Source organism: Psittacula echo, assembly GCF_963264785.1.
Source record: "Psittacula echo genome assembly, chromosome: 3".
Lineage (NCBI taxonomy): Eukaryota > Metazoa > Chordata > Aves > Psittaciformes > Psittacidae > Psittacula > Psittacula echo.
Window position 1 is genome coordinate 18,719,419 of NC_137736.1, and position 271,916 is coordinate 18,991,334.

The 271,916-nt window shown below is 41.7% G+C and overlaps 4 protein-coding genes across 12 annotated transcripts; 2 read left to right on the top strand and 2 right to left on the bottom strand.

Moving 5' to 3' along the window:
* The first annotated feature begins 14,423 nt into the window (after window positions 1-14,423).
* On the top strand, window positions 14,424-146,865 carry POU2F1 (POU class 2 homeobox 1). Of its 7 annotated transcripts, XM_080614361.1 has the most exons (17): window positions 14,424-14,548; window positions 79,982-80,047; window positions 86,333-86,433; window positions 89,337-89,390; window positions 91,129-91,248; window positions 92,996-93,175; window positions 107,219-107,345; window positions 116,648-116,742; window positions 119,057-119,230; window positions 123,758-123,899; window positions 125,951-126,096; window positions 127,002-127,181; window positions 131,482-131,587; window positions 131,973-132,318; window positions 133,138-133,226; window positions 134,400-134,474; window positions 134,551-146,865. In XM_080614361.1, the coding sequence occupies exons 1-17, from the start codon at window positions 14,485-14,487 to the stop codon at window positions 134,718-134,720; spliced, it is 2,235 nt and encodes a 744-aa protein (XP_080470487.1). In that variant the 5' UTR covers window positions 14,424-14,484; the 3' UTR covers window positions 134,721-146,865. The 7 variants fall into 7 exon arrangements, with proteins under 7 accessions (XP_080470487.1, XP_080470484.1, XP_080470485.1 ...); XM_080614358.1 differs by having other exon boundaries at window positions 134,400-146,865; XM_080614359.1 differs by having other exon boundaries at window positions 107,228-107,345; window positions 134,400-146,865.
* A 555-nt stretch (window positions 146,866-147,420) lies between these two features.
* On the bottom strand, window positions 147,421-199,015 carry CD247 (CD247 molecule). 2 transcript variants are annotated; one of them, XM_080614040.1, is made up of 8 exons: window positions 198,882-199,015; window positions 157,294-157,400; window positions 156,328-156,381; window positions 154,849-154,932; window positions 154,170-154,205; window positions 153,136-153,192; window positions 150,021-150,059; window positions 147,421-148,520 (listed from the first exon to the last, which is right to left on the bottom strand). In XM_080614040.1, the coding sequence occupies exons 1-8, from the start codon at window positions 198,937-198,939 to the stop codon at window positions 148,455-148,457; spliced, it is 501 nt and encodes a 166-aa protein (XP_080470166.1). In that variant the 5' UTR covers window positions 198,940-199,015; the 3' UTR covers window positions 147,421-148,454. The 2 variants fall into 2 exon arrangements, with proteins under 2 accessions (XP_080470166.1, XP_080470165.1); XM_080614039.1 differs by having other exon boundaries at window positions 150,021-150,062.
* Window positions 199,016-207,668: 8,653 nt separating this feature from the next.
* CREG1 (cellular repressor of E1A stimulated genes 1) lies at window positions 207,669-213,830 on the bottom strand (the record flags this gene model as incomplete). 2 transcript variants are annotated; one of them, XM_080612110.1, is made up of 4 exons in its annotated part: window positions 213,396-213,824; window positions 210,842-210,961; window positions 209,809-209,993; window positions 207,669-209,712 (listed from the first exon to the last, which is right to left on the bottom strand). In XM_080612110.1, coding segments are annotated over exons 1-4 (594 nt in total). In that variant the 5' UTR covers window positions 213,684-213,824. The 2 variants fall into 2 exon arrangements, with proteins under 2 accessions (XP_080468236.1, XP_080468237.1); XM_080612111.1 differs by lacking the exon at window positions 207,669-209,712 and having other exon boundaries at window positions 209,808-209,993; window positions 213,396-213,830.
* A 27,205-nt stretch (window positions 213,831-241,035) lies between these two features.
* RCSD1 (RCSD domain containing 1) lies at window positions 241,036-256,070 on the top strand (the record flags this gene model as incomplete). The annotated part of the gene is made up of 8 exons (XM_080613489.1): window positions 241,036-241,054; window positions 241,933-242,075; window positions 247,395-247,502; window positions 249,921-250,010; window positions 251,344-251,415; window positions 253,155-253,358; window positions 254,154-254,784; window positions 255,645-256,070. The coding sequence occupies 7 exons, from the start codon at window positions 241,036-241,038 to the stop codon at window positions 254,769-254,771; spliced, it is 1,254 nt and encodes a 417-aa protein (XP_080469615.1). The 3' UTR covers window positions 254,772-254,784; window positions 255,645-256,070.
* Window positions 256,071-271,916: the final 15,846 nt, after the last annotated feature.

The window sequence follows — 271,916 nt, forward strand, 5'->3', positions numbered from 1 at the left end:
CCTTTTGCCAGAGAACACACGATGTGAAAGAGTTAAGCATTCATCAGTGCAGGCTTTTCCCATCCCAAGCCATGGCTCCTGACTGCTAACCTGCAAAGCTGAGTTGCATCTTTCTGGCCCAAAGAATGCTTAAATAATTAATACAAAAGGAAATAGTTGATGATGTGGGATAGGACAGGACAGGACAGTAGGGTAGCGTAGAGTAGTGTAGAGTATAGTAGAGTAAAACAGAATAGAAATATAGAAATGTAAAAATACAGAAATAGAGAAATATAGAAATAGGCTCGGCTAACCAACAACACAGGGAAGAGCCTGATTATTTTCTCAGATGTGGATTCAGGTTCTCTCAGTAAGTTAAAGTGCTGATGGGCCTGGACACTGAGCTACTGAGTTGACAAAGGCCACTCTCTGCTTTTTCTTATGTGCTTATGGGCCATGGATAGGCTTGTCTGTGGATAAGGCTGCTGTGAGAACCAAGGGTAACTTCAGGGCTATGAGCACAGGCTGCAAAAAAGTGCTTCATTGAACTTTCATGTTTATCCATTAAAATTCAGTATAACTTCTGTTTGAAATGGTGGTCCCATCTCCTTCAGCTTGCCTTTCTCAAACTCCAGGAAGCACAAGGACATCACAATTTTAATGCCAGATCTAGCAATGGTGTGGGTATGTGGCTTGTCAGATCAACTTGTTGATTTGACAGAAAATTTATCAATTTTTTTAGAGGTTATGGCATGGTGTTAGTAACTGTCCTGTGGCCACTGAAATTGCTATCTCCAGAATAAAAGCATCACCAGGACCCTCACTCAGTAGGAATCCTCAAATACACTAGTATAAGACTGGAGCAGACCCAGTCTTTGGCGTTTCTTATTTGTTTTCTGAAGAGATTCCCCATTCCCCATGGTGGCGTTAGGACAGTTACAGAAGGATGCCAGGTACCCAACAGACCCAGCAGAGAGCTGCAGGGTCGGTGTGCAGGCGAGTCCCTAAAAGCCAGATATGCTGCACTGAACATTTCAGTGCTGAGATCATCTTTTGGATCTGGGTCACTCTGTGATGATGCAGGTGGTAAATGCAGACCATCACATGGATGAGGCATATATTCCTGGCAAAATTGGCAGCTTTAACCATGTTTTTCTGTTTGAGAAATGATTCATAAGCAATCAGATTGGCTCTGGCTCTTTGTGGCAGATTGCACTTGAGCATGCAGCAGCCTTCTAGCAGAAAGCTAGGCTAAATCACTCACTGAAAGCAGAAGCCTTCTTTAGCATTTAACACTTCCTTTGCATTTAACAGCAAAATTCAGCAAAGCACCAGCTTTTATATTTACTTTGTCCTACTCACTCCCCCAAGGCTCAAAAGACTGCAAATGCCTCTGGAGTATCAAAGCTTCCTATCCAGTGTAGGCTTGGCTATTTTTCCCTTCAGCCGTGAGCATGGCAGTCATGGAGATGGGATGAATGCTCCCCATCTAGATAATTTAAAACCCGTGTTTAGTATTAATTCTGTCACTTTTTAACCTGTTAGTTTGGAAAGCACTCAGCTGATAACACAATGCCCAGTGCTTCTGACTATCTTGCACTTTGTAAGGCATAATTTTGTAAGCTGAGGGTGCTTGCTGGAATGGGAGGGCTATGGTGCTTTTGGGTGAGATTAGCCAACTGGTAGAAGAACCTGCTCTGAGGGAAATGTCTGGCCAAGATGTAGTCAGGCAGTGACAGGATTAAAATATACAACATGTGGCACATTACAGTGGACATACAAAGAGTTTTCCTCCCTTATTCTACCACATGGACTGAGTCACACACTTTAAAATCCATGTTCTTTGCACAAAGGAGCTGTTCAGCTTAAATCTATTCCTTCTGTAAATGAAATCTGTTCTTCAAATTTCTTTTGTTCTGCTGCTTCTATTTTTGTGGAAATTTTCCTTGGTGATGCCTTTGTTGTCATCTGGCCCTGAGAGGTGAAAATTGTAAACCTCTCTAAACGTCAGCAGCTCCAGGAACACCTCCTTGGTATCTTCCTATCTGGGCTAGAGGCATGTGGAGTTACAGAACCCCAACTAGAGTGCACTGGTACCTTGGCTTTTCCTGCCCTCTCTGTGCAATTATTTTGGGAGAAGTTATGGACCTAGGCCAGGGAAACTATATTCATAACAACCATTATTTAAGCCTTTTACCAGGTTCTGTCCTTGCAGTGGGAACTGACATACTGTCAAAGTTGACAGCACCATGCCAGTTTACTGTACCAGAACATCTGGCCTTTTCTTTCCTCCCATCTCCTGAGCTTGGCTGCTCTCCTACATGAACCCTGGCTCACTCCTGTCCTTAATAACATCTCCATGCTCCGTATGCTCCCTCAGCCTCCCTTTGATTAGTGCTCCCAGAGTCTTCCTCACAGCTGATGCCAGGCACATGCACAACTCCGTAATGTCCCGACAGCCCTTTTCAAACACTGGCTTTTAATCAGGCATTCTGTTTCCCCAGCACTTCCTTCTCTCACAGAGTGCACTTGAAGCGTGGCTGCCAATAGTGCTGGGGTTCTTCCCCACTGACTTATTTTATTGTTTCTATACAGGATTCTAAGTCAGAATTTTGTTGCTTTTCAGATGCTCTGATTTTTTTTTTTTTTTTCTTTGGTGCTGTGTCGTGATCCTAATTTCCTTCAGGATTTCTGCTTCCTCTCCTGGGAAATTTGTCTCTATTTCTGGCATATGTTCTTCCTAACCCTTCCCATTTTTTTTTTCCTTCCAAAGACAGGGGAAAAGAATCCATTTAATATTTTTCTGTATTAACGTCTATCTCATCTGTCAATAAATTACCCTTTGCCATCTCTGGGAGACCCCTTTGTCTCCCTTCTCTGACCTTATTCTATACCTTGCCTGTTTTTTTTTAAGGAAGGATGCAATATCCCTGGGCTGTCATTCCATGAAGAACAGCTGTCATTCCTCCCATAGTGTATGTGTATGTGTTTAAGGAGGGAGGGGAAAACAAGGGGGGAATTAGAGGAAGGCAGGGAGCTGCTACTGAGAAATATGATGGTCCTATTCACAGTGGAGAGTGTTTTTTCATTTGTGATATTCGGCTGCAATTCTGTCTGTTTCTTCTAGTGGTGTTAGACATTCGTTTTCTGATTAATAGAAATCTAATACTCATCTATCTGAAATATAACCACAAGAATACTTATTAAACATGATTTTAGAAATCATTATGTATGCATTTCATAAATTTCTCATTTCTTTACAGTCTCTGCAACTGTGAATGCTATCTCACTATCACAGCTGCAGTTTAATACTACAGAGTAGGTATTCAGAAAGCTTATCTCCGGCTAAAACCCACATGACTTTTCTATATATTTTCAGTGTTGCAAGCTGAAATGCTCACTGAAAGGGTTAAAGGGTGTGCATTAGACCTGCATGCAACTAGCTAAATGTGCAGACCTGCAAAAGGAAGAGACAGATCCATGAATACAGCATTCCTGCACTTTCCTTATTCCTCCTTGTGTGGGACAACGTAGGCCCCCTTTGGAAGATATCGGGAGAACTGGCTACCTAGGATTTAGAGAAGGCTGAGGTTCTTAATGACTTCTTTGCCTCGGTCTTCACTGGCAAAGGCTCTGACCGCACCACCCAAGTCTTGGAAGGTGAACGCAGGGACTGTGAGAATGAAGACCCTAGGCCCACTGTAGGTGAGCATCTGGTTCGAGACCATCTTAAAAACCTAAACATACACAAGTCCATGGGACCTGATGAAATCCATCCGCGGGTCCTGAAGGAGCTGGCGAATGAAGTTGCTAAGCCACTGGCCATCATATTTGAAAAATCATGGCAGTCAGGTGAAGTTCCCAACGACTGGAAGAAGGGAAATAAACCCCCCATTTTCAAGAAGGGGAAAATGGATGACCCGGGGAATTACAGACCAGTCAGTCTCACCTCTGTGCCTGGCAAACTCTTGGAGCAAATTCTCCTGGAAGGCATGCTAAGGCACATGAAAAGCAAGGAGGCGGTTGGTGACAGCCAGCATGGCTTCACTAAAGGGAAATCCTGCCTGACCAATTTGGTGGCCTTCTATGATGGGGCTACTGAACTGATGGACAGGGGCAGAGCAGTTGACATCACCTACCTGGATTTGTGCAAAGCGTTCGACACTGTCCCACATGACATCCTTGTCTCTAAATTGGAGAGACATCAATTTGATGGGTGGACCACTCGGTGGATAAAGAACTGGCTGGATGGCCACACGCAAAGAGTTGTGGTCAATGGCTCAATGTCCAGCTGGAGACCGGTAACGAGTGGTGTCCCTCAGGGATCGGTGTTGGGACCGGTCTTGTTCAACATCTTTGTCAGTGACATGGACAGTGGGATTGAGTGCGCCCTTAGCAAATTTGCCGATGACACCAAACTGTGTGGTTTGGTTGATACGCTGGAGGGAAGGGATGCCATCCAGAGGGACCTTGACATGCTTGTGAGGTGGGCTGATGCCAACCTTATGAATTTTAACCATGCCAAGTGCAAGGTCCTACACCTGGGTCAGAGCAATCCCAGGCACAGCTACAGGTTGGGCAGAGAAGAGATTCAGAGCAGCCCTGCAGAGAAGGACTTGGGGGTGTTGGTCAATGAGAAAATGAACATGAGCCAGCAGTGTGCGCTCGCAGCCCAGAAAGCCAACTGTATCCTGGGCTGCATCAAGAGGAGCGTGACCAGCAGGTCGAAGGAGGTGATCCTGCCCCTCTACTCTGCTCTCGTGAGACCTCACTTGGAGTATTGTGTGCAGTTCTGGTGTCCTCAACATAAAAAGGACATGGAACTGTTGGAACAAGTCTAGAGGAGGGCCACGAGGATGATCAGGGGAGTGGAGCACCTCCCGTATGAAGACAGGCTGAGAAAGTTGGGGCTGTTCAGCCTGGAGAAGAGAAGGCTGCGTGGAGACCTCATAGCAGCCTTCCAGTATCTGAAGGGGGCCTACAAGGATGCTGGGGAGGGACTATTCATCAGGGACTGTAGTGACAGGACAAAGGGCAATGGGTTAAAACTCAAACAGTGGAAGTTTAGATTGGATCTAAGGAAGAAATTCTTTACTGAGAGGGTGGTGAGACACTGGAATGGGTTGCCCAGGAAGGTTGTGAATGCTCCATCCTTGGCAGTATTCAAGGCTGGGTTGGACAGAGCCTTGGGTGGCATGGTTTAGTGTGGAGTGTCCCTGCCCATGGCAGGGGGGTTGGAACTAGATGATCTTAAGATCCTTTCCAACCCTAACTATTCTATGATTCTATGATTCTATGTTTGAAGCACTGCAGTATCCCAGAAAAGTCATCACGCAGCATGCCCTGTGTATCTTGTGGTGCAAGGTCTGTTTTGTGCTGGTCACACATAGTACAAGGTACAAGTTTCCTTCTTCTTGCCTCTGCTCCCCACACAAATAAATCAGCACTGAATAGAAAAGCAGATTCTGGCTTTGATCAAACTTTACCAATATAAAGAAACTTTACCAAATTAAAGAAACAAAAAACCTAAAAAAAAATTCACTGAAGATGCCCTCACCTTTGTAGCATCTGCTAATTAACATTTCTTAACACATTTGTTCTCACAATATGGACATGAACTAAGGAAATACAGTTATTATCTGTGATGCAGGTGCACACCAGAGACACACCAGAGTGACCTGAAGGTACAAGACACACCACATGATGGTGCCCTCATTCTCCAAGCACCTGAGTCAAAAACCTAGTGAAACACACCATGAGTCTTGTTTAATCCACCCCTGGAGTTTTCTGTTTGGAACCAAGCAACAGGTGCTTTGAGCACAGAGGTGTTCCAGCAGCCAACTGATGAAGTTCAGGCAAATAAAAAAATATGTCTACATATGACATACATACCAAACGTGTCACTTCCTTGTCCTGTACTAGCAGGACATCAGCAGAACATCTTTTATCTAAAACCACTATACTACTTATTTTACAACTGCTTTGTGAGTTACGTCTGCTCTGGCTCTTTCTCTCACATCTGGTGGCTCTGACTCATAATCTCTGTGGGATTTAGCTACCCTAACTGAAAGGTAACCTATCTCCACAGCCAGAGATAATAAATTCTTTAGCCACCACAGCAAAATACATTTATTATTAGTATTATAGTAATATAGTATTATTAGTAAACAAAGACAGTAATGTCTTAAACCTCTCCAGGGTGAAACACCAGGGCTTGGGAGCCAGAGCCCTTAACTCCCATGGAATGTAAGGTCATGGTGCTGGAAACAGTCTCATACCTGCAGGGACTAAGGGTCTGTCTGCATATGAAGATAGGGTTTTCAAATGTGTCCTCCTACTAGTAGCACTAACACTGCTCTATCACCAGGAACAATGCTGGCAGTCTGCTGAAGAATGTCTCCTGGCTACAGCCATCTTCAGCACTCTCCTATGTTAATTATTCAGGTCTTTTGTAAAAAGACACCTGTGGCAACTGGCAGAGTATCTGCACCAACATTACCAGCCCTGAGGCTGAGAAACTGTTAAATAGTCTTAGTTAAAATCTTGATGATGAGTGAGTGTGGGTGGAATAACTGTCTACTCAGAAAAGAGGTGCCTTTTTCTCATTCTCTTCCTGTAGTTGAATCCTTATCTCCTGGATAAATAAAACCAAACCTCCTCAGTTATTATTGCTCTTGTTCACCTTTTGACTCTTGATTAGATTTACCCCAGATACATCCCTTTGGCAATGAAAGTGGAATCAACACATTTCTGGTGCAAACTATGGTGGAATTCTCACCCCCTGCTCCACCTCAAGTTCCTTGTTTTCTGAATGGCTGTTAATTACCCGTCCTTTTAGCTCATGTCTGACATACACCTTCCTGAGTGATCACTCACTCTGATCAACACACTGCTCTGCACCACATTGAATCTTTAGCTTATTTTTAACCCTCAGCACTTAAGGCCAAACCTGATACCTTTATGAAGAGAGAAACTCATGGTGATAGCTGCCTCCCTTGGGCTGCTTCTCCTGTATTTTTCAGTATTTTCCCAGATGAGGCCTCAGGATTATTGCAAACCAGTCCCAGGAAGAAATGCTGCTCAATTAGGCGAAAAGAAACTTTAAGGAAAAAAAAGGAATAGAGCCAGCAAATTGTTTGAGATAACAATCTCCCCCCACCCATGTGTCTCTGTAACTAAGAGGATTAGCTGAACTTTCTGTGTCACGCCAAAACTGACAATAAGCAACAGTGACTTCCCCCCCGCTGGCACTTGTACCTTCACATGTTTCATTTTCTTGCCCATACTACTGCCTTGCCCCTTGCTGACTGTATGACAGACTTGGGGATGAACATGATGGCTTTCCTTTCCTTTAAGATTTATGACTCAAAGCCAAACAAAACCCAACTCTCGTTATTACATGCTCTGTTTCCTGCTAACAACAACTCACTTTTAACCGTATAAACTAACCAAGGAAACATGGAAATAGGGTCTACTCAATCTCACCTGATCTATCTGCTGTTTGCCAGAAACACAAACAGCAGCCTCAGGTCTGCTACCACGGCAGTAGGCATAAAGGCATCCCTTGGGAGCAGGACAAAATCTGCACAATATATATAGCAGAAGTCCCATTAAAATTCAAAGCTACTGAGGCTCCATGTAGATACAGCACTACAAGCAATGAGATGATGTTTATTTCAGGTAAAGATTTACCACTGTGTGGTAGGAGAATTACCCAGAGTACTTTAGCACTAAGGTGAAACAAACTTTGGCAAAGGGCTCTGTCACTAATGACTGCATCAGCCCCATTTTCCTCTGACAATGGTGTACATCTGGTGAAAAAAATATGGCTTTCGGTTGATCAAACATCAAATAATTCCAATTTCTATATCAAACCAATTTCTTTTTTCTGAGGTGCACAGAACATCACTTTAAACCAGGTGAGCAACTCCTTCCGTGACCCTGAACAGAACTTGTATGAAGAGACATGAAGACGAAGTTTGTTCTAAAATACAAGACTAAGGAGGAGTATCCTCCCATCAACACATGCTCCCTCCCCTTCTCCACCCCCAGTTTCCACACAAGACCACAGCAGGTGGTCACAAAAGGTGAGTGCCTCTGATACCTGAAGGGCCACATGCAGGTACACTGACCAAGTAAGCAGTTGTGCCACCAGTGAGGAAGGAAGTGGAAAGTGAGAGGAAGCAGGAGAAGCAGAAATACTTTCACACTAATGTAGGTACCAACACTTGAAAAAAGAATATTGTGATAAAACAAACTGGGACTTAGGTGACTGATACCAGGGGAAGGATTGAGGGAAAATGCTGGCACAGCAAAATGTGTAAGAGCTGTTGGGGTTGGGTCATAAACTGAACAGGACTCACCAGTGTTTGTAAGGCGTTTTACTGAAGTAGGCATCTGTACTGCGTACCCCTTCGTTGCGATACAACTTCCTGCACCTAAATTAAATCACTATGGCATTTCTGCCATGTTAAACGGTGAGAGCAGGTACTCCTACGCCACATAAATTCAGCAGAGTAGTGGTTTGGGGGTTCCTGTACAGCTTTATTTGTGATCAAAGGGCATGGTGTTGTGGGGGAGAAATACCTCTAGACAGATTTAGACTTTTACTCCAAAAACCTGCTCTGAGGCATTGTAAAAAATGCCCAGTGTATTGCCATGGGGTAAGGACTGCCTTGCACTCTATAGCAAGCCCTGTCTCGCTTACATGGATCAGCAGTTTTAGTTCAAAGGGATCTAGGTCCATTCTCTTTCTCCATTTACATGAAATCGGACTAGAGTGGAGCGTGGCAGCCTTTTGACAGTGCCCCACAGCACTGCAAGAATTCTGCCTAGACAGTGACGGACACCGTGTCCAATTGAAATTACAGAGGAATTTGGGGTAGGCAGAATGTAATTACACAATTGGAATTTAAACTGTGAAATTAAAAAGAAATATTCAAGGATGAAGGGGCAGAGAGAATCTCTAATCTTCCGCCAGGCTAGGCTGTGTGACAGAAAAGTCCCTTTCTGAAGAGGGAATAAGCAAAAACCCTATCCTGGAAGAAAGGGAGTTAGAGACAATGTTTTCAACAGCACCCTAACTCCAGCTGTGTGTTTGTTTCTTAGGCTATGTCTATTCCACAGAAAACCTTGAGGTTGCTAAAAGGTATCAGATGTGTCCCTCTTGGCCCCCTCTTCACTGAGGTCAAAACCAATTTGGTTCCTCATGTAAGCAGCACCAAAGCATTCCCAAGGTCTACAGCAGAAAGTATGCTGTATGACTAGTCAAAAACCAGGAGCTCATCCCTCTTTTTCAGAGGTACAAACCAGACTGTCCTTCCATATGGGGTCTGTCAGACTCACAGGCATTCTTGCTGTAAGACCTGAGCTTTCCCTGAGTCTTAGTTAATAATCGTCATAACAAAAAATATTATGTATTTTTAAGGGCTCCTCTTTAGTAAGAGAAGGCAGAGAAAACCACTGAAAGCAAATCTGTGGCAGCTTTAGAGTGCCAACTTGAATCAGGCAAATTGCAAGAGATCTGAATCAAGCTGTAGGACCCTGCTGTTGTCCCTCTCAGAGTATAGAGACAGGTAAAGATGGATCCAGCCTTGCGGATCTCTAGGGCCTTTCAATCAAGGCACCGTAGAGAACTGGAGCTTCTCTTCTTGGGCTGCCCAGCCACACATGCAGCTGAAGACAGCTACTGAATTTCTCTGCCTTAGTTTACCATTGCTAAAAAAGCACAGTGATAATTTTCCTGTATCTTCTAAATTGGTGATTTGTAAGATGTAATTGATTAAAATTGGAAGGCACTCAGATGCTGCATTGATGACCACCATTTAAATTGCATACAAAAAATTAAGCTAGAAAAGGTGCAGCCAAAGCAGCAGACAGCAAGAAACAGACTGAAAAACCCATCTGAAAAGATAAGTGTCCTCCTAGTGATTCTCTCTCCCTTTCCTGAGGATGTGTGAAGGTTCTGAATTATGCTTGGTTTTTTTTTTTAATATGAAAAACATGCTTCTTTCTGTCTGTGTTCCATTTCTTACCTTCAAAAAAGCAGCTAGCTGCAACTGGGAGGGGCAGAGTATTATAAGATGGAACAAGTTCCCTGCTTACAATTCCATTAGCTGGGAGACTCAGAGGATCGGCAACAAGTCTCAGAAATGAGAGATTCTGGCTCATCTTTTCTCCAATCCAGACACAAGACAAGGGGGATGCAAACAGAGCTGGAAAGCAATCTGGTCAAAGGCAGCCAGCAGCCTGTGCAGGGGAAAATAACAGCCTATATACGCAATGGACAGCTCCATTCCTCTGCTGTTTGTGCTCAGCACTCACAAGGTTCACAGGAAGGAGCTTTGAAGTCAGGGCAGAGCATAATACTGGAAAGGGATGGTGCTGGTAGGTCCTAAGCCTCGGGGGTGAGGGCAGAGAGTCTCTGCCACCCTCGGAACAGGAGGAGGGTGGGGAGCAACATAAGAGAGAAAGGACAAACATCTTTGTGGTTAAAGTACTTAACACCACAGCCTCAGAGCACTTAGGCCCAAGGCTGAGTCCCACTGATGATGCTGTGACACTGGAGGAACTATGCATGGTCTTTCTACTGCTTTTCATGACTTCTCCTCAGTCAAGGAGCTACTAATCCAATTTTTCACATGCTCTTTGCCTACCATCTCTCTAAATTACAACCTTTTTGAGACATGGATGGTCTTTTGTCGTTCATTTATTGATAGCACATTCAAAAAATGAGACTGTAACAGAGAGACTGCTGGTCTTTCTGAAAGGACATGTACTACACATGAAAAATGGTAAACAGAGACATATAGGTAAGTTTAATTAAAGGTGAGGCAGTCTGAAAGTGGAATGAATTGAGAGGTTTTGGGGAGGTATGCACAAAAGCCTAAGGGGCAAAGAATGACTTTCATGGCAGAAGCCTCTGTCGCAGTACCTGGAGGACCAAAAGGAACGCTGAAGCAACCATGACCCTACAAATAGGGCCTCCTTGAGGAAGGAAATCAGCTGTGAAGAAGACAGAAAGAAGGGATATTGTGTGAGAAAAGCAGCATCTGGGATTCACATCTGAGTGGCACAGTGGAATTGGAGCAGAGCAGATAGGTTCGCTCTTCATTTCTCTGTACTCTAAAACTGTGTGGGAAAAAGGGTAATTGCCTTCCCAATGTGCTTTTTGCTTAAATACTGTGATTTGTGTTTCTTTTGTCCCCTGCCTCCCCACCTTAAAAAATAAAAATTGTCTCTGAAACACTACTGAAGTAATTCTAGCAGGAGACAGACAATTCAGAAGGTAATACAGCGATCACAGAAAATTTTGGGCTACAGGCACAAGAACAGACGAAAGAGAGCTAGGAATTAGGAAGTGTCTTGATCAAAATGCAGACAATGGACAGAGACATACTGCAGAGCTTTAGAAGATCCTGAAATACTATTTCTTCCCTTTATAGGTGTGTTGAATTTTAACACTGTATTGTTTTTCACAGTCAGGAAATATTTTTAAAGCAAAATCCCTGCAAGAGGTGATTCTACAAGGCTGACATGTCCAGTAAGAGAACAGAAACATGGAGTACCGCAAGGTGCTCGCTGCTTTGGGCTGTGTTTCAGCAGAGGATGTGTGTTCCTAAGCATCATTGTGAGCCCAGTCTCGCTGACTGCAGCCAAACAACTCAGTTTCACACTTATGTCTTTTTCTGACTCCAGAGTGCTTAGCTTCTTGCAGGAAGCTTCGTATCATCTTTGTGTCCAATTATCTCAGATTTCAAGTATTTCCAGCAAGTTGCTCAAGAGTAAGATACCAGTCAGGCACTATGTGGAAAGTAACACCAAATAATAAGTTTGCAGAAATCACAAGCTGTTTGCAGACAACTCACAACTGAAAGAGAGGTAAAATTTATCTTATAAATTATTCATCACTAATGATTTGGCTAGCTTTCCTGGATATATAGCCATAGGGATGTATGACACCTTGGGGAAGGCATCAGATAGAGATGCATTCAAAGTAAAGTAGGGAAGAGGATGCAGATACAGGTTGAGAGCAACCTTTAAAGAGAAATGGAGAGCAGCTACGTGGCCAAACAGAATGAAGTTCTCTTTATAGCTGGTCGATTAGAAAACATGGAGCAAGTTAGTAACAACCAGGAAAAAAACAAACCCAAATCCAACCAAAACGGAAAAAGCACACCCCCCAAAAAAAACCCCACCCGTTTGTTTTCAGACTTCTTTGGCAGCTATGGGTTGCAGCTAACTGCAGAAGCTGAGCGAAAGGAAAGGTGTGGTAATGGGAGCAAATTCTCACCTGTGAGAAGTTGCTACTATGAGGGAGGAGGTTAGTAGGAAGTAGCATGCAGGACTCAGAAGAGTCTACAGGTGAGATGGGAAGATACTAAAGAGAATATTCAGTGTAGGCAGGATTAGAGCTGTGCAGAGTCTTAATCTAGGCAGCCCTTTCTCTACACCTTTATCTGTTGTGGTGCAGCCACTGTGTGGCCATAAAACTGGATTAACTGGCTCGCAAGGATCATGGCTGAACGGAAGAGGAGCCTTTGTTTACATGTTCACTTCTGAGACTGAAACACAGATCTTCCTGAGACAAAGCTCTTAATTACTAGTATGGAGTATCATTAATGAACAAGTGAGAGTACAAACAATGGTAGTGGAATGTTTTTGCTTTCATAGTGCAGTGCATTTCTGCTAATGTTTTCTGCATTATCAAGAGGTTTTTTTGTAGTGTGGAAAAAAAAAAAAAAAAAGAATCCCATTACCAGAGGAACTTATTTTTAAATAAAAACGTCAAAATTACCTTTCTGATTCAGCCCCTGGAGAGAAACCCTGCTGTTTCCCTCCTTCAGCCTTTCCTTTTTGGCTCTTCCCTCACAATGAAAAAAAATCTAGTGACTGCCTCTGACACGACTTGCAGTTCCTTCAGCAACGGCATGCAAGAACAGATCCTTGCCTCCTTCTCTTATTCCACAAGGGTTTTGAGCCCCAGAAGAAAATCTAGCTTGGACTCTGACCTCTTGAAGTTAATGACTCTTGGAAAACATTAAGACTGAGTCCTTAATGAATACCCTTCTGTACCACCTTCTGTATCTTCTCTTGCTTTTTATGGATGTACATTACAAAACTCGGGCATAACCTGTATTTATGCAATATTAAGGTTAAGAATGCAAGGAAGTTTTATTTTTAGTCTGCCAAATCTGTCAAGAATCATATGAATTTTACCCCTCTGCCTGCTTAGCCAATTGCTTGTCCCCATTTGGAAGTTTTGAATCTAAAGCTAAATTTATTTGTTGGTCCCTGTATTCTCTTATTATGTACTCCCTTTTAATGAGGGAGGCGTGAAGCCTGACTTCCTCTTCATGTTAGTCAAATCTGATGCGGTAAGTGGAAATACTTTTTTGAGAAAGACACCCCAGGAGCATTGTACTGCCCAGAACGAGGGGTAAATCATGTAGAAATCAGTGTGCGTTTCTTAACAGAGGAGAATTGCCTCTTTAGCAATCACTCTATTCAGGCCACCACTCCTGCCCTCCTCCACGGACAATCGCGGGTTGCACGCAATTTTCTCCGCACGCAGTTCCTCTTTATTCACATGGGATTCATTTTGCTTTGAGCTTGGGGAGTACCTGTCCTGCAGGCGCGACTACTACAGGTATTTTCACAGTCACTTGCCGGTAACAGCGCTTTCGGAAATGACCTTTCAGGCCAACGGCTGCGTTTGAACCCAGTGTCATCTGCTCGCCGCTCTGTTAGTACCGCGATTAACCACTCCCGCTACACTCGGTCGGCCTGGCGGCAGAACGGTTCACGGACGCCGCATCAGACACGGGGAGTACAACTCCCCCTCCTCAAAGGGAGCGGCTCCTCCCACGCCGCCGTTAACCCATGGCCCCGGCCTTCCGAACCCCCCCGGCGCCGCAGAAGGCACACCTCCCCCCCCGAGTCAGACACTGGGGTGGTGACGATTGAGGGAACCACCACAGGATCCGTGTCGTCCCGTCCCCCCCCCCCCCGCCACCCAGCGCTACCAGCGATCCCCCCACCATGCACAGGAACGCGTCGGGAAGAACGTGGGGGGAGAAGTAACGAGTACGGGTGAAATGCGTCTGAAACCACACTGCGAGCTGCATGATGCTTTACACGTTAAATACACTGCGAGCTGCGTGATGCTTTACACGTTAAATAGACCCCAGCCAGAAGTGAATGAAAAGCAACGCGACGCCTGCGCAGTGCCGCGCGCAGACTGCACCGGAGGGTGCGGACGCATGCGCGGAGGCGCACAGCCAGGTGGCCGGGGGGGGGTGGGGGGGTGGGGGGGGGAAAGGAGAGGTGGCGCATGCGCAGAGCGCGGTGGCGGCGTTGTGGTGTGGCGGCTGCGCAGTAGGGCGGCGGCGGGGGGGGAGGAGGGAGAGGAGGAGGGGCTGGGGAGGGGCTGGGGAGGAGGGGGGTGGGGGGTCCGGGCGCGAGGGTGGGTTTATCGTGCGGCCGATTTTGGTTAAAATATTCAAAATGGCGGACGGAGGAGCAGCGAGTCAAGATGAGAGTTCGGCGGCGGCGGTGGCGGCAGCGGCAGGTAATCATTACTGCGTTTTACATATTCATATTCATACTCGCACACGGGGCCCCCCCGCCGCCTGCCCGCCCCGCTTAGCATAATTTATTAGTACTCAGGATTATTATAATTAACGGCACAGGAGGGAGCGGAGGGGGGGAGAGAGAAGGAAAGCAGCCTCCCCGTGCAGAGAGATACACACATACATGCATATATACACACACACACACCACGCACACACGCTCCTTCCCTCACACGGAGTCGCACTCGCACCCGCCCGCATGCTGGGGCACCGGCGGCAGGGCAGGCAGCGGGGCGATGGGGGGCGGTGGCGCAACGGCGAGGCGGTTGGGTCGGGGTGGGGAGTCGGTGTTGGGAGGAGGGGTGAGGGTGAAGCCGTGAGGGGGGATGCATCCCCGCACCCAAAAGCGGCCCGAGGTGGGTAGCTGCTTCACCCCCCCCGGCCCGCACGCCCACAATAAAAGCCGCTTTACATATTCATGAAGGGGGGGTGGGGGGCATGGATGCTGCTGGAGCGGTCCTGAGGGGGGGCGGGGGAGGGACATGGCCCGCCGGGCTGGAGGGGGACGGGCGGCCCCCCGAGTGGGGCAGCGTCCCCCGGCGGCAGGACGGAGGGGTACGGGAGTGCTGGCACCTCGGTGCGGCCGGGTGAGCGAGGAAGACTTGGTTTCCTCATCTCTTCTCTCGTTAACTCACCCCCGCCCCTCCCCGCATCACCCCAGCCAAGGTTATTTCCCCAGAGCCTAGGGCCTGCAGGCATGGGGTGGATAGGTGCGGATGGCCTCGAGAAGTAGGCAGAATGAGAGCGTGGTTTGGCTTTTTATGCAAATTGCCCCCCCCCCCCAAGGGTAGGTTCAGTGTGGGGTGACTTGTGGGGTGTGCGGGCAGAGTTTCTCCGTGCTCCCCTCCAACGGGAAAGGCCGCATGTTTTGCACCCCCGAAGGCTGGATCTGCCCTGGCAGAGGTGGTTGCCCTCCTCCCCTTTTTCCCTCCTGCTTTCACAGGCCCGAGGGTTTACGGGGAGCTGGGCGCTGCGGCTCCGGGGCAAACTCCCCCATTCCCGCAGGGTGCTGGGCACCCGGCCTCGCGTCCCCTCGGTCTGAGCGCCGGGGCAGCAGCGGGTGGTGGTGGTGGCAGCCCGAGTGGGCTGGCACAGGGGTTGCGGGTCCCGTCCCTGTCCCTCGCTCGATCGCTCTCTCTTTCCTTCTCATTTGAATAATGTCTAATTCGGGGAGGTTTATATTATTGAAATGGCCGCCTGGCTTTCCCCGCCTCTCATGTTTAGTAATTCAGACCTTTAATAACAGCCACTCAGAGCCCAACGCCGTGTTTATATTTTACATTCGCCCCATGTGCTTTTGTGGTTCAATATGATTCTTCTTTCTCACTCTCTTGCTTTTTTTAAAATTTTCTTGGCAACCCACAAGGCCCTGAGATCAAGCCCAGGCTGTGTGAGGAGAGGAGGGGGAAGAGCTAGGCCCTGGCTGCTCTGGCAGTCGCCTAGGCCTTACTCTCTGCTGCTTGATTTATTTACTAATAACCAAAATGACCCCCTCATCTCCACTCCCCCCCTGCCAGCAAAAACAAAACCCTCCTGGGGCTTGAGCAGTATCAGATCTGCTCATAGATTCTTAAACACTCATGTCTTTTAAATAAGGAGCTTATTTTTAATTTATAGCAACTCAAGACTAAAGGTGTTCCTTTTTATCTGCTTTTCAGAGGCTTGGGCATTTTTGGTCCCTTTGTCCTTGATTCTTTTCCTTAAAGGAGAGTTGCTTCTAATTTGTTTCCTGGCACTGAGAGAGCTATAGAAGACACACTCAAAATCTGAACAGCTTTCCTCCTCCTTCTGAACACAAACAGAATTGAGTACATTGGAGATAATCTTATTCACCTTCTTTTTGTTTAATGTGGATGCAGTCTAACTGTGGTGTGTCAGATGCTTTTGTCACTGCTTGTATCTTTGACTGTTCTGGGTTTGGGTTTTTTCTTCTTTTATTTTCCCTTTTCATTTAGATTTGACTTTCATGACAGAAGATACCACTAGGCAGTACAGGGTCTAGAAAGGAAGATAAGTTTTCTATGATTGTGTTATAAGAACACCAAGTGAAAATTGAAATTAATCCTCTTAAATTGCCTGGAGTAATTCAGTTTTGAACTGGATATTGGTCTACTGAGAAAGAAAACAAATGGGCTATTTTATTGGAAAGAGGTAGTAATTAAAAAAAAAAAAAAAGGAAATATTTGTGTGGGGATGGGTTTCAGCTGAAACTGGAGGTTTTCATTAGTGACCATTGTTTTCACCCCGTGGGGAAAAAGGACATAACAGCAGGATACTTCAAAGTAACAGTGCCAGATTAGCATGTAAGCATCTTTGCAACTTGACTAGGAAGAGAGTTCACATACAAATGCAGATGGTGTATTTTGTAGTTTGGTGCTAAATTTAATCTGTCACAAAATACTATGCTGCAGCTAATGAAAAGCATTTTGATTTAAAAAATAATAACTCGGGTTATTTATCCTTTTTCTTCACCCTTGGTGAGGACAGGCCTTGAATACTAGAAGGAAAAAAATGTGTAGAAGTGGTAATGAGACTGTTCAGGTGATTGTTTCACAGACCAACAGCACAACGCTGGCTGGACAAAAAGCAGTAATATGATTTCATGCCTTAAATAGCATATGTTTCTGCACTTGCTTCGCAAGATGTGGTCAAGCCGATGATGTCATTGGCCAGAGGACAAGGTGCAGTTAATTTGATTTATTGACCTGGGGTGAGGTGTAGCACTGAAACCTTCTCATAGGGAAACCATTTATCTGTGGACAATTTCCTTTATAGCAGCAATTTAACCACTGCTGAGACTGTAGATATTTTATCCAGCATGATAAAAATGTACATTGCATCTTGCAAACAAAATTTCTTTTGTCACTGAGGTTTTAGTAATTTTTATAGAATGGAATGCTGGACAGTGGCCTTGTGTGGTCTTATGGCTGAACTGGGGTTTATAACTCTGAATTCAGATATTTACATGCCCAAAAAATGTATTTCTCTCAAGCATATATTTGTGTGCCTGTATTGTAGCTTAAAATTTTACTGGAACGTGATGTGGGTAAAAATGTGTCCTCACCCGTGAAGCCCATCAGCAACACATTAGTGGAAGCCCCTTTTTCCAAACTGTGGTGTCATCTTTGTTTGTCAGAAGGTGCTGAGGCTGATTAAGTGGATATTACTTCTCAGTCTTGAGTAAGGACTTTTATGTTAGTTTATCACTGATGGGGTTTTTAGCTGCTTCTTGGACCTTTATCAGTGGTGGATGGGAGAGTAAAAGAAACTTTTTTTTTCTTCCCTGTGGACTGTGGTTACAGTGGAGGGTTGTGCTACTGTTGCTTCCTAATTCTTACCAGGGAAATATGTTCTCCTATTTCTGCTGTCCTTTCAGCTTTTGTTTTATTACGGACAGAAAGAAGAAGGCTTGTCCTCCCCATGAAATAGTTCCTCTGCCTGATTACCTCTGCTCACTTACCAAGGTGTCTCTGCCCTTTTTCTCTTGTATTTTCTTTTTTCCTTTTTTTCAAAGAAAACTGACCAGTCTAAGAGCTGATTGGAGAACAGGCTAAGCTGTGTCAGTAGCCATGCTGCTGCGTGTGGTGCAGATTTGTGAACGTGTGTGGCAATATGGTGATGCCCAACTAGAGGAGCTAGGTTTAGTCATCGCTTTCTAGAAGGAAGGGGGAAGAATCTGAACTTCCCATCCTTTCATTTTAACAGGAAAAAAAATAAATAGGTTTCGTGTTGCTACCAGTTTCTCAAGGATTAGCTTGCAGTAATAATTCAAGCAGCAAGTGTTAATGCTGACTTGATGATGCTGAATGTGGATAGCTTCTGGATGCTTGTTTTGGCAAGTAATGGTGCTGATGTTTGGAGTTGCCTCACTCCATGGAATCCGTGAGGTAGCCTTCAACTCTGTTCCTTAAACTTGGGAAGCACCAACATATTCTGCATTAGGAATCTCTTATGCAGTGTGAAGAAGTGCTGTTTCTACTTCTGCATGATTGTAATAATGCCTTACCCAGAAAAATGAGATTTTGGACACCATTGTTAATTAATCTCTGTCAAATTTCAGGTGGTAAATTCTGTGTTTAGCATAGCATATTTTTGTTGTTTTCCTTATGTTCAAATGCTCAAGGATGCAGGTATTTTGGGGTAAATGTTTTGTCCATGCTGTCCAGAATGTTTTTTTTAGTCATCTGTCGTCCAGCTTTTCTGTTAAATAGTGTTCATCTCCTTTAGAGACATGTTGGTTCTCTTTCCTGGTTCTCAGAAAATTTGCAATAGTTTTATAGCATGTAGTAGTTTTCTTTTATAGCAAGCAGTTTTCATTTGCTTTCCTCAGATTTTGGCTCCTGTGAATTTCAAGACTTCAAACCAGATTACGACATTTTTAATGCGCAAACCCTAGTCCAGTTAATTTTCTTACATTTTTTCCAGCATCCAAACTATTGCTGCCCATAGGATAATAATCTCAATGCTGATACTTTACGCAGCTGACAATGAGGCGGCAGCCTCTGCTACTTGCACTTACGGCTTTATTATTTTCATCTTGAGAGAATCAGTGACAGTCCTGGCAAATGACTGGCTTTTATGACATATGTATTTTCAGTCTCTGTGACAAAGCTGTTGTCAAAAGAAAGTGTTGAACAAAATTAAGTATGACTTGAATGTCCCAAATGTGATATGCTTGGTTGGAGTGCTTAAGTTAGTATGTGAATGAAAGATTATCTCATGTTGCTGGATAGACTTACAGTGCTGCTGTTTACTGCTACCTAGATTTGCTCCTCTGTTAACAGATTTTCCCCACCACTTTTTCCTAATGTGTTACTTTGTTATACAGGGCAAAAAAAGGGTGGGATTTGTTGGACTGAGCACGGGAGGTGCATTTAGAAAAGGATTCTGGTCTTGCTTAGTGTGTGTTAAGTAGTTGCTTGTATTTCATTTGCAACTGTTTAGTAGTTGCTAACCTAGAAAAAAAAAAATCTATGTAGACGTATTTTCCTTTCTATAGTTCTTTACATTAAATTTCTTGATTGTGTAAATAGGACTCATGCTGCTTAATGGACGCTTATTTTTTCTCTGTAAAAAAGGAAATAAACTGAAGATCTCAGTATTATTCCTTTCCCTAGTTTCTTATTTCACAAGTAGCTATGAAATATCCACATCTGTTAACATAACTGTGTTATGAATTATGAGCTCTACAGTGTGTTACAAAGTCTTTGCAAAAGGAGTTTATAATAGATGGCTATTGGCTTATTGAAACTAATTGAATTAGCTTAGGATTAATAAACAACACAGCTGAATGGTGAAGTGTTCATTTGGTAGAGAGGGTTTACTGTGTTCCAGTCCTGAGTTTATCACCACTTTTGCTTGCTATACTGTTCTGGGCTAAACCCATGTAATGGGAATTACAGAACGCATTTTCACAAGGGTGTTGCTGAGGGAATAATTAGCTAATGATCGGTAGTATCTCTGAAGGTAAGAGTAATCTAATTCTTCTGCTTTAGCATGTAATTGTCCAAGCTTGTGCCCAAGTTAAACTTTGCTTAGGATGTTTCAGTGCTGTTCATGTGCTCTCATCAGAGATGAAGTCCTTCTGTTGTAAAGGCACAGATTACTGTCAGTTCTAACTACAATGTGATGTAGATCTGCTGTGGGGTGTGCAGTTCAATGACAGCTTAAATCAGCCCAAGCCTGTCCTCATCTCCCTGTGTGTTCCTGTCCCCTTCTCTGCACTGGTGCAGATGCTTGCCTGATTCCTTTGCTGAGCTAGTTCAGAGAATTAAATTGATAGAAAACAAGCCTTGCCAGAAATAATGAATAGTATTTTTGTTGGTTTAGCTCTCTGAACTGGCTTACAATAAGATTAGACAAATAGCAATAGCAGTCAAGGAAGGGAACAAGAAGCACATGTGTTGATCCAAGTCTTCTCATAATTTTATTCTCTCTGATGGCTTTCATGTTTGCATAAATGGGAAGTCATGCTCTCAGCCATGTGATCCTACCATTTACTTGGCGCCTGCCCTAGCACTTGCTGATTTCCAGGATGCTCTAGCTTAACTTGCTAACCTGTTGGAAACCTAGGCCTAGATGATTTAGGTCTTGGATTTGTGAGTTGGAAGTTGGCTCAAGAAAAGCCTTCAAGTGCAAGAGAGGGAGAGTAGAACCATGTGAGTGAAAGTAGAGGAAGGGGAAAGAAGGAATTTTCAAAGCAGCAGCATGCCTTTTGGTTGCCCTAGTTGTGTTGTATAAACCACTGTGAAACCACAGTTGATTGTGTTGATGAACTCAAGTCAATCTAAAACGGTACTGGCCCAAGGTGAGGATGGATAGCCATGGGCACTGTGCTAGTCCTCCTGCGCTACCAACAGGTTGCACATAGATCACTGAAGCCAGTGATGAAGCTACACTGAAGTAAAAGAGCAGCTAAGAAACCAATATATGGTGACAATTTGCTGTGGGTTGTGCTGTCATAGGTATGGTTGCATTAATGGTAGCAATGGCAGAAACTCTTAAATAAAATTTGTGGAGGAGCCTTAGAAGTGGCTCCCATTATTTTAGTGCTGCTTAGTAAGACACCTCTCTAAAAAGGACTATGGCTTTAAAGGACATATTGACAAAAGTACTTGGAAAACTACAGACACTGTTACTTGTGATAGATTTTGGACTGATATCCCTGTAAAGCAACCTTAAAGAAACAAGAAAACCCCAAACACTCAAAACTCTCCACAAACCAACAAAAAACAACCCCAAACCCCACAACACTCCCCACAAAAACCCCAAGCATAACTGTTTCAGTCATTTAACATGATCGCTCTGAGACAGATTTATCTTTTCTATAAATTGTGATATTGTGACAAGGAGCCTTTTCTCATCATTCCTTCTTCTCCCACCTCCCTCTTCCCCTCCCCACACCCCCAATCCAATTTGGTATAGAAATTAAGTAGTGTATAACAGGGCATGGAGTTTGACATGGTATGACAGGGCATAGAGTTTCGGAAAAGGAAGACATGAACAGTGAAGTTACTAAAATAATAAACCAAGTTGAAGAAATAAAAATAAGTTGAGAAGAAAAACCTGCTGAATCAGGCTGGAGATGGAGCTTGCTTCTTTCCTCCTCCCCACCTTTTCTTTAAGGGCTGGTAGGAAGTCAACATCCTTTTTGCAGTGAGCTTCTTTGTTGTTTATTCTTTGTCATTTAGATGATTCAGTTTACTAAGTCACATGGTATTTTTCGAGTAAATTTGTGCCTGACCATACCAGGGTGAAGTTCTAGCTTTATACTACCTGAATATAGCTGAGGGGGGAGAGATATACAGCAAATACAGGTATAAATGACTCAGATGTTTGATGAATCGCTCATTTCTACATTATTAGTTAATACAATCTACTGAATGAGAAATGAGATTCAAGTTTCTTTCAGGAACCTTGTTGCAAAGATTCTAATTATTCATAATTTTGTTTCTTACCTGTTGACCTTTGGTAACTTATTGTTTTTGTTTGAATTTTCAAACATAAGTTTAAGTAGACAGCTGAATTTGCTTATTTCTAAGGTTGCAAGGTTATGGATATGCCAGGAAATACTACCCCTACCTACTCCTCTGGGAATGTTTCCCACCTTATCCTGCAGTGCATGTACACACTCATGTGCACATAAGCTTTGGAAAAAGTACCAAAAACTTAGGCTGGGGACAGCCTTTTCTAGCTCTGATTGTATCAGTGGAAGACATGACTGCTTCTGACTGTTGGAGTTTACTATTTCCCTGCCTCTATTAGTGGATCTGCCCGTTTGGGTACTGTCTAATCCATTTCGGTTAAAATTGTCTGGGTTAGTAAAGACTGTGATCTAAGCTGCCCAAAGTAGCCCGGATAATTCTGATTGAAATCTGGATGAGGGATTGTCTGAATTGCTTTGTCATCATACCTGAGGGTACAGTTCATGTTACACTTAATCCAATTTAAGGGTGGGTTGTTGCCAAAACCAAGCGGGAACCTTAGCAGGAAGAGTATTGGGCTGCCGTCTTCTGGACTATTGTCTGTTCTGACAGAGCCTGTGTAAAACTGCATCTTAGCTGCTGGCAGAAATGGACTGGGATCGTGTGGAGAAACTGGAGGTAGGAGGGCAAAGGGAGCAGTAACTTTCCACTTGTAATATTCGCTTCTGAATGAGGGTGTCTGTTCTCAGTGTTAAAGACATGCTCCTTCTCAGGTTTTCTTGAACTTTCCAGTGGCACTTTCCTGGTTTTATTGAATTTATGTTGATTTGAACTACGCAATGTAAATTGTTATGAGTATTTCCAGTATCTCAAGTGAAGCATGCAATTTACAAGTCATTTCCCTTAAATGAACTTTATCACAAGATTATCTTTGCTTGCTGTTCCATTTCAGTCAGGATATAGTTAGTTTAAACAGTTTATGGCAACAAAGCTGAACGTGGGAACTTTGGAGTAGCTTTCAGAACAGTTGAGAACTTCTGCATATTTTAGTTTGAGGTCTAGCTTCTGACTTCAAATCAACCACAATGTCTCACACAGCAAGTTGGTTTGATCACATCATTGCTAACCTTTATTCAACTATTATTTTACTGTCACATAGCTTTTCTTTGGTTAGGATGGGAGTGCCCGAGTAAGGAAGACACTATCACACCTATGCTGCCTGTTGAATTTTGCTAACTATTGTCCTGGAAAAACGTGTTGAAGTAGCAGCAGGACAGACTTTGAGCCAAAGCTGTCAAATGAGGACGTGTCAGGTAGAAACGTGTAAACCAGAAAGCCCATTATTTTCCAAAGTTGATTTTACTCAATTTTTGCAAAAGAACCAGGTCTTCTAAAGTTACAGAAATCTCATGTGTCTGGTTTTAAACCAACCTTTGCTTATCTCCCCGTTCCCCCCAGTGTATTAAAGGTTGTACAAAGAAGGACTAAACAGTCTGTTGCATGTTCTTCACCTCTGGCTCAGGCAAGTGCTGAGCTGCAAATTCTTTGTATTTGGGAGTATAATCAAAGTAACTGTCCCTGGTTTTACGCTCTTTCCTAGGTGTCTGCTGTTGGAGGAACCAAACACCAGAAATCCCTCACTTTCACACTTATTTCTCAGCTCATCTTAAGTGTTCGAAGTGGTTCTTTTCCTATCCTAAAGTGTTCAGGAAAGATGATATTCCTTTTCTGCTCTGCACATTTTTGGCTCTGGGAAACAATGGAGAGGTTGCTCCAAGGGCTTTTCTCCAATTTTTAATTCCTTACCAGAAAACTAGTGAGCTGGAAGCTCCTTTTGTTGTTTTACTTTGTAAAGATAAGGGTATATGATGAGTGTTAAAAGTTCAGCCTCTGCTACTGCTTCATGGAAAAGATCTACACCTGAGTGGCTTCTCAACTCCTGAAGACCCACTGAGGGTCTTGAGCATGTTTGAGAATTATCTTACAGAAAGGAACTGCAGCAATCTGTATTATTTTTGAGCTTATTTAATTTCTAGACTATTCTTTTTCTCATTGCAATGAGAGGCAATAGCATTGTAAAGAATACCTCCTCTCAGTTCTGAGAGATAAAAATGCTGTGCTTTATCATGATACAATTTAATTTTATTTGGAATTATGGTTACAGTTTATATGGTTCAGTTCAGTGGTGAAGAAGGGACTTGTTCCAAGTATGCTGAGGAATGACTAAAGCCCAGTACCCTAAACTTTACTCAGAACATGCTTTAGTGTTCTGTGTTGGGACCAACTGCTTTATTATATCATTCTCAACATAGTTAAAATTTAAAATGGATCTGGGCACATCTTACAATCTATTTTATTAATATCCATAGGAAACGTAACTATAAACTAACAACTATCAGAAAATGTAAAGGAATGCAGCATTGTGTTTGTGCTTATATACTTAAGTTTTCAATAATTGTGGATGATGAACGCTACAACAGTGAAAAGGGTTTGCTGTATGGAAGTTAGAATATGAAGGCATAAATCATTAGAATAGTCATTTAGCATCTTAAATCTCCTCGCCTTTCTCAACTTGATTTGCTGGTGGAGAGAAGAGGGATAGATAGTGTTTCTTGTGGTGTCTCTAGTCAGATTTGCAAGTGTTGTGGGCATCTCTAAGGATCCTATCAGAAAATTTTCAGTTGTTGCTTCTGTTACAATATTGATAAATGAATAATACAAGAAAAAATACCATGTACAAAGGTGGGCCACTGCTTACATCTTCTCATTCACCTATCTAATGTGAACATAAGCAAAAGTTAGACTTAACAGAAGGACTCATGGGGAAAACCTAATTCAGTAAGTTCATTTTAAAGTTATATAAAAAGCTCTCTAAAGTCTTGAGACAATCCATGATTTTTTTGTGTGCAGTCAGAGAAGACACATTAATTGCTTAAGGGATCACATAATGTCAGTCTTTCAAATGGCAAAATAAATTGCTGGCACAGTTGTATTTTTTTTCATTGCTTATTAAGTAGTGATTTCATACTGTGTGGGTCAGAGCTAGAAGTGCTGGGTTACTAACAAGGAAGGGAATCTCATTGCTATTTGTTTTATATGTATGTCACAAACAGGTCTGTGAATTGTACGATACAGACACAGCAAGAAATTTATTCTCAGAATTGCAGAGAAGTTGAGAACTCTGCATTTCTGATGTAACTTTCTTGAGGTTTTATCAACTTGTGTCTTCCAATTTTCTGAGTTTCTGGCAGTTGTTTTAACTATTTTCAGTGTATTAGGATATATGCTTGTATAAACAAGCTATTAGCACCAAAGGCAGTATCTGTTTCTAAAGTTTAGAAAAACTTGGAAGATTATTTCTTTACTTTTCAGTGGCGGAGAGTGGATTGACACACTAACAATTTCCTTAGAATGTGTTGTCAATTGACTGTAATCTCCCAAGTACATTTCATATTGTGGAAGGTTGGTTAAACTGGAGATTTTCATGGTGTCATTATTTAAGTAGTGATCATCATTCTTGGTTGTATGAAATAATACTAGAACACTGAAGCATATGGCGTACAGCTGTCTGTTAGTCATCTGTAACTGAAACTCATTGTTTGTATTCTCTGTCTAATACTCGTTGAGACAGCATTATACTGAGAGCAGAGACTGGAGAGGCAGATTACTTCAGTACTTCTGTCCTTGTATATACTTGGTAGCAATAGAGAAAGTGTCCAACAAGGGTGCAAAGCCAATATAGAAATGTGATGCTCTTGTTTAACTGGTAACTGGGACAGTTTGGTTTTTTGTTTTTTTCCTCTTATTGAAGCTGACACCCCCCCCATCAGTGGATACTGAAACTGTTCAGACATTGACTAATTACATACGGTTGTGTGGGAGTGTTCTTTAGTCCAGCAATAACGTATGGATTGCTCTTCACGAGCCATTGAGGTTTCAAATAAACATACTTTACTATATAGTATGGTCTATTAAAATGTGTTTTGAATTTGGTTCTAATCAGCTCTGAGGTTGAACTGTGAGACACTGGTATTACTGACCTCCACATCTTGACTTTCTTTAATTTGGCAAGTTAATATGAAGAAGCTAATTTTCAGATGTGTTTTCCTTCATGTGCCTTTGTAATACTGAGGGATTTATTTCAACAAATAATTGAGATTGCAACATCAAATGTGGCATTTGTGCATTGTTAGTCACAAACCCAGTTGTGACTCGATGAATGGTCAAATGCATAGCTTTTCTGGGGAAAGATTGAATTTCTGAAGTTTTTATATTTATGAATGGTAAGGAGCTGGGAATAGCAGGTATTCCTCCTGTAAAAGAGGACTGTTTAGAGGAAAAGGGCTGATGTAATTATTTGCAAGAAAGCTACTATCCTTGTTCTGAGAGCCCTGCAGGTGTGAAGCATTGTGCTTAGCAAGTGCATATGAGAAACATGCACTGGTGTTTGAAGGACCTGCTAGAGCAGTCTCTAAACAAAAGGAGTTGTGGGCTCTAAACATGGAACATGTTTTTTCTTAGTTCATTCTGATTCTTTATGATAGTTCCAGTTTGACTATCTTGTCTGGTCTGTGGAAATAAGAACTAGAAGATGTCTTTTGTATACGACTGCAGTCATATGCGTAGGAGAGGGAAACACAAAGAGAAGAATTACCCTGCACTGGAAAAACTGAGGAACACTGTGGACGAAAGCCATCATTTTTTCGGTTAGACTCCTTATCACATGTATACTTTGTCAGACCCCTTTATGTGTGTCGGAGTGTTTAAAAAGTCTCACACCAGGTGACCAAAATAAGAGGCATTGAAAAGGCAATCTACTTACAGTAATATCTTATTTCCTGTGTTGTTGACTAGATTTGTGTTTGAATAAGAACATATATTTTTGTGGCGGCACAGGTGCTCCTTGATTCTGCAGTGAAGGCAGTGTTCTGTGCCTGATACTAGCTAGTTGCCATGACAACAATTATGATGTCATGAATTCAGTACAGTGACTTCACTGCAGTGTATTTTATATTTATTCTCAGTTTTTTTCCCATCTTGCTAGCAAACCAAGGATCATCTGTATGTGATACTGTGACTTGTTTTTGTTATGTGATAATGATGACTGATAGTGTTCCTATCTCTCTCTCAAATAACCCTAATTGCTGCTTACCTTTAAACTCATTCCAGTCTGGGAAACAGAGACCTTGCATTTTTCTTCATCTAGCCCAAAAATTTTGCTGATAGGAATGAAAAGGAAAATACTTTTTTTAATCATTCAGGTGTGATTCTTTTCAGCTGAGAGAAATGTATATACTTTCAAATCTTAAAATGGGATAGTACCAGTGTCCTGTTATGGTGCTTTTCCTGGAATAATTTGTTCAATTCTGGCTTGCCTTTCTTAGTCCTGTTCTTTTCTGAAGTAGGTGAAATGTTTTCTTAGTCTCTTTTCCAGGGTTTGTTGACCTGCAAATTGTACCAGGAAACTTCCTGCCCGTCAGTCTTCAGAAATGGTCAGGTTTTTTTTTGCTCTCTGAGCGCTTGCATTTATCACCGGGTTATGCACCTCCATTTCACGGGTAGCAGAGCTGATTGTTCAGTGCATGCTCTTACCCTGTCCTCCATTGCCTTCTGATAGTCAGAGAGGTATTTAGCATTCTTTGTATGATTTTAAAGTGATGTGACTTACAAATTTAGTGCTAGTAAAAATGCCAGTAAAACCACTGAGTTTAACTAGCCTGCATTTCTGCTGTTGACATGACTATGTGTCTGTTTAGAGCTGGCTTATTGGTGTAACTTAAAGGTTGCCTGAGAATTCTGGGGTGACATTACATTATCAATGAATAGCATGAAGTGTGTTAAAGTGGTATGCCAGGTATTTTTTTCTAAGGGTTTTTTTTTCCTTTGCCAGTAAAAAGTTCTTCACCTTTTTCTTAATTTGATAAAGGTAGTTTCTGTGTATAATAAGACCCAAGTATGTTGTTGTGTGTTGAAAGCCTTTCTAATAACAGGAGAAAATACAGGATGTGGTGATTTCTTCCTGTGGATTACTGCTGCTGCTATCATTTGCATTAAATTGTATTGAGCATCCATTTAGGTGAGGTTAGAATTAAATAAATACCCACTTACGTGAGGTTAGAATTAAATGACCTCTTCACATTTTTCTTCTTCTGAAAAAAGATGGAGACTTGAAAAGCACCTGGTGGCAAATGGAAGTGTGTCATGAACAGCATGTAAGGAAGATGAAAAACACAACAGAAAAATCAATGTTGCAGTTGTGTTTCTGCAGAAAAGGCAAAATATCTTGTGTAGCCTGTTACTAATGATAAGCATATAATGGAATTGAATTGCTGCAATTGGAGTTAAGAATATGGGATTGAGATGGTTTTGTTAATGAACTACTAACATGGAGCAAACTGGTACTGTTGTTCCCATTGCCTAAGCACCTGTGCTTGAACATTTGCTGGTTTATGTTGGTAACAGCTGTGCTTAGTAGTTTTATATTAATAGGTACAAATGTGCTAGTGATGAGGTAGCTTGTGTTCAATTCCCTAAATGCTTTTTCAAAACGGCAGACATTTTTATCTTGCTGTAGCACCTGTGCACATAGAGGATTTTATTAATTTTTATTTTTTAATTTTTATTAATTAAGATTAAAGTATGATTTGATAGCTAAAGCTTTTGGTCTTCAGGCTAGGTTTAGGTGATCCTCGGAGTAACCTTTTTATCATTTAGGTGTTGATTTTTTTGTTTCTGTTCATTTCTAGACATGTCGATTTTCAAGATTTAGCAATTTATGAAGCCAATAGAATCCTGTTCTCTAAAGACAAAGTTTCACTTAGAGGACAGGGCACAACTAAAAAGGTGTGTGTCTACCTGTAATGCTGTTTATAGCCTTCCCCAGCATACTGGAAGCAGCAGTGGGTTAGGTCACCTGATATTCAGAATGATGACAGATGAACTATTGACAGGTTAATAGGTCAGAAGGGACCCCTGAGCAAGACCAACTTTAGAAGTTAAGCTTTTCACCAGGTGCTGTTCCTGAAACATGTCCCTGGCATTTCCAGCCTCCTAACTTTTCTGCAGTAGCAAGCAGCCCTTCAAGCCTCCAGTTTCTTGTTATTTCCTTTTTCACACACTCAGGTTCTGAACCAAATTTGGCTGTGGAGCAGGCAGTGCAAGGTGACCCATCCAAACATTTTCACTCTTTTCACTGAAATCCTGTTGAAGCTGCTGGCCTGGAGAAAAAGTCTATAAAGCTGCAACCAAAAAAAGTAGCAAAACACCACCATTAGTTGTAGCCTCTGAACAATCACAAACTCCAGCCACTATGTGCCACTGTATCCTAAAATGCAAGCTACTTACTTTACCATACTTCCAACAATACTGCCATTCTTCCATGCACTACTAGTACTGGTGACAGCTTAAAAGACAAGTTCTAGTCTCTCTGTTTAAACAAAGCATGTAGAAGCCTGTAATATGAACTGGGAGCTAACCTTGGTGTTATGCTGTATTTGTAAGTAGAAGCAGCAGCACTGAGACAATTCCAATTAGCTTATTCATTTTCCGAGTGCCAGTGGGCAAGAACAAAACTGGTTCTCATAAAGTAATTTAGAGTAGAATAAAAGACAGTACTGAATGTTGAGGTTGTTTCATGTAATAGTTCTAAAAGAAAAAAGTTGGTGTGGGATGGAGTGGTAGTGTTTTCTTCTTGTTGGTCGCATCCCGTCCGTCCCCCCCTTATCATCCCATTCTCTTAAATTTTAAGTTTGAGAAAGGGAAGCAGGTTTCCTTCTCATCTGTGAACTGCAGATAGTCCGTATGCCCATCCACTCATCAAAGAGAACAAGGGACTCGCACAGCAAAACTTAGTTTTGATTTTTCCATGACACTTGGAATGGAGCCTAGGACATGAAGTTTCCCTTCATTTTCACGTGCTAAAGTTTTGTAGAGGTAACTAAACCTCTACAAAAAACTCTTATACTCCCCTTTCACTTCTTCAGAAGAATCTGCATGGCCAAGACACCTGCAGTGCAGAACTCTGACTTCTATATATATATTCAGTCTGGCATTAACTGCCATAATACTATTTCTAAATACAATATTCATTCATTCGAACACTGCTGGGAACTGAATGATCTCATCTCCACATGACTAAAAAGAGTTTTGAGTTAGCAATTTTTCATGTACAGTTATGTCAGTTTGCCATTAAGAAAGCTGCTATTTGTTCCAAGAGCTCAATCCTAGAGTCCTAGGTTGGAAGGAACCTCAAAAGATCACTAGGTCCAGTCCAACCTTGTGGAAAAGGGAGCCTGCATAAGATTCTCTAGCACCTTGTCCAATCACATCTTGAAATTTCATGTTTTGAAAGCAATCAGGATATTTCAGGGAGGCTGGCCTTAAGAAGCATATACTGAAATTGTTATAGCTGGGCTTTGCAGAAAACAGACTGCTTTAACTGGTTGCCATGTGGAAACCTCCATGACAAATGTGTAAATGGAGATGGGCGATTCCTGCAGGGACCTTGGTCCACGCTGGGAGTAGTGCCGTGAGGTGCTGGGTGACATGGTTGCCATGGCCTCAGCAGGCTGCCTGGCTCCCTTTCTCTGCAGTCTGATTTCACATTACCCAGCAGTCCTTGTGCTTTGCTATGATCAAACAATACAGCCCTCATGGAAAAACGTGCTACTCAAAGCTCTGTATGGCTCCTGTAGCCGACTTGATCTATACAATGGGAAATAGGAAAGCCTTCTTTATCTGATTAAACAGTTGGCTTTGGCATGAAATCTTCTTTTTAACATCAACTTGGTGGAAGTGCTATGACAATAAAAATGCCCTTTTTTTTTTTTTTTTTTTTTTTCCTCTTGTTGGGAAAGCAAAAAAAATTGACACTCATTTCACCTATCACTGCCAGAGCGGTTTCTGCCATTCTTTGAGTTTAATCATCAGATGTGAAACCCTGGTTGTACTTGAGCACATAACTTTTCAACTCTATTCACAGCCAGCATCTGTGCTACATGAGGCTTTTTTTCATGGGGACCTCAACTGTTGTTTCTTGCTTGCTATATTGGCATTAAAGGAATCAATAATAAAATGAATCATGTTTCAACAATAATCATTAAATTACAGACATCAAATCATCAGTTTGAGAGGTTACTGGACCTATTGTAATAGTGAAACATTACCTTGCACACAGAAATCTCCAAGTCTGGTAGACTTTCTTTAAAAAATGGGGATTCTTTTTCAGCAGTTCCTTGATGAAGAATTATCCTGTTCTTTTGGCACTAAGTTGTAATTTTACTGAAACAAACATACCATTAGTGGTTGAAATACTGTGATACCATGCATATTATTTAGTTTGATAAAGTTGTCTGTATAAATACAAATATAAATAAAACTAGGTTAACTCTCTTCCCCCCCAGAGAGCTCTATGAATATATCCCCAACAAATTTGAACCTACTGAGACTTACTAATCAAGGCTCCCTCCACAGTCAGTGTAGGTGATGACTCAGGAGGTAGTGTTTGACTTTTATTTCAAATAGTAGGTATGAAACAGTCATTTCTCCTTGTGTATCCAGATTACCATGCATACGTTAATAAAATTTCAAAGATTAGTCCGTATTCTGTATTATTGTGAACAAAGACCACTGGTGATAGCTTTTCATAAGATGGCATCATTTAGTGATGTTAGGTAATCCAGTGTTTTAACGTGCTGCATTTGCAGCAAAATGCAGGCTGGCTATATAATAAACCGAGAGAAGGAAAGGCTAATTTCAGTAACCCAACAGCAGCTTTTGTGATCAGACTTGCTGGTTTCTGTTTTTACTTTGAATAAGTTGGGGTTTGCAGGGCTTGGGAAAGGAGCTATTTTTACACTCTTTTTATGTCTTGCTTAAGATTCTCTCCTTGCTTATCAAACACACACATGCTTACTTCTGCTGCAGTGCCATGGTGGAGAAAAGATTTAGGCCAATGGGATAGGAAGCATGAAAGCAGGGAAAAATAAGCCATTAGAAACTGTCTGGAGAAAGATATATCAGGAAAAGAACAGCTCAATCGGCAAATACTCTGCAAATTCTTTTTCTTTATAAATAGTGCACCATGTGGGTGAACTTAAAATCTATGTCTGTGGTGTAGTAAATGTAAAGAGATACTTGCCTGGGTTGTAATTGCAAAGTATTGTTGGAGTAAATGCTTCTTGAGGGAAAAGTCACAAACTGTCAAGGAGAAATCTTAGGATCAGTGGACTTGCTCTCTGTCATTCAGTTATCTATTAATGCATGTAATTAAAGAGCAATTGGAGTAAGTGCAGTGTTCAAAAATAACACAACCTGAAGATTTTTGGCAGAGATCAGTGTTTCATCTGGCTTCCCAAATTTGTGGTGTTTTCATTGGCTTCTGCTTCTTGGATATCAGATGGAGCAGAAAATGATGTTATTCACAATAAATGCTATCTTTCATATGTAGACAGTAACAATTAATTATAGGATGAGGATAATAAACATATAAGGTTGACATTTATCTAATCAGATTGAAGAGAAATATCCTTGAAATGTTCTCTTTAAAACAGTCTCTTTAAAACAGCCGTTACGGCAGAGATAACAGCATTTATTGGGCTCCGAGAGGATCACAAGGTTCCATATGTGATTTCCAGGGATGATTTCAGTTCTGAGTACAGGCAGAGCATTGTGCATGTGGCAGATCTCTTTTGAGATAAAGGAATTTCCTTTACCATTGTGTTTTACTAAATGCACATACATTATAACAGTTTTGTTCTTTGATCCAGAATAAAATGAAAATCTAGAAACTACATTACTCAAGTGCTTGAGCTCAGTTGATGGGTTTGTATTTTAATTCGTGCAGCATCTACAAGAGGCAGAAGGCAAACAGACCCTTAGGAAGAACAGGAATATCTGATATTTTCTGTTCTGCTTGAGAAGGTGTATTTGGTTTATTTCCTTTTTAGATTTAAAAAAGATATCCTGAACACTGAACTGTTTAACTGCTACTATGATGTGCTGCTGCAGAGGCGTTTTCCTTTCATGCTGCTTTCATTCAATAAGATGCGCATTTTTTTCTGTATAAATGAACTCGCATTCAGTAGTGCAGTTGATGAATTCTCCTCTTTTTTTCTTCCTGCTGTAACACTGACAAGCAGTTCAGTTCATCCGGCTGTCAGTGCTTTTAGTTGTGTGATCAGAATTTTCTAATGAGGAGAGGGGATGGTAAGAACTGGTTTGAAATCACTTTTCAAGTTACGAAAAGAAAAAAGAAAGACATATAAAATTAACAGCTGGAGTATTTTATTCTTGATGGCCTTTCAGAAGGGAAAGAATAGAGGTGTTTTTTTTTTTTTTTCGCTTGTATGAGTGAAACCTGACACAGTTTTATTCTCATTTTTCTCTCATGTTCACCCTTTCATCTTTATCGTAGAAATGTGATTCCTCTTCTGATGACTTTCCTCTGAGGTTTGTTCTCTGTGATGCAATCTTGGCGTGGTTGACATGATCTGATTCTATTCACAGTTTTGCTTCCCTTTCTTCCCTCCCATATTTGATTAATTAATTGTAATGATCTTTTTAGAGCAGTTATTTTTGCCTTTATCTTTTTTTATTCTTTCTTTTTCTGAAGCCCAAGTAGATTGAAATCAAAACTAAAGCCATGCCAGGAGGTTACAGGTTATGTAGAGGACAGAGCAGTAGTACCTGCACAAGGACACTCTAGCCACCCTGTGAATAAAAACCTTGAGTGAGATATGTGTTGCTAGGCTTCAGTTACTGTTTTCTTTCTACAGTGGGGAGGGGAGATTGATAATGTTTTAAATAAACTTTTGGCTTGGGCTCCTTTTTTCTGTGAAAATGTTTCTACTAGGAGTAATTTTTATTTTTTTTTTCTTCCTCCTTTTTTCCTTCCTCAAACCCACAAGGCAGAAGTGAGAAACCCTGTAACCATCCAGGTGTGCAGGATCAGATATGAAAAACTTTGTATCTGAAGTGACTGGTTCCAGACCTTGTTCACTGTTCTTAAGAGTCATTGACTCTTTCACCTATGATATTGAAGAGAGTGGAACAGTGCTAGATCAGAATACTGGGATAATTTTTTTGTTTGAAAGATACCGCTTTCTCTAAAAAGTGCCAGAAGAGCTTGTTTCTAGCTACAGAATACTTGTATCCCATTTGCAGTGACTTGACTTTGTAAGCTTTATTAAGGTCCACTTGAACAATGCAGGAATACCACACTTGTGGCAGGCAACTCTGATTTTTTTGTGTAGTGGGTCACTGAATGGTTAAGGTAGATGATGACATTTGTGTAGTTTCTTTTCCTAAAGCCAGTTTGTTTGATGACTTTGAGCAGCAGCACTGATGTGTGTTCTACTTACAACTGAGTAAAAAGTGTTTCGAAATGGGAATTGGGACAGGAAGGTGCGTAATATGTACTGTCACTTCTAGGCACGCGAAAGGCATAGGCTGGCCGGATAAGGGCAGATGGTACTGTTTGCAGAGACTCAAGCACAGGAAAAGCCCCATGCTTGCCAGACTGCTTGTAGCATTGATGCTTCCAGTGAGCAGAAACCAATGCTTGGCATACAAAGTCTTATGAATGTTTGACTTGAAATGGTAGTCCAAGTATACAGTAATAAAAGCTTGTTTTGTATTTATAGTGTTCTAGCAAGGAAAGTGGGTTTTTTTGCTCTTAAAGTCTCTGTAGGAATATAGTCTGTAAATGTTGGGATTGTAAACTGGCAGCAGGGATTGTAAACTGGCAACACAGCACTAAGCTGCAGTTGAGTGTCAGAACTTACATTTGTAGTAAAAACAGATTTTCATATGTCTTTGCTACAAAATGGGGCATTCTGATATTTAAAATAGTAATTTTGAAATGCCCTTCTGTGGGTTTTCAGATGATGGCAGTTAGATCACCTTTCAGTTGAGTCGCAATTCAAAGGTACTCTTTTTTCCTGACGTCTTGAATGTGGAGCTAACATTGCAAGAATACAACTGTGCTTGTTAGAGGAGTTTTATCCATATGACATGCTTTTATTCAAGGTAAAACTGAATGGACAAATATTAAGAAATTATATAACACTTCCTAACTTTCTTTCTGAGAATCCAGCTCTTGATGCCTGCTGTTCTGTCTCAAGGCTACCGTAATCATGTAATCACCTCATGTGCAGAGGAAATGAATACTCTCTTAACTCTTTTTCCATTCAATAGAGTGTCATCTGTTTTGTGAGAAGACTGCTTGACCCTATACAACAAATATTTAATGTGCTGTTTAAAAGCAACTGAGGGGAAATTGTATCATAAGGTAAAGAACTACCCTTATATGAAGTAGCCATAGTTCCAATTACTTTTTTATTTCAGAATGGAGGGCTTGTAATTGCAAAACTTAGCTTTGGCTTCCTTCAACACTGTGAAATGAATGGGTCTAATTCAGCAACAATATTAAATACACAGTTGCTCTTCATCTGAAAGGAGAATGTGTCTTTACCTGTAATACCCTGAATTAATTTAATGACATCATGACAGTAACAGAGGGTCTAGGGATGCTCATTATAATTCATTTATAGTTAAAAACTTATTTTTGCATGGAGATCATGGGGAATGGCATGTCTGTTCATCAGGATTCTGGTAAAGCTTGAATGTTTATATGAAGGAAGGAATGAAAGCTGGTAATGGGATGACTAGGGATAGTTAAGGATTCCTTTGTAGCACTGTTCAACAGTACTAGACGTAAAAAGAAGTTGGGTGTTATCTTGTCCAAATCATAAGTTTTATGTGCTAGTGGAAATTTACTGAAAGGTGGAAAATTGTCTTTCAAAGGGGCATAATAAACCCAAAGTTTTAGCATTGTTTTTCTGCTTTCTAAGCCAGAGACTTTCAGGTCTCCGAGCTTTGATGTTGGAGCCAGCAATGGAGAGGCATTTCCTATTGCAGGAGCACTGCAACTCTTGGCGTGTAGCCATCATCACCAAATTTTAATTTTATTGTTGGCTAGGGATTCTTTTGTCTCAGCTGAAATTGCTTGAGGGGGGATTGTTTCATAAGTATTAGCAGATATTATTCCCTTTTTCCCTTGAACAAAATGCTGCCCTGAGGTGTTGCTGTGTTTTCTCTATATTAAGGCTGCACGTTTACTTTGTGCATATTCAGCTAAAGGTATTTCGTATACATAATGTACTCTCTATTTGAGGTTTTGAATATTGTGAGATACAAAATAAGAAAACCAATTCAGTGGGATAACTACCACTGTTAACTGAGGAGCAAAGAAGTAAGATAGGGAATGTATTAGAAGAGTTTCCCATGTTGTTTTGGCAATAAACTTGTGTGTTGATGGAGCAAGGGAAACCGAGATATTAGGTTCCTTAGCAAAGCAAGACGTAAAATGAAATAAAATCCTTAAATTAAGGCTTAATTAATAAGTAAAATATTAGTATGCTACTTTAAAAGATGTTAATGTGAGTAAATTGAGAGAAGGAGAGAGAAGAAAAGAGGAGGCTGGGACTTCAGAGATTTTTCACTGGTTTATACTGCCTCCAAATGGTATTTTAAGCAAGTTTCCTAGCTTACGTGTTCCTCAGTTTAACCCATTGTAGGGTTTTGATTTGCTTTCACTTTTTTCAAGTTGAAAAACAACAGAACAACAGAAAGACAAAAACCAAACAAAAACCTCACTCCCAAATCAAGTCCCCAGATAATAAAAAACTTTTATGTCTTGTTGGTTGCTTTGCAGTTTTAATGTCTGATAAAATGTACAGTAATAGATAATTAGGTTTTCCCTTAGAAACATGGAATGATAGAATGGTTATGGTTGGAAAGGACCTTCGAGATCACCTAGTTCCAACCCCCCTTCCATTGGCAGGGACACCTCACACTAGACCATGTCAAGCAAGGCTGTGTGCAACCTGGCCTTGAACAATGACACAGATGGAGCATGTACCACTTCTTTGGGCAACCTGTGCCAGTGCCTTACCACTCTCACAGTAAAGAACTTCTTCTTTACACCTAACCTGAACTTCCCCTAATATTTCAATTAAGTATTGCTTAAGTAAATAATCCCTAATGTTGTCCCACTAAAAAAAGAAAGAAATTCTTCTGAGCAGATATGGCTCAGTACACAAAGGTACGTTCTTTTACTTCTGCCCAAGAAATGCCAAGTGTCTTGAATTTAATGTTTAGATTCAGATTTTTTCTCTCTGAATCCCCAGTCTGCTTTATATTATTCCATATTCAATTTGTAGCTTTCAGAGTGTTATTCAAGCTACAATAACCCTGTGCAGCATTTGGCTTTTACTGCACTGTCTGTTTCAGGTTTTGGTCTTGTGATTGCTGTCAAATACCTGAATTGTGCTATTTGATTAGCTTTGGATAATTCTCTTGGATATTTTGGAGCTCACTAACACTTACAGATCACAGGTGTAGTAATCCAGCAGTGATGGCAGGAATCTATTTGTTTTGAATTCTTGAAAGTAAGAATTAGTAAAATCCAGAAAAGTACAGCTACTAAGAATGCTTTGGCTCTGTTATGTCAGGTTCTTAAAAATGAAATGCCATGCAAATAGAGAAGCTATTGTAGCAGCGTGCTTCTCTGACTGAATTAATAGTGAGTGCTCCAAAGAGCATCCTTCATTGTTAGCGCAAATCAGTTACTAATATATGGGCACAGCTAAGTGAGGAGTGACCAGCAGTGCATTGCAAAAGGTATGCAATGGTCAGAAGGACTTAAGGAACACTCTTTTTAGATGACATTTGTAAATTGCCTGCTATGAGCAGCTGCTTTTGTGAAGTAATAATCATGTATTTGCAATATCTTAAATCAGGTGCCATTAAAATGAAGATGGTGTCAAATGGCATTTCAGTATGGTAAAATAAGATGGAAAAAATGGAGAGGAAATGAGTCCGTCTTTGTTTAAACACCCATTAGTTGTGTTGCACTGTCGTGGTTTAAGCCCAGGCCGTAAATTAGAACCATGCAGTTTCTACTCCCCCCCCCCCCCCCCCCGCCCCGAGGGATGGGGAGGAGAATCGAAAGAATGTAACTCCCACGGGTTGAGATAAAAACAGTCCAGTAACTAAGGTATAACACAAATCACTACTGCTACCACCAATAATAATAATGATAAGAGAAATAACAAGGGAAGAGAACACGATACCGCCCGCCGGAAAAGAGCCCGACAGAAAAGAGGAGGTGCCCTTCCGGGTAGCTCCCAGTTACATCCCCCGGCATGATGTGCTGTGGTATGGAATACCTCTTTGGCTAGTTTGGGTCAGGTGTCCTGTCCCTGCTTCCTCCCAGCTTCTCCTCCTCCCTGGCAGAGCATGAGACTCACAAAGTCCTTGGTCAGGGTAAACATTCTAACCAGCAACTGAAAACATCGGCTTTATCAGTATTATTCCGAGGCCGAAAGTCAAAACCACAGCACTGCACCAGCTACTAAGAAGGAGAAAAACTGACTGCTGCTGCTGAACCCAGGACAGTATCCACCCCTTATTCCATACCATTCACGTCATGCTCAGATCTCACATTTTCCATATACCCTCACTCTCATCTTAGTGCACTGTTATCTTAGTGCACGGAACAATTCCTATAAAGCTACTGAGTCCATTCGGTTCATGATGTTGGGCTCCATCTCTTGTAACAGTCTTTCAGGGCAGGAGAAGCTGTGTGCAGTGTTGGATCGTTGCCTGCTGATGCTGATCATTCCTTTACTGTAGAACTCGTCCAGTTCTATCAAGGTTCATTCTCTGTTGGGATGATGGTCTGAGGGAAGGCAGGGCCAGTCGCTGCTGCCCTGCAGACTTCTAGTTGATGGGCTATAGCAGGCAACGGCATACAATTGAGTTCATTGTCTGTTTTCCCCTAAAATCAAATCCCCTTGAGGTACGCATCGGACTTCCCCATCTTCCCGCATTACCCACCAAGTATATCCAGGTCCCTGAGCAAAAGCAATCCCACGAGTGGGTTTGCCTTTACCTGAAGCAGGAATAACCCAGACTGTCTTCCCCAGCAAATTCTTCATGTGCACCACAGGAACTTTGTCCCCCTCGACAATATGTAAAAGTTCTGACTGGGCTGGGCCAGCCCTGTTGGCAGATCCTCTGGTGTTGACCAACCAGGTGGCCTTTGGTGTGTATCCGAATGCTTGAAAGTTCCCCCACCCATTGCTCTCAGTGTAGTTTTTAACAGCCCATTGTACCATCCGATTTTCCCAGAGGCTGATGCATGGTAGGGGATGTGATACATCCACTCAATGCCATGCTCTTTGGTGCAAATATCTATAAGGTTGTTCCGGAAATGAGTCCCATTGTCTGATTCAGTTCTTTCTGGGGTGCCATGTTGCCACAAAATCTGGTTCTCAAGGCCCAGGATAGTGTTCCGGCCAGTGGTGTGGGGCACAGCGTATGTTTCCAGCCATCCGGTGGTTGCTTCTACCATGGTAAGCACATGGCGCTTGCCTTGGCGGGTTGGTGGGAGTGTGATATAATCAATCTGCCAGGCCTCCCCATATTTATACTTCAGCCATCATCCTCCATACCAAAGAGGCTTTAACCGTTTGGCTTGCTTAATTGCAGCACATGTTTCACACTCATGAATAACCTGGGCAATAGTGTCCATTGTTAAGTCCACCCCTCGATCACAGGCCCATCTGTATGTTGCATCTCTGCCCTGATGACCTGAAGTGTCATGGGCCCATCGGGCCAAAAATAATTCACCTTTATGTTGCCAATCTAAGTCCATCTGAGCCACTTCAATCTTAGCAGCTTTATCCACTTGTTGGTTGTTCTGGTGTTCCTCAGTGGCCCAACTCTTGGGTACATGGGCGTCTACATGGCGTACCTTGACCACCAGGTTCTGCACCTGGGCAGCGATATCTTGCCACAGTCCAGCAGCCCAGATGGGTTTACCTCTGCGTTGCCAGTTGCTCTGCTTCCATTGCTGCAACCACCCCCACAGGGCATTTGCCACCATCCATGAGTCAGTATAGAGATAAAGTACTGGCCACTTTTCTCGTTCAGCAATGTCCAGGGCCAGCTGGATGGCTTTCACCTCAGCAAACTGACTCGATTCACCCTCTCCTTCAGCAGTTTCTGCAACTTGTTGTCAGGGACTCCATACAGCTGCCTTCCATCTCCGATGCTTTCCCACAATACGGCAGGACCCATCAGTAAACAAGGCATACTGCTTTTCACTTTCTGACAGTTTATTATATGGTGGGGCCTCTTCAGCACACATCACCTCCTCCTCTGGTGACATTCCAAAATCTTTGCCCTCTGGCCAGTCCATGATGACTTCTAGAATGCCTGGACGACTGGGATTTCCTATTCGAGCTCGTTGTGTAATTAGTGCAGCCCATTTACTCCATGTCGCATCGGTTGCATGATGTGTAGAGGAGACCCTGCCTTTGAACATCCAGCCCAGAACGGGCAACCGGGGTGCCAGGAGGAGCTGTGCTTCAGTGCCAGTCACCTCCGAAGCAGCTCGAACCCCTTCATAGGCTGCCAGTATCTCTTTCTCAGTTGGGGTATAGCTGGCCTCAGATCCTTTGTATCCCCGACTCCAAAAGCCGAGGGGTCGACCTCGAGTCTCCCCTGGTGCTTTCTGCCAGAGGCTCCAGGTAGGACCATTCTCCCCAGCTGCCGTGTACAGTGTATTTTTTACATCTGGCCCATTCCGGACTGGTCCAAGGGCTACTGCATGAACTATCTCACGTTTAATTTGCTCAAAGGCTTGTTGTTGCTCAGGGCCCCATTTAAAATCATTCTTCTTCTGGGTCACATGATAGAGAGGGCTTACAATCAAACTGTAATTTGGGATGTGCATTCTCCAGAACCCCACAGCACCCAAGAAAGCTTGTGTTTCTTTCTTATTAGTTGGTGGAGACATTGCTGTTATTTTGTTGATCACATCTGTAGGGATCTGGCGACGTCCATCTTGCCATTTTATTCCCAAAAATTGAATCTCCTGTGCAGGTCCCTTGACCTTACTCCGTTTAATGGCAAAACCAGCTTTCAGCAGGATTTGGATTATTTTCCTCGCTTTTTCAAAGACTTCTGCTGCTGTATCACCCCACACAATAATGTCATCAATGTATTGCAGGTGTTCTGGAGCTTGCCCCTGTTCCAGTGCAGTCTGGATCAGTCCATGGCAGATGGTAGGGCTGTGTTTCCACCCCTGGGGCAGTCGGTTCCAAGTGTACTGAACGCTCCTCCAAGTAAAAGCAAACTGTGGCCTGCATTCTGCTGCCGAAGGAATTGAGAAAAATGCATTGGCCGTATCAGTCTGACTGCTGCTGCTAAACCCAGGACATGCACAAAGCCTTGTCATGAGGGAAGTTGTTCCTTCTACTTTAGTTTCCTTTATGAGCCTCCTGGCTTCTCTAAAATAAGCATGAAGGGTGTTTTTAGTTGCCATGGAAGTTGTGTTGTCCTAAGGCAGAAGAAGCAGACTCTTCTAGTAATTTTAAAGGAGGTGTCAGGGAGATAGTGTTCTTCTGGTGCAAAAGCTAGAATGTGGTGGTATCAAGATGTGGTAAACCAATATGTAGTTTTTAGCACCATTTAACTGAAGCTTTCAGATTACACTGAAGCCATAGGTCTCAATGCTGCTGTTTTCATAAGCCTGATCTGTTTGTTTGTGGTAAGGATGAGGTTCCTTATTTTTCTGCCTTATAAGATTTTGGGAAGCTTACGTAACCTCCTCAGCAGAGTTTGAGACTACTCGACAAGTTGTACTCTTTATGGACCAAACCATACCTTATTTGGGGGACTAAAGCGCTATCTAATCCTGTGTTTGTGTAAGCAGTAAGATATCCATGTCTGTCATTTAAACAGTAGCTTCTCTTTTTCCAGCAGCAGCAGCTGCTCTCAGAGAAGGATGGGGAGGCCAAAAAGAAGAGGTTACAAAAAAAGGCTTACAAAAAAAAGGCTTACAGTTTGCAAAGATGGAGATGGGTGACACTGTTGGCTTAGGGAGAACTCACACAGCAACTGCCTGGTGTTTTCTGACTTTCAGTAGCAAGTCTGTCTCTGAATAAGAATATGCATATCAGAAAAGCTGAGCTGCCAAGGCAGTATTTCCTTCTTTATGAGGCATTCTTACCTTACTGAAAAAAGTTGCAAAGGTGGGAATAGCCATTGACTATTTTGTTTGTCCATGCTGTTTTTATATTGACTTCTGAACTAGCAAATCTTTGAAGAAGAAATAATTAAACTGGCTTAATATTGCTGCAAAATCGCATGTTCATTCAGGACTTGCTAATTAACAAAGTGCTGGAAAATGTGAGCAGGTAGAGCGAATGCTTCTGTTCAACTGCAGAAAAGGACAAATTATATCCCTCAAATCTGCCCCCATGGAATGTACTTTTATAAAAAAGTATAGTGAGAGTGGGTGGAAAATACCTGATAGATGCCATGCATGCATGTCAACACAGCTTGATGCAGGCATATATCGAGGGGTACTAAAGGTAAGCGGTGATAGAATCTGTGGTGTTAAGTGTCTTGTGCCAACCAAGTTGAGGCGTTTGTATTTTGATGATGTCCCTGCTTTCTTTTTCTCTTTATGGTATTTTTCTGAAGACGGGTTTTATCTATACTATGGCTTGTGTAATCACATTGGCTCTTAAATCCTGCAGAAATGTTATTTCTAGTGCAGTTTCACATCACAGTTTATCTGATGTCTGCCCCCTGCTGAAGGGAATCCCCTTACCTTTGACTCTGAAGTTTTTATACCTTTCTTCCCCAAGTGTTTTGATTTATATTTGAACAATTAAAATCTAGCTGGTTTAATTTGCTGCTGGAGTGGAAATCTATCCTTCTTTTCAGGGCTAATTTTCCTCTTATCAGCTAGGGGAACCAATTCCCCTAATGACATGTAGTAACTATCTAAACAAATAGTGGAAGCAGTGGAAGCATTTGCTCTTTGGGGAAACCTGGTCCCTTTGCATTATGTTTGTGCAGCTAGCTACACCCTGATTTACCTGTTTTGGAGAGCTGTGGCACCAGTATGATGGCCAGCTCTGAGGTGATTTATTTCCATGTTTCCATGCCTATCCAGTATTTCTTTTATTCGTGCTGTAACTTAACTACCACTTAGCTATTGCTAAATTGATTCTTGCTGCCACTTGCTAGGTAAGTGCTGTGGTAAGGTCAAGTGTTACAGATACCAGCAGAGGATGGCAAGTCAAGAACTTTGTGTAATAAGCCATGTTTATTCAGCACAGAATAGTGCTCTTTCTAGTCTGCTTGAGGTTCTTTCTGAAGAAGCAACCTGATATTAAGTAAAGTATCTTTAGAATGAAGAAATGTTTTGCCTGATTTCTTCCCTTTCCTGGTTTGATTTTGTACTTCTGCTTTTTCTATAGACACCAGCAGGAAGCCTAGAGTTCATACTCATTCATCTTTTGAGGCTGTGGTTTGATTAGGAAAGAATACCAGAAAAGTGAAAAGAGGGTGAGAATGTGGAGGGATGGTGATGATGATGACGACAATGATTATTAGTTTGTTTTTTTCCTTTTTTTTTGCTACTTACTGTGGGTCTAGAATAGCCTTGAAATCTCATGTACCTTAAAGTAAAATAAAAAACTTCTGGTTTCAGTAGCGTGACAACATTTCTGAAGACCTTCCCTGAAGTATTCCCAGTGGACATGCACAATTAAAGAAGTAGTTTAAGATAGAATACATAATCTAAATAGTGACTTCTAGAATAGAAAGCCCCTAGACAGGTGATTGCTGTTTGCATCACAGGGGAAGGAAGACAGTATGAAAGCTACTATTTATACAGTAGACACATTCCCTGTCTGCATCACCAGATGCTTATGATAGGTATTGTGTGAGATTTTTGGGTGGCAAAGGTAAAATTGTTCTCCAAAGAAAAAAGCGTGGGGGCAAAGAAGTTCCAAGAGAAGGCACAAGACTCTTTGGCTTCAACTCTTTTATGCAAAATCATGTTAGTAACGATCTCAAATATTTTACATTTATCTAATTAGTACATCAGAAGCATTTTAGTGTTGGCTGCTTTATATGACTGTCATTATTCAAAGTGTTTTATAAATTTAATTGAAACTCAGACCGTCCTGGTGCACAAAACAGATTCAATTTTTATTTTCAGTTACTTAAATTGCTCTGTAAGCTCTTCATTTCCATCTTTTTTCGCTTCTACTTGATACCTATAATCTGAAATGGATTCAGTCTAGCTTGTAAAGTGGATATAACAAGTTCTGTAGTTTTCTCTAGTGGAATTTCCCTCCCCCCCTTAAAAACAAACAAACAAAAAATCACCATAATTATTTCAGAAAACACTGTTCTTAATAATGGCAAACAAGCTTGTGAAAAAGAAACATTTCTACCAGTTTTATTTCATGGTATTTCCCAGGTTACCTTACAGGTAGTGTAATAGATAATAAACGTGCTGCTGATGTGAGACAGAAACCTCACTGTAAAGCAGAGTGACAACTGAACTCTGCTATGTCAGTGGCTGCACTGGCAGTCTGTTGGGAACTCATTTCCTGGTCAGTTCATAAGCATGCATTTTGGTATCATTTCCATAGTCTAATTGTGCCTTTGGACTTTAACCTTGTTGCAGGCTTATTAAAATACATATCCTTAGAAACAGATGCATTTCATAGTCCTATTTGAAAAAGAAAGCAAAGTGGTTTAAGTTACGTAATAATTTTACAAATGTTGATATTGGATACCTTTTTGATTTAGATGAAGAAAAGATCTCTTCTCAAATTAGAACACCGAATAATGGAAAGACCATTATCAAAGAGGAAAGTTACATTATGGATTTACTTTTTGCTCTCTGGAAACAGTGTGCTGTGGGTAGATGCATTCTGATGTTGTCAGAATATAATCAGGAGAGAGACAGGTTAATTGTTGATAAGGGACAACTTAAGATGAAAAATATTTTTGTTGAATTAACTTAAGACACTATTAATAATTTATTGTGATACTGACACATAAATCTCTCTCTATTTTGCAGTGTCATGTCTTATTATGACTACAATTTGCAAATATTTTCAGTATATACATCATAGATAAAATTCCACAAAGGAATATATAAATTATGTGCAAGTAGTTGCTGCGTAGTAGTGAGGGGAGGAGGTGGTCTAGACAAAAAAAAAAAGATGCTTGAGAAGTGCAGTGTGCTGTTATGAATTATTTCATATAAATATTGCCTATGGCATGGATATTTAAAGATGGTGAAAAGCTGAATGTATTCTGAGAGCTAATACTAGCTGCCGTTGGGGAGCTATTGGAGCATGCTCAAGCAATTCAAGGAGGAGGGGACTGAACTTGGAAGCCTGTCATGGATACACACTAATGTTTTTATTTTAGATAACCGAGTTCAAGCTACTTTGTCTTTTGAAGAATTAAGATGCGTTGACAGTCGTTATAAATAACGATGAAGAGCCTTTTCAGGAGTCCATGGCTTTGCAACATCAGCCTTAAACATCGCGCTGAGGAGATGGGCTCGGTATTTCTTGTTAGGGAGCTAGCCCTGCAGATGGCGCTGGCTGTTCCGACGCTCGGCTGCTGTCCGAGCAGCAATCGCTGTGCTGGGAATTCTAATGGAGCTGTGTAGAAAATGTATGCTTTCAGGTGACTGCTGGAAACCAGATGTTTTTGATAAGATTTTGGTAAATGTATCGGGATCCATTGAGAATAAGATTTTAACATGAAAATAAATACAAAGCACCCAGGGGAGTAACTTTATTTATATTCCTTAGCTCAGATGGATTTATTTTTTAGAATTTTTGTCCCGTTCCTTTCTTCTAGCTTTCTTAATAAGAGCATTGGACATTTTATCCCCATGATGAAATTATATGAAATGTTTTCTGACCCTTTTCTTGAATCTAAAACCTTCAGCAATGCATGCAGCACAACTGAATTTTCAAAGGAAAACTCTTTGAAGTCCTTTTCTCTTTTTTCTTTCTTTGTGTCTCTGTCTCCCCTTTCTCCATCTCTCCCCCCTCCTTCTCTCTGTCTGTCAAGTTCAAGAGCAGCTCAGATGCCATGAATTAAGTGAAGCACAAAAGGGGAAAAGGAGACCCTTTCGAAGAACAAAGGCCTCCCATTAGGCAGCCCTGTTCTTTCTCTGACCAAAATTGCTCCCTACATGGTTTTTATTGCTGTCCACATGCTTGGCAGATAAGGTAAATACAGTAGGACCCTCGCTTGGCACATAAGGTAAATACAGTAGGACCCTCATTACCTCACACTCTCTTCCTCTTCCCTCTTCAATAAATGTTTTGTCTCTTTGATGTCCCTAATAATTCTTATACTGATTGTTCCCACCCTCATAAAAGCCCCAGAGATAGTCATGGTGGTGGATAGCATTAGATACTGTGTACATGCTTCCAGAAAAGAAGACAAACTGCAGTCGAAGAATTTATATCAGGTGGAAGAGAAAGGGAAGGAAATACAGATGTTTTATTTTCTTCTCAATGTGTTGCCTCTGTGCCATAGCTACAGTTACATATCTCTTAGAAGCTGGTAATTTCTTCCTGTCTGTTTCAGAAACAAACAAGGAAATAGAGCCAAATCAGAGTTAGGAGGGAATGCATGCCACAAGATTTATGCTATAGAAATCTTCTCTTAAGCTTCATGATTATTATCTTTGTTTTGCACAGATATCTGCTCCAGAGTTCTAGTGAAAAGTACCAGCTAAGGTTCATTCCTAGGTAGATTTAAAATGTGAACTTTGTAGTGTGCACCTTTTTAGAAGAAATCAGTCACTGAATAGCATCCGTAGATACTGAAATGTCCACATGCATATAAAAAACCTAAAACCAGTGTAAACCACAATCTTAAACCTAAAATTGCAACTAAACTTTTTATTACTTAAATGACAGAATTTGCCAATCGCTTAAAAAACATTTTTGGGGGAGTTTATTTTTATAACAGTCTTGAAAGGTGAAAATAATCTATGCGGAATAGCATAATTCATGCCAAAGTTGTCTGGAAACTGTAAAGCATACAGGTATTTCTTGGAATTTGGAATTTATGTTATCCCAACTTATTATTTCCAAAAAAATTATTTTCAAGGATATCTGTTTGGTTTGGTATTTGTGCTTGCTTTCATCTTCTAGTGCTGCATTTTTACTGACATGAAGTATTTTGTTAGCTTGTGTAACACAGTTAAATATGCTATGATTAATAGAATATGTCCTGTTATTTTTATTTTTTGGCACTGCTTCTTAATGCTGCCATCTCACCTCTTGGAGTATGTGCTTCTATTGACTGTATAGTTATGAACATAGTAATTCCAGAGAAAATGTCAACAAGGCTATTTAAAAAAATACAATTACTCTTGTCAGTCTATCTTGTACATTACAAAGGAAGGAAAATCCACCTTGAAATCTGACTTTTTATGGCAAGTTTGATCCCCCCTGTGTTGATCATGTTGCATAAGAAATTTTAAAATAAATTTTATTGATTATAGGCAGATTTTTTTTTCACTCTGTGAGCAAACTTTTACACATCTTCTTCCCTGCAAAGGAATTAAACTGGCTTCCCCATCCACTTGTAATTGGTCTCCTTAGCTTCCTGCTGTGTGTGTGTGGGATGATGCTGGCACTTAATGAACTTTCAGTATATAATTGGCTTACTTTGATCCATATTTTATGCAAGAATAGATTGTCTGAAATGGAAGCTGTAACTTCAGGTGTTCTGGTAGAATATTGCGTAGGTAGCAGTAGTACATCTACTTGTAGTAGATGTGGATGCTGTGGTTAATAGTGGCTACAGCTGCCTGGATATGGAAGATGAACCTTTGTTCTGTCTTCCGCCTCCTTCTTACCATGCACCATTTGTCATGTAGCCGCTCCTCTCGTCATTTAACCTATGTCCTCTTACTCCATCATGGAGCTGGACCTGTAGTCATTTTCCTCAGCCTTGCAAATGGAGCCAAACCCTCCCTCCCCATCTGCCCACAGGCACAGTTCTGCTCACCGGTCAGAGTGATCTTTGGCTGACACTAGGAGCAGATCTTCACCCTGCTCCTGAGCAGCAAATGTAGGTCTCAGCTGTGCCAGGATGGTTCCAGCAGCTGCTGGAAGTACAACAGTGGGTGAGGAGGTGCAGCTGCCATGTCCACAGTTCAGCTACAGCAACTGGTGACTAGTGTTAACACACTAACACAGAGATGCTTTTGTTGGGAATATTGCTGTGTATTGAGTGTCATGCACATACCACCACTGACAAGTTTGTGAAGTGCTGGACTAAAAGGCTTCATACTGGGTATAGTAAGAGGAAAAGTTTCTGAGGTAGGTGGGGCTGTATAATGCAATTTTGTAATATGATTTTAATACTACTGTAAATGGTGTTAAATTCCATCAGATTATACTCGCAGAATCATTAGGGTTGGAAGGGGCCTTTAGAGATCATCTAGTCCAACCCTCTGCCAAGGGAGGGCCACCTAGAGCAGGTTTCACAGGAACGCATCCAGGCAAGTTTTGAATGTCTCCAGAGAGGGAGACTCCACAACCCTCCTGGACAGCCTGTTCCAGTTCTCTGCCACCCTCAAAGTGAAGATGTTGAGATGAAATGTCTTGTGCTTTAGTTTATGGCCATTGCTCCTCATCCTGTCACTGTGCACCACTGAAAAGAGTCTGGCACTGCCCTCCTGGCACCTGTCTTGGAGATATTTATATGCATTAATGAGATCTCCTCTCAGTCTCCTCCAGACTAACCAGGCCCAGCTTCTGCAATCTTTCCTCATAAGGGAGATGCTCCAGACCCCTGATCATCCTTGTGGTCCTCTGCTGGACCCTCTTCAGTATCTCCTTGTCTTTCTTGTACTGAGGAGCCCAGAACTGGACATAGTACTCCAGATTGTCGTCACTAGGGTCAGGTAGAGGGGAAGGATTACTTCCCTCATCCTGCTGGCCACACTCCTCCCAATGCTTCCTCATCGTTTTTGAGACCAGGTAATATACATCCAGAAGAGACCACTGTGAATTTTCCAATTGTATGACTGTGCAAGGCAGACATAGGGTCTGAATTTCGGTATTTTCTGTATAAAGACTGTATAAAGAAGTAAAGAGTTGGTAGCTCCCATTGAAGAGTTCTTGAAATAAGTAATGGAAGAATGCATTAGCAATATACAGAAAACTGTGTTCCTCACTTACATAAGAACCACAAATATTCAACAATAGTAACTAGTTCCTTGAGTCAGAGCCCCACAATGAAAAGGCTTGCATTGCTACTCTTGAAATAAGCTGAGCATCTTTAGAAGTGATGTCTTCAGAATGATTTTTGCACCATCATGTTGTCACTTCAGTTGAGATCCATACCATAGCTTCAAAAGCACTGAATGTTACATGGAGAGAGAATCTTTCAGCCATCTTTCCCTCCTTGTGACAGCACAGTCCCTCAAGTTGATCGAGAAACTCCGAGATGGAGGAGGGAAAGGGTCGACTGTCCAAATGGCAGCCCTCATTCCTGAGTCAAGGCTTAGGTCACAGGTGGCTGTGCTGTCACCAGATGCCTTTCTAGTCTCTGTGACAGGTTTTCCCTCCTCCCCCCCCCCCCCCCCAAACTCATGTGACTCTCTGGAAAAAACTCTTCAAAGAGGTTTCTGATTTTTCAAGATTTTTAATTTGAGTACAGCTCTTGTGAAGATTGTCAGTTTGCCACTACATTTTCAACATCTCAGCATTTTTGTATCTCTGTGATATTCCGAATGCTCCTTACCATGAAAGCCAAGGCACCATATGCGACTGAGCCCTACAGACCAAGTGTTTGAGACTTCAGTTAAAGGGGTTTTCTATCTCTAAAACTTTCTCCTGTAGTGTGAAAATGGAATTTAATTTGTTTGTAATGATGCTGCCAGAAGTTCCTCAGGTTTGTCTTAATTTTGAACTCTTAAGCAAGCCTTTCCTGAATGACTGTCAGAGCTCTGAAATGTTAGGTTGGTTATTCTAGTTGCTCAGATTCTCAAGGGGTCAGTCCAGGATAAGCAGGCCATTACATCATGTGCTTCTGCCCAAAGGGCTAATATTTCTTAAAAGATTCCTAGTAGAGCTTTGAAGCTGTGTAACTATTCTCATGCTTATCACACAGAATGTAAAATTTATTGAATTAAAACAAGTAGTTTTCTTCTGCTTTTGTTTTTTTGGTTTGCAGACAACAATAAGCAGGACTCCATGCGCTGCAAACTGTAGATGGCGTTCTGAGTTCTCTGCCACTGAAGCAGGCTGTTTTTCAATGACTTGCTTTAGGCTATAATATGGAGATGATTCTTTTTTTTCTGTTTCCTTGCTTCTTGTATTTAGTATTTTTTTCAGGCAGCAGCATGAACTGGAAACTTTGCAAAAAGATTGTGTTGCATGTTCGATTGTGAACATGAGTAAAACTTTCAAACTTTATTACCATTCTGCTGTGTGTTAAATTAATCTCGTATCAGTCTTAGGAAGAGGAGGTTTTGTGTACTAACATTTGATGTTTTCCTTTTAAAGGCAAAACAAAACATTAATTAGAAATGGGTGTAGCAAAATCCATTCAAGCATGTTCAGGAAAGAGTTCTCTGGGGGGGATGAATTTTTCAGGCTATTCTGGTTTAGGAAACTACTACCTGTCTGTTTTGCCATGACAGTGTGGTCTGTCCTGACTGGGCATTAAAAAAGAGAAGACAGGACTTTGCAAACAAATTATGGCATGGTAACCATTAACTCTGAAGAGCATAAGGTAACTGACCATGTGTAAGAATGGTCAGCACCTTTGGGACTGTAATCTGCTTTTGTTAAGGACAAAGCTAACCTGAATTATTCTGTAAAGCTGCAAGCACACAGCTGTTTTAACACACACCAGGAGTCTATAGCATTGACTTTTGGATGTGTGTGTGGTGATAGAATCCAGGAAGATCCATTCTCAAGAGAAGGTTTTAAGGTGTCATTTCCTAAAATGTAATGCTAAGCTGTTACCTAGAGGCAGGTGAGGTGCCTACACTTAACCTGTTCTCTGTGGTTTACTTTTAGGGAACATCCCCCCTGATTTATGAATATATTGTAACATTGTGTGGAAGTACCTGTCAGTATTCTTCGTGAGGTCTAGAGAGTTGTATAAATCACCTTTGCGCTTTGGAGCTGCTGCATGAAATTCGCTATCTAGGATTAAGGGCTCTGATCCTGTATTCTGTTTCTGGACATAGTACCCACATTGGAAAAGCAGTCATGCAGTTTGCAACCTACACTAAAGTCTTGTGAATGTCTTCCCATGTCCATACGTGGAAAGCTTACTTAACAGAACTAATTACCGTTGCAGGTAGATCTACATTTCCTGGTGTGTATTAACATATGGTTTAAGAAAGTAGAAAGGAAATAAAGTTATCATGTTTGTGGCTGCTTATCAGCTGTCCAGTCTAAATGCTCAGCTCTCCATGGGAGTTATGGGCATTGCCCAAACAGTTCTTTTCTCCAGAAGGCATAATTTTCTCACCTCAGAGAACACAGGTTTCCTAAACAGAGACTCGCTGCTGACAGTTCACTTAAAAAAATTATCTAGTGAACAAATATCCGACTTCTGTCTAACCGATGCACGCTGAACACTCATGTGATCCTAGGCAACTCAAAAGTAGTGTTTAGGGTTGTGTTTGCCTTTAGGAGAAACACAGAAGCCCTTTCTGAGAGGCCAGTCTGCGTTTTCCTTTGCTTGTCTCATAGCCAGAGCACGGCTTGCTTTGTCTTCCTTTGGAAAATTGCTACCGCTGCTGGCTGTGCAGATTTGTTCTGCAAGTCTCCTCCCGAGACTCACAGTTCTAATCTCTCCTTGCCTTGCCTCTGGTCAGGCAGCCGATTGTTTTTCTGGGTTTGTTCCTCCGGGTGGCATCTGTCTTCAGGAGAATTTTCCTTACAGCAAAGTGCAGACTGCTGAACTGTGGCTTTCTCAGTATTGCTGTTTCTGACCGCTATGCTGAATTAATTACATGAGCAGTTATGATGGAGGTGCTTGAAATGTTTGTTGCTGTTGAAAATGGGAGGGTTGCTCTCAAATGAATTTCTTTCTCATCCTCTGCAGCCTTTTTTTGTTTGTTCTTACTTTACCCTGTTTTACTTTTTCCTAAATAATATTTCATATTTCAAATAGTTAAAAATGGCTTTTTTGTCAGTAGATGCCTTTCATATTCATTAATGTCTTTTATGATCTCATTGCCAATATTAGAAGTGGTTCACATGCCTACACATCATTTCACTCCCGTCTTTTACCATAACTTTCTAGTTGTATATTTTTATTTAATTACCTGTTTGTTGTTCAAAATGTTACATTTTAACTCTGTATAATTAACTCAGTATTGAAGGTTTCTCTTAAATTTATGTTTTAAAGGATAGGAAAACAGTGTTCTTTAAAAGACTGGGTTAAAATTACTTGATGTACAAAATTAAAAATATGTGAACAGTGTGGCTTACACAGCCAGATGTTGCAAGATCAGCATGAACCTGACAGAGCCTAGAAGGGATTTTGCTCTCTCTAGGTAAAGACTTGAACAAATACATGGGACTTGCAGTGTTCCCCCAAAGGCCAAAAGAAATGAATTCTCTCAAATCAGAATGTGATTTCTCTCAAAAAGTTTGCTCCACTGAGAACACCTTCTCCAGCATCTCCTGGGACTTAAGCATAAAGGTCTTTGGTTCAAAGCAAGCTAGAGTTTGCACAGGGCAAGGGTACAGAAATAATTAATCTAGTGAAGACTGCAGAGCTCAGTTATCTTGTGTTTCATGGAGAAAATGTGCGAATCTCATTATAATCTGTGCTGGCTGAGTTATCTTACTGTTTTCTGTTGAAATATTCTGGTATTAGTAATGTGAGAGCTTTAAATATTAACTTTTATTGTTTCTTTTCTGATATATTAAGGTTTTCTGGGCTGGGGTAGTGACTTAGGCCATTCAGACCTGCAAAGCTGAAGTTCTTCATAACATAAAAATCCATTCGTGTAATGGTGAACAGTTTACTAAATACAAAACAAATGTGTATTACACAATGTTTGTATTGCTTTGCCTACAGTAAGCTACTGAGATGCCTCTGTTGCTCAACAATTTTACTTGTCAGTGGGTCAAGTTAATAGGACTTGCAGGTAGTGAGAACCTATTTAGATATTAAACACAAAAGTAGCATCACTTTTATGTTCTTTTCTTGTTTATAGGGAAGCCACAACTAAAGATACAAGTTAACAGCATGCTGTATACAAAGGGGGGAAATGCTATTAAAATAACAGGAACATTTCTTAACATTTACTGGAGTGTAAAATATACAACATGTTGTAGTCTACTTTCAGAGGTAGCCAACTGTATTTTATTCAGTTGAAAATTGAACACAGCCGAATTGTTGTGCAGCAGATGCTTAAAGCAGTACTGGGACAACTTTGCCACTCTACTCCTGCTAAATTTATATAAACTGTACTGAAATTTTAATTTTGTGGAAATGTGTGCTGAAGTTTCCAATATTATTTCTTCAGACGTGTTTTGAGCTTGTCTGATGCGTATAGAAGTTCCAAGTGCCAGTGTTGATTTTTGTTGTATTTCAGCATGAGCTGTTTAAAAAGGTGAGTTGCTCCTAATAAAGGAAGGGAATTCTCTTATTCTGTTTGAGAGAATTTCGTGAGGAGGAGCCTGTAAAAAAAAATGCTGTTTGTGTAAATTTCCTTCTCATCATGAGCAAGGTGAGGAAGTAGGGAGGAATGAAGGTGGGAACCTGAAAATGGGTATTTCCGTATAAGTAATAAAATTACTCTCCAAGTCACCTGCGGTGCGCAGTCAGCTGTTGTGTCCAGTGGATTTTTATTAAATTGGAGAGTGACGTTTTCCTCTTTGTGTGAACCTGGTTCTTTGAGGCATGCTCTCTTAGAGCATGTACTGTTTCAGCCCTTATTTCAAGCATTTCCATTCTTGATACCTGCTTTGAGCCTTAGGATTTTTGTCCATAAACCTTGACCTTGGTGTATCATGCGTTTGTGAAGCTAGTAAGGTAGATTTAAGAGAATGGCCTGTCCCTGAAGTTGAGAGTGAGAGGATATGAAATAAACGGACAGTGTATTTTAGAATGGAAGAGAACAGAAAGATATTTAAAAGGAGGATAAATATTGCTTTTACATAGTTTCTGGGTGCAGGGAAAAAGATGTTGTACTGATAGAAGGTCATATTTTCTTTTTTGGTAATATATTATTGTTAGTTGTTAACCTGTTTACAATCTCTAATATAGATTTTATGCTATAAGCCTATGAGCATCGTTAAACCTCAGGTTGGCAGGATTTTTTTGGGCAGTGGGATGTTTAAGCCTGGTTTCCAGATTAGCTGATTATGCTGACTGTTAATTCCATCTCTCCTAATTTTTGTCCATCCACTGCCAAGTTGGTCACATTTGTCGGGGCGTGGAAGTCTCAAGGAGATGAGGTTCTTGCGTGTTACCCAGTAGATGGTCAAGCAGGAGAAACTCTGATGCATTCTCATGAAAGGAAAGAATTCACTAAGAATGAGAGTTATCGATTATTGGAAAATTAATGCAGAAGAGAGACCTTTATAAACACACTTATTGTTGAAGTGCAGTAAATCAGAGAAACTAATCCTTAATCTATCGTGTGTATATATAATGCACCCTTAAGGTAGGCAAGTCTTTTGTATGGGGAACTGTAACAGTTACTTTTAACCTCTGTCATCAGTTCTTTAATCCTGTTCCTGGGAGACTATACAAATGTACTGGTAGAACTGAGGGAGTAGAGCAGGGGCTGGAAACAAGTGCAGGGGCATAGAATTTGACTCGGAAGACATGGTTGCCAGAAAGATGGCTTCTCTGCCATATAGATTCTTGTCATAAGACAATGCAGATTTTAAGCTTTTCTGGAAGTTGGGACACATATAACAGCTTTTTTGTAGGTGGAGTGTCTGATATATCAAAAAGGGTAAACTGTTGCTTAAATCAGAAACTGGTTAAAAACCCCAAAATACAACAAATGCAAGATGCAAATACTTAGGAAAAGAACCTGGCTAGTTTTATTGCTCACTGAATTACACTGCCACTGCCTGTGTTTTAATAACATTTCTATCCTGTGTTGTTTCAAGGGAAAAAATGGTTTGGACTCCTTTTTACCAAACTCAAAATAGCATCCAGTGTATTTTCTTGGAAGCTTTTGTTCTGAGAAAGTAGATAATGTGTAAATAGATGGAGAGCTTAAGGAGAGCTCTGAAGTTGAACAGTGCCATGCCAGCTTTTATTCTATGAACTTCCTCTCTGAGAATATTGCACGTATCAGAGTCTAGTTGAAGCCAAAATAAATGTGTTTATGGTACTATGGGCCCTATCTTGGTCTTCACTACCATGGGAGGTAGTAGAACCACCCTAGAAAAACTGATGAGTTTATGGATATCTTTTCCCTGTTGCTGATCAGAGTTCACAGCGCTCAGACTTGAGTTACCTCACAGTCAGAGCAGTATATCAAATAATTTTTAACAAACTCATCTATCAGCTGTTGATCACTAAAACCTAACTAGTAATCCTAAGAGATGAGCATTGCTTCAGCTGTCTTGAGTCAGTATTGACAAAATGCATCCTGATACTGTGGCCATGTCTTCTGTGGCTTTCTCTTGATATTGTTTGATGCATTGGATTTTGCACATTGTCTTATGTTTCAAGGAAGCTGAAAACATAAAGAGTGCAAGCGTATTTTGTATTGTAAGACTTTTTGGGTCTTACAGTCTAAAACTTTATTTAAGAGGAAAGCTAATGTTAGGATCACTAATGTAGTGGAGAAGGTAGCAGTTGGTTACCAATAGCAGTGATGGTGACTTGAGTGACTCTTACGTAAGTATATTTGATTACATTATTTTTTTAGGCACTTTAACGGCATAACCATACCTGCTGTTTCTGAAAGTGGAGTGCATGTACTTAAATTATGGTTCCAAGCATAGCTAAGCCAACATATCAGCTTTCTGAAGCTGAGATGGGACTACCCCTACTCCTTACCATCAGCCTTATGATCTTGCTTTTACTCCTCTTCCCTTGGAAAGTCTTCTACCATTCTGGCAAGTTATATACCTTTCTGGAAGAGGTTCACTAGTGACAAAGCCAGCACAACATAGCCAGTAATGGGGGGAAATCCAAGTGGGGAGCATGGCCTTCTTTAACAGTTGTAAGCCATCACATTACTGTACCCTGTCTCTTCACCCTTATGCTGAAGTTCTAACCCAAACCTTTGTAAGCTTTATGCCACTAGAAGGCCAGACTATTTCCCCTTTCTCCCCAGCTCCTTAATGATTCATCATCTTCCCTTGTGTCTGTTTTCTGTCTTTGACTTCCACTTGTAGCGAATTTAACTTGAAGGAAAAATAATATTCTATTAGCATTTTTTTAAGTTAATTTTGTTGTAGATTGCCAAGTCCAATTGTCTCTCCCACTGGTTAGGTGAGCACCAAGGCCAGTGTGAGGGAAGAGGTACAGCCATCTTGTGATTGTGGGAAAGAAAGAAAATGATGCCTTTGTCTTTATGGTGGATAGCCATTAGATTGGATTGGTTAGGAAATCTAAATATATTGTGAAGCTATAGTTTAAGCAATTTAAACCAAATTTGATGGATTCTGTTCAGACCCACCCTTGGTGGCATTTGCTCCATTGCGCTGTCTGACTCTGTAGTCATACAGGTTTGGAGCTGAGCTGCTGAAATTGCTTTTCAGAAGGATTGATTTTCTGCTGCCCAATTCTCTGAGCTTGCTGTGGGGTCAGTTGAGTGCTGGTGTAACCCTATGGGAAGTATGGGCAAGGAAAATGCTGGGTGGCCTACAACTTTGTAAAGTTGGGCATGAATGAAATGTTTCAACTACTTCTACATCCATATAAATTATGTAGATGAGATAATTGATATACAACATGTAGCAAGGGGAAGATGTTACGTGAGTTAGATAATGTTTGTTCAGTCCTGAGGAAGATTGAGTTGCAGTAAGAATAATCAGAGGTTTGTTAAGAGTATGAATCAACAAAGGAGATAAAGGAGGCTCTAATAGGTAGAAGGTACTTGATGGGGGTTTCTGGGAGTCAGTATGAGATTTTGTTCTTGGTATGTTCCTGGCAATCATGTTCCCAGCAATCATGTTCCCATGGTGATAGGAAAGCACTCAGTTATCTGTGTCTTGTGCTGGACTTGTATTGGACAGATGGAAATCAAAATACAGATCTCACACTTCTTGCATAATTAACATTTGCATCTCACAACTGTGAGATGTAACTGAGGCCAAAAGATTAACAGGACCAGGAAAGAAAAGGAATTATTCATTTACAGTGCATTATGTTAGGTTAAATGAAAGCTTTGTGAAGCCTTTGTAAGGAATTGAAAAACCATTATACAACAGGGAACAAATAAAATGCTAACCAAAGGGGATTAAGAAGAAACTTTTCTGGTAAGTAGGCTGTTCCATGGGTTTCCACTGTGAAGTTTTTTGTACTGTTAATCACAGTCAGGTGAGTTTTAGGTTGAGTGATTCATCTCTTCTCAGTAATTCTTAAAAACACTTAAACAGATACTATCTGTTGATTTGAACAGGAATGTGTAGTGGGAAAGACTGCCTAAGGAAGCAAAGTTTAAATTGAGTTATGCACAAGAGCTCTTTCTGGAAGAGGGAACCTTTGGAGAAAGGATAGAGTCTGTATAATCAAAGTTTAACTAGAAACCTGACAAGGACTATTATTCGCAGTAGGGGTGTACAGTGAAAACTGCAAGTGAGGAGGAGCAGGGGGGAGGTTAGTGGTATTAACATTATGAATTAGAGAATTTTAACAGCTAAAATAGCAGGTGTGTGATTTAGAACTGAACATCTCTGCTTTTCAGTATGATAATATAATAAAAATCTATTAGTAAAAATTAGTATTAAAATCAAGTAAGATGAGATCAACAGCAGTAAGAAGGGCCCTTAATATGATACATGTGTTTCTGTAATTAGGCCAAAACACTAAGAAATTAATTATTAATTTGACTGTTGTTTTAAAAGTCAAACTGATGATTCACTGTGCAGATAGGATAGATAAGCTGTAAGCTGAGGTAATGCTCTAAGATTTACAACTTGCACAGTGAATTAAAATTTGAAAGAGGAATTGTGAGAAACACTGAAGGGGCTTCCTGATCTCGGACTCTACCTGTTGACTATTAAAATGATAAAGGTTGGAAAGGACCTTGAGATCATCTAGTTCCAGCCCCCATGCCATAGGCATGGACATCACGTTGCCCAAGGCTCTGTCCAACATGGCCTTGAACGCTGCCAGTGATGAAGCATTCACTTCTTCAGCAACCTGTTTCCAGTGCCTCACCACCCTCACAATAAAGAACTTCTTCCTTCCTAAACCTCCATTGTTTAAGTTTGAACCCCTGAACTGTCCTGTTGCTACATCTGATGCAGAGTCCCACTCTGGCATCCTTGTAGGTCCCCTTTAGATACTGGAAGGCAGCTCTTTTTCAGGCTGAACAGCCCCAGTTGTCTCAGCCTGTCTTCGTACAGGAGGTGCTCCAGCCCCCTGATCATCTTTGTGGCCCTCCTCTAGACTTGTTCCAACAGCTTCATCTCCTCCTTATGTTGAGGACACCAGAAGTGCACACAGTGCTCCAAGGCGGGTCTCACGAGAGGACAAGATCACCTCCTTCGACCTGCTGGTCACACTTCTTTTGATGCAGCCCAGTGCATAGTTGGTGTCTGGGCTGTGAGCACACACTGCCAGCTTATGTTCAGTTTCTTATCAACCAACACCTCCAAGTCCTTCTCCTCAGGCTGCTCTGAATCACTTCTCTGCCCAACCTGTAGCTGTGCCTAGGATTGCCCTGACCCAGGTGCAGGACCTTGCATTTTGCTTTGTTGAACTACATAAGGTTTGACTGGCCCACCTCTCAAGTGTGTCAAGGTCCCTCTGGATGGCATCCCTTCCCTCCAGCATGTCAACTGCACCACACAGCTTGGTGTTGTCAGCCAACTTGCTGGGGATGCCTCAGTCCCACTGTCCATGTGGCCAAAAAAGATGTTGAACAGGATCGGTCCCATCACTAACCTCTGGGGGACTCCACTCGTTACTGGTCTCCATGTGGACATTGAGCTGTTCACCACAACTCTCTGTATGTGGCCATCCAGCCAGTTCTTTATTCACCAGGCGGTCCACCCATCAAATCCATGTTTCTCCAGTTTGGAAACAAGGGTTTCGTGTGGGATGAAGTAATTTGCAATTACTGGAAAATAATCTAATTTGTTTATGTTTTGTGTTGATTGATGTCAGTAAATCTGATGATGCCAAGGAAGCTGCAGAAAGGGAGTAGGAAAATTAGTAAGACAATACTTTGAAAAAAGGGGAGCAGGTTTATTAAAAAAGCTAGAGGCTGGTTGCACTTACTTGAATGAGTAGATAATTTTATTTGCTCATAGACAATTTTTGGTCAATAAAAATAATCTACTGTCAATTTATACAGTTTTCTGGAGTAGGACAGATAGCCTTTTCAGACGAATTTGCTGTAAGCTTTTTCAGTTCTTGTTAAGATTAAAGCTTTGTTTTGTAATTGTATTGATAAAATGCACTCTTTTATAATGTATCTGATTTAGAATGGCTTACTTCATTGATTACCAAATTAAAGTGATACAAAATCAATAGTAACACATACTAAAAGGATTAAGGACAAGGTAACTGAAAAATCTTAATATAGTTGTTATGTCGTGGTTTAATCCCAGCCAGCAGCTAAGCACCACACAGCCACTTGCTTACTCCCCACTTGGTGGGTTGGGGAGAGAATCAGAAGACTAAAAGAGGGAAAACTGGTGGGTTAAGATGAAGATAGTTTAATAGGTAAAGCAAACACTAAAGCATGTGCAAGCAAAGCTAAACAAGGAGTTGAGGGTGGGAACTGGGGGTCGTTCAGCCATCTCCAGGAAAGCAAGGCTATATCATGTGTAACAGGTACTTGGAAAGACAAAATGCCATCACTCCAAATGTTTCCCCCCTTCCTTCTCCTACAGCTTTATAAGCTGAGCATGATGCCATATGGTCTGGGATATTCCTTTAGTTAGTTGGTGTGAGCTGTCACGTCTGTGCCCCCTCCAAGCTCCTCATGCACCAGCCAGCCTACTCGTTTGTGGGGTGGGATGAAAAGCTGAAAAGGCCTTGACGCTGTGCAAGTACTGCTCAGCAGTAACTACATCTCCATATTATCAACACTGTTTTCAGCTGAAATCTGAAGCACAGCCCTATACTTGCTACTATAAAAAAATTAACTCCCCCAGCCTAAACCAGCACAAATGGAAAGTCAGAGTCTACTGGCTGTATCCTTTTCTTCAGCAGGTACTCTTCTGTATCTGCCAGTAATCAGGGAGAAATACAGAAACTTTGTTGGTAGAGTTTTTTGGAGGATGCAAAGATTGATGGAGTTGCAGCTATGAGATCAGTTACTACAAAGGCATCTAAGATTCACCATTTTTTCTGGGAAACAAACTGTGTATTTTAATTTAGCTAAATACAGTGTCTGCTAAACATCTAGAAAAAGAGATGTAGACTCCTCCTTTGAAAGTGGAGCCTGTCCTCTGAAAGACATGGACTCTAAAAATGAATTGAATTGTGATAACTTACAGTCTGGAAATGGCTTTTGGAATAAGGCTATACCTATGATAACAATTCAATTTTTGAATGATAAATGTAGATGAGACTAACCTTATGGTGCTATGGGGAAATTTGTGACATCAGAAGAGTTGCTGACAAAGCCAGAGATGTTTCTGTGATGGATTCAAAATGTGAAAAGCCTGTCAAACTGAGTTTAAAATTCAGAATCTTTGGTTTAACCAAATTGGACTGAGTGAACAGTGGCTTGTTCACAATACATAAGGGGACTTCTGTTTAAGGAAGTTTCTTTAATCATCCAAAGGTACATAACGAGATCCAGTTGCTGAAAGCTGCTTCTAGGTGATCTCTGTCTTAAAGCATGTCTTATACTTACAAAAAAAAAGTACTGCAAGTTAACAGCTAAAGCTAAGAAAATGGTATAGTGCCATCTCTTGGACTGTGCTAATCAGAACACAGTGTTTTTAACCTACTCCCATCACCTGGAAGTTGAGGCCTTAGTTACACAGGAGAACTTAATGGCCTCATTGTATTTCAGAAATGTTGTGCTTATCTTTAAGTCTCTTCAGAAGACAAAACCTTCACTCTTCTCCGTTACCTTTTCCTTTCCCCTGCATTCTCCATTTAAGCTGTTTATAAGCAAGTAGCATGTGTAAGGTTAGCACTGATCAAGCCAAATGATATTCTAAATTACGTATGGAAAATTTCTTGGCAAGGTTGTCCTCAGCATGCATCGGTTGTCATGTGTAGAAACAGCATCAATATGAGCTGTAGAGGACAGAATATGTGCTTAAATCTCCTGTATTTTTGAGATGTACAAAACCTGCCTCTTTGTTGGTATAGAAGATACATATTAGTGTGTTTGTGTACATGCGTATTTGCATTTGGAATGTCTCCTTAGCACCTGATACCAAATACTTATTTGTTATACCAGTATTAGCAGATACCACACTTTATTTTATTTTTTCAAAATTACATAATAACATTGTATGTAAAATATCTTCACTTTTCAGCTTCTCAAATTCCAGAGTCTGCCACCTGTATGTCCATTTCATTTTTTTCTGTAAATTGTGTAAACCTATTGCTTGCAATACAGACCAAGATACTTCAGTTTTTAATTCTTTGGTGTTTATTAACATATGATGGACTGTTAATGTTAATATGATGTGCTTCTTAAAGTACAAATTATGCTAGGCCTGTAGAGGAATACTAATATTTTTCCCTGCCAAATAATGACTTGTGATTTTTTTTTTTTTTGTGTGTTCCCTCCACCCCACCCCACCCCCAGTTGAGTGGGCTTACAGTCATCATTTTTAATGCTAAATGGCATCTTTCACTTGCTCAGTGGTTGTACCCTGCTAAAGCTTTATGTGTTTCCGTGGTCATTTTAATGCCACCAGCTCTGATGTTTCTTTGAAGTGCTGCTGATTGGTCTGAAAAGAAATTTGGAAGGGAGTGCAGAAAGGGTAGGAAAGAAAACTAGAACTGCTTAAACAAATAAACAGCTTTCAAGTTAGTGATGGCTTAATGCTAGCTCCCACAGGTGAGGTAATGGATAGAGGTTGTAGGTGTACAATATCTTACATATGCTAATGGGTGAATAAAATTTATAGCTATCTTCCAGTATGCACATTGGACCGCTCCTGTTTTCTTTTATTTCCCCATTCATATGTGAGTGTATAGTTTCATACGAGACTAGCCATAATGGTGGCCTCCTGTGTGGTTAGATGCTGAATGTTCCTGGGTAAGCTTGCCTTGCCCTCCTTGAAAAATATGGATCGCTTACAGGGGTATAGTTAACCCAGGTACAGTGATGGGTGTTTTGTAAAGTCAGCACAAACAGAACTGACTGATGCCAAGTCTATTTCTTATCAACTGCCTGCTCTTTTGGAAACGGATAAACATGATGTTGTTCCTATATTAGCCAGTTTTCATAAGGAAAGAGGTTTGTGTTGTTTTTGTTTGACTTCCCTTTCTGCTTTCTCTTATGAAATAGTTGGCCAATTTTAAGCAAATTGAACAAATTGGGGGTTTCAGTGATACTAAGCTCCTGTAGTTTTTCTGAAACTGATGAATAAGTTAGAGATAAGATCCTGACTTTATGTGTGGTAGTATAGGCGCTCCAGGTGTGAGATCTTTGACACTGTGATTTTTCATGGAAATATCTACTGTGTTTTCACTCTCACCACGTAGTCGAAAGGCAAATTAAATGCAAGGACTTGCCAGGAAAAGAACAGAGTGCAAAGCAATATAAGAAAAAAATAGTATTGTGCCACAGTCCATTACTGCTTTCTCTTGGGTACTGTACTGGGCAGGTCTTCTCCCCCAGATGAAAAAGATGCAGAAAAGCAGCATAGGATTCATTGTACGGAAGCCGTTCATGCTTTTTATGAGCAACTCTGCAGTCTAGAGATTATCATCCTAGAAAAGATAGAGCTAAGGGGGGATATGGTGGAAATCAGTGAAGTATTATGCAGGTGTGAATAGGGGCTTACAGTTCACAGTCTCTTTTTGTGCAAGAAGTAGGGGAAATTGAAGAAGTGCTACAAAAGATAGATTCAAAACAAAATAAAAAATTCTTCAGTGGGGCTCTTTGCTGCAGGCAGGCTCCTGAAAAGGGTTCAGCAGGATGTTGACATGGATTCATGGGAGAGAGAAGTCTGCTGAGGGTTACTTAGTGTTTAGCGACATCCTTTGCCACAAAAAGTCTTTGAGTTGTAATCGGGGGGGGGGGGGGGGGGGGCAGTGTCTTTAGGTGCCTTTTGTGTTCCTGCCCTCCAGCCTAAACATCAACTTATGCTTGGTTCCTGACTATCCATAGGCAGGATAGACATGGGAAACATGGGCCCTTTTCCCTAAGCCTGTAGGGCTCTTAGTTCAAACCACAGTCTGAGTAGAGGAGAGAGTTGTGGCCACACTAAGGGAAAAGCAGAGAAAGTGTACTCCTTACCTGTTTCTCTTATCTGGTCAGTTGACCAACAAGTACATATTCTATGGCCAGCCAGTACACTTGTGGTTCCAATTTAGCCCCAGTGCCTTCTGTCTGCTGTTTAGCCAGCAGATGCGGAAAGTGAGAAAGCTGGGGTGAAGTGCCAAAAAGAAGAGTTGCGGGCTTGGATGTAGGCAAAAGCAGTGAGCTTCCTTTGCAGGACAGAGAGGAGTGCAATGAATAGAATGTGGGATACTTGTTTATAGGTAAGGAACAAAGGATAGGATTGTATGTGATGAAGAATTGCTAGTCAGTCACAGGGTAACTTTAGATTTTTTAGAATGAGACTTGGAAAGCTTATGCAGAAAAGTAGAATTAAAATGGGAAATACTTACCAGATGTCTTGTGGAAGTCTTATAACTTAAACAAAAGTATTTTTGTTTTGGGTTTCTGACTTCTCTTTTTCAGCTGTGTATTCTTGATTGCAGTATACAGAATGATGTGTTTTCTAAATAGTTTCTGAAACTTCAGTACCTTGCAGCAGAAGAGAGAAGCCATTTTCTTCATAGGCATCACCTCCTGTAAATAACATGCTCACTTTACATGCTGAGCAGATGCTGAACTAGGAGCATATCCAGAGTTTTATTTTCCTGTATTAATCAAGGAGAAATGGATGTGCTTTTCAGGAGATGTTTCATTTACATGATGCTGGAATTGGTGGTTAACTCTGAGTGCTTAAACTCTGTAGCCAATATGAAACAGATACAACTTTTCTCATGGCCAGCTGTGCAAGTTGCTATGGGAATTTGGTGGGGATTGTGTGCCCTGGAGACCACACCTGGCTTATTTGCATTCGATTTAAGTTGGGGAAATTCAAAAGAAGAAAAGAGGAGTGTAGAGTAGCCAGCAGGCAGGCAAAAATGGGCTTGTCAGTTTGCACCTGTCACATTGGATGGACAGGCTGCTCGTATACATAGATAATACTTGCAGAGTCATGCAGGGCTCTGAATTTTGTAGCCTTTTTTGTGCATTTTGCCAGTGTTGAGAGCTTGTTGGAAATGTAATGTCACAGAGGATTTGTGATTTTGTGTTAGTGCCTCTAACTTAGTTAAATCCCAGAAAATTTGTTAACTTTCTCTGCATTCTTAATGAATATTCCCTCTGTGATGGTGAGGGATTGGGAAGGCAGTACAGAATACAGGTCATTCTTTTTAAATGGCTTGTTAGTTCAACTCAGTGCAATATTAAAATGTCAGTACAATGTTAAGCTTAGCGTGGCTTTTAGTTTTCTTCTGAACACCGAGTTGTTCTTCTTTCAGTGGTGACTGTGACTTCTAAGGAGGCTGTGGTACAGTTTTCACTCAAGTCAGCAGCAGCTCTCAGGCTGTTTGTGGCTGGATTTTTGAGGATGATGGTGTCCTGGTACTTAAGTGCTCTACTTCTTTTTTGCTTCATTCTCACTACATCCATGTGCCTTTTGACCAAGACTGGACAAAAGTGATTAAAATAGGACTGTATGCTGACTTGCTCTGTATGATCTTTCTTCCACTGGGCTGACAAACTGCCTTGCTGCCTTTCTGCAGGAATGTTTTATAGGAACATGTAAACTGTTTTCAGAACAGTATGCTTAGAAGCTTTCAGAAGTCTGAGATCACCACCTCAGTACCTTTCTTTTTAAATTTATGGATTAAAAATTTTAAACTTATATATAACCCCCCATACTATATATATGCTAAATAATATATATACTAAATTATATGTAAAGTGTGTATATATACACTTATGTATACTAAATAATATATGTACTATATTATTTGTGTTTTATATAAAAGTATGTACATATAGTATATATGTTTATATATAAAACATACAAGTATTATATGTATAAATCATATGTATAAATTACAAGTACATATATGTATATGTAAAATAATTCTGAGAGCTAATAGGTGGTTGTCTACCTGTAACTATTTTCAGTTCTGATTTATTGTAATGTTTTGGTCCCCCTTGAAGCTTCAGGTTTTAAGCCTGTTGTGATGCTGTAGACCAACATACAGGCTTTTTATGTAGATGGTTCAGATTTTTATAAGGTGTGCTTTTCATTTATTTGCTATAGTTTAGTTCTACTATAATATTACAGAGTTATTAGCAATTATTTCTAAATTTTTCTGTGAATAATTCCTTGGATTTGGAGTTTAGTACTACTGTAAGCCAGGTCTAAGCTAGTCTACTCATTGGTGTAATTGTAGCTGTTACTCCACTGCTGCTTTTGTTAGTTTCTCGTCAATGCCCCCCGTTTTCTTTACTTTCAAAGCCCTGTAGTTCTAGTGCCTTCTTCAACACATCTGATGAAAATAAGTGATTATATAATTAAGTCTTACAGTGTGGGAATCACATTTCCATTTTTGAGCATGGAAATGGTGTGTGTGCAGAGACCAGAAATCAAGACCAGTATTCTCAGGGGTGGAATTGGAGGGGCATGTGCATATGTAAGTATACTAATTGATCTGAGTTGTCAACATTAGGGCTGACAGTGTCCCCAAGAGGAAATAAATAGTTGTTATGGGATTTTAATTTCTTCTACTTGTCACATAAGTTGCGTGATAGAGTTCATAAGATGAATAACATATGAGTGGATTTAAGCCATAGACAATAGAAGTTTTAAGGTAATACTGCAGCCTAGTCTTACCTAGTTGTTTGTTCCTGCCTCTTTGCTACCTTTGTGCTTTAAACATTTCTTCCCTTGGACAAAGGAACAGATTTGGGTTGGTATTTTCTCATTGTGGTTGGAGTAGTTTTAACACAGGTTAATTCTCTTGGGTAGTTGTGTAATGGCAGCACAAGAGGAGTCAGTAGAGCAGCAGAGATGAGCAGCTTTGCAACTGCTGGTACTCCTGCTGGCATTTTCCTGCCTCAGAGCTCATGGCCCATGGCTGCAGTACTGACAGTCATCTATCTATCTAAGGTTCTAAATTAAGTGCCCTATTTTTAATTTTTGGTTTCTCTGTGAAAATGGTGAGATATGTATATACAAAACTTGTGTTTCACTGAGGAATTGGAAACCAAGAGTAAAAGTATTCTGGGTATCACTTTTAAACATTTTATTTGTTAGGCCTTTGACCTGCTTTTTTCACCCTGTAATTTTGACTACATCATGAATTTAGAGAGGGACTTTTCACAAGAGCATGTAGTGACAGGACAAGGGGGAATGACTTTAAACTGACAGAGAGGAGATTTAGGTTAGATATAAGGAAGAAATTCTTCCCTGTGAGAGTGGTGAGGCACTGGCAAGATTGCCCAGAGAAGCTGTGGCTGCCCCATCCCTGGCAGTGTTCAAGGCCAGGTTGGATGGGGCTTGGAGCAACCTGGTCTAGTGGAAAGTGTCCCTGCCTATGACTGGGGGGTTGAAATAGATGATCTTTAAAGTCCCTCCCAGCCCAAACCAGTCTGTGATTTTATGAATTTCTTTAGAAGATTCAGTATTTGTCACCTTAACACTTCTAATCAAAATAAGTTACAGAAATTGGGGCAGTGAGGAAAAGTTTACCCTTGCTCTGGTTTGCTGGACAAATAAATAAGACATTCCTGCCTTCAGTGGTGTGTGTCTGTGGGCCTGCATGTAAAATGTGTGTGTCTTCCCAGCAGATCCTCTGCAAACACAGCCATAGGGGGTAGTCATACAGCATGCACTCAGTATTGCTTCTAGTAAACCCGTTCTTGTGGTTATTTCCTGGAAAAGCTAATCAATGCCTTCTCTGCTTTAGCACAGCATAGCTGATAAAATGAGCAAAACTGTGCTTGTGAACATTTCCCGGAAAAGCACATGTAGATGATATGTGTAGCTGCACTGTGGTTTTTACTTCCTACTGTTCCTATATTATTGTAAATTAAAGACCCAGGTGCCCAGAAACTTGTATTTTTATTTTTTTCTGACTGATGGCAAATGCAGTCTTCTGTTAGCTCTGACCATCCCAAATGATAGATACTTGCATAGGTGTGCTAATGAATGGAATCAGTGTCTGCAGTGTGAATAACTCCTTTTCTTTCTTCAGATCCTGCATCTGGCAATTTTTTGTTCAATTTGTAACATACAAAGCAGCTTGTCTGGAATTTGGCTTTTCCTCTTTGAGATCAAATAATTTAAGCTTCAGAAAGAAGCATTCTCGTGACGTCTTGTGGGTCCTACAGGTGTTAATAGTGTCTGGATCAGTGTGCTGAGTGCATTAAAGCAATATCCGCCTTCAGATTTGAGATAATTATTAAGGAAGAGAGAGCAAAAGCAGTTTCTGCAAAGGACAGTGATAACAGCAATGCGACTTCTATTCATACCATGAACTGTAGAGGTTTTGGATGTGCTTTTTTTCTATCAATTTGTCTGTCAAACACTCTAGTGCTTGCTAGAATGAAATACTCTGTTGTTGATCTTGATGTATTCAGTTGGCTCCAGCAGAAATCATAATAAACTTAAACCAGTGACTTTGATTTACGTATTTTGAGAGTGGCCTGTAGCGTATTTAATGACAAGTATCGTGGAGACTCTGGGATTTGAATTGAACTGAATTGTGTGGTTAAGTCACATACTAAATTAGTGTATTCTTTGTGGAGCCCTATCCATCAAGCTAGACTAGTAATTACTACTTTGGCAAAGTGGAGAACAGAGAAACAGTGTATTTGCATAAGGCAAGATGATTTACGGATAAGTTTCAAAGTAATGTTTTTAAGCTCTGAGAGCCTGTCCATATTGTGTGGGTACACATGGGGAGGCAAATCTAATGCTTTTGGAATGCACGCACAGTGATGTTTCCAATATGTAATAGGTCATGCAACTGCTAAAACAAATATTGCTGTTCAGTATTTGAGCTTGGCATAAGTAGCCTTCAGATGTTATCAGATCAATTGTGGTCTGACTTACATATTAGAGAATATTTGTTTTACTGAAATACTTGGTATTTTTAATGTGTATTGCAATAACTATTTGAAATTAGCAGTATTTATACCATCTTCTTTAGTAGTATGAAATGTGTTTACCTTTTCCATTCAGATGTGTGCACGGTTTCAGTAGCCACTGTATGTGTGCATGGAAGACATGTTCCCATAGATGTCATCACAGCACGTGACAAGAGATGACCAGGAGGATGACCAGGTCAGGGGATGTATAAGCATGGTCTGGCATTCCCTGTCAGGGGAAGTTTACAGTGCTCCTGGTTCTCCAGCTGCCCCAAGCTGCAGCATCCCCTAAAAGCTTCCGAGCTTTTAAGGTGGTGGGTTTTTTGTTTTCTTTCATTACTGCTTTTACATAGACCTGAGCCCTTAAATTTCTTCTTTTTTTATTATTCTGATAAATTTTGAAGTTTTACTGATCGTGTTCTTCAGCCCTCCCTTGTGTTCAATTCATGTAACTTCACATCAGTCTTCATTTCAGTCTTTCTCTCCTGTGTCCTGCAGTGCCTTTTTTGAAAAAGCAATGTGAGGCACGTAAATCTTGTAAAAGTAATAAAATATGAGGTGTTTACTAATAAGAAGTATCTGATCCAGGTGTTCAATACTTGTCAATGTGAAGTATTTCAGATTTGACAAACCAGTAATTTTAAAGAAAGATGAGACACATATGTGCGGATAAAAAGTCAAACAAGAGTCTCCCTTAAAATATTTACATCTTAAACTTATTTGTATGTGTGTTTTTAAAAATATCCCACTTAACTTTGGATACTACTTTTCAAGTAGAAGTTCACTAGAGCAAGGAATATATATAATGGTTTAGAACCGAACCTCAAGTGTGGTGGAATCATAGCACAGTTTGCTCATTTTCAATGCTAACTTCTAGTTAAATTGAAAAGAGGTGAGTGCTCTCCTGCAAATACTGAAAAGTGCTACTGTGCAACAGCCCTATGGCGTACGCAATGTGCTAGTTAAATAACACAGTTTTGTTTTCAAATGTGTGACACTTTGGGTTGTTTATTTGAATTAAGTTCTGAAGTTGGTGCTTATGATGGAGTGTTTGGTGCATATAAATAAATAAAAATGAAAAATAAAAATTTAAGCCATTTTGAAATGAAAACATGAGTGAAACACAAGTGCTTAAATCAGAAGAGGTAAAACCTAAGGTTTTTTTACTCGTCAAAATATTCTGTGATTTCTAAGTAAGTATTATGATGGTTTTATGGCTCGCAGTTGAAATTTTGAACAAGTGTTGACTGCACTGAATTTGTATCCTATGCTTCTGAAAAGAAAACTCAATGGAATGAAGGCAAAGCTTTAATATAATGTGCTATGGCTTGTAGGCAGTAAGGGGAGGACAAAATTGTTCAGATGATGCTCTAGAATGATAGAATTAGCCACGGGTTCCAAATAAGGCTCAGTTTGCTTGTAACAGCTATAATGTTTTCCCCCTCCTCAGGCACTGGTACTATACTGTGAGTTTGTCATGACCAAAGTTTTCTTAAACCATGATAGTTATTGCCTTCTGTGGGCAAAACTAAGTGAGACTTAAAAAACCAAACCCACAAACAACCTCCTTAGTATTTATGTCTCAGGTGCTCATGAATATCTGCTGCCCTGCACTGGTAAGTTGAATTAGCTTTCCTCCTTAGCTGTCTGTATACTTAATTTTCTTCAAAAAAGGTGCAAGAAAGAATTTTGAAAAACATTTTGTGTGGTGGGAAGTTTGAAAGGATAGTTATGATTTGAGTTTGTGAGAGAGAAGTAAAATCAGATGTAAAGTTCCAATTCATAGCAATTGAGTAATGACCACTAATTCAAAACCAGGCCAATTTTATTTGACTTTTCCAGACAACTGCTCTTTGGCTTTCAGAGCAAACTTAGTAATTTTCAGATAAAATCAATTTTGTTAGCCAAAGCCAAAGGTGGTCACTAAAATTAGAGCTTATTTGCAGCCCTAACTATGAACAGGCCGCTGTCTGTCTGTAATTACTCTAAGAGGGTTGTGCCAACTTTAATAATAGCTAATTTTGTGGAAGTATGTGATCTTTATAAACTTGTATAGCATGTTGGAGTTGCATTTGATAAAATTTTTATTAGGCTTCATTTGGGTTGTGGAATGGAGATTTGTAAATGTCTTGAGTTAAAATGTGGTAACTCTGTGTAATGTCAGTTTAGGGCATCTAGGTCCTTGGCTGGCACAGCACACAGAAAATAGCCTTACTCAAAGTGTTGCCAGTGTTTGTTGTCATTGTGCTTAGTCATGTATTATCTTCAAAGCTCTGATGACCAGTCTTCTTCAGTGGTTCTTTAGGATAAAATACTCTAGATGCTGATAGACTAATGAAGGCAGTATGTTAACATGTTGCAATTTATATTTTATTTCCTTTCCTTGTGTCATTACAAGTACACCATACAAAAGGAGAATAATGAGTAAAGTTGTCTTATAGGGTAGTATTGCCATGTTGTTCAGAAAACACGCCTGTGAAGCTCACAAAGGTCATGCTTGTCACAGAGCTGACTAGTGGCAGAAATTTCCTAGCTGTCATTGAGGGCAGGTAGTAAATGACATTTTAGTAACATATGGAAACATACCTATATAAAAATGAAGATTCTGTTCCCCCATAAAGATGCTGAATAGAATGATGTTGATAATCCTGCCTCATTTGTATTGGCTTTTTAACAAAACAAAAAGACACCAAAAAGAGAGACAGACCATTGAATATAAGGGTTTAAGCATCCTTTCCACTAGTTTTTATCAACTTTCACTGTCTATAAGACATTGGGGAATAAGTTTTTGGAGTTTACACTCAGTCAGTTGGGCATAATAAATGGGGAAAAAAAACAAAACAGGAGGAGAAATAAAAGAGGAGGTCTAACCATGGGTTGCATAACCTGCAGGGGAAAATGAAATTCCCTGTCTAAAATGTAAAGTATTAAGGTACCGAATATAATCATTATAACTGAATAAATAAAGTGACATATTGGTGGGACAAACAGCAAAATAGAAGAATTCATTGGAATTGGGAAGATACAGTAAATATGTAAAGAGAAGAAGAGAAATGGATTGGAAAAAGTCTTCTGAAGCTGTATCTGCAGACTCCGAAATATTTGACTCAAGAAGAGTTGCTTTTGCTCTCCTTGGCTCCATGTTATTGGCTGAGTTCCTTTGGTTTTAAGGAAAAGTTTGAATAGAATTATGTGGGGAAAATCATCAATGTAAGAGTTGTAGGATTGGGTGAAGAGGAGAGAAATAATTGTTGAGGTGTCTGTAGGTGTGCGGGATGTAGAGAGATTTTTGAACTGATGAGTGCAAAGTGCACCTATTTCTCTTCTTAGAGGTGCTTCTGGAGGAAAAATGAAATGTTGTATGCAGAGCCATACCAGAGCGTGGTATTTTGCTTTAAGATGAGTACTGGAAGAATGACTTTGTTTTTAGGGTGTTAAGCAACTTTTAACATAAGAAACTGGAAAGAAAAAATGGCCAGTGATGTGGCAGAACCTAAAGAGAATGTTAAACTAGCATATCCAGCTATTGGTTTTGAATTTGGGTGGTATACACTGTTTCTCCCCAAACCTTTTCATACTTGTGTCTTCAGGCCTCCTTCAGAAGCCTGCCAGATAAATAGTTGCAATAGTATGGCCTAAATGAAACAATAGGGTTTATTTTGGCCAAAAATTAAGAAGTTCTGTAGAAGGGAGGATTATAAAATTGTCAGAGTCAAGTGGTCGCTGGCAGAATGGTATTCTTCTCCCTCCCTTTGTTAGCTTGATAAGTCAAAGTGTAAGGTTTTATTTCAATTAGCAGTTTAGTGGAAGTTAACAGTTCAAAGGAATGTTTGTGTTTTTATTTGCAAGTTACAGTTCAAAGGAACGTCTGTTTGTATTTGGGTTGGCATTCATGTTTGGGAATGGGAAGAAAATTTCTGCCTTGTCTTTGTTAGCTGTCAGTGCGATGTTGATAGTATGGATGGGCTGTGGTACCACCAGCACATTTGGCTAACTCTGCTTCAGGCATGTCCTTCCATGGCCTTTATTTGCTGTTTGCTTATTGTTATTTGATACAAGTCATCCATCACTACACACATGCCTGCTCTTAACGGTAGCTTCCTGCAGTTGTGTGCTTTTGATGCTGCACCTGTGTTCAACCAGCTCAACAAGAGCTCTCATTTGAAAGGGATCCCAGGGATAACACTGCTGTCATCTTACTATGCCTCTAGCTGCCACCGCTCAGCCACTGTTAAACTGGCACTTGCTTGGTGAAGTGCTTGGCTTGTTACAGCATTTGTGGCCAGACTCTTCTGATGAAGCAAGCGCATTATCTCCCAGTGCACTCCAACAGCATGTATGAAAGAGTAACGTTTCGTACACTGAAATGTAACTGAAGGGTCTGCGAACCATGGAGATGTACCTCTGAGTTCTCAATGGGACACATGAATGAGTAGAAAACCAAGTTTTAGACAAATATTAGGAAAACCTTTTCAGTACACCCAGTTGTTTCCCTGCAGCTGGGGTCACCTTACGTTCTTGCAATCTTTTTCAAGTGTAGCTCACTCATGCTAAATATATAGCAGGGAACAACTTGTGTTAAGTAGAGATATGAACCCAAACAGAAGAAGAGGTCAAGTGTGGAAATAAATTCCAGTCAGTATGGAATGATTGAGAAATCCCTTTTCTGTCACTCCCTCATGTTGTTTGGAGAGGTGGTGCTTGAATTCACTTCAGAAATGAGAAGAAAAGTACAGATAGCATGTGGGTTTTTTTGTTTGTTTGATTGTTTTGTTTTGTGGGGTTTTTTTTCTTAATAAAAATACCCTTCCTCTTTCAATTCACATTAACATCCAGAAGCGAGTGGCTCAAGCCTGTAGTCACCTGCATCATCACATTATCTTTTCCTGATCAGAATGTGGAATATTGAATGTTGTGATGTACACATTACACTTTAATTCTTTATCTAAATGTTCTTGCATTATTTATCTTGGTATTTGTGTGTTAAATGATTTGACATGGCTTAATCCAGCCTCATAGTTTGTTAGTACACCTAGTTCTGTAGACCACTTTTGGAAAAGAAGATCGATTCCTCCACAAACCAAAGCCTTTTCCTAGTTCTCTGGTCCTTCAGTGTACTTTGTGGTGACAGCTGCAAGCATGTTCTGATTATAAGTGAGTGGTTCAGAGATGTAACCTGGCTGTAAAGTGCCCCTTTCGAAGGCCATAGCTCCACAGTAAGCTTTATTTAGCTATATTGTATACATTTATGGAAGGGATTAGTAATAGTTTTTTGTTTTTTCTTGGAAGTCATTGGAAAGCAAGAGTAAATCTATTTTGATTTCACTTGGGATAGATTAGTGGGTGTCAAATGTTACACAATACTTGACATATCTACTGCTGTTAAGCTGGCTATGGCAAAGGGATTACCCGATAATGAATCACCAAGCTCTTCAGCCATTTAAAGGGAATCATGCTGCTTCCTTGCCCTGGTGGTACTCTTTTTCCTGCCCAGGACCTTCTTGCGACAGTTTGTGTTTGGAGGTGGAAAACTCCACACAGATGTGCAAGCACTGGTTTGACAGCTTTGTGTTCAGCTTCTACCTTGCTAATTGTTTTTGTGGATTATTTGGATTGTGTAGAAAGCTTTTTCCAAATCCCCTTTATTACTGAAGTTATTGTTGCCAGCAGGAATAAGATTAAAGGCGCTTAAGTCTGTAGAGTTGTTTCTAATTTGTACGTGTCATTTCAGTGGCATTTGAACAGAACTGTCTCTTCCCCTCCCTGCTCCCCTGTGGTACTGTGTTGAGCTAGGGCTGAGAAGCCAAGCCATTGGAAGAAAATTCATTTTGTTCCCTAATTATTATGCTGGCACTTGGGAGATAATTTTTCCCTTCATGCACTGCCAATTAATATGCAAATGAGCTGATAAATATTTATACCGTGATTTAAATTATGCAGAGAGCGCTTTCAGTGTACTCTGCAAATGAATTGTTCATGGACTTCAAAGTGCTGGCTGCTGTGCTAACGAGAGGAGATTTGCATAAGGCCCTAATCAGGCGCATACTGATTAAGCTTCATTATGGAAACTGCCAGCTGCAATCTTTGTTTCTATTTTATTACAAAAAGGGGAACTTTTCACGCTTCAGTCGCCTTGACAATGTCAGACACAGCTAGTAGGAGAGACTAAAACTCCACGGAGCAACTGAAGTTTCCCTGTTCAGTTGAAGATTGCTATGGTGTAACTGAAGTTGTATTTCTTCCCTCACCTCCCCACTCCCTTTCATGTTCGGTCGAGAGCAGTAGTGTAGATTTGATAGAAATTGCCATTCTCCCTTTCCTTGGACTATCTGAAGCTGTAGAGGATACCACAGCAATGCTGGACTGCAGTGACTACGTTATAGGTGGGTACCAGCTCAGCGCTTTCTTAAGAGCGTTTAATATGGACAGAGGGGCTGTGAGGTGTTGACTATGCATAGAGGCTTACTTGCATATGCAGAGGTGAGAGGAAGTATTTGTAAGGCTGAAGCTCACCAGTGAATCAGCAGCAAGTGGCTGCCTGGTAGATAGACGAATAGGTCTGTACCAGGGAAATACATGGTCTGGTTGTTTGGTGGTTTTTGTTTTGGGTCTTTTTTTGTTTATTTGTTTGGTTTTTGTTTGGGTTTGTTTGGTTGGTTGTTTTTTTTCCTTCTTTCCCTCACTCCAGGAGAATTTGCTTCCTCTGCACTGGAGAGATTTGCTGCTAGACTTGGATAATATTAATACAGACCTTTTGCTTTTAGGATTTCAATCTGAGAAGCATTTGGCTTCTGACAAACACTGCACTTGACTTACGTATCTGTGTTGTGAATTATAAAGTATTAAATAAGAGTCCCAGTCTCAAAGAATTTAGTAGTTGTATTGAGCCATTCCCCAACAGAATGATATATTATGTCTGTGTATTTCTAATATAATAGCAAGGTTCTTCATGCATAATAGAAATCAAGGTGGAGTGCATGGTGGTTGCCATTGATACTGTTGCAAGCTATGCCTAAGGTTACTGGGATAATGTATTTCCTGCACTGAGATTACATCAGGACTGCAGAACAGACATGCCATAATTTCTTCTTTATGTCTTTTAAAGTTATTTATGATAACAGATCATCCTAATTTGACAATAGATTTTATTTCTTTTTAAGGCTCTTTCCCCAAAACTCGATTTATAGATTTTTTTTCTTCTTCTTTTGATTCCATTTTATAAGTTCATGTAATAACTTGTATATCAGAGTAGAAGAATATATTTTTGGATGGTAAATTTTGAAGCAGACAACTGAATACTTGTTTCTGAATATGAAATGAGGTTTTTTTTAAAATGAATTTCAAAAGAATTTGTGGCATGTTTTCACTCACATTGAACTTTGGGGTTTTTATTTGTGGGGGTTTTGTTTGTTTGTTTTTGGTTTTTTTTTCATACACATTAGTCACTCATTTTTGCTGGTGCTGATGGAGTATTGGGCAGTGAAACTGCCCAATACTCCATCACCATACTTCCTTCACTGGGTGAAAGAAAAAAGTTAATTATATGCATTAAGATTTTTTTGTGTTTTGCTAGCTATGTATAGACCCTAATATATCCAGGTTGGTGCAGTGTCTGTTACTTCTTCTGAATACTGTTTGCAGTGTTACTGGGGGGATGTGAAAGCTTGGCACAGCACTGCCTTACGACAACCTCAGCCCAACTAGCAGAGTAGCAGTACTGAATCTATTCACTCCTGAGAGTTTGATTTCAATCATGCACCTGCTGCTTTCAATCCTTCCTTCTGTGGAGTTTGTTTTTAGATAATTTTGGCAGAAGTTGTAGCCCAGGACCTTTATTTAAAACCTGAGTAAAATGTAAAGAGAAAAGAAAAGGTGAGGGCATTATGGTTTGGATTTTTTTGGCCCGCTTCATTTGTTATTCTTTTAACTCTAAAGCAGAAATTGTATGAGCATGTATAAACCAAATAATCTTTTTATTTGGCGTATAATGAATCTGTAAGTTTAGTATCCTGCAGATATATGTCTGTTTTGCTGGTAGTAGTTTCGTGCTTCAGATGTATTCCATTTGCAATGGAAATGGCAGCATTGTTCTTGGTGCTTTATATGCAGAAGGCCCACAGATTGAACAAGACATAGTCAGCTGGTGAAATAATGGATGCTATCCTTCATTTGAACTTGATGTTTTTTTCACTCTCAACTTGCTGCTTTTTTGCAATAGCAATGTTTGAGGTCTTTGTTAGAAATGAACCTTTACAGTAAAATAGTCTTCATTTAGACATGCTTTTGGTAGCTGAGTAAACTTCATGTGTATGTCTAATACTAGGAAACACTGAAACCCTTTTTTACAAGGATTTAATTTGCAGCATAGCCTGACAGAAAAACATGTCTTGGTTCATTTATGAAAAAAGGTCTGTACAGTTATTATTTTGTCCTTGAGGAAACTTGCTGGTCTTGCAGGAAAGTTTTGTTGTAGGAGCCGCCTCATATTGAGGGAATAGTCACTAAGTTGCTTGGAGTTCTGTGCACAAAGCAGTTGTGTCCCCTTCTGCGTTTAGTTTGTTTAACATTAGTATCTTGCATGGTGGTTTCAATGCTTTAATTACCGTAACAAACTAGTACAGGAGGTCCTGTGTTGTTTTCCTTGCAAGAACTTTTTGAAGTGGTTTGGTGCATCTGATCCCGTGTTACTGAGATACGACCTTCTCAGCCTATGCTCTTCCCTTTTGTGGTCAGTGCTGTCATGAGTTCAGGCTAACCTTACACTCTGGGTTTAAAAAACACATCCTATATCTGATAGCCTCATGAGTTAACCCAGTTTCCACAACCAAATATACTGGCCTTCTAAGCCCTCTTTGCTCATATTAATTCCTATTGGATGACAACCCTTTGTGTCTGTGTCTAAAGGAAACTCTCCCATTCAGTGTTCTCCAGAACTAAACTGATTTCAGTAGCCAGCTGTGGGTCCAGAACATTGCCTATAATCACTTTAAATGAGCTATTGTCACAACAATAAACTCAATTTAAGGCATGTGCAACTTCTAGATAGAAACATAGTTTGTATGTTTTAAACACAGATCTATCAGCATGGATGGACGCATCAACAACAAACATTTCTGTGCAGTCAGTGAAACCCATCTTCTGTTTCTAGGTTGTGGATCATGCTATCTAAACTTGGAAAATAACAAAAGGAGCTGGGAAGCAATAGGTTCTGCATCTCCAGCATTAGCAGAGCTCTGTCTTCCAAGACTGTGAACTCATAGCTTGAATCTGCTAAGCAGCTTTTTGCTGAAGTGTGGGCCAGCAGTGCTGAGCTGGAAAGCATCTTCTCACTCACTTCCCCTTTCCAAAATCAGTTTAGAATCATAGAATAGTTAGGGTTGGAAAGGACCTTAAGATCATCTAGTCCCAGCCCCCCTGCCATGGGCAGGGACACCTCGCACTAAACCATGTCTATCACCCAAGGCTCTGTCCAACCCAGCTTTGAATACTGCCAGGGATGGAGCATTCTCAACTTCCTTGGGCAGTCCATTCCTCACCACCCTTACAGTAAAGAACTTCTTCCTTATATCCAATCTAAACTTCCCCTGTTTAAGTTTGAACCCGTTACCCCTTGTCCTATCACTACAGTCCCTAACGAATAGTCCATCACCAGCATCCTTATAGGCTCCCTTCAGATACTGGAAGGCTGCTGTGAGGTCTCCATGCAGCCTTCTCTTCTCCAGGCTGAACAGCCCCAACTTTCTCAGCCTGTCTTCATACAGAAGGTGCTCCGGTCCCCTGATCATCCTCATCGCCCTCCTCTGGACTTGTTCCAACAGTTCCATGTCCTTTTTATGTTGAGGACACCAGAACTGTACACAATACTCCCAAGTGAGGTCTCACGAGAGCAGAGTAGAGGGGTAGGATCACCTCCTTTGACCTGCAAGCACGTTTGCCTTTATGCTAAGAGTGAGGTTGATAGTTCAGATCTCTTACATGTGTCTGACTTTGAAAGATTTAAGCATAGGCATAGGAACATTCTGCATTCAGTTGCACCAGTTGTTTACATGGAAGTTTACATTTGTTTTAAAAATACTGACATTTCTTAACTTGTATTTCCTAACTGCTTATTGGAGTTTTTCCAAGTTGGATGTCTCTTATCTTTTCTCTCACACATGCTGCATTTGTAATTAGTTCCCTCCTGTTCCTGCCCCACACTCCTAGTGAGGCTTCATCTTGACTCGTGTTTTCATTCAGGCCGCCGTCCATGTGCTTCATTCATCCTGGCTGGTGCTTGTGTTCCTCTGCTGCTGTTGCCCCTGGTTCCATTAACCTGGGGGTGACACTGGTCTCTCTGGGCAATAGCAGGTGATAGTGTACAGCAGCAGTCTGGTTTCTCATTTTCAAGTCTCACAGACTGCCAAGCAGATAAGTGTCTGAGCATTCTTGGAAATACCTGAGGGAAAGATGCAGCAGTTAATGCTGTTACTGTATTTTTCAGCCCATTGTTATTTTGGTAATCTCTGCTTTGATGAAAGTACATGATAGAGGTAACCTTTTAAGCACCTAGCAAGAGAATATCCTGAGTAAAGCATTCATTGAAGTTGCATTTAACTGCTTGTGGGAATGGAAGAATATGCTTAAGGATTTGTTTATGCTTCACTTTATGAACTGTCTTGAGATTCTTTTTGTAGTTTTGGTTTGTGATAGCGTGTCACACTGAGGTCAGTAGCAAGATAAGAGGAGGTAATAAGCTGGAGACCTGATGCTGTACACAGAACATCTGTATAGATTCCTGTATAAGGAAACTATATTCTCTCTCTGCCATCTGGAGAGGCCCTCTGCATTGTGCTATGTTCAGCTGACAAGCTGAAACCAAGAGCAGACTTTTCAATAGGTTTCATACAGAGGGAAGAGGAATTGTTTTATATTTGTATTGCTTTGCATGACTATATAGGAAATATAAAATCACTTAATATCAGTTATTTTACAGGCATTCCTATAAAATGAAAATGCAGTATTAGAAAAATGTCATCTATTTAATTAAAATGACTGAATTTCCTTTCTCTCCTAGCCGGGGGTAAGGAGAGAGGAATAGCAAGGACGACACAAGAATAATGCAGGCCATGGTGGTCAGACTTAATATTTTTAAATCTTGCTGTAGTCATTGTTCCTTCTTTTTTTTTTTTTTTTCCTCCCTTCCCCCCTTTTTGCTTCTAGGACTTTCATTGTATTGAAAATTAGGTTTCTACCTATCTTTGCCCTTTAGCATGCTGTCATTTATGCCCTTAACACCATGTTTTCACATGTGGGAATAATGAGATACTAAATTTTGAAACAGTATTTATCTGGAAGGTTCAGTACTGTGTTCTGCTTCTGATCGTTCTTTTTGTGTTATAATCTGAATTAGGGTAAGTACATATAACATTTCTGATGTTATATGAGAAGGTATTAATAGTTTTTTGGGTTGTTTGTTTTTTGTGTGTGTTTGTTTGTTTGTTTGTTTTCTTTTTTACTTTTCCCTATACTTGTCTATCTCTGTTTTAATGCAGACTCAAGAATGAACAATCCGTCAGAAACCAGTAAAACATCGATGGAGAGTGGGGATGGGAATGCAGGTAAGAAATGATGAATTGGTGTGCAGGTATTTGCTGGTGGAATTCAGTGGATATTAAAAGCAAGTTTTCTTCACCAGTTTACAGGAATCAAAACAAACCAAACTCCACACATGCTGTTCATAGAGACTTGGGAATGCTTTTGTCTTGTCAATAAACCTACTGTATGCAGGGCATTTTTCACACCTGCTGTAACAGAGCACTACCCACCCTTTGTATAAGATTCCCCTTCCCCATTTCCTCTGTCTGTGATGTTTCTGATATTGTGGAAGGTGTGGTGGCACTAGCTCTCCATAGGTAGTCTCATTTATTCTCCTGGCAGAACATACCTTCAGCACCTCTAACTTGGTCATTTATGTGTGGTTGAAATTTTCCCTGGCAGATGTGGGCCACTGACTGATCTTGTTTCCATTTTAGATTTCATTTAAGCTCTCACAACAGTTCTTAAGAATAAGGCAAAGGGAGAAAGCATAATTTCTCAACATCAAAAAAAAAAGGAGCCATCTTTTCTGTCATTTCCCCATGTGTTAAAACAGAACCTTGAAAATTGGCTGGGAAAGAACAGCCTTTGTGTCAGGGCCAATGTGCCTCTTAGCAGATCCTTAAGATGTGGCCAAGTTCAAACTCATTGAAGAAGCTTGTTAAGCCACTAAAACTCAGTCACGCTGTCTCAGGCTTTAATTCCTTTCTGGAGGTAATTTAATGTTCATTTTAGAAGCAAGAGAAATGACAGTTCTGAAAGGAAAGTAAAATAGTTTAACCTAACTCAGAATCTTCTCTGAGGTCAGAGTAGCGTTTGGAAAGAGAAAATTTTGATGAGAAGGAAGTTGCTTTAAGAGAAGGCTAGTTACCTTGTATAAGGAAAATTATTTTTTCCTCCTCTTGGCTCAGTCATCAGAGTTTAAAATGAAACTCTGGAGTTGTGATGAAATGGACAATTATTTTATGCTGCTGTCTCCTCATTCTTTGTGCAAGGCTTTAATAAAGATAAGAGTGACTGAAGTTTCCCGATACTGATCCGAGAGGCTGGATGTTTTCTGCCAGTGCATGGGGTCAGTCAACAGGAATTCTGCTTGCTTATTAATGTGTGTTTTGTTATTGGCATCTCAGTTTTTTAAATTTCTGTTGTATTTGTAATAGGAGAGAGATAAATTCTATTTATGTACAAAGATAACTTTTTGTGGTTCTAATACTGGTTTAGGTGATATAAAACATTATTTCAAAAAACGTGGGCTGTAAATATTTCATAATGATAAACGGCATCAAGAGAACAATGGCTTTAAAGATCCCCATAGAATCCTTTTAGCTGGATGGTGTGTGTAAACTTCTGAAAAATTCAGACTCCTTGCTCTGCATGACTGCAGTTCCCTGTGTATGCATTTTCCAGAGTGCACTCCCAAGAGACTTCCTGGAGCACAGCTTTAGCATTTTCACCTGAACTGAGCTGTTAAAGAGGAGGACTTGGTTGATTCAAAGGTAGTCCGTTATCACAATAGTATTGCATCTGCTTCAGCAGAACCCTGGCTCTGCTCTCCTAGGCAAATACTTCATTAGTGTGAAGGTGGTGGTCATGGTATAAAAAAATTGATGCATTGCAAAGCTGCATGTAGGTTCTTTCATTATATAAGGGGATAAATGTCTTTATTTTTTTATAGTCTAATAGGTTAGTTATCACAAAAGTTTGACTCTTACTGGTGTTTGGAGCTTTTGCAAACATTGCTTCTGCAATTTAAATGTTCCTGGTCATTCCCTTCAGTTTTGTTTCCTGACTTTTTGAATGATGCAATCTAAAGTAATGTAGAATTTTTGAGGGCCCTTTGTTCTGCACTCAGTGTTTGGTTGTGTTTTTTAAAATACAGTGCTCATAAAACTCTGGCGGTAGTGATTAATGGCATTTGTGACATTGTTGGAGGGTCAAGCATCAGTTGCATTAGTCAACTGGCACATGTGAGTATTCCCTGAGAGCAATACTCATGGAATGTAATCCTAGGCTTGTGATCAGGGTACTTAGGTTATGGTTCTGGGGTCTGTGCTTACTTAGTTAAAAGAACCCAGCCTTCGGGATGGGATGCTAAGGAGCTGGAAGTGCCATTGATTGTCCAGGGATTTCTGCAGCAGAATGCGTGAAGAGCATTTTTATTAACACTCAAAGTTCTTGGTTTTGTAACTTTCTGAAACTATCTATTTTCCAGTGACATTTGTAAATCATGTGAGTCTGCTGTGTAAGAACTACTAGTCTATCTTTTAAACCTCAGAGGGTGTTTATTTGGGTCATTTCTGTTTTAAACTGTAGTAAGCTGATGCAACTTGAAAGTTTGAAGAGAAATTACTGTAGGGCGTGGAATTTACATTTGGCAGAGCTAGTCTTCTCAAGGAAAAAAATAAATATATAAATTTATATATAAAAATAAATTGCCACTGGTAGAGATGACTTATCATCAGTAGTTCTCTGAGCTAACAGCTAAGTTTCATGGAAGCTAACAAGTCAGGGTTTTGTGTTTCTGACTCTATTTAGAGAACATAGTACAGTCCCCTGAATACACTGGTTACAATAAAATGCCTGAAACAGTTTTTAACTTTAAAATTTTTGTGCTAACTGGACTCCTCTTTTAAACATCTGCAAAAGCAACTCCATATTTCATATGAATTAAAAACAGCAACAAAAGTCTTTATGAGTACAAGAGCTGTTGGATGGCTGTTTTCACAAGAACATGAATTGATCAAATGGTGTTTGGTATTGAAGAATTACAAAAATCTTTTCCAACCTTCAGTTGTGTCTGGACAGTCTGTTTAGTATCTGATGGGGAAAAAAGAGAGAAGTACATAGTGTGGCTTACAGCAAACAGATAGCTGTTTTGGTTTTCTTTTTATAGGTTGCAGCATAAAATTTTCCAAAACAACTCAGCCTTGTTTGTTTCTTTGTGCAATGCATATTCTTTATTTAAAAGCTGTATGAATGCAGTACTTTGAAAGCCAAGGTTATAACGTCTGTGGTAACTGGAGTATTATGACATGCATTGACATAGCAGTAAAATAATAGTATAAGTGTAGCATTTGGAAGGATTCTTGTTTGCATTGCTCCATTTCCAGAGATTGATTTTCCAGTTTCCGCATGAAGAAAGTCTGTAGCAGCATTGGAGAGGAACCATGAAATATTCTTTAACTGCTAAAATTTGGAGCAAAAATTAATGCTAAACTTATTAGTAATATGGACAAGGAATCAGCAACTTTTCTCTCAATCCATGTAGGGAGAGAGAAATTTACTGCTGTGCTGGAAGATGCCTCCTAGAGCACTGTGCAGATATTCACTCAAGATAGTTTTGAAATCTTCCTTCTCCTTGTTCGCCTTCCCTTCCTGAGTCCTTTCTTGCACTTTACTCCACGTCTCCCCAGACCTGTAGTTCCTCACTCCTCTTCTTACATGATTTGTAAACTCTGACTGAAGTCTGATAATTATGATTTGAGAGTATTGACTGTAGGTGCAATTTTTACTTTGTCATGCCTTTATCCTCTGCAGGTACAATTCTAAGCCACCATAAACTAATCCATATTCAGAGTGTCCCGGTACTTACTTAGTATTCTGTTTCATTTCCTGGAATGATGCTGAATGAGAATGGTTCAAAGATTTGATTTGGCTGAAAATTAATTAAACTTAATATTGGTTTTCATCCAAACCAACTCCATGAAGTAGCTAACCAGATGGCTGAATTTATGACAGAATTTAACCATGCTCAAGTGGTTTTAGGAGACATGGGGAGAGGGGTTGGAGTCCTTCAAGGTTGAATTTAAAGAAAATATTGTTTTCTCTCAGGAACTCTCTAAACTGGTTCTTGGGACCTATAGAGATTTTAAATTCAGTCTTGGAAGTTGCTTTGCTCAAAGGTATTAACCCTTAGGAGGCTTGTTTAAATTTCCATATTAAGAGTCAGCAGAAGTGCTTATTTCTGTGGATTATTTCTGCACACATGCGTAGCACTGCTCTTTTAATTACAGTATCCTGATTTAAGGCTCTTCTTAAAAGACAGTTCACTAGAGTAGCTTCACCTATTTATTTAAGGTGAGGCTTCCAGCTAGTTTTCTCAGATATGGATAATATTTTTGAGCTCTGCAAGTTTCCAATTGAAATTCAAACTTACAGTAAGTTTTCTTATCTGTATTTTTTTTTTTCCCTACTTGGAGGTCCCTGTCAATAGTTGAAAATTCATTCAAAGCATCTGCTTAAATGAGGAGGTGGTAGATTGTTTCCTTTGAATTATAGTAACTGTTTGTCAGGAATTATTTATATATATTTACCCAAGCATTTTCCCACTCCCTTTGACCTTCTGCATTGAGCTAATTCTGCAATTTACTGGAAAAAAGGAAAATAGATGAGATTATCATAGAATGGGTTGGAAGGAATCCATTTCCAACCTTCCTGCCACAGGCCAGGGACACCTTCCACTAGAGCAGGTTGCTCCAAGGCCCGTCCAACCAAGCCTTGAACACTGCCAGGGATGGGGCAGCCGTAGCTCCTCTGGTCACCCTGTGCCAGCACCTCACCACTCTCACAGTTAAGAATTTCTCAATATCTAATCTAAATCTACTATTATCTGGTTTTAAGCCCTCATCCTATCACTACTTGCTGTTATAAAAATATTGTTACAGCTCTTTCCAGCAGACCTTCTTTTTTTTTTTTTTTTTTTTTTTTTTTTTTTTTTTTTTGAGAAATGCTACCAAGTCACATTTGTTCAAGATCAGTTCAGGCCTGTGATTGTCGTGTTCACTTTGAATTGGAATTTTTGACTCATTAAGCAAAATAATGTAATGTAGTTTAAAATTTTTTTAAGTATTTTTAACATGTCTGTGGATCTTTGCCTGCACATGCGTCTCTTAAGTCTGTAAGCCCTGGCCCAAAACACAGAATTAAAAACTTGAGAATAGACCAACTTTTCTCCCACAGCACCTTCACCAAAGGGTCACCTTAGGTTTGCCTTACACGGGTGCTAGAAAGCTTGTGTCATTCCTTAATTAAACAGTGACTCTGTCTTTGGAAATCTTATCTGTGTAAGCTGGCTGTAGGTCAAAACAGAAATGTAAAATACTGGATAGTATATTTCACTGATCAGATTTTAGGCCTGCTTGCTTTTGCAGATGTTTCTAAGGAGTAGCAAACCCCTGTTGTTTAACAACTGTTTAACAACTCTCTTGCTTAGTAGATAAAGCTAATTTTTATGGCAAAAAATGGTAGATGATGACATAGGAGTCAGTTGAACACCTATTCATAGGCACTGACCAAAATCTGATTGTCATCAAGAGTAAACACTCAAGTCTAAAGCTGGTTTTACTTCATTTCGGTCACACAATTTTTAAGATTGCATCATCTGCTCTAGAAATTCGACACAGCCTGGTGTACTGAGTCTGCCTTCTTTTTAGCTGCTGTAAGTAGTAATGCACACCATACAAAACCAGTTGTTGATAAACCCCTAACTTTGATTTTATCACCTCCCCATGGAATGATTCTCAAAAGTTTGTAGTTATAATCCCTCTTGGCAGAAGAGAAATCTGTGTTAGTTGTGGAAAAAATGTCCCAGTCTGTCTCTGTCCTATATCCCTCCTCCCCTCCAGTTCTTCTCACAACCAGATTATTTGATGATAGTTTGGGGGTTTTCATGTTTTCCGAGCTGCTTAGGAAGAAGACCAACAAAAATATAGGAAAATAACCAGGTTTTAGTTATAGGAAAAATGGTGTGAGCAAAAGCAAGCCCAAGCAGTTTTGTTATGAGAGCTCTGCACATCATGGAAATGTGGAGTTATTTTTTTATCAAGAGCAAAACTGTGGCCTATAACTGCTGTGGGTACATGGTACTTCTGTTTTCAGCAAGTATTATTTTAGCTGTGTTTAATGAAAAGTGATTTTCATATGAACCTTGTTCTTGCCGCTTTCTGAACTTGATAATAGTCTTCAGCTGCTAGATAGAGGGGACGTGGAGAATGTAAATGCAGTTTAACCTTAGCAGCATGCATTCGTTTGGTTCTCAAACCATGGCAGAGAATGATGGGGTAATGGTGTACATAGGTGATAGAAGCTAAAGAAAATACGACATTGATTTAATTCAGCTGACACCTCCTATATTATTGAAGCCTGGAAGTAACACTGCTTCCTCAGCCCCATTCTCTTGTCAGTAAAAATCTTGAATTGTTACTCTCAGAGTACTTCTCTGCTGCATAGTATTGAGAGAATAGCAGAAGACTTAGGAATTCTTATTCCATAAAAGTAATAACTAATAGTTCTTATCTGTCTTTCTCCAGGCACGCAAACAAATGGCCTGGACTTTCAAAAGCAGCCTGTGCCTGTCGGAGGAGCTATCTCTACAGCCCAGGCCCAGGCCTTCCTTGGGCACCTTCATCAGGTGAGAGAAGACCCATTTCAAAATAAGGTAGACTCAGACAGGTATGAACACAGCTGCTCCTATATGTTCTGGGTTCTCTCTTTCTGTGAATGATAGAAACATGCAAAGGAACATATGGGTATACCACATACTTAAATAGCTTGGGTGGGAAAGTGTTCTTACTGTGGCACTCACTTCAGTGCATTAGGCTGCAGACTATGTCAAAATAGGGTGAGGCCTGTTTGGGTTAACTAGAGAGCCCCTTTTTGGGGACTTGAAAATGCCTAAAGCATTTTTATTTCCCTCCTACTCTCCCTAAATTTTAATGGAGATATCGAAAGGCAACAAATTGAAAGGCAAGGTAAAATGCAATCATTTTGGTAAAGGATTGTATTGGCCCAGCAGCTGCCAAAGTTCTGAAGCTGTCCCTGCCTGATGAAACCAGAAGTGGTGTTGAATAATTTAATCTTTCAAGCTCTTGCACGTTAACTCAAAATATAATGTGATGCTACTTACTAAGCATATATTGTTTGTGAGTTTTAATTTAATTTTTTTTTTTTTAGTTACTTCAAGGACCTGTTTGTCAGATGATATTCGGGCTTCTACTACTGTGTCTCTGTTCTGCTGATGCTGTGTTTAGGGAATCAAAGCTGAACTTCAGATGTAGGCTGAAGGAAAATAGGGCATCCCTAGGTGGAGAGAAGTATAAGGGGAATTTTTAGTATTTTTTTTTTAATCTGTTCATACTTGATGTACAAAAACAAATGTCCTAATTTCTTTCCCTTCCTCAGCACCAAGATTAAACTTTAAAATACTGTACCTAGTGACTGGCCTTGAATGTTTGAGGTCTGAGGTTGCATAGTTATTGTGGTATAATTGTCATGCTGAAGCTTTTATGCCCTCTTTTAAGAGCTCTGAACTGCCATTTTATTGTGTAGAAGATTCCACACATCACATAATGACAATTTTCTTAGTAGACTGAGTTATATAGGACCTAGGGAGTGACTGTGTTTGAATTTGCTGAACCAATAGGCTGTTGTAGGCTGCCTTTATGTAGAGAGAGGCTGACTAGTTTTCATGGGTTATCAGTATGTGTTTAATACAGAGACAGATACAGCTGTTCTGCTGAATTTGTGTTTGTTTTAGTCTTCGTTTTGTTATACAGACTGATCCGGGACAGTAATTGTATTTAGCACAATGCTATATTTTGTTTTGGAAATGTATTTATTTAAACAGTTGTCAGGGCCTTTATAACTTTATGTTTGATAAAGCGTGATTCATTTCTTGAAACTCTAGTTCAAAGGAAAATCTCAGCTATTCTTTTATGTACCTGCAGGTGTGTGGGAATCTATTGTCAAACTGTCCACTTCTAATGTGGTGGCTGTTAGTGGGGTGTTATTCAGCTTTATTTTTCACTGTTATTTAGACACAGTGCTTTCCTCCAGACTGATACAAAACATTAGGTTGTAGGCAACATTCAGGAACAGTGTAAGTTTTAATTAGAAATGAGGTTTTTTGTGTCGTGGAAGCTGTGTCCAGATGGCATTCAAAGATTTTCAGGAATATGCTGGCTGTACTTGAGTGAGATACATTTGTATAGTTTTGTGTGGTCTATTTTACATTATTTATTTATTTAAAAATACTATTTCTGAGTATATTTTTGGAGGGCAGGCTACTATAGCTTAGATTATTCTCTACTGTTAATTCACGTTCAAAGTTGAGATTGCATCAGCTTTGTCAAAGTATATTTTGCTTGTCATGAGGAGGAGGTTTTCTGGGAGTGCTTGCTTAGATGTAGAATATGCTTAGTAAGTTTAGCACCTTTGTCTAGAGTGGTAGGAAATATTTCCAAGGTGACTCTCAAGGATTGCTTGTTCAAGTTATTAATCTTGTGTACTGCAATTCAAATTAAAACTCTTCTTCCTGTGCTTGCAGATGTGTGGGCTCTCTTTTGTGATGTATATTATATGGGGACATCTTTTTACAGAGGCAAGAGTGCTACATTTTGCTTTGCTTTATTGTATCCTTATGTGTTCCCTGGTTTTCAAATGAGCAGTGGTTTTCAAACATGACCAGAGATAGAATTCACTACAGGCTGTAATTCTGACCTTTGAAAGTGTTGGTAATTAATGACATAGTATTCCTTCTTTATATTAGTAGGAGTGGTGGTAGAAACAGGGTGTGACCAACTGAAAAGGTTGTCAGTAAATGAAAATTTAGCATTTGTTGTACAGAGAAGATCCTTATTAAAGATAAAATAACACTTCAAAAATCTCACTTTCTGAAGCATCAGTTTTTCTTGACTGTTATCGCACAAAGACCACCTTTGGACCTGTTAATCACGAACATTGAATTCAAGTTTTGAGTATACCTGAATCAATACAGCTTTTGTAAAGTGTCTCCACTGTCTAAGATCTTCTTTTCAGTGGCAGAGGGCTGTGCATACTTGAATAGGTTGATTTGAGGAAGAGTGTTTATGCTGTGGGGTTTGTGCTATGCAGGTGATTGCTCCTCTATCGTGTAAGCAAGTGGGTAAATGCAGTGTTCATGTCTGGGGTAATACCCATTCTGAAACACGAGAAGGATGATGATGAGCAGAGCTTACTGGCCTCCCCTGAAGCCTCAGTTTTATTTTTTTAAATAGGAATAGTTAGCCTGGCCACCTCAAAATGCTGTTTCAACTCAATTTCATTATATTATCTCGATCTCTAGGCAGGAATATGTTCAACAAGAGGTAGACAAAGAACACTGCGGGAGTGTTACTGATTTTCTTTCAGCCTGGAGCACAACCCTTTCACTAATTCAGGTGTTAGAGGGGCATGCATTGTTCTTGGGGGAGTCTTTGTTGAGATGGTTCTTTTTATGTTGTTAAGTTTTTTGTGCATTCTATGTAATTTCATTTCCCTTTTTGCACTGTGTTGTAGGTCCAGCTCGCTGGAACAAGTTTACAGGCTGCTGCTCAGTCCTTAAATGTACAGGTAAAGACAATTACCTTCCGTTGCTCATCGTTCTCTCATTCCAGAAAGCATTGTGGTCCCATTAGAGATGGTTTTTAACCTATGATATGCTACTTTGTTTTTTCATTCTGACTGGTCTTGCAAGTGTAGATATGAAGGAATAATAGTTTTACAACTGTAAATCAGACTCAGAATTGTAAGCATTCAGAAACTGGGGTTAAACCATGCAATGATTGTAACTTTATACTGAATTTCAGACAGGTATTGTATCATGAGAACTGTAAACCTCCAGGAATATTTCATGTTCTTCCATTTATTCATGTATTTTAAAAATAGCGAGTATTACTTTGCAATTTGTCCTTGCTTCTGGTAGCTGAATATAGGAATATAATGTAACGTTAAGTATGTAATGTGGCTAGTGTAGATAGCTTGTGTAAGTAACACATAGTGATTTTAAAGTAAGTCAGAGTAATTGTTGTTTAATAACATACATGAGACATCAAAGCTTTCAAACTTTTATGCTCAGGTGCTGGACACTTCAGTGTATCAGTTAATGTGCCACTTCCTCAGTAGTATTTTAAGGGACAAGGGATGGATGCAGTCTTATTGAAAACTGGTTTCAGTAGTGCTTGTTATTAAAGAATGTAGGTAGTGCATTACACGGAATGCAATAGAATGTGGACCCACTTATACATAATAACAATTTGGAAAGAAGAGGAGGTATAGTGACCTTCCTTTTCAAGAGGAAGGAGGCAGAAAATTGCCTTGGTTGCCATGGTAAACTTCCATTCCTGAGAGAGATGTTGGCAAACAGGCTGTATCTCCAGTGCAGTGTTTACAGTCCTGGGCTGTAATTATTGCTCAATGACTGGCAGAATTAATCAGAGCCTTTATGTTAATTAGCCTGCTCTGCAGTCCCCAAAACAGGTGGTGGAAAATATGCAAATCTATGCAGAATTTTAATGTTCTGCATAACCAGTTTTAATTATCATAAAACTCTCCCCCTCATCATGCACTTGCATTTCCTCCCTCACGTCTTTACAATTTCTTCTGTTAAAAAAAACCTAAACAAATACCTCCCCCAAACTGAAAACCACAAAAAAACCCCTAAGCCCACAAATATGTTAAAAATGAAGTAGTATCCAATTAAATAAATGCTAAACTTTGATTATTTAAAAGCACTGTATTTATTACGTATCTTGCTGTAGGTAGATAAACCTGTGAAGATTTCTCAAACCAGTTCCCTATAAGCCAACAGAATGATGACTTAGGGGTGTAGGATGCAGATACAGAAAATGGAAGCACAATCTCCTTCATTCCGTTGTTCAGGATTTTAGGCAATGAGTAATTTTAACGACCTTTTCTTTCTTTATGGTGAAAGGTTGTGTCAACTTCAACTGCATTGCATAAAATGAAAAGACCTGAAAATTATGTCAAAAGAGTTACAAAAGACCTGAAAGTCTTTTTGTTTTGTTTAAACTGCATTACCTACAGACATGTTAGAGCAATTGCAGCTGAGATGATGGTCGCATAGATCCATTGCTTAAACACACTCTTAAAATAAACCCAAGGGCTTTTTGTATGCAGATGAAACATTTTTATTGTGCAGTGTTGAGAGACAGCAGTGTTATACATTAACATCTGTTTTACACTATAAAGAGCTGTGTGTGTTGTTGTTTTTTTTTTTTTTTTGTGTGTGTGTTTTTTTTTTTTTTTTTGTTTTGTTTTGTTTTGTTTTGTTTTTGTTTTTTTGGACTAGTCTAAATCTAATGAAGAATCTGGGGACTCTCAGCAACCATGCCAGCCTTCCCAGCAGCCTTCAGTACAGGCGGCCATACCCCAGACCCAGCTCATGCTGGCCGGAGGACAGATCACTGGGGTAAGATTTCCCCAAATATACCGTAGTAAGCCTCCTGTCCAGTAGATGATGGTACTATGTGTGGCAGGCCCCATAGAACTATTAGTGAGAGTAATTGTCATTTCCTTTAGCATAGGAAGAAACTCAAGTGAAAGAGGGGACAGAAAATATCTCCTATTAAAAAAGCAGAATTTAATCTTTGAGTTTAGTTGCAAAATATTTGCTTTAAGAAAAAGATCTCTCTGTTCTAAATATCCATCCTAATTCTACAGTGAAATTAAAACCTTGTGTGTGTACAAATGAGAAAGTAATGGATGTCATAAAGAGGATTTTCTTTTTTTTTGCCCCAAGATTACAATGAGGCATGGAAACATGAGACTAAATCTTATCAGTTAGCCAGGTAAAGAACAAAAATTACGGGAATAGCTGACACTAATTCTTCCTTTTCTCAAACATATTTCTTCTTAAGTAACTATATTAGTGCTTGCCTTAAGCCCACTCAACCCTCCTAGTTTAACTTACCAATCTTGATTCTTTTAATTGCACAGCTTTGGAAGTAATTAAGAAATAACTGTTGGTTTAGGATTACTGGTGTTTCTGAATTGTGGTAAATGCTTTCAGTCATTTAAAAAAAAAAATCAGGTTCTGTGAATGGACTGGTTTGGTTAAAGAGTTTGCTTCCGTGTAATCAGCTTTACAGTGTTAAGAGTTTGCATGTTAACAAGGAGTGTAGGGCAGTTGCTTCAACAATGTATTTATGATTTGAAGTACTAGGTTAGATTATCTCTACTCTTGAATAGAACAGTATCTTAATTTCATGTTCAGTTGTTAGATCTTCTGATATGCTAGTGTGTAAGTAAACATCCTATTTAGTTTTTGGTTAATTACATTTGAAAGTTTTAAAAGTGAGATTGTTTTAATATACGAGTGAGACTGTGCTTAAAACTCAGCATATTTTATTATTATTCTCATTCTCAAAAAAAAAAGGGTTTGTTTTAATTTATGATTGTCTGTAATGGTGAAACATTCTAAACTCCAGGCCTATGCAGATGTGGATTGTAGTAAATATGGGCATCAAGATTCATTTACATGTAAAGGAGAGAGTGCTGCCACCTGTTTCACAGAGATAATGCGTATTTGGGAAAAGGAAGGGATGTAAACTTGCCAACTCTGTTCTACTAAAAAAAAAAAAAAAAAAAGGCAGATGGGGAGACTTGGAGAGAAACAAATGGAGCTCATGTTCTTATATCTTATGGCATAATGGAAATGATGAAATATGGCAGAGATTCGTGCTAATGTGAAGCAGCTGGGGTGTTATCAGTTTGTTCAGTAGCCATAGCCAGCATTCCTGCTTCTCATTCATCTGGCAAATTACTTGCTGTTCTGCTGGGTGTAAATTTCCTTTCAAATCTTGGCAATACTGATTCTTTTCTTTTGCTAGCTATTAATCGCCCTTTTCCTGAACCTCCTGGTAGAGTTGTGAAGAAAAGTTAGGAGTAAAGTTAGGTTCTGTAGGTTCCAGTAAGTGCAAATACTTGCGTTGATGCAGTTTGGTTTATGGCAGGTGTGTGGTGGGTTGGTTCCTACATCTTGTTGAGTAGCCAGCTGTCCTTACTGAAGGCCAGAGTCATTGGCTAGTTAATGGCTGAACTGTAGTAACAGTTCTAGGCATGTCTGGTTAATACAACTAGTAATGAGCTAGCTAATGACTGTGTAGCTGAAGTGGCTCTTTCCATTATTAATGGCTGTGTTTTCTAATTATTTATAGCTCACGTTGACGCCAGCCCAGCAACAGTTACTGCTACAACAGGCGCAGGCACAGTTGCTGGCGGCTGCAGTGCAGCATTCAGCCAGTCAGCAGCACAGTGCTGCTGGTGCTACCATCTCGGCCTCTGCTGCAACGCCGATGACGCAGATCCCTCTATCTCAGCCAATACAGATTGCACAGGTGAGCCTTGAGGCTTGAGAGGGTGGAAAATAAAGAGGTTTGACTAATTGCATCATTCAAATGCAATTTTTCTTTCATATTCAGTAAGGTTTTAGAGTCTTTGAGTACTATTAGTCTTTTCTCGTGCATCCTTAGCTGATGAGATTGAAGTTGATAGTTTTAGCAAAGAATGCATAACCAGTTGCTTATCAGTTCCACTGGGCTTCTCAGTCTGTTCCAGAATCTAACCAGGTGCTGCATTTTTTGAAGTTTCCTCTTTCTTGTAGTTAGCTTGAGAAAGGAAAAAAAGGGGTATAGAAAGATGCCCATAGAAATGACACTTGTCTAAACCTGTGTGGATGGGAAGGGGCACACATGTATCAGAAAGAATGCTTGTTAGATCCAAATAGCAAAATGGTAGAGCTGATGGTTTGACTTGACATGGTTGTGTGGTATTTGGCTTGGTGCTTATTGCTCAGAGTTCAGTGACAAAGAATGGGCACTCTTGTGTATAATGAGTCTAGTGTCAGAATCTGTCCAGTTTTATGGTCTGGTGCTAAAAGACCTGTTAATTCTTAATTCTACTTGTGAAGGAAGTTCTGCTTACTAGGAGCAGCAAAGATCCTGGGTCTTCCAGGGTTGGCTTAGTTCAGTGTGGAGAATGCAGTGCCACTGACTCTATACTTAGCAAATGTTATGGTGAATCTTCTACGCTTCTGGACAAGGGTAACCAAATATACCGCATAGGCATCTTGAGTACTACTAGTACTTGTGTTGCTGAGGTCCATCTTCCCATAGATTAAGGTTCTTAGTATGTAATATTTCAGTTTGATTAGTGTAGCTGTGCAAATTATGTTGGGTATGTAATCTCCAAAGTTGCTACTTTTTACAGTGACCAGGTTCTTTAAGACTCGTGCTTTCTATTCTGACTGTTTTCGCATGCATTTACCTGGGATGAAGTGTCCAAGAAGTGAAGATGAGGGGCTGGTTGAGTAAAAGAATGGAAATGCTGTGTCCTGGGTTCAGCAGTAGCAGTCAGTTTTTCTCCTTCTTAGTAGCTGTTGCAGCACTGTGTTTTTGACTTTTGGCCTGGGAACAAAGCTGATAACACTGATGTTTAGACTGACCAAGGACTTTGTGAGTCTCATGCTCTGCCAGGGAGGAGGAGGGGCCGGGAGGAAGCAGGGACAGGACACCTGACCCAAACTAGCCAAAGAGGTATTCCATACCACAGCACGTCATGCCGGGGGATGTAACTGGGAGTTACCCGGAAGGGCACGTTCTCTTTTCGGTCGGGCTCTCTTTTCCGGCGAGCGGTATCGTGTTCTCTTCCCTTGTTATTTCTCTTATCATTGTTGTTGTTGGTGGCAGCAGTAGTGATTTGTGTTATACCTTAGTTACTGGACTGTTTTTATCTCAACCCGTGGGAGTTACATTCTTTCGATTCTCCTCCCCATCCCTCTGGGGAGTGGGGGGGGGGGAAGTAGACTGCGTGGTTCTAATTTACAGCCAGGGCTTAAACCACGACAGTTCTTTTTTGGTGCCCAACATGGGGCACGAAGGGTTGAGATAACGACAGATCTGACCGGAGCGTGTCTAATCATATTTGTGATAAGCATTCAGTGTTTTGGATTAATAGTCACTCGTCACAATGCTGATTTATTGGCTCTCAAAGTTGTTGTTTTTGATCTCACAGTCTCAATATGCCGTAGGTTACTTAGAGCTGGTATTTGCTGTGTTAGTGTTTTTCAAGTGTGGGGCTTGGGCTAAGGTTATTGTCTCATTGTATTTTATGGTAATGACTTGTAATACAATAGAAAAATTGGTCATGAAACTGATCTGGCTTCTGTTCCCAGTGTGGTCACCACCTTTATACTTTGGGAGGTATATAATACAAATGCTTAGCAACTATACATCTTTTTTCTCCTTCCTGGGTGGTCAACCTTTGAAAGAGACATTCTTTTACCCTCCCAGTGCCCCTCCCAGACCGTTTACAGCATCGTTTGAGAGTTTTGAAATTTTTGAGTGGCCTTTTAATATTGTTGAGACCTGTTTGCTGATTGTGATGGGGGTCACCATGTTGGCACGCATACAGAGTGTGTTTTGTCCCACAACCATTACGTCTGATCTTAAGAGTTAAGCAGAGTCAGGTTTGGGTCTTGTCTGGGGTTAGACGACAAAATAGGGGGACCGAGAGATCTTCCCCGAGGTTGGACAGCCATGAGTGGCAGGGTGTGTGGGATAGTATGGGCAAGTATCTAGGTCAGTGGGCCCCTCCAGTGTTTTGGAATTTCACCACCGAACAAGTGCAAAATCCAGAAGAATTAGTAAAACACTTAAATGAGGTGTGTTGTCATCCTGGTCATACCAGAGAGGGACAAATAATGTCAACGTGCTGGGGCTTGGCCTATGCTTACCGGGCCTTGTTCAACACTATCCAGCACCTTCAAAAGGGAAAAAATGTCCCTGGATCTGAGGGCGAAGCAACAGACAGCACAGCTACTCCAGCTCCGAGCACAGCAGCTACACCACCCCCAGCGACAAGTACAGCCACTACCCAAGCTTCGACTGCAACAGACAGTGCAGCTACCCCAGCGACAAGTACAGCCACTACTCAAACTTCGACTGCAACAGACAGTGAAGCTACCCCAGCTCCAATCGCAGCAGCTACACCACCCCCAGAGACAAGTACTGTTGCTACTCAAACCACAGTGATGACTGCAGCTAAACCAGAGGACCAATTCGTACCAATATCGATTGCCCCTGTACGCAAGAGAAAAAGCAAAAAAGAGGCAAGAAGGGTGAAGCAAGATGAAGAAACAATGTATTCACCACCCGGGCCACCATCTGATCAGGAGTCATCATCACATGACGAAGAAGAAGAAGAGGTGACTTCTCGACCTCAGACCTCAACCGAGCTACGGAATATGCAAAAAGATTTTACCCGTCAACCAGGGGAGCACATCACCTGGTTGCTCCGATGCTGGGACAGTGGGGCCGATGGTCACGAACTAGGAGGTACGGAAGCCAAGCAGCTGGGATCACTTGCTAGAGAAGGGGGAATTGACAAAGCAATTGCAAGAGAGAAAAAGTCCCTCAGTCTTTGGAGGCGGCTCTTGGCAGCTGTGAAAGAAAGGTTTCCATACAAGGATGATGTTACGAGTCGTTCGGCCAAGTGGACTACTTTAGACAAAGGCATCCAGTCTCTGAGGGAATCAGCCATCATAGAGATGATCTGTCACATCAAACCGAATAACGGAGATATACCCATAGACCCAGATGAAGTCGAATATACACGACCCATGTGGCGAAAACTTACACGGAATGCACCGTCATCATATGCCCATTCATTGGCAACAGTAACCTGGGGTGACGTAGTAACACCAACAGTGGATGAAATGATTCATAAACTCCGAGAGTTCGAAGACAATCTCACCCCTTCCATCATCTCAGCTGTGGAAAAAACTGTCCCAGGATGTCAAACAATTGAGGGACGATCTATCTGATTTATCCAGCTCCTCACGTGTACCAACACACGTCTCAGCTGTTAACAAAAGATGTCCTATTGTTCGAGACAGAAGATATAGAAGGCAAACACCACGGGCCACCCTGTGGTTTTACCTGCGGGATCATGGAGAAGACATGACGAAGTGGGATGGAAAACCTACTTCAGCTTTGGAGGAACGGGTGCATGAATTGAAAATAGGAACAAGGGTCAAGACTAATCATCCCATGAGAGCTGCGGCTTCAGTCTCTGGTGAGCAGGTTCCCAGATGGAGCGGAAGAGCTGATTTTACTCCAGCTCCTGTGATAATGAAGAATAATCCCTTTCAATATGACTTAGGTGTCCAACGTTGATGATGACTGTTAGAGGGACCCTGCCTCCAGCCAGGTGGAGGTAGGGGACAATCGGATTTACTGGACTGTGTGGGTCAGATGGCCTGGCACATCAGTCCCACAGAAGTATAAAGCTCTCATAGATACCGGTGCACAGTGTACCCTGATGCCGTCAAGCTGTCAAGGAGTGGAACCCATCTATATCTCTGGAGTGACAGGAGGATCCCAAGAGTTGACTGTACTGGAGGCTGAAGTCAGCCTGACTGGGAGGAAATGGCAAAAGCACCCCATTGTGACTGGTCCAGAGGCTCCATGCATCCTCAGCATAGATTACCTCAGGAGAGGGTACTTCAAAGACCCAAAAGGGTACCGATGGGCTTTTGGTATTGCTGCTTTGGAGACTGAGGAAAATGAGCAGCTGTCCACCTTGCCTGGTCTCTCAGAGGATCCTTCTGTTGTGGGGTTGCTGAAGGTCGAAGAACAACAAGTGCCAATTGCGACCACAACAGTGAACCGGCAGCAATATCGCACCAACCGAGACTCCCTGATTCCCATCCATAAACTGATCCGTAGACTGGAGAGTCAGGGAGTGATCAGCAGGACCTGCTCACCCTTTAATAGCCCCATATGGCCAGTGCGAAAGTCTAATGGAGAGTGGAGACTAACAGTAGACTATCGTGGCCTGAATGAAGTCACACCACCGTTGAGTGCTGCTGTACCGGACATGCTAGACCTTCAGTATGAACTGGAGTCAAAGGCAGCCAAGTAGTATGCCATGATTGATATTGCCAATGCATTCTTCTCAATTCCTTTGGCAGCAGAGTGCAGGCCACAGTTTGCTTTTACTTGGAGGGGCGTCCAGTACACTTGGAACCGACTGCCCCAGGGGTGGAAACACAGCCCTACCATTTGCCATGGACTAATCCAGACTGCACTGGAACAGGGGCAAGCTCCAGAACACCTGCAGTGCATTGATGACATTATTGTGTGGGGTGATACAGCGGAAGAAGTCTTTGAGAAAGGGAGGAAAATAATCCAAATCCTGCTGAAAGCTGGTTTTGCCATAAAATGGAGTAAGGTCAAGGGACCTGCACAGGAGATTCAATTTTTGGGAATAAAATGGCAAGATGGACGTCGCCAGATCCCTACAGATGTGATCAACAAAATAACAGCAATGTCTCCACCAACTAATAAGAAAGAAACACAAGCTTTCTTGGGTGCTGTGGGGTTCTGGAGAATGCACATCCCAAATTACAGTTCAATTGTAAGCCCTCTCTATCATGTGACCCAGAAGAAGAATGATTTTAAATGGGGCCCTGAGCAACAACAAGCCTTTGAGCAAATTAAACGTAAGATAGTTCATGCAGTAGCCCTTGGACCAGTCCGGAATGGGCCAGATGTAAAAAATGTACTGTACACCGCAGCTGGGGAGAATGGTCCTACCTGGAGCCTCTGGCAGAAAGCTCCAGGGGAGACTCGAGGTCGACCCCTCGGCTTTTGGAGTCGGGGATACAAAGGATCTGAGGCCAGCTATACCCCAACTGAGAAAGAGATACTGGCAGCCTATGAAGGGGTTCGAGCTGCTTCGGAGGTGATTGGCACTGAAGCACAGCTCCTCCTGGCACCCCGGTTGCCCGTTCTGGGCTGGATGTTCAAAGGCAGGGTCTCCTCTACACATCATGCAACCGATGCGACATGGAGTGTAAATGGGCTGCACTAATTACACAACGAGCTCGAATAGGAAATCCCAGTCGTCCAGGCATTCTAGAAGTCATCATGGACTGGCCAGAGGGCAAAGATTTTGGAATGTCACCAGAGGAGGAGGTGATGTGTGCTGAAGAGGCCCCACCATATAATAAACTGTCAGAAAGTGAAAAGCAGTATGCCTTGTTTACTGATGGGTCCTGCCGTATTGTGGGAAAGCATCGGAGATGGAAGGCAGCTGTATGGAGTCCCTGACAACAAGTTGCAGAAACTGCTGAAGGAGAGGGTGAATCGAGTCAGTTTGCTGAGGTGAAAGCCATCCAGCTGGCCCTGGACATTGCTGAACGAGAAAAGTGGCCAGTACTTTATCTCTATACTGACTCATGGATGGTGGCAAATGCCCTGTGGGGGTGGTTGCAGCAATGGAAGCAGAGCAACTGGCAACGCAGAGGTAAACCCATCTGGGCTGCTGGACTGTGGCAAGATATCGCTGCCCAGGTGCAGAACCTGGTGGTCAAGGTACGCCATGTAGACGCCCATGTACCCAAGAGTCGGGCCACTGAGGAACACCAGAACAACCAACAAGTGGATAAAGCTGCTAAGATTGAAGTGGCTCAGATGGACTTAGATTGGCAACATAAAGGTGAATTATTTTTGGCCCGATGGGCCCATGACACTTCAGGCCATCAGGGCAGAGATGCAACATACAGATGGGCCCGTGATCGAGGGGTGGACTTAACAATGGACACTATTGCCCAGGTTATTCATGAGTGTGAAACATGTGCTGCAATTAAGCAAGCCAAACGGTTAAAGCCTCTTTGGTATGGAGGACGATGGCTGAAGTATAAATATGGGGAGGCCTGGCAGATTGATTATATCACACTCCCACCAACTCGCCAAGGCAAGCGCCATGTGCTTACCATGGTAGAAGCAACCACCGGATGGCTGGAAACATACGCTGTGCCCCACACCACTGGCCGGAACACTATCCTGGGCCTTGAGAACCAGATTTTGTGGCAACATGGCACCCCAGAAAGAACTGAATCAGACAATGGGACTCATTTCCGGAACAACCTTATAGATACTTGCACCAAAGAGCATGGCATTGAGTGGATGTATCACATCCCCTACCATGCATCAGCCTCTGGGAAAATCGAATGGTACAATGGGCTGTTAAAAACTACACTGAGAGCAATGGGTGGGGGAACTTTCAAGCATTCGGATACACACCAAAGGCCACCTGGTTGGTCAACACCAGAGGATCTGCCAACAGGGCTGGCCCAGCCCAGTCAGAACTTTTACATATTGTCGAGGGGGACAAAGTTCCTGTGGTGCACATGAAGAATTTGCTGGGGAAGACAGTCTGGGTTATTCCTGCTTCAGGTAAAGGCAAACCCACTCGTGGGATTGCTTTTGCTCAGGGACCTGGATATACTTGGTGGGTAATGCGGGAAGATGGGGAAGTCCGATGCGTACCTCAAGGGGATTTGATTTTAGGGGAAAACAGACAATGAACTCAATTGTATGCCGTTGCCTGCTATAGCCCATCAACTAGAAGTCTGCAGGGCAGCAGCGACTGGCCCTGCCTTCCCTCCGACCATCATCCCAACAGAGAATGAACTTTGATAGAACCGGACAAGTTCTACAGTAAAGGAATGATCAGCATCAGCAGGCAACGATCCAACACTGCACACAGCTTCTCCTGCCCTGAAAGACTGTTACAAGAGATGGAGCCCAACATCATGAACCGAATGGACTCAGTAGCTTTATAGGAATTGTTCCGTGCACTAAGATAACAGTGCACTAAGATGAGAGTGAGGGTATATGGAAAATGTGAGATCTGAGCATGACGTGAACGGTATGGAATAGGGGGTGGATACTGTCCTGGGTTCAGCAGTAGCAGTCAGTTTTTCTCCTTCTTAGTAGCTGTTGCAGCACTGTGTTTTTGACTTTTGGCCTGGGAACAAAGCTGATAATACTGATGTTTAGACTGACCAAGGACTTTGTGAGTCTCATGCTCTGCCAGGGAGGAGGAGGGGCCGGGAGGAAGCAGGGACAGGACACCTGACCCAAACTAGCCAAAGAGGTATTCCATACCACAGCACGTCATGCTGGGGGATGTAACTGGGAGCTACTCGGAAGGGCACGTTCTCTTTTCGGTCGGGCTCTCTTTTCCGGCGAGCGGTATCGTGTTCTCTTCCCTTGTTATTTCTCTTATCATTGTTGTTGGTGGCAGCAGTAGTGATTTGTGTTATACCTTAGTTACTGGACTGTTTTTATCTCAACCCGTGGGAGTTACATTCTTTCGATTCTCCTCCCCATCCCTCTGGGGAGTGCGGGGGGGGAAGTAGACTGCGTGGTTCTAATTTACAGCTGGGGCTTAAACCACGACATGCTGCAATTACCTGTGACATATTGATGAAATATGCTATTCCTTTATTGTGCTAGTCTGCTGGCTGAATAACAGCCTGGTTGTGCTATCAGGTTTTTCTTACCTGAAGTGGCAAACTTCTGTGGTGTTGGTCTAAAAGTTCTGACCTCTTTGGCCTCTTACAAAGGCCAGAGTGATGCCAACCCACTTTCAGAAGGCCAGACCTGAAGCTGCCCACTGAGTCTCTTGGTGCCCTGTGACCAGATATTACTACTTCTTTTAGCAAAGTATCCCACTTCACTGTCATGATCTGGAGATAATTCAAGAATGTAGAGTTCAAGGAAGCTCGTGACTCCAAGTTTATCTCTTAATTTTCTTGAGCCTTTGTCTCTAGCGAGTAATACAGGCATATTTCAAGAAAAGAACGGGAAATGTCATTAGCTTCTGTCGTCTCTCTGTGCATCTGTCACAGGGTTCCCATTTGATATTATGTGAGTCAACTTAAATGTAAGTGATCCACAGGCATTAGTGGGTATTTCTGTGCATGCGCAAGATGTGGTTAATCCCGCTCTTCCACTTCAGTGGGAAGCTATGAAAATGTGTGAAGTGCTTAGAATTACTAATTTCATACTGGGGTTTTCTCCAGAACTTAAAGAATCTTCAGAAAAGTGTTTGAGAAGAGTTGAAAAGATCAGGCATGTGCTGTCAAGTAGGAGCTTCTGAAGTGAGTGTTGTCTGGTTTGTGCACGTGAATGAGCTAAAGGCTCTATGAAAAATAGCATGTGATCATGTAGTTGCCACCTATACAAATACATACAATGTGTATTTGTAACACAAGGGTTAAAAAGTAAAGTTTTGCTTGTTTTCTGGCATTCCTCATTACTTAAATGTTTGGCTTTACAATTAATTTATTTTAGGATAGGTTATTTTGATATATAAATGTAGCTTGGTTGAATCTTGTTTAGCTTCTTATGATGAAAGTGCAAGGCATAATATAGAATCCTAGAATAGTTAGGCTTGGAAAGGACCTTAAGATCATCTAGTTCCAATCCCCCTGCCATGGACAGGGACACCTCAAACTAAACCATGTCACCCAAGGCTCTGTCCAACCCAGCCTTGAATACTGCCAGGGATGAAGCATTCTCAACTTCCTTGGGCAGCCCATTCCAGTGCCTCACCACCCTCCCAGTAAAGAACTTCCTCCTTATATCCAATCTAAACTTCCCCTGTGTAAGTTTGAACCCGTTACCCCTTGTCCTATCACTACAGTCCCTAACGAATAGTCCATCACCAGCATCCTTATAGGCTCCCTTCAGATACTGGAAGGCTGCTGTGAGGTCTCCACGCAGCCTTCTCTTCTCCAGGCTGAACAGCCCCAACTTTCTCAGCCTGTCTTCATACGGGAGGCGCTCCAGTCCCCTGATCATCCTCATCGCCCTCCTCTGGACTTGTTCCAACAGTTCCATGTCCTTTTTATGTTGAGGACACCAGAACTGTACACAATACTCCAAGTGAGGTCTCATGAGAGCAGAGTAGAGGGGCAGGATCACCTCCTTTGACCTGCTGGTCACGCTCCTCTTGATGCAGCCCAGGATACGGTTGGCTTTCTGGGCTGCAAGCACACACTGCTGGCTCATATTAAGTTTCTCATTGACCAACACCCCCAAGTCCTTCTCTGCAGGGCTGCTCTGAATCTCTTCTCTGCCCAGCCTGTAGCTGTGCCTGGGATTGCTCTGACCCAGGTGTAGGACCTTGCACTTGGCATGGTTAAACTTCATAAGGTTGGCATCAGCCCACCTCACAAGTGTGTCGAGGTCCCTCTGGATGGCATCCCTTCCCTCCGGCGTATCAACCAAACCACACAGTTTGGTGTCATCGGCAAACTTACTGAGGGCGCACTCAATCCCATTGTCCATTTTCACCAACAAAGATGTTGAACAAGACCGGTCCCAACACCGATCCCTGAGGGACACCACTCGTTACCGGTCTCCAGCCGGACATTGAGCCATTGACCACAACTCTTTGCGTGTGGCCATCCAGCCAGTTCTTTATCCACCAAGTGGTCCATCTATCAGATTGGTGTCTCTCCAATTTAGAGGCAAGGATATGTGCAGATGTTGGATATAAATTAAGATACCCTATGGAAAACTTCTGCTGTACGTTTGTAGGTGAATAAAACCATGCTTTATGATCCGTCTTGACAACCATTTACAAGTACTGCTCAGCTTTGTTTGCATTACTATTGTAAACATATAGCTGATTACACAGATAGCTGCATGTTTGTTTTGATGATTTTTGAATTGATTGATTGGCAGGCTTCTGCAGCAGGGGTGTTACCTTATTTAATTAACTAGTTGTAGAAGCATGATGTCTTTCATGTGTGCTCAGTTAATGTCAGGTTATCAGCTGCAGCAGTCTGGTAGGAGGTTAGTGCTGCTGCTGAGCTGATGCTAAATTGCCACTAAATGGTTTTACCAAGTTTTGGAGTTCTTTGAAAAAGTTACTTTTTTCAGGATCCATGATCAGTGTTTATATGATGTAAACCTCAAAATGTCAAAGATGCTTAAGTTCTGAAGTCGTAGCTAGAGATAATCATAGAATGATTGGGGTTGGAAAGGACCTTAAGATTATCTAGTTCCAACCCCCTTGCCATGGGAAGGAATGCCTCACACTAGACTGTGTCGCCCAAGGCTGTATCCAATCTGGCCTTGAACACTGTCAAGTATGGAGCATTTACCACTTCCTTGGGCAACCCATTCCAGTGCCTCAGCACCCTTACGGTAAAGAACTTCTTCCTTATATCCAATCTAAACTTCCACTGTTTAAGTTTAAACCCATCACCCCTTGTCCTATTGCTATAGCCCCTGATGAATTTAGAACTCCAGATGACTTTAAAAAACAAAACCTAGATACTTCCTCATGTCAAGATGCTTCACTTGACAGATTATTCTGCCAAGATAGGAGCTGGATTGTTTTGATCTTTCTAAATTGTTAGGTAGCACTAGAAGAAGTTCATGTTTCCTGAAAATCTTTCCATCTCTTTCTATGTGCTTGTGCTCGTATACAGATTTTTGCCATTGAGAAAAAGAGTGGTTATAGGGAAACAGTGTCAGGTTTTTTTGCATGATTGCTATTGGGAGATTTGTTGTAATGCTACAATTAACTAAATAATAGAACTTTCCCAAGGTAGAAATAAAGTTGGATTTCAAATTAATTTGAGGGGCTATTTAAGAGTGATTAGCCTTGGAGATATCGTTTCCATTCAGTGCTATGGAATTGTATTTCTGTATTTAAACAAGACTCAGCCAACATACCGTTTACCAACGTAGATGCACAGAATAAGATTGCTTATACCAGTTATCCCTGAGGCCTTGATTTAAAAACAGTTTTCTCATATTAAAGTGTAAGAGCCTTATGATAAGAGCTGTCATATCGTAGCTGAGTACCCTGTTTTGTGAATACCATAGTTTTAAACAAAGCTCTCTTCTTTTGATCTCAAAAACACACTGTCACTGTTTCTTTGTATTCTTTTTGTTATGTAACTCCATCTACTGTGGTACTTCTTCACATCATCTGAGATCTGCGTGATCATCTGTGTGTGCGTGTGTGTGTGTGTGTGTGTGTGTGTGTGTGTTGGTTGTTTGCTTTTGGTGGGGGAGGTCCAGACAGAAAACCTGTCTGGTTTTCTGTCCACAGTTTTTCCTTCAAAAATTTCTTCCCAACTCTTCCTTTTGTATTTCTACTTTTTCTCTCTTATCCACCTCTATTTTAATCCTTCAATCTCCATTAATTTTTCTTCCACCTGGTGTTCACAGCCTTAGTCAGCTTGCCCTACTCTTTCTATTTTTGTTTCTTTCTCTGCATCTAGTCCTTGCATCTGTTTCAGTAGGAGCCCCTCTGTGTTGGAGGGTCTGCTCAATCTGAAAAGGTAGCCAGTAGAACATTGGAAATCAGTGAATAAATGAATGGAGGTCCATGTTGCTGTTGTGGTTTGGGCTGAAGAAGTAAGATCTAACTTCGTAGTACGAAATCAGAAGAAATATGGAGTTCTTGGGTAAAAACTGGAGTAGTTATATCTCTTTTTTTTGGAAGGAAATCTGCCTTGATTTCGTAGGAATGGTTGCAGTACTTCTCAAATTTTCTGAAAGCAAACAATACCATCAACTTCAAAATCACTCTGTTCTGCTGGCAGGCACTTTTTGAAATATTACCATTCTCTTATAAAATGTAAGTTTTCATTTCTTAAAGAGCGTTGCTTGGTGGTCAGTCCATCTCTTGTTTGTCTACCATATTGTTACATTGCATGCTTTTGACTTACTATGACTGAGTTGCCTGAGTTGATTGATGGCCAGTGTCTTTGTAATGCAGGTTAAGTAGTCATTTTCTTATAATGCCTGTGTGTGGTCTCATAAATCAATTGACTTTTTTTTTCCCTCCTGAGTCTTCCTTTCTACCCACTGATACTCCCCACCTCTCTGCCCCAGCAGGAGATTGTTGCAACTTTGAAGTCTTAGTTTAACAGTTTAAAAATCATGTAAGGCCATAGTCAACTGTATTCTGCAAATGATTGTATTGTGTAAATAAAAAGTTATTCTTGTCAGTCTGTCTTGACTTTCCATCGCTGACAGTTAATGGCTTTTCACATCTGCTGTCTGAGCAGCTTGTGTGAGTGCTCAGTAACCTGCATCAGTCAAAATGCATGTGGGCGGCTTTACAGGTCTTAAGAAGCAGGTCTTAGTGTGGCTTATCAAGTATGTTAAAACTAGCAGCTCCATTCAGGCAGCAAGACTGAATACTGTTTAGGGGCAAACTGGCAATGTTAACATTTTCTGACACAGTCAGACTCAGAAAAGGGCATCTGCCTGCAGACGGGTACCCAGTATCTGAGTAACTCATCAGAATTAGAGTTTTGGGAGTTTTTTTTGTTTGGTTTGTTTGATTTGTTTAATGGGAAATTCTACGTTTGAGCAATATCTCAGGCTTTTATCTATCTGCTTGGTGAGTATTTTGAAACAGTTTCTTCCCAGGAAGGTAGAAAGATTCTACACAAGTAAATAGATAGTTTTCATTGATTACCTCTGTTATGTTGGCCAGCTTCATGTTGTGCTTCCATTTTCAAATTTCAGTTACTCTTTTTATTATTGTGTTTGAAGAAGATGAAAGGAAAAGATTAGCATTTTTCAAAGATTAGCATTTATGTTGAGACCAGCATTTGATTATAGAGAATTAATAGTTCTGAATGGTTTACATACATAAAAATGGGGTTCTACAGTAGTGCAGTGTTTTCGGTTATCCCTTTTAATCTTTAATTATAGCCATGTTTATTAAGCTTATTGTAATTTGATTTAAAACTAATACAATTTATTTATTTGCTATTTATGTTAGCTACTTTCTGAAATTTGGCCTGAAAAGTGCAAGCTACGAAGCTGTACTTTTTTGCTTTCCTGTTGCTGATTAGAATGGTAATCGCAGATTGTTGTTGTTATAAACAAAATAGCTTCCAGCTAATATGCTTGATTTGTCAACAATGAATTTTGTAGCAGAGTTGTATCCTCAGAAAGTAAGTCTGAAAAATGTGGGTGCTGATAATTCAAAAGTATTTGAAACCTACTGCATTTGGGATGGGGAGAGAGGGAACTGATTTTCTTTTTTGTTAAAGCAGAACAGTGCTGGAAATATTTTGCTGGGTTATTGCATGCACAATTTTTGTTTGGTTTTATAAAGGACAGAGAAACTCAAATTTCCAGTCTAAAGGATGTTCAGTAGCAGGTAGCAAGACTGCTGTGTTGGACATCCACATTTATCTTTAAATGTTAGAATATAACTGATTGATAGGAAATCTAGTTACACTGGGAGTCATGGCTGACTTAAATGTCTAACACACTGTTCTCTCTTTTCCTTTCTTTTTTTTCTTTTTTTTCTTTTTTTTCTTTTTTTTCTTTTTTTTCTTTTTTTTCTTTTTTTTCTTTTTTTTCTTTTTTTTCTTTTTTTTCTTTTTTTTCTTTTTTTTCTTTTTTTCTTTTTTTTCTTTTTTTTCTTTTTTTTCTTTTTTTTCTTTTTTTCTTTTTTTTCTTTTTTTTCTTTTTTTTCTTTCTTTTTTTGTCCCCCCTTTTCTCCCCTCCCCTCCCCCCCCCCCCCCCCGTTTCCTTAAGGATTTGCAGCACTTGCAGCAGCTTCAGCAACAGAATCTCAACCTGCAACAGTTTGTGTTGGTGCATCCAACAACCAACTTGCAGCCAGCACAGTTCATCATCTCTCAAACACCGCAGGGGCAGCAGGGTAAGTGGTTCTTGCCAGGAAAGAAAATTGTACATAGCTTTTTAGAGCAGAAGGTGAAACCGAGGTGGTTGATACACCTTCACTAGCTGTTGATATTCAATAGAAGAATTAACAGTGTTGTGATTAGGAGACTTGAAGGGGACACCTCCTTTCTGGATGTCAGACGCAAAATGCTAAAACTGTCTTGTGGTTTAGCCTGGCAGGTAGCTAAACACCACACAATCACTTGCTTACTTCCCCTTACTGCTGTGGGATGTGGGAGAGGCTTTATGAGGCGGGGGGGGGGGGGGGAGAAGAAGTAAAATTTGTGGGTTGAGATAAAGACAGTTAAATAGGACAGAAACAGAAGGCATGATGATGGTGACAATAAAAAAACTAGAACATACAAAACAAGTGATGCACAGTGCAGTTGCTTACCACCTGCTGACTGGTACCCAGCCAGTTCCTGGGCAGTAGCCCCTAGTCAGCTTTCCCCCTAGTTTATATACTGAGCATTATGTCACACGGTGTGGGATATTACTTTGGCCAGTTTAGGTCAGCTGTCCCGGCTATGTCTCCTCCCAGCTTCTTGTGTCCTCCAGCCTACTTGCTGATGGGGTGGCATGAGAATCTGAGAAGTCCTTGACTTAGTGTAAGCACTGCTTAGCAACAACTAAAACATCAACATTATTCCCAGACTAAAGCCAAAACTCAGCACTGTACCAGCTACTAGGAAGAAAAATAACTATGCCAGCCAAAACAAAGACATGCTGGAAAAAGATGACAAAGACAAGAGTCCATGTGGGAGACTAGAAAAGTCCTTAAGCCTAAGGAGGGTATAGTGAATTTTGTCATGAACTGAAATAATAATTGCACCTTGAGAAAAGAGCTAGAAGGCTTGATTTTTTTTTTTTTTATAACTCCTCCTGGAAATATTATTTTAGTGGTAAACTGGGTATGTCTTACATGCTAAAGGCAAACCAAGGCAGTGGTAGATAATACTGTGCCCAACCGGTTAAGATGTTGTACAGTAACTTTGCTCTAAGTACTAATGCATTCATGTTGCAATAAATCAGAGTGCTGATTGCACCCCATTCGTTGATGTCCACAGAAAACTGCATTTAGCCATGGTCTCTTACACTGATATACAGAAATGGTCTTCCCCCCACCCTTTCTTTTCTGTATGAACTCAGTTGTTCAGGTCTGGTAATCCAAAGATTCTTTCTCAGAAGGCAAATCCTGTTATGCTTGAAGAGTCCTCCAGAGCCTGGCTGTCCTATAAAGCAGCTCTTTGCACTTCATTTTCTTCTTTTGATTTTTTCATGCATCATTCCTTCTTATATACTATGAATTGGATAGAACTGGCTTTCCATTGTGCTGAATCCCTCACACTGTCTGAATGCTCTCACATTTGGATAAAGCGTTAGTCAAAATTAATTTTTTTAAAAATAGGACGTAATTTAGGAGAGCTTTTATACCAGCACTGGTAGAAAGTAGCTAAAAGGCTATTTATGGAAGCATCTAGTGATGTACTAGTTTCTTAAAAAGAAGCAGAACTTACAAGCTTAACATATACTTCTAGAAGGTTTCAAACTTAACCAAAATTTAGTTCAAGGATTCTTTAAAATAGGCAATTTTCTTTTTCTTTTTTAAGGAAACAGCAACAAAAAAACCATTGTTTTGAAAAACTTACTGGTTTTCTAAAAAATATCTACATTTTTCAGCTAACCTGCTGGTTTTCTAAAACGTCTCTGAAGATGGTTCACAAAAAAGGAAACTAACAGAAGCAATTATATTAATCTCTCAAAATGAATTGCCTTCATTATAGAAAAGAAGGAAAGCTATTTGTTTGTTTGCTTTAAAAAAATCTATTGAAGTAGAATAACTACCAGAGAGGTTTTCATAGTGCCTTTTTGAAGGACCATCTCTGAAAATGATTTCTTCACTGCAGTTTAAGACCTGCATGTTGCTGTTGTCAGTGATGCAGTGTGTGTAGAAACACCATTTTTTTACTGGTAATGTGCAGCCTGGACAACTGAATAGCTCAAAAATGTTGGAAGATTTATATTCTGACCATAGGCCATTAGTGTGTGACAATCTTCTGAACTGAAATGCTTGAATGGATCCAATTTTCTTCATGAGCACTCAATGATAAAGCAACATGTATGTCATAATATCCCTTATATCACTTTTTGGTATGGCTTTGTGCAGTATTTCATGGTTATTGTTAGAAGATCTCAAACAGTATGTTATTATTTACGAGAAAAATTGAGAAAGTGTGTATTTTTATTTTGTTGTTTGCTGTTGCAGCTGGCTTTTCCATGTTTTTCTTGTCCTATTAGTCCTACTTGTACATTAGTGAACTTCATAAAATAATAATATTTTTGAATGAAGTAGCATAGAGCTTTCTTTAAAACCAGTGTCATTGAGGGATTTTTTGCTGCCTCATTGGTACTGCATATGGCTTTATATATATGTATGTATGCATTTAATAACTAATGAAAAGTCAGGTTTATTTATGGATTATCTGTTCTGGAAGAAATCCTTTTTTCTTTTTTTTTTTTCTGGAAGAAAGCTTTACAGACTACGTATTTTGTACATGCCAATAATGTAAATTGAGAAATACGGTTTTTAATACAGAGAATAGTTGAGGGAAATGAAGAATGTTATCTCTAAGCAAGATTGTAGAAAAAATGTAAACATTAGGTAGAGAGAAGCTTCTTTTACTTGAAGAGGTGATGGTGTGCAAAGTAATGCAATCATCAGCAATCATATTGAGATTCTTGGAAGGGGTTGAATGTCTGGCTTAGATCCAACTTCTGAAAAAAGAAATCATAAAATTCAACACCTAAAATACTGTTCAACAATGAGGATGTTATTCTGCTATCTTTCTTCAACACACATAGCTCACAGCAGCATATGTGAAATTCTCCCTTTAAATGCACTGTCGTATGTCTGGTGTAGTCATCTTTTCCACATGATTTCTGGTTATTCTCTGGCTGAGGTGAAACAAATTGTGAAGTTCCTGGTTTTCATGTTTGGTAGTAGGTAACATCATAACTGAAGGAATTGTTTCAAGACTCAGCAGATATGCAGAAGATTGAACAGAAATAGAAATTTGGAACAATTTCTTATTCAGAGCAATCCTTGTCCACATATTATTGCTAAGGTCACAGGCAGGAATGTAGCACCTTGTACGGTACTTATACATCTTTTATCTGCTCTCCTATCTAATAGATCTGTCTCTAGAATAATTAATTCAACATCCTTTACTACAATTATAGCTGTTTCTTAAAAATACTACCCTCATCAAATGACCATTTGCCTTTCTACTCAGAAGATATTGCCAGTAAAAATCATATAGGTAAAATCTGAATGGAGAAGGGAAATCGTGCTTCATTTCATTTAAATTAATCTTGCAAATAGAAGTTAAGATATGAGAAAAGAATGCATCATTGTAAAGGAGATTTGGAATCAGTACTTATAAAGAAAGTATCCAAAAAGGCAAACGTGGAAGGCAAGCTACTAAGTAGCTTTAAACATTGAAACTGGGCCTACCTATTCTCAATTTATTCCTGTTTATTATTAAAACCCTTGTTTATGATGTTATTGTAAAAATACCTGGGAAGATGTTGGCAGGCCAAATCCAGTGCTGTTCACTTCTTTCATACTTGTCAAACAGACTTTGAGACTTCACTTGTATCATTGAAAAACCCGAATCAAACACATTTTTAAAATGAAATAACGAATGTTAAACATTGGTACCTACCCTGCTGGCCTCTGGTACCATAAATCAGAGTGCAGCTTCCTCAGCCAGTGTCAGGATGGAGGAAAATGCCTGAAGTTTCCTGTATTTCTTCTCAGATGCATCAAATTTGTAATGGACAAGCATTCATCTCATCTAAGATTGTGCACCTGTACTGCCCTTACAGGACTCTTCCTCATTTTGTTAATAATATGCTGTGAACCAGGTGAAAGTGCTTAGGTCTCCTCAATATGCAGATGAGGAGACCCAGGATTTCATTGTCATTAGGAGACTCTTGATGACAGCATATTTGCTGACACAGCAGTTGAATAAAATCTAGCTGAGTCTGCACATAAGAGGAGAGAGCTTGAAGTGGAATAAGGAAGAACTTGGGAGAAGTAATTTAAATGTTAACGTTTCCCCATGTGCTATAAATACCCATTACCAAGATCTGAATTAAATCCTCTAATATTTCCTGTCCTCTTTGAAATCGAGTCTGCTTCTAACCATCTGAACAGCATCAATGGGTAAAAATTCTGACTTTTCATTGAAGTAGTGTGGCAGCACCTTTGCATGGATCACTGAAATGATACTCTGCAAAACCACAGTGCAGCAGCTTCAGCACATTGCGTCATGTTCCTGAGCCTATCTTAAAGGGTACCTGGATGCAGCGAAAAGTGCAGCAGCAGCATGCGGCAGCTTAACATCTCGGTGGAACAGATTTGTAGGAATGGATAGGTTAGTACTTTCTCTCTTGTGTTGGATCCCAATATAATTCCAACTACTAGTCCCTATTTTGGAAGATCTGGATTTGATAAAATGGTGTCATGGTTTAAGCCAGTCGGCAACTCAGCCACTCACTTTCTACTCCCCCCCTGCCTTCCCCTCTCCCAGAGGGGTGGGAAGGAGAATCGAAAGAATGTAACTCCCATGGGTTGAGATAAGAACAGTGCAGTAACTAAGGTATAACACAAACCACTACTGCTACCACTAATAATAATAATGATAAGAGAAATAATAAGGGAAGAGAATATGGTACCACCTGCCGAAAAATGAGCCCAACCGAACAGAGAGTGCCCTTTCGGATAACTCCCAGTACATCCTGAACATGACGTGCTGTGGTATGGAATACCTCTTTGGCTAGTTTGGGTCAGGTGTCCTGTCCCTGCTTCCTCCCGGCTTCCCCTCCCTGGCAGACCATGAGACTCACAAAGGCCTTGGTCAGACTAAGCATTCTGACCAGTAACTGAAAACATCAGTGTTATCAGTACTGTCCCCAGGCCGAAAATCAAAAACACAGCGCTGCACCAGCTACTAAGAAGGAGAAAAAGTGACTGCTACTGCTGAACCCAGGACAAATGGAGTACACCAAAGTGCCCAGAAGGTTCTTTGCATCAACAGTGATAAACAAAGTTAATACACATAGGACTGTATGTAGCATGTAGTATGACAGCCTTCCTTCTTTCCTTTCAGTTGTTTCCAGTTAATCAAGTTATGACATTTTAATGGCTTTGTCTTGCAAGCTACCTTCCAGGATATGTCTGTGAGAAGATGAACGGCTTTGGCAAAGAATAAGCAGACAGGTTTTTTTTAGATTTAAAAAAAAAAAATAAATAAATCACTCTTTGGAGGGATCAGATAAGAATGAATTATGTATCATGCTTCTGGGCCAACTTTTTAAAAATTACGCTGAAAAAAATCTGCATTTGCATGTTTGTTTTATCTTTTGTTTAATTTTAGTAAGAGCTAAACTCCAGATTAGTCTGTTGGCTGGCAGGAAGAGTTTTTTGCCTTGGACCAGAAAAATATTCTTGTAGACATTACAGGAAGAGTCCTGGATGATGGTAGATGCATTTACTTTAGCTATTAAAAAAACCCAACCAAACCTCCAAAACATCTAAAGCATCATACCTTTGTGTAAATCCTTATCTCCTCCATTCTTTTAGAGCATCACATAGGTGATACATGTGGCATATTTAGTGCAATAATACTACTGGACTCTTAGAACGCAAAGGAGAGGGCTAGAAAAACTACCTCTGTAAATGTAAGTATACAAGTACAATTTTAAAAAGATACATAGCTTGGAAGGGACCTGTAGAGGTCATGTAGTATTTCTTGAAGCAGGTCCAATTACAGCGGAGTGCTTAGGGCCTTGGCCAGTTTATTTTGAACATCACCAAGTGTAGAGATTCTGCAGCCTCTTCAAGTATCTACCCCAATAGCTGACCACTCTCATGATTAAAATAAAATAGAAAAGTTTCCATATGTCTACTTGTAGTTTTCCATGTTCCAACTCATCTCTTGCATCTCAGTACTGTGCACCCTCAAAAAAAGCCCATTTCTGTCTCTGAGGACAGAAATAGGATCTAACCTATTTTTTTCATAAGGCTGAACAACTCAGCTTACTTACCTATTCCTTATATGTTTGTTCCAGCCTATTAGCCACCCTTGTGGGCCTTGAATGTATAAAATCCAGGATATCATTGTGTCTTGTACATGGAAACCAAAAGCTGAACACACTACTCTAGATGCAGTCTTGCTAGTGCCAAACAGAGGGCAAGAATTGCAGCCCTTAACCTGCTGGTTGCACTCTTGTGGACAGAGCCCAGGATGTGATTGTTGACTGTCCTTATTGTAAGGAGACACTGCTGGCTCATGCTCATCTTACTGACCTCCAGGACACGCAGATCTATTTTCTGTGAAACTGCTTTCTAACCACCTAGTGTACACCCTGTTTTGCTATACAGGCTTATTCCAGTCCTCATCCACGATGTTGCATTTTCTTGCACTGATCCTTATGAGTTTCCATTTGTATAGCCTCTCTAGACCCTGACTTCTGGTTTATTGATCATTTTCCCTGTATTTAGTATTATCCACAAACTCTCTGAGAGTGTATTTTGTCCCATCAGCTTTACTGGTTATAAAGATATTAATATCTATTATATTAATAGATATTAATTATTATCATCAGTACTGTTAAACAGTATTGATGGCAGTGTCAAGTTCCTAAGGAAACTGCAAAGTGTGAAACACCAGTATCTCAGCAGTTTCCTAAAAGGTGCAGTTTTGGACTTAAACTGTATTTAAAAGGCTGTGCTATGTGCCCTGTAAGTGAAGTCACTGAAGTCTTCCTGAGTGGAAGTGGGGACCAGTAGTTTCTTCACAGAAAAACAGCACCCCAAAGATGAAGGTTAGGCAAGTCATGTTTGCAAAGAACAGAAATGCATGGAAGCCAACAAGAGTCCGAAGCACGAGCATGAAAAGTGTCTGAAAAGATTGTAAACCAGTGGAAGAGATGCATGCTTTGCTGAAACAGTTCTGTTCCCCATGCCCTGATTATTACTTCAGTCAGCTGCAGGTTGACCTAACTTGTTCTTCGGTTTTTGCCCAAGAAATCTTGTATCAGTATCTCTTAAATAGGATAAATTGATGTAAAACCTGAGTAGATTAAACACATTCAGAATATCTTATACTGTCCCTCAGTGCTAATTACTTCAGAGGGAGAATAAACTGAGGAAAAATGTAGTCATCTTGTCTTCTCCAGCAAAAGTGTTATTGCCAGAAAAACATCCTCTGGGATTTCTTTGAGGACAAAAAATCCCAAAAGGACAGTCCTAATGACTCTGACTACAGTCATAAGACCAGTCAGTTAACGTGTGATCTGTGGTGTAACTGATGCAGTAGAGGTCAAATGTGGTCACTGTCAGCTGCTTATTTTTTGTTTTATTGTTGGTTGGCCACTCTACAGTATCAGTGTAATGGGTTGCTCCTTTCTATTCAATTTATCAGTTAAAATTCACTGTCATTAAATGAAGGTCAAAACCTTTTCACTTGGGGATGATTGTTCACTAATTAATATTTAGATTGGGGCAGCTGAAGTCATCTTTCAAGTGAAAAAATATTTGTGCTGTAAAAAGCACTGCGTAGTAGGGAGCTGTCTTCAAAGTTCCTTAAGGTGCTCCTTTCCCTCGCTGTGGCTTTTCAAAAACACAGGTGAAACGTGTTGATTATGTGATGCAAAGCAAATTTACATAGATGTCTATACTGTGCTATTATGTTGCATGAACATCTGGCTTTATTCTGTGGATCTTGACATTTGATAGCAATGCATTCTAGTTAAAATACATGTTTAACAGTTTGTTTAAAAAAATAATAACAATATTACTGTCAGAAGACAATTCTGTAGTTGTGTATCGCTCATTGAGGATACATTTTCTTCTTTCTACCCCTGGTAGTCCCTCTTTTCATGTCTCCTATGGCCTTAACCTCGCATAAAATATCCAGTTTCTCACTTGGTATTTATCAAGTCCTAAATTCCTGTGTCTCCTACCTGTGTTCTACTAAGACGTAGCTGGTTGGGAGTGGTGTGTTCTGGTTGATCAGGCAGCTGATGAGCCAGAACAGCTCATGTCAAATTCAAATTACAGAATTTAAGTGGAACGTAGTTTGTGTTCCGTCCTCTGAGTGCCTGTAGTGTCCATCCATTGTTGTGCCATCGTTCTCTCCTGGTTTTAGGAACTTGGTATATTGAAGATGTCTACTAAGCATAGGTTTAATTAGTCAGCTTCTTAAATTAATAAGGGGAAGTTGATAGTCATAGCCAGGAGTTACCTAAAGAATACCAGTAATATTTTTAACAATAAAATTGAGGGAATTGACTAACTAGGTATATTTTTGTCAAGATCCTTACACCTTAAAAATATATAAATTCTAATTTTAGAATTAAAAAAATTAATCAGCTTATGGTTAAAATATATAGATGCAAGCTTATATCTTAATTTCCTGAGAAATTTAATAAACCCTACAAATAGTGGACTGCAAGAGAATTTATTTTTAGAACAACAGCAATTGATGGTTGCGTCAGTCCCAACTGTTCTTTAATGTTGTCACTTTTCCATAATAGCACAGGTTTTCATACGTTCAATGTAATGTTTATTCTATTTGTGCAGTTTAAACAGTGTTCAGTATCTTACCTAAGCTTTAAGTTCTGATTACATTTCCAAAAGATTTCTTCTTTATTTCAGCCAGGAAATGGTTATCTGGGCTTTTTTGGTCTTGTGGCATGGTCTTATGCTTACATTTGCCAGGGAAAGTTGCCTTCTTGTTCGGCAGATTGCATGGGGTAATATGGAGAGGGAGAAGGGTGATCAAGGAGCCAAATTTGTAGTTTTGATTAGCATTTGGTTGTTGGATTTGATCTGATTAGTGTTCAGTTGTTTATTTTTATATGGCTCCCAAATTCTTGGTCAACTCTTTGTTACAGGAAGAGGTTTACCCCAAATCTGTAAGCTGAAAGAAGCAATAAATGATTCCTGAACACAGAACTGGGATAACCTAGATCATTGCAAACTCTTTCTGCAGGAGAGACTGGTGCAAGCTTCTCTTTTTTACCCTTCCATAAATGCCAAGGGATTTTGGACAGAAAAGTCCAAAGTCTGAAGTCTGTGCAGGGATGAAATGAAGGCTTGCATCTCAAATTTTTGTAACTTTCCATTATTTGGCAAGAGCCTTGTTTTATCTCATTTCATGTTTTAGTCTTTTAAAATGACAAATCCAGCCCACCCTTTTCGTTTTCCAGGTCTCCTGCAAGCGCAGAATCTTTTAACGCAACTACCTCAGCAAAGCCAAGCCAACCTCCTGCAGTCTCAGCCAAGCATCACCCTTGCCTCGCAGGTCAGGCTTATTTCTACAGTTTATAAGTTGCTTTGAGGTGATTTAACTATTGCAAATGAATGGACCCTTTGTAATAGTTACCAGAGTAGGTATTGCAGCTGTAATAGTGTTTGTCTTGCCAGATTGATTCAGTGTTGAACTGAAGTATCAGTGACTTCTGGGGTTTTTTATGTTTTAGTAGTGTCCACCCTAATGTGCCTCTTTTCATGCATTTAAGGTTCTAAATTTTTACTTTTAGCTGAAAATTTCCATGATTGATATCTTGAGTTAATGGCTCTAGAGCATCATTTGATTTCTTTTAAGACTTTTTGAACGATCTACAAATTTGTGAAATTCAGAAGAGGAAGGAATGGGCTACCTAAAAAGCCCATAAAGAGGATTACTTTACAAGTATCTTTCTTTCTAGAAATTTCAGTGGTAATCTACCTTTATTGTAGCACAGTTGTTTTGCTATTATTGCTAAGTCATTGCCAGTCTTCCTAGTTACTTTCTGTGAAAGTGAGGAGATTGTTAAAAATACATTAAAATATTCTGCTATATTTTAATGTTAAAATATTAAAGCTCTATAATTAAGCTTTCAGACTGCAAGAAAAGCAATTTTAAGGTTGCGTGTGCCTGCAAATTTAGTTTTGCTTCACTCTGAGTTTTACTGTGCAGTTTAGTTATGTGACTGCATGCTGTTTTGCAAATACCATGTATGGTATTTTCCTGCCAACTTTGTTACATGTAAGAATTTTTTAGTCTGTAATAAGATGCCTATCAACATCTTAGAAAACTTCATTTTCTATTATACTACCTATAGTATTTTTCATGCACCATGTGGAAAATGGAATTTGTCTCACCTCTGTAGTTCATACCTCAGTTAGCAGCCTGACTCCCTACTAAAGATTACACTTGGATTAAAAAAAAAGTATCAAAAGTACAAAGAGAAAATAAATTGTCTAAAGGGGGTGAAGTCAGTAAAGACATGTTGCAGTAATTACCCACTATGTTTCATGTAAATTAAAAAATAGTAAAAATCTTTAGTGTGTGACATATATATCTACAATCCTAGAAGATCATATATGATCACATTATTTGTCAAGAAATAGAATTATAGATCCTGACCTCCCTCTGCCATCTGCTGTGCGCTGCAAAATACTGTATTAATCCAGAAGAAAAACAACGTAAGGATCAGTGTAAAGACTTAACTAAATGTAGGCCGTTTCTTTTAGAACAGCCATTTCTGGACCCTTGCGTAGACTTTGCATAGTACTGTAATATTGTGTAGACTTGAGGCTGTTCTTATTTGCCCTGAAGGAGTCTGTAGTTTCAGAACTGGGCATAGCACATAAAAGCATGAAGTCACCTTTGCTTAAGAGCCACAGCTGAACTGAGTAGAATTTTGCTAGAGTAGATGATTTGTCTCTGCATCTCATTTCCTCTGTGGCATGGAAGAAGGTAGAGTTATGCACTCAAAATGCATTTCTGATGTTCCTGTTGCACATAAAGCCTGAACTATGCAATACCAGATACTATTTTGTCCACATGTGAATATTTTCTATGCTGCTCATTTTTTTTTCAGATTCTTATTATTGTTGCATAGTAAAATACGCTGTTGTGCCTGTGTTCAGGAATAGTGAACCTCATGTGGACTTACTGGAAAATTAGCCTTTTATGTAGGAACAAAATGTGACCTAAAAGGAATTATTTTATGAAGGTTACCTTTAATTACTTTCTTGTATCACCAGTACATTCATCCTTACAGTTGCAAATATCCACAGAAGGGTTAGACATAGTTTTTTCTTACTGGAAGAGATGAGTCAGTCACAAGAGATGGCATTCAAGGAAACTTGCCATCTTTGCTGCACCTTGTATGTGCTCCTTGTTCCAAGACTAAAGAGGAAGCTTGAATCTTTTGGGCTGATGACAATCTGCCACTTCACACAAGCAGTAAATTCAATTTTTAAATTATTAAAAGGGGATGAATGCCAAGCTGTCTGTAAATGATAGAACTATATTAAGTAAGAGCATTCAGCCTTTCTTTTGAGCAGCTTCTACAGCAAGTAAAAGTTGTTGGTTATCTGCTGCATTGAGCATCTCTTCTTTAATAGATGCTGACAGAGCTCTTAAAAGGCTGTCATATTAATGCAGTTTTCTGAATTGTAATTGTTCATTCTTGAGAGGAATCTAAATAAATTGCAGGAACTTTCAGATTGCTGGAAATGTCAGATTCATTGATCTTTCTCACAGAAATCTCATCTTTTTTTTAATTGGATTTTTGCTGATTATTCTTTTAAGTCTGATTTTCATCTTTTCCTTGCTATCTTAATAGCCAGCAACCCCAACACGCACAATAGCAGCGACCCCCATTCAGCCACTTCCACAGAGCCAGTCAACACCAAAGCGAATTGACACTCCCAGCTTGGAGGAGCCCAGTGACCTTGAGGAGCTTGAGCAGTTTGCCAAGACTTTCAAACAAAGACGGATCAAACTTGGATTCACTCAGGTGAGACTGTGTAACTTAGTCCCTGCCAGTGTGGAATCTGAGGTCTCATCTTTCAAGTCTGGAGGGAAGACTACAATTCCACCTTTTCCTAGGAGAACCTTCTTAAATAGGGTTATACTCTGGCTTTTGTGTAGGGGATTTCTAAGAAATAAGAGAAAAAGCCATACATCCATCTTCTTCCCTGTTGGTTTGAAAGCATAGCCATTTTCCCAGCAGGTACATGTATTTACCAGTGCCAGATGTCATTGCATGTGCACTATTCATTCTATAGGATGCAAAATGAATGGGCAAAGCACTTTAAAGCTGTCTTCAGAAGTACAAAGTTCCAGAAATCATACAGCACAATTAACTGCTCTGTGTTTTTAAAAAGTATATCATAACTGTGCAGTTGCTTTGAATGTCAGAGGGTTTTTATTTCTCAAGCTCATTTTTCTATTAAACATCAATGATTTCTGTATTAAATGCTTTTGCTAAGGTTCCTAAACAAAACCTGAAAGGACTGTCACCTTTAAAGTTCGCTTCTCACAGAGGTGAACTGGAGTTGCGGTTTATTTTGGTTTATTTAAAAGCTCAGAAATATCCACAGAGCAGGAGAAAAGTAATCTTGAATGTCGTGAAAATGGTTGTATGAGAAGTACAATTAAAAGTACAAAGTGAATTTATATGTCCTGTTAGTCTGTTGAAGGGAAATGCTGCTTGGATCCAGGGGTCCTTTCTTATTAATATAAAAATGATTCCCCCCCCCCCCTCCCAATTAAAATATATGTCCAGGTAAACAATTAATTTTGGCAGGAGTTTGTGGTAAGCATAGGCGTGTTTTTGCTAGAAGAAATAGCTTGCAAAAATCAAAGTAGGTATTTAAAAGTCTGAGCTCAGAGCAGTCAATTCAACATACGTGATTTGTTCTCCAGAATAAGTAAATCTACTCTAGCTGAAAGTATGTGCTGAAGTCAGATTTATTTTTCTGGCAAAGTCCTAAATGTTTTAAAAATCAGGGTTCATAATGAAAGTTCCTGGTAGCATCTTAATTATAACTGAAAACCAGAATGTTCGTAGTAAAATGGAGTTTGCCGGCATGTGTGCCTCCTTCCCTCCCTTCTTTCCACTAGAGGGAGGCACAGAAGTACAAGTGATGGACACACACAAAGGCTAGAATAGAGCAGAGCAGAATAGAGTAAAATACAAAAGTTTCCCTATACCCTGACTGAGGAGGTTCATGTAGATCTTTAGTTATGTTTAATATGCCTTGCTGTGAGATGATTATGAAAGCTCAACTAGACTTTTAAATTAGGGGTTAACCCTACTTTATCGACCCTGTTGTGAATTTTCATCATGAGGAAAAATGAACACAAATGCTCAGGCTTACATTTCAGTATTTACTTTTGAGCTTAAAAAAAATAGAATCTTGAGAAAGTGATAAAATTGCATTTGAGTATTCCTATCCTGCTCTGAGTTTGTATGTGTATAATTAGGCAGTTCAAATTTTCTACCTAATTGTATAATTGGATGATAATTAGAGACCCCTATTACTTTGGTTTCCTATAGGTGAATAAATAGACTGCCTTTCAGAGGATAAAAGAAATTTATTTCCCGTGGTACTGTAAGCATTCTCAGACTCACGCCACCCCTGCCTTTCAAAAATAATTGTGAGATTTAGTTTGCATTGAAAATTAATAGCTTACTACATTATGCCTTGTGAACAATGTAACAGGTTTTGAATTTCTGCAGTTCTGTCTCTTCTCCTGCCCTGAAAAGTGGATGATGGATTTAAATCCTTTTGTTTAATTGTTTTCCATGTTTGACATAGAGACACAATGAGCATACTGCACCTTAGCGTTATTGCAGGTATGTGACTAATTGGTCAGTACAGATTCAAGCTATGTGAGCAAATCACAGAATCACAGAATATTAGGAATTGGAAGGGACCTCAAAAGATCATCTAGTCCAATCCCCCTGCCAGAGCAGGAACACCTAGATGAGGTTACACAGGAAGGCGTCCAGGCGGGTTTTGAATGTCTCCAGAGAAGGAGACTCCACAACCCCCTGGGCAGCCTGTTCCAGTGTTCCATTACCCTCACTGAGAAGAAGTTTCTTCCCAAATTTAAGTGGAACCTCTTGTGTTCCAGTTTGAGCCCACTACCCCTTGTCCTACCATTGGTTGTCACCGAGAAGAGCCTGGCTCCATCCTCGTGACACTCACTCTTTATATATTTATAAACATTAATGAGGTCACCCCTCAGTCTCCTCTTTTCCAAACTATAGAGACCCAGCTCCATCAGCCTTTCCTCATAAGGGAGATGTTCCACTCCCTTAATCATCTTTGTTGCCCTGCGTTGGACTCTCTCCAGCAGTTCCCTGTTCTTCTTGAACTGAAGGGGCCAGAACTGGACACAATATTCCAGATGTGGTCTCACCAGGGCAGAGTAGAGAGGAAGGAGAACCTCTCTCGACCTACTGACCACCCCCCTTCTAATACACCCCAGGATGCCATTGGCCTTCCTGGCCACAAGGGCACAGTGCTGGCTCATGGTCATCCTCCTATCCACCAGGACCCCCAGGTCCCTTTCCTCTTCACTGCTCACTAATAGGTTATTCCCCAACCTGTACTGGAACCTGGGGTTGTTCGTACCCAGATGTAACACTCTACACTTCCCTTTGTTATATTTCATCACATTTTTCACAGCCCAACTCTCCAGCCTGTCCAGGTCTTGCTGGATGGCATGTTTTAGACTATGTTAGTTTTATTCTTTTAAAGGTGTTATTACCTCTGCTAGTCTGTCTGAGCTTCTTGACAGACCAGTACACAAACAGTAGTGTAGCTTATAACCAGTTTCAGTTCAGTACCAAAGCTTCATTCAACCTACAGAGTAGATCAGGTATGTATACAGTGCCTTCATCCTCTGTCTTATCCATCCTTTCAGTCACCCACCGCAATTTATAAAATTCTCTCCCCAGTATGTAAGTTCCTTTGCTTACAGCTGAAATGCTGCCACCTTTTGGCACTGAAAACTATTGACAAAGAAATGGTTAACTGTCCATTTTAAATCAGACAGCAGATGTTAGTAAGAACAACATAAATACCAGAATTAAATTTAGTTGTGGGACTGTAGCACATTTCATAACTCTTTCCTGCCAAGACGTAAATCAATTTATCTCTGAAATGGTTTACGTAGCCAAGTTTTCTTCTTCATAAACCCAGTAAAGTATTCGTGTTACTTCTCTTGGAATGATTTATGAGTTTTAAAATGCATATGGGTAGAGGTATACATGTGATTTTCCATGTGTTTCATATGGTTGAAGGGCATGCAAACCAATTGTTCTGCTCCTCTTCTAGGAAGGAAATATTTTCTTTACACAACCTGCACAATTTACTAAGGTTACCAAAGGCTGTTTTCTTCCTCGCTTGTATGTGGCTACTCTACATGCTGTTAGTATACTTGTATCAAGCTGTGGTTGTGGATCTGACCTAAAAGGAAAGAAAGCAAGCTTTACACACAATCCAGCTAACCCATTTGCAGTTAAACTCCACTATTACGCTCAAGCTTTTCAGTCTCTTCTAGAATTTTCATACTTTTTTTGTGTTAAAAAATAAAAATCTAAATTAAACTACTTTAGACCAAATAGCATACTTAAGTAATTATTTTTTTTTTTTTTTTTTTCAAAGGGCAGGACCTTCCAGCTTTAAAGCCAAACAAGAAAACATGATTGTGTTTTTAATGGCCACAATAAAGAATTGATTGACTTTTTTTTTTTTTTAAACAAGATTTTCCAAGTGTAAGCTACATAGATGTGTGTATGTATACATTAAGATACGCAGAATGTCCGATAGCTAGCTAAAACTGAGTTTTGAAGAGCTATAACAAATTTAAAGAGATGATCATCTGTCTGTAAATCTCCTGTAGAGTTTTTTGACAGATGGGTAGTGGTAGTGAAGACTACAGTTAATCATTATTTGAAATGGTTCAACTTCTTGTCCACTTTGAAATGTGTATCTGTGAGTACAAGTTTGGTTTGAACCTCAGAAGATACTAAAAGTTCAGATAAGAATAGTTTTGCATCTATTTAAATATGACATATGTTTGCAGACATCTTTTCAGGAGTGTTTTCTACTAATTTGAGAACATGAATTCACTGCGTTTCTGCTTATTTGAACTGTTCTTTTTCAGTGTGAAGTATGTTGATAATTAAATCTGCTCCTGAAGAGAGCTTGGCATTCACTTATTTTAAACAACTAAGAAAAAAAATACATGTTAATATTCAGTGGAATGTTCTACTCAGTGATAACGCTCAGAAGACAAAGCATCAGGGATTTTCTGGAAAGAGTTACATGGTTACGCTGACTGGAGCTTGACATTTCTTTATGATTATTTGCTTTAGCATGAATCTTGGTAGCACTGAGCAAGTTTCTGTGAAACTGAAATCTCATGCAGCAGTGGAGTCACTGAAAGAACTGAAGAATATGAAAGGATTCTTTGCTTTGGAAGTATCTATGTTAGTGAGTGCCTTTTTTTCTCTTTCTTTGTCCAGGGTGATGTTGGGCTCGCTATGGGCAAACTCTATGGAAATGACTTCAGCCAAACTACCATCTCTCGCTTTGAAGCCTTGAACCTCAGCTTTAAGAACATGTGCAAGTTAAAGCCACTTCTGGAAAAGTGGCTCAATGATGCAGGTGAATGAGTCTGTATTTCTTCACCAGCCTACCAAAATCAGTAGGATTCTGAAAAACTGTGAAAAACTGTTTCTTTTGTGCCCTTACAGTTTTATTAAGCCACCAATCTTTGTAATTGTCCATGGGACAAATAAAGGTGTAGGAATAAGGGTTCATATTTCCCTTTTCGTGTGCCTCTCCTCATCCAAAACCGTTCCAGTATGAACTTTCAGAACTGTGTTTTGCAGCCAATTGAATAATTGCATGGGGTGTCATGGTTTTCCTCCTTCATGTGTGTTAATGCATGTAACTTCTAATCATCTTCCAGCTTTCTTTTCCAGGTGTGTAATAGAGGGAGAGCTGCATGATTTGTTGTTTCAGTAGGCAGAGCTTATTGCATTCATCTCCTCCTACACCACTATGTGTGTTCTTTTAAGCTCTCTCCAAGGGTCCTTAAAAGCACCCTCTTTCTCCCCATAGAGGAGTTTTTTGTGGGTTAGGTTTTGCTTTTTAATTCCAGGATTATTTTTTCGTAGGATATAAGTTATTAATGATGCCAGTGTTGGCAGTGTTCTTATGTTTTCTTTTTTTTTTTTTTTTTTTCTTCCACCAGCAAAAGGAGCTGGATGGTGGTGCTAGGTGTTAGGATAGAAAGTGTTTAAGAGTGCTGTCAGTCAGTTTTTCTTCCAAGTATGTATAGTATAAAACTGATGGATCTGCTAAACAGATGGCACAGACGGTGTGTGCCCTTCTGTTTTTACCAAAGTGAAGAGAGCTTTATGCTGTTGCCTGCAATATTCTCTGAAGTTTTGAAAGTAATTGCATGCAGCGTTGAGAATTTGTCCTACATTGAAACAAGCAAGAGTCATTCTGTTGTGCTAGCGGAGGTTACCTTTAGGTAATCTAGATCTGTGATAGAAAACTTGAAGAACTTCACATGTGCTCTAGTCCACAGGACAGTAGTCCCAAAACCTTCCAGCAACACTTTTCCTGCTAGAAGAAATATTCAGATCTGTAAATTTAAGTTAAGGACTGTAAATAGGGTAAGGGTCCTTCACAGGCTGGAAGCTGGGAGCCATTGTCTTTGGCACTGATTCATTTTCATGAAAATCTTTGGGAAAAACATTAAGATGGCTTTAAAGTCTAGTTTTAGGTAAAAGTAGGTCGGAGAAGCATACCAATGATCCTTCCTATTACATTACATTGGAATTTACTGTTACAGAACTTTGTTGTGTGGGGTTTTCAGCGTGGAGAGAGCTTTCAGCATGTTTATGGATACCATTACTGGAAAAAAATTAATAATCTAGAAAGTAATGAAATGAATGTGCTTGCCCATTTGACCTTACAGGACTGGTCTTAGCAGTGTGAACTTTGACACCTGCTTATCACCCACAAACGCCAGTGCAGTGAGGGATCTCCAGTCATAATTAATAATTTTGTACCTGCCTGTTCGTTACTTTGCACTAACTGCTAGAAAGTGTCCTCTCTTTGCTCTTCTGTGGAGCCAGGGGTTGAGAGCTAGAGACCTAGCGTAGCTAACAGGAGCTGCTATCTCTGTAGGCTGTTCGGTAGAATTGCACAGCACTGAGTATCTGCTAAGATCTCCAGAGAGAAGAGGTTGCACACTGTGAAGCTGGCTATGAATTTCCTCTTCCTGTAGCATATTGCAGAGTGGGTAGAAGAAACTTCAGGCTGCTCAGATTTTTTTGTAATTGCCTGTGACTTACTTCTGTGGCTCATGGATATCAATTTCTGCTTTCTTTTCTTTAAACTATGGCTTGCCATGAGTGAGGTGGGTGAGATAAGAGAGACAAACTTCGTGTAGGCATTACAAAAGGTATGCTGATTGCATACAGGAGCAGAGCGTGCTCTCTGGGCTTACTTGTAGCTTTTAAGTATGTGTTGTAATTTCTAAGTAGGAGAATTAATGCACGTGATCTTCAGAAATTTCTATATATATGAAATAGGTACAGAATGGGTTTTAACACACCTTGCACAGGTGAAGAACATTCATATTAGACTGCACTGCATAAAATAGAATCTCCTGATTTATGTTACTTTATTTTTTTCAGAAAACCTCTCATCTGATTCAACTCTCTCCAGCCCAAGTGCCCTGAATTCTCCAGGGCTGGGGAGTGAAGGCTTGAACCGTAGGAGGAAGAAACGCACCAGCATAGAGACCAACATACGTGTGGCCTTAGAGAAGAGTTTCCTGGAGGTCAGTGATCCTGTTACACTGCTCAGCCTATATAGAAATGAAGAAACTTTGCTTAACAATCATATCTATTAGAGTTGAGCCCATTACTGTGCTATTTAGAAAAGTGCTTGTACTAAGCAAGGTGGATACAGAGGATGTGCCGATAAGCACACATCAGTGCCTAATTAATTTAAAAAAAAAAAAAACAAAAAAAAACAAAAAAAAAAAAAAAATACAACCAACCAACCAGAAGAACACAAAACTTCTCAAAAAGCCTCATTAGTTTTTGCAGTTTGCTGACTTTGTGATTTTGCATTCCAAGGTGCTGAGCCATAGATCTAAGATTGATATTCAGCACATCAAAAAGAAGAAAAACAGATTACCCTTTCTGGGGATGGATAAATGGGGTGACAGTCCCAGCATACATAATGTGAGGTTTTTAGCTGGCCTTAGGTTACTCTTGTTCGGCATTTTGTGTAGCTATATGGACAGATAACCTCTTTAAGTAGCCCATTCAATCTATCTGTCTTTCATTATAGGTCTAGACAAATCGGGGTTCATTTGGCTATTGCTATAGGCAATCTCTTGTATTCCTTTTTGAGAGATGCTGAAAGATTTCCTTATCAAGGTCTAGAATTCCTTGAAGGATTAGTTCACAAGTCAGATTCCTTCTTTCAAAAAGAAGCATGTGAGCTTAGTCTTCATCACCCATCTCTGAGGAACACAGCTGCCTGTTGTAGAAATGTTCTGTAACTAAGAAGATGGAGAGCAGAAGTATCTACTATGATCCATCTCTACTGTACCACTGACCAGATTCAGGGGATAAATGACCCATCTATATTTCTGCCTAGTGAAGAAGTAGCTATTTAATGTAAAACTTCAGAATATAATTTCACAGCTTTTCAAGTACTGTTCTGTTTTCTCAGAACCAAAAGCCTACCTCGGATGAGATCACCATGATAGCTGACCAGCTAAACATGGAGAAGGAGGTGATCCGCGTTTGGTTCTGTAACCGGCGCCAGAAGGAGAAAAGGATCAACCCACCCAGCAGTGGTGGAACCAGCAGCTCGCCCATCAAAGCAATTTTCCCTTGCCCAACCTCACTGGTAAGAATCAAAAAACTGTGCTGACAACGATCACTGGAAGAGATAGTTCTACTGTGGTCACTGTGGGAATTGCATGTGCTATGCCTTCTGTGTACACCAGACTTGTTCTCGCAAATGCATATTTTACTAGCATTTTAAGCATCCTACTTGCTTACTGAGAGAGATAATGCTTAGAAATCAGGCAGTAGTTGGGCCTTCAGTTTGGGTGTTTAATTTAGTCAGCTTGTGAGTGAGTATTCTGGGTGGCAAATTTGCATTTGGGGTTATTGTTTTGAACATGTTTTGGAACTCCAGTTTGTATCTGGACTTTTTCTCTTGCCCAAACATCTTTTGTAAAATGGTAATAATAAAAAAATGCTCAACAGCTTTACCCCTTCCCTTGTATTTTGGCTGCTCTGATAAGAGGATGAGCAACAGTAAAACGTGTCATTTGGAGACTTAAGTCTCGCAAATCCAATGATACTGTTGTCACTTTTAGTCAGGAATGATTTGTATAAAAAAAGACATGGAACAAAGGAACAATTTAGCTAATCATAGAACCATAGAATAGTTAGGGTTGGAAAGGACCTTAAGATCATCTAGTTCCAACTCCACTGACATGGGCAGGGACACCTCCCACTAAACCATGTCACCCAAGGCTCTGTCCAACCTGGCCTTGAGCACCGCCAAGGATGGAGCATTCACAACTTCCCTGGGCAACCCGTTCCAGTGCCTCACCACCCTAACAGTAAAGAATTTCTTCCTTATATCCAACCTAAACTTCTCCTGTTTAAGTTTTAGCCTGTTACCTCTTGTCCTGTCACTACAGTCCAAAATGAATAGTCCATCCCCAGCGTCCCTATAGCCTCCCTTCAGATACTGGAAGGCTGCTCTGAGGTCTCCAGGCAGCCTTCTCTTCTCCAGGCTGAACAGCCCAAACTTTCTCAACCTAAAATACTCATGTAATTTATTTCCTACACTTGTATTTGCCTCAGGTAAACACAAACTTCTTGAAAATAAGAGTAACAAAACACATGCATCAAGGTTCCTTCAGCTCCTTTGCTACTAATGTCCATGGAGGTCTGTTTTCATAAATAGAAACGGTAGCTAACAGTTTTCATAGTAGCTATGCTAATAGGTATGTGGTGGATATTATGTAGCCTGTAGCTGTCCTTTTGTAGTATTTATTCCACCCTCATCACTGTAGTAGCTAATATCTTCCAGTACTTCATTAAATCATTAATTTTGGTGATGTGTCATTCTTTCCACTCATCCTTGTCTCAGGACGTGTGCATGCAACCTTTTGTTTCAGGGGAAGGGATATGTTAAATGTACTTAGCCTTTTTATTTATTTTACTTTTTTTCCAGTGGGAAAGCAAGGTTGCATGCCTTGCTACCAAAGCAGAACATAGTGAGATTTATGATAGTCTGGTTTAGTAAGCATGCACATTTACTCAGACTGCAACTTAAGAAAGCTTTGCTACATAAATTTCCCTTTTATTAGAAACTGACATTGTATGCAAGAAATTGAGGTGTTGACCACAGTCTCCTTTTTTTCAGTGATGTTTCACTAAGCATTTTCACTTACTGTAAACTTCTCTTAAGACACTGCTACCACTCAAATGGATGTTCTAGTCCTGCTGCCCCCAGCCTTCACTGGCTATGTGCTTTGTTGATACCTGTGTCAGCTCTGGAGGTTATGTGTCTGTAGAATGATTGAGCTCAGTTTACTAGATTGACTGCAAATAACCATGTGTTGAATTTTGAGCATGGCTGTAACCAGTCTGACTTGTAGCTTGACTGCACCAGTGCTAGGGCTCTGAAGCAGGATTGGAGGGGAGCGCTCCCTTTGATGGCAGCTTACTTTTGCATTGGCTGAAGTCAGTCACTGCAACCATGGTATTAGCTGTATAAATTCTAGGTCATTCACTGCCCTGAAATACGGATTGTGACCTTGGCCTTAACTGTTCAGTGGGCTGAACACATTGCTAAGGCACATGAAAAACAAGGTAGTTGATGACAACCAGCATGGCTTCACTAAGGGGAAATCCTGCCTGACCAGTTTAGTGGCCTTCTGTGATGGAGCTATGGAACTGATGGACAGGGGTAGTGCAGTTGACGTCATCTACCTGGACTTGTGCAAAGTGTTTGACACTGTCCCGCATGACATCCTTGTCTCTAAATTGGAGAGACATCAATCTGATAGATGGACCACTTGGTGGATAAAGAACTGGCTGGATGGCCGCATGCGAAGAGTTGTGGTCAATGGCTTAATGTCCAGCTGGAGCCCAGTAACGAGTGGTGTCCCTCAGGGATCGGTGTTGGGACCGGTCTTGTTCAACATCTTTGTCAGTGACATGGACAGTGGGATTGAGTGCGCCCTCAGCAAATTTGCCGATGACACCAAGCTGTGTGGTTTGGTTGATACGCTGGAGGGAAGGGATGCCATCCAGAGGGACCTCGACACACTTGTGAGGTGGGCTGATGCCAACCTTATGAAGTTTAACCATGCCAAGTGCAAGGTCCTACACCTGGGTCAGAGCAATCCCAGGCACAGCTACAGGTTGGGCAGAGAAGAGATTCAGAGCAGCCCTGCAGGGAAGGACTTGGGGGTGTTGGTCAATGAGAAACTTAACATGAGCCAGCAGTGTGTGCTTGCAGCCCAGAAAGCCAACCATATCCTGGGTTGCATCAAGAGGAGCGTGACCAGCAGGTCAAAGGAGGTGATCCTGCCCCTCTACTCTGCTCTCATGAGACCTCACTTGGAGTATTGTGTACAGTTCTGGTGTCCTCAACATAAAAAGGACATGGAACTGTTGGAACAAATCTAGAGGAGGGCCATGAGGATGATCAGGGGAGTGGAGCGCCTCCCGTATGAAGACAGGCTGAGAAAGTTGGGGCTGTTCAGCCTGGAGAAGAGAAGGCTGTGTGGAGACCTCATAGCAGCCTTTCAGCATCTGAAGGGGGCCTGTAAGGATGCTGGTGATGGACTATTTGTTAGGGACTGTAGTGACAGGACAAGGGGTAACAGGTTAAAACTCAAACAGGGGAAGTTTAGATTGGATCTAAGGAAGAAATTCTTTCCTGAGAGGGTGGTGAGGCACTGGATAGGTTGCCCTGGTAAGTTGTGAATGCTCAATCCCTGGCGTTGTTCAAGGCTGGGTTGGAGAGAGCCTTGGGTGACATGATGTGTCACATGACAGTGAGGTGTCCCTGCCCATGGCGGGGGGGTTGGAACTAGATGATCTTAAGATCCTTTCCAACCCTAACTATTCTATAATTCTGATGATAGATGCAATGCCTGGGCTGCATTAGTGGGAAGTGTTTTATATGTCTAGCTCTTTCATACACTATTTGAGATGGGCAGAAAGCTTTTAGATCTGTCCCAGTTGCTCCAGTCTTGTTTAAAATGCATGAAACATTTAACTTCCTGTGAAGATATGCAGCATGAGAGATTTCTCTGATAATAAACTTCAAGTAACAGAGGAGAAAGAAGAAGGTTTCAGCCTAAGTCCTTGGCTATGTTCTCTTGGGCAATTCTAAAAGATTCATTTCTCTCATTGATGTATAATAGCCTTCAAATATTGCTGCTGGACACCATTTCGTGTCCATAAGAAGTAGTTTCTCGCCTTTTATTTCATTTTTCCTCATAAGCTAGTTTCTCCAGCTTTAAATTTTTTGTGTTTTGTTTTTGGGTTTTTGTTAAATCTCTAATGTCTCCAGTTTATTGTAGATTCTTGTAATCTCTCCACAAGTAAAATCAACTAATGTCATTTAAATGTTTTAAAATTCAGAGATCCTTCCTCTGGCACCAGGAAACTTATCAAAGTAAAAGCTTATAGTCTGGCTGAGTAAAAGTGAGATATTATTCTGCTTACCCATGTGAAAACATGACCCTAAAAACCTTTGTTAATGCTGGGGCATTTAAATGGTTTTATCAGAGAAAGGGGTTTGGAGCTGGAAGGATGTTTAAACAAAGATAAAACTCATGCGTTTTGTATTTCTAGGAGAGTGACTATTAAAACGAGGTGCTGTCTTTGAGGGAGGGCAGAATGAGAGGGAGGGCTAACTTGCAGTCCTCAGGCAGCCTAGATGTAATGGATGTATCTCCCTTCAAATACAGATTAAGAGTAAAGATATTGCTGGTAATTAGAGAAGGTACTATGGTTGGTCCACTGAATGATAAAGTAATGGGATGCAGTGTTTTCCCTGATAGTTTTCCTTGATGACTTCCTCGGCTGAGGATGGGTAAAAAAGAGTTCTAGTAGTTAACTCTTGGTCTTTTAATGGTTGAGCAGTTGTATTCTTTTTTGACCTCCAGGTGGCAACCACACCAAGCCTTGTGACTAGCAGTGCAGCTACAACCCTGACTGTCAATCCTGTGCTCCCTCTGACCAGTCCTGCTGTAACTAGTCTTTCGGTCACAGGTAAGGGCTGATCTCTCTTGTCCCCACATTAACCTCTACCATTTTTACCTTTCAGACTCTTCAGAAGTTCATTCAGTATTAGTCACTGGTATCCCAGGACACTTGTGATCGTTTAGTTGGCTTTTCTGGGAATAAAATCAAAGGTGATGCTGAAATGACATTTGCTGTACTCCATTGTGAGCATCTAGAGCTCCCCAGCCTACTGCTGGGGAAGTGTCATTTCGCTGTAGTCTCAGCTTCTCATTTGGACTCTTGATGCTTCTTGGTCCTACAAAAATATGTTTGTCACCCTTTCAGTTGGACGTGCAGTTCAGTTCAGGTGAGTGGTAGTTTCTGTTCAGTCATACTGTTTTCTGTACTGATTTAACCAGAATCAATCTTCTAGGGACATCAGAAACCACCTCCAACAACACAGCAACAGTGATTTCAACAGCACCTCCAGCTTCTTCAGCAGTGACATCACCTTCCCTGAGTCCTTCCCCTTCTGCTTCAGCCTCCGCTTCAGAGGTATCCAGTGCCAGTGAGACCAGCACAACACAGACAACCTCCACTCCCTTGTCCTCCCCTCTTGGGACCAGTCAGGTGATGGTAACGGCATCAGGGTTGCAAACAGCGGCAGCAGCTGCGTTACAAGGAGCTGCACAGTTGCCTACAAATGCAAGTCTTGCTGCCATGGCTGCTGCAGCAGGACTAAACCCAGGCTTGATGGCATCCTCGCAGTTTGCAGCTGGGTAAGGATGAATTTTTCACACCCTTTTAGATGAGATGACAAAAGAGGGATAAATGGCTTTTATGTATCGCAATTTCTTGGTAGCTCACTTGATGATTCTAGTGTCATTTATCTCATATTCTGAAGGTTTACTTACAGGCAGTCATTGGCCATTCCCATCAGTGTACACAGATACTGTTTTCATTTTACAGATGGAAAAGCTGTGTTGCAGCAATGTTGTTACTTGATAAGTCATCCATCCCACTGCAGAGCTTGAGAGATGGAACTTAGTCATAGATTGTATTCTACTTACTGTAAAGTGGAGAGCTAGTCTAGGCCCACTTCCCACCTCTGTGCTCATTTCTTTATTGTGAGCAAGAAGCTGTAAAAGACGCATGATGCTGTGTTGTTGAAGTTTTAGTTTTAAAAATGTTGCTCTGAGAGGTGGCTCTGTTTCTTTAATTCCTTTTGATTTACATCTTTCTTATCTGAATTTGGGAGATGACAATAGGTCTCTAATGAATGGTAGTTTCCCCAAAATACAAGAATGTTTTACCGCAGCAGTCAATACAAGTCTTGTATTTGCAGTGCCTGTGCTTAAGGCATGTCACTAACCACACATCTGAAAGGTACCATCTACTCAAGGCATCATGAATGAAAAACTAAAATTAACTAAAGTTAGCCATTTATCTCTGTCCCTCCTCCCTCCCCTTTTCTTTTTTTTTTTTTTTTTTTTTTTTAAGAAAAGACGATGGTGTACTTCTGAAAAGTGACAGCCTTTCCTTAAAAGTAACACTCCTTCCTTTTTTCTTTGTTTCTCCATCGATTTTGCTTCTTGTAGAGGTGCCTTACTCAGTCTCAATCCAGGGACATTAGGTGGTGCTCTCAGCCCGGCCCTGATGAGCAACAGTACACTGGCAACTATTCAAGGTCAGTCGTGTTCCTTTTAATGCATCTCTGTCATACAACTTCAGTTTACGAGCTTTGTTTTTTCCTATCAGAAAAGAACACTGACTCCTCAGCAGTGGACATAATTGTTTTAGGAATAAAGGTTTTACAAAATTCAAATTTGCAAACGCATTTTATGTATCACAGAGATAAGAGCAGGTACAGCTTCATAGTGGGGATTAGAACTGTGTATGATCTTGTAGTGATTTACACAAGGCATTTTAAGGTACTGAATGTGATCTGGAATTTATTTTGTTATTTTTCTCTCTTTGGCATGTATTTACAATACGTTTGAGGTTTGCTTTTTATAGCTCTTCTAACATAAGCTTGAGAAGACTTGTACTGTGTTGAGGTCTGTTAGGAGGGCATTTCTGAGCAAGACTTGACCCTGAATTCTTGTCCTCATTTGTATTTAAAAAGAACCCACAACAAACAACCTACTTCCTAAAGTCCATATGTATAACTTTAAATCCATAATCTCTCATTAAGAGGAGTAAAGGTTTACTTTGGAAGTGCCACACAGCAAGAGTTGTTCTCAGTTCATGGTTTGTGATCTGTAAAAAATAGATAGTGCAAGTAAATAAAGAGTTAGCTAACCTACATATCCAAATATAAACCAGCTTATCAAATCTTGTTTCCAGAGTACAAGAAAGAACCGTTTTGTAGTGTCGCAGTTAAATTTAGGAGATCATAATCTAAGGCAAACTGAACCCTGTAGACCTGTGAAAGTAAGTTGTAACAGAGGTTGTATATTGACATTTAAAATGTTACGTTCAGGGTTACATGACCTTCTTCATCTTGTGATAGCTGTCATTCCATTGTGAACACTCATGTCAACGCTTTCCAATACAGGTTGCCTGAATGTACAGTTTTTCCATGGCAGGAAACAGACCAGTATTGCGCTTGAAGATCTGAAGAAAGACGTGATGGAATTAGCTTAGGAGCAGATGGCAGAAGCATTTTAGTATCTGCAGGGTCTTGTCCACTCTTTTTAAAGAGATGGTTTTTAAAACCCAACCTACAATGAGATGACTGTCGTTAGGGTTGTAGACAGCATGCATATCAGAGAAAGGAAAATGCAGAGACCAGTTACTTTTTAGGCACTTTTTATGCACGTTTTGCATTATTGCTTACTGTTCATTTTGCCTTTTCTAGCTCTTGCGTCTGGTGGCTCTCTTCCAATAACATCACTGGATGCAACTGGAAACTTGGTGTTTGCCAATGCTGGAGGTACTCCTAACATCGTAACTGCCCCTCTATTCCTGAACCCTCAGAACCTTTCTCTGCTCACCAGCAATCCGGTTAGCTTGGTCTCTGCAGCTGCAGCCTCCGCAGGGGCCTCTGGACCAGTCGCCAGCCTTCATGCCACCTCCACCTCAGTGGAGTCCATCCAGAACTCTCTCCTCACAGTGGCCTCTGCAAGTGGGGCCACATCCACCACCACTACTGCCTCCAAGGCACAGTGAGCCGGGGTGAGCTGTGCTGCCAGCAGCCTGTTTCACTGTGAGGTGGGATTGGCTGCCAGCAGGGTTTATAAACTGAAAATGTGATGGGCATCCTCTCACCGTGTTGCTGGGGACAAGGGAGAGAAGGAAAAGATACAAAAACCAAAAGCAAAACAGGAAGGATTTAAAGCTGAGACAGACATTTGCCTAATTTTATAATAAACACTGTCTTTTCAGGATCGCTTCATGGATCGGAGAACTTTCTAACCAAAAATGTAAAAAAAAAAAAAAAAAAAAAAAAAAAAAATCAAAAAAAAAAAAAAAAACCAAAAAAAAACCCAAAACAACACCCAAATCAAAAAACAAACAAAAAACACAAAAAAAGTGAAAGGACTACTTATCATTTCCAGCAGTCACAATGACAAGTTAAGGTGGGTTATCAACTCAAACATAGGAAGGGGATTTCCTGCTTCTTTTTGGTCTAAATATCTTTCTTTTTTAATTATCATTTTATAGGTCTGTTGTACAGGCCTTTATGTCATACAAGGTGTTTATAATCGTATCAATTGTGTTGGGGGTTCCTTTCTTAACTGGTACAATTTAGGCAGGCCTGTATTACTGGTGTATCTCTATTATTATTATTATTATGATGATTATTATTATTTTTATATATAGTTTGGACGCGTTTGTCTTTTGCTCCTGGATTATATTCAGTGAGCTCCCACACCACAGGGGGAGGGCGGGAGGGTGGAGAGGAAGAATGGAGCACAAATAGGCTTTCTGTCCTCATCTTCTGGGAATGTTCTGAACAGTTTCCTCATCTCTGAATTTGTCTAATTGTTACTTGTAGGGGTCAGAAAAATTTCTGTTCATTATTGTTGCAGGAAGCTCAGTGTGGAAGTAGAGCTCATTGTGTGCAAACTTCCAGTCTGGTCTATGCTTTTTAAGCAAAGGTAGGAATTAGTTCTGAACTGCTGTTCTCTTTCCCTCAAATACTTAGACAAAATGGCCAAATTCTGCTCTTAGCTTTGTGTGCATGAGTCCTTTTTATGCCAGAGCATAGGATTTTACCTCCCATGTCTAGATTGTGTGACATACCAATGGCTCTTCTGTTCTGTTGATTTAATTTTGCTGTTAAGAGCTTACACAAATATTTAAAAGCCGTTACCTAAACTAATTGGCAGCATGTAAGGCAGCATTTACAGTGCTAGACTTCCTCTATCTGAATTGGTACAAGACTTTAAGAGGTCAGATACTCTCTATTCATAGCAATATTCCTTTTCCGTTAATTCTGATGCTTCCAACATTGCATTTAGAAAAAACTTTCTAGTAAAAAAGTGCTCTGGCTACAAAACACAACAATATGAGAACAGAAGTTACCATCATTGATGCCAATACAATCAAACTGACTCTGGGGCTTTGCACATACCTGGGTGATCTTGTGTAGTGTCTGAGCTGTGATGCTGCTAGTAATGTAAAAATGGCAGTAAGCATCTCTGACCAGAGCCTCAGGGTTTGCCTGCCACTGTAACTATCTTTTCAAGGTTAATTCTGATCCATGTGGCAAGTGGTATTTACATAGATGAGGAAGAGTAATGAACTGTACTGAAGTTAGATCTGTATATTCTTAAATATACAGTCTAGTATCTGAACCAAAAAAATTTTTTTTTTTAAAAGAGAAGACTGGATCACTGCAATGCAGTTCACTTTGAACTTTCCATTCCTGATGGATTTAAGGTTTAAGATTTAAAGGTTTCTGCCATGTGTATAAAACTAAACTACTTTTAGCTAGCAAGGGTATTAGAAGAGTCCCTTTCCCCCACCTTCTTTTCTTTTGTCACCAGAGTGTCCTAAAATAATGAGCAGATGCAGCTATGTTCATTTTGTTGATGATTCAGGGGGATCCTGGAGCTTCTCATCCAAGATCCAGAAGGCAGGAACTTTAAACTTTACATATGCTTTGGTTTGTGACCTGAGCATGTGAGATTTGTGTTTGCACTCAAGTGGCAGAACCCCTTACCTTTCCCCCCCATCCCCACCATGTTTTTGCTCTGTTCATCTCTAACTCTCAACCTTCCTGTTTTACTGAATATTTAAGCCAATTATCCCTAAAACTTCAGAACTAGTGAACTGCAAGCAGGGAAGCTAACAAATGTCCGTCCACCGTTTCTAATGTATTTTTGATTTTTTTTTTATGTTTTATTTTTTTAAAACTAAGCTTGAACCAAAGTCAATTTCTAGCAAGCTGCTGTACTAATGGACTAGTTTGTATAAGTGCAGTTCAGATGCAGAGAGGCGATAGATGCTACTGACAATTTCTTTTTCATTTGTCTCTTGTTTTTATTAATTTTATAAAAAAGTTGCTGCTTGTTTTTAATTTTTTTTTTTTTTTTTGTTGGTTGATTGGTAATTTCTGTTATCCTTGGGGCAGACTCTTAACTGGATTTTAATTTGTTTTCTTTTGTTTGATGTGTAAATAGAATGGCAATGTCAGGGGATTGTTAATCCAACAGGTCCCACCCTCATCCCACCAGTATGGATAAATCTAAGTATTTTTGCTTTATGACTTCAGGCTGTTCAGGAGACTTTTAGGGCTAGGAATAATCCTTAGAAATGGAAATGGCCCAGAGTAATAGCTTCAGAGTAGTAAAAGGTATAGCTGGGTGAGCTTCAGGGAGGTAGGGAAGAAGTGGAAGACTTGATGATGCTGGTGCCAGCTATGTTGGTCTGAAGGCCATAGCACGGATCACAGTTTCTACCAAAGGAATGCAAGTCCCTGGGACTTGAGTTCAGTAAGAAGATGGAGAAATGTCCATTCCTGACTGAAAGTTCCCACTTTTCATGCCTGTACAAAAATGCCATTTATCAGGAAACATTTTTTATTGCAGGGGGGATACTGCTGGTCTTTCCCCTGATGTATCCTCGACTCCCTAAGGGTTTTGTGGTGGGATGGGAGGCATGATCCTTGGGTATATGTAGGAAACACAAAGGAAGGTGGGCCTTAAATCAGTGGAAAATCCTCTCCACAGTTCAGAGAGACTGTGCCATTAGCTGTTCTGAATGAGTTTTCATGTCCCATTCTTGCTGATTTGTGATTGGGAGAGGGTCTTGTTGAGTACATATCTGGAACACTAATGCAGCTTGGATGGTTTATTTATTATAAAAATCTGCTTTTTTTCCTGACTACCTTTGCATTGGTCACATGGCTTTGGTGTGAGCACCTTATATCCCCTTACCCTCTTCCTCTCTACCCTGTCAACCTCTCTGGGGCCCAGATTCCAGAGTATTTCTTAGCAAGTCTTTTTCTGAGAGAAACTGGAAGCTCAGAGTAACCACATATCCAGGAAGTGTTTGGTACTGCTCGCTGAAGCTGACATAATACCCAGACAGCACGTAGTTTGTAGTGTCTGTTACCAGTGTCGTCTGATTCATTGTCCTAAAACATCCCCATGATTGACTCCTGGAGCCTGCTTTTCATCACTAGCAGTGTTTTGTCTCATGGATGTTGGCTATCTCCAGTGTGTAGGTGAAATCAAGTTGGCAGTGGATGTACATCTGCCTTGGTAGAGCACATATGCTCCTTCAGAGCATGAAAGGAATATGAGATCATATACTAGAATTTAACAGAAGGGGGGGGGTTAAATCATAATCACGCTGATATTGATGCGTCTGAAAAGAGACAATAACAATTACATATAGACCTAGTAAATATGATCAAAAGGAATTTCATAGCATGTTAGAAAAGGATAATAGCATCTCTTTTTCCAAGTTCCATGTCTCCATATTTAAAGATGTATGGGTTGCCTTTTATAGCTGAAAGCATAAAGAGAAGGTGAAAAACTCTGTGTATAGCCAAGGACAGTTAGCTCAAAAAGCAAGAGATTTACAGGAACACAAATACTGATATGCCCTGAAGGTCAAGAACAATTTAGGAAATGGCTTCAGGGTGAGGTTGTTGTAGGCTGGTGATGAAATTCTTCCTGGTGTTAAGAAAATGTATTCCAGTTTGGCTTTAGCAGACTTTTTGCTACTTGATCTTCTCACAACACACTGTCTGTAGTCACTGTAGAATGATTCATGAAGAGCTCGTAGAAAGTGCACACAGATACAGCTGCTTACAAGAGTCACAACATCTATCTATTTAATCTCCTTAAGAGGATTTATTTTGTTTCTGAGTTAGGGTGCAGTGTTAGTCTAAGCACATTTTTATAATTTTCCTCTGAGATGGTGCCTACGTGCATGCACTCAGTTGTTAGGGAGGTACCATGCTTCTTACGTGCACAAGTACCTCATTTATAAGAGTATTTTTTTCCCCAGCCCATAGGCTAACTTGCAAGTAACTTATGATGACACATCATTGCCCTGCTCCTTCTCAAGATCCTCTGCTTCAGTAAATAGTTGCTAAAACACAAGTTAAATTGGATTGAAAAAGACATTTTACCATGAATGGGAAATCTGTGTTTGGCTGAACCAGCAAGGAGAACATGCTCTGAAGTTAGTCAGATCTTCATGTAGGAATGTGCTGCTGCTGTTGCTCAATACTTTGATTTGAGTGCTAGTGAGGTTATCATGTAAGAGAAAACTAAAATGCTAGAACATTAAGAGGAAGATGTATATTCTGATGGCTCAAATTGTAGACCTTTTAGGACATCAGAAGCTTCGGATTTTAATTTTCTCTTTAAATGAACAGGCTGACAAAGAGATTTTCAGTGGAAACAGTATAGCTCCTGATGCGCTTGGAGCTACAGTTTGTGATTTTTGCACCTTCTAAGTGAATCAGGGAAATGCCAACACTGAGCAAAGAAGCTGTCTGCTGATCTTACATACGAGTTCTCTCATAGTATGGTAGCATTTAATTTGAGCAAGAACAATGCATTCCCTTTATTTTTACCCCTTAATTTAATTTTACATACTTAACAGTGAGAATTAAATGTAGACAAAGATTTGATACTTCTGATCTTTTGATATCTTGCCAAAATCTTTTAGGATAAATAATTCCTTAAAAAAAGCACAGAAAGAACCAGTTTTTACCCCTTAATTTAATTTTACATACTTAACAGTGAGAATTTAATGTAGACAAAGATTTGATACTTCTGATCTTTTGATATCTTGCCAAAATCTTTTAGGATAAATAATTCGTTAAAAAAAGCACAGAAAGAACCAGTTTTGCTCTTTTTGCAGTAAGAGAATGGCTGTAACCAAAATGTGTTGGAGAAAATTCTCCATGTGCATCCATGCCTACAGTTGTGTAATAGGAAATTTTGTTTGGTTGGGTTTTTTACTTCTCTTGGAACTATAACGTAATGTTATGATTCATTTTAATGTTTAAATATCAATCTGTGTAAGCCTTGTGGTGTGCTTTTTCTCAGCACACATTTCTGCAGTTGAGTTACTGAAGCAGCAGAGTTAATTCCTTAACTGTGTGCACATTCCTGCAGAGCAGCATTCTTCAAAAGAGAAATTCCATCTGTCTTTGTTACAGATGGAGGAGAACCCATTACAGCTGGAACCATACCAGAGATACTAAGCCGAAACAACATCTAATTTATCTTAAATATCAATTGATATTTTCTTAGATAAAAATTTACTTTACAAAATCATCTGAGACAGACAAGTAGCTTCTCATGTTCATTAGAGTATTTTAGGACAGACAGTCCAAACTTTCAATGATATTGGTTTTAAACAAGAAGTTTAAAATGCAGATCTCTTTATTGCCACATTAACTTTATTAAGAGTTGCTATTACCCTGTTCCTGTTCTGCCTGAAATGGCTCAATGGTGTTTATCCACAGGGCCTGGATATAGCTGTTGGATATACACCTGACTGTTACCTAGGGTGGAATGTTGTACCAAAGGACTAAGCTGGCCTGCTGCCCCCGCTGGGTTTATGGCTATCAGTCCTCACATAGCCTGCTCAAAGCCCTTTATATTTTTGCAACCAATACCTCTTACTTCTTCCTTCCTTTCCAGAATACTATAGCAATACAGAATTCAAGATGCATACCTTGCAGAGTTTTTACCCTTTTCAGTCATTAAATCTCACTTCTGTTGCTACTCATGAGTCCTTCTCTTCTTTCCGGTGGGGAGACCCCTAAAATACTTTAAAGATTTTTGACAGACGAGGCTTTGTCATAAAGTTACTGACTTGCAGTTTGCAATTTCTTAAAATGTTCATATCTTTGGCTCCGTGATCTGAAAGGTACCTGGTTCCCTGTATGTCAGTGCATACTGACATAGTATTGTCAGTATGCCATAGTAAGTAGTTGCAGTGCTTTGGGAATGATGAAGCGGTTCCCATACTTTCATATCTTCACAAACAAACACAGAGTAATGCATGAAAAAGAACATGGTATTTGTTCAGCTTACCTATCTTCGTAAGATCCCAGGACATTTCATGCTCTGAGCTTTTACCCTGGTGAGATGCTGTTAGGAGAGTGTTAAGAAGATTGCACTGGAATTATAAGTTGTTTAACTGTGGGAGAAGAAAACAGACACCTTCTAGTTGAGTTGACAAATAAGGTCAGCACGTAGAACATACCGGGTACTTCTTTTCTGACCATATTCCTAAAACCAAAGAAACAACTGGGCTTTGTCTTGGGGCTGCTTTTAGCTCTGGCAATGATATGCTGCTAAGAACTGTCCGTAACTGGAATTATCTGGGCCCCCTCCCTCCCTTACTCTCTCCTCTCTCCCTCCTTGTTCCTTCCCCCATCTTCCCTCAGCAAAAGGTAGCACCATACAGCTCTGAGAACAATAATTGTGGGTAGCAGTTTGCTTCTGGCACCTTCATAAAATACCTCAACATAGCTTAGCATTGTCGCAGAACTGGTTTTAAACTGAAAAAATCAGAAGAGAAAAGCAAACTTTATAAATAGTGGAGATAATTCTAGCTGTAGAGTTTAGTTGAACTGATGTTTATGATTGATAAACATGATTATGCTGTATGTATTTGAGATCCTGTTTATAGGTTACAACTTTATAGGGTCGGGTGAGTGTGGGTGGATGTTGGGGGCAGAGAAGGGGGTTGACTGTGTTAGAAGGAAAATGTTTGCTCATGAATTTTTTTCCTTGTATCTGTCTTGCCAAAGGAAACATTTTGTCGCTCCTGCATTTGGGATTGTTGATTGGTTGGTTTATCTGTGGTCTAATCTGCAGCACAGCACGTGGTGGCATGCAGGTTACTGATTGGGTTGCTGTTCAGGGTCCTTTCGAGTGTGCGCACACTTCCCTCCCTCTTGGCCTTTCCTTGCCCTTTTCTGGGATCTAAAGATGAGGCAATGCGTATCCGGGAGGCTCAGGGGAAAGAAGATGGCTGTACTAGGTTAGAATCAACCTAGGTGGTGTAAATCCATTTCAGTTAGTTAAATTGCTCCAGAGCTGAACTGGGTCCGTTGCATTTAACTTTGGGGAGGGAAAAGAATGGTTGTTGCATCTTAATCTATCTGGGAGAGCAAAAGTGAAACAGGTTCCTTTTATCCCCCTTTGTCTTGTTACTGAATGTAGGGCTTGTAGTGCTTGATAATAGGTGGAAAACTTTTTAAACACTTCCTTTTTCTAATAGCAATGCTAATCCTGTCTAGACCAAAAACTATGAAAGAAAAAACCAAACAGAAGTGAAAGCTAACCCTACTCCTAACACTTGGCTGGTATGCCAGAAAGGGTGGAAATACTGAGACAGAGGTGGGAGAAGAGCTTCGAGGGATTGTTGGCGAGAGAGTGGGTCGTTCTCCTGGCATATGTCTTGATGTTGCGGTGGGAGTAGCAGAAGAGCAAGTGGTTATTGCCTTGGGAGGGTGTTGCAGCCCCCTCAGTCTGGACTCCAAGGCTCTCTTCTCATTTCTCTCATTCTCTCATCATGGGGTGTGCATGGTTGTGTGTGCGCAAGTGTGTGCGCCTGGCTGTGCGTGGTGGTCAGGAGAGGTGGGTTTCCAAAGGAGCTCAACTACGCTAGGGCAGGCGAATTCCCAGTGGCCTCATAGAGAACCAAAGGCACTGATAAGTTGTCAGCTCTGCTGTTCTCGGAGCGGGTAAGAGGAAAAGCTGGGTGGGGTGGTTTTGAGCTTTGGGTCAGTGTCCCTTCCTGTAAGGACCTTGTCTCTTGTGGGTGCTCCCGCCTTTGCTGCACAGAGTTGCTTTGACTCTCTGGTGACTAATGGTGTGGGGACTTGCCCAGTGCTGCAGGTCTGAGGCTGATGTTGGGATACAGTCAGGGAAAACTGTTTCTTTCCTTTGAATGTGGAAGCAGTGTAGTCCAAGGTGAGTCTGTTCAACAGCTTTTGTGTATGGTCTTTCTCTTATGGGAGGGACCTTGAAGACTCCTTTCTTTGCTCCCCAAAGTAGCCTTGTACATGTTCATGTATTGTGCTGTTGGGCTGAGTTGTTTTATCAGTGAGCTCTTGTGAAGAAAGGGAGGGAGGAAGGGGGAGAGGTTGGTTGTCCAGCTACTCTTCCTCTGGACACCAGTCGGGTTACAGAACTTCACTGAAAGCTTTACTAATAGAATTGTTGTTCTGACATTATGTAAAAGTGGTATTAATATTGTGTGACTTTTCAAAGAGCTAGTTAGATTTTTAGATAGGTAATAGGGATTTTGAAGAAATGACTTCTCAAAGAAAAGAGCACTTGGAACAAAAGAAGTGGAAAACAAAGTGTGCTTTAAGGAAAACAAATCTGAGGAAGGAAATGAAACAGCTTGTGGGAGGCGAGGGAAGATGATACCCTTTGGCGTTCCTTAGTGCTGCTGAGGCTCAGCCCCAGAACTGGAACATACCCCCTCTGCCTTATTTCATCTCTCTACCAAACAGGACATTGTCAAGTAACTCAGAACAAAATGCTGATCTGTCTTAAAACTGTGTCGGTCTGCTGGTGTATATTCACTGGCAGAGTTTTACATAAAACCAGGAGATACTTAATTTATCACATTAGCATCCCCTTTCCTCCCCAAATTCTCTCATCTGTTGTAGGCCCCACTTCAGGATTCGTACTGCCTTTGCTGAATTGTATAGCAGCAGCTACTTAAGCCTTGTTCCCTGAATGTGGTAGTGTTGTGTGTGGATGATGCTGGCATGTTGCGGTGCTCTAGAAATCTAAAATGATTAAAGCAGAAGGAATCCCAAGACCATGGCAATGGCATGCCAAGGGGCAAACCGTGCAGATTGCACACCCCTCTTGAGCGAGAGCACCCATGACAGTGTCCTGAGAGCAAGGCAGTTGAGACAAACCCATTAGTTCTTCCCCCATTCACTCTCCACGTGTCGGCCTGTGTGACCCCGGTGCTTCCTGCACCTGAGGGAGTCCGAGGGGAAAGCGCAACGTGAAAGACTTGGAGATCAGCGCCGCTCCCTGTGAGTTCTGGGGAGCTGGCATGGGCCTCCGTGTGAGGCAGGAAGGGAAGGGATCGCTGCAGAGCTGCCAGCAGGTGTTTTGCAGGGTCTGGAGCAGCTCTGGTCCCCACGGGTGCCTTGCATGCCAGCCGCCTGTGGGAAGGACCTGGGCAGTGGTAGCTGCTTCATTCCCGCCGGTGCTATTGTTCCATTTCCTTCCTCTGTGGTAGTATCTAAGGCTAGGTGTGAGTAGGTGTGGGGTGTTTATCCACCACAGGTACAGGAGCTGTCATATACCTCATTTCTAACTCGTAACTGAGTAACTTGCTTTAACTTTCTGCAAACCCTACAGAGTTGCCAAGTCTGCCGTCCCTCCTTTGATTAACACAGAACTCTGGCCTATAGCACCCCGTGACCTGCAACCTGAGGAGTGACCCCCTAACACCTCTGAATGTCGCTGCTTAAAAGCTACTGCAAAGTGAGGGCAAATTGCAATCGTATCTTTATTTCCTTTGGTTACAAGGGGTCCTCTTGATTAGTCTGTGAATATCCACCCCCTTCCCCCTACTCTCCACAGAAAAGGGCTGCCCGCGCTGCCTTTCCCATGCTGGCGCAGTGGGGCTGCACTGAGCTCCAGGGCTTGGAGGCATGCTCGGCCCAGTGCTGTGTACATGCTACTCACTTTTTAACATGACCAAAAAAAAAGAAACAAAAACAAAAAAACAAAGGAAAAAGAAAAAAAAAATCTCAAAATGTTTAATTTTCTTCTTCATTATTTGACAATCCTGTATTCCTTCCCCTGCTCCCCAACCTGGCCAGAAGCTGCATCCTTAACCCGATCCATCTTTATTTGAATGTAGTTTCCCTACCCCTATGGAAAAGAGAAGCTTTGTCAGGTCACGGAGGCTGCTATAAGTCGGGAGGGGGAGGTTTCTTTGTTTTGTTTTGTTCTTTTAAAATTTCCAGCCAAAACCAAAGATTTCCTAATGATTGTATAAACTCAAAACAAACAAACAAACCAAAGAAGAAGGGCGTCTTTGACACCAAGCCCACCTGTGAGGCCAGGCCTGGCTGGGGCAACAGTCTCTGAGTTCTGGCCGAGGGGCTGCCCCAGGTGAGGAGATGCTGCCCCGGGCCAGTCTCCAGAATGCCCTGGGCACAAATTCATGGGCCCAGGTGCTGGGAGAGGGCAGCCTTGGGCTTCCCAGGTGGATTGAGGAGCTGAAGACTTGGGTGCAGGATTGGCTGCTCTGCTGGGTGCTTTAACCCTCTGGGGGCTGGGTGATGTGGATTAATACACGCTGAGGTGCACTTCTAAGCTTCCCCCCTCCCCCCGTCACTGCTTGGAAGAGGCTGTCCTGTGTGAGAAATCCCTGAAAGAAGGAAAAGCAGCTTTTAATTTCTCCTCTAGTTCCTTTTTTCTAGATTTCTTTTCTTTTTGCAGCACCACTGTGCAACTATGCATTGTATTTCTCAACCTTTTATGCTAGGTAGATGCCTATGACTTTTTAACTTTTGGGGGGGTGCAAATGGAGGAACTTTTTACATGGATCTTTTTAATCTCAGTTGATTGGGGGGTGTTTGGTTCTAGGGTCATACAAGCTCTATCCCAAAGCAAAATCCAAATGTTAATATTATTAGCCTGATGCAGATACCAAAGATAATTTCTTTCCTGCAGAACCTTAGACTTGTGTATTAAGTACGATTACCCAGCACTTGCATTAGTCTAACCTCAGTAATTCCAAAGCTTAGATGTATATTTTGGTATATTTCTGGGATATTAAAAAATTGTCGTTTAAATTCTTGTTTGTTTCAGTGTAATGCTCTTAAAGTCATAGCATGGAGAAAACTGAACTTGTCCTATTCTTAGTAGTTTGAAATAATAGTATTTTTGTATGTTTTGGGTGTGTCTATGTATGTATTAACAGTTTTCACTGCCTAGGTGTTCATAAATAAATAAAGACAACAACTAAGAGTTTTTAAACTGTACATAATATTCCGTGAGGAATTTCCACCAGACCACCAATTTGGATCATGTTTTCACTGACGGTCACTCCCAACTGGGATTCTTTCTTTCTTTTTAAAGAGACAGCATGTTCTTTTGTTTTCCCCATTGACCTGAGGGTCTTTCTAATCAGAAGGGGGTTTTCACTGTTTTAAGGGATGGGCCAAAGAAGAATTAGCTTAAATTTTGATTTATAAACCCAATATTTAACACATTAGTTTGTAAACTGACCCTCTGCACGAGGAATGGAGAGTGGAAAACCAAACCCATTCTTCTAAAGCCAGTAATGGTTTCCAGAGAGGTGAGGATCTGTGAGCGCCTGTAGCACCTGGGCAGTCCCTTTTCACTGTGTTTCTGCTTAAGACAAATTTTGGGACTTGATGGTTTCACTGCTCCGTGCAGCTGCTTACACTGGCTGGGAGGGTTTCTTTTGCTTGCCCTTCCTCTTACACTGTATCTATGGGTGTCAGGTCAGCGGAACAGTTGAAATGGAGGGCCATGTGGGAGTACCCATCCCCAAGCACAACCCAAGCTGTTCTTGAGACTGAAATAGGAGTCCCACACATTTCAAAACCTTGCTGATCACACTAGGGGTGAGATGGAAGGCAAAATGCTGTCTCTTTAAAGATGTCCTTTATTATTATATTATTATGTTCCCAGTGGTTGCCTACAGATAGCTGTAGGCATTGAGAGATTGTGTAGATTACAGTAAGTCAGAATGAAAAGGTAGATTTTGTGTAGATGCATTTGTCTGCTGTAATTTTTTATATATATTAAACTTACTGTAATTGTACAGTTCATTTCTGTTGTAAACATCATTAAACCATTTTCCAAGTGTTTTAAAATGTATGCACTTGTCTGTAGTTTTTTCAACTGTGTTGGGGGAAGGAAAGCTAAGTCCACTTCTCCCAGTGCATCAAACTGGGCAGCAGATTGTTCGGTCATGCTCTTGGTCTTGTCAAACTAGAGAAGAGCCCTGGTTTCTTTGCACACCACTTGAAGTGTCTGTTCTACTTCTGTATTATCAATTCCTCTCCTAAAAGAAAACCAGCTTCCGTTCCTTCCTGAAGACAGAGAGAAGACTCAGCTCATGCCTACTGTGAGTGTCCCCAGAACAACCACTAGACGCTGCTTGATGCGAGTTCCATTTATATATAAAGAGCTTAAAGGTTATTTCCCCCTCACCTCCTATGAATTTCTTCCCCATTGTTCAGTGATTGGTATTTTATGACTGCCAAAACTTGTGACTTCTACATCTTGCAAATATGGTTGTCGCCATTTAAAAAAAGAAAGCTATTTTCAGTACTCTTCATTCTTCATCAAGAGCATCATAAGTCAGTAGCAATGTTATTATAGCTTGTACCTTTCCCACAGCTCTCCACCACACCTGCACACACTCAGGTCTTTGACAAACTTTATTAATTCCTCAAAAATACATGATTGAACCTGTATTGCTTTGGAATGACAGCTGCAGCACTTTTAGAGGTAACTTGGTGATGGTCTGGTTTGGAAACTGCATTTACAGTGGCCTTTGTACAGTTTTTGTTGGCCAGAAGTGACAGTTTGGGGCTGTTTTTGACATGACAGTTCCCAACCCAGTCCTTGCAAGGGGAGCCTGGTCTGCAGTGATAGGTAAAGCCCTTCAGCCAAATGGGATTCCACAGGCCGAGTTTTCCTGGCTTTTCTTATATTACTGTCTTTATACAGGTCTGTTCTCCTGGCTTTGTTGTAACAAGGGTTCTTCTGCATTCTGAGAAGTCTCTTATGCAGGGTACCTGGCTCCTGTTTCACTCCAAGTCCCAGATGAGTGGCAATGCTAGTGCTAGATGTTTTCTTGGAGCTTAGTATGTTTTCTTCATGTTGCAGAGCTGCCATTCAGCTGCTGTCCTTCGCTACAGCAACACTGCCTCGCTTTTTACAGTTAAAGAAAAAAGTTGTCTTCCACTGAAGCAGTTTTTATAAAAGGTAGATTTAAAGCAAGAAGTTTAGCTGGCCTGTGTCAAATAGGCTTAAGATAAATACTACAGGAAATAACTACAGTCCTATCTTTACAAGTTCTTTAAATGCACTGAAACCATAATTACGCATCTTGATACTCCTGGAAGGTGGGTAAGAGCTATGGAAACAGCTGTGTTAGTAGGTGCGGGCAGGTCCCACAACACAAATCTCTCAAAAATCAGCCTAATAACCACTATTATTGGAATCAACTTTACAGGTATGTACATTTTACTGGCTAAAGCCTGTGGTTACATGGTTCAGGAGGGAAGGGAGAAGGGACTGACCAAGCCTAGCCGTACTCTGTCTGCACCAACCAGCAGGTTGTTGCACTGAGAAAACACACAGTGCTTATTGTGGATGGAAAAGGCTGTCCCTCTTTCCTTCCTCCCCCCAAATCAGGTGGGCATCTTGCACTCTGCCCACCCCTCTGTGACTCCCACTTAGCGGCGGGGTAAAGGCTGCATCTGAAGAGCATCATACGTGTCCTTGGTTGCTGTACTGAGTCCCTGAAAAAGAAAAGAAACAGGTAAGGTGCACATAGACTGCTTCCCTCTCCCAGCTGACTGGTCAGAAACAGGGTGGCCGGGACTCAGCAGCATAACGCTATTTTTTTTTTTTTTCCTGCAGAGGTTTTTACTCATGAGTGACTCCTTAGTCTTTGTATGGTGTCAACAGCCATCAGTTACCCGACGGCAGGACACATCCTGAGTAACTGTTATGAGTATATTGACTACAGCAACTCACCCTAACACATTATGCAGATCTTAAGAGTACTTTTTATTTGCATGTAATTGACTATTAAGAGCTAACCAAAGCTAGAGTGAACTTCGCTAACTAAACAACTATCAAATCATGAGCTTTGTTCTCTGGACTTCTTTAATTTGGAAGGGAAGTCAGGTGCACTGCTGGGTAAGTTGGCAGCAGGGCTTCAGATCGCTGTGACTCGCAAGAAGCATCCCCTCACAGCCCTTCCTGTGATGCAGCGGTTCTTCTCCTGCCAGCCTGCTTTGGTGGTGGTGAAGTGAGTGTTAGCACACAAGTTACAGATCCATGCTGCTGTTGTGGAACCAACTCCTCCAAGAGCATGGTGGCACCAGATATAGCAGAGCTGCAGGTCACGTCAGCCCAGGAAGCTGCCAGAAATGCAGAGGTAACGGGGGCTTCCAAGAGCAAGAGTTTAGTAAGACAGGTAAAACTCCTGCTAGTAAAACTTCTAGCTAACCTTCACTCCTCTGCTATGAGTGTTCAGCAGCGTATGAGGACGTGGATGAGACAGTGCTGCTTATCAGCTGCCTGTTACTATCGCAGTAGGCAGGTTTTGAAGACAGGTGCCACTAGCTACAAATATGCCATGATACAGGAAAACTTCCTGGCATGTGCTGCATCAGAAGCAAATTTTTATATATATTCAATTTTGTCATTTTGAGATGTGAGTGGCAATGTACAGGCTTCTACAGAAAGTAAAATGCATTTTGGAACAATTAATGCCTGGCAGCCAAAATAAGGCCTTATTGACAGACTCCTTGCTCTCAGTGAGCTGTGTGCCCCACTGAACCCTGCCAAGGCACCAAGGGACTGGGGTTGCTGACCAGTTTGTGCTCTGTATGTGACTGAGATAGGCTGAGCCACTGAAGCTTTGAACTCTCACTGCTGTTTGGCAACCTGAAGGTTACCACGTAAAGCATTAAACAATTCAGGGGCAGAACTGTTACGTGTCACCTGCTGCAGTCAAAAGGTTGTTGTCCAAAATGCAGGACTGTGGAAATGGTTCCTACTAGAGCAGCTCATCAAGTGTTCCTGCCACTTGTATTTAGAACATACAGGCACTTTACCAAAGTACCAGCAGTGTGGTCTTTGCCCTGAATCTGAGTAACTATCCTCAGAAAGGTGCACTGAAAGCTCTGCTCCCTCATGCACCTATAGGAGTGCTGTTAGATCTGTAACTACAGGCTGCAATTAAGCCATGAGGACAGATGAGGGGAGCAGTTGCTGGATGTGTTACCTACCTGGTAGACACCATCGTTCCCTTTGCCTCGCCGTCTCTGCTGCTTTGGGAAAGAAAAAAATAGCATAGATTTATGGGTGCTTTCCCAGTTACACAAAAGGAAAGAAACCCCTGCCTGTCACCATCCCATAGTGAGGGTCACTATGAGCTGTGCTTGGCCTGGACACCCCTCTGCACAGAAGGGGAAGCACCTGCAAAGTCTGGACCAGCCCAGACACACTGCAAGGGCTGTGAAGGAGAAAATAGCAAGGATTGGAAGTAAAAGGAAATTATTTTGCTTTCTGACATATTTTACTGTCATACTGTTATAATGCTGCTATTGCTTTGATTTACTCTATGTACGGAGATCTGGCAGCATTCCTTATAGCCACTGGTTGGTTTTGAGCTGAAGGCACACCTGAAAGAAATGGGGCTGTATTTTTGAGTTGCTGTATGTCAGCTGGTGTCCGAGGGAATCTGCCCTCCATTAGACAGACATTAGTAAGTAAATTCACCAGCATACATCTTATAAACTCTTCAGATGTTCAAAGGAACCACAGATAAGGCTGTCTGAGGACAAAGTCATCCAGGATTCAATAGAACAGGTACTGGGACTGGCATGGTACAAGTCACACACAGAAACAAGGTCACTCAGACCAGGCAGGTACAAAGAAAAGCCTTCTCCTTGAGCCCACTTGCTGCTGCATTCCCAGGAGTACTGGGAGCTGACAAGCAAGGCGGCCAAGATGTGGTCTAGGTGAGGATCATGATAGCCAAGCTCACAGCCCGTGGCTGGACTCTGGCACATCAAGCCCATGGCTGTAGCACAGCACTGACCACATCATGAGCACAGGGCAAGGAGCAGTGCCTGCCACAATTGGAACTGCAGCAGCCTGTTAAATGATCACACAACCAAAATGAGGCAAGGGTTCTGGTGATCCCATCCCCCCAGTAACAGAAAAAGTCATAAAAACATGGTGTAATTTCATAACCCATGGCTCATAAGCTGAGCTTGGCTGTGGCACAGCTGCTGTAGAATAGAAAAAGGAGATGGCATTAAATGTCAGTGTTGCTTCAGCATTTCTCATCACTGAATTTTGTTTTGAAATGGACCTTTTACGTTTTTCAGGAGGAAATGCAAGTTTATATATAAAACACTGACATAAAATAGAACCTGTGTAGGTCACATCAATTTCTACCTGGACTTGTGCAAAGCGTTTGACACTGTCCCACATGACATCCTTGTCTCTAAATCGGAGAGACATCAATCTGATGGGTGGACCACTTGGTGGATAAAGAACTGGCTGGATGCCTGCATGCAAAGAGTTGTGGTCAATGGCTCGATGTCCGACTGGAGACCGGTAACGAGTGGTGTCCCTCAGGGATCGGTGTTGGGACCGGTCTTGTTCAACATCTTTGTCAGTGACATGGACAGTGGGATTGAGTGCGCCCTCAGCAAGTTTGCCGATGACACCAAGCTGTGTGGTTTGGTTGATACGCCGGAGGGAAGGGATGCCATCCAGAGGGACCTCGACACGCTTGTGAGGTGGGCTGATGCCAACCTTATGAAGTTTAACCATGCCAAGTGCAAGGTCCTACACCTGGGTCAGAGCAATCCCAGGCACAGCTACAGGTTGGGCAGAGAAGAGATTCAGAGCAGCCCTGCAGAGAAGGACTTGGGGGTGTTGGTCGATGAGAAAATGAACATGAGCCAGCAGTGTGCGCTCGCAGCCCAGAAAGCCAACTGTATCCTGGGCTGCATCAAGAGAAGCGTGACCAGCAGGTCGAAGGAGGTGATCCTGCCCCTCTACTCTGCTCTCGTGAGACCTCACTTGGAGTATTGTGTGCAGTTCTGGTGTCCTCAACATAAAAAGGACATGGAACTGTTGGAACAAGTCCAGAGCAGGGCGATGAGGATGATCAGGGGACTGGAGCACCTCCCCTATGAAGACAGGCTGAGAAAGTTGGGGCTGTTCAGCCTGGAGAAGAGAAGGCTGCGTGGAGACCTCATAGCAGCCTTCCAGTATCTGAAGGGAGCCTACAGGGATGCTGGGGAGGGACTATTCATCAGGGACTGTAGTGACAGGACAAGGGGTAACGGGTTAAAACTTAAACAGGGGAAGTTTAGACTGGATATAAGGAAGAATTCTTTACTGTTACGGTAGTGAGGCACTGGAATGGGTTGCCCAGGTAAGTTGTGAATGCTCCATCCCTGGCGGTGTTCAAGGCCAGGCTGGATGAGGCCTTGGGTGACATGGTTTAGTTTGAGGTGTCCCTGCCCATGGCAGGGGGGTTGGAACTTGATGATCTTAAGGTCCTTTCCAACCCAAACTATTCTATGATTCTATGATTCTAATTTTCCATTTTGCCATAAGCAATGTCTCCAGACGGTTGGTTTTCAACACAAACTTCCCTCCCCCAGCAGTTTGTGCACGGAGCTAAAACTAGCCATTCGCTGCTAGCCTGAAACTTAACCAGTGTGTTCCGTCTTAAACACTGGAGACTGGAGGTGGAAGAAGGAGAATGTTTCCCCCATTACCTGTCTGAAAACATGCACAAGGAAGAGCTTGCAAATGCTTAGCTGTGCCTACCATTCAGGCCAGCCTCAATAGCCAGAGGGGAAACAATGAACCTCTAGCTCTGAATGTCTCTGGAGGAACATGCTCAACTACTGTGAGTTGCTTGGCCACAGATGTTTCACTGCTTGAAACCAGACATTTCCTTCAACTGTTCCTCATCCATCTCATACCCTCTGCCTCTTCAGCTGGGGCAGCTGTCAGAAGTATTCTGTTCAAAAGTTGAAATGGTTTCCCTTGACATAATTCAGTGCACCTGGGGACACTGCTGGAGTATGGGCTGTGTTCTAATACCGATGGGACCAAGCTTACTATCTGATCTCCACCTTGGTTTGTGGCTGCTTAATGCTATGGCTACCTGTCTTAATTACTGCTACACCAAACGTAGTGGTTACTACAGGAAATAGGTAACTGCTCTCAGCTGTGCCTGTGGGTGCTGTGCAACACAGGGACTTTGCTGTGTGAGGCAGCTATGTGCAGCCAGGGCTACTGCCCTGTAAGGGAGCAGCAATGAAGAATTTTTCATCTCAGTCTTTCGTTAGGAAGGAAAGTAGGACTTACCTCACCCTTCATTCCAATTTCACTGTATGCATCACCCATCTTGTCCTTCTGCAGTGACTACAAGCAGAGAAAGGGAAAGACTCAGTGTGTTATAAGAAAAGACAAACCAGCTGCTGGTGACTGCATACCACACCTGTGCTTCTGGGGCTGCCTTGCCTTCAAAACTTCACTATATTCCAGAGAAGAAGGGACAGTGGTAGGATTTGACCAGCGTGCATTTGCATAGATGCTATACATGATCACGTCTGCTTAGCATGTCGATACCACCTCATCTCCAAACACCAAAGTGAACATGAATCAACCCTCCACCAAAACGTTTATCTAGACTAGCACCAGCTAGTACAGTCAGAGCTCTCCGAAGAAAAGTTTTAAGTAGTATTTGCTTGGGAGACAAACACAAACATGCAGCTCAGGCCTAGAGAAAAGGGAAATCTAACACTGCAGGGTGAAGGTTAAGAAAGGGGAGCTTTTCCTTTCTTCATCTGGCAAAGCAGTCCCCAAATGCTTGTGACCAGCTGTGATCAGAGTGGCTGATTCAATAATGGTAAAGCAAGCACTGAACACCCAGAAAGACCCAAGTTAAGACAAAAGTATTAGCATTTGTGCTCCCTTGGAGCACAGACCACAAATTTAGCCAGAGTTAAATCCTTATATCAAGAGGCGCCTAAGCAGCCGCTCTTAGACACACTGGGATTTGGCTTTTGTCAGACAGGAGCCAGAGAGGCTGGAGAACAAGCAGCATCAGTCACATTGGATGAAGGTTGGTTAGGCACTAATGGCCAACAGAAAGGGATCAGCAGCTATCTTGATCCAAATTCTTTTCCCCATCTGTACAGGCATTCAATGTTTTTCTCACAGAGAAGTGAAACGAATTTTTCTAGCAAAAAGGGGGAGTAGAAGGAAGTCTTTGAAAGCAGCTGCTAAGTTTGAATCAAAGCTGAAATTGGGTAGGGGGAAAAAAGTCTCCTATGACATAGCAAGTCCTGTTTCCAGCCATCCCTCCCTTTCCTATCCCTCCAACTCTCTCTACTCACAGTGTAGACGGTGTCCTGAGGGTTCTTTCTTCTCTGCTGTAAAACAAAAGAAGAAAGTTGCCCACACATTGCAGTACCACCAGCATCTCCCACCACTTTGTATGTGCCTGTGCATTTGTTCAAAAGCACAGCTACAGCTCTGTGGTCAGGCTGTGCCCATTACAGCCCATCCTGCACCCATAAGCTCTGGAAAATTAATTTCATTAAAATAATTGATAAAATTTAGTGCTTCTCTGCCCAGTCCCAAGAGCTGCTACCTGCTGGCAAGCCCTACACACTGATGCAGGTTTCCCCTCCCTTCTCCTTCGAAACTGTTGGGCTCTGCAGAAGACACAGTTGCTTTGACTGCTGTACTATTCCATTGACACTTGTCTGGCGGCATCATGTGCAGTGAGCTGTCGTGAAACACGCACTGCTGCCTGCCCTGCTTCACATCCGGCGCAAGGCTGGGTGGCACTTCCTACTCTGGGTGGCTTGCAGCACTCAGCAAGGGGCAAAGAGCAAAGGGGAGGAGGAAGTTTTACTCCTGTCCCCACCATGCTGCCAGCCCCAGAGTTAGTTACTACGTGGATTTTGCCATCCCCTCTTCAGGAAGGCATCATTGCCTCCATGTCGAACAGTGTTAGATGGGAGAAGGAAGGAACAAAACTAAAAAGGTGCCTGTGTGAGAGGAAGATACCTGGTGTCTTCCACCCAGCTCAGGGTCTGCACCTCGCTTTGCCCCCAGAACATCATATTCATCTCTGTGCCTTCGAGACAGTTTCTGAAACAAAAAATCAAGAAGCAGTGACAGACATCATGATCATGAGAAAACAGATCCTGACTTAACACAGGAAAAGAAGGGAACACCTTTTGGTGTCCAACTTCATGAGTACTATAACTGAGCTCAAAATTCTTTTTATGCCTTAATGCAATTGTCAACAAAAATGTCTCTGACTAAGCCATGGCAGTTAGTGGTCTGTCTAGCATAAAGCACAAGCTACTGCATCAAGAATCTTTCTTTAGTAGAATGAGTTGAAAATGAGAGCACACAATGGGGAGGACACTGACATTCATGTTTTCTCTCCCACTGGTGGGTGAAGATCTGCGAACTTGAGTTTTCTTGCAAAGCAGCTCATTTAAATTTGCAACAATAAGCTACATATATTTTATGCCCAACACATTTCTTAGCTGGGAAAAGTTATCTTGGAAAAGGGCAAAGGAGAGCTTTGAGGTCAGAATAACACAGCTGACAGAGTGCTACTGAAAAATGAATGAGCAACACTTCTTAAACTGAAAAAACACACATTAACGTTCGTACATTACACAGTTAAACTGCAGAACTTGTTACAGGATGTGGCTATGGTCAAAAGTGTGAGAGAAAAAATTAAAATCACAAGACAGCTAAACATAGCAAAAATAGCAGAGTTTAACGCTGCCATGAGTGAGCAATTTAGCTATGAAGGACATTGAGGATATTGTCTCTGTCCTCTTTCACTGCCTAAAAAGCCATCTGATGCTGGCTATGACCAGGGCACAGCGTATGAGGTACAACTCAGGTATGACCTGGTACAACAGGTCTCTGAGCAGGGCAACAGGAAAGCTCAGAATGGGGACAGCTGGGCTGTGGTGACTCAGGCTCTGCACACTTCATCGTACAAGAGCTACAGTTGCATGAAGTCAGCAACAAAGCATTCCTGGGCATTTGCCCATTCTCCAGCCCACATCAAACAGCACTGGCAACACCTCTGACTTGCCCGAGGAGCAGCAGTCAGTGAGAGCTGCAAGCCAACTGCAGGGGGCCAGGTGAGAAACTGAGGTGTGCACATCATGTGTAAAAGCCTGGTGGCTGCATACACTCTGTCCAACACGCTCTCTCAGGCATGTTGCACAGCACAGCACACCGAGCAGTGCCTCTGAAATGGTCTGCATTCCTGGTATACTTTCTGCTCAGTGAATCAAATCAGGAACCTACAATCCATGTATTCATCTAGCATCCAGCCAGATATGTGACAACAGCTGCCCTTGCTGGGTTTTATCTTTCGTCCTTGCAATTGCTGTGCTGCACGCTTGGGTATAGTGCTTTCATTAGTCGGGTCATCCAGTCCACAGACAATTCACTCCCTCTAAGTGCGTGCCCCAAAAAGCCTGTCTGGGTAAAAGATCAGTAGTTACTTACATTATACACATCATCCTGGCCTGGTTGCAGCTGATGTTCAGAGGCCTGACTAAGCTGGAATAGAAAGCATGCTGTGAGCAGAGACACTGGCTCCATTCAGTCCTTTCGTACCCTCTCTCCTACAAGTTACTTGCATCAGAAACAGGGCAACTCATAAGCAGCCACCCTAGCTTCTAGCTAGGTTTGTATTTAGGGATAGGATAAACTTGACTTTGTTCTTTAAAGACATATTTCTAGTAACTAGATGTTATTCACCTTTCCTCATGAAAGTGCCATTACTATCCCTGAGCCTTTGGTGGGACAGCTCCTGTCATATAATTAGCAGAGCTCTCAGAGCATTTACATGTCTGGAAACATACATATATCCATCATGTCATGTCATCTTCTGTGGAAGTGCACTAAAGCCACTAGATGTCTAAAGTCTCCCTAGATGCAGAACAGCTACTGTTGATGTTGATAGCCCATCAAGTTGCATTCATCCTGTCCCCCTGACCCCTCTCCTGTGGTTGTTAAGATTATATCATTTGCATTATCACGCTCATACTGTCAAAGGTATCTAACTTCTTGAGACATTTTAATATATCTTTCACAAACTTGGTATTTTTCATGAATTTGCTGTGTATTCCCTCCTCTCTTTTCAGTGACAAAGCAGCAGAAGACACTGCATCACTCTTAATCAGGCATTTCCCAGGTACAATATCCAGAATCTCTGTCTTCATCCATAATCATAGTATCAAAACACTTTCACATACTCTCTTCCCCACCATTCATGAACCTCACAGAAGAGCTCCCCTAGATTGCTCAGGTTGGCCCCAGAAAAGGAAGAAAGATAAAAAATAAAGAGAAAATAGATTTTAAAAAGGTCTTAATCTGAAAGATATGCTTCCTCTCCACCCCCACTTTCCAGCTCAGCCCAAGTTGTTTACAACCTCAAAGCCGAATGCATCAGTGTTTGGATAGACTGACCTTTGCCTTCACAAACAGAGCTGTTATGACAACTGCGTAAATGAAGAGGAATCCATCCAGTAAGTAGCAGAGTCTTGGGTCTGTCAGCCCGAGAACTGGTAAAGCATCTGTACAGAGACATCAGATACGTCAAAAAACAAGGTTGCTTATATCACTGGGTGCTTGACAGCATCAATGTGGCAATGCCGCATAGTGCTTCACCAAAACATAGTCGGTATAAGGGCAAATCAGTGCATTTGCAAAGGAGGTGGAAATCTGTATTAGAACCATAGGATTGATTAGGTCAGAAGGGATCCCTGCAGGTCCAACCCTCCCTCTAAACAGGCTGTCCAGTACCCCAGCCAGCTGAGTTGGAGTATCTCCAAGGATAGAAATGCTCATGACCTCCTTCAACCAATGCAGGACATTTTACCCTGGGTTTCCTACCTGCAGAGCCTGCATGGAGATAACCAAGGTCACTGCAAGAAAACCTCACACCAAGCATTTGTTTCCTGGGGAAACCCAGCAGCACCTCCTGCAGGGATTCATTACTGGTCCTGGTTAGGGATTTGTTCACCAATTAAAACTTGTGTATGTGTTGTATGTGTGAGAAAGTGTGTTTGTTTCGACAAAAATTCAGTAAAAGTCTTCTTAGGACAAAATTTTGTGTCAAATGTAAAAAGAGATTGACATCACCATAGTTGGCTGGGGAGCTAGCCTGAATTGACTACTCTATTCAGAAGAGGAATTTTAGATGCATCTCTGTAGCTCAGGTTATACACTGTAACCTTAAAGCTGCAGGGTCTTCTCTGTGAGGGTTCTCTTGGTTTAGGCATGCTGGAGCCCATTAATCCTGCAAAGAGAACTATGAGCAGGAGAGACAGACATTTAACCCCAGATGTCTGGACGCACCCATGAGATATGCATGAGTCACCCTGATGTGCTTTCAGTTTGAGAGGAAGGTTTTAAACCTGAATTCCCTGCACAAGAACCACAACCAGCTGCCTCTTGTTGAATGGATTGCCCCTAAAGGATTATTAATTTTTTGTATTTAAGATAAGTATTAAAACTTTCCTGAGGGAGGAAAATCTACTGTTATCCTAACTGAGACCTCAGTAAAATTGTTACATGGAAGTTGTTGATGTTCATTTCCTAGTTAACACTGCATATGTTTATACCCTGACACATATAGCAGGGCACAGTAATATTGTTGGTCTCCAGCAGCTGAAACTGATGAAACCGGCCTTTCAGTTCACAAACATGTAGTAAGTTCATAAGTGTCACTAAAAGAAAAATTAAAGCAATCCAGGTCAAGCAGCCTACATAATTATAGATCCTATATGCAGTTCTAGACCCACCCCCAAAGGAAAAGCTGTATTGCACAGTTATTAAAATAAAAAAATAATCACTTACAAATTAGTCTGGGATGTGCTTTGTAACAAAGAACTGGAGGGAGTTCAAAAGATAAAGACAAGAATGATCAAGAGCCTGTGAAGCCCTTCGATGAAGATAAATGGAAAAGAATTGGTACGATTCATCTCCTTCCTAAAGTGAACAAAGTAGGCAATTCTTACTAACCACAAATGATGGAGGGTAGCTGAACCGCCCAGTGCAGTGCATGGTGCTGAGTTACCCCAGTGCTGAGAACAGGACCATTCTGCGTACTGGAGTTTCTTCCTGCCCTGTCAGGCCATGCTAACGATTTCATTACAAGTATCTTGCAGGTGACATTCAGGCAGTCAGCACTGTGAGGTAGCCTCCTTCACAGAACTGAAGTTAAAGGTGATGGCCTGTCACACTGCTCAAGTGCACGATTTGTATAAAGCATGACTGAAAAGCTGTGCCTGGGTACTTGGTAACATATTTGTAAATTCTCAAGCAGATGATGATACAATCACTGTTCCCACTGAGAGCCTAACACAGCCAGAAAAAAATAATTCCCAAACAGGAGATTTGTTTGCTTGGCTGAACCATGAGCTCATATTCTTTTTGTTTGGTTTTGAATCATATGTCTAGAAACAAATCCATGGAAATAAATTAAGATTCTAGATGATTTTCCTTCTTCCCCTTCTCTTTCTATGGTTTTAAAAAGAAGGTTCAAAGCATTTTATAAACAATAAACTTCACCACTTTTTTTTTCAGGATTATAAAACCTCATATCTCAGGGGTAAATGAAGACAGAGATTAAGTTACTTGCCCAACACTATGTATTAAACCAACAAACTAGCTGAGATTATCTTCCTGGTGTTTTTCTTCTGAACAGTCACAGGACAGTATTATACGCCCAGTTGGTTCAATGCAAAACCAGTCTGAATTGCTTTAGATTTAGTAGCTAAAATGCAGCACTGGGGAAATACAGCTGTAGAGCACTAAGAGGCAATCTGTTTCTAGCGGTAATTAAGCTGCTTTCATACAGTGCAGCAGCCTGACCTAAAGCTGCATGTGTCCGAAAGCAGAAACACAATGTAAGGAAGGTGAGCAGCCCCACACAGAGCCAGCCAGAGCCAGGAAGCCTGGGGGTATCTGAGATGCTGCTGAGGAAAGCTTTGGGGATCCTGGCCCTGACTCTCCTCTTCCTGTTCCAAAGCAGAGCACATTCACAGTCATCTCAAGTCCCGTATTTCTCCAGAACTAATAAACTTCCCAGACCAGATGCTCGAGGAGACATAGAGGTATATGTAGGAGAAGTCAAGAGTGCAGAGGCTCAGCTGTAGCTCCATGTGAGCTGTGGTTAACCTTGGCTGACTCTGCAGAGCCACCCAAGTGCCTAGGTGGTGCTTATTCGGAACACTCTGGCCTCCAGTACTCCAGGCAATGGATTAAAGCTGTTCAGTGAGGGAAATCCTGCTAGACATAGTCCAGCTGCAATGGTTCCTGGAGACATATGTTTTGAGACAATGATAAAGTCCAATGTTTAGAAACAAACCAAGAAAATTAATTACTTTATGTCTTTTCCTTCCTTAGCACGTTTAATTTCTGCATTCTTAAAAGAAAAAAAAAAGACACAAAGAACCTTCTCATTAATAACCTTTGCAACAGCTTTCCAGATTAGAAAGTGAGAGAGAGAAAAAGGCAAAACATTCAAGGCCTATTGAAACAAAGGTCAAAAAGATACGAAGCATAATGAATAACTAGCGGTTAAAACAGCTAAAATGAGATAGCGTGAATTCATATGAACACGATCACTTTAGGGTTTTAAACTGCTAGAGGAGAGGTTACTGCCTCTTCAACATTTGCACAACATGCACAGCCAGAAGGCCAGTCCCTCAGGCACCACCAAAACACACTCTCTGCCCCATATCAGCCCTGAACCGCAGTTTGGGGGGCTGAGGCTAAGGCTGCACTGCTGCAGCTGATGGTCCTTTCCAACCCTAACCGTTCTATGATGGGCTGATGCTGGGAGCTGGGCAGAGCCAATAGGCATGAGGGGAAGTCACATTCGGCTGCCTCTTGCAGAGCAAAGTACAAATAATGACCATTTTACTGATAATTCCCACTCTGTTAACCTTACAGATTACCCAGTGCCTACTGCGAGTTACATAATGTCTTTTCATATACCAGTGGTTTACCAGTTCAAATTTCAGTAGTCCAGTAAAGTACAGCAGGGTTTTAAAGCAAGATGTCCAAGAATAGGCACGTGGCACAGGTAACGTCAAGTCACAGGCAGCATGGAAGACAGTTACATTGCATTGTAAATGATGTCAGGCTTACTGCTTACATGTGGCTTGGGCAAACAGCATCCCTCTCTCTCCAGGCATCAAAAAGGAACTGAGTCAAAAGTCAACATCCAAGTACACAAATACACAAGGGCTTATGGATGAGGTCAAAGTGGTGCTCTTGCTCAGGAGGGAAGCAAGTTTTGAAGGAATAACAAAGAGCTCACCACGTGCTCTTACTCAAGTAGCTGCACAGTTAGATTCCCCTGTTGCACAGCAGGAGCATATACTCATAGACCAGGATGTTAAGGAAAACCAGAAACAAATTATGCAACCTACAGCATTAGGTTATTATGTTTTTGCTTGTTTTGTTTGGGTTGGTTTTTTTTAAGGAATTTGTGCAGGAAAAGTTTGGAATGTTTTGTACAAGGAGTTGACACAGGCTGAGGAAACACTGGCAGAGCCATAGCAGATGAGGCGGCAGGGAAGGAGACCAAGTCAGTTAGGAGAACACTGCTGCATTTTGTGACAAGGTTGCCAGCTCAGCCTCAACCCCCCGGATGCCTGCCACCACATCTGGGACTCTTTCCCAAGCTTTGCTTCTGCCATTAAGAAGTTGCTTTCTAGCACCTCCTCCTTCCAAAGCCTGGACTTTTCTCCCCTCTTCTTCTGTCCTCCCACCCAGCAATGAAGCCCTGCCTTTCTCTATGCCCAGACACTCTCTTCTGCCGCTGCAGGTCCATGAACCTACATGCCTGGACCGCAGGCTGGCGTACCTCTCTCATCCTGCTCCACAAACATGTCCATGGACCCACACTGCCAGCTCCCTATAACAACTTCTGTGGCCTTTTACTTTTTAAAGTATGCAAGGGAGAAAAAAAAAAAAATTAAAAAAAAAGGCAATTCACAGCAAGTACCAGTGACAAGCAAGTAAAAAACCACCTCTAGCAGCACACCAGCACAGCCTCACCCGCTGAAAGAGAGGAAGCCCAAAGGCGGGTTGGGAGCTGTGCTGCAGGTGCCTGCATGGCAGCCCGCCCTGCGCAGCGTGGTTTTGGAGAGCAGTATCACCCCCCAGCTCAGGCCTAGCGCATGCTGCTGCTGCTCTCCTGCTCCAGGCTCACAGGCAGCCAAGGAGTCCCAAAATCAGACACATCCAAAAAAAATCAGACACATCCAAAACACAGCACAATCAGCACCCCGAGGCTGCCTATGGCTCAGACCACAGAGCTGGCCCTCACTGCTGGCACTCAATGCAGCCAGTCACAACAGGAATTTGCTGAAGAGAATCACTAAAACGTGGCCTGGACCCTTGAAACACATTACTCTGTTTTTTTAAAGCAGGATTTTCCCTCTTCAATATTTTTAGTGTGCACCTGGATTAAGTTACACCATGATTCCTGGTAGTTGTTTAAGAAATACAGACTGTAAAAGCCAAACTACTTGTAAATTCAGACCAAATCTGTCCACCACTAAATTGTCTCTCTCCCATTGCCCTCATTAAATGATTAATCTGAGAATTTTTAGGGGTTACCAGAATTCAGTAACATGGTTATAAATAAAGAGTTTTATACTACGGTTACATACAATGGTGTTTAAAGACAGAAACTGTAGCGCTTTCTTCCAGCACCTGAGAGCTGCTGCAGCTACACACCAGGGAAAAGCAGGCAGCATTTCTCCACCAGCTGTGATCTGAGGGCCTCACAGTCACTGCATCCAATTCACCCAACTTCTATCCCCTATGTATCTTCCAAAATCTCATGCTGCAGTTTGTGTTTCCACAGCCCCCCGGGGGCAAACTTTCACAGCTAAGGGTGTCACCACACCACACTGCACATCAGTCACTCACCAGATCTTCTCTATGGAAGTCTAACACACAGAGAAGCCAGGTGTGATGGATCTTGCCACACTGACGCTCTCTGAAAGTGAACTCAAGAGTTGTCTGGGTTTGTGGCAGAAAGGGAAGAGGGATGAGCATCCTGCTTGGTGCTACCCTTCAAGTATAAGCAAGTTTGCAACTGAAAAGGCAGCCCAGACTAAATGCCTGAAAGTTAGCCACCTAAAATTATGGAAGATAATCCTGTTCATAAAGAACATATCTATTCTGAAGTTTATTTATATTTACACATTTCTATGTTTTTTTTACTTACAGATATCAATAATAAAAAAACCTGGGACATTCCCAAGACTGAAGAAGCAAAGGTCAAATCCTTCTTCCGTCACAAAATGAAGAGGCTCCTCCGCGCCATCATTTGGGCACATTGATGGAAAAATCAGAGCACAAACAACTGAAGGAAGAAAGGGTCTGGATTACACCAGGTGTGGTGCATTAACAGGTCTAATGTGCACAGTAGCCACTTAACAGAAATGAGTCAAAGATGTCCCTTGCACCAAACCAAGTCTATGAAGTCAGGAGGCTTCTCCCTTTATGTGGAGACGAACGATAGCCCTGTTGATCATTAAATTGTATTAATTGTATTACAGGGCCAAGTAACACTTTCAACATAAAACTCTTCTACTACCATATCTACAAAACCAAGACACCCAAGGAAAGCTAGCAGGCTTTTAACACAGGAGGATACAATAATCCCACCACAGCAAAATTACGTTGAGCTCACTGCCTGAAAAAATGTCCAGGCTTGTCTTTCCATAGCAGCCACTGCCTTGGCATAAAAACTTCAAAGCTGTTTACATTACTGGCTTGCTTTTTTTTTTTTTTTCTTTTCCCTCACCCCTAGTTCCTTCAGCATTAAGGAATTCTCATGTTTGTCACCAATACACCATCATGTCTTTGTGAAACACAGCATGGCCAAAAGCACAGTTTGTGCCCATGAAGTTCAACATTATAGTTTGCTGTTGTCCTCAGCTTCAAAGCCAAGGAGCAAGCTGCTATTACCATATCAGATGTCAGGCATCCAGAATAATTACATTCAAAAAAGGAAAGTATTTCAGGTCATTAACTTCCAATTTTTTATGCCAAAGACTGTTAGCACTGTGAAAACGTGAGGTCAAGTTAAAATGCTTCAGGATCCTCGTGAGCCCTTCATACTTCTTCTAGGGTGCCTTTCAGGGAGGCACTATTGCAAAGTTCCAATAATACACTTTTCCTTCTGACATTTAAGAAGAAATAGATTCAAAAGGAGGAAAATATTATAATGCCACAAAGGGCCAAACATTTTCTAGCACATCATGAAATAAAGACTGATAAAATCCAGGGTACTTTAACAGGAGCTAGACCAGAAGATCTCCAACAGCTGTCTGATTCATGAAAAGAGGACACGGTGAGTGCAGAAAACAACTTCACCATCAGACCTTTCCAGTTTGACAGTGAAGATGATCAACTTTGAGCATACCATTAAATAAGGCAATCCTGCACCCTCCAAATCCTTCCAGAGCCGTGTCAGAAACAGAAAGGAAGGAAGTGCTTTGCTCATCTCTGGAAGGGGACTCCTTGTTTATCAAACAGTCATTCTCAAAAAAAGCAACTGCTTTCACTTCTCAGTTTTGCAAGAACCTGTTAAAAGGGCTTTCCTGAAGTAAACCTACTGTTGCCTCCTAGAGACACCAAACCATGCACAGGGCGACTGTAGAACCTGGATATCCAACAAGCTCAGATGGCAGATGCAAGCTGTGCAGCTTCTTCAACTTCTGTAGGGGTTTTAGATTAGGCGTGTGCTTTCACTAGACCCATCTTCATCAGGGGTAGTAGAAGTTTAATCTAGTTAATGCAAAAGCTGTTCCCTACTGTAAATTTTCTGTTGTCCAATCCAATCTCCTGTTAAGTGTGTCAAGAGGCAACACTTATCACTCAACACCTAGTGTTGCTAGGTCACTTACCTCTGCCCTTCCCCTACCAATTCTGTCTATGCAACCCACAATAGCGACTCACCCCAAACTGATTTACTATTAGGTAGTCTTTGTGTATTTATCTTCTACAACGCAACGCACATGATGGAGGACTACTTAAAAGAATTCAGTCTACACATCTTGGCTCACTGGGAATCCCAAAGAGGCTGCATGCCACAAGGCTGAAGAAAGAGACACAAAGTCAGACACAAGATGCAGTTGATCACAATCAGGTGTGTTTCTCTGTTCAGTCAGCACCTCACAGACATGGCAGATGTTTCCTTAGCACTTTAAATTAGTGCTTTTAAGTTAGACTTTACAAAAAGCAGTGAAAGTATGGTTATGCTAAACAGCTCACAGCCCATGCCTCTGGCAATCAAATAAACTGATAACATGAAAAATGGTTCCCAACTTGCACCCCCCACTCCCTTTTATCCTAGGTTCAGGCTTCCAAAAGTCATTAAGCTTATGCTGGCTACCACTATTGTCAGGAAATGGCTTTCTATTAGCTAGATAATAAAGGAATAGAAATATCCATGCACAAAATATTCTGAATCAGTCAGCAAACACAGACTTATTAGTGTCTTTTCTTTTTGTCTTACTGCAGGGAGGGACTACTCAGTTTGACATGAGCTGTGAAATCAAAGCGCAGAGATGCATAAGCCCAACAAGAGATCTTACAGGGTTGTTTTGTCTCTGAGCTCCACTGCAACTCTCTTGATCAGCTGCAAGAGAGGAGAAAAGTAGGAAACTTTTCTCTCACAATGATGCAAACTAGAGGTGGGGGTGCTGGAAGGAGAATTGCAGCTACAAGGCTGTTTACAGACATAAGTCAGGAGAAGGACTTGGGGGTGTTGGTCGATAAGAAAATGAACATGAGCCAGCAGTGTGCACTCGTCGCCCAGAAAGCCAACCGTATCCTGGGCTGCATCAAGAGGAGCATGACCAGCAGTTCGAAGGAGGTGATTCTGTCCCTCTACTCTGCTCTCGCAAGACCTCACTTGGAGTAGTGTGTGCAGTTCTGGTGTCCTCAACATAAAAAGGACATGGAACTGTTGGAACAAGTCCAGAGGAGGGCAATGAGGATGATCAGGGGACTGGAGCACCTCCAGTATGAAGACAGGCTGAGAAAGTTGGGGCTGTTCAGCCTGGAGAAGAGAAGGCTGCGTGGAGACCTCATAGCAGCCTTCCAGTATCTGAAGGGAGCCTATAAGGATGCTGGTGATGGACTCTTCATTTTGGACTGTAGTGACAGCACAAGAGGTGACAGGTTCAAACTTAAACAGGAGAAGTTTAGACTGGATATAAGGAGGAGTTCTTTACTGTAAGCGTGGTGAGACACTGGAATGGGTTGCCCAGGTAAGTTGTGAATGCTCCATCCCTAGCGTTGCTCAAGGCTGGGTTAGACAGAGCCTTGGGTGACATGGTTTATTGTTAGGTGTCCCTGGCCATGGCAGGGGGATTTGAACTAGATGATCTAAAGGTCCTTTCCAACCCTAACTATTCTGTGGTTCTAAGTGAGCAATTCCTTGCCTTTGCAGCCAACACAGACAAAAGCTGTGACAATTACAGGAGCCGTCCTTGGTACACAATCAAAACCATGACTGTATGCTAATAGCTAATCCTACTGGGATGAAACCAGTTTTCCTTTCCTTTCTCCAGGATCAATTTCCACCCCAGTTCACTTGCAGCACTGGATCTAACCTGTGCCAAAAGAGCCAGTGTCAGGAAGGGCACCAAAACCCCAAGAATGAAAGCCATCCACTTTTTTTAGGTTAGGTCTATAGTAACATTTTGCAAACCCCAGATGGTTTCATCCAAAGCTTTCAACACACTCCTCATACAATGTTTTTCAGCAGATAAATATAGTGACTGAATCAAAAGGAAGATAGACATACGCAAAGCTGTGGAAAGGCTGCAAGATTTACTTTAGCTCATCCAGCAGGAGAACCGTGTTTTAAGCCTCATGAATATCAATATATTTTCATTGCAGTCCCTGTATCCACTTGCAAGAAGGCTTCTGAGGGTGAAGAAATTACTAGTGAAGCCTGGTGTCAAGCAGAGAAACAGTTAAATCATTTTACAAAGGCAGTGGTAGCCTCAGGTTATCAGGCAGGAAGAAGGTTATACCAGCTCCAGCAGCTGAGGCTCCATGTGCTGTAGTAGCTAAACACTCTGAGGAGGGACAGGTTTGAGAGCAGGCCTTCAGTCCCCTGCCACTGACCCACTTAATGGAGAGCCATGCATGTCATGTCCTACTTCTACTAGAACATGCACAGACCAGAAAACCCCATGCAACAGCAGTTACATACATAGTAAAGAGAAAGCTTGATTAAGGATTTGGTTTAATATTCATTCCCTACATACTTTTTTTGCAGCATTGCTCACCAAAGCTTATCAATAAGACCACTGGGGAAAATTTCACTCTGAAAACACTCTGAACACGAAGCATTTCACAGGCCTCATAAAAAAAAATCCAGTGATGAGCTATTACAAAATGGGAATATCACAAGAAATCTTGCCTGGATCCTTGGCAGAGCCCTTCGGCAAAGGGCCTCAGAATAAACCCGACCTCCATAGACCATCATGAATTCCCCTCGAGAAAAGAACAAATTGCTTCTTCCACCTCTGCAATGTCTTCCTCCAGTTTGGGAGCATTCACATTTTCGTAGCATGTAGCAACTATACAGCTAAAATTTTGTGGCAAAGTAAAATGCTACTAAAGAGAAAGGGCATTAGCTGTGGTTCTGCAAGTGGTACACAGGGACATGACTTTCTGTTCCCATTAGCACTTTCCTGCTGAGGCCTCTGTCAGGTGATGTAACTGTGGCTGATATGCCTCCATCATCACTACATTTTAATACAAGCCACATGATGGACAACACCCAGTTTTAGGAAAGCCTTATCTCAGATTGTATTACAGGATAAGAAAAAAGGGAGGGGAGAGGGCTATAATTCTCATACGTAAGTAGGCCATGGCAAATATGAAGAGCCTATATATAGGTTTTGACTGAATTAAGGACTTAAAAAGGAATGAATTCCTGTGGGGGAAATAGGAAAGAATTTCCTTATCATTAATGATTTTATGCAATACCCTTATTTTGCCACCCATAAGAATAACAAAAGTAATATTTTAACTGTCAAAACATCAAGTGCTCTCAAAATCTCAGACACTAGGAGTTAGTACCTTTTTAATTGCTTCCCTATGGAGAGACAGACTTGTGGCAAAAGCAAAACAAGGGAAGAAAAGGACCCCAAGCCCTCACCACAAAGAAAATTTCTCCTATATTTACAGCAAGAGTTCAAACCTTCCTATGTCAGTGTTTGTGACTGAGATTAAAGTAAACAATCATGCTCTACTCACATCTACAGTGCATGCAACTGATACTAAAATTTATCAAGTTAATTCCAGTATTCAATATATACATTAAAATGTATCTATACAACATCACTAACAAAAGAGAAGTGTTAAAAGAGGTATCCGTTGGCCACCAAACTGCTTTCGCAAACAGCAAGTCTCCAGTCATGCCTGAGGTCTCTTATGGGAATTAATTTCTCTTTTATTAACAATATTTTTTCCAAGTGTTCACTGGTTGTAATAACTACTGTGCTGAAAGGGAACATGAGAGCTTCCAAGCAAAGCTTGAAGCAAATTAGTAAGAACACCAAATTAAAGAATATAATAGTGCAGGGTCAGGGAAAAAATAAGCCACAATTTCTGTTTTTTATATAATATGAGTATTAAAATTGCATTTTTGGTAAAGCAGAGAATTCTCAGCATTGTTGGTTTTCTGGAAAAATATTTAATTTTTGAAGTTTTAAATTTGTTAGTGTTCTATGTTGTTGACAGTCCAGATAACCAGTCTGTATTTAAGCTGACATCTGTTAATAACACAAAATCATTTTCCAGAAAAGGCTCAGCTTCAGAGTTCATTTGCTAGCAATAATTACAGACAGTTTTGCACAAAGCTTTTGTGACCCACAGCAATGTTCTGAATAAGCTCATCGGGAAAGGACAGGCCAAATCCTACACTCCATCTTAACTAGCAAATCTCTATCAATTCCTACAAGCATTTAATGACAAAGCGACTAGCTCATATTCTGCATGCTGAAAAATGGATGGGATGACAACAGGAACAGACTACAGACCCTGAGGTTTCATCTAGCTCTTTAACATGCTGGTTTCAGAGAGGCAGAAGAAGAAAGTATTTAAACATCAACACACAAGGGTTTTTGCAGATCTTTTTTGTAAATGGAAAAAACGGCAGTATTCTACAGTAACAGTGAATCCATCAGAGTACTAGAGCTTGACATCACTCCTTCAAAATGAACACTGCAGGATCTCTGATTTTTATACTGTCAAGAACAGACGATAGAGATGGGATTTCGGAGACTGATCTGTATTTGCATTAAACCAAGAACAAGTTGAATTATAGACACATGAAGCTACCACAAATGGGGGGAAGAAAGGCTGTTGAAATAATTTATACTTATTTGTATTCTCTCTTTTATATCCCCAGATGCAAATCTTTGCTTTCTCTCCTCTACTTTAATTTTACACTATAAAAAAAAATCCAACATTTCTGAACATGCCTTAAATCTTCTCCTTCCCTCACAACCCTGCAGATCACACAATGCCAGCCTTGCCCAGTGGTGGTATGTGCTGTGGATGTCCATCAGCCTACTGACGGCAGCATAAACCCAACAGGTCCCTGCTGAGCTCATGCAGCTGCCATGCAGGCGCTGCCTTGAGTTTCTCCCTCCATCCGTCAGTTCTCATGAAACCTGGAGAAACCCAACTGCCGTATTGAAACCTTAACTGCTCTATTAAATTTGGTGGAATGGGGCCAAATGATAAAGACAGTGACTCCATAAGGTTGATCTTTATAGGAAACACGGCTGGTAATGTGCGTATTGCTGTAAGATACAATGCTGATCTTATTTGTGAAGTTTAGTATGTGTACATCACACTTTGCAAAGTGTAGAGGAGCCCTTTTCTGAAAGGCTCTGTCTAGGTCATGTAAATCAGTATAAGAAACCTGGAAAGGTGAGCTACCATCAGCAGTTTAAGCTCATTTAATCTACAGCACTGAATTTACCCTATTGTTTTTTCTTCAGGATTTTTCTTGAGAAGATTTTCCAAAAACACTGCAGACAGAAATCACACCTTTTTTTTTAACTGGATTTTGTTTGGTTTTGTTTTCTTGAGGAAATATTACGGCTTTCTCTAGAGCACAGATTCCTTGTATTTGTTCCTTACACCTTAATGTAGACAAGCAGCTCTCAGCCACTTACCACATGGAGTTTACAGAATGATTCTGTTCATACTTTTGAGTTTTAGAGCACATATCTGCAACAGCCACTGAAGACAGTATCCTATGATCTCTCTGATTTTTCTCACTTCAACTAATTGTGTAAGCGTAGAATTATGCATTGCACTATTGCTGCACTGATGTAATTGCTTGCCAGTCTCATAAACCAGGTTTATTTTAAAATCTTTAGTGCTACTTCTAAAATGGATGAAAATGTTCAAATTTTATTTACTTTCAACACCTCCTCTCTCCCCACAAAAAGCCTTATCAAGAAGCATCTGAGATGTGCACACAGATAAAAAGACTGCCTGGAAACTGTATTTGTTTACTTTCTATGTGCAACTCTGATGGAGTTAGAATACAAAGGAAAGTTATACAAGCTCCATTTTTCATAATACTGGGAGCTTAGATGACTTTTATTTGAAGCACAGTGTTGGAAAGTGCAGTTGTAGAACTGCCAGATGAGGTGAAAGATTGCCAAAAGATAGGATGCTCCAGGAAATAAATTTTCTCCTAAATTTGAAAAGGATGCTTAGCATTACATTTACTTTTGCCATGTGCTTTCTATGAAAAACCTTCTTCCACTTCCATCTGTTAAAATTTCTTCTTACCACAGAACTGTTTATTGTATATTGTACTATTTAAAATACGTAACACAAAGCTCGGCTGCCCAGATAATGCATGGTCTTGTAAAAAAACCAAAACAATATCGTCCCTTAATACATATGCTTTGGGATTACCTTTGATTGATCCATCATTCATTCATATCTGGACCTAGCGTGTACTTCTTATATGATAGAGGGGAAGAGGGAAAGTAGTAAGGACAAATACCACTTTGTGATGCCTTGACAGTAGCTTCATTTGTGCCTCTGGGAGTTTCTTGTATACGCAAGCATGGAATTAATCCCATTAAGCAAAACATTATCTCACCAAATTAGCCATTAGATGTGCATTGATTATTTCAATCCATCCCTTGAAAACCGTTTGGAGAAGTTACATTGATTCTATAGACAAAAAAAAGTAAAGCTATTCAGACTGACAGCACTTAAGAGGATTATATTCAAGTTTATTGCATCCAAATGGAGGAATAAATACAAGTGAATGTAAACAAATGGCCCAGTTCTCTTCCCACTAAAAAGCAGATTCTGTAATGGGATGAATTGATTCTCCATGCCATTGATTTCAACAGAAGTTAGCACAGGCCATTTAATCCAATGAAGATAGGTTTAGTACCAAAGCAAGCACATACATACCTCCAAGGACACACAACAAACATAGAATCATAGAATAGTTAGAGTTGGGAAAGACCTTAAGATCATCTAGTTCCACCCCCCCTGCCACAGGCATGAGGGTTGGAACTAGCATGTAGTGATAAGCAGTAATTAAAAGATAGTTTCAAATATTTCTTTCTTATAGAATATTAATTATACAAGAAGTCTTTACCTTCTGTAAGTTTGGGGATCTATGACGTTATAATTTCTTTTTGGGCAAATGAAACTTTTCATTACTCTTTTCTTAAGGTTTGCTGTATTCTACCCTGCTTTCAGAGTGACTTTGTAATTTGTTCTCTGCAATTAATTTTCACATGCCTCACATCAGAAATCAGCAAAAAAGTTGCCTCTGAACCCTTCACTTTAAACAGCATTATTTTTATAACAATACACACCACAATTGTATTTCTATTTTATCAACAAAATTTAGCAGTACTTTACTCAAAGTCAATTACAAGACTTACATTAGAATGAATTATTACAAAGAGAAGGGAAGAAAGTAAGAAGGACAAAATGGTTTGGCTCATCGCACAGGGTCAAACATATGTTTGTAACGCCCTAAGCAATTTAATTGAGTAAGAGGACAGCACATGCAAAAGATATGAAGGTCTAAAGTCTGTGTGCATAAAGTAAAAGTCTGGATTTGTAACCTGCTTTACTTGATATTGCTTAGAATATAAAACTGATTCACAAAAAAACAATGGGGAAAAATTTACCATGTATTTGTCTTGTCAGTCAGTTCTCAGCTTGGATATAACAAAAAGTCATTACCTAAGAGATTCTATGCAGTCACCTAAATTAAATACATGCATACAGAACTAGATACAGCTATAGAGCAAACAGTATATTAAATTAAACAAACACATCGCATATCATATGCTGGAGAAAACACTGAAGAAAATATCAACAGAAAATATGGCAAACTGCATAGACCCAAGATAATTTTGTTTTACCAAACTGGTGTTGTAAGCCCGTAAAGCCAGATTTCCTTGGTACGAGCCTCTTTCTCCTCCGTTACATACCTTGATCTCATGAGTTTATGATCACAACCAAGTGCCTAAAAGAGAAAAAGTCCAACCACCTGGGACAGAGTAAGTGTCTTTTCAAGTGGTTTATCACCATGCTAACAACCAGTCATCCAAACCCTATGGTTTTAACACATAGTTTATCAGCTTGGAGCAATATTTCTTCTCTTTTCCCTCTTGCATTTCTATCACCGTTACACAAACTTATTAATTTGCAAATGAGGCAAAAATTACTTAACAAAACCTTGGCAAAATTATTATGTGATCTTTAGGAGCAGTAAACAAATGACAATTTTATGATGACATTTATAACCTAGGTAAATCTAAATAAAGTAGCACACTGAATATCCTGCTTCACTTAAAATTCTCAGCTGACTGCAGCATAGAAATATCCCATAGATAGGCTGTTCAGAGATTAGTATTTCTGCATCTTCTAAGAGATTAAATTCTGCAGCTGGTTATGCTATCTGCAGAATAACATGATACCTGATATCAGGCACAACTGGAATCCATGCACAACCAATTTGTAAGTCCAGGCATAACTGAAAAATTAAGATTTTAAAAACAGTCATGTTTCAAAGCTAGTTGTACTTTCAGGTGTTTATGAAGTGTCAGTGAATTGTATTTAAAAAAAAACCAAACAAACTCTGCTCCTTGAATTTTTCATAGCAGATTTGTGCAATTCTAGTGAAGGGATTACATTTGTCTGTTTGCATACAGACTTGCTGCTAAGCAGGATCATATTCCTCTTCTGCAAATGTAGGGTAGATGAATGACCAAGTTCTACTAGCATATGAGCATCTTAAATATTACCATCCATGCACTGCTGAAATTGATAATAAAAGCTCTAATCAAAGTTACTAATGCATGTAGGTCAACTTGTGAACTCTTCTGACTTCCAGAAATACTGACAGATGCTACTGATTACTAGAGAAATGTTTTGTGCTTATTCTAGTGTGACTGATGAAACCAAAAGTCTCATGGAAAAACTGTACAGCCATCTGTTCAATAATTACTCACTTTGTAACTGATGAAGCAAAATTTATATGCTTATTTTCATTGAGGAAATTTATTTTTATTATTGAGCAGAAGTGTAAAAGCAAAAGGGCTCGTTTCAGCTTGTTGCTTGCAAGATGATAAAGAATTTAGCATTACACTCCAGTCATTTTTATCTGAGTTCCTCAAATTGCAGATGTGACACACTACATCAGAAGAGAGGCACCCTTGCAGTTTCAGCAAAATCATGTCTGACTTTATTTAAAAATATACTTTATAACCTATAAATAACTATATGAATGATCAGGATTAGAAATCTATGGAACAAGTGTTGAGGTAAATATAATGCGTTGAAATCAGAATGATCCTACCCAAACAACTGATGCATAAAGTTCCAGAGGACTTATCAAAAGTCTGCAAAGTGCATTTTGTGCAATCTTAATGGTGGAAAAGAACAGAAAACCATTAAAGTGACTTTGTTAAATTATTTCCTACAGTTGCCTATGGACTGTTCAGTGTTTCTCATATTCTTTAAAATTAGCCTGTACTGTAAAAAGTTAGAAAAATAGGACTTCTAAGCAGGAAAAAGCACTTGCAGTTTAATGACACTTAGTGCTGACCAACACAGTTCAGAGAGCAACAGAAAGCATAGAGCCATGGCATTCAGGCAAGGGTACACTTTCACGCTTGCTGCACCTTTTGGCACTGTACACTAGACACTCTCCAGGCTGGTTTTAATAATATCTTTATAGCCGTAGTTAAGTAGAGAATGACTACTTTATTATCCTTTGCAGGCAGATAAATCTAACTTCTCATACCTATCCAACTTGCTCACCTCTATATTACAGCTTCCACTCATCATCCTTTTATCAGATTTTGTTAACAATAAGCTTCTTTCCCTAGGTACTGTATGATATTATAGATACTATATGACTTCTCTTTGCCCTTCTTTTATATTCCAGATATGCTGTACTTCAATGAGAAAGGATCAGATCTGTGTTTCAGAACAGACCATACAAATCAGAGCTTTTTTCAGAAAACCAGATGTGTTTTCTTGCTCCAACTCCTTGCTGCTGCAACCCTGCACAGCCTCAGAAACCCATCATTTACCAGAGAAAGCCACTTTCCCTGGCAGTCCCCCTGCTTGACACCAGTACCAGACCAGCCAGGCCATTTTGAGAACTCCTTAGGAACTGTTTGCCCAGCAGATCGCCTGTGACTTTTGGAACCGTTTGCTCAGCAGATCGCCTGTGACTTTAGTGGTTTACTTTTCTCTGGCAACATGGGGTCAGTGAGGGAGGGAACTCACCTACAGCAATGCACAACCTGCTGCGCTGTGCTCCATTGTCACAACAAAGGCTGGATGATGCTTACAGAAATCTCCAACCTCTTTGTCTCTTGGGTCAGGTTAATATCAGTAAGGTCATGGTTTGGTTTTTTTTTCTTTTACTTTTCTCCAACCTTTCTTCCTTGCATAAAACAACTGATTTCTGGCAGCCCTTACAGTATTTCCAAGACCTGGCTGTGAAGCTGATTATGAAATGGCTTGAATATCCTTTTTACACAGATTTGCTTCCATGCTCTCAGAGAATCATGGGGGGCCACACATGCTTCTCTGACAGCAACCACAACATTCATGCCTGCTGAGTCCCTTTCACTTACAAGCTGCAGTGATGAAACAGAGCTCATGGTCTCTCACTCACACACACCCTAGCCCCTTTGAAGCCCCAAAGCAAGACATTATGCTTCCCTTCTTAGATATGAATCTACCCCCCTACACACCCGCCCCAGCAAACACACATCTGAGACTTTCGTTAGCAAAGACAGGCAATACCAAGTGCATCTGAGACAGCACTTGCTTAAAGTAGCTAAAAGCTGCTGTATGTAACCAAGCTCGAAATTGTTACCTCAAAATAAAGTAAGTGTAGGAGAGGGCTTTGTAATTTCATGGTTCTTCAGTCTCTTTTTACAGGAGGGAAAAAAAGTGCTTGACTAAAACAGGGCAACACCAACACAGTATTTTCCCTAAATCTGGGTCACAGGCATCCTTTTCCCAAAACTGAGACTTTAAGGAGCAAGCAAGAGATTCTCTGAGAAACACCATGAATGATCAGGCGGGCAACACCACTGACACAAGCAGCAGCAGTAACATCTGGGATCAACATCCCACCTCTACAAAGTGTCAGCCCCTGGAAAAAGACTACACAGGTTTTCAACCAGACAAACATAGGCAAAGCACCAACCCCATTGCACAGCGTGGTACAGAGCACATGCAGGGACTGGTTTTCCTTTGAAATATGTGGCTTCAAAGAAAGCCCTTTTGACACCCTGAAGGCAATACGTATGTGACGCAATCTTACACACAAATACACTTTTTCTTTTAAGCACAATGGTTGTGGTGAGGGGTGGCTGGTTTGTTTCCAAAATGTGGCCATCTTCATAGTTGTTGTTGCATTCATCCATGATATGAGACATGCCTGGAATGCTCAGCAGAGACACCTGAATGCCTCAACATCTCATGTCTGCTGCCTGAGGTCTCACATCCCAGGAGAAGAAAACCATGCTGAACGATCTGCTGCACAGCCAGACTCAGGGCGCAACAGGGCAGCACGAGCATAAATGCTGCCTGACAAGCTAAGACAGAAAGTGAAGGCTACAAGGCTGTTTTTTTCTTTTTTTTTTTTTTTTTTTAAAGGCAAAATACAGATCTCTTTTGAGAAGACAGCTTTGACTTTGGAATGTAAAAATGAAACTGCCAGAGGGAAAAAGAAATCCACATACTCTAGAGTAACCATTGGCACACAAACTCTCTCTCCCTCTCTTTTATAAAAGGCACCCAGAATAGCAGAATGAGTTTTCTGAATATTTTTTGCCAACTCCCACTCCTTCATAATGAGCAATTGGAAGGTTTCAAGCTGAGTAAATGACTTCTTAGATTTAGGGAAAAATAAGTCAAGTTACTATGTCAAAGGGCAAAAAAACGCCTGTCTGTGCTTTCTGAAATACACTGTGCTGGCTTGCTGGAACATGAACAAGCAACAAAATGCAGCCTTTGTCATTCAGAAGTCACAATAAACATCCAGAAGGTTAAATTCAAGTCTTACAAGGTTAGGCTAATATCTTTCTCATAAGAAATACAAATTCTAGGTAACCACAAAATACAGCACCGCTCCCAAAGCAGTGGTATTTTAGAACTTCTGGTATTAGCTGCAATCAGAAATATAAAGGCATCACAAAATATAATTTATATTTGAAGATCTTCAGCTTATTCAAAAATATTAAACCACTTCATTTCAAACATGTTATGGAGATGAAATATCAAAATAAAAATCTCTATTGAATTTCTGATATGTATCTTCAATTCAACAACACTGGTTGTACCATTTCCTCATTATTTTGCATTTATGTTGCCTCAGAGCATTCTGCTCCTGAAGTAACTATTAATAAGACAGCGACAGAATCACTGAAAGAAATACAGAGGTGTGATAAGACTCTGCTCCAATGCCATCTTCCAGAGCAGTAGGACTGAGCTAGATCAGAGATACTACATAGTTTAAATAAGCAGCCTATCAGACTTTTTGATTCACCCACTGAAATTTTCTCTCACTTTGATGTAAAATATTCGCTATCTTTCCCTCTTATATAAACATACATGCAATACCATATACCAAGGGTGTATGTGCCTATATATATACACACATATATACATATATGAGGAGTATGTGTCGTATCCAGGTATGTGCATATACAGAGATATGCCTACATACACTCACTGCAGCCCTTTCTTCTCATTGCTGGATTACAGACCAGAGCAGAGAAGATGCTCAGCTGAACAAATCACTTGTGTAACACCTGTGACTTTCAGTCAGGCAGACACATATGTGAAAGGAAAAAAAGGTTCAGTAATTAAGGGAGCAGCCTGCCCTGCTTTGCCTGGTTGCAGGAGATCCTCCCTACCTCCTGTCTTAGAAACAGGAGGGTAACAGGGACTGTAGCACAGAGGAAAACGCATCACCCTTGAAATGAGTCTCAGCACAGGGCTCCCACCTCACTAGGGGTTTCCTTCTTCAGGGTCCCTTCCCCTCTTGGCTGCACAGGAAGAATGAGTATGTCACTAGCATGAAACCACCTTTGGCATTCACACAGCCTGGCTTTACTGCTGTGTCACTCTTGCCTCTTTTTACATCAGTGTCTGGTAGGAGAGGAGTGGAAGGAGTTTGGGGAAAGGCAATAAGCTGGATAACAGCAGGAGAAAGTCAGAAAGCAGCTATGTAAAAGAAGAGTAAGCAGCTTTAAATGGGCTCATAAAACCAGACAATAATATATTTTCCACTTGAGTGGAGAAGAACTACAGGTTCAAGTATAACTTGACTCCTGTATCTAAAAGGAAGAGACCTAAGCAATACAGACAAAACAGCACAATATTAAAGTATTTAATCTGTTAAGCATTTTCTGTCCTGTTCTTGCTAGTAGTAATCACCCCTATCAGTGGGCAAGCCCTGCTTCCAGCTCAGGAAGCATCCCTGAACATGCCAGTATAGACAAGGGACAGCTAACACTCAAGGCACACGGGAAGAACGCAGCTGACAGAGAAAGACCAGGCTGTTTTGCCTGCCAAAATCTGTAGTTTTCTAGATAAGAGCATGATGTTTTCTTGCATAGAATCTAGGCTTTCCCAGCGCTGCTGTAGTGCCACCTAGACTGTGTCAGGGACAATGCTGATGCTTAAAACAACATGCACGTGTCGGTACTTGTACCTGTGTGCTAGCCCTATTCACTATTATGTATTTCAACAACCTATTAAGTGGGACATGTGCTACCATAGGCAATCAAAAATGCTACATTCATACCAACAATCATGACAGAGAGAAGCTTCCCCTGTTTTCTTTCTGTCCATACCTCGAAGTTTTTCTGTCATTGAGAAATTCAGAAAAATTTAAGAAAAAATCCTAAAGATACAGGCAATCACATGAGCCCCAGCAGTCAAGGCTTGAAGAAGGATTATCTCAGAGAGAGAGGTAAGAAGTTAACGACTGGTCAGAAATGTATTCTTCAGAAGCTAACAAAAATCAAGTTAACAAATGAACTCAGTATGTGGTATCTTAGGCTACTACAGAGCTTGTGTGGTACTTTAAAGAGTTGTGTTTGGTATTTTAACTGCATAGAGAAGAGCTAAAAATTCAGCTGTTTGCTTCCTTCACTGACTGTTTATACTATTCTCAACTTCTGTACTTGTTCTAGCCCAGTCACCAGTCACAGAAGCTAAGAAGGTAATCAATAAGCCAAAACCAGTTTCTGTTGTGTCTCTCCTTCCCAGTACAGAACTATGCTAGCCTAAAACTGCCTTGACAGGTAGCTGATCCTCAGACATTAAAAGTTAGTTAAAAGCACCAGGAAACAAGATAAAGTACATAAACTATATAAAGTATAGCCTATTAATGCTTCTAACAAAAAGGACGAACTTGTTATTGGGAGAGCAGACAAAAAACACTTTTATTGGGAGAGCAGACAAAAAACACTTCAATAACTTTTATTTTAAAAAATTTACACATTATTCCTCCACTTCCTATTGCTTCTAAAATCTTCAGTTGTGAGTACATGTTACACTAGGAATTTATACCATGTTACTACAAGAACATTCTTCTTTGCAGAAATAAGAATGTGTGAAATTTCATACTTCTTGGGTTCATTTATGCTAAAAGAGAAGTAACTGCCCAAAGCCTGATTACGTCCTCTTCAAAGCAGCAAACTGAAGCCCAAGCTTAAACTGCTAAGTTAGTTACCTGGTTGAACTTCCTTTCCAACCCTGAGATGAACCCAATAACCCACCCCAAAAGCTGAAAAGCTGAGTTATTTTGTCCCCATGCACTTTGAAGAAAATAGTACATGTGCTCTAAGTCACTCTAGTGATGGAAATTCAGACCTCCTGGTGCCCCGAACTGTTAGTTGAGTTTGCATGCTAAAAAGTTTGATCATTGATCAATGTGCTATAAATAAAAATTATTTTCATTGCTAACACTGCAGTTTCCATTGCATTAAAGAGTGGCAAAAATACAGTTTTAATAGTTCATGCCACTAACTTGTATCAATGAAGTTATTAAAAAAAAAAATAATAACAAACCAGCCCAACAACCAAAAGGCTCTGACTTTGCTTAAAAGCTCCTACAGCACAAGAGCTCAGAGAACCTGTTTGGAGGAAATCACAACTTACAAGCATTTTCTTTCTGAATAATTAAAACCAAAATCTTTTTTTTTGGGTTATCATTTTTGGTTTGGTTTGGTTTCCTGACATATCAGAAGTAGAAATAAAACCAGGTACATTTTCATGTAATAGCTCATTTTTAATTCTCATTAAGACTTTTTTTTAAAATATCAAACACTGTGTCTTTTCTAAATTAAAGAATCTTTTGTCTTCTATAAGAAAACTCTTTTGAGGAGGAGGGTCAGAAATCAAAACAGAAAAGATTTTTAGTTATCTCCACAAAAGAGTTTTAAGTCTCACTATTTTGGGATTTCTTGTCCTGGTATGACTCAGTAACATCTCTTTGCTATATTGGTATTTAAAGGTCAGCATTTATCAGTTTAATTCACAATAATTATACATGGATTTAGTCTATGGAGTTTCAGATGAAGAAAATTTAGTGACTGAATGGCAAGGAAATAGTTTTTATTTTAAAGCTTCTCTGGTTTAGTCAACCAGAATCGTCTCCAGGATATATACCACCTTCATCTCTATTGCACAGAACACACACCAGCCTTTAATCAAAAAGACAAGGGACCAGGCAGCAGACTTAGCCTGACTGGTTCGCCAGAAAGTCAAACCTGACTTTTCAGTGTCTGAGTTCTACCTGGCAAGCACCAGCTCAGCTGCATGCTGCTGTTTACAACAGAAGACAACAGCAGACTCCACAAGAGTCAGTCTCACACATAGAAACACAAGAGGTCACAGAAGTCATCATCTGTCTGACTCTATGTGTATTTTTCTTCTGCTTGTTTTCAGTCCCTGTGGTGCAGCTACATATTTTCCACTGCCCAGGCTGTGCTCGGGAGTCACAACCTGGCGATGCTCTGACACTCAAAGATGTTTACTGAAAAGCTTGTCACCAATACTTTCTTCCATCCAAGTCTTATGGGCAACCTCTTCACCAGTACACCCCTTCCCATTGCAGAAAAGCTTCCCAGCTCATCAGCATATCTGCAAGTTTCAGATAAGAAAAACAGAGAGTGCAGTGAGGTCAAGAAGAAATGGTGCAGGTGACCATTCATAAGCATTCAGGGACCCCTAAAGCTACATACACAGCTAGGACTTGCGTACCTGCTACAGAAGGGCAGGAAAAAGAAATCTGTAGAGGCAGGATGCATATGACTATTGACAAGGTACGAGCAAATTCAGATAGGCTATGATGCTACATAAATAATTAGATTGCATTCCAAAGTAAACAAAACCAAAAGCACAGGATACTTTACGAAAATATGGCACATTGACAGCTCTGTAATGAACAGAACCAGGTAAATATTTTTTTGCAGGAGTGAGTTCAGTCAGTGAAGGAACATTAAGGATTATTTGCAGATAATCAATGCATGAATAACTGAAATACCTGAGGACAGAAAGTGTTAAAAAGGAGGAAAACAAACTCTGGTTTGTTTTGGTGTGGAAAGTTTAGATAGACAATGTGAGTGTTTATTCAAACCTAAGTACTTATAACCAAAACTTCAGGAAAGCCGTTTCTACCTTTGCCTTAGAGGTCACAAACAAATCAGTGTTTGAATTGCATCTTGTCTCTGAAACACAGTGTGGCTTCCCAGGATAATTTCTGACACAAAGAGGATAATACAGGACCATCATATGTACAATTCTCCCCTTAATCTTATGCTTTGCTGTTTATCCTCTGATGCTTTCCCTTTTGTTCCCACCTTGGCTGTCTCTGCTAGTTTAACCTTTTACAGAACATTTACTTTGTTCTTCCCCCCCTTATCATCTTTCTCTTTCTCCCCACTCTGTATACATCTTACAGAAAAGATGTATGTGAGGTGGCGAGGCTCCAGTTTTAAACCATCTGGTAACAAATTACATTCAAAGTCAAAACGGGGCATTGGTAGCCACATAATCCCATGTAACAACAGAAGACCTAATTCTATGTACCATTGAGGTCTCGCTGCTCTTATTCATCCTAGTCTAGGGGATCTAGGGATCTAGGCCCAAGCCTTCCAATATCAGGCCAAAAGTTTCATCTGCTGCTACCTTATAAACAAATTTAATGACCTGATGACACTCATTGTATCTCAGAACTATCCCACCTCCCTTCATGTAGAGTGACTTCTGCTTCCCTTTTCTTAACAACCAGACCATAAATCCTTTGGAGTTATTCTGTTCTCCTTTGCTGCTTCCCTAACAGTTCTCACAAGCTCTCTCCTGGTAAAAGAGGGAATGTGATGATTTCTCTTGGCACACAGCTCTCCTTATTTCTTCTGGGTGTCCCCTGGACCTGTTTTCTTGCAGGGCACCTACACAGCAGCAGTTTTCCACAGCCCTGGTTTGTCCTTTCCTGGGAGGTCCCAAAGCACACTGCGTGGGGAGGAGGCATGTCCAACATGCCAAAAAACATAATCATGCTGAGTTATGCACATGCTGAGTCTGAGTCATTGACAGTTATCCAGCAGCAACAAATAGTTGGCAGTATTGCCACATTTTAGGTGGTTTAAGTTCTAAACCACACATGTGCACTATACCTATCACTTAAACATACCATGAAAATTCAAAGGTCTAATGAACCTGTACTAAGCTTTAACTAATCAAAAAGTCTAGTGTAGAATATTTATTCAAATAACTCAAATACAGATATTTTATTCCAGTGCCTGGGGGAGGAGAAAAATAAAATATAATTATTCTTGTCTCCCTTAGCTACTCAGTGTATTGCTGTCTCCCAAGATTGTGGCTGGGCTTTTACCACAAATAGCATGGTACTTCTTGAAAAACAAATAAATAAATCCTTATTTCCACTTAACTGTAGGGTAAGTGGGAGGAAAAGCACGTCAGTATCAGACTCAAAACAAGATTCCCACTTCCAAGACAGAACACATTGAACTGTATTACTCTTACACTATTGAGACAAGATGAAGACAAGTTTACAATCCAGAGACAGTTAACACACTGGGACAAGATAACTGTCTGAGTGGGTTAACAAGACAAAATTAAATATAAAAGATGCCTTTGAGTTGTGCTGTTACAATGTGAAATGGATTATACTAGCTGGGTCTGCATCGTATTATATATCTGCATTTTAAACCAAAAACTGGCACAAGAATTGTTAACGAGTTTTGTTGGATATATTCTAATTAAAACTGTAAAGTCTCTTAAAAATCCCCACCAAGACACAGAAACTTAAAAAGCACTTTCTTGTGGGAGAAGGAAACAAGAGAAACATAAAAAAACACATGCAAAAAGTAGGGTATGTAGCAAGCAGGAGGAAATGAGAACTGTGGTGTAATTTCTTTTAAACAAACTCTTAATTCTACAAAATGCATTATCTTTCTGAAATGCACACCCAGTAATTCATGCCCCCATTTGTTTCTCCTTTCAGGTGAGTCTTCAGCTCTTAGAATAAAGCTGTCACTTCACTCAGCAGGTGCCTTCATTCCCGCCTCCAACCTAGAACAGTTATGACAAGAGATTAAGAAAAACAGCTATCCCCGGGCAGCCCAGACTGGTGCATAATGAACAGTTTAACCCTGGACAAATATAATGACAGGTGTGGGTGGCTTTGATTGAAATGACAAGGCAGTTTGTCACCCATTGCTCCGTCACAGAGATCAGCAGTGCTAGCATTTTCTGCTGAGTTGAGGGGAAAGCAGCCTGAAACTTGTGTTTTTTGGAGGCTGTGCACAAAATAAAAAAAAAACAAAAAAACACAACCAAAAAAAAGGAGTCAGCCTCAGTGTTGAAACACCTGCCTGGTCCTAAACAAGTCAGCAGTGGGAGAGAACTAGTTTCTAAGATGCTCTTGCAAGAAAACAACACTGTCTCTGGAGATACATGGAACATTGAAGCCAAAAACCAAACCCAAACCACAAATGTTTTGCACTCTCTTGCTTTCAATTACCTATAGATTTTTGACAGAGGTACTTGGCTTTATATTCAGTTTATATTCACATGACACTCCCAATAGCAAGCTGCTTTAATATAGTGGTGGTGTTTTGTTCATTGATGAGTGTTCAGTGCCCATAAAATGATAACAGCACGGCTCAAATTCTATCGTAAATCATTAAATAGTCTTGCCAGGCTGAGCCCTCAATCATCACAGGGTTTGATGATACTGTTTGCAGTATTACAGGTGTACCTGATTAAACACAGCAGTTGTCCCCAAAAGGCTGCAAGACTATTTCAGTCCTGCAAAGACTTGTGCTTCTGTTTAATCTTAGCTTCAATTAGTGCATTAATTTCTGGACTGTGAGGTGCTACACAATCAGAATCCAAATAAACAAATAACAAAGGCTGGTAAGGGGCATAGGCACAGAAAGAGGCAAGCGGCTGTCTGAAATTCACAAGGCAGATCAGTGACAGTCCTGGATCCAAAACCAGTGCAAGCAGTAAAGGTATGTGACAGGATCATATGACACCCAGCATAGAAAGGCACTATGTTTTTCCTGCATAAGAGCAAAATGAATATCACAACTTCAGACTCCATGACATTATTGAACTTATTCATTGTATGACTTTGAAGACTGTGACCTTACTGTGTTTTCAGGTTCTGCACCCACACAGAGCTTTCCTGAAATCCCCCCTGATTCTTCCCATCAACTTAACCTGGCAAGTCTAATGGGGAAGAATTCAAAACATTTTCAGCCTCTGTGCCTAGAGAAATTTCATGGTGGCTCCTATGCCTTTCACTCTCCCCACTCCTTTTCAACACCCTGGGCAACCTTTGCTGTTTTAAGTTTTCACATACCTTTTCAGTTACAGATGCTGACATTTTGAGGTAGTCAAAAGTTTCTCATCCTCCTGCTTTGCAAAGACCAGTAGCAACCTTCCTAAGGGTTGACTACCCAGCACTAATCCTAGGACATCTGGGTTGACACACTATCTGGTCTCATAGCAAATCCCTGGGAATTCAAGACCTTATTTCTGCTCTTCATATGAATTTTGCTTGAAACAAAACGTACTTCTCTACTAAAATGTTGCCAGAAATAAGAAATAAATCAAGAAGGTGGATTGATACACTTCCCTTCAATTGAAGCCTTTCATTTAATACAGCAGTTACAGTACTGACATTTCCAGAGAAAAGCAGACTCAAAGCAAAGAGACTTCCCTTCTGGCCGTAACACAACAATCTGTCATTTTACTACAGAAGAACACATTCATGGTTGTTTTTTTGGTGGTTATTTTCATCTTGACCCCATTCTAATGTCAGCAGGTGATGTCCAGCTCTTCCAAGGAAAAGCTAGTTTTATCTTTTCCATTACCAACAGGTGGTTGCTTAAGAGAAATCTTGCTGTCTTACTCCTGTGGTTTCCAGCAAATCTTTAGTAGTCTCAGTAACAAGGGTAGTATCATAAAAATATACTTGTTAACAACCAGTATTGTATCTTTAACAACCTTGTATCTGATATCAGGTAAGAATTCTGTTTCCCAATGACCTTTCTACGTTAACCTAAACGCTAACTGACGAACCTCATTCACTCCTTATCTCCATGTTTCTTTGCACTTGTCCTTATGGGCTCTTCTGTACAGTCACCTTTCAGCATCCTCAACCTCCTGTTAGATTGCTTTCGTAGCACGTTAATGACGAAACACTGAATAGATTTTAACACTGAATAGATTTTAACACTGAATAGATTTTAACTATGTTCTATGTCATACTGCTATGCTTGTGCCTCTGCACGCTGGACATAGTACTTACCTTCTGTCAAGGAGATTTTGCTTTGGTTGATGATTTTGTTTATTAATTTGGGGTTGTAAAGATATGTAGAGTATCTTACAACTCATCTACTAAATGCTTCAGCACTGCATTTTGGTTGCAACCACTCGTGTGGAGATACCTTTCTTATCTTAACATGGGTTTCTATTTATATCATTGGTTTTGTTCACAAATAGCAACATGAAACAAATTCCCCTTGCTTTGGCCAAAAAATTCATAATCAAGGGTCCTAAAATATATTTTTGTATAAATAGTTTCTTGCCTGCCCTAGGCTAGTCTTCCATTATATTGGTCCATCATGAATTCAGACAACGAAACATACTACATCTAATGGCTACCGTAACTGGCAGTTCTATTCCTGTCATTCCCAGAGACTTTCTCAAAGGCAATGCTGTGCCTTATTTTACCCCATTAGAACAGAAATTACAAGAACATTCCACTTTAGAAGAGTAGTGCGAGGGCATATTAGTGCCTATGAAGCACTTCAAATATCTAAAAAATTATTAATGAAAGTCCTGTGATTAATAGCAAGAGCTGATTCTTTAAGATATTGAAAACAAAGTCTACACTGGGGGTGGAAAAGGTACTCATGAAAAAACTGTGAACCCTGCCAGGAACACAGTTGATTCTGCAGTGTGGATAGTGTCAAAGACACATTCCCAAATCATGTTACAAACCAGCCAAAACCGAAGGCTATCTCACAATTCAGGGACAATGTAAAAACACAATTCACAGTCCTGTCTACACTGCAAGACCAAAATGTGTTGGCCACACTGCAACGACAGCTAGCAAAAAGCTGATTTTGCTGCATAGCTTGAGTGATTTGCACAGCAGCTTCTTTCTGTATGCTTTGACAGGGAGCCTTTTAGGAAGTTTCCCATTTATATTATAAACACATACTTGTTGAGACACTAATAATGGTCAAAAGCCTGATGCAGCCAACCTAGACTAATTTCATGCACCGGGTGCAACACCCACACAGTTTCCAATACATGATGCTGGGTATGAAGGTGACATCTCACACATTGAACAACACAACACTGAGGTCTCTATCCTTCCATGATTCCATATAATTCACCCATCAGCAGTGGTCCACTTGGAGAATCATAGAATCAACTAGGTTGAAAAAGACCTCTTAAGATTATCAAGTCAAACAATTACCCCAGGATTGCCAAGTCCAAGTGGTACAAAACAGTATTACTGAGCTTCATCTACACAGTTTTTGAACGCTTCCAGGGACGGTGGTTCCACCACTTTCCTGGGAAACCTGTTCCAATGCTTGGAACTTTTGGTAGAAATAGAACTTCACTTACAGAAAACTGCTGTTTATCTGATAAAAGCTGCAAGTCTATTGGTAAATTTTGTAACTTTAATACACATACATACAGCAGTAAACCAAACACTTGCTAAAGACCATCTTTGAACCTTATTAAATATACATTTAATTCAATAATAGAAGTGAAACACATTTTCATGCTGATATACCAAATATCACATATGAACTTAATGGTTTGCACAGATCTGCTTGTAACACATGCCTACAAACACATCCAAGCCTTTTTGTCCTTCTCTCTGCACATATGCTTATGCAACATGAACAGCATCTGTGTTTATATCTAACCATCAACTTACATGGTATAAATATGTCTGTAACATGCTTGATTAAACCTTGGGTATTCTTGTTATTTAGTATTATACCTCTCAAATATGTAAATAAGAACAGAGGACTGAGAAAGGTCTCCTTGGCTCCTACAGCCAGCCATCTGAAGAAGTCTTTTCCATGAATTCAGCAAACTGCTCCTAAGTAAGAATCCCCTTTCCCCAAGAATAATCTATGCCAAAGTTATTTGGATGGTGTGAATCCTTCTGCTGATTCCCCTAAAGTAATTCAGCTATCAGTTTATAGCTATTTTTCATAGCATACACTCTCATTTTCAACTCATCTTCTCTCCTCCGAGCATGTTTTAGACAGCAGTCATCACCTGTCTCAAATCTCTGCACGAATACACAAGTGGTGTTCTTTTGCATACTACATACATGTACTGAAGAGGCAATGTTTTGATGAGCTATATGTAAACTTCATTCAGCGTGCCACTTCAGGGCTCTATTGCCAAATATTTCACACTTTTCTTCATCCCTTATAAGCTCAAACCCCAAGACTGAAAGGCTTTGGGAAAAAAAAAAAGTCTGAAATAGCTTTCTGTCAAGCTCACTCCCACCCTCATTCTCACATACGCCACAGATAATAGGTAAGTGCCAAGCAATGAGCATTTTCCAGGTCACATTACAGATGTGTATAAGCCCTGTATAAGCCAAAACACCCTAAATAAAAGCTCTGCTGAAGTATAACCCCCCTTAAGCAACTTCTCAGAAGCCAAAGACCAGGGAGTTCAAGACCAAGATGCTCTATTCGGTGCCTGAGGCAACAGAGGCTCCACACAAGGAGCAAATAAACTGCAGTCAATCCCAAAGGTAGTCCTTGTGTTGACACCTGGTTAATAGTTAATGCATAGAGCAAGTCCTCAGTAACCAGGAGCTACCTGTGAGAAAAGCAGCATGCAGTTAGAGAAAGACAGACAGCTGAGAGCTGAACTTCAACATCTACAGAAATAGCAAGAACTATTTCTATTAAAAATAACATATGTTGTAATTAGTTTAAATGAGCTATTTAGACATTTAGAGCATTTAGTCGTCAGCTCCTAGCACAGGTTCTCATGGGAGTAAAAAGCTACTATAATAATTGTTCACGTATGTTTGCCATCCCAATACTGCTGTCCCTAAACAATAGCACTCGGTTGACGACCAGCTTAAGCACCATCATGTTAAGAGCTGTACTGGCATCAGCAATGACAGCATGAATGTGTTGCATGAAGCACAATAAATGTTTTTCATCTCTACAGCACATTTTTTAAAGAGCTCAAGATGTTTGTAAGTGTGAAATAAGACACACTGTGTTACCGGACATCATTTTTGTGTCTCTCTCCATTTCAGGAAGACTACCAGTGTGTCCATAACTGAGATTTTACTTTTTTGTTTCTTTCATCAGTTCAATTGAACCAAGAACGATAAAGACTTTTTTTAAAGAGAGGGAAGGAAAAAGGTTGGCCATTTTCTCAATGCAAGCAAAGGCTGTCTTGTAAGCAGTAAGGGTCACTGTGAATATAGCAGCAAATAAGACACAGCCAGTATTTTAATTTCCTATAGATAAAATACATTGCACTGGAGGATCTAAATGATACTTGATAGACCTCAGTTTTTAAAACACCATCACGTATGTGTGCAAATAAACCTTTTTGTTGATTAACCAAACACTAAAATACTATATATTTTTCAGGACAAATATGTTAACACTTTGTGTTATCTGTATATCAACAACTAGATAAGCAATTTACAGTTAAAAACAGCAAACACAGTGGTCCATCTTGATTAAATTCAGGCAGTGGTTTATTGGAAAGCCTACACACATTCCAGTGGCTTTTTAAAGGTTACACAGTAAGTCACCCACAATTAAAAGTAAAAACTTGGGACCCCATTTTTCCATTTTCTTGTTTTATCTAAAATATAGCACTGCTTCACTAAGAAGAGAGACTTTGTCAAGCAGTGAGGATGATGGGAATTGTCAGAATTATCTATAAACCCTTCAGACAAAATTCCAAATTTGAAGATTCTCAATTAAAAAGAATTTACCTTCCATTCATATGGGGTTTTTTTAGTATCTTAATGGCAATCTTCTTAATCAGATAGATTAAAAACCACCAGAAGATACTTTAAAAATATTCAGAACTACAATGAAACAAGATAATGAGGAGTTAAACAGAAAAACACTGAAAATGAAAACCTCAAAACAAAACTGCTTTCAGAATTAAGTATTATTTAACTGCAGACTTTATTAAAACCACTTTGTAAAATCATTTATACATGTAAATTGACCAATAAAAGCCAGGTAGCATAGCTATTTAGAAGCATTCTTTTCCTTGGGTATAACACACCTTCCAGCTATGGATAAAGCTGAATACTTCTATATTTTGTACTATAGTACAACCCTGAAGCTTCAAAAGAGGTGAAGACCCCACTCAAAGACATAGAATGAGGATTTTTTTCCTTTCCAAAATATCTGTATACACTGCAGTCATTATGGAGGCATCAGCAGCTCACAAAAACATCACCAGATTGGTTTTCAACTTACTGATAACATATTTCCTTCAGCACAGACCTTCATGTGAGCTACAAAAACGTGGCTGAGCAGTTTGGTAAGTGCCCAAGCAGTTTGTCTGAAGTAAACTCCTGCTGACACCACTGGGGAGCTGCCGAAACAAGACAGCTAATTTAAAGCTAGCTTAGGTATGTTTAAATAAACAGCATTTACTGAAACACTGATGTGAACTAATCAGAATGGCAACATTTGACTGAAATTGAAGACCATCCCCACATTACAGTTACAACTTGTAAGCAGCACATTTAAAGATGACACTACTTGCCAAACCTTTTTAAATACCTGAAGCCCTCCTTTCGGGCTCCAAATAATCCTTCTCTTCAAGAGAGGTCACCACATGTTCTGGGCTTTCTCAAATTGCCTCTTCTGATTGTATTTCTTGTTGCTGACTCCCTCAGATCCCTGCGTCCCATTAAGATTTAGTAGCCTAGGACCTTCTTCTAAATCTTCCAGTCCTGTATAATTACATGTGGGTTCAGAACTGGCAGAATCATCAATATGCAAACATACATTATCACTACTTATATTGATGGTATTTTTACATTCCCATGCATAAGAGAACAGTACCTCCTCTATAACCCATCTTGCAGACCTTCTCACACCCAGGAGCCTGCTTAGGGATTCTGGTTCTGCCGAAATACAGTCAATACTAAAGAGAACACAACATTTTTTACAAGGGTGGATGGGGAAACCCTTAGATACACATACTCCATTATTGACTGCAAAGAATTAAACTGACTATAAAATACTGCAACTGAAATTGAGATTTTTTTTTTTTTTTAATAAAGTCTAATCAGCTAATCAGGAACACTACCCAGCACAAATCCTGATGGCACATCCATTAGGGAGAATTTCTAAACTCCCATTAGAATTTCTCATCAAAACCAGTGTCTCTTGAACGGTTTGGCATGTGGGAGTCCCATTCCAGCTCCTGCTCTGGGTCAGACAGGATAAGGAGTTGAATCTAGGTTTTCCTCTTCCCAAACACTGAACACATACTGCTCACAGACTTTGTTTAGCACCTAACAAAAATATTTTGGAAGGGTTTGGTTTACCCCAATGGAAAACAAGGGGGGTGGAGATGGAATTAAAATCTTGAAGTTTTGCAGAAAGTTGTGCCCCTTTAAGCTGTATTTCAAACCTGGTTTTTATTCTACTAAAGCCATCATGTCTAACAAATAAATCCAATGTCTAACAATTGGCCCAATATGTGAAAAGAAGAGCAAGAGAGAAAGGGGGCAAACCCATTAGCTGCTGTTTTGCAGCTGAGAAAGATAAAATCAGATAAACACACCTTGGAAAAGATGTAACAGTAAGATAGGGCTGAAGGTTCATATATAACTTCTTTAAGAGAGTTATAAAAAACCAAAATTGTTTCAAGCCTGAAAAATCTGCTGTCACTTTTCAGTCAGAAGAGACATAGCTAACAGCAGCAACAAATACATTATAGCATTGCTGGGTTTTGAGGCAAGTATTAAAATAACATCTGATATCAGATGAAAAGAAATTAATTTAGCTGTATGAATAAACAGGAGAGGGAAAATTCCAGTTCTGCCTAGTTCACATTAACACCAGAGACATCTTAAATTTAAGAGAAAATTCAAAACAAGGCAAATTGAAGCTGTTTCTTCTAGAAAGAAGTAATTTTGAGAGATTCTTGGGGGTTTTTAACATTTGAGTCAAGGATTGAGTCACTCGATATGTGACCAAAATACATCCTCAGGAACAGTCAAGTAATGAACCCAGTATGCGTAACTGTTCATATTTCAATGTATTTTAGGCAAAATTCATCCATAAAAGCAAAACCCTGAAGATCTGTAGTTATTTTCAAATTTCTGGGGATGAACTATGATTTTGAAGTTACAAACAGTCTTCATCAGAATTTTACATCCCGTCTAAGACAGCATTGTTAATCATCTAGGAAGGTGTTGCCTGGAAATAAATTACTCCAAGTCCTCTCACAAACTTTCTGAACAAATAAAATGAACAATACTGTGCTATTTTCAATAAAATCATTCCTAATTTGCAAGGTAAAAGAAATCCATATTCTCAACTAACTGTATTGAGCTTGATGCAGAATGTAGTAGCTATCTGCCAAAATTGGGGATGGAAAACCAATTGCTGCGTGCAGTCATTTGGGCTTTCAAGTGAGTGCATTTTACATCTCATCAGCAGTCCACAGACACCCATCTGTGCCTTGACCTCTGTGGGCCAGGTTACAGCACTGTGCTGCAGGTATTATCATTCACTGCATAGTTCTGCTCATATATAGCGTGGTGCGTGTGTGTAGGCAAAGTTCTCATCACCTTCCTACTCAAATAGAAGTAAGACTGGGTCCTACTGAAAACATAAACAACTGAAAGCGATTTAGAGGGGTTTTTTTTCTCCAATATAGATGCTTATAGTAAGAAGCTAAATTCCAGAAAGCCTTTATGGCATATATTAGATGATACTGTTTTAACTTAACTGGAACAGCATTTGACCTTCTGCTTGAAATCCAGATGCGTTACCCTGGGTTATCTTCTCTGATCCACGGGTATAGTCATACTTATAATATGTGAATTCTCAGTTTTACATTTAAAAGATCAATAGGTTTAATCAGTTCAAATTTAGGTAACTTCTGATGGGATATTATTCCCTTTATTTCTCAGGAAAAGGAAAAAACAGAGGGTGGTTGTTGAAAGTGGTGAGTTTATCTTTCTTACTTTCCCCAATTCTCTTTCAGCTTACCACCTCCAAAGATTTAATTCTTACACTTTTTTCACTAAAATAACCCCCCAGCAAAACTTATGCAAAAAATTTACAAGCCTGTTACTAATGAAAAGTGTTACAGGTAAATGAGGAGAAAAAATACAGGCAGAGGTCAAATCTTTCAAGAGTATAAGCCTCCAAAGTCAGTTAATTATCACATGAATTACTTTTGTTTTGTTGCATTTGTAACTTTTCAAATTCCAACAGTGCTGAACTAATTATAGCAATATTTTTTGCATTTCCTGAGAAATATGAAAAGTTATAAAAACTCACCAAACATAGTAATCCATACTTACATTACTTCATATAGCACCACTTCCAAACACCTCTCCTAAAAATGTTTTCTTACAAATTCCCTTAAAACGTTCAAGCCTATGACGACTAAGACGGAGTTCACCTATGCACACCTAGTCAGGCATCATATCTTTAGGTATTAAACCACAAAATAAAAAATAACAAATGAATCCTGAATATTAGCAGCAAGTTGTTAGGAAGAAATCTGTAGAATTGAACTAACATTCTTTAAAAATGTATCAAAAGGAACTAATTTGCCACAAGACATTTTATGAACAGAACAACTATATACTCAGAGTAATTCACAGAATTGCTTCACAGTCTTAGAAACTGTCTTTAGTTTAGGTAGACTTTTTTACAGAATACCAATTATAAAATATTTTTTCCTGTGTATCCTGTCTTTCTTCCTTCAGAATATGGTTCTTAACAACTTGCAAGACTTTACTTCTTCAATCTTCAGAAATGCATCTGCGTGCTTGCACAAAGCACTGCTGAAATTACCTTACTTTACTTAGGTAAAAGTCCGAAGTGACAATACTATGCATCACGGAGAGAGAAAAGAGAGGGAGTTGGCTCCACATAATTCCCGTAAAACTTCTTTCTTGCAATTAGTTTTTTATGGCTCAATGGGAAAAAATGTAAATCACAAGAATGTAGCAGACAGACAGAGAAATGACTTCTCCTACCAAAGATCTGATGTTCTCTAACTAAAGTTTGCTGATATGCAACCAAAAAAAATTATCTCATATTGTAGTAATTATATGGCTATAATGTATAACATGGCAAGAGTCAGTTTTTTCTTTGCAAAGGTTTACAAATCTGCTGTATATAGTAAGCTGTAAGGCCCCAACCCAGGAATCCAATTTATGTATACTTTCAAAAGAAACCATTCACTCATTCAGCTATTTCTGAATGTCAAAACAAACATTTGCTAAGTAGGAACATGCAGTATCTAACATTTTGACATTTACTGAGAGTCTTTAAAAAGTGACATTGTCACACTATACAAAATTCTTGCTTCAAATTGATCTGATAAGCAATAAATTATGGTATGTTAATTTTTAGTTTGAGATGAATTTTTATATTAATCAAGTAGAAATAAATGTTTTGCAAACAAAGTATCTACCTAGTCCAGGCCCTGCTCCTCTAAACGGATGTCTGCAAGAATAACCTCAATCCACTTGCAGAATCCATGCAAGTACGAGGGTTTATTCTCACCCATCTAATAGTCATCAACTCAACATTTTTCCTTTGCCCCTTCTGAGCCTCAGGTTGCTTTGTGAGGAAATACACACCATGGGAAACTGGAATGAATTTACAATACATACTTATTCATTAAATATTTTGGAAGCATTTTTATAAAGATTTGCCTCTGCTTATTTCAGGTTTGGCTGTCATGCAGATGACAGCAACATTCTAAGTGAAATGAATGCAAAATATCCATGCTCCCAGCTGAAACAAACTCATAATGAAATTGGGGTGAACAAGCAGGTTTCCATTTCTGGAGCCATGCAGGCTTGCGTTTTCCAGGATTCCTTCACAAGCTAGAGAACTTGACATGAAAACTAGAAAAGTTTATTTATGGTGAAAGTTAAGATCTTCACCTTAAGACAACATCTTATATTTTAAGTAAATCATATATGGTGAGATTTCTTAAAAAACAAAAAACAAAAAAACCCCAACAATCAAACCAACCACAAACACACCGCCCCTCCCCAAAAAAGAAACCCAAAACAACAAGTTGGCAACTTGCCACCATCTGTGTGTCCCACTACAGTTTATGGTAGCATTTGCTGAAAATTTTCCGACCTTTCCCCCTTGCCAACTTCCATCAAATTCTAATCTGGTATATATTTCACCACCATATTATCTGGCCTTTCAAAGAGTTGTGTTGCTCTTACAGCTTCTCCTTCATTTAAAAATATAATAGATTAAAAAGTGTTCTGCTCTTCTAAGATGGGATATAGTAGTTTTCATTACTTTCATCCCATGAAAGAAATAGGCCAACTAGTATGAGCATTTTATCAGGCTTCACAATCTGTATGCGAAGAACATGGTGTTTAACATACTGTCACATACCAAAAATACATGATGATGGAAACCCTCAAACTTGCTGTTCTTCTTGTAAGACTTAACAGGCATATAACAAAGTATTAAGAGCAAAATACATTAAGGACTTCCAGAGCCTGATGGCTTATTTCTAGGAGACTAGTAGGGATTCAAATATTTCCAATCTGTGTGGTTAAATTTTTTATTTTTTTTTTTTTAAAGGCTACTATCCCCTAAACAGATCATAGACACCAGTGCTTGTGATCTCAGACTTAGAAGCTAACTGTTTCCACTTCTATCTTTAACAGCTGAATTGTCAAAGGACTGAAAGAACTACACGAATATTGATATAAGATTAATATATCCATAGTATGTGGCTAAATAACTTTTTATCTGTTATATATGAGGTTATAAATCAGTTGCATAGAACGAATTGGAGTTCAATGCTTTCACTGCTTACCTGAAAAAATCTGCTTCGGACTGTCATGCTTCTAAAGCTAAAAATACTATGTGTTATTTTAAAAGGAGCACAATCGAATTTAATTAAGAAAACAATATTTAAACCCAGTCTCAAAATATTACATTATACAATGGTACAAATTAAAAAAAAAAAACAACAAAACAAAACAAACAACAAACTGTAAAATTCCATCTTTTCACATATTCTGGAATACCACAAATTTTTTTCTTAATGCTAAAAAGAAACAGCAGCAAAACTTTAATTTAGCTGTTGAAATCATGTCAGCAGAACAGTGAAAACGAACAATATGCTTATGAGTACACAGGCACACAGGCAAAGTAGACACCTTTAACAGGATATATATTTTAAGTATTTTTCAGAAGTTATATCTTCCATTCACGCCACACGAAAAACACACTCTATTTTCCTGCCAGAATATCTGATGTATCTTACAGTTCTACATGAAATATAAACATTCAAATATATGATGAATTGGAGGAGGAGAGGGGGATTTGATGGTTATCTGCAATTTTGCAAGCATGTATTTTTTATTTCTTTTTTTAAAGGGAGTTCAGTTACAGCTTGGAAACAGTTAGGAAACAAATGATTATTTTTTTATATCTATCTTTCTTTCCTTGCTTATGGGTTTACTTATGCTAGTCACAATTCAAGTTTGTGTGAATAACATGGCTGTCAAAAGCATCCCTCGCATCAATGTTCGTTCATAAATCAAGCTCTTGTCCATTTTAAGCTGCTAGCAAACTTCCTCATCTCCTCCCCCTCCCCGCCCCCCCCCAGCTTTTTGTCTACATAGTCTTACTTTAAGAGACACTTGCACAGGATAAATACAAATATATTTTCAGATAGCTTTCTCTATTTTGTATATACTTCCCATCTACTGTACATGAAGAACCAAAAGGAAGGGCAATCACTGACTTGTTACTTCACTCATTAGGAATTTTGCTTGGAAAGGTTCAGATAGAAAACACTCTATAACAAGCATTAGACTATAGAACATAGCACTGCAAGAGCGCAACAAATGTCCCTTTACAAAGAAAGGCTACATGGCCCAGAGTTTGTTCCATTCACTAATGTGCCAGTTCATGGGTTTTTGCCATGAATGAACCATGGTGGACAGGCAGGAGTAAAAGGAAATGAAACATGTAAAATTAAGCTTGTGAGTTGCTTTTTTTTTTTTTCTCCCTAAGTGTAACAAGGATTCAGCTATGAGAACTTAAAACAGCACAAGGACATAGGGATGGTAGCCAAAATAGTCTGTATTTACTTGCTTGGACTTCCCAGATAGGCTTGTAAACAACTTCTAGTTCACAAATTTTGTAGTCTGGGGACTTGCTAGCCACCTGACAAAAAGGAACACATGAACCCTAAACCCCATTACCTATTTTATTTTCCAGTCCAGGAAGTGATTAAAAAAAGGCTTCTGGTATCATGGTGCCCAATGGGCAGAAGACACAGTTATGCAGAGTTGCAAAATATCGTGAAGATAAGCTGCGCAAGTAACATCTGTCAAAGACCAACATGTTTTAGTTTCGACAGAGTCAGCTCAAAACAGGACACTGTTCAATTCTGTTTAGCAGACAGTTCTGAAAAAAGTAATTTTGTAAAGAAGCAAAAAGCAGGGAAGGGCTGTCCCTGAAGCCTTGCACATGTGTGTGTTGTATATTTGTACAAATAAAGGTGTCGCCTCATCAGCCTCAAAAAAAGGGAGCGATTCTACAGTATTGCCCACAGTACTGTTTTATTGCTATTGAAGCCTGTTGTACTTCAGACTAAAAGCTCTGTAAACTGTAGAAAGATTTTTACCATTTTAATAATTATGTTTGGATAGGAGTGTTATAGCATTCTTCCGAAGTCTTAATGAACACCATGTTTAATGAAGTAACCTGCTCAGATATTCAGTTTATTTATTTTTATGCACTTTTTAACAGAGGGGTTATAGGAGGATCTCAGCTAAACTTCCAGCTGTATGCTTTTGTAGCTTTGACGGGGAAACAGAAAACTAAATGCGTGTAGGATATGGCTTCCCTCTGTAACTGCTCAAAGGCCAGATTGGAGCATTCTGAAACTTGCAGTCTGGTGTCAATAACTCAAAATCTGTGTGGGGATGTAGCCCATCTCTAGAACTATTTATTAAAAAAAAAAAAAAAAAACAACCAAACACAAACCCCCACAAAAACCTAAAGGTTCGCTTCATTCTAAAAAGGCTTGAAAACACTCCAGGCAACAGCAGATCATTGCTTCTGATCATAGATGGATTTTTCAGCTCAGATGTTTGGTCTTATCTTTGAATAAATATATGGCGATCTTGTATTTTTGTTACCATGTACTTTGCATCAATAATGTAGCAAAAATTCCACAAGTTCTGTGCTACAATTCTTCTACTTATACTCTTAGGCTAAATACTACTATTCTTCAAACTATTGCAAGTATCCAATCAAAAATACTTTGCCCCTACTCCTCAGGCAATCACCGTCAAATCAATGGCATGGTAGCCTGTTCAAAATTTGATCGCATGTATTCTTTGTGAGTGTTAATAGCCCTAAAAGCTTTGCACCAGAGATGATTATAGCACTAGCTTTACCCATCTGCAAACACTATTACATATCTTTCAATAACAGTTTTCTACTGAAACATACAAATAGGAACCTGAACTACTGATGTCTTGTGACAGATTAAAAAAAGAGAAAACTTAAAAAGTTTTTTGCAGATGCATTTTGACCTAAAGTAATTTCTATACCTATATATCCTTATATGCATCTAATAGATAGAGAGAAATGTACAAAATATAAATATCAGAAGCATGATACTTATACTTAGGTGTCAGAAAGGGGCAGACGCCCCTTGCATTAATAAGCAGCTGCAAAACCCTTCTCTAATCTCCAGAAAACTTTCAAATAGAAAGCCTGTCACAGTCACCAAAGCTCTTCAGTGCAAGGATAGTGTGTTTGTCAAGTACAGTTAGGGCGTAAATTGTGAGGGAAGCTCTTCCAGTGGATTTTGCTTTAATACATGCTCAAAAGTGGCCTATTAGTATTGGCTGACTTCTTCAAATTCAGAGCTTGGCTGAAGCCTTCTCTGGATGTAAATTTTGCTGCTCTTTTGATTTACTAAGCTACCAAGAAGTACATTCCTCTCTCTCCCCAAATTAATACAATTTGTGAAGATTTGTGCATACCAAAGCTGCTTCACTTTCAGCCCAAGTAGGGCCAGTGTATACATCACCACAAGTAAATATATAAAGGTAAAAGTTACTTCATTTTATGCTCTAGGAGGGACAAGCATGAAGGCAGAGACACAAAAGGAAGGACCCTACCCTTTTTCTCATCACCTACACTCCCATTTCCAGCATACTGGGTATGTTGTTTAGTGCTAACTGAAATGCCATTAGAAGCAGCATGGCTCTAATCTTACCTAACTAAATTAAAAGCCTCTCTTGTGCAGATTACTACAAGTTACTGTGTTTTCATTATTGTATCAAATTTCCCCTTTTAAAAATCCCAAGGAAGGGCTTGAGGGATGAGAGCCTTATTTAATTACAAGGTGTTGTTTAGCTGTGGCAGTCACTCCAGCAAGAGGAGGCCACACAGACAGTGGCTGTTCTCACCACCTCCTCCTCCCAGGCCTCCAGAGGTTCTCTATCACAGGGCAGTTCAACATGAGTCCTGCCACTGCATTCACAAGCAGCCATGATCAGGATGGCAGACGTGGCTAAGGCCCTCGTGCAGATACCCTCCTGCTTCCAAAATGGTGGGAAATCCACCACAGAAACATGCTTTTTCGTCAATAAAAGCCTGCCCTACCTGTGTCTGGGAGCTGTGCCTGCAGGATAGCAAAGATCGCAATCCTCCTCCACTTCATCTTGCTTCTCCAGCAGTGGTGGGGAGCAGGAGGTCACAAGCAGGGAGAAGAAGGGGTTCCTCCACAGGCTTTGCTCGTCTGCCAACCCCACAGGAAGCTCTCCTCCTGTGAAGGCTTTCGGAGTCCACCTGCCGGCAGCAGCACCAAAGCAAGAGCCTTCCTCTGCCTCGCAGCCTCTGAGGTCTGGGTTTTACGCTCTTGGCATTGATGTCTGGGGTTTCCTTTTGTATTTTTTCTTTTTCTCTTTGCAAGATGGTTTTTGGTGGTTGGGGATTTTTTCAATTTGTCTGATGGTTCCTAGGTCATCCCAGTCAGCAGTTGCTGATTTCTACAAGGAACTCAGGAAACATATCTGGAATCAAATTTGTCTTGACTTTGAAATACTATATAAGTGTTTCCAGTGTGCAGTGTGGCATAAGTAGGAGTTCGAAATGTAAGTTCTAGTCACTCTTGAACAAGTAGCTGGCTAACATGGTAAAGGTGCAAAGTTTATTTCTAAATCTAGTTGAAATATGGCCTTACTGTGAGCACTGAAAATGGCTGACCGCTCAGGGCTGGAGTGGCCAGCATCAGGGAGAGTTGGACTGTGCCTATTCTTCTAGACAACATCCATGGGACATAAAACACCAGCAAAACTGGCCCTGCCTGGCTCATTTCAGTGGTACCTGACTATGAAATGGAGATACCTTTTGATGTGAACACACTGCATCTTTCTATTTTGAAAGGGTGTTAGTTGTGTGCAGAGCTCTGGAGCCATTTTGTCCTCTGAGCCATCGCAGCCTGTATGGAGGAGAGCCTGGGTCATCTCTGAGGGAGAACACAATGTGCATCTCCTCCTCACTTGGCTTGAAACAGAAAGCTTGGCAGCCCCTAGCTATCCATGCTACTCCTACCCTACTGAGTGGGTCATGGGATTCAACCTTCTTGCTGCTTGAAGCTGTCCTCTAGCAACAGATCCCGAGGCAGATCAGTGGACCCCAGGATCAGGCGGTTTGAAGGCCACTGCTGTCTAGGAGCTAACAAGGCTTTTCAGTCCCACGTTGTGGGCTTGTCCGTTAACACAGCCCTTGGAGCAACATAAAACAGAGCAGGTCTGCCCAGCAGCAGCCAAGCCTGGTTTCCTACAGGTCCACATTCTCCAACCAGGATGGTGACTGCAGTGCCTCCCATATTGCCCTAAGCCCCTGCCCACTTCTGTGTGGGGATTCATTTAGAGCAACAGAGGGGAAAAGAAACCCAGCATAATAAAAGAAAGAAAGGTGAAATCTGGAGATTTAGGATACTCGTCCTGAGAAGGTATTCAGCAGAAGCAATTTCTCCAGCAAAGTGTTAGGGCATTTATATGAGAAAAAATCATACCACTTGACACAGTGGTGCCAACTCTCACTTTTTAAAAAATCTCACATTATTGTGCTCTTTTCAAACGTGAACAAATATAAATTTTCACTTTTATTAACACAAATAGAAGGTACATTTTAGACAATGGTAAATTAGAAAGGCTTTAAAACATGACTTAGATGCACTTACAGCTCAGCTACCCACCATCAAAATACAACTGGTTCAATGGAAGATTGCAGTGTTTACAATAGTAGTACTATTAATACACTTCAGGATGAGAGCTTAGGCTGGGAGGAAGCACAAATATCTCAATGAATATATATATTTTTTTCCTATTTCTAATTCTAAGAAAAAGGAATGTGTATCCCCAGCAGGTACAGGAATGGGATTGGTGATAACTATTTCCCAGTAGTATGAAGACAACTGGTAGGGTAAGTTACTGTGCATTTAAGTAGTAAGAATTTATAATCTTTTGAAAGCAAATTAAATAGAAGTTCTTGGAAGAAGGAGACCAAGAAATTCATCACCTTGCTGTCTGGAGTACTGAAGGCTAAAACATTAATAAACCAGTATTACTCTTTTATTTAATAATTATTATATATTGTGCCAGGCAATACCAAAATTATTAGACACCAGTATTACTCAAACCTAGTGCCACATGCCATTCTGTAACACCTAGACAGTACTGCTGAGCTTCTGCTCTCCCCAGCCTTGAGGAGGGTTTCTTTTGTGGCTCTTCTACCCCAAAAGCTGCAAGAGAAGGTTGTATCACCTCTGAGTCACTGCCAGGCAGAAGGCAAAGCACAGAATGTGAAAACCGCCATGCACTGAACCTGAAAGAGGTGTTATTAGTCCCAGAGATGGCTGTGCTTGTGTATGAGTTCTATATTCCAGTGCAAGCCGGACAAAGCCCTTTCTATCCACTTCCCTGTGTAACAGAAAATTGGCTGAAATAAGGAATTAGTGAGAGGAAGAAGACCTCTGCTTCTACAGCACGCTCCCTAAATCTCACAGATGCCTTATCCAAAAGCTAAAATAGTATCATACTAGGTCTTGATATTTTTGGATAACAGTATTTTCAGAGGAACAAATGACACTGCTTATCACTATTCCACTGACTCGTCTCCTCCTGTTATTGATCATAGCTTCTCCCTCCAGCAGAAAACCAGCAAATTATCACTTTGAATAAAGAGTTGAGGCCAAAGGTAAGGAAAAGGAATGAAGAGCTGTGTAAGAAAGGGAGATTAACGGCAACAGTAGGCACACTGGGAGAACAGCAGTTAGGCCAGTGTATTTTGATGTCTAAATAGGGAATGGTCAGAGAAATAGAGTATATGCTCTACGCACCAATATGCCATTCTTTCTCTGGACACAAGAAATCCTGGAACAGCTCTAATGCAATGGGCTGATTCAACCCCAGAAGCATCCCGGTTTCATGCTTACCAGTCATGCTTCTACTATATTAAAAAAAAAAAAAAAAAAAGAAAAAAGAAAAAGACAGCAGAGCTTGCAGTTTTAACAGGAAATAAATGAAAACTGAAAAACCCACACCACAGTCAAGCTGAGCATTAAAAAATAACTACACACTGCCCTCTGGCTCATGTATTGCTATGACAGAAAGCTCGCCTGCAATCATCACCGCAGACTGCTGGGACTGAGAACAACTCAGTTACCGAAAGTTCTCCTAAGCCTATTTGATAAAGTTAGCACTTGCAGACAAAATTAATTCCTACATCACCTGAGGGAGGAGCTGGACAACTTTGAGATGGGAGAGTCCAGACAGACTGCAGAGTCTTGCCTCTGATCCAGCAGTGCCAGAACTAATTCAACAAGTATTAAAATCATTTTTGGAGCAGTTCAGATAATGGGTGATAAATAAGCAACAATTTTCTCTGGTGAGCAATCTGTTCACAAACATACTGTTCACGCAGTAGACTGACATCAAAAAAAGAAAGTCTGCTGGTTTTTTTGTAAGCCCACAATTTTTATTGACAAAATGTTGAGGACTGACAGTCCTACATTGCTTCACTGCATTTCAATGCACTGTAATGACTCACAGTGAAGCTTTGCTTTGGTGTAATTGGGTTCAACTGTGCTAATCACCTTGGAATGCGGCAATTAATACTTATTTAGTTATAATTGCTGCATTCCCAGAAGATTCATCCCTGCCCTGCACTTTGCCAGCATTGCAAATGGAGAGCTGGAAGGAAGATGATAGTGTCTAACTACAAGCCTTGATTTGCAGCTCCCAAAAGGGAAACAAGAGAAATTGGTCTTGCTACAACTGCTCCTCTCTGTGTATGAAAATACTACTTTTCCAAGGGAAAACTATTTGGCTGTCACTCTTCCTTGCAGCTGCATTATGCAAATAAAACCTTGCCACATCCAACAAGAAAAAAGCCACAAACAAACACCAGACACCTGTGCAGTATTGTAACGACAAACACAGCCAAGACTGTATCCTGCCTATGGGAAATGATAAACAGACCCTGATGTAATGTAAGAATTAATTCCTATTCATTATTTTGGTTTGCTTGTTGGGCTTGGGGTTGGTTTGTTTTTGTGGGGTTTTTTGTGACTAGCATTTACCTGTTCCCACTATGGTCTTAAAATTTTTAGTGGAACATGGGTTTTGGAAATCTGTAAAGCATATGTTAGTAGAAAGTCAAAATGTGCCCCCTCTGAACACTCAGGTTTGAGACTTCTGAATCTGTAATGTCCAGTTTTTTCCTCCCCAGTGAAACCTTTATGATCTGCTCTGGATTTTTTATTTGTTAAATGCACTGGAGAGACCACTGCTTATGTCATATCTTAAGAAGGAGGAAAAATGCTGTTTTCTCTTTAGGCAAGTCAAGCCACTTTCTCAATCATTAACGTTTTCACCTGTTAATTGCAGGTGAATTTCCATTATTACCTTACAGCATGTGTAGAAAAATTCTGTGACTTTACCACCAAACACACATTGAGGAAATGCTATTTTTAATTATAGAGCACCTTTAATATTTTCTTGCATTAGTTGTACTGAACTGAGCAGTAGGGTTAATGTCTTTCATGATTATAAAGTATTGCAAAGCCAGACTTTATGACCTGTGACAAGTATCTCCATTTATTTTCTTCCCCTCTCCAGCCCTAACACATACCTCTTCTTGTATTTTTCAAATGCTGATCTTGGGGAAAACTTAATTAAATTAACTGAAATTCATTTAAGCATTTAAAGCAAAACAAAAGTCCAATTCATGCTTGATTAGGCAACTGGTTTGGGCTAAATGAGAACACGAAAGAACTACACAAGGTTCTTATAATCATATACTGCAGGTTTTGTGCAATTATTTCTGTATTTCTTATACCTAAACAACTGTTCATTTCAACCTAGAAACAGTTATTTTTCCATTAGTGGGTGATATTTAATAGGTTCCATTGGCATAAAACATTATAGAAATACAAAGTATCTTCATTTTTTTCACTGAAATATTCATGCTTACATATGCAATTATGTATGTACTACCTAGTATTTCTTGAAAGCTTTTCCTCTGTGATTGCATGCACATACACACATCCTCCGCATGGCTTTGTCAAGTTATTCTGTGTTTGTGGCAACCAGAAGTATCTTGTTTTCAAAAAGGCATTCCTCTCATCTAAAAGTGCTGAGGTGATTTGTGAGTGTTCTACATGAATCCTACAAACTGGTATCTATTTACATTTTATAGATAAGGAAGGGTGGAATAAGGGAGCAAAATGAGTAAGGTTAAAATCCTGGTCAGTGGCAGTAGCAAAAATGTGTGAAGTAGTTCTAGGCTTGTATGGGTACATGGACAACATTACTGAGTTTGATGGAGAGACTCCCCTCTCTCAGAAGACCCACAGCAGTTGTTTTATCTGCCACCACATGTGTACCAACTCTTTTATTTAAACTGGAGAAATTATATGCAAAATGAAGCCAAAGCTGCAGGAATTGGAAGCAGAGAGTAGTGGGGAATTGTTAAGGCTTTTCTATCGAGGATATGAAAAGCTAGAGAAGATAATAATTCAGAACAAACACTACAGCTATCATGTTCTTTGAGTAAAAAGAAAACATTCAGATACTAACTGCGTGCCTAATCTCAGCCAACCAGAAGGCTCCAGGCAGCTCTGTAACCAGCATGATTCATGAAAATCTAATTTGTAAAAAGCATATATTGTGTACCTTAATAGACATGAACTAGATTTTTGTTTCCTCTCTTGAGCTCCCAACTGTCATTACATATATAGAAGCATTGTAGATTCAGACTACCTGTTTCAAACTAAATCCAACTAAGAAAATCTGACAAAAATCAAGTGTCCAACACTTAACACATTACCTAAGCCTTGTTTCCATAGAAAACCAGGCTATGGAGAACATTAACCACTACAACCAGAATGAATGAGTCTGATTTTATCTCTAATCTCAATACACTATAATATTCAACACAGAAACTCCAAAAAGGCCTCTAGATGCAAACTCTCTTAAGTCAAAAAGCCCTGGGAGCAACTCCAAGAGTTTTACATGAGAAGCTCATGGACTGAGCTTCCCAGCAGGGAAAATATAATTGCTGGGAAGCACCAAGGGCCACCATGGTCAGCCACACAGATACTACCCATTCCCACAGTACCTTGTCAAGAATAGGGGGCTGGGTGACAGCAACCAGGATCAGTCACAGTTGAGGCAGGTTTGAAGTCAGGTCAGTAGAACTAGGCAAGCAGCAAGAGCCTGAGCTCTATCACAGCTCCCATGCAAACAGGAAAAGCTTTTCCAGGCTCTACCTCATCACCCAAATACCTGCACATAGTCAGGAGTGGCCACCCAAACTATGGGAGAAGGGCTACAGGGCAACAAGAAGTCCAACAAGATTAATTAGCTGTTGGAAATTACAAATCAGAACCATGTGGTTTGGTTCAGCTAATAATAAGCCTAAGCATTGTCATGCTAACAAACACCCTCACTTCAGATTCTTACAGTAAGTAATGAGAGAAATATACACTATCAATCAAGTCTGGAGGTGGCTTCTCCCAGCTGATGTTCCAAGGCAATCTATACCTGTCTCCATTTCCTTTATTAGAGTTTCTTAATTTAAAAACCTTTAAATCATTTTCATGCATATCACTTCTGAGCACTTGGTAGCACAAAATGGTTACAAAAAAAAAAAAAGATGAATGCCTCTTTATTAGCAGCTAGCAGGCTGCTGTGTTTATGGAGGAAAGCATTCATAATGTAAAGCACTGTAGAAAAAGAATTTGTTTGTATCATGCCCTTGTCATATGCTTTTCCAGCACCTTTGAGTTATGATGAATTCAATAACCAATTTTCAGTATTATTTAACAATCAACCCGCATGTAAGTCTACAGCACCCTCTGGTGTTCAACAATAATATAGCAGGTTATTTGATTTTGAAACTCCTGATCGTGGTGTTATTCAGGAAAAGCCTGTGACAAATTAATCCATTAAGTTATGATTAATACTTTTTGTATTAATCTAACACTCTGGTTAAGATACCTCTATTTTATTATGAAGATCACAGATACAAAGTCAAATAGCTAAGAAATTCATTCCAGATAGAACTGAAAAAATGCTTCAACTAATAGCTGATGTACCTAAGCACTATTCTGTAATGATGTAGCATGTCACAAGAATCTACTGGGCACAAGTCTCACATTATAACACAATAAAGAAATAGGAAATCAAGGCATAGAAACACAAACACATCAATGAGCAAGACAAGTAGACAAATGAAAAACAGGACTATATCATTAGAGACAGGCTGAGATTATCTTAATTAGACTCCTAGCTAACAAACATCCTGTGACTTAGTGAGGTGCCTCAGTTTATTCCATATCTCAGATTCATAACCTCCTGGGTATGGAGGCTGACTTCCTTACTATTTAGAGTTCAGATAATGTCAAGCATACCATGGTAGAGGATACACATAGCCAAAATACTGATTCATTATTTACAGCTATGTTAATTTCTTATACTTGGCCTTCTCTAAGCTATACTATTATTTCTGGATATTAAGAAAAAAGGACACATGTTCAGAAGCAAATTCCTGAATAAGCCTAATACAACAAAGGTGAGCACAGCGAGAAGATGAGGAAAAATGGGATCAAAGCTGGTAACTTACCTTGAGTTTGTGATACTAACATTTATATGCCTGTTACTGAGGGAGGTGAAGAGAGATGTCCCATGTTCTGTGTAATTGATACCCTAGTCTGCTTTACATTCTACTTCTGCATACAAAAATCTCTTTATCCAAGTGTTCAGTGAGATGCAGAAATTCAACTACCTCAAAGAGTTCTTCCTTGATGAACCCTCAAATCCAGCCCTGTATGTGCAGCTTAACTATTTTGTTGTTCACCACTTTCCAAAAGAAATATTCGGTTGGGATCCTATCAGACTTAAAACATGAAGAGATTTGGATGATCTGAAACTGTTCCAATAAAATGTAGTACATTACAAAACTATTTAAGAATAATTGTTAACAAAAAAAGCCCCTCCACTCTGAATCAGACAAGACTTGGGAATTAGTACTAATGGGAACATCACATCTGACAAGACAACCAGAAATAAAGCCAGTTTTATTCTGTGACAAACCCTCAAAATAAAGCAATTCTTCTAAAGGTGTTGTACTGCTTTTGCATGACATAATTTTCTTTCCATAGCAGCTTGTTTGGAGTTACATTTTGAATTCATGATGAAAGTGCAGACAATCCACCAATGTTTCAGCTATTGTTTACACAATGTCAAGACCTTCTCCGCTTTTCTCCCCAACCTCCTAGTGAGTAGGCTGTGTGTATACAAGGAGTTCAGAGAGGACTTAGCTCGGAAAGCTGACCCCAACTGACCAAAGGGATATTCCAGACCATATGGCATCATGCTCAGCAGATAAAGCTGGGGGGAGAAGAAAGTAGGGGGGCTGTATTCCAAGTGATGGTGTTTGTCTTCCTAAGTAACTGTTAATGCGTGATGGAGCCCTCTTTCCTGGGTGTGGATGAACTCATCTGCCAATGATACAGTCATCTAGAAACACAGAAGGCCTAGCAGAAAGAAATAATCAAATAAGGCTTCCTTGTATTCATTTCCACAAACTCCACTGTTGCTATTTTATGTTCCATTTCACAGTATTAGATGCAGAAAAGAAAGTGAAGCATGAAAGTGCTTATACCATTCACAGAGGGAAAGCCACGTGCAATAGTTTTTATATGGTTTTACCATATAAACAGGTTTTATAGTTTTTAAATGGTTTTACCATTTATTCTAGTAAGCATGAAAGACTCCAGAGCAACAGTAAAACAAGAACTCTGAAAAAAGTGTGCTCAGGTGAAAGAGCATGAGGGAGGGAAATATTCTTGAACATGTAATAAATAACACATACCACCACTTGTCAAAAAAATACTTTAATTTTAATAAAAGCACAGCATCATCAATTTCACACATCAGAAGTTACAGAGTGACATGTAATGCATTCAAGTGGCCCCATGGTAAGAACTGAGCTCATACCAGCAGATCATTTGAGTTTCCACAATTGTTACATTTTATATAAAAACTATTTTCCAATTTCGCATTTAATGACAGTTATCTATTCAACATAAATTGTTTCCATATTGTAAGTTTCAAACAGCAGAACAGAATGGGTTTGATATAGTAACAAGTACCTTTCTGCTCCTTGCAGAGAAGGAAAACTTAATACATTACACCAAAAATACTTTCACAAATAATTCCAGCAAGTAGCAATACAATAACATTAACCTGATTTGATTATGATGAATTCCACTGTTCTATATATTGATCTGCCTCTAAGGAGTCTAAGTTCTCACATTCTTTACTCTGACAACTAGGTAATATTTGCTCATTGTAAAATCAACTTAGTTTTCATAATCACTTTTGAGTATTTGTGAACCTAGCACATGGTAGATTAGAGAGGAGGTAAAAAGATGTTAATTTATTTCTTTTTGTGGTTGTATGTGGCTTATTTTAACACAAAATTAATTATGCACACCTTTCATTTTCATTCTCTACAAGTCATGAACCATCTCTATCATACTGTATTGCTTAGTTCTCACTTTTGGGTTACTAACCAAAAATTGCTGTGTAAGGCTTCAAAGCCAAGAATCTGCTCATTTTTACTGCTGAGGGTAATAAAAGCTGATACGTTGCTATTTGATCAGGCTACCAAAGCTGAAGATTTCAGAATTATAATCAGAAAATGTTTACCCTTTACAGTATTTTTACTGAACTTACAAATCATTACACTTTTTATACTAAAGACAGATACTTTAGGTATTACCACACCCTGCTTCTATTAGAAACTCATGGCACATAACCACTGCCTGCTAAGAGTTACCAAGAACTTAATCCTGAAGTATACATAGAGTTTGTATAAACACAAGTCATATTTCATAGCACATTCAATATACGTAACAAAATAGAATAATGGCTCAAACAAGTGAATGCATTAGTGTACAAAGAAAATTATTAACAGAAATTGGAAACTCAGCATATCATTTGTCATTGTAATACAAGCAATGCTTTCCATTCCACAGTCAGCTGAGCCATCCTGTAGTACTTTTCCATAAAGATCTAACCTAAACTCGTATTAAAAACAAAATTGGAAATGCTCACAAACCACTATTCTTTAACTAATGCACTGAAAGATCTCGAACTAGACTAATCCTTTATTTTCCAGTAAACACAGCATTTCTGAAGGCAGACTGTCAGACAGATACCTTTCTAGAATCATGTCTAGTGAATAGTTATGACTTATGCACGAAGGTTTCTGAGTATGATTCGAGCTGTGCTAGTTAGTGAGAATTCACATTACTTCCAAAGGATTATACAAGCTCATTAACAATGCAAAGTGACTTTTTCCATTATTAATTCAGCTCTACAACACATTAAAAAATAAATCTTTCATGAAACAACTCAAGTAATTCATCTGTGTATCAGCATCAGCAAGGATCTTCTTCCACCAACAAGGAGTAAGAGTGAAACTGAATTGTGTAAGTGTTGACTGAGCTAAAATGTATTTGAAAGTTTTAAAGACTTATTTTTATGTAGACAATAAAACACTATTTCTCTATACCTGAATATTGTAATGATAGATTCAAAAGCATTTTTTAAAAAACATAAAGCAATATTGCTGCAATCCCATGAACACAGCTTCATAAGTGCTGAATAGTCTCACTACTTTTACCAAAACATCATCTGTCTTTCAATTAACTCAAAAAGGAGACAATGACTGCGCATTCTATAAGAGTCCTTCCTCCCAAGAGACTGTTTTTAAGCCAAGGAACAAGTGCAGTTAGCCATAGATAGTTCTTTAGATACTATACTTGATATTGTTAAGTAGGTGGATCCCTTATTCGAACATATCTTACAATTTCAGGCACTGCATCCAGTAGACTAGTTAGGGAAAATATATAAATCTGTATAAAAAAAAAGAGATAATATAAATTTGATACGCAGAATTTCTACAGGTTCTAAATATAATGAGAGTTAGTATGCAAAACCTCAGTACTTACTAGGGCTTGACATTGTAATATTCTTCTGGCGTCACAATTTTTAATCCACCAAAGTAGTCCAGGACCCAAATACAGGTGATGTTGAATTTGGCAAAGAACCAATTGTGATCCTTAGGCCAACTTTCCATCTCAGGGTGGCGACTGAATAATGCTTTTTTTGCTAAGCCTGCTTCTGAATCACTCACCTAAAAGATAACAACCACCAAAATATTACAGTAAGATACAGTCTTGTGAAGATAAATTTTAGCTACAAAAACACTGCTGATTGCAGTGTGCTCTTTTCAGCTCAGCCATGTCTTGTCCCAAAGGACTCACTACTGTGGCAGAGTCCTTCCAGATTCAACGGGGCATACCACTGTATGACACAAACTCCAAGGTGGTTGATTTTAATATTAAATCGAAAGGGTGCTTTTAAAGTAAGCATGAGTAAGGCAGTTCTTCATCAACGTAATAAATCTTTCAACAAATCACAAAACAGAGAAGTATGGATACTTGCTGAATTATTACAATGCAATGTTTTAGGTGTAATTTTACCTCCTATGCACCTGCTCAGACACACACACAGACCCAACCATGTTCAGACATGTGCAAACACATGCATACACACATACACAAATAGGATGATAGGACAGAATCTACAGAGAAGGGAAGCTGAATTGTGTGGTGGCACTTAATATCCAATGCGCAAATGTTTAAAGGGTTAAATCAGCAACTTAGAGCTCTGAGTATGCTACAAAAGGAACTAATTGAAATAAATCACCCTGTTATTGATGAGGAGCTTGCAAAAGCAATTAAAGGATTGCTGGAGTGTAATGTACAAATATCTGAGGTGTGAAAACAACAGAGCTCCTGCAAATATCAAGTGGTAACTTCATTTTTCTCACACCAACTATGACAAGCCTTCTCGTATTGTGGCACATAACATCTCTTCATATACTTTCACACAGAAATTCTAATCTTTCCTTTCTCCGTCCACTAAACCATACTATTTCATGCACATATTGTTATCCAGTGTCAACTTTCAGCTACTTACCTTTACAACATTGCCACTGAAGATGATGTGGGCACAGAGGGGATTCTGGGGATCATATTTGTGCTTCTTGCAGTAAGGAGTCTGTGCCAAAGACACAGTCAAGGAGGCTTTTGAATTGATCTGAAATGTAAGCAGTAAAATAAGGTTTACATGCTTTTGCAAGAAAAATGTCATACCCATCCTATTTTCAGAATTTTGTACTTTAGTAAGTTCAATATTACTGATGAAAAGAACAAAGCTGTTGTCACCTTTTCCTAATTACATATGAAGGCCTTACTTAGATGAATTTTGAATGTGAAAGAAAGCCCAGTGCTCAAGTTTGTTACCATAAAACACAAACCTCACAAAACAGCACTCCCTAAAACAGTGAATTCAATATGCAGTCTAGATATGTCACATTCAAATGATGACATTGCCCAGAGAAGCTGTGGCTGCCTCATCCCTGGCAATGTTCAAGGCCAGGCTGCATGGGGCTTGGAGGAACCTTGTCTAGTGGAAGCTGTCTCTGCCCTTGGCAGGGAGTTGGAACTAGATGAACTTTAAGGTCCCTTCCAACTCAAACCAGTCTGTGATTCTATGATGTATTCCAATTTACATAGACACAGCACAGTACAGAAGACAAGGACATACAGTGAACTTCATTAGTAGAAGGATAAAGGGTTACTAAAAAGGTAACTGAGTTTCATAACTGTTGATAAAATTAGTTAAAACAAAAACAAACATACAAACACCCTCCCCCCCCCCCCCAATCAAAACAAGCCTCTCTGCTGCCTGGTCAGGTCTTTTGACATTTAAATGAATTGTTAAAGGCAGGTTTAAAAAATCCTGTGTATTTAAGATACCAAATTTGAAGAATTAAATAATCTGTACCTGATTGATTTACAAAAACTGATTTGGCAAACACAGCTTGACAAGTAGTGGTGCAAAACAGGATTGCCTACCTCAGAATGTCAAATACAAATATCCCAGAAAAGAAAGCTCATGTGCTTTGAGTTTCCTTAAAAAAGCTCCTCTCAAAAAAACCCCCAAAAAACAACAAACAAAAAACCTCAAAACCCATCCAAAAAGTCATCTGAACACTACGCAGAGCCCTGCTGAACTGATGGAAAGGGAGCAACCACCTGATAGATAGGAAGCTGCTTAACTACAAAAAAAGCTGACTCATGATTATTCAGCACCATCTCCCTCACACATGACTATCACAGTCAAATATTTCTGCCCTCTAACAGCAGAACAAGGATCTATTGAAGAGCCTTCCAAAAGAAAATGTTCATTAGCAGTTTATACCATGATTTTTATGTTATTCTGGGATAGAGAAGAAGACACTACACATGATAAGTTAGGCTTTCTACAGCACTAAAATGCATAAACTATTTCAATGTAACAAACTAAAACCTGACAGTGAACAGACAAAAAAGTTTACAGTAAAATAAAGTCTAAAATTTACGTTATTTTTGTGTTTATTTCACTAACACTGTAATAGTTGCTGGAACAGCAATTAAAAAAATCCACTTAAGGACACACACAATCACTATTTCCCTACCTCTGTAGCCAACTCTCTTGACTTCATCCAAGTGACAGATCTGAGATAAGGCCAATTACAGTCAGAGCCTCATCACACTTCCCATCATGTGCCTGCCTTTGCAATTTGCTCCAGAGATCTAGTTACTACTCTTTCAACAGCCTGTATAAGAGCTCTCTTCGCTCAAGTCCCACACTGCCTATTTACAGTTGTTTTGTTATTTTTCTGACATCCTCCATTTAAATATTCTGTAGCCCCTCATACCAGGATGGTGCTCAACAATTTCTCAGACCATGATCAGTAGGAACTTCTTAGGAGGACTGTTCAGCCTGGCCAAGAGAAGGGTCTGGAGAGACCTCATAGCAGCCTTCCAGTACTTAAAGGAGGCTTGTAAGAAATCTGGAGAGGGATTTTTAACAAGAGCATAGTGACAGGACAAGGGGGAATGCCTTCAAACTGACAGAAGAGCCATTTTAATTAGACATTAGGAGGAAGTTCTTTACTACAAGGGAGGTGAGGCGCTGGCACAGGTTGCCCAGAGAAGCTGTGGCTGCCTCATCCCTGGCAGTGTTCAAGGCCAGGTTGGACGGGGCTTGGAGCAACCTGGTCTAGTGGCTCGTGGCAGGGCGGTTGGAACTGGACGAGCTTTAAGGTCCCTTCCAACCCAAACCATTTTATGATTCTATGATGATTCTATGACTACTAAACATCAACACAGGCAGCACTGCTCATGCTCAGATGCTGTAGGGCCAATAATTGTTCCCAGGGCTCAAAAATGAGGTGACATTCACGGAAAGGGCAGCTAGCAGCACCATTATATTGCCTTCTGTAAACGCTGGTGTAAACCCTGACTCCTATAAAAGAAATTCCACTCACCATTTGGTTCACTGCGTTTGCAACCTGCACACTTGTAAGCTTTAGGTCTCCTTTATTGCAGTCACTATTTCTATCTAGGGCTTGCATACACTAGGTCAGACCTGATTTTGTAGGGACACTTTGTCCTTCCCCGCCCGCCCGGCAGCTCCTGCTCACCTCCAGGTCCTGCACGGAGATCTCCATGTCAGTCAGGTAGAAGTAGGGGACGCCGCTGCCGCTGAGCGGCTCGGGGGGCCCGTCGCTGAGGGAGAAAATGTTGGCGAAGGGGTAGCCACGCAGACCCTCCTGCGCAGAGAGCGTGGCCACTGCGCCCCAGTCGCAGGTGTGCAGCACGAAGCGCGCCATGCGTGCCGCATCCTCCGGCTGCGGGATGGCCCCGTCGGCCGTCGGCGGCAACAACAGCAGCAGCACCGCCGCGGCGCTGAGGAGCTGAAACCCAAACATGCCACACCGACTACCATCCACTACCAGCTACCCCCCCCTCGGGCCCTGACCCCCGCGGAAGAGGGGAGGAGGGCCCACGGCGCTCCGCCAATCGGAACAACCCTTCCCGCTCTCCTTCACCCATTGGGTGAGAGCTCGCCGGGGACAACCTTGTGAGTGGAAAATTAGTCTGTCGGCTGTCAGCCAATGGATTCGCCCTTCTCAGCCAATAAGAGCTGCGAGGGGGCGGGACAACCCCCACAGCTGCACTCGGTTGTAAACATCTCGGACAGCCCTGCCTCTCCAGGAGGAGGAGAAAGGGCGGAGCCAGTGGTAGCCCAGCAGCCAATGAAAGACCTCTTCGCAACTCTCTGCCAATCATATTCCGCGGCGCGTGTAGCCGATGTGGATGGTCGGTGGGTTGAGGGGGGTGCTGTGCGGGTGCGAGGTGGAGTCGGTAGCGGTTCCCGTTCTGGGACTGCGGGGTGGTAGCCCCTTGCTCGCAGCTGGCCTGTCTGGCAAAGTGTGCGTGACCTACCCGACGTGGACTATGGCGGCAGCGCAGTGCCCAGCAGCAGCTGTTCCCTGACATGACACCCCTGTTTGTCTGACGGAGGTTGTGTGTGCCTCAGATCTGAAGTGGGGTTGTGGAACCATCGGCCCCACCGCCCCTTGGTACTAAGTTTCAGAGGCTGGGGTTGTGGAACCATCGGCCCCACTGCCTCTTGGTACAAAGTCAATCTCAGAGGCTGGTTCTGTGTCACCACAAGGGCCTGCGGCTCAGCCTTCCTTGTTCTTTAAACCACAGCAAGCAGGGTCTGGATGAAACTACTTTGAGACATAAAAGCTTGTGGGATCGTTTCCCACTGGACACTGCTCAAGTGTTGCCACTTGCAAACTGCAGGATGTGTGTCAAAGCCATCTCTTCTACAAGACTTGGTGCTGCTAGTTAAACAACATCCTGGCCTTCAATGCATTGCTTAGAGAAATGAATACAGAGAATATACCTTATTTTATTTACCACTTTTTGCTCAGTCACCTGATGAAGATTAGGATTAACTGGGGTAATACTGAGACTTGATTCAGCTTTTCCTAAAAGGTGGTGGATTTCCATTTTTCCTCTTTGATCTCACCAAGTATGTCTACGCTACATATGTAATAACAGTGTAGCCCAGAGAAACCCAAATTAACTTACCATGTGACTGCCATCTGCCCCCAGGTGCCACACAGCACCCACAGTTTACAGCCCACCAGAGGGATTGTTCATCCCAGGGCTGGATTCAGGAAGGAAAATTCACCACAGGTCCATTCCCTTTCATTTATGTACTGTCCTGCTGTGTACAGGCACAACAAAATAGTTTGTCCTCCAGTATTCCCTTGGCCTGCAGACCACGGGCAGAGACCCTTGCTTTCCCTCTGGGACACACAGAGCCTTCCACTGCTGCATTCTCCTGGTTATGCTCGGGAAAAAAAATGTATTTTCTTAAACCTGAAAAGCAGAGGCTGATGGACCCCTGGTGTGCAATCACTGAAGTTGTGAGTAGCAACTGCTCCAGCAACTAAGGCAATACAGGCAACGTACAGGGCAAGTGATATTTCAGGGCAGACTGCTAAGGAGAAAAACAGCAAGAAAAGGAATTACGAGAGAACAGACTGCACAAAAGGTTGCCTTCAAGTATGTAGTATTTTACAACAAATGTAGATGGGGGGTAGGAGTGGAACATACTGAAGGGACAAAACCAGGAACCATTCTAAAGGAGTGCAAAGATTATGGAAGAAAGGGATGAAAATGGTCTAGAGGGAATGGCTTGGGGAAGCAAAGGGGGTGAGGAAGACAAAATACAACAAACCCTTTTTGTCATAGATTTTTCTAGCTAAAACAGAGACAGCTTCCTCTTTTCTCTCCCCACCAGTTTGTGTGTGCATGCACAGAAACTGCTTGTTTCTCTCCACTTCCAAGCAGTCCTGCCCTCTGAGAGCCTGAGGTGAGGACTGTGTTTACCTAATGCAATGAAAGGGACAAGTGTGTGTGGGGCATGAGTTTGTGAATGATTTTACTGGGGAGCAGGAGAGTATGACAGGGAGCAGACTGGAGGTGTTTGGTTGGGTCAGCACAGGAAAGAAGGGTTACCATGGAAAGTATATGGAAGTAACATGTGCCTCAGGGAATGAAAAAAGGACAGACAGGAAAGAAGATAAAGGAGGTGTGCGAAGCAGAGCTGGCAATTTTTTGTTTTCTTTTCTGGAAAGCTTTTATGTTACAGAGTTTAGATGTATGTATTTGTGCTCATGGCTGTCCTCCAGGAAGGGTGAGCCTTACTGGAGCTGTACAGCCCATGTGGCAGGAAAGACAAAAGTGAGCCTCTTAGTGTGGAAGATCATCTCCCCACCACTGCTGGGACCATACAGTGGAATCTCAGGGCCCAAGAGAAAACAACTTGTCCAAACAAAGTCTGCCCACTTTTCCTCTCCTGCCTTTCCAGCCTTGTGGTATGGGCACAGCCATCCCTGTCTGCAGTCTCCAAGGGGTGCTGCTGCAAACCTCAGTGACCTCCAGGATTTGGGATGATGAGCCTGGTGGGGATTCAGCTCTCAACAAGATTTATGGAACAAATAGCACTGGCTCTCCGTTATGGAGAACAGGATTTATTAGGCTCAGTGGCCTCTGCGGTGGGCAGTGCACAGCAGCATATAGGCCATCTTGTGCACCACACAGAACGAAGGGGGCTTGTTTTGGTCACCCCTTTCTTGGATAGGTATCATGGAGTGACCCTGAGCTGGTGAGGGATAAGGTCTTTAACGCTTTCAGCTTGCTCTGAAATCTCCAGGCTCTCACTTCCTCAGCTAGATCTCAGAGAAAGGAGAAGGATTCTCTCTGTTGTGATGCAATATGTCTAGGGGCTTCCAGTGTCCTTGCATAACAAGGTCAAGAAAGTATTGCTAGCCACTAGTTCTCTTTTTCAACTTGTGCTTATGTCCATAAAAACCCCTAGTAAATAGACAGTAGTATCTCACTGTAGATAAAGCCAGTTTATTCCCTCCAGTTCCATGGTAAATGGAATCATTTTAATTTCAGTGTGCTTTATATGTGATGGGTCTCAGGCTGAATCTGGGGGCTGTGTTGCTGGAGAAGAAGCCAGAAAGCAAGCAAGGTCACCATCCTGTCTAATGTATTATTTTGCTCTGTCTGCCCTCCTCATAGCTGGTTTTGCCTTGAACCAGCTGTCTGTTTAGGGCTTAACTCTCAGGCTCTGGGCAAAAGGTTGTCCCTAAGCAGAGTAAAGTTAGAAAAATGCAGCACTGTACAAGGAGCATTTCACCTGTGATGCTTTGCTTGTAATAATGAGATCGTAATAATAATGGGCTGTAATAATGTAATGGGCTGTAATAATGTAATGGGCTTGTAGTAATGGGCTTGTAATAACGGGCTGGGCAAGGTTTCTCTTCAGACACAGTCTAGCTGTGTGCTGGGCCAGGCTCCCTGTCTAGATCATGCAGTTTGTCTGTGAACAGAAACCTTTCTTTGTCCAGGTAACACTTGCAGGCTGTGCAGTCTCACTGGGTGTAGTGCTTGATCTCTGAGCCAGGCCAGCTCTCTGCACCCCAATGACAGCTAGAGTGATTAAAGTCACTTGCCACTGCGTTTGACATAAGCAACTGACCTGTGAGTCAGCTCTGGCAAAAGCTGAAGTACTCAGTGCTTTGAAGTGCCAACACTCTGTGCCATATGAAACCCACTATGCAAATTGTTTCTGAAAATGTTGGTTAGATATCCTCCTGAGGAGATAGCAGCCCTGTGGAACAATGCAGTGCTACTGCTATTAGGAAATTGCACACGACACAGGTCTTTGCTGAAGACAGAAAGGTCTTGTGTGCCTGTGTGTAATGCATCTATTTGTTCTTGCCCTCTAAGTTCCCGAATTAACTTGGTTGGGAATTTAGCTTCTGACCCTTTCATCAGTGTATTTTTTGAAGATAGGTAAAATTAATATAGCACTGTCCTGATATTCAGCTGAAAGTACTTTTATGTTTTTAACAGCCACCACACAGGCAGTGGCAAGGCAAGCGTCCTCTGTGCATAACCTGTTAGGGACCAGAAGAGTTATTTCATGTTCAGTCTAAACTTCTTGCTGTTCAGTCAATGCTTGGGCTGCACGCTGAGGAAGATGTTGTGAGGGCCAGCTGTGATACTAGGATGTTGAGAGATTGGCATCAGGACTGGCCTGAGAACAACATAATCAAACCCATGCTTGTATCCAGCACAGATGCCTGGAATTGTGTCAGCACCCATGTTCTGGCTGTAACTTTTTGTTTATATTAACCCTTGTTGAGTTTTAAAACTAGTAACTGGTAGAGGAATTGTTCAGTCTAAAAGCAAGCTGTCCAGTGGCTGATGCTGATAATATTTGTCCCATTACTATATTAATATAATGGGATGCAGCCATTGCCTCTTAATACCGCATCTGAGTATGTTCTCTGAAGTCAGGCGATCAGCAACGAAAGAAGAGCTCTTCAAAGAAATTCAGGTGCTGCAAGAGATGGCACAATCTACCTGTACACCACCCACTAGCCCCTAGGTGGCCTCATACGAGTTAGGGTGGTCCACTTCAGCGCGATCTCATTATTACAAGCAAAGCATCACAGGTGAAATGCTCCTTGTACAGTGCTGCATTTTTCTAACTTTACTCTGCTTAGGGACAACCTTTTGCCCAGAGCCTGAGAGTTAAGAAGCCTGGTTAGTCTGAACCATGGTGTTAGCAGACAGGCGCAGGACGACTGTCAGGAACATGTGAAATGATTAGATCTTTCAGTTAGTCTGTATCACCTACTTTTTTATGTGGCTACCACACAACACACATAGTCTCACCCTCCCTATCCAACACAGCTTGCAACCATGTCCTTTCACTTAATTCAAGCCTCTTTGCTAACGGGGCTTTTCCATTCACATCATTCCCAGGGGTGCATGGTGCCTGGCATGTGAACGTGTGTGTGCGTGTGTGTGCTCCCAGACATGCATTGCTGCAGCTGCAGAATTAGAGCAAGAAATGTTGATGGTACAAAGCATTCCAACTGACTTCATTTCCTGCTGGTAATGCCCTGAAGAAGGAGGGTAAGGCTTAGTGTCCACAGTGTGAGTTTAATGCTGAGGGCAGGGTCAGTGGGAGCAGATACTTCAGGACACAGCAGAATGGTGAGTTCAAACAGGGAGTTTCCCCTAGAAAACGCTGCTCACTTTCACTTCCTGTCAGCTTGCCATTGTCAGAGAAGCTGATGTTCAAACCCAACCCAAAACAGGATGTTGGCTTTTAGAGTTGATTGCTCTTTGAAATGAGATTTTTTTTTTTTTCCTGTGGTTACTTTATCCCCGTTTGTTTCAGTTGAGAATTGAGTTGCTTGAGTGGGAACAGGAAGGGTTGAGACCTCATTTTAAGGGGGTCAAAAGCCCAACATGGGAACATCAGTTTGTTAATAGTATGAATTCTGGGAAATTACGTGAATAGCAGCAGGCAAAGCCAGACAGAGAGATGGACAGAACAATCCCAGATACTGGCACTAACAGGTGAGCTCTACTAAACCCTCAGTTCATGCCTTAACAAAGTACAGAATTTCAGTCTGTCTTGTGAGGACCCACAGTTCCCTCCATCCTTTGCTCATCCATGGCCCTGACAAACATACCTTTCCACATTGGGCTCCAACACAGACACACCTGAATGAGATAGCTGCGCAGACACAAATATCAGAGTTTCAGATGCCCTCAAAAACTTTCTTTCCTAAGTGGTCTCTAAAGAACTGTTATGTCCCTACACTTCCTTTCTGTGGATCTAGCACCCTGTAGAGGCCTCATTGTCCATACTTCATAGCCAAAATGCAAGAGGTCACCAGTTATTACACATGGTGTTTCTAAGCATGGCAGAACTAGTCATGCTACCTCTTTTGCAGGCGTGCAGGATGAAGGATTTCCTTGCAGCTCTCCCTTATATGCTGCTTGTAGCAAAAGTACAAATAATCTGTCCTGAAGCGAACTTGCTGGGTTTGGCCTCACATGTCTTGAAAATAACCAGCTGGGAATCTGCAAAATCCAAGGGTCCATGTTTGCAACGTTTTCTCATTCAAATGAAGTTTCTCCCTAGAGCCTGTTTTAATGGCACTTGTGATGACTGCATTTTTTTCCTCTTGAGGAGGACAGATGTAGAAACTTTTTTTGCATATAAACAAATTAGTTTTATATACACTGCTATATCCCAGAAGGTCTGTAAATAGAGACACACACAGAAATGCAGAGAGTCATACTCTAAAATATCTCACATTCATACTTACGCGTGCATATCATGTAAAACACCCGGTTCCTCAGTATAACCTCCCTTAATAACATTTGTTACGAGGTTCGTGTAGTTAAAACATGTAGATTGATTGTTTCAGATATTCTGGTGGTTTTCAGTCCAGAAACAAGTCTACGGCAAATCCACACCTTGTGTCTTCCTGTCTGGAGAAAAACATGTACTGTATTTCTCTGTGTTCTCTCCTTGTTCCTTCAGGAAGAAAGATTTAGCATTAATAAATTGAGTACTGTGTACCATTCGCTGAGCAATGGCATCTGGGAATCCTGCTGGCAGAAAAGATTTGCCTTGTGGCAAGATACTTGGGAGGAGAAATAAATAGTGAAGAATTGTGATGAGGCAGCTGCAACTACCTTTGCTTTATTAGTGTGGGTAAAGTGATACCATCTCTGCCTAGCAGTGTGCTTTTCTGTAGACCTGAGTAAAGAGTTTCCTCCACAGAGTACAACCCCTGAAAGCGAAAAGACATTACTGAAATAGACCCTGAATGGCATGAAGCAACCACTGCAGTATGAGGTTTTGACAGTCTGTTAAATGGCAGACAGCTTGAAAACAACACTTGTGACCAATGCCCACAGTGAAATCCCTGCACATAAAATCCTTCTTCTGTCCCAACATCAGGGAAAACATGCGCAGCTGAAGTATCCTGCCCTCCCCACCTCATACTGCTTCTCAGTTCAGTTCCTATCACCTCTCCTGATGTACCATTGTCAGCACTTCAAGAATTCAACAGGATTTCCAGTCAAGAAGTAATTTCATTCTTACACTTTTTTTAGATTTTTAATCTATTTGCTTACATATATAGTTGCAGCATCTTCTGGTTGCTTACAGCAGAGGGGTTTCAACTAATCCAGTGTTACAGCAACAGAAGATTAATTAGTCCTCTTGCCTAATCTCCAGATTGCAGCAACTCAGCATATCATTCTTTGGCTAAGGACCAAGTAACGATTGTATATTGAATTTGGGAGATAATTAGATCATGATTAAAATCTGTTAGTTCCACAGGAGTCCTACAGACAGCATGCAGTACAGCAACAGTTAACTATCCTGTAAGAACTATGTCAAGATGATTTATTGGTAACAATAATCCTGGATATCATGATGGTCACATTTAAATCCATTCTGTAGCGTCTTCCACCTTAGCCAGCAGGGACTTGTGAAACAGTGCAGAGGAAAAGTATGCATCCCTTTCAGAAAAGATGCTTTAACCCTCTTCTGCCCCTGAGATATCATCTCAGAATGATGACATGACATTGTGTCACTTTGCAGCTGCATGCAAGGCAAGGAAGCCAGCAGAAGGCAAGGAAGTGTTTCCAAATTCCTCTACACCACCCTGCTCCACCCTGCTCTCAAGAGGTGGGGACTGAAATTCTTGAGGAGGAGCATATGCAAACAGTTGCTAAAAGAGATGTCTAGTTTACAACACTGTGATCTGAATGGAAATGGAAACTATAGCAAAACATTCCTGAGGCTTTTTTTCTGTCACCACTGAAGCTTCTCACTTCCAGTGCACAAGTCTATCCTTCCCTGTGAAGGGAGAGAAGAGCATTCTGCACTTTCTGACCTGGTAGTGTGAGGCATGAATTCAGGGTGGAAGGAGCTAGTCCTGCTTTACGACTAGCAGTGACACCTTGCATGGCGACCCTCCTGCTTGTGCCCACATTATTGCAGCTCTCTTCACAGTGGAGCCCTTATCTCTTGAGCACTCAGCAGCACAGTAGTGTCATCCCTGGGAGTCCCAGCTGCGCACTAAGACACCAAAGCCTTCTGGTCAAATACAACAATCACCCTTGCACTGCTCCTCTTCTGCCTCTCTGATCACTCTAAAGACAGTCCACTGCTGGTTGAAATTACCTAACAGTGTGAAGGAAGGGAGAAAGGAAGCTGCAGTGAGAGAAGAAAAGAGTCTCCTTACAAATAAACAAAAAGGAAGAGACCCTGCAGACTTGGAGAGAGACGCATGGTCAAGAGAGAGATAACGGGCAGAAACACTGGGGCAGTAACTGCAAGCAATGGAAAGAAATAGAGGCAAAACAGGGTGTGGGGGGAAGCAAAGGTGAGATGACAGAAAATATAAAGGAGAGAAAGGAAGGGAGAAAGTGCACATGTGGTGTCCCCAAGTATGGGAGCAGCAACAGAGTTTGCTGCTGCTTGTCTCATGAGCCCAGAGCTCTGGGAAGGACAGTATCTGTTTAGATTTGTGTCTAAATTTAAACCCTGATTGCCTTGCCTCCCCCTCCCCTCCCTCCCTTCCTCTCACCAGCCCGCCCTTCTTCCTTGTTGGCAGTGCAGGGCCACTTGCTGGGCTCTGTTAGTTCTCAAGCTGAGCAGCAGCTTGGATATTACATACCCTCCACCGCGGCACGATTTTTCTGGCTTGGCTGAAGTTTTCCCACAGATAAGAGGGAAAGGGGTGGGGAAGAAAGATTTCCCCGAGGACACCTCTCTCTTGCGGGACATGGAGGTAAAGAAAACTTTTATTTCCACTAGCTTGTGACTGGCTCCTCGATCTGTATTAGCTCCACCTTGCAAAGCAATTTCTCACTAAAGGCAGCTCAGAATATCTCTTTGCTGAGGTTTAGATAAATGTCTTTGTCCCCCAGCCCTTGCACTGCACCTCAGAGTATTTAGCGGGTTTTAGTTCAGGTTTGGAAAGTAGGGGGATAGCGTGGGCAGAAATTACATCTGTGAAAGGGGAATGAGGAAGAGCTGCTATTTATTTTTTAGTCTTTGAGGTGGGAGAGTTACAGTTTAAAGGGTATCCTTTTGAAAGAAGGTTTTAAAAATCCAGTAGAAATGGGATCATATGAGAAGTGAACAAGCCGTACAGGATGAGCAGGCTCTTTAGGGCTGATTCCTACCCAGCCCATGCAGCAGCAGAAGCTATGATTTGGACCCTGAGCGGAGTTCCACATGGATGGGGTGGTATCACTTTCATTATCAATAGCGCATTTCAGTAGAATCATGAGAAACCTGAGAACCACTGCTTTGCAGAGGTAAATGAGTAGTACACCCCCAGAGGGTTTCCTGTGCTTTTTTCTCCATACTGTGTGTCCCGTGCTCGAGTAGAACCAGAGCTCTGTCTCTTGGTGGGCACACAGCTTATGGACAGGAGGCAGGCTTCCCTGGCATTTCAGTCCAAGCCTTCTCCTGTGTAGCACCCTGAAGGCAGTTCACTTCTGCTTACCTCTTTTCCCATTTACACAAGATAGGAAAGATGGTGCTTCCTGTGCTCATGTCAGACTGGATTCATAAGCTTTTCAAGCAGTTTTTGAAATGGCAAAGGAAAAAAAAATGTATTTTTAGGAGGGGCACAGGAGATAGAAAGGTGATTATGACATTATGAAAACCTCAAATGACAAAAGAGGACTTTTGGTATTTCATCTAAACACACGTCTTACTAAGCATGTTAGATTATCTTCCCAGGGAAGCCTTTTTCTGTGTCAGTGCAGCCCAAGCAGCAGGGAACACCTCAAAGCCAGGGAACAGTGTGCTTGAGGCACCACTATGATTTTTCTTGAAGCTTTCCAGTGCATAGGTCAGGTCTGATAATGCTCCGGTGCTAGCATCACAATCCCTGTTATCTGTGCTGTCCTGCCCCACAGGCAAGTGTTAAAGATCAGACATGTTTGTTAGAAGAAATGTCCTCAACGAACTATCTAAACAGATTTTGGTATGGAGAAGGACCAAGCAGTGATCAAACCAACTGAGCACAGATTACATGTGGCATGACAAATGTATAGCTTTGTAAGGACTACTAGGTTTGACTGAGAGTAGATCAGTAAGTGTTAATGCTTGTTTTTTTCTTTTCGGCCATATAGAAGCTGGTGATGTCTAAGAGGGGAAGAGGAGTTGAGCTCTTAAGTTGTTATAACTGCTGTGCACAGTAAGCAATATATGGAGCAAAGACTGATATTTATTGTGTTGAGTACACTCTCCCACATCCACTTTCCTCTCTATACGCTCCTCAAGTGTTTTCTGTTGTCTCCTTCAGAGGTGTTTCAGAGTAGAAATTTCCTTTTGGGAGACACATGTGACACATATGGAAGACTATATGGAAGACTTCTCTGAAGTCTTTAACCTGAGTGTCCTCTTAATCCTGTCCCCTTTCCTCTATTTCCTACTCTTTCCCCATGTTACCTTGTTTTCTGATCATCTGTAGATTGTTGCATCCATTCTTATTTTTAAAACATCTCAACTCCCAAGACATTTTTTAAGTAGTGTACTTGGTCTTCCCTTCCTGCCCCAAGCCTCCAAAAAGGTGGCTAATGTCCCAAAGGTAAGAAGATATTAGACCAAAATAGATCCAAGAGTTACCACCTGCCAGTATTCCATTTCTTCCTAACAGCTTTTCATAGGCAGTGTGAGCAGGACCTGGAGACTTGCTACACTTTTTTGCTTTAAAATGCAATGGTCCTGTGCAGCAGGAATGAGAGTTCTGTCATTTACCTGTTTGCTTCATCAGTGGCAGGGAGAGCTGCTCTGTGCTTCCCTGCAGGCATAACTGGCAAGCTCTTTGCTGTAGTGGGACACATTAGGATTAGCATTATGAAAAAAGGTCAGCGGGCTGACCTAGCCAGCTGATTTCCATCATGTCTCTGTCAGGAAGACCCTATTTTTGAAAACCCCACAGAAGCAAGATGGTTGGGATCACTTTCTCAGAGAGGGTAGCGTGGTGCTGCTGTTTGTTAGGGCAAGTACTTACAGTTTTACACATTCTGCTACCAGGAATGTGATAGCAGAAATTGAAAGCATCGAAAGCATTGAAACATTGAAAGCAGTAACCATAACCATTTAAGATCCCAAAGAGGAAGTAAGTGGCAACAAAACCCCATTCTTGCAGTTCATGTAATTTTGTGAGTCTACTTATCTTCATGGGTTGTTTTGTTGGGGTTTTTTTGTGAAGACCCAGCTTCTTGATGCAAGATAGATTTGAGAATGGGTTTTCTTTCCAGTGTTATGACTGATGAAAGGAACTTGAAATCATTAAGTTCTGTCTGTTCAGGGGAGAGGAGTTTGTATGAAAAGTGTTTAAAGCTGGCACTGATGAAAGCTAAGCCACTTGTAAAAAGGCAGCCAACAAACATTCTTTGCGCTTGCAGTACCAAATGGATCAGAAATTAATGTGTCTGTTTGTTTACGTCTTCAGATTTGGTCCAATCTGTCTAGTTCCCATAGCTGTATCAAACCTTGCTGCAGATGTTGTGAGTTAAGGCATCCACTGAAATTGCCTGTGGCTTTCTGAAGCCCATATCCAACAGTGGTCATGGCATTCCTCTTCCCAGCCTCTCTGTAGGAGCTTGGAAGCATGGAGACATTTGAATGCACAGCAAAGGGAAGCAATCCAAGACTGGTCTTTGGTGGCTCCCTATGGTGTGATGGATTGCCTAAGCTGCAAAGGTGCAACAACCAGGTTTACTTTGGGAAGGCTTCCATATTCTCTGTCTACCAATAGATTCTATTTCTTTCTGTGACATCTCCATTCTATGTCTCTTTTCTGCAACTAGCTCCTGCTAGATCTTCATTTTGGCAGTTGCTGCTTCAGCTCAGGAGAGGGAAAGCTTTTCCAGGGCTGACAGCAGTTCTCTGCTCACTTCACCACTTCTCCTCCGGACAACCTACTGGACATGTTTCCAAGACCTGTCATAGAATCATACAATCATAAAATAGTTAGGGTTGGAAAGGACCTTAAGATCATCAAGTTCCAACCCCCCTGCCATGGGCAGGGACACCCCACACTAAACCATGCCACCCAAGGCCTCATCCAGCCTGGCCTTGAACACCGCCAAGGATGGAGCACTCACAACCTCCCTGGGCAACTCATTCCAGCGCCTCACCACCCTCCCAGTAAAGAATTTCTTCCTTACATCCAGTCTAAACTTCCCCTGTTTAAGTTTTAACCTGTTACCCCTTGTCCTGTCACTACAGTCCCTGATGAATAGTCCCTCCCCAGCATCCCTGTAGGCCCCTTCAGATGCTGAAAGGCTGCTATGAGGTCTCCAGGCAGCTTTCTCTTCTCCAGGCTGAACAGCCCCAACTTTCTCAGCCTGTCTCCATACTGGAGGTGCTCCAGTTCCCTGATCATCCTTGTGGCCCTTCTCTGGACTTGTTCCAACAGTTCCACGTCCTTTTTATGTTGAGGACACCAGAACTGCACACAATACTCCAAGTGAAGTCTCACAAGAGCAGAGTAGAGGGGCAGGATCACCTCCTTCGACCTGCTGGTCACGCTCCTCTTGATGCAGCCCAGGATACGGTTGGCTTTCTGGCTGCGAGCGCACACTGCTGGCTCATGTTCATTTTCTCATTGACCAACACCCCCAAGTCCTTCTCTGCAGGGCTGCTCTGAATCTCTCCTCTGCCCAACCTGTAGCTGTGCCTGGGATTGCTCTGACCCAGGTGTAGGACCTTGCACTTGGCATGGTTAAACTTCATAAGGTTGGCATCAGCCCACCTCACAAGCGTGTCAAGGTCCCTCTGGATGGCATCCCTTCCCTCTGGCGTATCAACCGAACCGCACAGCTTGGTGTCATCGGCAAACTTGCCGAGGGCGCACTCAATCCCACTGTCCATGTCACTGACAAAGATGTTGAACAAGACCGGTTCCAACACTGATCCCTGAGGGACACCACTCGTTACCGGTCTTCAGCTGGACAACAAGCCATTGACCACAACTCTTTGTGTCCTCTCCCTACACCACAGTCTTCTCATGTGGGACATCTGGGGAGTGATGGGGCCACTGCTCTTTTCAGTAAAAGCCCCTCTTGTGTCAGGTGAGGATAGCACAAAGAGGCCCTGGGTCCTGCCCCACTCCTCCAGTGAACAGCAGAGTCCTCTGTTCCCTGTCTCAGTAGGAGGCTGCAGAAATCTCCTGGGGTTTCTGCATATCTCTTCCCTCAACAGGCGAGGTCAGAAGCCATTTCTCCCATTGTACTGTGGTCAGCCAGACATCACAACTGAGCACATTTCCAGGTCTAGGATTTCCATTGCTGCATCCTTCCAGGAGCCATGGAGAATGGTGCCCTCACCCAAACTACAGGGCATCTTTCTTTCAGCATAGGCACTTACCCTGTCCCTTGGAAAACTGCACTAAGGATACGTGACCTGTCACACAAGAGGATTGAAGTGGAGGGGATGGAGGAACAAGTACTTGGTACTGGGCAGACCAGGAGCCTGAAATCTATAACTGTAATGGTCCTCCAGGACCAGCAGGACAGTAAACCACAGAGGTGAGCTCGGCTGAGCAAGGTCTGTGCCCACCCTCGCAGCTCTGGAGCCAAGATCATTCCCAAACTCATCAAAATGACGCATTTGTGCAGAGTGTCTGTGTAGATAAGGGGAAGAGTATGTAAATATACTAGGGGAGGTACCATATGACCCCATTTTACTCCTCAGGTCTGGGCAGGTTTAGGACCTGCCTGACAGTAATAGCATGTCTGCGGCAGAAGATCCTGGAAAGGATCAGGTTTGCCAGACTTCCACATCCCAATGACTGGATGAGGCCTCCCTGTTGAAGGACAGAAAGGAACAAAACCAAGCCCCATGGGCTGTGCTGTGACCCTTTCTTGCACCTAGTGCAGACCCAGAATAGGTGGTTTGAAGAATTAAAGCTTCTCCTGTGTCAATGGAGAGGGATGAATCTTCTGAACTTCTCCTCTCCCTCCCTCCCATTTTAACTTTTGATCATCTGAGTATCCCAGGCCATGGTGATAGCATTTTGGAAAACCTTCTTTTCTGTTGTCCACAGTCTAACTGCCAGGGAGCATTACTGTTGAGCAGCATATTATGCATACCTCCTCATACATTCCCAGGATGTGCTTATCTGGAGAACAGGGGGAAACATCAGCATTTCTTTATGGATAGATGCTGCTAGGAAACTGCTGGGTTTTGTCATGGAAGTGACCAAGTGCATGGTAGTTTTCCTTTCTATTTCCATGTGGTTGGTTAACAGTTGTAGAGAGGTGGATGCTCCTTTTCCTAAAACACCAAATCTACAGCCTGAATTTGGGATTTGTACCCAGCAGCAAGAGAACCAGTTTAGAGGACCTGTCTATTTTACTGGTGAAGCCTTCTTGCTGCCTGAAGGTGCTGTAATACTGCAGAGACACAACTTGTATTGGTGACTTACACAATTATACACCTTTAGCATTTTGCAACATGGCATACATAAGGATGAATTTGGTCTAGAGACAGGAGATCTGTTGTGTAAGGAGAAGTTATTATTACACACTGGTCTAGAGAAAGGAGATGTAATGTGTAAGGAGAATCTATTATTACATACTCACTGCAGAGTTGTGTCACACCGAGTTATTGCCAGAGGCACTTTACTCTTATGGAGTCTCACATAGGCACAGATTTAAGTCGCACTTCATCCAAGCCACAATGTATCCAGCTATGAGTCTTATGCCAGAAACACTTTTACATTAACATCAAGGCTGAGACATATCTTTATGGTATCTTATCACCAGTATATGGGTCCTGCTAATGCATCGACAAGGATGAAGCTCATCTGCCCCATTAGTGCCAAATGAAGCTTTCACTTGTTAGAAAGAAAAAAAGACATCAGATCAAATTCTAGTCAGGTATGAGCATATCTCTTGCTAAAGGTGTTTCTGGAAGTCTTCTCCAAGCACAGACCCAGACCTCACTTGCCAGATTGGCAGCTGGTATAGATGCATGCTCTATTTCTTTTGTTCAGCATCAAGTTTTAAAAGAGCCCTAAACCCACACAGCAGGGCACTAAACTGGTTTTTGCATGCAAGTGTCCTAGTGCAAATAAACCTGTTTACCTTTTGTAACAAGATGCATACAGTGTTTTGGTCAGTGTGGATAACTAGAAGCCAATCTGCAAAGGATATTGATTTACCACTACCAGCTTCAACAAAGCCACTGTTCATCTCAGGCTTCTCAAATGCATATTCTCAGCATGATTGGACCACAGATCAGGTTGTGCTTTTGTACAAGCTGGTAGCTATGGCATGGAGTGGTACGTCACAAAATATAATACATTTCTCTCATGCTCCATCACTGAACCAAGCTTCATGCTACTTCTAAAGGCAAGAAATTTATTGCTTACATAGACCACAGCATCAACATGTGCAGTTTGGGAGCCTGGGTACCTAAAGGATGGAGACACAAAAATGCAAACGAGAGGGAAAGCTGACTCAGAAGAATGGAGTTAACAAGTCAGTGTGGCTTTGGAGTGAGACAGAGGACAGTAGTCTAAAACTTTAAACACAGAGGAAACAGAATTAGTGCATTGCAAAAGCAGCATGCCTGGGAATAATGGGATCAAATGAAAGGGAAGATGCATATCTCACTGCATAGCAGGAAGGATTTCTGGCAGTCAGGTCTGGCAGGGACTGGAACAGTATAGTGGAAACCACGTATAATGGAAATCTCTTTCCCATGAGATGTTCAAAAGTAGTCTGGACAGAGCATGAAAAAGATAATGGCAGGAGTAATCTGTTGCATTCAAGCATTAGTACTGATAGGGCCACCAGAGGGGCAAGACCATACATTTTCTGCAGTTCTTCCATGTGCGGGGCTGCTGGCAGAAACTAGTGGCTATTCAGCATCAAGTCCCAAAAGCATTTATGATTCCTTCCTGCTATGATATGTTGTTCAAGCTCTTCAGATTTTTGCCTCTGGGAAGCTTAGATCAAAATAAATTGGCATCACATCTGCAAGAGTCCAGGAAATGTTCTTTTATTGCCTGTGTGAAACACAAAACCAATTTTTTGTGTGTGTGTTCTTCCTGTTTTAAGAATAGGCTTCTTTATCCTTTAAAACTTCGTACTGCAACAGCAATCATGGGTTATTCAAGTCAATCATCTTGAAATATCTTTCTGTTGAGTGTCATGTTCCTCTGATGTAAGTCCAGATGAAACAGGTCCTGTTTTCATATACACACACTTGAGCTTGTGTGCCAGGTTTCCAAGGAATTTCACCTCCTGTGCCCTGCAGCAAGCATGTGTTTAACTTGTGAAACGTGCACAGTATAATTTGGCTTCCCACTTAGTCTTTACAAAGTGCACAGAGTTGTCGATGCTGTCCCTCCATGAAAATCCAGTGTGTTCATTCCCAGCTTCAAGGTATTCATTCCCAGTTAAGAGACAGAAGGGCTGTCCATGTGGACAAGTACAGGCATGCGCACTGATTCTCTAGGCAGCAGGTGTCTGTAAAGAGGACAGAGTGGAATAAAAGGGATGGATTGCTGAATGCACTGCAGCATGAGGTGACAGGAGACATAAAGGTAACAAGTTAGATAAGTCACCCATACAAAAAGGAAACAGTCCTAACACATTCTCTTTCATCAATGCAAAGCTGTCTTTTCCTCTCATACCAGGACTTCGATCTCATGTAATACCCAGTCCTGCTCTGTACAGGTCAAGCAGCCTTTGCCTGCCGCCACCCAGGGATTTCTTCTCATCCCCTTTTCTTCTCCTTTGCAGTAAGCACAGGACTCATGTTCTTTGACTCTGCCCTCTCACCCCAGTCTCCTGCCCTTGGCACTGGTATCTCATACTACTCCAGTTCTGACCGCAGGTGCCTAGTGTGGGTGACCCATCAGCTACGGTCTCCATGCCAGGCTTTGCTCAGGAATATGAGGTCCAGTCTCACAGGATCCGTCCCCTGCAGCAACTTAACACTCTAATCCAGCAAACTGAAGCCTGCATCATCTACAGCAGCTCTTCAGTGCCCTTTTGTAGTGGGCACCGGTTTAGTCTGTATATTCTCAATGGTGAAAGCTGGAAGCCTTTTCGTTTTGTAGCTTGTGGGAAAGAAAAGCTGCTAAGTAATGAAAGCTTCATAGTTTATTTCTTCTGCCTCGCTCTGCAACTCAAAAAATTGCTGTATCATTTGTTTGTAATTCTTCTCAACGCCTTTAATTTTAAGGCCTATGAATTCAGTGACATTCTGAACAGAACTTCCTAGGGCTGATTTGCTCACTGAGCAAGTGAGGTGCAGACACTGAGCCCGTGCTTCCTGGACAACTGGTTCCAGTGGCCCAGCTTTGATCTGGAGAAACTGTGCCTGAGGCTGGAAGAACTTAGTCCCCCTTCTTGCCATAGAAAGAACTTGTTTACAAGTTTCAGTCAACCATCAGGAAAAACAAATAGAGCATTAAAATAGGCAGGGTATTCCAAAGCTCTTATAAACATTGGGTTTCCCCTTTACAGGGTTTTGGGGAGAATTTCACAAACAGGTTTGCTCAGAAACAGAGATAATTCTCTTTCTCGGATCACAGAAAAAAGAAAACTGGAACCTTCAGATGGAGCCAAAGGGAGGGCAGCTGCTGAGAAAGCAGCTTTCCAGACCAGGATCCTCAGTGCTGCAGGGCCACTGAGCCTTCCAGGGCCCAGCTAAAAAGATCTCTGTGGATATAGCTTAGCATTCACACCTCAAGCTGGCTGCTAGCTGAGTGTTTACTATCACTTTCCTCCACTCCATATCTGTGTACCTTTTTAGACTAAATTCCTGGCTCAAATAAGTATGAACCTCCTTCTCCAACCTGCTGGTATCCAGTGTAGACCTAATTTAATAGCAATGTTTTACAAAGATAGCACAGTCCTGACAAGTCCTGGAAGTTGCAGCAGTTAGGATCTCTGTGAAGGCTTATTTACCCTTCTGATTTGCTATTCCAAACATGATAAATTAAGAGAAGCTGAATCCCTGTGCTGCTACAACTAGACTGTCTCTAGTGTTGAGCTTAAATGGAGAGGTATCACAATCTACTTACAGTATTTATCAGAAGTGTTTTGAATTGTCCCTGCTTCTTCCATTCTGTGTCCCTTGTTTGACAGATCCGTGACTTCAGTTTCTAATTTGACCTTCTGAATAGCTTCAGATTAGATAATTAACACATACTGCATATGCACCTGCTTAAAGTTCATCTCTTTAACCACTCTGTCAGTCCAAGACTGGTCCCTTCTTCATCACACCTGAAGCATCTTGTGGTTGAGCCTCCTCCTGCTGGAGTTCATCTTACTTCCAACCTCTGCTAAAAACAGAACTCCTTCCCTCACCCCACATGAGAGAAGCAAGGGAGAAGTTAAACTGAGTAGCAGTTGAAAGTTGATTCATCAGGCTGTGACCTTTTCTGCCAAGTGGCTCCATGTGTGCAGGTGAGAGCAGGGTGCAGCCTCGCATTGTGTCTACAGCTAAAGGGCTTTGCAAGTCACTTAAAGCAACGCTATGATTCAGATGGTTTAAAATAATGATGTTCTGCAGGACACATTTTAACCAACAGGAAGCTGCTTATCTTAAAGGTCTGTATCAGATGATAACCATGGTTCATGCATTTTATTCCCCACTGAAAGAATCCACACATGTGCCCATCCTTCCTGGCCATCTCTCTCCCCTGTGCCTTTGTTGGAGACTGCTCACATGAGATCAGGTGCACTTGCCCCACAGACTGCACTATTTTCCCTCTCTGTGTGGGCAGCCTGGGACATTTAATCAGTTGTTCCTTCATTAGCTCACCTCTCATCCTTCTAGAGCAGCAAGAGCTCCTCAGAACAAGGCCTGGATGTACATACAGAGAGGCACTGATTAATCTGGGGAAACTTGACAGACTGTGTATAGTTCCCAGACCATTAAGAAAAACAAATGTCTGAGAGGGAAACATCAGGAAGCTGAGAAGGATCCTGGGGAAAACCCTGGTCAGTATAAGAGCTCTGAACAAGCAGCTGGTGCAAACAGTGCACTAGGAAAGCAGCTATGTCTTATGGTGTCCCCGCTGCTCTTCTCCAGAACTATTATCTCACCCCTCCACACATGGAGGCTTTTGCTAGTAGTGTGAGTGTCTCAAGGACAAATCTCAGATACTGGATGTATAAGCTGTGTAAGATGCTTGGGAAGAAAGACACTCCAGTCCAGCCAGACCGCCATCCTGGTAACAGCTGCAGTCAGCTGTAGATTAGGACATCAGCATCACTCTATCAAGGTACATATCAGCCCTTGGCTCTGAAGGAGCTGTTCCACATCTGGTGTACCTGTGGATTCCTAAAACAACACAACCTCATCAATTTACCTATTCAATGGATAATTTCTGAGAAATAACCCCTTTCTTTTCCCCACATGCCTCTCACATCAATTATCTGTAATTTAGATATCTGCAGTAGCCCATATCTGGTTGTATCAACCAAGTTTTCATACAGCATTGTTTCTAGAGGGCTCCCATCAGTTGAAGAGAAGGACTATAGGTCCTGACTGACACACCAGAAAAGCCAGAGGTCTTCCTGAACTAAGTTAAAAGCTGTGTAGGTGTTATTCTAATTTAATTTTGGAGAAATGAAGAGTGGTGCTGCTTGAAAGAGAGTGGGGGTCTTTAGTTATTCAGTAGAGTGGTGTATTGGCTCTCAGATGACACTGAAATCCTGCTGTCAAGTTAATGCCCACTGACCTCCTTCATTGTGATCTTCTTTAAGAGAAGAGCCAAGGGCTGTATTTAACAGGGCATTTCAGAGTAAGGGACCTTGTTTTCAGCATCCCAAGCCAAATTTTCATAATCTCGAATAATATGAATGCTCAGGAAATCTGCTGCAGAATTCTGGCTCGCCAGCAGCACTCATGTTTTAGAGGCACAAAGTATTTCCCCCAAACCAGTTAGAGGTATTGTAAACTTGATGGAAAAAGACTGCAGATGTGTCACTGGTGTTCACCTGAAGCAAGGAAAGAGCTCTGCAAGATCAGCATTGTTCTTTTAAGGCCAAATGCTCATTATAATGAGCAGAACAGAAAAAGTTGTGGGTTTTTTTTTTTTTTTTTAATCTGTTCCAGATAAATACAGCCAATAGTTTTTAAAACGGACATGTTAACTCTAAGAAAATAGGATGACACTGAGTTCCCAGGACTTCATAAAGGGAGAAGACGCATTAATATAGTCTTCTAGTGTAGTCAAACTTAGTAATTGCAGAGCATTTTTTTAAACTAGTCACAACTTTGTATCTCAGTGCTTAAGGTTATTGATGGCTCAGCTCCAGTTTGCAGTGTAAGGGGTACCACTGGGTAGTAGTTGGATGGTTTGAAATACTTTGCCACCTACAGTATCCACACAGGAAACTCAGCTTTTGACTCTTTCTGTAGTTTTCTTTTTTTTTCTTGAAGCTCTAGCATTCTGTGATTCTGTTATCTTAGCCTTCTCTAAAAAGACGTGTCTTGCCCTCATCACAGCAAAGTCCTGAACAGAGACACTAGTGCACCCCAGAGTCTCAGAAGGGAGAACCACATGTGGTATGTCTGGGCTTAAAACCCAGCACAAATGAGGTTTTGAAGTTGCGCTGTTTCAGGTGGCTGGAAAACCACAAGGAGCTGCTCCGGAGACAGGTTGCCACACTGCTTGTGTGGGCACAGCCTCTGTGCTTTCATTGTTTCTCCACTTGTGCGTCTGGGTATGATCACATCAGGCCAGATACCAACTTTATCCACAATCTTTTTCCTGTTTCCTGCAATTATTTCCATGTTGGCTGCTTGGCCTGTGAGCAAGCAGCTGTGTTGGGGTGGTAATGAGGCAATTACACATGCATGGCCCTTTTACAGGAAAGGCCAAAGCCATTTCTCCTTGAATAGATTGGGCTCCTTAATGAGCCTTATCTCTTTTCCCTGCTCTCTCAGCCTCTCTGCCTGTAGGCAGCTGGCCTCGATTTGTGCTTCTCCACCTAGCCCTTCTACTCTTTCACCTTCACTGCAAGCAAATGTTGTTATGTAGCTTAAAAATCTAGTAATATTGATTATCATGATCTCTTTTTACTGTATGTCACACATCTTACTCCCCCTGTAGCCTCAGGTCTCACTGGTATTAGCAGCCTTTTATTTCACCTTTTTACCTCTTATCCCAGCCTTGTATCTTCTCACTGCAACAGAAGTCACCTCATCCTTCAAGTACCTTTTGGGCCTTCCCTCTTGAATATTCTGTCTTCTGGCACTAAATCTCATTTCAGTTTTTCTATTCTTACTGCTTTCAACATCTTTGAACTTCTCCTTCCTCTCATATTGTTGACTTAGTCTAGGGAAACTATAGGCTGACTCTGCTTAGCCTACGCAGGTTACTGAGACATAGGCAATTGTTAGGGTAGAACCCTGTAACTGCAGGCAGGAAGGGTAAGCTGAACAAACAGGGAATGCATGTGACTGAGATGTGAAATCTGTTGTCTCACTAGCAAAGTGTCTTTAAGACACCCTTATAATCATACTGGATAATATCGAAGTTTTAAAAATCTTCAGACACCAAACTGGAATTCCATTAAAAACATAGTTCACTGAGAGGGAATCAGTCCTTTGTGGGTGCTGGACTTTGTTAGGGCTTGCTTAGGATGAGTTTTGTGGCAACAGGTCATCTCAGTTAAGTGCTTGAAGTACCCTGTACCACACAAAATCCAGACAGCTACTAGTTCTCACAGAGGTGCAATGCAGATACCTGGTGTTTGTGCATGTTCATGCAGAGCTGTGACTGGGCTGATGAATCCCTTTGGTGTGAGCATAGCACCAAAAGAATGCGTCCAGTTTGATGGCACCATAAGAAGTTGTGACTGTGGGGCCCATATCGCTTGCTATAGGTTTCCTTGGGCTGCTCAGCATCGCAGTGTAGCTATCCTCAGACACTTCTGTTGTGGTGAACCAGTGTGCCACAGAAGACCAAGTGTCAATGTGAAGCTTGTGAAACCCTGGACTAAAATTCTGACCTGAATTTTGAGTAGCTGAGGGCAAGTTACTGTGTCCTAGATCAACTACAGGACTAATGCAGAAATTAAACACTGCAGTCACATCTTCAGCCTGGAAACAATCCTTGCAACCATTGCTTGATTCTGCTGATCACTTCACTAGGCATCTGCCTTCTTGACACTAAAATTCAACCAGTGCCATCCTGCTTCTGCACAAGACTGGGATAGTCCCAGCTGATCTGTCTTTGGGTGGACTGCTGCCCAGACCAAGCTGGCATTAGAAACTGGGTATTTCCCTGTTATATTCCCCTTGCACCACATCCTCATCTCTCCACTCTTCTCCCCAGGAGAATACTCTAAGCACAATGAACACAAGCAAATAGGACCAGGCATCTTACAGCAAAGGAAACTGTGACACCTGTGTGTTTGTTGCTAGAGTTTTCTGCAATCACCTCAGTAGAGGACTCCTGGAACACTATACATACACATAAAATAATTGATTTACATTTGAAATGGTCTGCCACCTCCTTCCCTGAGCAGCAGGTCATGGCTAAACAGCCAGATGCCTTCCTGCACAGTGCACAGCAGAGCCAAGAGCTGCTCACGTCTCCATAGGGTAGGGCTGAGATTACATATGTGCTGCCTCTGCTGAGGCACACTGCACAGCAGAGCCAGGTGTTGCAGCTCCCTGCCTGTTTTGGTAATGACTGTGTTCAATCAAACCATTCTTGGCAGCCTTTGACAGGCATGATAAGCTACTTGTTCAGGAAGCGGATGGTCTGGGCCGCGTTCTATTTGCAGGGGGTGTGGGCTTCGAACCCTTTGGTCTGTCTAGATAGAGGTGATTTTTAATCTGGTTCTTAGGGCACGGCCCGTTAAAGCCATGCCAACGTGCAGCAAGGGTTTCAAGGTTCCCTGGGGCAGAGGGGAACTCACGTACCTGCCTGGTGATCTGAGTTTTTCTCCTGACAGATAAAACCTTGACTTACCTCTGGGCCAATTCTGTGGTGTATGCAGCAGTGGCTAAATGTGCATGAAAGACCATACACTGCACTCTCAGCAGAGGCTCCTAACCATGAAGGTTTGAGATAATGCTGCTGTAATGAATTGGCCTGTGAGGTGCTGGGAACATACAGGCACTAGGCAATTGCCAACTATTGTCATTACTAAAAGGAAGACTCAGGATCTAACTTGTACTTTTCACAGTGATATTTGCTGGGTTTGCTAACCTCATCAGACAGTGCTTAGCAAGTACAGGTCAGGCTCTCTTGAGAGCTACAAACCATGGCACAAAGAGAAGAAAAACTTGGCATAAATCCAGCCTTCAAAGTTTTCAACACCAGCCAAAGACTAGTGTGAGGTGACTGGCATACCCTTCCTATATAAGGGCCTTTCCAGCCTGGACTGTTGGAGTTAGGACATCTTACTAACAAATTCCACAGAGGCAAACTGGAGACCTTCCTCCACTTCGGGCCCAGCAGCAACTGTCCGACCTCATCAAGTTAAACCCAGACTTCATGAAGATATTCTGCTGAGAAGAGACGCCTTTTGGAAGAGGTGGAGAAAGGTGGCATTGGTACTGACTGTCTTTCATAAAAAACAATACTACGTAACACTAGCATCACACCTGCTTTATTAGCAGAAATGCGTCAATAGCAAAGGGAGGGACATCTCTGAGGGGAGGTTAAAGTAACAATTACCTCATTCGATTTCATTGTAGTCATTCTCTGAAACAGAAAGTAGGTAGTGTATTCTGCAGATGTTTCCTATAATGCTGTTGTGACGGACACAGCTCCTCACCTGCAGGTCTGCTGCTCTTTGCTGCCTGACACTGAGTGAGGCAGCCACAGCATCACTGGGGGCAGTGGAGACACTTGCAATGATCTTGAACCACACCACCTAACTCCAGCCACCATCCAGTGGTTCCTGTTGCCCAGCACCATTAGGGTGGGTTTTTACTTGTGATAACCATTTGCCTTTATATTCAGGAGCTCTAGGCAGTCCTGAGGTTACTTGGAAGGAAGTATCAGAGAGGGACCCTGAGCAAGCTTCTGATCCAAACAGCAGCAACTTTTCTTTGAGAAAAGCCTTGCTCCAACCACTGTGCTAACTGTCCAGGCCCTTTTACATATAGACATGGGTAGCGTGAACCACTGAAAGAAGGAAAACCAGCTGGAGTTTCCCGTCTACTTTCAGCAAGCAAGGCAGGGAGTACATGAACCATTTTTTTACAGTATAGGGGACAAGTTGAACATAGTGCCCCTTCCTTTGAAAAGCATTTGTCCCTTTACTAGTTCCTGGCTACATGGTATCTCCCACCTCCACCAATTCCCAAATCTTTCTTTTATGAGCCTTTAAATTTGGCAGATCTGAGTCTGTAGTTTTGAAATTACTACACTGTATTTGCTGACTTCTGGATGAAAGCTGCTCATCGCTGCTGAGCTGGAATATCCTCATGTTTCCCTTTGGGCAGTGCTTGACCCTGAGTGCCAAGATGGCAGTGGTTCACGAGGGAACTCTCAGAAGGAGAAAATCAAGACCAGACCACAGAAAGCCTTGAGAAAAATGTTTCCCTAAAGCAAACTCTTTCCAAATACAGAGAAATGTTTCATATTTTTACATACTTCATGTAAAGTGGAATTTTCCTGTCCTTTCTCCTAAAAACAAACAAACATGCAACCCTCCTTTCAAGTCATACTATTCTGTCCTGTGTTATAGTGAGAGCTCCTTTCTCTTCATCCCCCTCATAGCTGTGCAATAGCCTTGCAGTTGAGTTCAGACACACACTCATCCTATGTTCGTTCATCTGTGTAGGGATCAGTGTTGACCTGGGTACCACTCTGAGGAGGGATGTTGCACTTCTCAGAGTTGTTCTTGTGGCTAACTTATTCACAGACTTTGAGAGACATGCCGGCAGTGATTTACACTCAGGCAAAAAGCTCACTCTCCTGCAAAAATGTTAGACAAAGGAAGAGTCTAAGAGGAGACTTGACATCTGTTCCTGAAACATGCATTTTGGTACTTCTAGTCAAATCTTTTTTAGGGCTTCTGTGAGAGCTCCCTTTTTCACTAAGACTAGAACTGAAGAAAGCTGCTAGAGATGACTGGGCTCTAACAGCACTGACTGCCTTGAAGGTAGCATGTGTCATCAGAAGTCCTTACCTCCTCCTGCCTATCTTCATAACTTTCCTTGTCTGAAGGAAACCAGCTGTGTAGAGACACATAGAGACGAGATGTGTGCCTGAGTTAGAGGAATCTTAAGCTCATCTCTGGTACCCAGGAGCTCAGACTGGTCCCAAACCTAATCTGAGGTCCCATTGTTTCCACAGAGTGTATAGAAATCTGAAATATATTCACAATATATTCCCACAGGCTGCAGGTTGCTTTCCTTGGAGCTGCAAGATTGAAGATTGAATCTGTTGCATGTGGTATCAGCCACTCTGCACTGGCTTGACCTCAACATAGAAAAAGCTTTGTCTTGGAAAGGCAATGGTTCTGCACAGTTGTGCATGCTCTCATGTGAGACAGACAGAGGCTTAACACTAATTCCTTTTGTTGCAAGTCAAACTAGAAACCTGTTTGCATGACCTTTACAATGCCAGTCCTGGCAAAAGACAGCCAAGTATTTTGCAGTGTGTTGGGATCATCATTATGCACCTCAATATACCCTTATACTCTTTCACAGACAGATTGTATGTCCTGATTTCAGACCCAGAATTCTCTTTGAATCTTTGAAATGGAAATCTTACTTTCTTTGCTTGTCTTTCTGTTGTGTTTCACTGCTATGTTCTGGTACAGGGGCACCCATGGCAGTTTGAGGCTGATTATTCCTCTTTACCCAGCCATCTGATGACATCTCGGAGGAAAAGGATGAGGACTCTGCACACTGCCATTCCTAAAGATCACAAAATTCTCATCTGGGATGAGAAATGGAGGAAACAGAAGTAGAAAAATATTGTTTCTTTTCTAGGATTTACGATACACCTTAAAGATCTGCAAGGTATCCTGGTCTTGTCCTCTCCTGGCAAGTAACTGTGATACACAAAGTTTGCAGAGCTAGCCCCACCAGAGGAAGGTCTGCAAGTGTTTCCCACAGTAGCTTTTGCTCTGGTGGAGCACAGCACCGTAATTATCACTCCTGCTCTATCACAAGTGGTAGGAAATGCAGGTAGGAGTCTTGGCTTTGTATCCCAGGGTGTGGTCGGCTACGCTGACACAATGATGGACAGGACTGCCTACAAGGTATCACAGAACCACAGCTGCTGCCACTTCTAGCTGGGGCTTCTGCCAATAATTAAAATTTACCACAACCAGACAAGGAGCAGCTTCATTGCCAGATAAGATGCCAAGTGAAAAAATAAACCACATAAATCCCTCCTGAAACAGAGTTAGAAGTCCTCCAGTGAGAATGATTTGTGAGGGTAAGAAGGGTAAGGAGAGAGAGATGAGAAGAAGGATGCTTCGCTGGGATGGAGAGGAGTCAGTGTGACAAGAAAAGGTTTGTTTACTCAGGGCTGACATCTTGGGATGTGTTGCTTCTTGAGCCAGGGGACCAGCGTGCTGCTGAGCTCCATTTGGAACAAGCATTGTGAGATTCCTGTCTAGGGAATTAAACGAATTGGCCAAAGCCAGATTTTTTTTTGTGAGCCCACATGCTTCCTGGGCAGTCTGTGCTCAGCCTGCATTGATGATTTGGTGGGTGACAAGGAGAATGAGCAGGCTCAGACTGTGGTAGCAGCCTCTTCTGAGTTTTGCTGCCCAGATTCTCATGCTGGAATTCAGGTATTTTCCCACCCTCTTTGCCTTTCAGTTTGCTCCTTTGAGGGAGTTTATTTTAAACCTACCCTGATAACTTACTTCTCCTTTCCCATTCCAAACAATGTTCCCTTTTGAGCATGATCCTGATGCTATTGATGTACTCACATGGACACTGATACACTAATCGGCTCAGGTTATGTTGTCTGGAAGGTGCAAACTCAGATTCATCTAAATGGCAGATGCAGAGAGACAGCTTTGAGTGAAACTAAAAACTACATATTAGAGAGAATTTTCTATTAGTAACTTGGGTCCAATCCTATTAAAAACTATTCTTGAGCTTTTTTTCAGTTCGTATAAAGAAGAGTTCCTTATGAGCTGCCCATCTAATCTTATCTTCTTTTATGAAATGTGAGAGCCAAAATAACTAGTGCCTGTAAGGAGAGGCTGAAAATGAAAATTCAGTTACCTATTTCCTACCATTGAACAATGACAAAAAAAGTACCAGATTTGCCCAGGTGAACCTAAATTTATCTGTTCTGCTTTAAAGCTAAGACCCACACCTAGGGATCCACTCCAAAAAGTAAAATAAAAAAAAAGTAAGGCTGGTCTGACATGCAGGTGTGCTTGGCTGGTAATGAGATGCATTCATGATGTATTCTCCAGAGCATAAGTTCATGTCCTTTCCAGACAAACCAGAACTATACCATAGATCAGACATCACATGAATATTCAGTGGCCCTTTGCCTCCAGTTGGCCTCAATGGTTAAATAAGACAGATGGGGCAGGGAGAAAGGATTAGCTCTTGCTTATGGGAATGGTTACCTCAAATCTGTGGGGCAGTATGGGAGGAGCAAGTACTGTCATCACTTCTCTTGTGCTTATTCTGTAAGACAGACATCTCCAGTTCATCAAACCCCATCTCTGCAGGGAAGACTTTTCAGGAGAGAAGCTGCAGCACCTCACGGCAGGGGAAGGAGACAGTCACCCCACTCCTGTCCCTGGGGAACCCTGAAAGGAGGCACATTCCCTGCTAGAGCTTAATGCTTCATTCCCAAAATGCTGCTTTCTGTGTCAGAAACAGGTACTTGAGAAGTTTGAGACTGATTGCTGAAAAACAGGCATCTCTGTCAGATTAAGGCTGTATTTCTCCCAACGTGAGCTGAGAGTTACCCGATACAGATAAGCTTTCCCATACAGGTAAGGCTTATGACTGTCTGACTCCTCAAATCCTGCATCTACCTTACTGAAAAATGAGAAAGGTAGGTGTTGTTTCTGGGAAGGCTTTGTGCAGACAATATGTCCTTTGCTTTCATAGGGTTGAGCAAGGCAGGGAAGAGGGGAGAAGTGTTCAAGGCCAGGCTGGATGGGGCTCTGGTCTAGTGGAAGGCGTCCCTGCCCATGGAAAAGGGCTGGAACTAGATGAGCTTTAAGGTCCATTCCAACCCAAACCATTCTATGATTCTGTGACTCTAGTCTGACTCTAGTATGATTCTGGTTTCCTCCCTGCAGATGCATCCCTCATCCTTTCCTTAGCTGAGGAGGTCCTTCAGGTGGAGAGCTTCGCCTTTGCCATGCAGCGGGGAAAACCTGCTCCCCCACCACACATGTGGCTGCTGCTCTTCGAAGTGGGGCTTCTGGAGATCTCTGACACAGTATTTGTGGGTCTTTTGTGGATGTGTAACAGAAATTTATTCCGATTCACTCAGCTGCCAGCGTGGCAAGGTGCTCAGCAGTGTCTCAGGCAGGAGGCAACAGATTGCAGGGTGAAATACCAGTGCCACAGGCCAAAAAAGCCTTTACCAGCAGGCATGCAATATATGATTTTTCTGCTGTTCTCAGCCCTCTGGACAGGAGGATATATCAGGATGCAGTTTCCTCAGGCTCTGTCTGGGATGGTTAAAGGGAAGTCCTCCCCCTGAACTGCAGGCTGCTGCCACCAAACTTACATTCCCTCCTGCTATGGCAGTGTAAGTGCTTGTCAGGCTCTACTGTGAACTCAATTGCTGAAATGATCTGAGTTAAAAATAACCTTGTAAAGACTTAAGGGACGTATTTTTAGCCCAGATCATTTCAGTGATCCGGTGTACAGCACAAGCCCCACAAATTCACACTGCTGCAAGGGAGGGGGGAAGGGGGAAACAAAAGGTCAAGGGAGAAAGAGTAGTTGGAAACATAAGCTGTCTTTCTGGCAAAACCAGGACCTTATGAAGCTGCACCCCAAAAACACTGACCCTCTCTTGTTTTCATTTAGCATACTGACAACTGCCTTCTCATAGCATGGTGTTGAGAGCTCGGTGCTGAGGATCACTATTTCTGGATTCTGTTTCTCTAATCATGACACTAGCCCTGAACTTCTGATGCCTTATTGTGTCTGACTCTGACACACTGTATTTGTCATTATTTTTGCCAGATTTGCTTTCACTGGGGTAGATTGTATGCGCAGCAATGAAAAATCCCTATGGGAGTCACAGTGGAGCTTTGCAGAGCTTGTGTGCGCATAGGGTATGGGAAAGCGGCTGGCACGATGAACTGGTGTGAGAATGGCTTCAGGGAATCCTTACTGTGGGGCTCTTTAGAAGCAAGGGAGAGATGTGAAGCTGAGGGAGTGGCCTCAGTGCACATCTAGATGCAGTTTCATGAGAATTAGTGTGTGAAGTGCACAGGACCAGTATCAAAATTGTGTAACCATCACTGATTTCATAGCTGCTGAATACTCCAGCCTTGCAAGGTGATGTGGGGAGGACTTGCATTTCAGATTAAAGGTGCTCCATTTGGCCAAAATATTAGAATATTTCCTGCAAAAGCAGACAAGTCAGAGGACTCATAAGGGAGGGAAGGAGAGTAGGGCAGTACAAATCACTGCTGTTATTCAGCTGGCATTTAAGTACTGCTTAAGCCAAAACACTCCACTGTTTGGCAGCTAATAAACCTTTGCTCTTTTCATCAGTCAAACCAGGTGCACAAATCTTTCACTGTCTGCTTCTGAATCCCACTGGTACCCTTTCAGACTAGTATTTCCAGTAGCATATTATGGACAGTGACAAAACTGGGGTTAAGTCATGACCAAAACTGCTAGCTGAAGGCTGTTGGGACCAGTTTTGCACCAGTATCAGCAAGTCATTTCAATTCACTACCAAAGCCACCTCTGGCTTTCCAGTTTTCTACAGGAGTGAAAATTCTCTGCAATTCTGATTTCATAAAAAACTCACTGTAGTGACACTCCCCACCTGTAGCTCAAATCATGATCTTTAAGAAAAGCTGTTTGTGAATACCCAAGGGGTATGCACAGAGAAACTCTTCAGTCTCTTGACCTTTTTTCTGTGGGCCTCTAATATACACTTTCTCTCACCTGGTGCCCACAGTGGATCCATGGGCTCTAGCAGGAGAATTGGCAAATGTCACTGAGCCAGGTAAGGACACTGTTGTACTGAGGGATCCCTCCCACATCAGGCAGCCTTTCTACCCTTGCATTTTCTGGCACATTAAACTGCCAAGTTCAGACTGTGCTACCAGAGCTGACTGTGCTACAGCATCCAGGCATCTCCGCTCACTACCTTGAGTACTGAGCATCTCCACTCCCAGCTGCCTTGAAAAGATACAGCATGTGGGACATTTCTATGGGGACGTAGTGGTGTTTCCACCAGGGAGCCTGTGAGAGAAGCAAGGATCTGTGCTAAAAATAGTGTCCCCCTTTAGGCTTCTGAATCTGCAAAATCAGGAATTGGTGTCAGTTTTGCTTTCACAACAGAGGCAAGGATTCCGAAGCATAAGGAAGGAGAGGCTTTGGTGTGAAACCTTGAATTGCCATGATTGTACCTAACCCACAAATAAAGGCAGGACTTTCCTCTCCAGTGCTGTCAAAGGGGCCAGGTTCAGTTTTAAGAGCAGATGAAGAAACATGGGCTTGAAAATAATTTTCAAATTTACTCAATTTTATAAACTTATTTGGAAGAGGAAAGTGAAACCCTGTACAGAGAACTTGCTAGTTGCACTTCCTCTTTTGCAGATAGTGCCATGCTTACATTAATGGTACAATTCATTTAGTGTTTTAAGTCTCTGACTATTTTTCAGAATACGCAGTGCTTAGACACTTATTTTTATGGAACAGTAAAAGGCCTCAGAGTAGCAGTCAACAAATTACTGATGGAATAAATCTTTAACCTTAGCTCACTGGGTTTAGCCCATGCACATTTCTCTTAGGAAAACAGGAAGAATCAGCAGTTAGCTGCAAAGAGCACAGAATTCACATCTGAGTAATTTCACCTTCTTTTGACAAAAAAAAAGAGCAGAGCTCCTTATCATCATCCCTTAGATGGAAAAAATGACCAGGAATGGGAGAGGTTACATTACTATTGTGGGGCAGGAGAGACCCAGCCCTAAGCTCTGGGATGAAAGGAGCAGATGCACGTCTTAGGCGTGGATGAGGCTGAGGGCTGCTGATACATGCTCTGGGGTAAGAGTGAGAAAATGAGGCTTCCCACCTCCCTTCCAGCGCGAGGCAGACTGCCATCCAGCTCCTGGAAGACAGAGGCATGGTGTTCTCCTTGCAGTGCAAGGAAGGAAACTTTTTCCATCCAAGTGTCCCAGTATGGCACTTTCCCTTGACTAGAAGGCATAGAACCTGGCACACCAGCTGGGACAAAAACCGCACACAACCGAAGCTGTAGAAAAAGCTGGATTCTTGGCAGAAGTGTAATTGCCAGAAAGGATCTGAGAAAGGACTTTTCCTGTTGCAAAATGCGTGGTGTAATTGGAGAGCCTGCAGCTGGCAGTTTGAGGAAGACATAGCCTGTGAGCTAATCTTAGAATGGCATGTTCACTGCTTCCTGCACCCAGCCAGCAAGCTTCACACTGGTGGGAGCCACGTACAGTCAGTGCCTGCTACCAGGAAAACAAGAAACGCATGGAATCATTCCAGCCTCACAGCTTTGATCAGATCCAAAGAAAGGGAGCTGTGTTCTCAGACTGTAACTCAAAGCGAAAACACAACCACCCCAAAACAAGAGGTCAGATAGGCCAAGAGGAAGTGCTATGTCTTTTCTGGCTAAAGACAAAGGGCTATGAAAGAGCTGAATAAAAGAGACTATGAGAGAGGTAGCCCGTCCACCAGACGCTGAGCATCTGCAGCTCCTCAGCCTCAACTGAGTCCTCTGTTCAGGTTGTGCCATGCTCAGGTATCCTAGAAGCTGGTATGCTGAGCCATCCCCAGTCCATCCTCCCTTTCCCAGGGTCATTCATTTCCTCTGCTTTCCAGCCTGCCCTCCCTTCATGAAAAAACAGCTTACAGCTGGGAACTACTCTCCCTCCCCATTTATCTAGCCATCACTTTTCAGGTGCAGCAGTTTGCCCTTCTGCCCTGCTTACCTCACTGCTTCTTTCACTCCCCTTATCTGACACTGCCCTTGGCTGTAGTTACTCTAATGAAGGCTGAAAAGATGGGGAGGGAAGGTGCTAGAAGTTCCCTCAGAGGAGACAGTTGATGTGGCATTTATGGCTGGATGCAAGAAAGCTGGTTTGAGGTGTAGGGGAAGTTTATTGGGGGGAGATGTAGTCAGGATCCTGCAAACAGGGAATGGCAGACACCTACTGGAGCTTACACACCTAGGAGAAAGAAGACAGCATTTATAAGGACCATTTATTCACCTCTCTGAGAGAGGGAAAGGCCCTTTTCCACAGTGCAAACAGGCCTTAGCCATGCTGCTCTCTACCAGGTTTTTCAGACTAGAGAATGCTCCAAGATCCTTACTGTAACCTCCTTGATTTGCTTTTAGTCTAGAAACTAGGGGTCTAAAGAGATTCCTTCTTTAGAATTATTCAAGTTTCCACAACTATTTCTTCAGCCCCTGTAGTGTGGTGACCCAAAGGCTATGGTCCATACATGGGCCAGATTGGTATTTCATGTCCAGCTATGCTGAAGGAGTGGTTGTGCTAATGAGACAGCAGGCCCCTCCCAGGCAGAGCAGTATGAAGTGGAAAGGGCTCTGCTGCAGTTTTTGGAGAAACAAATATATTCCTTTAGCAGTGGACTTTGAGGGAACTTTCTGACTGAGAAGCAGAAGAGTGTTGAGGTGGAGGGGTGGGAAGTGTGGTGCTGGTCATGCATTCATGGTGGTGGTAAAGGAAGTGGAGGTATGAGCTTCCTTGCTGATGGTTTGTTGTTTTGAGGTCTCCGCCTCCAACAAAACGATTGTTGCTTAGTTTGGTTTTCCCTGGTGTCAGATACTAGAGATGAAGAACAAAAGTTTCTTTTCATCACCTTTGATTTCAAGCCTTTCTTCTCATATTGCTTGATACACACATAGCAAAGAAAACAAGGTAAATGTGGGATGACAGCAGGGCTGTGGAAAGAGTTGCACCATCCAGTCTCCATTCTTCTCAGCCTGTTGTCGACCCAGGGGAGGGGAAACTTCTCTCAGCCCTGGTATTTCCTCCCCCCATGCACACCGACCTGAGTGTTTCATTGTCAAAAAAGCAGAACAGCACAGGGACATCCCCAAGCAGATGCTGGCATGCTGTGAGGATATGGAATGGCTTCTCACAGGAGAACCACTGGTAAAGGAAGGGTGGTGGTGATCAGGGCAATAAATATTGAAAGGGATGGGAAGGCTGAGAAGGTGTATGGGAATGTCCTTTACTGATCTGCTCCATCTGCTCACTGCAAGGAAAAGATGGGGAACAGACACTAGGCTTGAAAACAGTTTGCTTCCAGTGAAAATTACTGAGCCTAGGCTCTTCAGCTAGGGCTGAAAGATTCTGTTTGAATTGCTAGTTTTCTGGGATATTTGAAAATGCTCCTATATCCTATCTTTCCAAACCTCTTGCTCTCAGACTGGGTGATTGATGCCATATGTAAGAAACTCTGCTTTAATTCTCTGCTGACTCTTGAACTTTATAACACAGATGCAGGCTTCTCTGTAGCCCATTTGGTTTTCCCAGCCTTTGCTCATAACTTGTTGTTCCCAATCTGTCAGAACAGGCCAGCAGAGACCAACTCAGAGGTGGACAAGTCATCATCACCCTCAGTGGCTCAGCTAGCAGGGAAATTCAAAGAGCAAGCAGCCAGTATTACTGGAAACCAGGTAAGGTGCTCTGCAGCCACCAGCAGGTAATTTGAGTGGGAAATGAGGCATTTTCCTCTGCCTGTAGAAGTTAGAGCATCAGTGACTGGAGCATGAATCCACCTTGATTTTGAATCTTTGCAAAGGACTTGTCTCCTCGTGCAATGCAAGCTATGACAGTGTCTTCCATGCATTGCTGATTTGTGGGTGAATATTTTGGTAGAGCCAAACCTCAAGACAACTAGACACTGTCTATACCTACCAATAGCAGACATCAGTGTCTGTACTATCTGGGCAGGCTTCCGCAGGCAAAGTGCGACAGTGAATAATGAAATAGCTAATACTGAGCCACTGAAAAAGAAAGCAAACAACAGATTCTGCAGTGTAGAAGCCAGTGGCAGGTCACCAGCACCTTGTTTACAAAAGGAGAAGGTTTCTTCTAGGTAATTCCTCCTGTACAGGTGTGAGAAAGAACGCTGTTTACTTGCCCTCATTATCCCCTCCCAATGACATTTTAGACTCTGTCTATCTCATATCATACTGAAAATTCATTTTATTGGAATCCCACTATGCCAAGCATTACCTCACAAGCTGTCTTTCACCAGATAAGCAAAACACGAGAATACCTCTCGTAGGAAGAAAGGAAAATCACAGTATTTATGGATGGAGGTTGACATTTTAGGAGAGCCCCCTGTATCATTATGCACTGGTTTAGAAGCATATATGTTTACTGGTGGCCCTCCTCAGTCAGTGAGCGCCTCTTTAAAACTGAACTGCTTCTTTCTGCTGTTCAGCTAATTTCAGCATGTCCCAGGCTGCGCCTAAGGGGATCCTCCCTGTCCTTGGCTGGATGACCTCTACCCTGTAGTGCTGGCATGCCACCATCTATCAGAGGGTAGCACTCTCATAGCCAGGCCCCAGGATGGGAATAGCCAGTCTCTTCCCAAGTACTTTTTTCCCCTCTAGTCTCCAGCGCACCCCTCCATCCATCCCATTACAGTAATTTCCTGCCTTTAAGGTATGGGATTTAACTGCCTCACCCTTCAAAAGGCAGCAAGTTCCCAGACCTCTCTTGTGTTGTATCTGCAGACTTCTGCTACTCCCAAGCCAAGGCAGTGTGGAGGGGCCTCACAGTGGCAGGAAACTAATTTTCTCCAGAGACAGAGGAGGACAAAGTTTCCTGTCTTTTCTCTCCAAGCCATCTGTCACTTCCCCATTGGCTTTCTCAAGCTGGCTTCAGATTAATGGCTGAGTGGATGGTCTTTAACCCTTGCTTGACTCATGCCAGCAAAGGGGAACCTATCAACCAGGAAACCTCTGATACATTCACTGTGGCACAGCACAGCATTTGATGGCTGCAAAATGGTGAGGTTTCAGTAAGACATGACATTATTGCTTTCTAATGTGACAAAGCGATAAAGGCAGGGCTGCTCTCAGCCACTAAGAGATGCAGCATTGCCATGCTGGGTGCAGCATCATCAGCAGTTAAGTGACATCTCAAGACAGCCAACTCTACAGAGGGCAAAGCGCCATAATTCAACTTTTCACATTCCCACCTGTTAGAAGGTAACAGTATTATTAGATTGTGGATATTATCCAAGATCCACAATATTATCTGAGTATTTTGTCTGTTAACACATTAAAAGTGTATTAACAGCTTGGCAGGAAATGACAAATCTGGCATAAAAATAGATAGAGCTTGGCTTCAAGACCAGAGCAATAGTTATGAAGGAACAACTCCATAGGTGCTGTGCTATGCATCTCTGTGAGCACTCTTGTACCTCTGAAAGCCCGAGGACATTCAGAATGAACTGGTGTCCCTGCCGTTAAGTTTTCTTGTTCCTTCTCCCTGGAGAATCTGTTCCTTAGCCACCCTAAAGGTTACAGCTGAACACTTGTCTCTGTGAGCTGCTCTTCTTCATTAGAAAGAAACTAATAAGGCTGTAGGGCATGTTGAAAAAGTCAGAATTTCCCTTTTTGCCCCTAAAATAGGTCAGATGCAAAAAAGGAAAATCATGATCCAGGTAGGCAGCTTTCTTTAAACGGAAATCCTGGTAATAAGACAAGAAAGAGAACAATAACAAGCTGTTGCAGTGTGAGGGGGTCTCCAGCAGGATGCTTTGAAGATTAAGCTTCTGGGAAGGCTTCTCCACCCTCTACAGCTTAGAATACTGTCCTTTGCACAAAGCTTGAAGTGCCGTGGTTCATGCTGTGGAAGGAGATAGAGACTACTTTTCCAGTACTATGATTGGGCTTGAGATACTACAAGCAAACGTAGCAGTCTTGTGCTGTCTTTGGATGATGCATTTAGGCAAGCTAAGCCCTACCATCCAAGCAGGTCACTTACAGAGTGTGCCCTTTGGTGCCAGAATTTCATTTCCTTTTAAAAAAAACCCCACTGATTTCCCTGCTGCTGAGTTGGTTGTTTTCTTCTCTTAGGTACCACCACATAAGCCAACTCGGAGGAAACCACCATGCTCCCTTTCATTATATTCCCACAAAACTGAGACAAGTGACAATGATGAGCAAGTGAGTACCAGTTTAATAGAGGGACAAGGTCTCTCCTCTCAGCCACCTCTTCTCTTCTGAGACATGAGCGTGAAGGTTGCAGAAAGGTCAGGCTGTGCAGCAAAAGACATCAATCATGCAGCATCCCTGCTCACACACACGTACTCAGCGTCAGCTCCACGCTGTATTCCAGGCTTATAGCACGGATACACACCCCATTTCTACTGCTTTTGTTTTTACTCTTAGAGCACTGATGGATCCACCCAGTTACCACCTTTGAAGCATTTTAAAGCAAGAACTGCCAACATTTATTAGATTTAAACAGTGCTTAGCACAGGGGACACCCATGCTGTTTATTGCCTTCAGATGAACTGTAGAGATTTGAGTATAATGGTGGAATAGTTGTGCTCTTGAGATTTTTCCTTTGTCAGAAAAAGGGAATAATTAATACAGACTGAAAAGGGATTTAGTCAGCAGTACGCACAGAACATTGTCCTGAGGTGTCCTCCATACAGCACCCCCAAATGAGCAGGTCCCCATAAGATGTCTGCTACTCACTAAAATTTACACTTAGGCCCTCTCCAGTCACTTCTGTCCTTCTGTATTTCAGGGTATGAGGTCTACCCACCAAATTTCACATTTTCACCTGCCCTTAACAAGGGGAGGGTTCTTTATCCTTCTGTTCTGACAGCTACAGGCTCTTGCTGCCTCCATGCCAAAGGAGCACAAGCTTTAAAACCTTACATTTCTTTCCTTTCACTTTGAACCTGGAAAAATCTATATTCTCCTTCTCAAAGCAATGTTCTCCCATTCTTAAACTGTTTTCAGCCTTTCACAGCTCTGTCTTTCTAGCCACTTGGGCTTTTCTTGCCCATACTAATTGGATACCCTTTAACTCTGTTAGTCAAGTAAGAAAGTCTTTCCTGTCATAAAAAGTTCACAATGTTTTCCAGTGTTAAATTTGGATCCTTTAAGAAGTAGAATTTTAATCTGTCTGGTCCTGAAATAATACCGGGGTAAATGTGTCACAAGTTATCTACCTTAGTGAAGGCCATGTAGCAGCAGATCCATTACACATCACCTAACTCAGGTACTTCAGCCAGAAAGTAGACAATCACCTTCTCTCCCATAGAAAGGATACATGTATGCAGAACCCTAGGATGGCCAGAGAACAAAAGGAGGGCATGGTAAGGAAAGAAGAAAGCAAACTTTTACATAAAAACATCATATAAGACTTCATTTGCTCCCCGACTAGTACTTTCTGCTTCTCTCTTCCAAGTTTTCCACCTTCACTGTATTTCCTCTTTTGCACTCACTTTACTGTGACTTTTTCATGTTTCATTTTGTTTTGCAGAGGCAGTCTCCAAATGCTTGCCCTGTTCCCAAGGTCAAGGTGAAAAGCTCCCCCATGATTGAAAAGCTGCAGGTAGGTCCTGGAGGAGCCCACATGGCTGCCACAGCAAATAAAAATTGATTGGCATTTGTCATAGTTGCTTTCCCTGCAGAGCAGCCACAAGGGAAGGGGATCCAGGAGTCAAGGATGACATCTAGGTAAGCAGGACAGAGGCCTCACTGAGGAGGGCCCAGTTCCACAGCACACAAACAAGAAAGGAGAGCAGGTCTAGCGATGCTAACCAGTATCAGAAACTGTCTGGTGATCCTCAAACACATCCACAGGCAGGTGAGTGTGTGGGTCAGGATCATTTGAACCTGTGGGGTACGTGGCTGGGTATGGCCACTGCAGTAGCACAGCTCAGGTAGGGAGCAGGGACAGGCACCTCAGTTTAAATGCAGCTCGTGAGAGGAAAGTGAAGGAAACTCTAGTTGAGACTTCTTCCAGCTCTTTGCAGCAGTCTAAACCATAGAATCATAGAATGGTTTGGGTTGGAAAGCACCTTAAGATCATCTAGTTCCAATCCCCTGCCATGGGCAGGGACGCCTCACCCTAGACCATGTCGCCCAAGGCTCTGTCCAGCCTGGCCTTGAAGACTGCCAGGGCAATGTTCTTTGAGCAGCCTGTTCCAGTGCCTCACCACCCTCACAGTAAAGATACTCTTCCTTGTATCTAATCTGAACTTCCCGTGTTTAAGTTTAAACCCAAATCCCTTGTCCTGCCGCTACAATCCCTGATGAAGAGTCCCTCTACAGCATCCTTGTGGGCCCCTTTCAGATATTGAAAGGCTGCTATGAGGTCTCCACACAGCTTCTCTTTCCCAGGCTGAACAGCCCCAACTTTCTCAGCCTGTCTTCATATGGGAGTTGCCCTTATATATTAAATTGGATCACCTGTACCCATTCAGGGAGCTGGTGCAGCTAAAATCCTAGCAGCAGAGAGTGTGCTCCAGGCTCTGGCACTCCCCTGCACGTGCCCAGAAGCTCTGTGCTTCCCTCACCTCGATTCCCCATTACACACAAACACACCTAGTACCTCTTGCCCTTATTTTATCTCTCCACAGGGCCGGATTGGTGGCACTGAGGGCAGCTCAGCACTTGATAGCCTGTAGACATAGTGCCCTGCTGGTGCCAGCTGCCTCTTCGTTGTGCGTGTTACTCCAGAGCTCAGTGCCTACTGGCTGCTCTGACACAACATAAGTGTATTGATAGCACTGTCCCTTTATTGCACCCAAGGACATTTGCCTACAAGAGTTTTTTTGTGACAGACCAGCAGGAAGTGTTTTGCCACAATTAGTCACAAGCTTGCTTCTTTTTCCATGGTCTTCTTGCTCCTCATGACTTCACAGATCATTCAGAAGACCTGCAGACCAGGCCTTAAAATAAGAGGTCTGCTTGGGCACACACAGGGGTGGTTTAAATCTTGAAGTGATTGCTGGCTGCTTGTTCAGACTTTTTCCCACCTCAGCCACTGTAGACTGCGGCAGGCTTGGCTGGGTCACTGGAAAATCCCAAAAGGCCTCAGAATGACAAAAACAGACGTCCTGAGATCGACCTGCTGGGGAAAGGCAAAAGTTCAGTCATAATTTCTCTGCCCGAATTTGTTTGTTGACAGTGTCATCAGAAAAGACCCATAACCAGAAGGTATGTGGGTTGTGACAGCTGAGAGATGCGGCAGCTCCCGTGGCGGGAGCAAGGGTTCCTCCGTGTGGTTACCGTATTGCAGTACACGCTGGTGTCATTCACTCCATGACGGGGATGTTTTCTCTGCAGGCCACTCTGGCTTTTGCTCCAGCTGTTCTGCTGCCAGGAGCATCTCCCAAAAGTCCTGGTCTGAAAGCCCTGGTTTCTCCGTTCAGCACCCCTCCCTCGACGCCCAGCAGCCCCGGGGTTCAGTCCCAGCCCAGTGAAGCGAGTGAGATGCCAGTCAGCTTTGATCAACCCCCAGAAGGCACTCGGCTGCAGTTCTATAACAAGGTACAGTATGTACTAGGATTTCTCCATCACAGAAGGGTAAGGCTTGCTTTTGCTTGGGGATGAAGAGGAGGCTGTAGCCTTCAGTCCCAGGTTTGAAACAGCCTGTCAGTGTAGCTCTGTGGAGCCTTGTCTCTGCTCACCTGCATACAGAGGTTTGTGCTCCAGCAGCTTTTCCCAGCCCAGTTGGTAAAGTGATGAAAGTGGCAGGATCCAGTCACTTCAGCTCAGCAGTAACAGTGTGGCTGGTACCTGGTCAGGGAGTGCTGTGAGAAGGTGGTGCCATGTGCAGCACATGTCAAGGATGGCTGAGGCACAGTTTAGGGAGCCATGGAGAGCACAGTTACCAGGTGTTCCCACAGAGTGCTCAGCACTTAAATGGGGACCTGTAACCTGCATTCACCATCATCAGCTAGACTGCAGACTCCTTCCTCAACCACCAAACTGCCAAGAGTAGAAAAGACTGAGATATCCAAAGCAGCATCTTTGTAATGAATGCAGCATCCTTGGGGTTAGGGTCTAACTTGGACAAGGAACCACAAGATTAATTGGGACAATGATCTCTGTCACCATCTTTACAGAAGGAAAGGATGCATATATTAGGGAGCTGCTTGTCCTATAAAGTAGACTTTCATTGGCAGGGAGCTGCCTTCTCCCTGCCTCTCAGTAGCAGAGCATGGAAAGTGAGGCCACCAGGGTAGCAATCAAGGTTTTTCTGCTATTTTCCTCTGTTGTGCTTTCATGCTTTCCAGTAGTACTCTTTTGACTGCTTCAATGTCTGCTTTTCCTGCCTCCAAGGTGCGGACACGGGGATTGATAAAGCGCAGGCCCCCCTCCAGGAAGTTCAGACAATCTCTGTCTGAGTACAGAGATGGGGAAGATTTAGGGGTCAACATCTCTCCAGAAAATGGTGCCAAGGAAGATGGGGATGAGGTATTTGGACCCAAGGGCAAGACAGAGGAGGCAGAAACATGGAGCAAAGAGCAAAAGAAACACACAGGGTCTGATGGAAAGCCCCCATCAAGGAGAGGATCCAGCAGATCAAAAGGTGAAGAAAAAGGAGAAAAACAGGCAGAGGAAATGACTCCTTGCAAGAGTAATGCAGGGGATACAAAGGAGGAGGAAGAGTGTCATTGTACCCTAGAGGAGAACTCTCCCCAACCTCCCTCTGGCAACAAGGAGGAGAAGGTGTGTGAGGGTCCCCAGGAAGAAGAGCAGCAAGACAGTGCCTGTGAACAGGAAAAGGGGTACAAGGAGAAGGAAGAAGCTGAAGCAAAGGAGACAAGTGAGAGCACAGACACATGGAGAACGTCAGAAGAAACACCACTGGCACCTGAACCACTGCTGGACATGGTGGGTTTAGAGACTGCCAGTGAGCCTTCAGTGTCAGCTACACAGGACCAGGTTACAGTGTAACCATGACACACAGGTAAGACAGGTCAGCATGATGATGGCTCCTAAAATACCAGAATGTTTTGCTTATTATTGAAAATGGCAATTTTCAATCATTTTTGCTGCTCCCCACACCTCAAAAGTATCAAATCTCAGGCCTGGAGAGGCTGCAAGGCAGGGAATTTAAAAAACCCAAACAGCCCTCCTGGGTGGTGTTACAGAGAGTATGGAGAAGCAGCAAAGCTGACTCTGGATCAAGTAAAACAGTGCCTCTGCTCACCAGGCACCCTGCTCAGTTGCAGGTTTGAAAGCAATTTTAACATGCTTTCAGTAAAAAGCACTTTTCCCCAACAGTAACCACCTATGTACTATCTCAATATGCCTCCTTACATATACATATTTATATGTGTGCACACATTGTAGATATGCATGCATACATATATATTCTCTCTATATATGTGTTTAGCTTGTTAGCTTTGCTAGCAAAAAAAGTCTTTGCACATGTACTAATTTCCTGATCAGCCCTGTAAGCATGCAGACATGGGCCTCTGCCACTTGAAATAAAAGAGGATTTCCTCTGGCTCAAGTAGATCTTGTTGCATGTAGGTTCTTACACATTCTCTAATCACTGATAATATAGCCACAGATGCCTGAAGAAATATATCATTCCACCTCAAACACCTGTTCCTTCTTCAAATGCCTCCTTGGTTTGGCAAGAAGCAACTGAAGGAAGCAGGCTAGTGCTCAGGCTGCATCTTGCCTTTGCATCCTAGCACAGAAACTACCAAAATTACCCCCCAAAGAAATACCAAAGTCTCAGACCCCACACCCCAGCACTGTATTTACTTAGATACATGATTATTTTGTGTAATTTCCTTTCTTTTTCCCTCTTAAAAGGACATACCCAATCAGGGCACAGAAGACTTAACATGCAAACAGGAGCCATCTAACTCAATCAAGGTGGAAACTACAAGGTGGAAAACCTTCAGTGGCAGGAGAGGAGCAGAACACAGATATCCCCTGAGGTCCATACTCATCCCTGAGCTGAGTGGCAGCTCGCTGTCTCTCTGCTTTGCACCATCATACTTTGGGACAGTTGGAACAAGAGACTGGCTTGCAGTTGCTTCAGAGCTCAAAACTGAGGTGTTGTCTGACATTCCTTGGTGATATCTGGGGAGTGAAAGACCTGATACATGCTGTCCTGGAGCTGACAACCACCACCACTCCTGGTCTCTCTGCTTCTTCATCCTGCTCCAAAATGTCTTCTCCTTCTCCCCTGAATTGGTCTTAGATGAAGTTCATCAGTTAGATACATGCATGTATGGTGCCTTTTTGGAAGCTTCTTTTGAAATATTTTGGATATTCAAATTTCAGTAAGTAATGTTTTAACAGTAGGAAAAAGTATGTTTTCTCCATATATGCTGTATGGCAGACAATGTGAACCCTGAACATGGGAAAACTCTTAGGAAATTGTACATAAAGCATAAAATCCCTTTGAAGTGGGGTTGAGCTGGCTGATCTGTGAAACAGAAAGCTATGCTAGGCAGTATTTCTGTGTGCTTCGTCTTTGAGGTGGTTTTAGTGCTGGTGGAAAGTAATCAACAGATTTGATGCACAGAAAATGTGCTGATGTGTAGCTGTGATGTGCTGCTTAGGTCAACAGAGCAACTTTTTTATCTGGCTCTGGACTCCAGTCCAGATTTAGAAGGCCTGCCTGTCCATCAGTCTTTCTCACTTCCAGACCCTATCCAGTCTGATTCTCTTCTGAAACTTCCAGTTTGTCGCCACTGAGTACCACTCATGATAGAAAGCATCCTGGTTCACTGGGAACAGCTGGTTTATTTTATGTAGGTCACAGACGAAGTCTTAGATGGCTGAGTCTCCAGTCATATGGCCTGGCTGAATATGAATTGGTGAAGGTCAGATAGCCAGTCTCTCCTAAGTATTTAGACATTGTACTAGAGTTGCATTCACTCTTCAGGTACTGGTTAAGTCATGGGTCTAGCAGTTGCTAAGCCAAAAAAAGCTTTTCATATGGAGAGTATTTGTTGCCCATAAGAAATAACTTATTTGGGAAAGACAGACCCTCCTGACAGCAGTGCTTGAAGCTGTATCTGCAGTACTGGATAAAAAGCTGCTCTGGCTCAAGGCCATGGGGCTTATGTCCACAGCACGACATAAAGCTGTGGACAAGTTTGGGCTCACTGGAGACAGCTAGCCAGGCTTGTCAAAAGCTGAACCAAGGAGTCAGCTATCTGTTAGGTGGTATGAACAGTCAGGGATGAATGCCTGAACCTGCCATCAGCCACCTTGTACCCAGCAACAGATACAGCTACCGAGACCAAAGGCAGAACCAGCCAGCTCCTCATCCATGATGAAGCTCCTCCTAGCAAGCATTAAGCTGAGCAGAGTCAGAGGCTCAGGTTCTCTCTGTCTCTCTGCACAGAAACAAGCATTCTACACACACATCTGACCTTGAGTGGACCCTGCAACACATCCCCAGTGGTTTTGAAGGATATCCCCTTTCTGTTCACCAGCTGTAAAATCACAAAGAAACAAGTGGCTCTGTTCCCTGCCTTTCTTTTTCCCAAGTGAGAGCACCAAGGTGTCGTTTGCTGAGAGCTAGCAGTGCTGACCCTCTCATGTGGACTTGTTAGACACAGAGGACCCCACATCCTTTTGAACCATGCTGTGGAGCATTGTTATCTTTGAATCCATTTTAATCTGTTAGAGCTTGTATTCCAGAGCAGGCTGCAATCATTCACTGTACCCTGTTTCTTCTCTCAGCATAGTGTCCCATCTGGATGTGAGTGATTGTGCCTTACTATATATATAGATAAATGTGTGCCTGTTTAGAGTATGAGTATGTGTGTCCAGAGCTAGGATGGAAATCTGAGGGAGAAATAGAGGAAATAAATGGTGGAATAAAACCAAGCCAAAACAAAATCTGTGTTTTTCCTCATGGGGAGATGAAAAAGCCTGAGGAAGGATGGAGAGACCTGGCAGTGGAAGGCAAAACAGGGGTGCCATTTCAACAGTTTTAATTTGATTTATGGTATTTTTTATTTTGGGGGAACATCAATAACCGACGTGCTTAATCCACAAAGGAAGGTGTTCTTTGGGGAAAGCGGTGACACTGGAAATAGCCACGCTCCCTGCCCCAGCCCTGCAGATAATTGTGTACCAAGGAACAGAAGAAAGCAAAGCCGTCTCACCTAGTGCTATTTCTCCAACAGCATCCTAGTTCAGGTGTGGCGTATCAAAGACGGACTCCAGTTCTGGTGAAATCTGAAATCATTTATTTTGTGTCTCTCATCCCTTTTATAGTCTACTAGGTGCTAAGCAGTAACTTTCCACTCTTCTACTCCCTTATCCCCATTTAGCAAAACTACTAAGGGGTACAAATATTCACACTGTTTGGTCTGTCTTTGAGCTGCACATCCTGCTTTATCTTGCAAACTGCCTGCTTTGTTTTGCTAACTGATCTTTACCCTCCATTGTTCTCTTTTCTGTTCCCAGGGCTTAGGTCCGAGCAAGGCATCAACACATGGCATTTTCTTCACCGTTCCCAAGGCTTAAGCCAGATCAGGGCAATAGCACCTGGTGTTTTCTTCACCGTTCCCAGGGCTCAAACCAGACCAGGGAGACAACGCCTGGTGTTTTCTTCACTGTTCCCAGGGCTTAAGCAGGACCAGGAAGACAACACCTGAATCCATTTTGTTAACTATTCCTATACATCACCCACATTCAGGTCATCACCCACACAAAAACCTCCAAGGTGACACACAGTGATCCTTTCTGTGAGATTTCCCAAGCTTCTGGCAGTCATCAGCTTAGAGACTTTCTGTGCCAGAAATTGCATCATCATCTCCATCCTTGATGGCTTTACAAGTTGCAGGAATACTACCCATACTATCAGGGAATGTTGGCTTGGGCAGCGTGGCGGTGTATCCACAAGAGATACCTAGTCAAAGAGATTTGACTGGAACTTGACCATAGCTTAGCTTGGTGTACTGTGTGGAGGATGCCTATTCTGTCCCATACATATCTGTCAAATTGACAGGTGTATGAACGCTGATGGCCAAACAGGAAAATGCTCTCAGCAGTACAAATCTGATATAATTTATGCAATTCCTCTGGTGTGGATAGTGCCTCAAAAGTAAAAGCACAACCTGACAGGACAGATGACCTTTAAAGTGGGAGGAAGGGTGGAAAACAGCACGAATAAAGATGAAGTGGAGAAGGACATGCAGCCCAAGAGCAAGGAGACTGTAGTTGCTGTGTTTAGCTGGGATCTTCTTGGGTTTATGGTTATTTTTTTACTGGATTGTGTTTAAACCATACTGTGAGACACAAGAAAGTGTTGGATGGTTAAGGACTAAGAGCAATTACTGACCGGAGGAATAAGGCTCTTTTAAAAGATCTGGGATGCAAGGGAGACTGGTTTGAAGGTGTGGAAACATGAGGGGGATGCTGGCGGCTGACAAGAGGCATTTGCAGAATATAGCACATCAGGGACGAAGTGGGAGCCAAAGCTGCAGCATTCGTTCAGAAAGCAAAGGGAACGCTACTGCCTCCTCTGGGCCACAACACATGAGAAACACGCTCCCAGCTGCTGAGGCACTTCCCCCAGGAGCCCAAGGCCGTTACCTCCCGCCCCAGCGAGCAGAGCGGAACCCGCCATTCTCACACCTCGAGGGGGCGCGGTGCCTAAATGCTCGGCACAGCGCGGGCCGAGATGAACCGAAGCTGGTGGGGGGAGAAGTATGTGTGTACCCCATTGTCCCCCTTTCCCATTCGCTGAGAATGAGCTCGCCCTGCTTCCAATCCACTGGTCGTGCCTGCCACTGCCCACCAAGCGCGACGGCTGCGAGCGCGAAGCGGAGGCTGGAGGGGGGTGCGGGTATTCCTCCGAGACTCGTAAAAGCACCGCGGCGGCCGCTCCTGCGGCCCTGGGAACTTGGAATCGCCTCTGCCAAGCAGAGCTTACGGGTAGAAGAAAGGGTGATGCCAACGGTTGCCCTCTAGGGGTGGGGGGAAGGAAATTGCAGCAACCTGCACTGTTAGGGAGAAGAATGGTGTCTTCCAAAGCGGTGGGCAGAACCATTGAGAATCGGGGAAGGGCAGGCCCACAGAGGCACTGGGCAGTAGGAGGCGGGAAGAGAGTGAAGTGCTGAGCTGGGGAGTAAGCGACAGAGCGGCTCGTTGGTCTAGGGGTATGATTCTCGCTTCGGGTGCGAGAGGTCCCGGGTTCAAATCCCGGACGAGCCCGCCGGAAAAAGGGCGCGTTAGCGCTTCTTATTTTGGTGCCGCAGTGCCCCTCAGCGTTTTCATGCCTCTGCGCTTCTGGCCCGCGTGCGGTGGGAGAGTGGGCGCTGGTGCCGGGGAAGAGCGGCAAACTCAGTAGCTGCGGCGGCTCAGCCGGTTTGTGAGGAGTTAAGAGCCGCCGGGGGTAACAGGATTGAGCGCGGGTAAACCGGGCAACGCACAGCTCTGTCTCGTCGGGGGCGTTATAGTGGTAGGGGTGACCCTTTCCTTGCATTGAAAAGGAAATGCCTCTTTGCGAGTCATGCCCGTGTCTCTTCGATGTGGCTGGGGTCCGCGCTGTGCCTGAAGCACAGCGGAGAGGGGGAGAGGGGACCGGGCGCATCACTAGGGGCAGAAATAGAGGAAGCGAAAAAAAAAAAACAAAAAAAAAACCAACAGCCTGGGCTCGTCCGGGATTTGAACCCGGGACCTCTCGCACCCTAAGCGAGAATCATACCCCTAGACCAACGAGCCGCCATAGTAACACATTTCTCTCCCTCACGGAGGAAGGCTAGACCCTGCCCTCCCGCCCGGCGCAGCCATGCAGTTGCCCGCAGCGGGAGGTGGTACAGGCCTCGAGCTGAGAGAAGCAGCCCGCAGGTGCGGGCTGGGATGGTTTGCCACGCCGGAACGCGCTCTTTACACAGCCGTGCCTGAGAGCTCGTAACAGGCACAAATGAGAAGTCCCCTGAAAACAGCGTTAGATAAACGCGAGGCGGATAACGGGCTTCGTGACAGCCCGGCGTTTGCAAAGCGGGGCCAGCCTGTCATCGAGCTGGTCACAGCAGCGTTGAGGCAGCGAATGCCGAAGTTTCCCCCTGTCTCAGACTGAGAGCAGCGACCCCCGCGATTTACCTCAGCCTGTGCCCGCCCAGGCCCGGGGTGCCGGTGAGGGGCAAGTGTGCCGCTGGGCAGCCATGGCTCACCGCCGCTCGGTACCGCAGCTCTGCTGGTGTGGCCTGCAGCCCACTGGCGGGTGGGTGATCAGGGCTCACAGGCATTGCCCTGCCCCGGGCTTGGTGGGACAGTGCAAAAACCTCTCCGGTGCACAGCCTGGCCTGCTGTTCTGCAGTGCTCCATATTGCTAGTGAGGTACGTAAAATCATAGAATCACACAATGGTTTGGGTTGGAAAGGACATTAAGATCATCTACTTCCAACCCCCTGCAATGGGCAGGGACATCTCACCCTAGACCAAGGCTCTGTCCAACCTGGCCTTGATCACTGCCAGGGCTGGAGCGTTCACCACTTCATTGGGCAGCCTGTTCCAGTGCCTCACCACCCTCACAGTAAAGAACTTCTTCCTTATATCTAACCTAGACTTCCCTGTTTAAGTTTAAACCCATTACCTCTTGTCCTGTCGCTATAGTCCCTTGATGAAGAGTCCCTCTCTTGTAGGCCCCCTTCAGATACTAGAAGGCTACTATGAGGTCACTATGATATGCACTGTTACTGCGTATACTGCTGCTCTTTGTGTTTCTTCCAGCCACTGTGGCAGCCTTATCTACCCTTGTGCGCAAAATCTGTCTAATACATGTCTAGACATTAACCACAAACAGTCAAACCACAAACCCTAGTCAAAAGAAGGGAAATTCATGATTCATTTACATAAGCCAAAACTGTACTATAGCCAAGGGGTGATATTACTTTCCTGCCTTACAGGTAACGATTTTACACAGACTTCTTCAAATATCAGAGTCCTCTTACAATAAACACTGATGCTGGTCAGACTAGAGATCAGTGTTACCTTGGCTCTTGTCTCTGTACAGTAATAGCTGCTAAACTAATTTTGCCAATATTCCAAGAAATGGGGGAGGAATATAGGAGGGAGAGACACAAAAAACAATTGCTTTAATTTTATGGACTTTTTTTTTTTTAAATATATCAAGGTTATAAAGAATACTTGTGGTTCAGGTTGTTTCTTAGCATCAGGTCGTCTCTGGAATAACTCATCATTAGCATCCATTTGCATTTTCAGGTTTCCTCAGAGCACTTATCCTGGCAAAAAATGCAAAAGGATGCTAATGATGAGTTATTGCAGTGGGTCCAAGACTTTTTTCTTAATTGAATCATTTGGGTCAACAAGAGCATAAGGAGCAGAGATAAAGAAGTCATTATCCCACCCAGCACTTGTCAGCCCTCACCTGGAATACTGTGTTCAGTCTTGGTACCCACTATACCAAAGAGATGGCGACAGGCTGGAGAAGGCCCAGATAAGAGCCACAAACATGTTTAAAGGGCTGGAAAGCCTGCCAGGTGAGGAAAGGCAGAGAGAACTGTGTTTGTTCAGCCTTGAGAAAAGAACACTCAGGGGAGACCTTATCATCATGTTCTAGCATTTAAAGGGTGTCTACAATGATGGAGACTCTCTTTTTACAAGGAATCACATGGAAATGATGAGGGAGAATTTGCCCAGGTTACTCCTGGGGAGATTCCATCTGGATATGAGAAGAAAATCTTTCACAATAAGAATAATCAGCCACTGGAATTATCGCCCCAGGGAAGTGGTAGATTCCCCAGTTTTGAACATTTCTAGTTGTCCTGGATTCAGCAGTATCAGTCATTTTTCTCTTTCTTAGTAGCTGGTGCAGTGCTGTGTTTTTAACTTTCAGCCTGGGAACAACGCTGATAACACCAATGTTTTTAGTTGTTGCTAAGTGATGTTTACTCTGACCAAGGACTTTTTCAGTCTCATGTTCCGCCCGTGAGGAGGGGAAGCCAGGAGGAAGCAGAAACCGGACACCTGACCCAGACTAGCCAAAGGAGTATTCCATACCACAGCACGTCATGCCCAGTATATAAACTTAGGGGAGTTACCCGGAAGAGTTAGATCGCTGCTCAGGTTGGGCTGGGTATCGGTTGGTGGGTGGTGAGCAGCTGTATTCTCTTCTCTTGTTATTTCCCTTCTCATTATTATTATTGGTGGTAGTAGTAGTAGTTTGTGTTATACCTTAGTTACTGGACTTTTCTTATCTCAGTCCTGGGAGTTACATTCTTTCAGTTCTCCTTCTCATCCCTGTGGGAGCAGGGGGAGGAAGAAGGGGGAGTGAGCAAGCGGCTGTGTGGTTCTGAGTTACTGGTTGGGCTTAAACCACAACACTAATATTCAGTTGGACAGGGCGCTGGGACATCTTGTCTAGGTCATGTTTTGCTTAGAGAGGTTGGACCAGATGATCCTCGAGCTCCCTTCCAAGCTGGTGTTCTATGATTCTATGAAGAATAACTAGCAACTTTTCAAGTACCATATGCAAATACTGTGCTGCTGCCAGCTCTGAGTTTTGAAAGAACCACTGCATTTCTGTTTAACCAGAGTAAATATAAATGCAGCACTATCTGCCAATCACAACTTCTCCCAACTCTCAGAGGAAAAAGTAACATAACAGACACCCAATACTTTTACAAATAGAGCCTGTTTTTTCCTTCTCATGTTCTTCTTTTACTGTTGCAAAATGAGCATGTTGGGTGGGGTATTTTTTGCAGGAATGCACATCTTTGCACCCTAAACAGTGTCTACAATTCCTCTAGGAGTTACAGAGAGGGAGGCTAAATAGAAAACAATAAAACCTGTCGTCGCGCACGAAGGGAACGCATGCACAATCAATATGATTGATAAAAGTGATCTGTTTATTGTGCTCAAATAATGGGTATATATAGTGTCAAACTGCCACGTACACACAGCTTCCCGTAGTGATTGGTTGATATACACAGTATTGGGTACATTCCAGGTGCATTTTGGTGATTTTCCCCTGCTCATATACACATCCTCCTCTCAAGGTCTCTGCTCCTAGTTCACAGACAATTTTTAGCTACAAGGTTGGCCGGCTGGTCTTCTATCTCTATTGGTTAACTTCCAGGGTTTTTCCACTGTCGGCAACTGTACACAACTGGTATTTTTTCTCACTTTCACAGAATCTGTGCTTAATTAAGCTCAGACATGGGAACATGACCTTTGCTTGCTAACCATGCCTCCACAATTCCCCCTTTTTCTTTTTGAGCAAGCCAGACGGATGCTACACTTTTCTTAAGCATTGATATCACACATCGCAGCATACAACTTGCTATTAATACGAATAAGACTACCGCACATAATATAGTTGCACCTTGCATAAGCAAATCTTTAAGCCATCCAGAAATTCCCCATCCTCTAAAGAGTTTTGTCAACCAATCCAAACCATCATCTTTCATTAGTCGCTTGACCCCTTCTTTCAATTGTTTTATACTTTTATAGATTGATTCCGAATGATCTGACAAATTCATACAGCACATCCCTTCAAACTCTGCGCAACCATGTCCTTGTGCCAACAACAAAAAATCTATTGCTGCTCTATTCTGTAAAGTGGCATGACGAATACTATCGACATCAGTTAAAAGTCCGCTTATAGCAAGTGAAGTAGCATTTGTCTGTCTTGCAAGCCAACAGCCTAGTTTATTTAATGTTGCTAAAGCTTGAGCTCTAGCTACTTTGGGAGCTAAAAATGAGGCAGCTGTTATTTCACCCATGTTCCAAAAATTTACTTTGTCATCACAGCTCAAATGAAAAGCATGCTTTGACCTTCAAGAACACAATCCTCTTTTGTATATTACCATAGTGCTATTAGGGATAAACATGCCTAAGATACCTACTGTACATGGGCAATTATATGGGACTTTATATGGGACGGCACCCCCTGCCAGGCCCGATCCTGTGGCAACTAAGGCACAGACTCCGTTTCTGGCTACAAACAAAATCCCTTATTGAGTGAGCTTACAGGCTTTTATAGTATTCTGCCTAGCGGTTAGTAGTGGTTAGTTCCTTTGGTACTTTTCCATCACGAAACAATCTTATTGATCACGCACTTTCTCAGCTAATCACATTACTGTCCACGCACTTTTGCTTGACCAATTATTTCTAAAGATAGTTCTTTGCCATCACTACTCATTATATCGAAACTTTCACTTCCCCTTGACTACACATTCTTTATCATGTCTTAAGCATACAGTCCTCAGAAATTATCTTGCTGTTCTCTCTTCGGTTCCACCCGATGTTCTTTCTCTGGTTCTTCCCAACTTGTCCCTTTCACTTCTTTCAAGGTTTGTGGTTGATAAGAGTCCAAATGTTCAGGCTCTCGTCCAGGTCTACTGGTGCAGCTTCTTGTGCAGCATGTTGAAGACGGCTTTTTTTTTTTTTTTTTTTTTCACCCTCTTAATTTGTTCCATTACCTGCTTTATAACACTACCATTGTATTAGAATCTTTCTAGTTTTTATCTTAGCATTTTCTAGCAGCTGCTGCAAATTTGCATATTCTAACATCTTTTACAAGTAACAAATCCACACAATACAAGGTATAGTTTCTCATTAGTAACTGGCTAGTAAATACAGGTGGTTTTATACACAAAATCACAGCCTCTAATAATAGCTATGTTACAAGCACACATATTCAAGTTGTTACTTTTCAGTTGCCCCCAAGTGATGTCCTGCAATCATTTATTTTTCTCTTCCTCTATCTCATTCTGCTTGGGGTATTTACTGTCAGCTCCTATAGCTGAGGTATCAGGTTTCTCCACTTGTCTGTCCAGCTTATGGTAAGGGTTAACAAACTCTGCAGGTAGCCACCATGGATCTGTAGGTAGGAGGATACAAACATACTCCCTATCCTATGCTATCAACTCCTGAGAAGGAGCTGGGTTAGAGTGATTCAAAGGCATTCTGATGGGAAAGGAATGTGAAGCTACAGCTGCCTGCCTGCTTATCAGCAGCCATAAATACCTGCCAGCAACAGCACTTTGCATTAACCCTTTCTTGTCCAAAATGTTAATCTGCTACCCATTAAAACTTTTACACAAACCCAACAACAAAAATACACAGAACGCTGTCTGTCCTCAACACACACACACACACGCACACGCACACATGGGATCCCACAAGCACACTCCATACAACTACAATATTCAAAACACAAAGCCTAGACAATCATTATTCTCACTACACAGTCCCTCATACGGAACGTGGCGTAAGGACCCTGTGAAGACAATCAAAAATCAGCTCCAAGCAGCATCATCGCAGTGTGAGGCTGCAGGCTCAACTTTAGCGGGCGTCCCCGCAGAGGCTCTGCCTCCCCCACATCGCATGAGCCTTGGGCTTTTACACTGACCAAAATGCACACTCATTCCGATGCAGGTGGCCAGCCTACATCAGAAGAAGTGGCCAGCAATATCCTTAAAAAGTCTCCAAGGGCTAACAGAAACATGGATATACATGGATATATATTTGCCAACTTCTAGTACATGTGGATAACAAAGAGACTATCAAATGAGTTGTGTATGGGGTTTCAAGTCCACAGCCTGCCACAGTACTCATATAACATGTTCAAAAGGCTATAAGGGTACTTTTTTTTTTTTTTTTCTTTCTTTTTTCTGTAGGGGCCAATTTGTCATCAAGCAGGGAGGATTCCCCCAGGGTAGGCTTTGAGGGTTGTTGTCGCTCGTTGTGGGGAACCCCCCTGTCCCTCGCCCTGTCGCACAAAGGGGAGTGTTACCAGGGCTCACAACACTCCACTTCGCGTTTTCCTGCGGCTGCCGTTGTTGCTGTTGCTGCGGTTTCTGACAGTCGTGCTGCAGCTCCAGCGCTGTCTGCTCGGCTGCGCGGCCCGGGAGCTCCGGCTGCGCCTCCCAGGGCACCTTCCTCCACAGCTCCCGCGCAAAGGTCTGCACCCGCGGCTCCTCCACTCGCAGCGCCTCGGTGTCCCGCAGCCGCTCCGGCAGCTCCTCTCCTGGAGATAACTTTCTCGATAGCACCCCACGTCTCCTTCCATAATCAAAGAGGGCAGTAAGCCCTTTTCCTAGATCCCACTTCTCTAAGAAGCACTTAAATAAATCAAAGGCCGCTTGTCTTTCCATTTTTCACTACTCTCTCTTTTTTAAGTTTTGGTACCAATGCAGCTCACCAGCAAGCAGGCCAACTCAGCGGGCGGTGGAGGCTCCCTCTTCGTCCTCCAGGCTCAGAGGCTCCTATTCTCTTTCAGGATTGACCTCTGTCTCTTCTCTGGGTTTTACCTTAGGACTACTTAGTAGTCCGATTCTTTTTTTTTTTATCATAGGCTCCTCTTCTCTTTCAGGATTGGCCTCTTTTTTCTTCTTTCACTGCCCGTTCTCTGCCCGGCATCTTCGACCAGCAAAACCAAGCATTTTTTCTTCTTTCAGCCCTTCGGATGCTGCTTCTCCGGTGCTTTCCCGCTCCGTGCGCAATTCTCCCAGCCACTACGGGTACCCGGGTTCCTCTGCTGGTCCCTGTTCGGGCGCCAATATGTCGTCGCGCACGGAGGGAACACCAGCACAATCAATATGATTGATAAAAGTGATCCGTTTATTGTGCTCAAATAATGGGTATATATAGTGTCAAACTGCCACGTACACACAGCTTCCCGTAGTGATTGGTTGATATACACAGTATTGGGTACATTCCAGGTGCATTTCGGTGATTTTCCCCTGCTCATATACACATCCTCCTCTCAAGGTCTCTGCTCCTAGTTCACAGACAATTTTTAGCTACAAGGTTGGCCGGCTGGTCTTCTATCTCTATTGGTTAACTTCCAGGGTTTTTCCACTGTCGGCAACTGTACACAACTGGTGTTTTTTCTCACTTTCACAGAATCTGTGCTTAATTAAGCTCAGACATGGGAACATGACCTTTGCTTGCTAACCATGCCTCCACAAAAACCCATGAAAAATGTAAAATCAGTCTGAATATATTTGCTTCTCCTCCTACCAGATGTAATCCTAGTTTTCTTTGACATCATAATCCTGCTTGCTCTCTCTGGCAAGCTACTAGAAAGCTCTCCAAAATATTAGGAAAACAAAGGTCTGAATTTCTAACATAAACAGCAACCGTGAAAAAATGTATTTAACCTCTCCCCTAGCAACACACTTTAGATTTTCCTCTTGTGATAAGTGGAAACAAAAAAGACATAAAAGCATTTCTCCTTATGTGGGACTGAATGCTGATTTTACTGCATGTGAGAAAGTTCAGAAACAAGTTAGGCAACTTGACAGCAGCCTGCCAGATGGCTGCTATGGTCTCCCCTTACCCCACTGAGCAGTCCCACTCTGTCACTGCTGCTTCTCTGGCTTTATGGGCAATGGACTCAGCGTGAAGAAAAAGTAACTCCCCACCTCCCTATATGCAGACAGAAACAATGAGTTTGTTGCCAGCTATGTGAGGTGAATGACTAAGAAATTCAATAAATACCAGAATTATCGCTAGACAGAGAGTAGAGTTACATAGGCAGAGGGGAAAAGGACAGCAGCAGCTACATCTTTACTTGGGTTAGTTTATCAGGGAGTTAGTTTTGTGCCAAGATGGATTAAGGAATTGTGTAGTACGGGCTGTAGCCTTTCATCTAACAGCTTACTCCAAAAAGTGTTCCCAGTTCTGTTTGTCATAATCTTAACAGTAACATGTCATAGCATAAAAATGCAATATATGTTCCTCAGAACAAGTTGTTCCAGGACTCTGCTTTCTCTGTGGAAATAGCAGAAGAAAATAATTGGATCATTATCTAGATTATCAATTCCTATCTGGATAAAAAATGATCTCCAGTAAGTAGACAAAATACTCAGATATTCTCTCTTTTGAACAGCAGCACAGCTACACAGCAAACAAGGCAATTGTAGGGCTTTATGTATGACAGCATTTGTGACAAGAAAGTTAAGGCCCAGTTAGAATTAAACTTGGCTAGGGAAGTTAAGGATAACAGGAAGGGATTCTATAGGTACGTAGCGAATAAAAGGCAGACTAGGGACAATGTAGGCCCCCTCCAGAAGATATCGGGAGAACTGGCTACCCAGGATTTGGAGAAGGCTGAGGTTCTTAATGACTTCTTTGCCTCGGTCTTCACTGGCAAAGGTTCTGACCTCACCACCCAAGTCTTGGAAGGCAGATGCAGCGACTGCAAGAATGAAGACCCTAGGCCCACTGTAGGAGAGGATCTGGTTCGAGACCATCTTAAAAACCTAAATGTACACAAGTCCATGGAACCTGATGAAATCCATCCGCGAGTCCTGAAGGAGCTGGCGAATGAAGTTGCTAAGCCACTGGCCATCATATTTGAAAAATCATGGCAGTCAGGTGAAGTTCCCGGTGACTGGAAGAAGGGAAATATAACCCCCATTTTCAAGAAGGGGAAAATGGATGACCCGGGGAATTACAGACCACTCAGTCTCACCGCTGTGCCTGGCAAAATCTTGGAGCAGATTCTCCTGGAAGGCATGCTAAGGCACCTGAAAAACAACAAGGTGGTTGGTGACAGCCAGCATGGCTTCACTAAGGGAAAATCCTGCCTGACCAATTTGGTGGCCTTCTATGATGGGGCTACTGAACTGATGGACAGGGGCAGAGCAGTTGACGTCATCTACCTGGACTTGTGCAAAGCCTTCGACACTGTCCCACATGACATCCTTGTCTCTAAATTGGAGAGACATCAATCTGATGGGTGGACCACTCGGTGGATAAAGAACTGGCTCGATGGCCGCACACAAAGAGTTGTGGTCAATGGCTCAATGTCCGGCTGGAAACCGGTAACGAGTGGTGTCCCTCAGGGATAGGTGTTGGGACCGGTCTTGTTCAACATCTTTGTCGGTGACATGGACAGTGGGATTGAGTGCGCCCTCAGCAAGTTTGCCTCCCATATGAAGATAGGCTGAGAAAGTTGGGGCTGTTCAGCCTGGAGAAGAGAAAGCTGTGTGGAGACCTCATAGCAGCCTTCCAGTATCTGAGGGGGGCCTACAAGGATGCTGGGGATGGACTATTCATCAGGGACTGTAGTGACAGGACAAGGGGTAATGGGTTAAAACTTAAACAGGGGAAGTTTAGATTGGATGTAAGGAAGAAATTCTTTACTGTGAGGGTGGTGAGGCACTGGAATGGGTCGCCCAGGGAGGTTGTGAGTGCTCCATCCTTGGCGGTGTTCAAGGCCAGGTTGGATGAGGCCTTGGGTGGCATGGTTTAGTTTGAGGTGTCCTTGCCCATGGCAGGGGGGTTGGAACTAGATGATCTTAAGGTCCTTTCCAACCCTAACTATTCTATGATTCTATGATTATCTCAATTCTGGCAAGGAAGGGAGAGATTATAAGAATGTTCTGGCAATTGGCGCATGTGGCCGAATCAGGCATATTACTTCATAAAAAGAGAGTGCCTAAGCACTGTGAAGGACAGTGTATTTGAGAATAAGAAAAAGTTTCTATTTTAAAACAAAACAAATAAAACTTTAGGCTGCCTATCTTGAGAAAATGCCTAGGAAGAGGAAGCTTGGCGTGTTCATGGGATTGAACATTTTTAAACTGTGGAGTACTGAGGGACTTGAAGGTAAATAGTGATCTCTGGGTATTCGGGTGCTTCTATGTTGGTAGAGCACTTCCAGTCACTGAGGAGAGCTCTGAGGAGAGGTGAAGTTTCCATGGAAATGAAGAGCTCTGAGGGAGTATTGTGCCAAAATGGCTTGGGATAAAAGACTTATCACTTCATCTCCATTTGGAAAGTGAGGGTATTCATCAGTTAGCTAAAGACTAACCTGTAAGGGAAGTCAGAGGGACTAAATGAGGTAGCAACCAGAGAAGGTGATAACTCCCTGTGATACAAAGAGTTGCCTGTGTTGAGCTTTGTTCTCAATTGCTGTCCTGGATTTCTGGTAGCCTAGGTTTCTAGAAAACATGTGCAATGGTTAGCTGAGGAACACGCTCCAGAGCTTCCTCCTAGGGCTATTTATATAGTGAATGCGTATGCCGTTACATTTGAAATCCCATGAGAACTGTAACCTGGTGTCTCACATCAAAGCTGGGGAAAAAAACGTATCTGCCTGTGTTTTTGCAGGGGCCTGCTTTGTCATGGCCTTCCTCGACATGACACACAGTTAAGTGGGGCTTTCCTGTGGCTCCTTTCATCTGCAGATAGGATTAAGTAGCCAGAGAATCACAGTATCACAGTATCACAATATGCTAGAGATTGGAAGGGACCTCAAAAGATCATCTAGTCCAATCCCCCTGCTGGAGCAGGAACACCTAGATGAGGTTACACAGGAATGTGTCCAGGTTTTGAATGTCTCCAGAGAAGGAGACTCCACAACCCCCCTGGGCAGCCTGTTCCAGTGTTCCGTCAAATGACAGATAAAGTGGTGGCACATACATCTGGGAGAGGGCTGGCATCCATGGAGCTGTGGGCAGGAGTGAGCTGAGTACACTGAAGGCCTCTGGAGCCTCACTTGTGCAGTGAGCAATTGCCTTGTGATATGACTAAGCTGATGCAACTTCTTTAAAATTCATAGTTTGGCGAAAGAAAAAGGAAGGGCGAAAGCATGGTCTTGTGGGGTCTGTGACAGAAGGATGCCCAGACAGGAAGCTAGGGGAAATTCCAAGCAGGTATTTTCAGGCAAAAGGCAAAAGCAGTTACACAGTCAGTGTAGCAGGCGAGCTCCCGAAGGAGCCTGTACTTGAAGGCAACACACGCCAAAACAGGCTCCGTTAAAAGGGAAGAACAAGAAGGATCACAGTGAAGGCAGGGGGTGTCCACCCTCAGCTGTGCTGGCGGTGCTCTCCTGCTTCTTGCTCCTTGGTAAACTGGGCCTTGTAATGCCCCAGAAGAGATGTGCATTGTTGAGACTCTCCTAGGCACTGCTCTGTGTTGTGAAACAGAATCCTGCTGCGGCCCTCATAGTCTGCGACAACAATCAACCCACAGCTCTCATGTATGCCTGGATTTACAAATGCACAATTCCATGTGCATGACTGCCAGTTATATGCAGTACTTAACGTTGAAGATGTAACGGACAGTTATCGTGCCTGTGGAAAGAACTCGGATAAGCCCCCACACAGGTGGTTAACTCCTGGGAAGCTC

What these genes read in the sequence shown, in the direction of transcription:
- POU2F1 (XM_080614358.1), top strand. Translation starts at nt 14,485, where the DNA reads ATGGCGGACGGAGGAGCAGCGAGTCAAGATGAGAGTTCGGCGGCGGCG. An exon ending in AAAGTGGCTCAATGATGCAG is followed by an intron (nt 123,900 to 125,950) that starts GTGAATGAGTCT and finishes TATTTTTTTCAG; the next exon opens with AAAACCTCTCATCTGATTCA. An exon ending in AACTAGTCTTTCGGTCACAG is followed by an intron (nt 131,588 to 131,972) that starts GTAAGGGCTGAT and finishes TCAATCTTCTAG; the next exon opens with GGACATCAGAAACCACCTCC.
- CD247 (XM_080614039.1), bottom strand. Translation starts at nt 198,939, where the DNA reads ATGAAGTGGAGGAGGATTGCGATCTTTGCTATCCTGCAGGCACAGCTC. An exon ending in GGCACAGCTCCCAGACACAG is followed by an intron (nt 157,401 to 198,881) that starts GTAGGGCAGGCT and finishes GTCTCTGTACAG; the next exon opens with ATGCTTTACCAGTTCTCGGG. An exon ending in AGCTGGGTGGAAGACACCAG is followed by an intron (nt 154,206 to 154,848) that starts GTATCTTCCTCT and finishes TTTGTTTTACAG; the next exon opens with CAGAGAAGAAAGAACCCTCA.